General features: G+C 42.0%; 1 protein-coding gene and 1 long non-coding RNA gene across 6 annotated transcripts; one reads left to right on the top strand and one right to left on the bottom strand.

The window, feature by feature from the left end:
• The first annotated feature begins 55,451 nt into the window (after positions 1 to 55,451).
• On the top strand, positions 55,452 to 200,948 carry ETS1 (ETS proto-oncogene 1, transcription factor). 5 transcript variants are annotated; one of them, XM_055095080.2, is made up of 12 exons: positions 55,487 to 55,932; positions 62,772 to 62,873; positions 63,722 to 63,849; positions 86,739 to 86,821; positions 103,355 to 103,499; positions 169,176 to 169,295; positions 170,264 to 170,464; positions 173,628 to 173,705; positions 174,698 to 174,946; positions 179,316 to 179,576; positions 196,106 to 196,224; positions 197,156 to 200,948. In XM_055095080.2, the coding sequence occupies exons 4-12, from the start codon at positions 86,753 to 86,755 to the stop codon at positions 197,369 to 197,371; spliced, it is 1,458 nt and encodes a 485-aa protein (XP_054951055.1). In that variant the 5' UTR covers positions 55,487 to 55,932; positions 62,772 to 62,873; positions 63,722 to 63,849; positions 86,739 to 86,752; the 3' UTR covers positions 197,372 to 200,948. The 5 variants fall into 5 exon arrangements, with proteins under 5 accessions (XP_054951056.1, XP_054951055.1, XP_054951057.1 ...); XM_055095082.2 differs by having other exon boundaries at positions 55,496 to 55,932; positions 63,726 to 63,849; XM_055095081.2 differs by lacking the exon at positions 63,722 to 63,849 and having other exon boundaries at positions 55,452 to 55,932.
• Positions 129,388 to 133,620, bottom strand: LOC130540621 (uncharacterized). Its single transcript, XR_008954619.1, has 4 exons — positions 133,447 to 133,620; positions 132,352 to 133,229; positions 130,686 to 130,760; positions 129,388 to 129,633 (listed from the first exon to the last, which is right to left on the bottom strand). It is a non-coding gene; the product is annotated as an uncharacterized LOC130540621 (long non-coding RNA).
• Positions 200,949 to 288,358: the final 87,410 nt, after the last annotated feature.

The raw sequence follows: 288,358 nt of genomic DNA, 5'->3' as shown, positions 1-288,358 counted from the left end.
TTGAATTTAACATGAATGGCTTAGTCTTGATGACACTCAAAAGTTAGGTAAATTTTTACGCCACCCAGCCGTTAGTTGGAATTCTGTAGGAATACTTGTGACTCATGTGAAAATCCTTGTGGATAGTTTTATAAAGTTGTCTTACTGAAAGAGAGTATCTGCATTTTAGAAAATCCAAAGCAAAATGTCTGCTCAGTGAATCCTTTTTTAACCACTGGCTTCTCTCATGGCTTCTCTCTATTTCACATTTGTAGAGTGTATTTCCCACCCATAGCTGTTTTTGTTCTAAATCATAAGACTCTGTGGTGTAGCTTCGATTTTTTTCAAATATTCTCTTACCTGTTTGCATTTTCAACCTTCTCTACTCCCTGTAAGCCTCTCACATCCCTACTTCACCTCCTGCCCAAAGGAGGACCTTGCGTCCTACTGCACTGAGAAAAGAGAAGCGCTCAGGAGGCAACTTCTTTACCTTCCTGCAACCAAATCTGCAAATTCCTATCGGCCTCCATATTACCTTGCTCCTTTCCTATGACAGTGGAGAAAGTGCTCCTTTCCTATGACAGTCTCTTGGGTCACCATTTCACAGAGTAGGAAACATGCAGAGTGATAAAGAACTGTCCATGATCTTGTATCTAGTCAAAGTCAGTGGCAGATGACTTCGAACTCAAGCCTCCCGATGGCCCCAATGCTGTTCTCACTGCATCATAGTGCCTTTTAATTTTTAAAAATAGGTAAGCAGTATTTTATTTCAAAATGTTTGCAGTGGACATGTCTGTCAAGCTTCCATGCTCCCTGCAGGTATTTGCAAGAGAACGGGATCTCTGCATGGTGATACATGTGGCTCTGGGGAGGTTGACTGTACCCTCAGCTCTAGCTGTGGAGAAATCACCTAGCAGCATCTCCCAGCCACAGTGATTTGTTCAGAAGTGGGCCCATGTCCTAAGCTGGTCCAATCAGAGTGGCACGTAGATGGCTCCTCTCCTTCTGTATGGTATGGTGTGAGGATGGGAAGCCTGGAACCATTGTAGCTATTTTACCAGTATGAGGTAAGTCAACCTGGAGATAAAGCTAATCACAGAAATGGACTGAAAACAAGAGATTTGCAGGAAATTAAAGCAGGTTAAATCATAACCCAACCTCCTCAGTTATGTTAGTCATACATTCCTGTTATTATTTAATTCACTTTGAATTCAGTTTTCTGTAACCTATAACAGAAAACACAACTGACAGATATAACTTTTTTCTGATTAAAAGATTGATTTTTTATACATGACGTAGATAATTCTGAAAAATATAAAGAAGAGATGAAAATAATCTATAATTTTACTACCCAGAATAACTGCTGTTAACACTTTAAAGGTTCCTTTCCAGTGTTTCTTGCAGAAGAGGTAGAAATTAAGCTTTGTTTGTACAATTTTTTTTAACTATTATATTACATGAAAATTTACATGTCCTTGTGTGATCATTGAATATGGCAACATCTTTAAACCATTTATATTTATTTTCAAAATAGCTATGGTTGAACTTAACATTATTTAGTTTTACATTTTGTGTATTTGTCATTTCTTACAATTTCATTTTTAAAATCACTTGTGTTATATAAAACAATTTTTAGATTTAGTTTGTTAAAAGAAAAACTTCAGCTGAATTACATTTAAAGGAGTTTACTTAAGCAAGGAACGATTCGCTAATCAGGCAGCCCCCAGAATCACAACAGATTCAAAGAGACTACATACAGTGCAGCCACGTGGTGGAAGATTTATAGACCAAAAAAAAGGGAAATGACATACAGAAATTGGAAGTGAGGTACAGAACAGCTGGATTGGTTGCAGGTTGTCCTTTGCCTTATTTGAACACTCAGCAGTGTATGGTTGAAGTAGGGCTGCTGGGATTGGCCAAGACTCAGCTATTGTTACAGGCACATACTCCTAAGTTAGGTTTTCAATCTTGTCTACCTATGAAGTTAAGTTGCAGTTCATCCACAAGGACTCAAATATAGAGGTACAGAGTCCTCAGGCCATATTTAGTTTGCTTTAACAAGTTGTCCTTAAACATTTACTGAGCACTTGCCCCTTGAAAGTTTCTGGGAACAATGAGTTCCTCTCTTTGTGGAGCATACTGGCTGGTGGAGAAGGCAGACGTTTAGTCAGAAATACACGAAGATGAGCGTATTATTATAAATATGGTGATTATTTTAAAGGAAATGACATGTGTACGAGTTTAGGTGGTGTAGTCACTCATTTAGACCTGTGGGTAAACAGGAGGGTGGGCTGTGAAGTCAGGGAAGTGTTCCATGCAGAAGTGATGCTTGAGTGGATTAGGCAAAAATGGAAAGAAGTTAGCTGGAGTGAGGGAGGGTGTGTGGGGTCGGGGAGACCCTTTTCTGCAGAGGGAGAAGAATGGGCAAAGGCCACGTCAGGAGGCAGCTCGGCACATCTGAGGATCTGCAAGGTGGCTGTTGGAATGCATAGTGAGGGGAGATGGTGGGGTGCGGCTAGAGAGAAGGCAGAACTAGACCATGAAAGCCTTTAGAGGCCATGCTAAGGACTTTGTACTTTCTCTCGAGAAAACTGGGATGGCATCAGAGAGTTTTAATCTAGAGGAGGCTGATAGCATAGACCCGTGACTCTCAACACCTACTTGAGGCAAGGATGGGCTGGAGGCTGGAGAGACTGCAGCAGTGGGGCTTGGGTTGGTGGCAGTGCGTGGAGGAGCAGAGGTGCTTGAAAAAGGAGATGCTGAGGAGGGGCTATGGGTAGGAGTTAGTGACGGGTTGGATGTGGAGCGTGAAAATGAGGGAGAGCTCTAAGAGACATCTTGGCTGCTAGCTTTGGGTGGCTGGATGGACAGTGGTGTATTGAGGGAGAGGGTCGTGAGTGCAGAGAGGTGCAGGAGAGCCTGAGGTGGCAAGGGACGTCACGTGCATGTGGGATATGTGGCCTGGAGCTTGCAGGACATTTCCAGGCTGGAGAAACACACTTGGAAATAATCAGAGACGAGATGGAAGTTGTGGTCATGGCTTGCCGGAGATTGTCTTTCATGAAGGAGATTAAGAGTGAGATTCCCGGCCGGGCGCGGTGGCTAATGCCTGTAATCCCAGCACTTTGGTAGGCCAAGGCAGGCGGATCATGAGGTCAGGAGATCGAGACCATCCTTGCTAACATGATGAAACCCTGTCTCTACTAAAAATATAGACAATTAGCCGGGCGTGGTGGCCGGCGCCTGTAGTCCCAGCTACTTGGGAGGCTGAGGCAGGACAATGGCGTGAACCCGGGAGGCGGAGCTTGCAGTGAGCCGAGATCGCGCCACCGCACTCCAGCCTGGGCGACAGAGCGAGATTCCGTCTCAAAAAAAATAAAAATAAAAAATAAAAAAAGAGTGAGATTCCCTCTTACAAGAGGGTCTGCAACCCAGACTTCAGGAGCATCAACTTGTACTGACTGGGTAGGGAGGGTGACCCTCCTAAGGACACTGCGAAATAAGAGAGAAAGCTAAACGTGCAGCCACAGCACCCAAAGGAAGAGAGTGCGTCAGGAAAAGGAGGGTCAGAACACGCGCCTACAGCCACTGAGAGCTCAGTTCAGATGAGGACAGGGAACTTCTGTTAGAGTTGCTGGGCCTTCGGTGTAGCAAGAACTAGTTCAGAGATGTGATGGGGCAGAAACCTGGTGGTCGTGGTTTGAGGGCAGGTTAGGAGAAAAGGGAATGGAGACCGGTTTTATGAAAACCTAGGAATTTTGCTGAGAAAGGGCTAACCATGGTTCTCAACTTTTTATAATAGAATTACGTGAAGTGCTTTGAAAAAATTCCGCCTGTAATCCTAGCACTTTGGGAGGCCGAGGCGGGCAGATTGCCTGAGCTCAGGAGTTCGAGACCAGCCTGGGCAACATGATGGAACCTCGTCTGTACTAAAATGCAAAAAACAAAAAACAAAAAAATTAGCCGGGCCTGGCTATAGTGCGCCTATAGTCCCAGCTACTCAGGAGGCTGAGGCAGGAGAATTGCTTGAACCTGGGAGGCGGAGGTTGCAGTGAGCCGAGATCGCACCACTGTACTGCAGCCTGGTGACAGAGCAAGAATCCATCTAAGAAAAAAAAAAAAAATCTCAGTGCTGAGGCCTCTCTCCAGAAAAATTAAATCTGAATCTCTGGGAGTTGGACCCAAGCACTGAGATATTTTAGAAAGCTCTCATGTGATTCTGACATGCACCCAAGACTGGCAATCACCAAGTTAGCAGGAGATGTGGGGTTGAAAATATACACAAACCGTAGGACGTAGTGGCTCACATCTGTAATTCCAGCACTTTGGGAGGCCAAGGCAGGTGGATCATTCAAGGTCAGGAGTTCGAGACCAGCCTGGCCAACCTGGTGAAACTCCATCTCTATTAAAAATACAAAAAAAGAAAGAAAGAAGGAAGGAAGGAAGGAAAGAAAGAAAGAAAGAAAGAAAGAAAGAAAGAAAGAAAGAAAGAAAGATTAGCCAGGCGGTAGTGGCGCATGCCTGTAATCCCAGCTACTTGGAAGGCTGAGACAGGATAATCACTTGAGCCTGGGAGGCGGAAGTTGCTGTGAGCCGAGATCACGCCACTGCACTCGAGTCTGGGCCACAGAGTGAGACACGGTCTGAAAAAAAAAAAGAAAAGAAAGAAAAAAAAGAAAATTTACGCAAACATGTTTTAAGGATTGTAGAGATTTGAACATGCTTAATTGTTGACAGGAGAAATCTAGATGTGATAGTTGGTTTTTTAAAAAATTATTTTAATCTACATTTCGTTAATTATCCAAAGTGAAGAAAGTTGCTTTTTAAAGCATTTTCGACAGATGATATACATTTACACCATTTTTACTTTGCCACACACCCTTTTCCTTTTCCTTAGTTTTCAGTCTAGATAATGGTTCCAATATATTCATTTTTTACACTTGGTATTTACTCTCTTAAAATCACTTCTGACATTTGCACTTAATTTTGTAACCATGGTTTAAAACAATTACTTAGGTTTAACGTTACATGGAATTTGTTTAAATGCTGCCTGCCAGGATGATGACACCTTGACACTCTCATATCTGGTTCTGAAACTCCTCACTCATTTGCTGTGTGTGTGCCAAAGGGGTACACAGCATTCTATTCTGAAGTCTTGCATAGTTGAGAATGTTTTCTTACTGTCTTCACAAGTGGAAGACAACATTGGTGAGCATATTATTTCCCTCTTATTTTCTGTTGCACTATAAGTAACGTGGTTTTCCTACCTGCATACTTCCAAGGTATTTTTCCTGTTATCCACATGCTTACAATAGAGTTCTGGAATGTGGCTACTTGTTGCTGATTTTGCCTAGGACATAGTGATGACTTTTGGTCTCAAAAACGTTGCTTTCCCCTCAAAAGCGTGCAGCTATGACTGCAGTCATTGCTCTGGTTTCCATCGTTTTGGTTTATTTCTCTGGACGCCATCATGCTCACACTAGACCTTTATTCTTTGCCTTCTGTGTCTGGCATCTTTCCTCTGTTTGTTTTCACTTTGGCCCTTTCCTTTGCTTTCTAGAAGAATTTTCAAGTCTATTTTCCAATTGCTGATTGTTTTCTCTGCAATTTCAATTCTACGTTTTCCTTGCAACATCTTAATTCTGCTATTATATTTTTTATTTGCTTGTTATCTTCCATTATCTTCCTCATATCTTTTCATCTTTTCTCTTTCTTTCTTTTCCTCTTTTTTTTTTTTTTTTTTGAGATGGAGTCTTACTCTGTCTCCCAGGCTGGAGTGCAGTGGCACGATCTCGGCTCACTGCAACCTCCACCTCATGGGTTCAAGTGATTCTCCGGCCTCAGCCTCCCAAGTAGTTGGAGATACAGGTGCCTGCCGCTAAGCCCAGCTAATTTTTGTATTTTTAGTGGAGATGGCATTTCACCATAATGGCCAGGCTGGTCTCAAACTCCTGACTTCAGGTGATCCACCTGCCTCGGCCACCCAAAGTGCTGGGATTACTGGTGTGAGGAGCCACCACGCCTTCTCTCTCTCTCTCTCTCTCTCTCTCTCCCTCTGTCTGTCTTTCTTTCTACCTCATATTCTGTTTTCTGCTTAGGTGTCCTATTACTATTTCAAAGATGCCATATCTCCTGACATCCTATTGAAATTACCTCTTTAGAGGTCTGATATTTCCAAGAGTCTTTAAGATGATGTGCCCTTTCTTTTTCCCTTTCTCTCTCTCTCTTGTTTTTTTATTGCATTTTTCCCCATAAGACTCATTGCTAACCAAACACAATGGTTGCTAATATACACAGCATGTGGATTCCTGTGTGTCCTCTGGGTCCTGGAGCCTACGTTGAATCCTCTTTTCATGTTAACAGGCACATGTCAGGTACACTCAGGGCTGAGTTAACTTCCCAGCGTCTGGCGGCTCTTCCTCCAGCTTGGTCTCCTGGCATGACAGGGCATTTTCATGCTGAAGTCTGGTGCCTACACCTCCCAGGAGGCAGTGCGCTGCTTCCGCCCGGCTGTATTCCTGGCTTTTCAGGTTCTTATTAGTTGTGGAAGCAAGTCCTGATGAGGGTGTGAGGGAGGGCTGGGGCACGGGCACCCTCTGGATTGAAGTGCCTGCACTGCAGAGGGAGAGCAGACTGGCATGGGAAGGTGACCAGCAGACTTGCTTCATCCCCCACACTCTTGGCTGCTTTCGTCAGTCAAGTTCCATCAGACTCATGTTTGTGGGGTGTCTTCTCAGATTCCGTCAATATGCTTCATTTTTGGTGTTGGGAATTTTTGTCTTTTTCTGTCTTAAGAAGAATGTTAATGGAAGGGAGGCAGGGTCTTAAGTGGTGGGCTTAAATAGAGGCCAGATGCCATTTCTTGCCTTTATTTTAAGGTTTGAGTGGTGGTACCAGAGAAATAAATCTTAATCAATTAAGATGAAAGCATAAAGCTTTTGGCAAAGATGAGGAAATGGCAAGAGCCAGCCTTATGACAGGCAGCAGGTGGTTTGTGGGTGTGTAACCCTCCGGGTGGAATGAGCATTTCTTTTTGCTGCAGTCAGAAAGACTCTTACAATTCCAGACCCCTTCCACCCCCAGCTGCGTAGATCTCTCCTTCCTTTGGGGATTCCGGGATTTCCTATGTCTCTTAAAAACTGTTCCTTATTTTCTATTAATACCAGGGTGTTTAAAATGTGCTTAAAAATTAGTGCTGCAGAGTCTATGGGATATTGCGTCATAATAAGAAATATAGCCTGTAATCCCAGCACTTTGGGAGGCCGAGGCAGGAGGATTACTTAAGGCCAGAGAGTTTGCGACCAGACTGGGCCAAAAATGAAATGACAAATAATGATAATATTAAAAATTTTATATATATATATGTGTGTGTGTATATATATGTGTGTGTATGTATGTGTGTGTGTGTGTGTGTATGTGTGTGTATATATATATATATATATATATATATATATATATATATATATATATTTGAGCTTTGTCACTAGTTCCTGGCACAGAACTCCTAAAACCCTTGGACTCTCCTGAGTGGTGGGTATGAGCAGAGCCTCTTTTGTTATTTATAATAAAGCTTTCTCAGCCATATCAGATTTTATGCTAAGGAGGTGACTCTTGGAGGGTGGGAGCTGGTTCCCAGAGGAACCAACCATGTGATTAGAAGGTTGAAACTTTCAGCCCCATCCTCTGACATCTAGGGAAGGAAGAGAGGCTGGAGACTGAGTTCAATCACCAATGGCCAATGCTTTAATCAATCGTGCCTAGGTAATGAAGCCTGCATGAACACACTGAACACCAGGGTCTGGAGAGCTTCCAGGTTGGTGAACAAGAACACATCCATGTTCCAGAAGAGTGGTGCACCTTAGCTCCTCAAGGACAGAAGCTCCTGGGCTCAGGACCCTCTGTGGCCTCACTCAATGTATCTCTTAGTCTGGCTATTATTCATTTGTATCCTTTAAAATCTCCTTTGTAATAAATTGATAATAATTGGTAATGATAAACTTTTACTGAGTTCTTTAAGCCATTCTAGCACATTATTGAACTCAAGGAGAGGCTGTTGGGAAGCCCTGATTTATAGCTAGTCTGTCAGAAGTGCAGGAGGCCTGGACCCGTGATTGGCATCTAAAGCGGGGGCAGGCATGTAGGACTGAGTCTGTAACTTGCGGGATCTGACATTAACTAACTCCAGGTAGGTAACGTGAAAATGGAATTGAATTGTAGGAAACCTAGTGGGTATTTGGAGAACTGGGAAATAATTTGGGGTGGAACAGACCCACACATTTGGTGTCAGAAGTGTCGTGAGTATGGAAAAACAGTACTGTGCTTTTAGTCTGATTGTGTGGGAAAAAGAGTGTGCTGGCCAACTGTGACCCTGTAAGATAGGGTGTTGATATGGTTTGGCTGTGTCCCCACCCAAAATATCATCTTGAATTATAATCCCCATAATCCCCACATGTCAAAGGAGAGACCAGGTGGAGGTAATTGAATCAGGAGGGCAGTTTCTTCTATGCTGTTCTCATGATAGTGAGTAAGTTCTCAGGAGATCCGATGGCTTTATAAGTGTTTGATAGTTCCTCCTTCGTTCATTCTCCTTCCTGCAGGGTGAAGAAGGTGCCTTGCTTCCCCTTCACCTTCCACCATGATTGTAAGTTTCCTGAGGCCTCCCTAGCCATGCTGAACTGTGAGTCAATTAAACTTCTTTCCTTTATAAATCACTCAGTCTTGGGCAGTTCTTTTTAGCAGTGTGAGAAGGGACTAATACAGGTGTAAACCAGATATTGCATAGACTTAGCTGGCTCCGTGAGATAAATACCCATGGGTTGATAGAAGGAAAGAGTTTGGAGGACTTGCTAGAGTATTAGTCAACATTGCATAGTACATCTGGGAGTGAGGTTATTCCACTTATTTAATAATAGCCAAGATTTATTGAGCACCTACCATATGTCAAGCATTAAAATAGATAAGGGGGATACATCAGTGAATATGACAAATTACCTGCCCTTGAGCAACTGATAGTTTATTAGTGGAGATACGTAAGTAACCAGAATATTACACGTGCTCAGTAGACCTGAAACTGGGGTACCTCCATGGTACTATGAAAGAGTGAAAGAGGGGGACTGATATGGCTTTGATGTGTCCCTACCCAAATCTCATCTTGAATTGTAGCTCCCCTAATTTCCTTGTGTTGTGGGAGGGACCCAGTGGGAGATAATTGAGTCATAAGGTGGTTTCTCTCATACTGTTTTCATGGTAGTGAATAAATCTCACCAGATCTGATGGTTTTATAAGGGGAAACCCCTTTCATCTGGCTCTCATTCTCTTCTCTTCTCTGCCACCCTATGAGACACACCTTTTGTCTTCCCCCATGATTGTGAGGCCTCCCCAGCCACGTGGAACTGTAAGTCCGTTAAACCTCTTTCTTTTGTAAATTGCCCAGTCTCAGGTATGTCTTTATCAGCAGCATGAAAATGGACTAATATAGGGACAATTAAACAAATTGCAGTAGATACAAAAGAACCCACAAACGGAAGTCAATTTAAAAAAAAAAACCTCGAGTATAGAAGGATATATTCCTCAGCTGAAAAAAAACCTAAGTCTACAAAATCAAAGAGGGCATGAAGATCCAATCAAGTTCAATTTTTAAAAAAGTACTTGTGGTGAGTGGTCAACAGCAGATTTTCTGGAGACAAATCATTTGGACTTGAAGCCTCCAATGCTTTACTACTTATGAGCTGTTTGAACTTGGGCCATGCACCTAATCTCTGAGCTTAGTTTCCTCATCTGTCAAATGGATCTAATAACAGTATTTGTCTCATTATGTTTTCTTGTAAGGATTCAATGAATTGATACATGAAAATTGTTTAGTTTCCAGCATATAATAAATATTGGATGCTAGTAGGCACATTCTTGTAAAATTATCAAGTTTCAAAATTAGAGTGAAAAGTCTTTAAATTTTCCAGACAGAAAGAACAAATTATAGATAAATAAGAAGCAATCAGACTGGCATCTGACCTCTTGTCTGTAACAGGGAAAATCATGAAATGGTCAAATAATGTAACAACCAGTGAATCTAAACTAAAATCTAATGGATTAATGGTAGGCTGTTCTGGAAATGCACTGTGGGTGCTAGATGACAATTCTTAAAATAAAGGTATAGACCATACAGACTATAAGGGAGATCCTCATACTGTTCCAGAATTAAACAATCATAATAAAATGAGCTGGTGGAGTGGAAAAGGAACAATTTTGTGAAGATGACTTTTTGGGCAAACAGGATTAGGAAGAGGTAATGTTTTAAATATCTCTTTGTATTAGAATATAGAGAGATGGGGAAAAAACCTCTTGGAGGGAGAAATAGTTGATATTTTGTTTTCAAGCAATAGTACAGAATTACATGCTGGATTAAGGGCACTTGGAGAAAAATGTTAGCCCTCAAGGGAGAAGAAATTCCAGAAGAACTCTAACAAAGAGGGAAACTGCAATGAATAGCCACTTAATCAAATAAGAAAAAATAGGGACAAAGGAAAAAGAAGAAACAAGCAAAGTAAAATTAATAGCAAACATAAACTGAGCAGCCATACGGTATTGTGATTAATAGCCTTAGTGGGCTTGAGACTTGAGCAGTTCACTCACATAAAGTACTTAGAACATGGCGACATTAGATGAGTGAGCCTCCTCTGCTCCCTCCTCCTCCTCCTCCCCCTCCTCCTCCTTCTCATTCTTATTATTGCAATACATATGAATGAACTGAATTGTGTTATGAAAAACAGAGATATCAGACTGGAATTTAAGGAACATAATTCAGTTGTATACTGTCTCTTAGAAAAACACTTAAAGTGAAAGTGACTAGTTTAAAATCAAGAAATGAATAAGCATTACACCCAACAAATGCTAATAAAAAGAAAGAAGGGGTAAAATTAATCTTATAAAAGTTTACATTTAGAGATACTAAAAAGAAGAAAAGAAGCAAAGAAGCCTAGTTATGAAAAGCTGAAAAAGCATAATTTATGAAGATATATACGATATAAATGTTTGCATTAAGCCATACATAAAAAGTAATAAAAAGAAAAAACTTGATAAAAATAACATTACAGGAGAAAACTGCAATGTATGTTTCTCAGAACTTGCAATATCACGTAGACAAAAACAAGTAGGGTTATTGGTAAATTGAATTATATAATCAATAAATGCAATTTAATTACATATACATATATGCATATATTATGTATATATACACATTTGATATTCAATTATGTGTACATACTTTCATATTTTAACTTAAAAATACATACTTTTTCATATGTTCAAGGAACAGTTACAAAAATACATCATGTACTTGAAAACCTTGACAAACTAAGAAGATAATTTGTTTGGAAGATTAGATCATAATCTATCATAATTAAAAACAAATAATAAAATATATCCAGAAAACTTACCTCCTGGAAAATTAATGCTCTGAGATTAACCGTTAATTAAAAGAGAAAATCAAAAGTAAGGTTGCAAGTCCTCTGGAAAGAAAAGAAAAGGCACATATTTCTGCCCCCACACCTATGTGCTTCTGCTAGTGTGACTAGTGCCAGGCAGGTCCCAGGGAAGCCATTCTCTGCCCTGAGTCCACCAACTGTACAGGCATGGAGTCAGGGCTGCTGCCAACACTGGGGAGGGCCGGGCAGATGTGCACGGAGGAAGTATTAACCTTAGGTAAGAGAAAAGACAAACTTAGCATGTTTCAAGTCTTTTGTCTCAAATGGTATGAATGCAAGGGAGACTTGCCTGAAGAAGTATACATCCATTTTCTTGCCTGTCTTGGCTTTGTGAGGTGTGGTTTTGGAGGAACTCACACATTTTCACAGTGTTTGCAATAGTTGCGCATGGTGCCTCAGGAACATTTTGCAATATTGAACAATTCATATTACGCTTGCATTTGTGCACATGGAGGCCTAGGCAACAAGAATGAAGTGTGATAATTATTCTTTATACTTGCAGTTAAAAAGACAGTAAATGTTAGAATTCCAAAGAGTTTCCTTTTTATAAAATTATTTAACAATCTTAAATTTTCAAAAATTATATTAAGATGTCAGCTTTTATTAATATAATCAGTTTTTATTTAAAATTTGATATCTATTATCCATAATTTGTACTTGACCTTTTAATTTTAATACATAATTTATACATAAAAGAATTTTTATTTATTTATTTATTTATTTTATTACACTTTAAGTTCTAGGGTACATGTGCACAACATGCAGGTTTGTTACATATGTATACATGTGCCATGTTGGTGTGCTGCACCCATTAACTCGTCATTTACATTAGATATATCTCCTAATGCTATCCCTCCCCCCTCCCAATTTAAAGAATTTTCAAGGAGAAAAACTTCTGAAAACATATGAACAATAATTTTAATTTCACCCCCTTAATATTCACTTTAATTTAGGTTTTTGGTGACATATATTCAAAATGTTTACATTTTGAGTAAAATTACATTTTACCTTTAAGTTAGTACTTTTGATAGAATCTAAATTATGTGAAAATCCTAATTATAACTATATAATTAATAATTTGGCCAAAATGTAAGTGTGAGAAATAAAGTTTTTGGGATAAATATATTACAATTTATTCTTTATATTTGTCTTTATTTTATGCTCACTCAAACATTGTTCATCCATTAAGAGAACAAACAAGCCTTCAAGATAAATTATATTCTATTAGTCTTTGATATTTTGCTCATTTTTAACACTATTAAACATGCTTTATATGATATTGTCATTGCAAAAGCTTCTTTATCAAGGAGGACAGAACATATTTATGTACCAGTTTGCTAGCCTGATTTATTTAAACTTCTAAATATTTAGACATATGCTGTGCTGGCCTCCACTGAGGCTCTGGAACTGGATGCTGCGAGTGTGAAGGGCAGGTCTGTCACTCTGAGCTGCGCTGTCACGGTGCTATTGGTGTAGTGCCTGAAGGAGACTGTCTCAGGGCCATTTTATAGACTGAAAATCTATTAGAAATTTCCATATCAGATGGTTATAATATACCCCTGCATTCCTGAAGTGGTAGAATCATTTTGTTCCTGTAACATGGGGATTATATTTATACTATTCTTTTTTTTTCATGTATGACAATAAAGGGGATTTCAGCACAATGTTAGAAAGAGAAGAACTTTTTAAATAGTGGGAGAATTTTGAATGAAAGAGGGGTCTCTGTAGCACTTAAGATCCACAGAGCCTTTTTTGCTAGTGCATTGCAAAGCATGCTCTTTACATCATTCGAGGAGATTGGTAGCGTATAACTTGGTGTACGAATGCTTTGAGTAACCCTGACCCAGGTTAATACAAGATGTCCCTGGATATTTTTAAAAGGAGTCATGGCTTGCTTAGCCTTCTCTGTCTTCAGATCTGGAATAGCTGGAGTAATTGTTTGTTAATTGGAAGTTTCTCAAAGTTTAAGAGAGACAATGTTGTGTAGTGGTTGAGAACACAGGCTCTGCAGCCAGACTGTCTGGGTCCACAGTCTGTGTGTGCCACTTATTTCCTGGGTGTTCTTGGGCAAGACCTCCATTTCTTTGTGTCTTAGTTCTCTTATCTGTAAAATGCTAGTATAGACCTCAGAGGGTCATTGTGAAGATTAAATGAGATCAGCGCCTGGCACAAAGCAGGCACTATATACGTATTTACTCTTGTTATTAAGTGGAGCCAATATTTTATTCAATTCAACAAATATTAATTGAATATCTGCCTTATGCCTGGTTGATAGACGGCAAGACAATGTCTATCATGTGTCATGCATTGTACCTAGCCACAGATATCAGAGTAAAGAGGGCCTAGTCTCTGCTCTAACTGAGTATATAGAGTATGGGATTTCAGACAAGTATTCAGGTGATTATGGGGCAGTTTATTTTGTAACATCATCCTGGGAGCTGTGGGAGCAGATAGGAGGGCTCCCTGCCCCAGTATTGGGTAGTCAGAGATTATTTCGTAGCAGAGTGGAGTGAAAACTGTGATAGAGACCCTACGCTTATAGAGGGAAGTGAGGAGTTGAGATTCATTTAGGTTATAATGACATGAGCTATTGTCTGCCTGAAATGTTAGGTATTTAAAGACATAGCAGTCAGGGTGGGGTGGGGGACTTATTCATCTAGACAATTGTCTCGGTGTTCCTCTTTGTGTCAGCAGGAGCAACCACAGCCTCCAGAGTGCCCATTCGTGTTGGTCCGCCATGCTCTATGTTCTGAGAATCCTTTAGTGTTCCTTTTGTCTTAGCTCATGCCCAACCAAGGACCATCTCTGGGCTTACAGAGTGTTAATTTATCTTCTGAAACATATCTTCCTCTTTAGAGACTTCCTTGCAAGTTTCCTGTTTCCATGAGCATAGACAGATCCTGTAAAGACTTTCGGCTCATGGATTAAGCATGTGCAAGAGAGGAGTCAAATTGCACTGAACACTCCCAAAGGATTTCTTTTTCCCCCCTTTCTTTTCTTGCTTCCTTCCTTCTTTTTCCTTATCTCTCTGCTCCATTCCCCACTTGCCCCAAATCCCCAGACTTCCTCTGTAGATTCCAAATAAAGATTTCGGAGACTTTAAGGGCCTCTATTAGGCAGGGACCCTCATGGGTCTACTTTAGCTTTGGATAAAGCAGTTATTTGGTGTGATTATACAAACAGTATAAAATCCATGGGTAATTAAAGAGTTCCAGAATCTCCCTTTCGCCCTGCAAAATATATCCTCTGGTAGAGGAATCCACATCTTATAACTATCACTCATTAGGGTTAAGGCAATAAAAACTTTGCTGAAATTTCAAATGTTAAATGAGAGGGGATAAGTAATACTCAGCAGTACTACAGTGTGAATTAGCTTCTCTGCCATCCGCCTCACACCCTCTCCCTTCAAGAGTCATGAAGGCATGAGACCTAGGACCTGTAATTTTTATAGGAGCTAAGGGATTTGAAGAAAAGAGGAATATTATCTGAGGGATGGAGGCAGATGGAATACTGACAGTGGAGGTTTTCTTTTGACGTGAGCTTTGAGCATCTGGAAATGGAACAAAAGACATCAGCAAAGAGGTAGTAGGCACAGAAAGATGACTTTTATAATCTTACATAAAGAAAGTTGTGCATCAGAACTCCAGTTCTCTCCCTTCCCTTCCCTTCCCTCCCTCCTTCCTTTTTTCTCTTTCTCTCTCTCCTCTCTCTCTCTCTCTCCATCCATTCGTCTATTTATTTAACAAGAAGGAGTGTGAGTGCCTATCACAGCCAAGCAATGCTATTTCTACATTCTGAGCATTCGCAGATGAACTTGTATGAATCTTGCCCAGAAAGAGCTCCATGCAGTGGGAAGGACTGAACAAACAGAATCACAATGTACAGTAAAAAGCGTTATGAGAGTTAGAGACACATCAAACCCTTCCTGGTGACAGTTTCACAGGACATTTGGGCAGGAGTTTAAAGGGCGAGTCAAGATTTTTCAGGTGAACATGGTGGGCCAGGGATTCCAGCCAAAGCTGGATGGCAGCATGGTATAGGCCAGGAGGGGAAAGTAGCTTGCCTGCATGTGCTAGAGAAATGGCATAAGGCCTCTGTGTGCAGCGCTTAGGGGTCCAGCCACTGCTCTAGGGCAGGGAGCCATTGAAGGGGTTAAAGCAGAAAGCCCAGGATGAAACTCAGAAAACATCTCCATTGTGTGGAAATCAGATCAAAAGTACTCACAGTTTTCTCATAAATGCATGTCATAAAATTGAAGGATGAAGAAATGAAAAGGAGGATGTGAAAGCCAAGAGTACTGAGGAGGTAAGCAAGTCCTAAGGGAGTTCTGGACTTCCTTTTAAGTGGGCATTTTGAGAGAATGGGAAGCTTGTTGAGAATCCCCTCATTCCAGACTGTGGCTGTGTCAACACAGAGATCAAACAAAGTGAAAATATTACAAATAGAAGAGACATATTCACCACAGTAATTAAAACCAAAATCCAGTAATTCAGGTTTTATTTCCTTGGTTTTTCCTGCTAGGCTTTTGACAATAATTAAATTAAGTGCGATCTGCAGAAGCCTCCCTTCTGCATGGACTGCCTGGACCCATCTTTGCCTCCTTGGGATTCATCCTTTGTAAGACAATGGGAAGAAAAGGAGGCTTACAGAATCTCCCTGTCCAGTGGTCAGTGCTAGGGGCCAAGAAGGGAACATGGGAGGGGGTGCAGGGACTAATCTGTGTCTCTTTTTATCACTTCCCTTAAAAAAATCAGACTTCTTACAAGAGAACCCCGGCTGGCCTTTCTTAAGCCCACATGAAGCATGTGGAAAATGGCCCACATGTGCCATTTTCCTGAGTTAGCAAACTGGCCTGGCTTCTCTTGGGTCCTCCAGAGCAGCCCTGGCAAGGAGGGAATGGAAAAATCATCCAGAGAGAAGAGGAGGGGAAAAAGCAAACGGAATTCTGGTCAGTGGCTCCTGTTGCTTTTGGCGCCCGAGGTGAGATTCCCTGGCTGCCTGCAGCCTCTCAGATGGGCAGGAAGGCGGAGTGCTGAGACAGTCAGTGGCCCTCTCAGCTTCTTAGTCCCTGCTAAGCTTTGTTATTTATTTGCTTTTACATTTCAGTGGCTTCTAATTCATGGAAACAGGTGGGGAGAGAGGGAAAGGAAGGCGCAGCAGCTTAGATGTGGCCTAGAGGACTCTGAGAATGACACACTTTCCCCTGTGGTTGAGTGGTGGAGGGATTGGACGTTGCAGTCAGAGTGCCTGGCCACTGGGCGGTGCCTCCTGGTGTGGTCGGAGGTGAGCAGTCGCTTTTCTGTAGTCTAGGCCTATAGAGGAGGGCCAGTAGGCTGCCCCAGGGCCGATTTGCTAAACAGAAAACCCAGAAACGATGGACCCAAGATGTATTACGATGTTTGGCACATGGTAGGCAGTCAATAAATGCTTGAGTTTGGTGACAGTGTAGATTCTAGAGCCCAAGCTGATGGGAGTTCAGGCTCTCACAATGCAGATCATTTTTGGACAGTGAAAACTGAGCAGGAATGTACTGGATTCTGAACTCGGCTCCTGGCACAAGCAGAATATGTTTGTATGATGCTAATTCTATTTGTTGTTTTAAAATTTGTACAATGGTCTTTTTTTCAACTTTTATTTTTAGATTCAGGAGGTACACGTGCAGGTTTGTTGCCTGGACATATTGGGTGATGCTGAGGTTGGAGTACAAATGATTCTGTCACCCAGGTAGTAAGCGTAGTACCCAACAGTGAGTTTTTCAACCCTTGACCTCTCCCTCCTTCCCTTCTCTGGTAGCCCCCAGTGTCTATTGTTGCCATCTTCATGTCCATAAGTACCCAATGTTTAGCTTCCACTTGTAAGTGAAAACATGTGGTATTTGATTTTCTGTTCCTGTGATAATTTGCTTAGGATAATGGCCTTCAGCTGGATCCCCATTGCTGCAAAGGACATGATTTTATTCTTTTTCATGGGTATGTAGTATTCCATGGTGTATATATACATTTTCTTTGTCCAATCTACTGTTGATGGGCACCTAGGTTGATTCCATGACTTTGCTATTGTGAATAGCGCTGTGATGAACATATGAGTGCATGTGTCTTTCTGGTAGAATAATTTGTTGTTGTTTTTGGTGGGGTATATACCCAATAATGGGATTGCTGGGTCAAATAGTAGTTCTGTTTTAAGTTCTTTGAGAAATATCTAAACTGCTTTGCAAAGTGGCTGAAGTAACTTACATTCCCACCAGCAGTGTATGAGTGTTCCTTTTCTCCACAGCCCCACCAACATCTGTTGCTTTTGACTTTTTAATAGTCATTGTGACTGGTGTGAGATGGTATCTCATTGTAGTTTTAATTTGCATTTCTCTGATGATTCGTGATGATGAGTATTTTTTTGTATATTTGCTGTCCTCTTGCACATCTTCTTTTGAGAGGTGTCTGTTCATGTCTTTTGCCCATTTTTTAATGGGGTTATTTGGTGTTTGCTTGTTGGATTGTTAAAAAGTTCCTTCTAGATTCTGGATATTAGACCTTTATTGGATGCATAGTTTGCGAGTATTTTCTGCTGATCTGTAGGTTGTCAGTAGTTTCTTTTGTTGTGCAGAAGTTGATACTTTCTTTTGTTGTGCAGAAGACCTTTAGCTTATTTAGGTACCACTTGTCAATTTTTGTTTTTGTTGCAATTGCTTTTGAGGACAGGCATAAATTATTTCCCAAGGCTCATGTCCAGAATGATGTTTCCTAGGTTTTCTTCTAGGATTCTTATAGTTTGACATCTTACATTTAAATCTTTAATCTATCTTGAGTTAATTTTGGTATATGGTGAAAAGTAGGGGTACAGTTTCATTCCTTTGTATATGACTAGCCAGCTATCCTGGCACCATTTATTGAATTGGGCATCCTTTCCCCATTGCTTATTTTTGTCAACTTTGTCCAAGATTAGATGGCTGTAGGTGTGTGGCTTTATTTCTAGGTTCTTTACTCTGTTCCATTGATCTACGTGTCTATGCTTGTACCAGTACCAGGCTGTTTTGGTTACTGTAGCCTTATAATATAGTTTGAAGTTGGGTAATGTGATGCCTCCAACTTTGTTCTTTTTGCTTAGGATTGCTTTGGCCACTCAGGCTCTTTTTTGTTTCCATATGAATTTTAGAACAGTTATTTCCAATACTGTAAAGAATGACATTGGTGGTGGGCAGTATGATGATATTCGTGATATTGATTCTTCCAGTGAATGAACATAAAATATTTTTCAATTTGTTTGTGTTATCTGTGATTTCTTTTAGCAGTGTTTTGTGTTTCTCCTTGTAGAGATCTTTTACTTCCTTGGTTAGATATAATCTTAGGTATTTTTTTGTGGCTATTGTAAATGGGGTTGTATTCTAGATTTGGCTCCTAGATTGAATGTTTTTGGTGTATAGAAATGCTACCGATTTTTATGCATTGACTTTGTATCCTGAAACTTTGCTGAAGCCATTTATGAGATCCAGGACCCTTTAAGTGGAGTTTTTAGGGTTTTCAAGGTATAGAATCAGATTATTCATGAAAAGAGAGAGTTTGATTTCTTCTTCTCCTATGTGGATGCCTTTTATTTCTTCCTCTTTTCTGATTGCTCTGGCTAGCACTTCCAGTACTTTATTGAATAGAAGTGGTGAGAGTGGGTATCTTTGTCTTATTCCAGTTCTCAAGGGGAATGCTTCCAGCTTTTGCCCATTCAGTATAATGTTGGGTATGGGTTTGTCATAGATGGCTCTTATTATTTTGAGCTATGTTCCTTCAATGCCTAATTTCTTGATGGTTTTTATCATGAAGAAGTGTTTAATTTCATTGAAAGCTTTTTCTGTGTCTATTGAGATGACCATATGTTTTTTGTTTTTAATTCTATTTATGTTGTGGATCACATTTATTGATTTGCATATGTTGAACCAACCTTGCATCTGCAAATGAAGCCTACTTGGTCATGGTGAATTAACTTTTTGATGTGCTGTTGAATTTGGTTCACCAGTATTTTGTTGAGGATACTTGCCTGTACGGTCATGAGGGATATTGGCCTATAGTTCTCTTTTCACATTCTGTCTTTGCCAGGTTTTTGTCTCAGGGGGTTATGAGCTTCATAGAATGAGTTACGGAGGAGTCTCTCTTTCTTGATTTTTTGAAGTAGTTTCAGTAGAATTGATAACAGCTCTTCTTTGTATGTCTGGTAGAATTTGGCTGTGAATCCATCTGATCTGGGGCACTTTTTTTGGTTGGTAAGTTTTTAAAATTATTGATTTAATTTTGGAATTCAATATTAGTCTGTTCAGTGCTTCAATTTCTTCCTGATCAATCATGGGAGATTGTGTGCTCCCAGAAATGTATCAATTTCCTCTGGATTTTCTAGTTTGTGTGCATAGAGGCATTCATAATAGTTTCTGAGGATCTTTTGTATGTCTGTGGGATTGGTTTAATGTCACCTTTGTCATATCTGATTGTTCTTATTTGGATCTTCTCTCTCTTTTTCCTTATTATTCTAGCTACCATTCTAGTGATTTTGTTTATCCTTTCAAAAAACCAACTTTGGGTTTGTTGATTCTTTGTACGGATTTTTCGGTCTCAATTTCATTCAGTTCTACTCGGATTTATTTATTTTCTTCTCATTTGCTAGCTTTGAGATTAGTCTTTCTTGTTCTTCTAGTTCCTCTAGGTGTTATGTTAGATCATTAATTTGAGAACTTTTTGACTTTTTGAAGTAGGCATTTAGCACTATAAACTTTCCTTTCAACACTATTTTTGCTGTATCTCAGAGATTTTAATATGTTGTGTCTCCATTTTCATTTATTTCAAAGATTTTTTTGATTTCTGCCTTGACTTCATAGTTTACCCAAAAGTCATTCAGGCACAATTTGTTTAATTTCCATGTAATTATATGGTTTTGAGAGATCTTCTTGGTATTGATTTCTATTTTCATTCCACTGTGGTATGAGAGCATGGTTGGTATTATTTCAGTGGTGGTCAATCTTAGTTCTGTGGTTGATAGGTGGAGTATTCTATAGATGTCTATTAGGTCCAACTGGTCAAGTGTCAAGTTTAAGTCCAGAATTTCTTTGTGAGTTTTTTGCCTCAATGATCTGTCTAATACTGTCAGTAGGGGTCTCGCAGTCCCCCACTGTTATTGCATGGCTAAGTCTTTTTGTAGGTCTAGAAGTATTTGTTTTATGGACTAGAGGTGCCAATGTTGGCTGTATATATATTTGGGATAGTTAAGTCTTCTGGTTGAATTTTATTTGACATAACAGTGATGACTTCTGCTTTTTTTTTTCCATTTGCATAGTAGATCTTTCTCCAGCCCTTTACTTTGAGCCTATGGGTGTCATTATGTATAAGATTGGTCTCTTGAAGACATCTGTGGCTTTTAAGTGGGAAGTTTAGACCATTTACATTCATGGTTAATATTGATATTTGCTCTTTTGATCCTATTGTGAAGTTGTCAGCTGTTTGCTTTGTAGTTTCTATTGTGTTTTGCTTTATAGGGTCTGCAGGCTATGTACTTAATTGTGTTTTGTGGTAGCAGATATCATTCTTTTGTTTCTGTGTTTAGAACTCCCTTAAGGATCTCTTGTAACGCTGATCTAGTGGTATCAAATTCCCTCAGCATTTGCTTTTCTGGAAAAGATTTTATTTCTCCTTCACTTATGAAGCTTAGTTTGGTGGGATATGAATTCTTGTTTGGAATTTCTTTTCTTTAAGAATGCTGAAAATAGGCCCTCAATCTCTCCTGGTTTGTAAAATTTCTGCTGAGAAGTCCACTGTTGGACCCACTGGTGGGGTTCCCTTTGTACATGATCTGCTCTTTTTCTTTACTGTCTTTAAGATTTTTTCTTTAGCATTGATCTTGGACAGTCTGGTGACTGTTCTTGGTGATGTTCTGTTCTACATGCCTTGGTGATGTTCATTTTATATAGTATCTTGCAGGTACCTAGGGTTCTTATATCTGGATGTGTACCCCTCTAGCAAGATTAGGGAAATTTTTTGAATTTTTCTCTCAAATATATTTTTCAGGTCATTTGCTTTTTCTCCTTCTCTCTCAGAAATGCCAATAATTTGTATATTTGGTTGCTTTACATAATTCCATACTTCTCAAAGACTTTACTCACCTTTTAAAAATATTTTTTCTTTATTTTTGTCAGATTCAGTTAGTTCAAAAGACCAGTCTTCAAGCTCTGAAATTTTCTTCTGCTTGGTCCAGTCTATTGATAAAGCTTTCAGTTGTATTTTGAAATTCAAGTGAGTTTTTTTAGTTTTAGAAGCTCTGATTGATTTCTTTTTAAGATTTTATCTCTTATTTCCTGAATTGTTTTAGAAATTTCTTTGTGTTGATTTACAACCTTGTCTTGGATATCAATGAGCTTCCTGCAATCTATGCTTTGAATTCTTTATCTGGTATTTCTGAGTTTCCATTTTGGTTAGGGACCATTGCTGGAGAGGTAGTGCAATCCTTTGATGTGGTAACTACATTCAGATTTTTCATGGGGCCAGAATTCTTGCACTGGTTTCCTCTCATTTGGAGATGCTGGCACTTCTAATTTTTGTAATTATTTTCATGCAGGTAGGATTTTTCTTTTTCTTTCTCACCCTATACTGTTACAATTTTTCTTTTTTTTTCTTTCCCTTTCTCCTTCCCTCAATTCGTAGGAGGCATGACTGTAGAGAATTCTGGGTAGAGTCTTTTGACTTTGCTTCTATAGTCATATGCACTTCTTCCAGCAGGTTTTATATTGGGCTGTGCAGCTCATCCTACAAGCCTATAGATGGCATTTATAGGTATGAGCCACCTGTGGGCAATGTGGTTGGGTATATATTTGATCTTTTTTTACTGGGAGAAGCTCTCTGTTGCCTCAGGCAATGGGCTGATTTGTGGAATGTCCAGTGATCTGAGCTCCCTGCTCAGCCTTGAAGGGGCGGGAGCCACAAAGTGTAGGGCTGGACCAGGCAGGTCCTCCTGCAGTTCCCCTAATGGCAGGCATAAGCACCAGTGCCAAGGGATAATCCAGTGGGTAGCCACCAGGCACACAGAGGTGTGTCTAGTCATGGAGCTGGAAAACCTCCTGGGCTCCAAGTTCTCTGCTTAGGGATGGGGGTGTGTGGTAGCCTAAGCTCCTAATCCAGGAGAGTGAGAGCTCCAGATGCCTGGAGATCTGCCTGGACACGAAGCAAAGAGGGCCTCCTTGCACCAGGATCTCTGCACAGGAAGGATAGGACTAATTAGGGTGTTGATCCAGGTGAGCACTACTCCAAATGCCTGAAACTGCCTGGGCCTGAAGCAGAGAGAGTACCCCTGAAACAAAATCTCTGAACAGGAGAGGTGGGGCATCTCAGGCTGCTGAACCAAGCAAGCAGGTGCTCTGAATGCCTGGAGATTTTCCTGGGCATATAGCAGAGAGGGTTCCCTTGCACCTGGATCTCTGCATAGGAAGGGTAGGGCAGCTCAGACTGCTGAACCAGGAGAAAAGTTGCTCTGAATGCCTGGAGGTCTGCCTGGGCATGGAGCAGAGTCTTGCTTTACCACAATCTATGTCTAGTAAGGGCAGGGCAACTTAGGCTGCCGAATCAAGATAGCAGGTACTCTGAAAATCTGGAGACCTGCCTGGGCAAGGAGCAAAGAGCCCCATTGCACCAAGATCTTATGTCCAGGAATGGTGGAGCAGCTCAGGCTGCTGAACCAAGAGAATGAGTGCTCCTAATGCCTGAAGATCTGTCTGGGCATGGAGTAGAAAGGGCCCGACTGCACTATGATCTCAGGAGAGCAGGGTAGGGGACCCAGCAATGGCACACACAGATCAGTTTCAGGTCTCCAAGCTGGCCGTGACTACAAGTCTCACCATCTAGGAGAAACTGCAGCTGTAGCTCTCCTCCCACCCCAGGCTTGCGAAGAGGGAGAGCACAATTCCAGCACCTACTGCTGAGGTGCCTTCCACAGTTCTGGCTGTGGAGGCTCCTACTCTGCTCCAGAGCAGGTGCTCCAGTCTCTGGCTTAAGACTACAATGCCTGCACAGCCAGACTGCTGGGTTGCCAAGAAATGGCTGACTTAGTATGCACCCAGATTAAAAATGGTGTCCTGCTCTCAGTCCCAGGTCTAAGAAAATGTCTACAGCTTTTCTTACTGTCTTTACCTCGCTGGACCTCCATGTATCTCCCCAAATTAGCTCCAGGGCTTAGGAGAAGCAAAGTGCAATCCCTTGGCCTGGGTTGCTCAGATCCCCAGGGGAAAGATGAGCCACAGATAAAGGCTTTCTGCCTCTCTCACTTATGGGGCTTCACTCACTTTTATCAGCCGGATGCCGTCACAGGGGCTGTTTGCTGTCGTTCTCCTCTTTGAGATCTGGGGTGTCCATGATTCTGGTAGATTCCCATTTTCCTTTTTGAATTGAAGCTCACAGAGTTAATCTTTATGTTCTATTTTTCTGTTTCCAAGTGGCTGAGGTATGCTAAAAGCCTCTAATCTGCCATCTTGGATAAAAACAAACCAACTAACCTATAACTGTTCAGTTGTCTTTTATGCCTGTTACTAAAATATTGTCAGCATTAGCCTGTGAGCTCCAAGATTGGGTGGCATGTTTGTTTTCTTCTCTGTGCAGCAGGGAGCCCTGACACACCTAGCATGGCCATTTTTCAGGGCAGCAGGTAGTGTGACCTGACCTTGCACAGCACTGAGAGTGAGTTTTTCCTGTATTTCATGCCCTTAGCACCTAACTTGCTGAGCTCCAGCCTAGCCTCTCACCACTGCTCCCAATAGGGAGATGGAGCATCTGGAATAGACTCCAGGAGACAGAGGATGTGGAGAAGGCGGGGAATCACAGGGGGAGCCATGGCAGCCCTTTTGTTTCCTAAAGGCCAGTCCAAAATCTGTCTTAAATCCTAGCTCAGGTTGGGCACCAAAATACCTTGTACCAAAGGTCAGGTATTTGCAGTTGGCTATATTCAGCCATACTGCTTATGCCACCAACATGTGGTCACTGCACACAGGGAACCCCTTCTCCCCACCCACCTCCGATTTCCCTTTCTCTATTGTCCTCTTAACCTCTTGCTTCTCCCTGCTTCACCTGTGGCTCCGCTCCCTCTTTTTGCTCTTCCCCAACTGTTGCCATTGCAGGTTTAGGAATCTACGGTCAAGCTTTTCGTCATCCTCCACCATTACGAAGACCACTTGTGATGGTGAATTTTGTTTGTTAACTCGGTCAGGCCCTAACGCATGGGTGTTTGGTCAAACTGTAGTCTAGATGTTGCTGTGAAGGAATTTTTTAGATGTGATTTACATTTAAATCAGTAGAGTTTGAGTAAAGCAGATAACCCTTCATGATGTGTTTGGGGGGGCCTTGTGCAACCAGCAGAAAGCCTGGCCTCAAGAAAAAAGACTGCAGTCCCGGAGTAAGAAGAACTGCTGTCTCCATACTGCCTTCAGACTCAAATTGCAACAACTCTATATCTCTCTTAGGTCTCCAGCCGGCAGGCCAGCCCCCACAATCACAGGATCCAATTTCTTAAAATTAATCTCCCTCTGTGATATAGTTTGGCTGTGTCCCCATCCAAATCTCATCTTGAATTGCAGTTCCCATAATCCCCACGTGTCATGGGAGGGACCAAGCAGAGACAATTGAATAATGGGGGCAGGCTTTTCCCGTGCTGTTCTCGTGATAGTGAATTAGTATCATGAGATCTGATGGTTTTATAAAAGGCAGTTTCCCCGTACACATCCTCTTGCCTGCCACCATGGAAGATGTGCCTTTGTTCCTCCTTTGCCTTCCACCATGATTTTGAGGCCCCCCCAGCCATGCGGATCTGTGAGTCCATGAAACCTCTTTTTCTTTATAAATTACCCAGTCTCGGATATGTCTTCATTAGCAGTGTGAGGCTAGACTAATGCTCTCTCTCTCTCTCTGTCTCTCTGTCCTATTGGTCTGTTTCTCTGGAAAGCCCTGTGTAATATACCACTCTCTCCACTCAAATGTTTTAATGGAAATGCACTTTCTTGCTGGAGGCTACTCATTTTCTGATCTACATACACTGGATCCTGGAGTGGAATATTTTCTCAGTACCCAGAACTCCCACCAGATGTTCTACCTTTTTTTTTTTTTTTAATAAAAGTTCATCTTCCATTGTGGCCTATATTCCCCAGTGAACCAAATTTCAGGTTGTGTTTCCTCATTAGTTGAGAGTTTGGACCTGTCTTAAAACTTCTTCTCTACCTTAACTCCTGTTTTAGATCGCAGCACATGGCCTGTCCTACCAGCCTGGCTTCCCAGTCTTGACCTCCCGCTCCAATGATCTGCATCTCCGCTCCTCTCCTTTCCAGCCCCAGAGTCCTGACCTAGATCTTGGCATCACTGCTTTCCATAGCAAAGTTGATGTTCTAGTCTTAGACTGGTCTCTTACTCTGTTAGTTTTCTTATGAGTAAGACTGATCTTTGATCTCACAGTTACCTCTGATCCCCTGGTCTCCCCACTTCCTTCTTTTCCCCCCTATGGCTGATCATCTGGACCACACTCCATCAACATTACCCTTGGCTGTCTTGGGTCATGACCATTCTTCACTAGATTCTATGGATTATAAGGGCAGAGTTTGTATTGCTTTTTTCCACCCTTCATATTCAGAGTAGTGCATTGCAAAAACAATAAATATTTGTCAACTGAATAAATTTCACACACATCCAATGAATTCCCAAGCCTGGCTCAATGCTACAAGTCATTGCTTTTGATCTTACACCTTGAGAAGCAGAATAGGGATAAAACAAATCACACAACCATGCTGACTTAAAAAAAAATAACTGTAGTTTTTTAAAAACTACAACTTTACAACTAAAATTCATCGTCTTTTAACTCAGCTAGAATTCAGAGCTTCTCACCAACTCTTTCACTTGTTCTAGGTCAGCTTTTTCTTCCATGACCCTTACTACCTAGTTCACGCCTCTACCCCCTCACTTCAAGCTTTCTTTTACTATTTCAGCCTCCGTTCTAACACTCTTTTAATTCCCATTTCATGAAAAAAAGTGAGACTATCAGGAATTGTGTTTTCCATGTGTCTACTTGGCTCCTGACACACTTTTAAAAACACTGTTCTGCACCTATACTGACCTCTTAACTCCTAATAAGTGGCCACTCTACCTGTTCCCAGCCTGGCAAGAAGCTTTGAGGCTAGACCCCTTCAGGACATCAGGGAGCCCCATTTTCTGCTCCTTCCCAGAAAGAGAGCTGTCACTGGGCAGCCAGGATTATGACGAAGCCAGGGGTGGGGACCCGGGGAGGCGGCCTGTGACCTGACTTGGAGCACCTGCATGGTAACAGGAGCTTTTGAGGCCATCTACTTTCCTCCACTGAGCTTGTGGGAGAAGACAGGGTGTTCACGAGGCTGACATCGGTGATGTTCCAGGCTTCAGGTTATCCCCGGGGATCTGGAGGTAGAGGTTTTCAGGACAATGGTGCTGCTTTCTCGACAAGCAGAGCAACCCTCTGTTTGGTTCTTTTTGCCAAATAGACTTTCACTTCTCTCCCGTGGACCCAGGCTGCGCAGAGCACAGGAGGCAAGGCCCAGAGCCCAGGGAAGCCCCGAGGGCTTATTGCAGGGCCAGAGACTTGCCAGAGCCTGCTGTGGCCAGGCCCCACTTGAGCTGGGACTTGGGCTTCTGATTGCATTGGGTCTCATACGGACCTTTGTTTTATGGATATTTAAAAATCACAGAAATGCTAAAGGTCAGGCCTGGGACCCTTGTGACTTCTTTACTGGCCCAGTGGTCACCTCTTCCATCACAAAGGTCACTGAGTGTGGCTGGGCTGATGTGATTTACCTACCTTAAAAACCTTATGTACTATGAAGGAGAATTTAGTAATGCCTTTTTTCCTAACCTTCTTGTTTTTCTTTTTTTTTTTTTAATCTTCTCCACCCCTGTTTTGTTACAAAACACCTCTGAGTTGGATTCTAGTCTCCCCGGAAGTCCTGGGTGGTAGAGGCTTTTCTTTGTGGTGATTATGGGCTCTCAATTAGAAATTAAGAGAGGCCTCCATAGCCAGCCCCTTTGGTCATAAAGCCATCATCTTGTCCTCTGGAAAGAGGTGATAAATGACACTCAAACAGAAAACTAGCTCTGCGGGAGACCCCGGCCCTGTGACTCTTTCTGTGTCATCTCAACCTCAGGCCAGGTGTGCACATCTCGCAGGAGCTGCAGTCACCCTTGTGAATGATCCTCATTCTCTGAAAACCAAAGAGCCTGCGCATGGCTAATAGGACAAGCTGCAACTCCCCCAGAGGACTCACAAGGCCCTTTCTAGCCTGGCTCCCCACTTCCCACCTCATGCCTCTCCTGGTCCCTGGGAGTCCCCACCCCAGGCCTCTGTGCTCTGTACCCTCTTGTCTGCATTGCTCCAGAGCAGCTCAAATAACTCCCCTCTGGGAGAGTCCTCGGTGTGACCCTCTGCCCTACATTATAGGCATGTGCTCTCGGCGCTGTCCTGCAGCTGGCTCTGGGTAGCTGATGGAAAAGGGGCACCACCTGCTCATCCGTGTGCCCAGCAGCTCCCAGCACCATGCCTGATGCCAGATGGGAGCCTGGGAAGAGCTTGCTGAATAATGCAGGGGCCCTAGGTGTGCATGTGAAGGTCTTAGCAGTGCCCGGACTTGTCAGAGGCTAGAGGGGTCTGCCCAGGCCCAGGGTGGGTTTGGGTGTCTGCCTCTTTCCCGGCATCTTTTGGGAGATGCAGCGGTTGGCTGCATTGCACCACCAGCATTTGGGCAGAAGGGGTCTCTGTAGGTGCAGAACACAAGTTCTCAAGGCTGCTACAGTTGAAGGAAGCTACTTCGTAGTTGAATAGATTCAGACTTCTTGAAAACCCAGCTCATGCTCATTAACTGCTATCCTGGGAGACACTCAGCACCTTTAGTTTCTTGAAAGCAATGCCCCCCTGCATTTGGCCTCCCATTGGTAGATATGTTTCAAGATCCCTCTCCACACAGAAGACAGTTTCTTGCCCCTCTCCTCACATCCCAAAACTCATCTGTCTTTTTCTTTAAAATATTGTATGCAAAGGAGTTTCTCCTTGTATTTGTTTCTCCTTGCATTTGTAACAGATGTAATTGGGAAGTGATTCCTGAACTAACTTTTTCTCCTATTGTTACAGGTTAATGTCAACAATCAGAATACTAATAATTTATAGTAAGAGTTAGTTAATTTTTTGGATTCATACATAATTTTTAAGTAATATGCCAACTGTCCAAATACTATGTACTGGTTTTCTTGCCCATTAATTTGATGCTTCCTTTTCATATAATTTTTCCCCATAATGAGATATCACCTTACACTAGTGAGGATGGCTGTTATCAAAAGAACAAAAGATAAAAAGTGTTGGTGAGGATGTGGAGAAATTCGAACTCTGGCGCAGACGGTGGGAATGTAAAATGGTATAGCCGCTATGGAAAACAGCAGGGAGGTTCCTCAAAAAGAGGAAACAGAACTAATATAGGATCCAGCCATTCCACTTGTAGGTATTTATCCAAAAGAATTGAAATCATGATCTTGGAGAAATATTAACATGCTCATGTTCATTGTAGCACTGTCAAGATGAGCTAAGATGTGGAAACAACCTAAATGTTCATCAATGGGTGAATAAAGAAAATGGGTGGATACAGACAGTGGAATATTACTCGGCCTTAAAAAAAATGAAAATCGTGCCATATGTGACAACATGGATGGACCTGAAGGACAGTATGCAAAGGGAAATAAGCCAGTCACACGAGCATTAACTGATTTTCCTACATGCAGTAAGCATCCTCTTAGTCATCTCTTCTTACTGATTCCCTGCCTCTATGGTAGCTTTTATTAATGTGGTCGACCAAGAATGGGAATAATTATGGCTATTATTTGTTGGGCATTTATTCTGCGCCAGTCCAGGGCTACGTGGTTGACATTTCTCTTTCTAGTCCTCACGGTGGTCCCACCTGGTAAGTATGGGCATCAGTGTGACATGTGGTGGTGAGTCCAGGCTCCGGACTGCACCACATGCGTTCAGCCCTGTTTTTTTCAGTTAGCAGCTGTGAAGCCTTCTGACTCACTCCAGGCCCTAGTTTTCTTATTTGTACAAAGTGGGTACTAATAGCACACAAACTAGAGGGTTTTAGCGAGAACTAAATGAGCTAACACATCCTAAACACTTAGGACAAAGCCTGCACATAGTAAGCAATAAAAAAAATTACTTTGTATTCTACATTATACAGAAAGAGAAAGTGAGTTAGAGAGATTAGGTAACTTGTCTGTGCTGGAATTCAATCCAAGGCCTTTGACCTGTTTTATGCCAAAGCTCAATCTCTTCTCAACTATGTGGGAACATGCAGAAATAGCTTGTTGTTGTCAGAACTGGGTTTTGAATGCAGCTATTGGGTTTTGCCACACGCTAACCTGCCTTTGGGCCTAGATGGTGGTTTGTCTTGGCTGGTGGGATAGGGAGGGCTGGAGGTTCCTCATTTTATCCTCTTTTACTGTACCCCTCTACGTTGGCCTTCAGGGGGCGCCATTGAGCTGTATTCGCTAGGTTCCAGGAGGAAGGACCTCAGGACAATTTGAAATTACACATGATGAAAAGAAAAACTCAAAGGCCGAAATCCAAACTGCTAAGACTTTTGTCTTTATGAAAAAACAGTTCCTAAAAAACAAAATTCCTCCCCTGGAAGAATGAGAGGACTTTTCAGAAGTCAAGGTTATTGCAATGTTTTTTTTTTTTTTCTGTGCTCAACATACCTGTACTTAAAAAAAAAACAACAAACAAAAACTATAAAGTTACTTCAAAATAGAACAAAACAAAAAAGCACCAAAGACACTGAAATACAAAAACTTTGGAGACCGGAGATAATTTTCAGAACCTGCAACCTTAACCTTGTCAGGGAAGGTGTTCTAAAACCTGTCTCTCCATCGACAGAATAAAACAAATGTTTAACTCTGGTTAATGCTAACAAGGATCTAACACATCAGAGAGCATGGAAGCCCTGGAAAATAATTGCGACCAATTTTCCTTTGCTGATTTGCCAAATCTGAGGTTCCAGACGGCGTGACTTCCCTGGAAGCATTCAACAGGAAAGCCCACCTGTCTCCATGGCCAGCCTTAGCCCACCTGGGGCCTTGCCACACCTACTATCTGACCTCTGGCCTAATCCCAATGCCAGCCTGTGAAGCCAGCTTCTATGTGGAACCAGTGCTCTTGGAGAATTGTCAAAGCCCCATGATGACCCTTTGTCCACAAATGGTGTACAGTCTGATCATTCTTTGTCTCTCTCTCTCCTCTCAGGCATACATTAAATGTGGGAGAGAGCTATCCTGCTCAAAAGAGAGTGCTCCTCATTCTGACACATCTGGAAATCATCTGGCAAATGTCTTCTGACCATCTCTGAGTGAAAAAGCCTTCAAGTACCTCAGCCCATTTCAGCTCCACAACTTTCTCTTGTGATCATCCCTGTTTTACAGGATATGGAGGGGTAAGGTGACTTCAGTGTCACCTAGCTCCTGGAGTCGCTATGTTGAGGTTCTGGCTCTTTTGATTTAAGTCCAGGAATCTATAAATGACCAGATCTTCAACTTTTGCTGAGCAGAACCTGGGGCTGAAGCTAAAATTCACACAGCTTCATCCTTCATTGGCTGTCTCTCCTCACCTTTGCAGGGCTTCCTGGGGCTGTCCTGATAAGAGAATCTTTGCTATGATCCCCTCAAATCCCTCCCTTTGGCAAAATGATTAGGGCCTATCTGATGGAATGTGAGGTACACTCAGAAGTCCCCTCCAATCTCCCCCAGGGTCCCCGATTTTGATCTTAGCCTTCCTGGCTTCATGCTCACCATTACCTGCTGCAGCCCTGGCCAGAATTCTTCCATTCTGTAGAATGCAAACACCTTCAGAAGGGGATGGCTACTTTCATCCCTAAGGTCTTAATGTGATCTGGTTTAGAACTCTTTTCTTTGTGGGAGGGGGAAAACTAGGAGTAGGAAGCAAAAGTAGAAGGGTCAGGAAGTGCTAAGGGGAAGGGATGGGGTGCTGCCTTTCCATGTGGCTGACGGCCGAACTTGGTTCTGGGTGCATGGGTTCTGAGACCACCCTCGATGACACAAAGTGTGTTTAAATCCAGGGTGTCCTGATGTGGGATGCAAAACAACACCCACCCTCTCCCCCGGCCTACCCTGATAAGCCGAATATTAATTTTACGCCCCACAAACACTTTGATGGCATCAATGCGGTATAACAGTACATTCTGTTTTCTGCCATGCAGTGTGGGTGATCACTCAGTGCTCTTTGGTAGTGATGAAAGAATCAGACTCCACTGCAGAAAACACCTCATTCTATTCTCAGAAGGTCAGTCATGAGAAATGGAGCTTTCTTTAAAACAGGCTTACAGAAAACAAAAACACGAACGTTTTAGCTTATTAACAAAAAAGCTCTCCATCTGCTTTTTTTTTTTTTTTAATAAACAGATATAGTTAATAGTTTACGGATTTTAGCTGTGGTTTTTCCTTTTTCGTTTGTTTATGAAATGTTTTTGCTTTTCAGTTTTAAGAAGAAATTTCACACCTCCCTCTGAATTTCTCATGACTTTGACTGCTGAGCTAAACTTGCCATTCTTGTACCCCGTGCTGTGCTGATAAGAGAATCTTTGCTCTGTAACCCTCAAACACAAATATCTCCCAAATGTGAAGACATTTCAGGATCTCTCCACAAATACAATCTTTAAGACTTACACTTTGGCAAATCTTCAAGCCCCAAACACCTTGCCACTCCATCAGTGGCCCTAATTCAGAGTGTATACCTCTCTGAAGGCCACCGGGGTGTGATCACGTGGGAGACATCTGAGCAATCTCCAGGGTCACTGGGCAACCCCAGACACACACAACCTGCCCAGAGGGGCCTGGTGTATTTCTTTCTCAGGCGGCAGCTGGATTCTAACTTACTGCAAACAGGTCACATTCAGTGACTTGACACACAGATGGGGCATGGCAATGTCAAGCAGCACTCTTTCTTCATCGCTGTCCCTATTTCTTCCCTCAGTGTTTCAGCCAGGGTGGTCCTGATAAGAACTCTGTGGGCAACCAAGTTCAGCTCCTGAGCTCATTTGGGGTAGTTGTGGAAGGAGCTAGGTGAGGAAGGAGGAGAGCAGGCTCTGGAAGGGCGTGGCAGCCTCCCTGTCATTCTTTCTCTCTCCTCCCCTTTTCCTCCCTACTGTCCTTACACGAATGGTTTTCCTGGGTTTATCCTCTTCTCCTATAGGTGATAAAATCTCCCCCACCTCTCACAACACCTCCAATAAGGACAAAGGAGGGCTGGCATGCTCCTTCTGGTGGTCATTTGTTGCAGGACACCAGTATAGACTGTCACCCAAGTAGCAAGAAGAGAGGGGTCTCTTTTGATTTCTGGGGCGAGCCTGGCACTGATCTGGCTGGCTTACATGACTCAGCCAGGTTCAAGCTCCCCCGTGTCCCATGGCGTGAGGGTGTTTGCAGCTGTGAGTAGATCCAGTCACAGTGACCCCAGCAGCGCCAGGTCAGGGTGGGCGGTGGGGCAGGGGGCGGGGGGCCTGGCAAGCCCCAGTTTCTGCTGTTGCACCTGCTGGATTCAAGCCTTGGCAACCAACTCCACCCGCTTAACAACAATTCATGGCATCTCATTGCTCTTTCCTTTTCACTTTAGTTAGTAACTGGGTTCAGCCCAGGAAACTCTGGCTTCCAATCCTTGAGTGTTTTGACTTGGGGACCGTAAACTGTCTGATTTCTTGGACAAACATAATCTTGAGGAACTTTTCTCTTTACACAATGGCTAGGCTCTGTGAATGTCATGGCTCCCCATTCAGGCCTTGGTAGATTTTTTTCCCCCTTCCTACAGACGTCAAACTACTTAAAATAAATATTCCCTCTGGTTTTCGGGGCTCTTTCCTTTGGATTACTCACCTTTATCTTGGATTGGACGGCAGCTGGAAGGCAGAGATAGGGTTCATGGTGACTCTTGCACAGAGGCAGAGGAATCGCCTAGGCCAGGGAACCCAACCTAGGATTTAGTTTTTAGTGATTCTGGGGCTCACCTTTGATGTTGAAGATTTCACTGTTTTTGCCATATGGTGCCATTTATCCATGTGTGACTTTCCTATTTGGAGTGACTGCTAATCGTCTCCTTGCTCCAACTTCCCCTCCTGTGTGTCCCCTACCCAGCCACCATAGTTCTTTCCAAAGCAAATATGGTCATGTCTCCCCACCTCCTGCTACTGGGAACCTCTGAGGCCTCAGAGATAAAGTCTCATTTCTCAGTCAGGCAAACCGAGCCCTTCATGGTATGGCCCCTCTTACCTTCCCAGTCTCTTTCCCGCACACTTCCCTAGGCGGCCCCTGCTTCAGCCCCCCTCCAAACACAGGGTGTTGGCTTATGATGTGTGAGTCCTTCTGCCTAACAGTTCTCTTCCTTCCTTGTCAGAGTCCAACTCATCTATAAAGACCCATTTCAGATGGTACTGTGTGAGGCCTTCCTATACAGAAAGCGTCCCTCCATCCTTCGTCTGTGTAATATATATATATATTAGCAATCACTGCATTATGTTGTGGCTAACAACTTTCCAGCCATCCAAATAGCAGCTAGCTCACTTACTGTTACAATTATTATTTTAGTGCAAATAGACTAATTACCTTAATTCTTCTTCTTCTCCTTTTTTGTCCTCCCTTTTCTCATTCGTTTTGGTGGCTAGTATTATTTTTGCAAGCTTTGCTGAATCTGGTATTGTGCCTGGCATTCTAGAAAAAAAAAAAAAACAGTTTTACATGCTGACTTTTGCCCTATCAAATATCTGCAATGCCTAGATGCAGACCAGGCATTTTGTGTCTGCTGCTGTCTCATTTAAATACCACACACACTCTGTGAGCTAGATGTCTCGTTTTTTTGATTTTCACATGAGAAAGACCAAGGCTTAGCGAGCTTAAATACATTTTTCAAGGTTAGCAGTGGCATAATTTAGACTCAGGTCTCTCTGATCCCAGATCCTGTGCTGGGTTGGACTACCCCACAGGGGTGTAGTCCACAGGGACTCTGTGTGTGGGAGCCGGGCCAGAAGGACTGTGCCCCAGCAGCATACTGTGAGGGTTGACCTTTTTGTGCCTTCATGCTCTGTTTGTGGGATGGAAATGGAAACCTTAACTTACAGTCCTCGGGATGGTTGCTAAGGGCAACAGGTTTGTATGAAAGCACCTGCAATTGTTAGACAGAACAAAAAAGTAAGATGACTGGGTCTTTTCCACCCTTCTCCAGTCTTATTCCTATCCCACCCTCAAATTTATAGTGCTTTCCTAGTCAGAGAGATTCACCCCTGGAGAAAGTCAGCTGCAGTTAGATTGATTGCTAGGTAAAAACCAAGGGTTTCATATCTTTAAATGGGGGGCAAGAGCAAGTGGGTCTGGTGGACTTAGGTGTGGGAATGTCAGAAACCGCGTGGAGACCAGGTCACACTGAGTGTAGGTTGGGGAAAGCTTGTAAACAGAGCATCCGAGGAAAAGAGAAGTTGCTGGGGGAGGAACGTGACTGCAAGGCAGCATTCTCTGGGCTGAGGCAAGCCAAGGTCCAGGCACAGGGGTGTTGAGTGAGCACCCTAAGTGTCGGGATCCTGGTGACAGGCGCATTCTCTGTAACACTCAGCATCACCGAGTGTGGGCCCTCCTGCCCTCTGGGATCCTGTCCTTTATTCCTTTCTTTTCATCCAGACCTAGGATCCACTGGAATTGATCTGTCAGTGCGTGTTTATTAAAGCATCTACTGGGTACAGGACACCGAGAAGATACAGAATTGTAAAACTCTGATCGTGGGCCTTATTCATAAGAAGCTTGGCTGGAAAAACATAGATAATAGATTCCTACACTGACTCACTCTTTTAGCCATTATTTATTGGATGCTTTCTTGTGTTTCAAGGTAAAATGGAGAAACACCAGTGAACAAACCACACGCTGGGGTGTGGTAGTTGTTGCTATTCAGAAAAAGAACACCTGCGGGGGGAAAAGGGTGAGTGGAGGAGGGGATCTGTGAGCTGTTTGATGTAGAGTGGTTGCTGAGCCGGGGCACCCCTGATGCAAAGTCAGAGCCAAGCTCACACCTTTATTGCTGCCCATGGTGGTGGCAACCTCACTCTCGTTATTGAAACAGGACACGTGGTCTAATTGCTGGCTTTTATTGACTGAGGTATTTGAAACTTGGTCTTACTTAAAAAATTCAGTGTGGGTTGTTGCCCTACTGAGCTGATTGTGCATCTTAGTTCTATGGTCCCTGCAATGAGCTGCTGCCCTCTGTGAGTTCCCTTCTGGTGATTAAATGGGGGAATAAGTGCAAGAAGGCTGGCTACAGGCAGTAGCAGCTAGTATGTCTTCCTGATTCTCAGTCACCTTCTTTTAGACTGTTTTTTGGTTTCCTGCTGAAAAAAGACAACTGAAGCCAGTCACTCTGCAAGGTCACCGGTGCCTGTCACCTCCCTCTCAGGCCCGGGAGCCCCGCCCCTGCATTGGCATCCCCCCACCCCACCCCCTAACCCCGCTGCCCGCTCTCCTAGGCACGCGGCCTGCCTCGTTGTGAAACTTCTTGTTTGGGGAGTAATCCTATCTCACCCTATCTGCCCCAGTTACGCTGAAGTCAAGCGAGGACTGTTTTGTCAAAGCCGACCGGTGCCCAGAATCCATCTCTGAGTTGCTACCCACCTCTTCTCTTCAAAAACAGGAAGTCACCTCAGGCCAGAGTAAATCAGTCCTAATACCCTGGGGTGTGCATTTTGTTAGAGCTCAGAAGGTTGGTTTAAAACTTGGCAAGTTAGATCATTGGATGTCCTGGGCATGTTCTTTTTGTTTTCTCCCAAGCTTCTTGATTTCTCCTTCGCCCTGACCTTTACTCTTTGATTCAGAGTCAAGCTTCTTGGGTAGACCTTCAAGAAAGGTCAATGGTGGGTTTAGAGCCCCTCCCAGGGATTTGAGGAGCCCATCCTGCAGGGAGACAGTTGACTTTGGGGGTTGGAATAAAGGATAAGGCCCCAGATTCTGGACTCCTTTTTTTTTTAAATCTTATTTGGTTTTTATGTTAGTTTTATGTTAGCTGACACTACTGCCTCACAACTAAAGTGATACATTTATTTATTTTATTAATTAATTATTATATAATGTAGAACAGTCTAGTTTTATTGCTTTTAAGTGATAAAGAGCCTTTCTTTGCTCCCCCCAACCTTTTTTTCTTTTCTTTTTTTGGGACATACATTAAGTTGTGAATCAGATGTTAAGCGATGTGGAGACAGAAGGAAAATTGATGACTTCATAATATTTTTACAACTTTACAACGAATATAAATCTGAGTCTGTTGCATGTACCAGGGTCTAACAAGGGCAGAAAACAAAGGCAAACTCAGGTTGATGAACGCTACGCCTACACACACAGGTGCTGGGGGATGGGGGATAAATTCTTAAATGCAGAAGACCAGCTCAATACATGTGGGCATTTTAGGGTTAACACTGCAAGTAATAGGTTGTGGAAAGCAGGAATGTGGGATGTAAGTTTTGACACAGGTCTCCTTAGCACAGCTGGGGCAATGATGGCCACAAACACAAGAAAAGACAGCGGCTCAAGTCAATGGTAGGCGTGGTACCCTCCGAACTCTCAGGAGTCAATCACAAGGGGCAGGGTGACATCCACCCATCACTTTCCTAAATTCTGCACTTCTAAAGACAATTCAAGGAAGCAAACAATATCTTGGTTTCTAGAAAAGATTTCTGGGTTCTAGGGGACAGAGTTCATAGAATGTGAACATTGATGCCACTACAAAAACAAGTTAAAAAAAAAAAAAAAAGTAAAAACAACCACCTAACCTAAGCAACAGCAAAACTGCAAGGAGCTTTTGGAACAAAGGGCTGTGCCCTCAGCCTCAAACTACATAGTCAGGCCTCAAGGTGACCTCTCTGATTACGGAGGCATCACCTTTTCACTACAAAGTGACACATTTATGTATTTCATCATCAAGAAGGAAAATACCAGTTTTGCTTTTTAGGAGGCATGCTTTAACTTTATCCTAAGCTGCTATTGTCATTCGGGGATAGATCAAGACACAGACACAAGGACTCAAGTGGCTGGTGATCAGGGCCACCCGAAGGGAGTGTGTCCAGGGAGTCACCTCTACAGCATCGCTGACTGTGTTCACGTCCACACAAGGACATTCTTCGTAAGACCCCGGCTGGACGTGCGCTCACCTGTGGGTCGGGCGATGCCGCCCAGCACAGATGTCTGATGCCTGGAGCTCTTCCCCTCCTGGTCTGGTGTCTTGGCTGCATTGCCTCCCTCTTCCTGTCTTCTTCTAATCGTCATCCATTCTGATCTCTCCCTCTTTTAAATCTGAATTCCTTCGTGTTTGGAAATAAGAAAGCTTGAGGGCTGATAGACTTAGTGAATAATGAATAAGTGTGTTTCCTTACTCCATCATTGATGAGATATCCCTACCACCCTGCCCTGCCATGTGATTGTCAGCTGCTGAAGAATGTTAAAACCTAGAAAGGAATCCAAGGGTGAAATCAGTTGCTGGGGAGGGGAAGGTGGAGTTTAAGCTAAGACCCAACGCATGCAAGACAGGAGTGTTGTGGGAGGGACTCGTGCTGGGTGACCTCTGAATCTGGCCACCTACGAGTCCACGCTTCTCCCTCCTCAGCTTCCTCTCGGAAGTGCCTTGGGGACCAAACTTCCTGCTCCAAGCTCTTTGCTGTCCCTTCGTCTGCCCCAAGAACATCCCTGGAACTCCCAGCGTGTGGCTTCTTGGAAACACACGTGTGGCATTTCCTCAAGGCAAAAGCTCTGTATTTCCCCAGGCTCCGACACATGTCATGGCCAGAAGGAGGGATGCTGGGTTGGGTCCTGGAGCTCCCTCTGCGAGAGAAGTTAAGAAAGTTTACAGCTTTGTCTTGGGACATTTGCTGAAGTCATGTTTCAAGAGGCAAATCACATCTGCTGCAACATGAACCGACCACCAGGCAGTGAGATGCACAGGTTCTCAGGCTCTGAGACCCTATGGGAAATTGCCTATAGGGCCCCACAGCCTGGGAAACTGGCCTAGAGGTTTTATGAAGTGACTAATATCCTACAGGGAACAGCCGGGTCCCAGGACTTGCATCATGGTCAGCAGACCGGCCCCTCTCTGAGCAACACCCTTGGGATTATTCACGTCCATCTGGAAGAAACTAGTCTCTGAGTTTGATTCAGGACTTCTTTCTCTTTCCCACCTCTTACCCCAGCCATGTAATTTGCACATCGTTTTATATTTTCTGTTGGGAAATCACAAAGCATCTAAAAGGCAAGCAGTGGTTCTCAAGCTGCAGCCAAAGGTATATGTGTGGGGCCGGGGAGGGGGAAGCGCATTGCTGTTGAGAAAAGGGAGGGAGGGAGAGAGATTGACAGAGAGAGAGAGGACATGGGAGAAGGGGCCAGGAAGCTGGGTCTTTTCGGTTTGACACTGTAATCTTACACTTGATGATCCTGTCACATTGGACACTACATGACAAAATTCGAATGAATTTACTTTTAAAAATTTGGATGATAGAATTGGGTGAAATCTTGCCACAGACACAAAATGTTTTTTTCTCCATTTGGGAGCATTGGCTGGCAGAGATGTTTTGTGTCTAGATATTTCACAGGCTTAGCCAAGCATGGGGTCCTGCTTGGTGACTGTTTTCCGTAGCATGAAGGATCTCCAAATCCCTCATCATTCTGAGCTCCCCAAACACTGAATTTTACCCTGCCAGCCAGGGCACCTGGTAAGTGGGTAATTGTCTAAGATTTGGTTATTCTTTCTTCTGCAATGAGGGCAGGTAACGACTGGGGCTAGAAGAGGCCCAGGGAGAAAGAGAGAGTTGGAGTGGATATACCTGGGATTTGATGACACCAAAATGATTTTAAATCCGGATTTCTTGGCCATACCACTTCATTAACAATTTGAGATCCAGTTTCTTCCTGTGAAAAATGTCAGTGTTTCTGAGTATCTAGTATGTTGCGTTGCATGTGGTAATTGTTCAATAAATACAGCCATTATTATGATTTACTAGGATAAGCTTGTTTTACTCAAGTGAAACCAGAACCCAGGCTGGAGCCTCGCAGAGAGGAGGGATTTGGAAAATACTCCTTGAGTGGAATTCAGTGATTTGTTTAAGGTGACAAGCCTAGAACCCAAGTCTCTGGCCCCCAATACAGGACTCTTTAGAAACACTTTCACCTTGCTCATTCTCTGAACTGGTTTGCTCTCTGTTTTCAATCACAGAAACACCAGAGGCTTTCACACAATCCCTTTTTCCTGAAGCCAACTCTACTGAGGATGTGATGTGGATAAGGGTGAGTTTAGCTCAAGTTGCTGCCCCAGAACAGCTGGCTTCTCTGACTGAAGCCCGCTGGGTTGGAGCAGCTGGAGGCTGAGCTGGAGGTGGAGGAGAAGAAGGAAAAACGTCCATCCAGAAGAGGAACTGTCAGATAAAGCTCTCTCCCCTGTAGGCCTGGCGAGAGGTTGATAAGCCATCTTCAGAGATGTGCAGGGAGTGTCTGCCTCTGTTTCCGTGCAAAACCATGACTCAGGAATATTGTTCACATCCTCAGGATAGCACAGGGGCTAAAAATAAATCAGAAATGCCACCCAAAAAGACCTGATGAGGGGGCAGTGGCGGTGGGAAGCTTCAGAGAGTCTAAAGCAAGGAGCCCAGATGGACGGGTGCCTGTGCAGGTGGGAGAAGGAAGAGAGAAAGAAGCAAAGAAGACAAGGAGGCTGGCTGTGTGCTGGACCAGGGGCACATAGAAAGGGAGGGAGAGATGGAGTCAGACAGAGTCTGATACAGGAGAGGCAGTGCAGGAAGGACAGTCCTGAGCAGGAGATGGTGTCTGTGGCACCGTGGAGCTGGCATTTGAAATGGCAAAACAGGGTGGGTGCTTAGTGGGAGCCTCCCCACCGCTCAGCCCTGCACCGCCTCTGTCCTTCTGGGTGATGCCATATGTGTCTTTAGTTATCAGCTCCATGCTGGTGACCCCAGATCTTCATCTCTGACCCTGATCTCTGCCCCAGGGTTGGTCCACGATCTTCAGCTGCTCTAACAGGGACTTTCCAGCCTTGTTCTGGGAAGTCCTAGAGATCTGAGTGTGAAGGTGGGGGGCTGAGGGCTGGGGCTCATAGTGCCTCTACTTTCAAACCAGGGCAGCTCCCTTTAATTTATTTTGTATATTGGGTTTCCTCAAAAATGACCCCTTCCCCATCTGTTTTCCTGGCCTCCCCCAGCCCTGCCTGCCCTTCTGCACTGAGACTGCCCCTGCCTTCACCCAGTCACTCAGACCCAGGAGCCAGCTTTCCACCGACACTCCCAGTCCATGCTACTGCTCAGAAATGCTCGGACTTGGCACTTTCTCCCCTGCCTGCGGTGCACCCCTCAGTCCCATCCTGCCCAGCCTAGGCTGCTGTGGCCCCTGACTTGCCTCCCTCCCCTCTTTCCCTTCTGGGCTGTGCACCACTGTTGGATTAAGCTCTCCCCCACCTACACTGTTTTGCCGCTCACCTTTCAAACTCCTCCACTGGCGCTCTTTGGCCTCTCATGGACGTCCCCTGACAAGAACTCAAAGGCCGTCTTGCCCGGTGCCCTGCAGGTCCGACCCATCTCCCTGACCAGCTGCCCCCTACACAATCCGGGTGCACCCTCCCTCAGGCTTGCTCTTCTTACCCCACCCAGGAATACCCTCCACCTCATTTACCCATCCTTTGGTCGTCTTCAACTCCAGCCTTCTCTACTTCCTTCTCCAAGACTCCCCTACTTATTTGAGCTCATTCCTTTTCCTGAACACTTGCCATCTTTGCAGTCTGGGATGCAGAGCTAAAATTGGCTGTACGCAGCCTAACTCAATGGTGAGTGCAGAGCCTGGACTTGCTCTCTGCATCCCCTGATGCTACAAATGCTGCTCCCAGCACCTAGCTGGGTCCTCCGGCTCTGGTTCCAGGGTGCCCACCTTCCTTCACTCCCCACCTTTCCTAAGGCACAGTGGGCCTCCTCTGCCCGACTCATTTTGTTCCTGAGTCACTGCACATCTTAGGTGGTTTCACGTACACAGGCCTCAACTTTACATGTATGCAGGCCTATTGCTTTCGGTCACTCTCAGCTTCCAGGGCGGTCTTTGTGTCCCCAGACTTTCTGTTTTTTCATTGGCAGTGGAGCTGCCTAGGCCCATTCTTATCTTTATACTTTAGCCATAGCAGCCTCTTTGTGGTTGAGGCAGGCCAGGCTTCCTCCAACCAGGGCTGCCTACCAGGTCCGTGCCATCCCTTTCCATCATCTCTGGGCTCCTCCTCCTTGCTCCTCAGCCTCTTCCTGAAAGTCACTTCATAGGAGATGCTTTCCCTGACCGCCCAGGTGGAGCCAGGTGGCCTGTTCTGTGCTCTCAGAGCCTCCTGTGCTTTTCTGCCACAGAGCTTTTCGCAAGCTCAACCCCCCATCTCCCTGCAGGCCATATGCACCACTGGGACGGGGACCTAGGGGGTCTGTGTTGCTCTCTGCCCTGATCCTAGCACTCAGTACTATCTAGTGTAGCTCAGGTCAGAATATAAATTTGTTGAAAAACTACAGTAGAAGTGCCTTGGATTTGGGAGTGCAGGGCCAGTTGGTACTGGACCCAGGGATCCTGCCTTTCAAACATACTACTGGTGTCCTGACATCACTTTCCACTGCTGCCTTTTTTTTTTTCATGTTGAGCCAAGGGTCAGCTTGGAAAAGACATTGCTGTCCCACTACCTTCTCTCCCATTCCTTGCAATAAAAAAGAAGTCTCTGGCTAAAATTCTCTACTCCTCCAGTATTCATAAAGCCCCTTCTCCACCTCCTACCTCCCATCCCTCTCCCCACCTCCCCCAGCCGGGGCACAGATTGGAGGCAGCAGACAAACGCAAAGACCACACCTCTGCCAACCTTGTGCTTCTCATCTCTAAGACAGATCTGGAGGCAAAGCTGGAAATCAGGAGGGAAGAGAAGCAGCCCCCAACACACAGCACAGAGCCTGGCGGGGAGTAGTGTTGGGACCCCTGAGAGAGACCTGTGGAGGATCAGTCACGTTGGGTGAAAGAGCCCCCTGCATTCATTTGTCCATCCACCCCACCAGTGACCCCTGAGTGCCAACCTGGGGCGTGAGACAAACCTACTTTCTCATAGAGCTCGGGCTAGTGGGGAACTCAGGCACTACAGAGGCCCACAAACCACAGCTTGCAAAGAGATTTTGCGGCTATGAAAGGGGCAGCTGGGGTCCCAGGCTGGAGAATCGTGTGCCCCTGCCTTGGCCCAGGAGGTGGAGGACAGGAATAAGGTGGGTTATAGATGCATCTCATTGCCCACCTCCATTCTACTCACTATTCTATCTTTGGTGACTTTTCTCTTTTACTCATCTCAGAGCCTCTCTCATGTATTCACATCCCCATTTTCTGCTTTCCACGTTCTCCCCCAGCTGCTCCTTGTCTGTCCTAACCCTAGAGACCTAGAGGCTTCCTTTTCTTTCATGCTTGACTTTTCCCAGTGAAAGCCCTGGAGTCCCTAATCTCCCTTTCTCCCCTAATCATCACCCTTTCTCCCCTAATCACCCTTTCTCCCATAATCACCAGACCTCATAGACTTAGGGGCTAGAAGAAACCTTCAAAGTAAACATGCCTGGTCTCCTGGCCTTCTGGACCTACCCCCTCTTCCCCAACTCTCTCCCTCATTCACCATCACTCCATTCTTTCCTCTCCTCCCTCTGCCTCTCTCCACCTCCTGGTGCTGCTATCCCATCTGCCTGGCAGGATGACGAGTGGTCTCAAGTCAGGAAGGAGAGCCCCTCCCCTGGGCAGCTCCTCTTCCCAGGCACGAGGAAAGACCTTGCTTTGGTCATTGCCTTTCTGATATGGGGCAAGTCGATTAGCCATAGTTCTGCGGTTGTCACTTCATCCTTCCCTGCTTTTGTCCTGTGCTTCTTTGTTCTGTCAAACTCACAGGAGAAGGAAGTAGGCAATTTGCTGTTTTTCTGGAGAAAGGAGAATGCAGGGAAGTGAGGACCCAGAGATGTTTGGGCTGTGCTTTTTGATACATGGTCTGCGGCTTTGTTAGATCCCCCTCCCTTTCTTTCTTGATGCAAAATGCTTTAGAAGGAGGAAAATTGCATTTAATGTTTGAGTATTCTCTTTCTCCACAGATGTCCAGGAAGCTGGTGTCTGTGGCGGGCTGTGTTCTCAGGCCCAGGGACGCTGTGGCAGGGGCTGGATGGGAGTGCAGCAGGGCCGTGTATTAGCTGTGCAGCCTTGGGAAAAGTACTTCATTGTTCTGAGCCTCATTTTCTTATTTGTCTGTTCTGATTGCCTTTCAGTGACACCATAGAGATTATTTTTCAGCTTGCTCCTCTGTGAGGATCAACTCTATTGAAGAATCTAAAGTACCTGGCACAGGGTCCTGCACATACACCTCATTTAAATGATCAAGTACATACTAAGCAGCTCATGTTCAATTCTGAAAACTGTCCTGGGCCTGGGCCATGTGTTCGGAGTGTGGAGAAGAGGGAGCCAGTAGTCCCCTCCCCTGGTCAGGGGGCCTGGGTCTGCGCCAGAGAACAGAAGGGCCGGCAGCCAGGCCCCTGTCCCCAAGAGCTGGGGTGCACATTAAAGCCTGTCATGGCTCAGGAACTGGGCCCGCTGCGCCGGGCATCTGGATGTTCTTAGATCTCTGTCTGGATTCCTTCTGCTTGTCTTGTGGAATTACTTATCAGCAGCAGGCAGACCAGACCTTGGGCTTTCCTCCCCATGGCCCAGCCCGAGGCCTTCCTATCCGTAAACACTAGTGCAGGGGATGGGGAAGTTGCTTCAGGACCTGTGGATGAGGCTTCCCTGTGTGCTCCTTGGCCCCCTACGGCAGCTGCTGCTGTCTCTGTACAAAAGCAGGACCTCCAGCCTCTGCCCAGCTGCCCTCAGCAACCTGCATCTTCAGATGAGAGTTGTGTAGGAATCAGAAGGGAATTTCAAAATTATTTGAAAAGTGTGACTGTTGAGGGCTGTCACTTGTATCTACTCCCTGGACCATTTTCCCCCCACAATACTCCTGTTATCACCCCCTTCCCTCCAGGGTTGATTCCACTTTCTTTGGTTAGACCCATGATGACATCCTTTTGCGCTTGTGAATCCGAGGGTGGAGGAGGGTTGGTGTTGGAAACCATGCCCGGCCTTTGCAGTTCTGTCCAATCAGCAATTCTAGGCAGGAATTTCAGGGATGCAGGGAGGGAATTACCCCTGAACAGGAAACTTCTGGAGATAGAGGCCTTTGGGCAACCCTCGGATCCCTCTGAAATTAGCATGTTGATGCTTGGTCCTCGTCTTGTTTTGCTATTCTTGGTGGCAGGTGATGCCATCAGTCTCGCTCTCTTGCTGTGCTTCCTCAGTGGGCCTTTGGACTGCCACTCTCCCTGGCTCTCCCTCCTGCTTCTCTGGTCCCTACTCAGCCCCTTCTGCTGGTTCTCGGTCTTCTCCTCAATCTCTTAGCTTTGGGGTGTGCTTGGTTCTCTGTCCTTTATTCTCTTCTCCTCCAGTCTGTGGGCTTCAGAAGGCATCTATGTGCCAGTAACTCCACATTGTAACTCCAGCCCCTGTAACTCCACTCCCTCTGACTCCACACACAGGGAACTCACAGGACAGTCATCTCGGAATTCACACGGCCACAGCTGAACGCCTGGTCTCTGCCACACAGCGGCTCATTACAGTCCTCTCCTGCTCTGCAATTTCCCTTCCAGGCTCCCAGTTTCTGAGGCCAACGCCCCTGAGGTGGTGCTCCACACCTCTCTGTTTCTCACAACTCACATTCGTCAGCGAAGCCTGTTGGATCTGCTTACAACTCTCTGGGGCAGCCAGCGGCTTCTGACTCCTCATGGCCCCCCTGCCAGGATGAGCCCCGGCTCTGCCTCCCTGGGAGTTCTAAAGTGGCTCTGTCGCCCTTCTCAATACCTTCTTGATGCTATTCCTGCTTTCCTGTCAGCTGCTTGTCCTCCAAAGAAGCCAGAGCAGACAGACCACGATTCTCTTCTTTCCTCCCCGTCTTCAAATCTTTTCTCAAATACCAGCTCTTCAATATGCCTGCCTTGACCACTCTGTGAGGTGGCAGCATGCTCCTCCGCCCCTCCCAACTCCCATCTGCCCAACTCCAGGACCCTATTCAATGCCCATTGCAGTTTCTTTTGCTCACGGTTTGTTGTCTGTCTTCCCTCACCAGGTCGCAAGCTCTACTTTGAGTCTCAAGAGCCTTGTGACACATGGCAGGTGCTCTGGAGTGGAAACAGCACTGCCACTTTTGACAGCTGTCCCCTTTGTCACCCTCAGGTTGTGACCCAAATGTCCCTTCCTCAAGGACGGTCCTGGGCAGAGCCGGCCCCCCCCTGCCACCCTACTGCTCTGTCCCAGCACCATCTTTCAGAGGTCGTCATCAGCACTTGTGAATGCACATTTGCCTCATGCTCACGTGTTTATTGTCAGTCTCCTACACCCGCACCCCCAGTCACAGTGTTTACTTCATTCTCTAGGGTCTTCCTAGTGCTTGGCATAGACCTGCACGGAATAGACGTGAATTAAGTAAATATTTGTTCACTAACTGGGAAGCACTTTATATATACTCTTGTATTTGATGATCACAGCCATCCTGTAAAATGAGTATTATTTAAATGCCTATTTTTGTTGCTATTGTTGTTGTTGAAAGAATCTGAGGCTCAGAGAGGCTGAGCAATTTCCCCTTAGACACAAAGCGAGGTGGAGGAGCCAGCCTGGAGGCTGGGGCTGTCTGACTGGGGGGTGTGAATGAGGAAGCGAGTGTGTGTGCACGCACGCATGAGGCTCTGTGCACTTGCTCCAGCACTGCACTGTGCAGAAGGCTGCCTCCCCTCTATGGAGCGCTGTCCGTGGCTGCCTTCTCTCCTTATCCCTAGATTTAAGCCCAGTCAGAAGCCTGCTCTGGAGGGCCCGATGCCCATTACTGTGAGGTCTCAGGCTGCCTGCTGCCCTCTCAGCCCTACAAGCTCCATTGCTTCCAAGAGAATGAGGGGTCCAAAGTCCTGCCCGTTTGCACACACAGCATGAGGGCTTGGGTGAATTTTAATATTGCATGGCACCCACAGCCACCTGAGCCCCCTCTGAATCTAGAACCCATCCCTATCCAGGACTCACAGCTGCCGTGGTCTCACTCAGTCACGCAAGCCCACCATGGGCACAGCTGAGACGGCCCAACCGTCCTCCCCTTTCCTTCCTACCCACAGCAGGTGTCTTGGTCATGTCTGCCTCCCCCAAGGAATGGACTGGTCTTTTCTACAGGAAGGGAAGGGTGAAGCAGAAGCAAAAAGAGGGCTCCCTAAAAGCAGTTGGGGAGGACCCAGCGGGCTGCACTCCCAGGCCAAATGCAAAGTGCCCTGAACCTGCCGATGAAGGACAGGTGAAGATGAACACCATGCCCAGAGCCCACTGCCAGACCCAGCTGTGCCTGCTGTTCCAGCTGCCTAGCCACAGCACGGCAAGAGCAGCAGCAGGCCCTTGCCAGGGAGGCTTGGTCTGCTTCCTGGGGTTCAGGGACCACTCCACGTGTGTCTTGTGCACATCACAGCCACAGCTATGCTTGCTGGAGCACAACAGCATAGAGAGGCTGGGCAGGAGGGCTGGCTGGGACAGGAGCCTGGGACCAGAAGTTGGGCAAACCCAGAGTCTTACTCAACTTTGTTGTTATTGCATGGTCCAATATAATATTTGAAAACTGGGGGCTGATCTTTCATCTCCCTGGATAGGCAGGATGAGAACCAAATGACAAACTGACTGAATTCATTTTAAAATGGTCATCTGTGAAACTTTCCCCCCAGTTACAATATTGGATGCAAGCATTTTGGCCCACCTGATGCCCCATTCCTTTCCTCTTCCTGGCTGAGCTTTTGCTTATACTAGTAGCTGACATTCTGTGCTCATCAGAGGCTCTATGCAGGTCCAAGCTCTGGTCTGGGAGTCTGTGCGTGGCTGCCAGGAAAGAGTGAGGGGTAGGTTTTGAATGGGGTGGGAACGCAGGAGCTATGAGCACAGCCCAAGCTATTCATTACTGCATCCCAAGTTCACACACACGCACGCACACACACACACACACACAGAGTTAATTTGCAACAGGCAATCCCTAAAGCAGCCCATTCAATGCTATTCTATCAAATAAATATAGATCTATAAATAGACCTCACATTTTGCTTCAAAAAGTGACAAGTGTGCAGAAATAATTTCACAAACAAGCTAAAATGTTGGCAGGCTTTGCATCCTTTGCTCAGATGTTGCGTGCATCTCCTAGATGATGCCTTTTTGAGCAAATTTGCACCATGTCTTCTGGTAGCAGTAGCGTTAAGTGAAGGTTTTTTTCACTGTTAGTATATTTTTCTTTACCTTAACAGTTTTTTGGCTTTGCTGTTTTGGGTAAAATATTAATCTTTTTTTCTTTAAATTAAACTCTTCTCAGAGTGCTACTAATACAAACTGGCATGAGATAGAGAAAGGAAGGAAGGAAGGAAGAAGGGAAGGGGCGGGGGACGGAGGGATGAAAGGAAAAGACAGAGGGAGAGAAGGAGGTAGGAAAGAAAAAGAGAAAATGAGTCAGCATCTCTCTTGTCATGATCATTACTTGGCTATGTTCAGAGAAAATCCACAATGAGAAGGACATGTTCACTCCCACTCCTCATTTTGCTCTTGCAATTATAGACCTGGTATCCACCTAACTGTATCCACAGATTACAGGGACCATCCTCCATTGTTTTATGAGTCTACCACAGATTATGACGGACATGGAACATGGAAACCAGTTTCTACCAAAGCCTGTGAGGACCATTCTGTACAAATTGGGAGAGAGTGCACAGAAGCCTGGAGAGCTGACCGGGGAGGAGGGCCACAGTGCATTGCGTCCAGCCCTCTTCCACCCTTGCACTCTTAGTTGCTCTCATCCCCGTCTGCTCACACCTTGCGTACAGGTGGGTTCATCTCCATTCTGAGCCAGCTCTGACAACGGCATTGAATGTTTGATGACTTTGTCCCCGTCACCCATTTTAAGACAGCATGAAGTCCTGGGACCCAAAGCATGTGCCATGTGAGACCTATAGATATGCACCACAGATACACTCCCTGTGCTCTGGAATCTCTCAGTCGTGTGTCCCTTCACCTGTCGTGCTGGCCTCTTACTCCTTGGCATCAAGAGGTTGCCTTGATGTTTTTGACCTAATCCTCAAGTTCACTGTACAGACTGAAGTCTTATCCTAGAGAAAGCAGGCATTCTAAAGCCTCTTTTCTTCCAGGGGCTGGATCCAGTTTCATGTGTCTTCAGCCCCTGACTGGGTCTTGTACACACGGACAGAGGTCTCAGTTTCAGCACTGTCATTGACTTGCGTGCCCCTCGGCCGACCTCCAGCACTGAGCTGCTCTTAGTGCCTGACTGCCTGGCCCTGAGCAGTTCCTCTGTCTGCATCATACCAAGCCCTGGCTTCCTCCTGCGGTATACAAGGCCCAGCAGTTTTTGCACTGATGCCTGCAGCCCAGACAGGGTCAGAGAGATAAAACGTCTTGCCAAAGACACTCAGCTAGTGGGAAGCACAGTCTGGACAGAACCTACTAGATCTTTCGACCTTGTGTCTGTGAGTTTTCCCCTGGACTTGCACAGGTTGCTGCAAACCCCCATGTTCTGTGCCACCTGAGCAAATAGGAGCCCAGCGAACAGCATAGACACAACATAGAGAAGGCGCAACCATACAGTCAGATGCCAGCCCACCCCCACGCCCACTCCACATGTGTGGCTGCCCCTGCCAACGCAGGACGAGACTTTTACCGGTCTCTGCGCTCTGCCAGCCCTGAGCTGCACAAACCACACCGCCCCACCACTGCAGGTGGTAATTTGCATGGGGGAGCAGAGCGTCTCCCAGGAGGCTAGGCCTATCTAAGTTTCTCTTCTGTACTTGGGAGATGAACAGCCTCTTTAAAAGAGAGAAAAACAAGACACTAGTAACTCTGTGCTTGGACCCGGGCCTTTAGGTGTTTCAAAGCCTCCCGTGGCTATTTCTGGCCCCATTGTCGTCTGGGTCTGAGAGGAAGGCCTGATGGCGATTCTGTGCTTTAAAGGCAGAAACGGAACATTGTTTTTGCCAGCTTTGATTTAATGGCCAAAAACAGTTATAGGAAACTGTTCAGCAGATGTTTTATGAAACTCAGAAAAGATTGGGTCTTTTAGAAGGGCTATTTTTAGACAAATGCTTCCTACCATTGGGGGGTTGGTGCTCACAAAAGGGACAGAAAATGGGAGAGAGACTTGGAGGGAGCTTTGAACATTTTGACGATCACATTTTATTTTTCCTTGCATTTTCAGCATGAATTAAATGTACCTGGGAATCTTTGGAGGATCAGATAGTTGCAGAGGTAGTTCTGGGAGGAGGGGTTGACTTTAGAGTTCTCTTTCTAAAATGAGGGTTTCTTGGGTGCCAAGAAAATCTATGTTTTTCATCATTTTCCACCTTCTGATGTTCTAGCAGCACAGAAATGCTGTTTTTTCTTACTCTACTTTCTTGCCTCTCTTTGCCTGAATTAACTTTTTCCCTCTCAGCTCATCCTGACCTTCATTATTTATTTATTTATTTTATTTTTATTTTTATTTATTTTTATTTATTTTAATTTTTTTGAGACAGAGCCTCACTCTGTCACCTGGCTGGAGTGCAGTGGCGCAATCTTGGCTCACTGCAACCTCCGACTCCCAGGTTCAAGCGATTCTCCTGCCTCAGCCTCCTGAGTAGCTGGTATTATAGGCACATGCCACCACGCCCAGCTAATTTTTGTATTTTTAGTAGAGACAGGGTTTCACCACCTTGGCCAAGCTGGTCTCTAACTCTTGACCTCAGTCATCCGCCTGCCTCAGCCTCCCAACCTGCTGGGATTACAAGCGTGAGCCACCGCTCCCGGCCTCATCCTTGCCTTCTTTTCCCTCTGCCTTTTTTTACCTATTACACTCTAAGCCATCACTTCACACTAAGGGTAGGCATTTCCTCACTCAGGATGCTCTTCCTGAGCTCTCTAGGGTGCACTATGCTTCCCTTCCTTATCTGCTAGGCTGCTTTAAACACCGCAGCCACTCTCCTGCTTTACCATCTGTTTCTCTGTCAGCCTCATTCCCAAGGTCTGAATTCTCTTTCAGGTCTCGTCAATTAGTGCTACTTAACACAATAGTAGGCTCAGAATACATGTTTATTGAGTGAATGGATGGTTGGAGGAATTAATGGAGTGAGCAAGTTAGGGAATTTTACCTGGTTGAAAAATTTCGCTTCATCTACAAGAGCAGAAATTAATTCTTCTTGTCTCTGCTGTTCAAATCAAACCCAAATCTGTTAAAGTACTATAATATAATAAAATAATTACCTACTGTGGGGTGGTTACTGCTATTTCCAGGAAACTGAGGCTCAGGGGCAATCAGATAAGAACTGGCATGTGAAAGCATCCAGATTTGGATATGTGTCTTTTAATTCCAAGTCTCTTGTTTTCTCCACTCCACTGGAGGGAATAATTGTCTCTGGGGCAGAACTTCAAGAAACATGGGGTACCTGGGCACAGGAAAAATCCCCTGGTAAGGGAGAGGGCACAGAAAAGGGAGATGGGGAACCTCAAAGCACATGTTTTTCCTTTACTGCTATTTCTGGGGCTACATCCAGCTGGAACAAAAGGACATTGAGGCAGTCCCAGGTGGAGACAATAGACGACTTCCACCTTCTCCCTGCTTGTCCCGAGCCCTTTGGCCAATGCTTCAAAGTCAGCTGAGCAGACCGAAGACCAATCACTTCCAACTCTCTGGAAAGTGCCGGAAATTAGCTTAGACAGAACAAGGCTCTCACGTTATTTGACATCTCCTCCATCAGGGTCTCCTTGGTTTCTCAAGCCCTTGTTGAATACTTTCCAGAGAGCATTTTTAAGTGGCTGAAGGTTAGGTAAGTTCTGATATCTGGTAAAAGGATCATCATCGCCTGCGTGAGGTTCCAATGGCTACATCACGATGCTCTGGGCAAGAGTTTGAGAGTTTCCTGGAAGCTGGGCCCAGGCAGAGCCCTCTTTCATGTTCCATGGCCCTTCAGTGAGTGTTTCCACATCCTTTGCTTTCTTAAGCTGTAATTTTTTTTAACGCTTTCTATGTTGTCGTTACTATGCTAAGTGCACTGGAAAATGATCTCACTTCTCTTTATTTAAGGCTCCTTTTAAAAGCACATAATATAAAAATGCGTCCTTATTATTAAGGAAAATTACTTTCCTATGTGGTCAATGGCCCTAAGAGCTGAGCTCAATCCTTACTCTTGTTTGACAGATGAGGAAACTGAATTGGTTAGAAAGGTTCAGTAAATTGCTCAGTCACTCAGTAGGTGAGTGAATAGCTGGGATTCCAGGTCGGGTTTGCCTGATGCCAGAGGCCAAGCTCCTAAAGGCATCACCATCTATCTCAATTTCCTAGTGGTTTTTGACTGCAATCCCTGGGAAGCTCTGTCTCGGTGGAACTTTTCCTTTCCAATCTTCGCACACTTTTTCAGACAATCTCTTATTTAACTCTTCCCTAAATTGTCTACCATTCTCCAGGACTACTTATTGCATTGCCTATTCTGACTACAAAAGTCTTGAGGCAAAGATAGAGGCATTCACTGCTACGGTTCACAGCAAACTTAAATCTGAGTTTGAGCAGCCACAAAGCAGCCTCAAAGTGGAAGAAATGCTGAAAGAGATGGAATGTCAATGGCCTTTTGTGGTGCTTTGCTAGAAATATGAACAACAGCATATTAGAAAGAGCTGGGAAAGTATTTTTCCAGTGGAGGTAGACTTTCCTAGGGCTGCTGCCAACTTACTTTATTTACTTCCTTACCTATCTGCTATAATCGAGGCATCAGTACAGAGATCAGCAAATATTTGTGGAACACTTCTGTACCAGGCAGACTGGACTAGGTTACACTGTGGTAACAAGAGCCAAACCTCAGTGGCTTGAAGCAACACATCTTACTCATGCTGCATGAACACTGGGCTGGCAGGGGGTTTTGTTCCATGGTATCAGAGTTACTCCGGGCCCGAGCTGATAAGCAGCTGTCACCTGACACGTGCCAGAGAGAAAAACAGAAAGGCCGAAACTCTTCAGTGGTCCTCTAATTTTCTGCCAAGTGACCCTGTTCGAATTTCATCAGTGAAAGCACATCCTAGGACCACTCCCAATTTCAACAGGGCAGGGAGTGGGATTCTACCACATGTCCAGATAGGGGAAGAACTTGTCCAGATTAGTGAACAACTTTTGATGTGCTTAATGCTGGGTGAGGTATCGTTGAACAAATAAACATGAGTCTTGATCCTGCCCTCAAGGAGCTCCTTATGGACTTGGGGAACTAGGATTTAACACACATCAAATGGGTAAAGAACGTCATGAGTTGGTATAAAATAATGTACCCTGCCAATCCATATAGAACACACATATCGTGTTTTTCTCGTCTGATGTTTTACAAGCTTCTGCTAAAAATTCACATCATTTCTTGTTACTTACTCCTCTGATAAGCTCTTTAAGAACAGAATCTTGCTTTATCATTTATTTTCAGTTCTTATCAAATATCTGGAACACAGAAGAGCTTATTACATGTTGTGTGGATGGATTAAGCTTGCTAAGCTATTTGGAAACAGGAAGAAAAAGCATGCCCAGAATTTGGAGACCACCCACGGAAAGGCATGACCTCCACTGGGTGTTCAGGACTTGAGGTGGTCAGTATTTCTGCTCCTTCCCAGCAGACCAACTTGCTCCCACTCAGCCCCATGGCTTGCCTTCTCTTCCTTGGAAATCTTCTTACATGCCTCTTGTTGCCTGGCCATCCCAGGAAGGAAGCACCCATGTCTTCTACAGTCCCAGTTGCTTAAAACAAATATGCTTCCCCTGCTCAGATAACCATTGGCAGGGCTAAGGATCCTAAAAACCATGGGTTTTTAATACCGGGAAAGTGCTACTCTGTAGGGATACTCTAGCCCACCATTGTTTCCTTTATGGAAACTGAGGCTTGGAGAATGCAAGTGGCTCTCTCAAAGCTTCATAAAATTCACCGGGAGGTCTGGGCTGGAGTCCAGGTGTTTTGATTCATTTGTCATTGCTCTTTATAGTCTGGATTTATAGATGCATATTTCTGTGTAGACTTGTTGATAAACTTTACATTGACACCTAAGACATTATATTTCCTTTTCTATCAAGACAATGTTTAAAGCAAGACAAACAACTAAAGAAAACCAAAATAATGTAGTTTACATGCTAGGAGAAAAACAGTCTTGTAGCCAACATAAATGAGCTCTCATGGAAACCTCTGCCCGCCAAGAACACTTAACCTCCACGAATGACATCTGTGCCACAAGGGTGGAGCTCGAAGTCCCAGGTAAAGCAAACCATCTCTTTAGGGTGGCATGAATGGGGCAGATTCTCATTCTCAGAAGAGGCTGCCATTATTTTATAGAAAACAGATGGGATTTGAAACCGGATCTGGCTCAACTCTCAACTGCACCTGCTTTCTGAGCTTCAGTTGTATTATCTGTAAAGTAGTATTATCTGACTGGCCTAATTCATATAGTTGTCCCACACATCAAATATGACAATGAGAGTGAAGATGCTGGATGAATCGTACCCAAATATTTGTTGGTGCTAGACCCTGATTCATGGAAGGTAGCATCCCAGAGATTATTTTCTTCCTTAATCCCTGTTTGAGGCAGGGGCTGAAAGAAAGTGGAGTTATCCAAGGTCATTGGTCATGATGCTTCTTAGTTCAACCATCAGTTACTGTTCTGATGGGAAAGAGGCTAAAGAGATCAAGTGGGAGAGGGGAGCCATGGAGGACAAGGTGTGGGTCGGTTGAGGACCAAGGAGGGTGGAAAAGGAAAACAACTATCTCTCAGAAATAAAGGCAGAGTTAAAATTATCTGGTGAATAACAGCAATATTCTCACTTTTCTTCTCTGACAGCACTGGTTCTCCAAAAATAAACCAAGAGCAGAAAGGCAGTATGGCATGTGGTCAAGAATACAGGCTCAAGAGTCAGATTAATTCCAATTTGAATTCAGGTTGCCCTTTACTTGTATCCGTACCTGTGTGTCACCTTGGGCAAATTGTTTAACTGCTTGTACAATCATTTTTTTCTTTCAACAAAATAGAAATAATAACACCACTTCCCTTAGTGTTGTTAAATGATATGATGCCTGTTGAATATTTAGCTCAGTGCCTGACAAGCAGTAAGCGTCTAATAAGTGTTAGCTCTTAGTATTATTAACAATGCAGCTATTAGCAGGGAAATACTTCTTGAATTTGAGGTGAGACATTATTCAACTTTGCTTTCTCCATGCAAATGAGCCCAGGAATCCTTTGCACATTCTCTTTCCCTCCCTTCCTGATCAACTGGCTCTTTTTCAATCTGTCTTTTTTATTTGTTTTTGCTTTTTATTGCTATGTAATTGTTCAGATATTGGGGTACATGTGATAATTTGATACATGTATACAATGTGCAATGATCAAATCAGGGTAATCGAGATATCCAGCACCTCAAGCATTTATCTTTTCTTTGTGTTGGGAATATTATAATTCTTCTCTTCTAGGCATTTTGAACTATACAACAAATTATCGTTAGATATAATTTCCTTGCAAAAATGCATTTAGAAAGAATGAGTTCTAGTATTCCATCAGTCTTAATTAAACATTTTATTGAGTGTATCTTAGAGCTGTTCCCAATGAAAGGCAAATGGGACAGTTAATTTGCCCATAAGGAGATTTGTAAATTAGGACCAATCTAAGAAAGTCACAAGCTGATATAATTGTTTTTATTTCTGATGGCTCTAAGGAACATGAGAGCAGGAGTAGCCAGTACTCCTAAGGTTCTATTAGGGTTGTCACAGCGACACACTTCGGCTCCCTAACAATAGATGAGGTTCCAAGGTAGCCTTGTATGGAAATGCAAGCTCCGCTTCCACAACGCCTCCACCTCATTGCTATAACTGGTATCATAATCAACAAGATGAGACTCTCTTTCCTGTTTTTTGAAGTAATGTTTGCTGTAACCTAGGATAAATAAACCCCGACTCAGTCCTTACACCAGGAAGCACTTTTAAGGCCTATATCCTGTCCTGGCAGGGAGATGGGATCAAATGAGAGAATGGGTCTTTCCATGGCTAACTGCTGTGACAGCTGCCGTGTTAAGAATGGCAGGAGCCTCTAAACAGCAAGTTGTCCAGTGAGAGGAGGTGGGAAGGTCCACTAGGCTATGTGGAATTTTCATTTCTGGCAGCACTGGAAAATGAGATCTCAAGGCAGCCATGTTTATTCTGATCATGTGGAAATTCAAATTAGAATAGGGGAAATTTGAACCCACCTGGTTTAGGGTATGCAGCGACTCATGACCAGAGGAGGTAAGTAACAAAAAACAAAAGACAAACCATAATAATAATATAAAAATAAAGCTATTGGAATAATATTTTAGTCTGGAGGAAACATGTAGCCCCCCCACCTGAGGCAAAGCCTCAGTGGGATTGAGGATCTGGGGGCCCTGAGGGGTCACAGAGTCTCTGTAAAAGAGAAAGTAGGCACCGTGTGGGGAGGGCACATGAGGTCCAGGCCCTCAGCTCTGGGTGGGGCAGAGGCAAAGGAGCTGGGCACACTGGCCTCGAGTCCCTCCCTCTCTTGAAGATGCTCCCTGAACCTGAACGTTCAGCCAAGTGGCTAGAATTTCTACTCTCTGGCATTTGTCTGCTGGTCAAAGAATGACATCTACTGGTAATGTGGTCTAGGAAAAAGTCCCTGAGGTGAGAAGGCCAAGGAATAGAATCTGGTGCTATCTATGCAAACTGGCTATGATCCAAATCAAATCTGAGCCTCAATTTCATCGTCTATTAAGTGGAGAAAATACAGCTTGTCCCACAAATTTACTTGGAGGAGAGATGATTTAAAAGCGTAAGTGCTTTGAACTTAGGAAGGAGTCAACACACATCTGAGAGGATTCATCTCCCTCCCTTTCAACCCCACAGTCTTGTCTCCAGTTAAGCTCTTGTGCTTGCCTGGACTGTGGGGTTCTCTGGCTGCTTTCTCCAGCTATATTTTGGCAGCAGGGTGCCTGGGAAGCACAAGTTTGGCATTCAGAGAGTGTATCTAGCCCATGGCTGTGGGTGGCATAGAACAGAGCCAGGAGAATTATTTCTCTTTCGGCTCCCTTTCTCTGTTCCCAGGTCTCTCCATGGGACCATTTCCCCAGCTCCTTTCCCATATTTTGATGGAGTGTATAGGCACTGCACAGAGTTTGCCCCTTTCATAAGAACTGACCACAGGGTGTCCAGCTGTGTGGTCACCTTTCTTTTTCTTTCTGGCCTGGCAGGAGGAGAATGGACCTTGGGCAGATTTTAAAGCCATTTCGGTAAAACTGATGCTGCAAGTCAATGAGAAGCCTGCACTCAGCTTTCCAGGCAGGGTTTGCCAAAGAACAAAGATCCAATTCATACTAACTCATTGACTGCCTTATTTGTAATTTCCTCCCCCACCCCCTTAATATTATAAATGCAGGCAACCAGGAATGCAGGCTTCCCAGATGAGGATTTGCACAAATCAATTTTGTTTTGCATTTTCTGTATATTTCCTATCCACCCACTTCCCCAACCCAATATAACCCATGGAAACACCATCACTGCAAGGGTAGAGGAACCGGGGTGGCCCTTGTCTAGAAGAAAGGAGAGCCATGTGTATGGAGGATGAGGCTGGCTCTTTAGGCCTCTGCAAAGAAGGCTCCCCATCCTCCACCCTGCCACCTTGGTGTTTTCAAGGTGTGCTGTGAGTTGTGTGGGTGTCTGGCTACAGAGTGTTCAGTAAGTCAGCAGTTTCCTCAGAAGATCTTCATGCAGAAATTTGATTCTACCATAGGGAGCATTGAAGCTGCTGACTTAGAAATCATACAGAGTAATTTAAACATTTGGCACATTTATTTGCATGCCAGAAATGTGTAAAAACTGCCCGGCTCTTGTCCGTAACTCCTGGCTTATCGACAGAAAACGACCACTGGCAGGGTTTCCTATAGCTCAGGATTTGAACACCTCATCTCCTTGGGACTCAAAGGAGCAAAATTATGGGCAAGAAGCCCATTGAAGTGTAGGAAAATTGAGGCATAAAAATCTATTAAAAGATTTTTATGCAATTGTCCTGTTTCTTTTGATTCCAAATTCTATAATATTTCCAAAGGTCTTCATAGCCTCTTTGTAAACCATCTCAGAAAAAGAAAGCCAGATTTTCATGAAAAAAATTTTGTGGTCTGATTTGTCTCATCCCAACATAGCCAGTGTCATAGGAGAAGTGGCTATGGGCCAGCAGTTTCCAATATAAATAATCTCTTCTTTTAAAAAGCAGATTAAAAAATATATAAAATTTATTTAATTAAAAAAATAACAGAATATTATGAAAATGTGGAAGTTAACATTCCCATACTACAGTTGGTCAAAAGGTAACCACTTAAACCATTTAAACCACTCTCAAAAGGTAACCACTTAAACCTTTTCTGTTTTTATTATTTAGTAGTTAATTCCATATTTTATGTATTTCCACCTCTTGAAATATATACTTATATATACTTTTTGATATAATTACTTTAAACCATATCAATGAACCATCAGTACAAGACATAAAATGTAGCTCAATTACTCTACACCCACCCCCATCAATTTCCAAACCTTTAAGTTATTTTTAAAAATTTTAGTTTTCATTTAGCTATTGTTATAACTTTAAATAATATACTTTAATTTTTATTTCTTGATCCATCATCTTTAGATAATATATCTGATTTCATGTCATGTAAAATGTAGAAATTAGCACCCCCATATTTCTTTCTACTTTTTTACATACATCTCCAGTTACTAATATCATCAACATTAGATTTACATTTCATTTTGTAACCAAAGTTAAGCCATTCATACTTTGACTTTAAGTTGATTCTAAAGATTAAAATCTCATTTAAGATAATTATGTATTCATATTAAGATAATTCACCACAGAACCAACTTGTATAACTAGACTTTACAGAATAAGGTATAAATATGTGTCACTAAACTTGTGTACTGATAAAAAATACTCCAAGTTTTAAGGTCAAGTGGACTCTCTTTCTTATACTTTATGAATTGGTTAAAATCAGACCACATTCTAGTTTTTTTCATATCATTTTCTTTCATAGCTTTTTGTTTTCCCTGGTGTTTCTAATAGCTTTTCTTCTTCCTGTTAGTTGGAGCAGTTTATGACCTCACCTTTCATCTAATGTTTTAATAATTATTTGCTATGGGATAATCTACCTTCTTTCAAAGACAATAGACAATTTGCTATTCTAATTTGGATGACTTCTTTTAATGCCTCTTGTATATCTGTCTCCTGGATAAGGTTCATTGTTATCTGGATTTCATTTTCTTTTCTTTCTTTGTTTCTATTTTCATTTTGTTAAACAACATCATCTTATTTCTTTAGAAAGACTTTATGGAAGGTAAACTTTCATATTCATTGTGGGTCTTAAAATGTTTGCATTTTATTATACTAGATTGATGGTTTAAGTACAGAATTTTAGGTTCAAAATGATTTTTCTTAAAAAATTTAAAGATATAACTGTCTTACCCTTTAGTGTCCAGTGCTGCTAATGTAAAGGCTAATGCCAATCTAATTATTCTCATTCTTTTGTAGGTGACTTTCTAACTTTTCTCTAAAAGCTTTTTGTATTTTCTCTTATCCTTGGCTGAAACTTCAGTTTTAAGATTGGTGACTTTCTTCAGCTCTCATAAATTTTCTTCTAATATTTTTCCCTTTTATTTTCTCTCTTTTTTGGAAACTTCATGAAGTAAATGTTGGCTATCCTGGATTAATCTTCTATGTCTCAGCTTATATTATTTCACATTTTGTATTGCAAACTTTTGTTCTTTGTTCCAAGAGACTTCTTTGACATATTTTTCAGTCGTGTTATTGAATTTTTATTGGGCAATTTTATGTTTTTTAGTTTCAATAATTCTCTTATTCATCATTCAATTGTTTAGTAAATGTTTGTTGAGCTCTTCCTTGCTCCTTGGTATGTGCCAGGCACTCTTCTAGACCTGGGGAAAAAGCAATGAGTGAACCCACAAAGTCTCTTTCTGCCCAATGAGGGGGAAGACACACAGTGAACAAATAAGTGAGCAGACACATGGTATGTCAAATGGCGATAAGTCCTATGGAGAAAAATAAAGCAGAGTAAGGTGGGTAGGGAGTGCTATGGATGGGGATGGAGGCTTTATTTTATATAAGATAGTTAGGCAAGACCTCATTGACAAGTTAACATTTTCAGGTGACCTTCATGAAGTGAGGGAGAGAACTATGTGGAACTGCAGCTGGAAGAGGAAGTAAAAAGACCTTGAGATAAGAGCTTCCTTACGCTGTGCTCCTTTTCCATAGTATCCCAAAATGGCATCTTGGGAGATTCTTAACGATATCTACAGTTTTAAAGATACTCACGTTTTGTTGCATTTGAGGATGTCATAGAATCCATCTGTAACTAACCTCAGCTCTAAAATAAAGCAAAACATATCCATATTTTCAACCAAATAAACCTATACTGAGAAGTTCCTAAGAACTTAGTTACCAAGCAAAATGCTAAGAATATGAAGATGAGTAAAACATAGTCATCACTCTGAATGTAAACAATTAAGTAATGTGCACAGCAGCAATTTCTCATTGGATTTATCTATAGGGTCATCAAGAATGTGAGTATCTGATCCCACAGTGGAGCTGCTGGTGGTTCTCAGAAGGGTGAAGTTAGGCAGAAAAATTTCTAAGTGCAGAAGAGACAGAGGCTGAAAAAAGATTTTGCTATAGGATCAAGTTGGAGAGGGCTTCCTAGATGGTAGTAGACATGTAAAACCCCCATGACAAAGATAAAATTCCTCATTAAGAGTTTTTATTCCATTCAATCTAGTTTCTGGAGGCCTGAGATGAGCTCAGGCATATAACTTAGTGTTCCCCCTGAGAGAGAGTCTGAGAAAGGAAGCAGTTATAAGGGAGTAGGATCGGATAAGGACTGTCAGCAAATGGTCACTAACGTATGGCTTTCCTCTAATTTTTAAAAGACTATTTGCCAAGTATGTGTGGCCTTAGATTGGAAGGGGTATGTGAGACATGGAACTCAGAACTGGATGAAGAATCTGAAGTTTGAGGTCTAACACTGGTGGATTAGCTTTGGTCAGATTATTCTCACATCTACCCGACTTTGAAAAAATTAATTATATGGCATTTCTAAATGCCATGAATATTGTGAATATTGTTGCATTGGCTGCATTGTGCCAAAGTTCGTCTTCCTATACTTTCCATCAACTGGGCTTAGTCTGATAATCTGAAAGAAAACACTTCCTCTTCTACATTACAGCCCTTCACCTATTTAAAAGCAGCATTAAAAATCATTGTAGTGAATTCCCAGATTCTTACTGGGATAGAATGTTAGCTGTTGTCTGGTCCAGTGCAAGAAACTTTTCTACAGCATCTCTGCTAGCTGGTCTTATAGCTCTGTTTCAACTTATTCAGTGCTTTCCAGGCACTCATTTTGTTTTTGAATGGCTCCAAATATTCAAAAGCTCTCTAAATGTTCAAAAGCACTTCACCATTTTGATCTGAAATAGGCTTCCCTGTAGTGTTTATCTACTGATCCAAGTCCTATGACACTTGTCTATTATGAGGCAATTTCAGTTCCAACAATGAAATATTATAACAGGCTGCTGCAATGAGACAAGGCAGGATTCATCTGAGCTATCATAAACAAAATCTCCAATTTCTTTCATATGCAAAGTGTTCTTCTTTCAAAGCATTTTCTCTCTCTATTTTCTCATTTTATTTTTCACCATCTCAATGAGAAGACAGCTTATGCTAAGAGCACAGGCCAACAGTAGGGAGTGGTGCCTAGTTCAATGAGTGTCATTGCTGTGTTTGGTAACAGTGACAAGGAGGGGAGAGAAGTAATGAAGAACAAAATGTCTCAGAAGACACTCAGTGATCTGATGTCATTGTTCTTTGGAATACTTCTTGCTGATATGTGGGAATATCAGCACCTACTGAGATAATTAAATAGCCAGGACTATTCCCACTCCCCTCCTATTTTACACCAGAATCACAGGTTTCTGGGGTCAATGGAATTCATGATAAAATAAAACATCAGAAGCTTCTTGTATCTTCCCTGTGGATGTGCTTCAGAAGACTCCGGTGAGAGATGTTGAGTCTTTCTGAGACACCCAAATTGACAGACTCCAGAGATATGCAGAGATAAAATTCAAACGTGTACTTAATCTCCCGGCCTTTGTTAGTCTCAAACCAGTTGCATTAGTAGCTTAGTTAGCCTGGGGGCAGGGAAGAATCCTTTCTTTCAAGCAACTGGCTTGAAAATTTTCTCAAGAATCCAGTTGTTGCCAGGTGGGGTGGCTCACACCTGTAATCCCAGCACTTTGGGAAGCTGAGGCGGGCTGATCACCTGAGGTCAGGAGTTCAAGACCAGCCTGACCAACATGGAGAAACCCCGTCTTTACTAAAATACAAAATTAGCCAGGCCTGGTGGCGCATGCCCGTAATCCCAGCTACTCAGGAGGCTGAGGCAGGAGAATTGCTTCAACCAGGGAGACGGAGGTTGTGATGAGCCGAGATAGCACCATTGCACTCTAGCGTGGGCAACAAGAGCAAAACTCCATCTCAAAAATAATAAAAATAAAAATAAAAATAATCCAGTTGTGCAGGATTGCATATGGAAGTTTTAGAAAACCCCATAAATGTTTTTATGAACTACTGTATCAGACCTAAGGAATTTCTTTATATTCCAAATTGTGAGCAAATTGAGTCTTCTATCCATTTTTAGAGACTACAGTGGAAAAACCTTGTCTCTTTGATGTAGAACACAAAATCCTACTGCTCTTTTTAAAAGAGGAAAAATCAACATTTCTGTTTGAGTGTGCCTTTTATGTTTCCTCCTAGTCTGCCTCTGGCTGGAGCCCTCAAGAAGGTAGAGACCTGCTTGAGCCTCCAAAAGTCAATTTTCTACACCAGCAGCATACAGGTCAGATGAGTCTGGTGCAGGAGCACATGTAAAAGTGCCTGCTTATCCCTGGGGCTCTAAACAGGCTCTGCTTTCAGTAGGAGACGGGGGCGGAGTTTGCAGAAGCAGTAGAAGAAGAAGCCAATCACCCATCTTCTGATGAAAGATAAAAGGCATCACATTTCATTGTTTCAGGGGAAAGAAAGTGGAACAAATTAAAGAGAAAACAAATCAAAGGATGAAGGGGAAGAGGAAATCCCTCTCATATGGAGCAGACATGGAGGCAAAGTTGAGCAGGTAGGCAACTGTGCATTATATGATTTATGTGTCAGATACTCCTCCTGGACATTCAAGAAATTAACCATGCAATCCTTTACTTCTCAGATGAGGAAACCTTGTCCCCAAACACACAACTAGTTAGTAAAACTAGAAATTAAATCTGGGGCTGATGATTCTTCTCATTACTAGAAAAGTTAATATGAAATGAAGCCTCCGTCCTGTGCTAAATTTCTGAATTGTAGGAATACATGTGAGAATACCAGGCAGCCATATAAAAATACACTGCAGAAGGCCCATTTAATGGCCTTATAAGAAAAAAATAGGTTAAAATATCATGTATGATATAACCTATTTTATTTTGTATAATGTAAAAAATACCTATCTGCACAGAAAAGACTGCAAAGAAACTATCCATCAAAATGTTATCACTGGCTACCTCTGGGCGGGGAATTATGGGTGAATTTAATCTTCTTGTTTTGACTTTTTCATATTTCCCAAATCTTAAACAATTGACATGTATTAGTCTTACGTTAAAGAAGAATAATGACTATTTGGATAAAGAGATAGAAGGCAGAGTTGCTTTTGGATTCAAGATTGAAGTCCTTAAATTTCAGTCTTGGAAAGTGATTTTAAAGGAAGTGTGTAATTTCAATATAAATTATTCATCCTACGCTTCTTTGAATTTTGATCACCTTTAGGGCTGACTTTCTTCACAATCTAGACAAATATCAGCCTTCTGAACCTCTTACACATTGGAAGATTTAGCTCTACTCTAAGCAAGGAGCAACAATACCTTTTTCACTGTTACTCTTTCTGTTTCTGTTCCTTTGGCTCTCTCTCTCTCTCTCTCTCTCTCTCTGTTTTAGACAGGGTCTCACTCCATTGCCCTGGTGCCATCACAGCTCACTGAAGCCTCAACCTCCTGGACTCAAGGGATCCTCCCACCTCAGCCTTCTGAGTAGCTGGAACTACAGTTGAGAGCCACCGTGCCTGGGTAATTTTTGCATTTTTTGTAGACAGGGTCTCACCATGTTGCCCAGGCTGGTCTCAAATTCCTGGGCTCAAGCAATCCCCCTGCCTCGGCCTCCCAAAGTGCTGGGATTACAGGCGTGAACCACAGCCCCCAGTGGCCCTCTTTAAAAGTATATATTATCCAAACACCCAGAATTTCTAAAAACTATTTTTTGAAATGTCACCAAATATGATTAGAAGTGCTGGACTGTATCATGTTGTGCTTTGGCCAGGGATGAGCTGTGATGCAAGTTGCAAAAAACAGCCTTAATTGGCAGTTTAATTCCATTAGATAATGAGCCAGATTCTCTCCAGGCACAAGCTACTCCTTGGGAACAAGGTCAGCATCTCTGGCTATTCCGGATGCTTTCTGGTTGGTGCAAAGGTTGAGTTCAAGTTTATGTGATTTTCTCAGCTGGTTTAAAAAAAATGTGCGCATTTTTTTTGTGTGACATTTCCAGTTAAAAATACTGGAAACCAAAGTGTTTCTTGCCATACTCTACACTTGTTCCAAATCAGGACTGGCATCCCATCTCTACATACCTGTACAATGTGAAAAGTTTCCCATAACCGACAGCCACTTATAAGAATGAGTAACATATTTCAGGTGTCTTTCAGGCTTGAAACTCTTGGAAAATAAACTAGGTGGGAAATAAAACCCTGAAGTCTAGGTTCAGTCCAGAAATCACAAGTTAATTTTTTTCTATTTTATTCCTCCTCGAGGAAAAATAAAATGAGGGATGTATTGAGACAACTACTCAAATAGTCAAGGAAAAAGACACCAGATGTAGACTGAATTACCCAGATAACAGACAAAAAGAAATCTGGTGTGAAGTAGTGACTCATTCTGTCTGTTTATGCAGCCTGAATTTTCTGGTTAATTGTCAGCTCTTCACTTCACTTTGTGCTACGTAAAAGATAAATTATTCCCCTGACAGATTTATTTTTGTATTGACTGGAAAAAAGTTCATGCTAAAATAGTTGTGTGATGTGTACTAAAGAGACAGAGTTAGGTGCCAGCATTTTGGTATTATGTTGTGGAACACCAGCAGGAACAATGGGGAAAGGATGAGTGCTTGAAGAACCAAAAGTTAAGAAATTGTTAGATTAATTAGATCACATATATCCAACATTCAAATATCTATTTTCCATCTCTCCATCCATCCATCCATCCATCCATCCATCCATCCATCCATCTCTCCATCCATCCATCCATCCATCCATCCATCTCTTCATCCATCCATTTTTACCCATTCACTCATCATTCCATCTATTTATCCATTCATCTATTCATCCACTCATCCATCCATCCATCATTCTAGTCATATATCTATCCATCAAATATTTATTTAGCCTTTACTTTATGTTTCATGCACTGTGGTAAGTGTTGCAGGAACAATGGCAAACAAAGCTGATCCATTCCTTACCCCCATGGTTTTACAATAAATAAAGAGAAAGGACAATGCACAAATAATTACAATGTAATTCTTGCTACAAAAGGGACAGTAGTACACTACTGAAACATATGGTAGAAAGACAGAATCTAGTGAGAAGAGGGAGATAGGGATAGTCAGTGAAAACCTCCTTGTAGAGGAAGAATACAGGTCAAAACCAGATGTATGATTGATACATCTGGATCTTCTTAGTTTGTTTCCCTGCGCCTCTGAGTACACAGATAGTCTTGGCTATGTTGAGGGAGTAAGGGAAGTATCCAGGATAAAGATGTCAGCAGCAAACCTGGCATTTGGTTGAAGTGGTGTCCTAAAAAGGCTCAAAAACACACCATTCTATTTCCAGTCATTCATCAGCATCAGGCCAATATAATGAGTACATTAACAACTGATGAATGTGGCTTTCTATAAATCCCTCACCACATTCATGGATGCAGCTGACTGTAGTTACTGGACTTCTGGCCCTAGGCATGTTTTGAAACAGCAAAATCCATGAGGATTTTTTGTGGTACATTGTATTGTTCTTTCCTCTTCCTGGTCTACCGGGGACTGAGCTATCCACTGGAGCCTCAGACATTTAGTGTGAAAATGGGAGGATTATTCCTTTGACAGGTCAATTAATCTGAATGTTGCTTCTTTAGTATGGTTACCCTGGTCCCAAACATAGACCAATAGACTCACGGAAGGTGCTCAATATGCAGTCCCACCAACAGGCTAACCACTTAGTGTTGATGACATTTGGCAAATTGATTTATCCACTTTCCCTTCAGGGAAAAGAGATTAATCTCCCTGATTCTCTTTGCTTATCTGAAAGGTGATGAGGTTGCAGAATCCCTAACGATTATTCCCTGCTCACAAACTATGGCCTCTAGAATTCTTGGTCATGATGTTCTGCCCTGGAAAACGTATCTTATCTGAGCAGAAGCTACTGAGTTATTTAGTCTAGGTGCAGGGCAAGCATGGAAAAGTCCAAGGCACAGATACTGTGAAACTGGAACTAGGGTGGTGGCTTCCTGTGCACCTTGGAGAAAGCGGAGCCCAGACACCTCCCAGAAGCCCTTCTAGCCTCCCACACATGTAGGAGGGGAAGTTTAAGACCAGTTTATCTAGTATAGGTCAGGAAATATAGTAATGGTTTTAGCGTCCCTCCAATGAAAGTGGTCTGCCTTCTAAAATTAGGACTAGAAAACATGCTTGGGGAAACTCAAAAGGTTGGCTCTATTGCAGTTGTGCTGGGGAGGAGTGCTTGACTCGAAGACGGGGTTCCATCTGTAATCAGTGGACTGCTGCATAAGGAAAAATTAATGCAGTCGGCATGACTTGGTGTGAGTCACTGAGACATAGCGGTCTGTCCTTCCACAGACTCAGCAGGACACCCTTCTCCAGCAAGTGTGTGCTAATTACATTACTGGGGACTGCAGCAGTCTTTTCTCTCCGGATTAGCAAACCAGCATTCCAAGTAGAAGGGACAATCAGCCCCTGGGGTTTTCTCCTGTGAAGATTTATGGATTGTGGTAAGAATGACTCTGAATTGGGAAATGGGAGCCTTGGGTCCACCCCGGCCATGCCATTGATAATAGCAGTCAATAGTTATTGAGTATAAAGTCTGTTCTAATCACTAAATTAAATACTTAGGTCTCACTACCTCTTTAATCCTCACAGTAATCCCTGAGGTGTACAGTGCCATTATCTTCATTTTATATATGAGGAAACCAAAAATCGGAAATCTTAAAATGTCCATGGTAACTGAGAAAGAACAAAGGCTGGGATTTAAATTGGGAAGTTTGATCTCAGAGCCTGTGCTATCACACTATGATAGCCTGTCGTCTTCATTGGACCAATAAAGTCATGTACTTAACTGTAAAATTTGGTTTTTTATTCTTGTTACAGGTGCAATACAACATTGTATAAAAATCAGAAAACACAAACATAACAAGAATACAACAAAAAATCTTCCATACCACCAGAAATAACCTCTCAATACTTAGTTGATTTATGGTTTTAGATTGTAAAAATGGCATTATGCTGTACACAATGTATTTTGAGCTGTCAAGCCCTAACTTTTTATATTTATCCAGTCCATAGTATGTTCAAGGGAGTGTGCTGGGGAGGCAGTTTATATGACTACTGGTGATAAGGAAATGTCAAGGGCACAGACCCTGCACCCCCAGAATCACATTCTAGTGGGGAAGATAAGGCAGGAAAGACGTGGACAGGAGATACGGGAACTTAAATAGCTCATTGTGACAACGCAGGAGCAAGACAATAGCTGCGTGGAAAAGCACAGGGAGAGAAAGAAAGGACTGGAGCTGGAGCTTAAGGGATGTCACAGGGGATTACGGGGGCTGGCTGAGATGATTGAGGCAGCTCCGAAGGGGCCAATCTGGAAAGACATAGCTGCTGAACATACTGCTGGATGCATGGTAGAAGGTCCCAGAACAATACATCGAACACAATCCCATTAAAAAGGCCCAGTATGGGTATAAGAATAGAGGAAAGACTGGAGGGCTGGATATCAAACCCTAAATAGTAGTTAGCTTTTTGGTGTGAGACTGGGTGGAAGGGGACCCGAGGTGGTGATTCTCAGTTTTGAATTCATACCCTTCTGTATGGCTTGAATATGCTACAACCACATATTCATCCTGTAATTAAATTGAGATTGAAAAATAACTTTGTAGGAGTTAGACTGACAGAGAGAAAAAGTGAGAAGTATTTTGAGGGAGAAGGGACCAGGGAGACAGAGTGACAAAAAGTACATAGAAAGGAATGGGAGTGGAAGGAGGGGGTGGCAAGATATGGGGTTTTCAGTGGGCTATCATACATCCCAGAAGGGTCTGTTCTGCTGAAACTCTCCGAGTTTGTGGAGTCCACAGGATGTTTAGCAGGCCCAGTGGAACCAGGATGCAGAAGAATTTTTGACCAACATTAGCTAAGCTACTTTGCAGGGAGTCTAGCTGGGGGCCTGTGCCCAGCTCATTCTACATTCTAGAGAGGAAGAAAAAACCAGAAAGTTGGTGCAAGGACTAATGGAGCAGCACATCAGGGGTCATGGGAAGACTACGCCAAGAAATCCGGGTCTCCATAGGCTCTCTGGCACACACAGAAGGATGAGCAACTGTGTGCCAGATGTGTGCACACGTATGTGTGCCATTGCAGTCTCAGCTGTGGCTCAAGACAAAGGCTTTGCTTTTGATCATGGGAAGGAGAGAGAGTCATTACAAAGTACAGGCTAAGAAGTTCCAGAGCTGGAGTGGGAATGCACAATGGTTCTCTGCTCTTTGCTTTATTTTCAGCGTATTTTCTTTTTTTTTTCAATATTTGGTGATAACCACGCTTGTAATAGTATCTGGGTTTCACTCTACTTGGTTTTGGTAGTTTGTTTAGATACTGGTTCTCTGCACATATGAAGTCTTCTGAATTATCACGAGGCTTTTTTCTGAGATGGAAGGAAAGTTAATATGGAAAATGCAATACATGTGTAATGTTTTGCTTTGCTTTTCCTTAAATTTAATGCCATTTTAAATTTCAAACTTCACACTTTTCCTGCAGCGGGTGGTTTTACAGAATCATTATAAGTTGCTTTGAAGGGGACTTCTGCACTTTAGGGAGTTGGGGTGGCAGTGAGGGAAGGTTGCTGGTGGGAGCGTTGAAGACCTTTGCAGAGCTAAGATTCTGGGAATTTACTTCCATTTTTCCTCTTAGGACATACTAACTTACAAGGTAACTTGTTATACTGAGAAAAGGAAAAAGGTTTCCTTACAGTAAGAAAAGCTATTCTAGAAATTCCTTCATGTTCTGTCTCAATTGTATCCAAACTATATTGAGACTACGATTGTTTAGGCGAGGCTACAGAGATACTCCTTCAAAGAAGCAAACAACTCACTTTGCATATCCCTTTTACATGGGGTCAAAAGGTACCCATGTCCCTGGATCACTGAGTTTTAATTTTTTCCTTGAGAATCATAATGGTCATATTGCCCTATCAACTGAGGTCTTTCCTCATAGAGCTATCTATGGACATGGGAAAGAAAAGCATTGCTTCTACGGTTTACACAGTCATCTAATCGCATGGTGATTTCAGCAACCCTGTGAAGTTGGGCTGGTATTACTACACCCTCTTCAAGAGCCGGCATAAGGGAGGGGCTGGGGAGCCACCACCGTGCAGTGGAGGGATCCTCCAGGGATTTCATACCTTCTTCTTCTAGAGCATCATTTTCTTTTGTCCTATATCATCCATGTGGATCAGAAAGCATTCCTTCTGCGGAAGCCTACTGACTTCTAATGCTATATATATATATATTTTCCTCGGGACAACATATTCTTTTATTGTGGTAGAATACATGTAACGTAAAATTTACCATCTGAACAATTTTTAAGTGTACAATTCAGGGGCATTAATTACAGTCACATGTTGTGCAACCATCACCCACATCCATCTCCATTCCTTTTTTATCATCCCCAACCGAAGCTCTGTCCCCATTAAACACGAATTCCCCATTCTCCTTTCTCCAACCTGTGTTAACTTCTATCCCTTTTTCTGTCTCTATAAATTTTACTATTCTAGGTACTTCATACAGGTAGAATTACACAATATTTGTCTTTTCTGTATTTGGTTTATTTCATTTAGCATAATGTCCTCAAGGTTCATCATACTGTAGCATGTATTGGAATTTCATTCTTTTTCAAGGCTGAATAATGTTCCATTTCTCTACATACCACATTTTGCTTATCCGTTTATCTGTGGATAAATAGTTGGGGTGTTTCTACCTTTTGGCTATTGTGAATAACGCTGTTATGAACAATATTGTGCAGACATCTTTTTGAGTTCTTCTTTCAATGCTTGTGGCTATATATGTAGAGGTTGAATTGCTAGATCAAATGGTAATTTTATATTTAATTGTTTTGAGGAACTACCACACTGTTTTCTACAGTGGCTGCACCATTTGACATTCTCAGCAGCAACACACCCTTATTCCTATTTCTCCTTATTCTTGCCATTATTTTCTGTTTCTTTGATAATAGGAACCCCAATAGATGTGAAGAGGTACCTCATTGTGGTTTGAATGTGCATTTCTCTGATGATTAATGATGTTGCCCTTCTTTTCGTGTGTTTATTGGCCATTTCTGCATCTTTGGAGAAATGTCTACTCACGTCTTTTGTCCACTTTTAGATCAGGTTATTTGTTGTTGTTGCTGTTGAGTTGTAGGAGTTCTTTATATATTTTGAATATTAAGTCCTTATTAGATATGCGATTTGCAATTTTTTTTCTCATTCTGTGGACTTCCTTTTCACTGTCTTAATAGTGCCCCTTGATGTACAACATTTTAAAACTTTGATAAAGTCCAACTTATCTATTTTTTCTTTTGTTGCCCAAGTTTTTTTTCCTGGGATAAGCTGTCATATCCCAGGAAATCATTGCTAAATCCAATGTCATGAAGTTTTCTTCTTTGATTTTTTCTAAGAATTTTATAATTTTCATTCTTATGTTCAGATCTTTGATAGATTTTTGTTAATTTTTGAGTATGGTGTAAGGTAGGAGTCCAATGTCATGCTCTTATATGTGGATACCCATCTAATGTTATATTTTTGAAAATACTGTTTAAAACAAAACTTACTGTTTTCCTGGGCATTCTCTAGGCAATTTATGACAGTGGTGGCTTATTTTGCACTATTAAGATTTCTAGTTTATGTTCTTCCACACCGTAAAAGGCCGTGGCAGAGGAGGGAGCTAAGGTCCTGAAGAGTTGCTTTCTATATAAACTCAGCATAGACAACTCCAGACTTCAGAACCCCTTGACAGCCACACTGTACACCCTTATAGAGCAAGAATCCAAGTCTTCTCAACTTTGTTTTTTTCAATTATCCTGCAAACATAGTGAATACAGTTGTAATTAGTTATGATTGGTATAATTGACCGTGGGCTCTTTAAATGGGGCAGTGTGCTGAAATTGACTGGGCTGCAGGGGCAGGCTGAAGCTTCCCTAGCTCTCTTCATAGACTTCTTTTGCAGCATGTATTACATTTTTGGGGGGAGATCGTTGATTTATGTGTCTGTCTCCTCACTACAATGCAAACTTGCTATCTTTCTAGTGCCTAGAACAGTGCCTGGCACAGACAATTTATTAAACTAAAGTGAACCAATAGCATTACCTCTTCCTTACTTCCAAGTTAATGTGCAAAGGCAGAAGATGAGCAGTAAAATCTTGCTTTACTTACAATGTCATCTTAACTGCATTGCCAGCTTTATACAATGAAGGCTGATGATGATATGGCTCCAAATGACAGTTATTAGATTTTCAAGGATTTTCTAAGTTTGTATCTTTATTAAAAAGAGAAAGAAGCCAACTATGACAAATCTTAACTCCCACCTCCTACTCAAAGAAGATGGAATCTTTTAGGATAAAAGTCTTAGATTAAGCAGCCAAATACTGACTTCTCAAAAAAAAATTGTAATAACTCCATTCATAGAAATGAGATTATGCTGTAACATTCTTACCATAGTCCTGAATATGTGAATAAAAGATGCTGTGTATTTTCACTTAGGACAGATGTAAGATTTTCATATTGTTTACATTTTCCCTAAATGAGAAATGTATGAACACTTCTGCCCTTTTATTCCTGCACCACGGACCATGAGTCAGGGCTGCTAAAAGTAGCCTTATTTTAGAGATTGCCTAAAACCAGACTTATATGAAAAGGGGATTTTTAGCTTTACTTTTCAGAAATCCCAAGTCCATATCCAGTCAGCTCTCTTCCACAAAATTATTTTCTTTTCTTTAGAAAATATCACATTTCATATCAAGTTATTAGAGAGAAACGGGAAGCCTGAGCAGGTGACTGGGTGGTGGACGCCCTGTGTTTCTAAAGCAATCCCTTTCCCTCACCTGAGACCTTGCCTAGGTTAATGGGGGCTCCATTGAGAAAGTCAAGGAACATGAAGCATGAATATTTACATATTCAGCAGAAAGTAAATGCATCAGCAAATGATGAGGTGAGATACAGTGTTATCCCACTGAACTAGTTCCCTTTTGCTCATCTCCCTCCCTGTTACTCTCCAAGGCTGAGTTATATTCAGCTGAAGCACAATTTGAAGAATACGAAATAAGGTGTGATTTGGTGCCACCACTGTCAATCAACAGTGCTTTCCACCTAGACTGCTGTGCCTGTCCCAGTGGCTGCTGTCCTGGTGCCAGGGGCAAGAGGAAGACTGCCTTTTTTCCAGCTTTCCCTGGCTTGACCACACCCCCCAATTTAAGGAGGCAGCTCTATTAGAAACATTATGGTCTTTGCATCCTCTTAAGCTACGGCGCAGAGGATTCCCGCAGGTAGTTGGAAAGAGACCACAGACTTTGAGGGAAGCTCACTCAGGATCTGCTCACCGGCAAAGTAGTAAGTGAGGTGTGTGTCAGTTTCTGCCTAAAACTTTTCAGTCCATTTTCCTTTTCCTGCTTTAAAAAAATTTCTGTGGAATTAAAGAGTAAGTCGGTAGGGAGATTCAGGATACAAGTGAGTTTTCTCTTTCTCTTTTCACATCTTTCTATATTCCCATTTAATTGTTTAACAATTTTCAAAAATACTTCCTAACCTCATCAGAATAGTCTGAAAGCAAGACTATGTTTTTAAAAATGTTCCCTGCTTCACAAAAGTAAAACCATGCACGTTTTAGATACCCGTAGATTACTTGTCAGAAACCCTGATTTTTTTTTTTTTTTTTTTGCAAATTGGAGCACTTCCAAAGAAATAAAGCTGTAGTTAAATATATAAATTTCTTTTTATTCTCTTTCACTCCTAGTAAATCTATTGTTTTACTTTTTTCTCCTGCTAGTAGTTTAATGAATTGCTTTTAATAGAGAGGAAATTGCTACAGGTTTGAATCTTGCTAGCCAAACTAGCCTGTTTGGTGTTTTTCTCTGTCTTAGGACTGACCTGCAGTTGTCCAAAGATCTACAAGTTCCTCAGTCTGTTGTTGAGACATGGTGTGGGTGTGGGCCGCGGTTGTCTCCGAGTTAGGGAGGTATTTCTTGTCCCCACGATAGAGCTGGACTCAGTGGCAGGAGATGTCGATGGCAATTCCTCTGCATCCGGTGATTTTATCTGGCCGTGACACTTTGTATGTGACTCCTCACCCACCGTTAAAGGTCTCTGTTACCAACTTTTAAAGTAGTAGTTTCTTCAGGCAAACTTAAAAGGGTGCTGGGTCACTGAAATCAATGCATTCTATTGCAGGATTTCTTTATTACCTTTTGGGTAAGTTTTTGTTTTTAATCTCAAGTCCATTTTCCTTCTTACCTTAGACCACTGCCATGCAACTGAGAAAAAAGTATTTGTTAAACAGCAGGAAATACCAATTCTAAAATGATAACTCCAGCAGCTCCATTTGATTTGTAAAATTACTGATACTATAACTCTTTCATCAGTTGTGGTTTTGGATTTGGTGGCCTATTTTTATCCAAAGAGAAAATGCTTTTTCTTCAGGGGCCGTGGGCTGTGTACAAGGGCTGCAGGGTGGCCACTGCTGCTGTTGAGAGTCTTGCTCACCTGTTGTTCCTGAATGGAGGGAAGGGAGAGCTAATGAGTTAATGTCTGCAAAGTGCTTTGAAGATGAAAAGGTCTTTTCATGTGTTCAGTAGTGCAGTTATTAATATTAATATTTGAAGAAGCATGCTGCTTCTAATTGTAAATCAACTACTTCCATCCTTGCCAACTCAATAGTGAAATAACAAACAGTTCAGGCAGCCATGCAGCCTCTTCCGTCCTGGTTCCGCTGCTGAGGATGTGGGAAGCCAAGCCGAGAGCCTGATTATGGAGGGGGCATCTTTGCCCGGCAGGCTCCTTACACGGAGGTGCTAGTTGCTGGCTGTGAAAGGATGTCCTGAGGCAGAGCCTGGGGGAAGCTGGTAGAGGGGTGGGATCCTTTGGCATCTGGCAGTCTGTGGCCAGAGCACCGACTTGGCCCAGTGGCCGGTCCCGGACGATAATGGAGTTCAAAGGCAAGTAGGGTCAGAACTTGAACCAGCGCTGGGTCAGAGAAGGGAAAGTGGCTGTGCACTTGGATTATGTCAGTGATTAGCTTTGCAACAGAGAACAGGGATTGAACGTGTCTGTGCCTTCTTCCCTTCATCTCTAAAAGGTGAGCAATCATTTGCGCCCCGCCTGGTTTACAAATATGAGAGAATAGAAGTAAACAGCATAGGGCTATGAAAAATCAGAGTGCCAGTGAGGTCAAGGACTGTCTGAAGTAATACTTCAACAAACTGGGTGTGTGGGTGCAGGTCCTCTCGCCTAGGGGAGGGTGAGGCAGAAGGCAAAACACTGCAAACAAATAATCAACAGATTTCTCTCTTTGATTGCACTGGTGAATTTCTTACTGATAACTGAGGTTCTGATGTACCTTGTGATTTTATTTATTGGTGAATAGATCTGTTTTCCATAGTGACTATCATTTTCTAATTACCAGTTCAAAATTCCCAACTGTTCACATCAAACAGCAGAAGGGAATGATTACGTCCCACGAGCTGGGACCCTTCCTTCCTTCCTTGCTTCCTTCCTTCCTTCTTCCCTCCCTTCCCTCCCTTTCTATCTTTCTTTTCCTTTCCTCCCTCCCTCCTTTCTTTTTCTTTCTTTCTCTTTCTTTCTTTCTTTCTGCTTTCTCTTTTTTCTTCCTCTTTCTTTCTTTTCTCTCCCCTCCTTTCTTCTTCTCTCTCTCCCTCTTCCCTCCTCCTTCCCTTTCCTCCCTTTCTTTCTTCATTATGGAAATTATAAAGTATTTAGCATTTGAGCAAAATTAATGTGGTATGCAGCAATTTAGTGGCATTTCAGGGAAATCTCTTAAGTTTCTTCAATCCTGGGAAAAATTAGATGTGAAGACATAACTTACTTTTTGCTTCCTCATCTCCTTTATCCCTGCTGTACTGAAAGTATAGCTTATTGAACTCCACCTTTTAATGTAGATGATTTTCTAGTTATCATATCCATTCTTCTTCATTTCACCTAAGGAAGAATACTCAGCCCTAACGTTTACTGAGCACTTGGTATGTTCCAACATCCTTGCTAGGTGCTTTGCAGGGACTGCTTCATTTAATCTACAATGAAGTTTTGAGGTGGGCACTCCACTCTCGTCATCCCCATTTACCAGGTGGGGACTCTGAGGCTCAGTCATATGACCACGTTAACTCATGGTGGACCCTGATTAGAGCCAATGGAATGTGAACCCAGAGCTTGTGATTGGACCTGCATGTCATAGGAATCTAAGTAACTCCAAGACATTTACACAAATTTAGGATAGATTTTTCTGCTTAGACTGATTTGCTTATCTAGGAGAACACTGGATTAAGCCTGTTTTCTGAAGTGGTATCTGTGGATTACTTATTCATTGTTATGAAGATACTGACTTTGAAGAAAGACTACCCAGGCCTAGTTTCCTGGGTAAGTAAGTCAGTCCCTTCCCTGACAAATATCAGTTTTATTTCTACTCCATGCCCAGCCTTGTGCTGGAGACCGTACCAAACACAGAAGAAACAATATGTAAACTCCATTTTTAAAATTAACACAATAATCTTTACTAGAAAAGAGGATAAAAATGAAAGACAATATAATTATTAAGTAGTGTAGTATAACCTATACATGCTTTGGGAGTTCAGGTAGAAAAAAATGGTATCTAGAGCAGTGAGGGAAGGATGTTTCTGATCTGCCTTTTTTTCAAAAGAGGATAGATTTCATATTCCAGTAATCAAGTGTTGGAGCTGCCTTCAGAACTTAGAGGGAACAGGCTGGGTAGTACTTACTAGCATGAGAGTAAGCAACAAACATTTAGTGCAAATGTCAGGAAAATATTCTCAATGGGGAGGAAAAAATATATAAATTTTCAAGAGATGTGGAAAGGTAGAAAACTCCAGAATTTTGGTCTTTTTAGAGATTTAAAAGAGATTTAGTCTTTTTAGAGACTTAAAAAAAACTTTTCACTTTGAAATAATTCCAGATGCATAAAAGTTTGCAAAACAATGTACAAAAAGTTTCCAAAACATGTGAGTCTTTTACAATTGTAAAAAAAAAACATATAATGCAAATAACTCTTTTAAATTATCTCTTGGCACCTCTTGTAATCCTTAATCCAAATGACTTCTGTTGATGGGAGAAAGCACCATTGCCAGTTTCTTGATAAAAGGGACCAAATAACTAGAACCATGTCTTCTTAGGAAAAGCAAGAAGTCTTGGCAGATGTGCATCTGGCATATGGCTCCTGAGACACTGACAGGTCCTGAGCTACTCAATTCTCCCCAGCCGGGTTTGTATTGCACCTGAGGTTACCAGCATCTGCTAAGCCTTGGCACAGAAGTCTTGTCTGTTCCTCCTTGGGCTCTGCCTCCTAAACACCTACCTTGTTATAATCACTCATGAGTTCAACCAAGTTAGTCCAGCGCTGCCTTGCTACTCACAGTGAAGTCCTCTGACCTGCGGCATCAGCACCACGTGGGAGCTTGTTAGAAATGTGGAATGTCTGGCCAGACCTCAGACCTACTGCAGCAGACTGCATTGTAACAGGATCCCCGGGTGATTCATATGCACATTACAGTTTGGGAGGCACTGCTCTAAAGAAAAAGCAAAAACAAATGAAAAAGCAAAAATGAAAAAAATGAACAAACAAGAAATCTTGCACTATTTTCCGCAGTGCTTTACTACTTCCTTATATTTGTATCTAGTTGCTAAAGCGTAAGTCCACAAAAGATTGACATTATATCAAAAAGATGTTGGTTTAACTCAGGAAGCTGCAATATTTCACCATTTGTGCTATGCAATCTTTCAATGAGTTAGTTCTCCACTGTAAGAAAAATGCTTACTTCTTGGTTTTATGCATAACAATGGTACAAACAGACTACCATTAAACAGAAATTGTGGCTCTTTTCTTCTGCAAAATTCTTGACTAATGCTACTCAACCTATGATTATGAAAAGGAATCCTGTTTTCATGACTTGAATACAAGTCTTTAGAAAAAGAGATGAGAGATTTAGCTATCCATGTTCTAGCTCTAACACTTAAATAACCTCTGCCATGTTGGGCAGTAGAAAAAAGTAATTAATATAAAACAGTAGTGTTACTAATTAGTGACATTAGTAAGCATTTACTAATGCTTACTAATTGCCAGGCACTACTGATAAAATAGCAATAATAACAATTATTATTTATTGACCATTTTTACTATTTATACAGCATGCTGCTAAGTATTTGTGTTTTGTATGATCCACCTCTATAATCCTGAAAGTGTTGATATTATTACCTGCATTTTATAGTTGAGGAAACTGATTGTGAGGTTAAGAAATTTGCTCATGGCCATACACGCAGCAAGCAGTTCTACGTTCACCCATAGTATGTAACTCCAGGGTTCTTGATCACTGCTAAACACGTAACCTCTTGGGACTCAGTTCATTGAAATAAATGAGAAGATTGATGAATTTTTTCCAACTCCAAAATTCACTGGAATTGCACAATCCCTCTTTATATAAGAATGCTAGCAAGCTGTTTAGCATTATACTGAGAAATTGGAACCTTACATTTCGGGTAATAAAACAAATGAAACTCCACCATGAAAATCACAATCAGACATAGTCCAAGAAGTTGCTTGCTGGATTTGAGAGATCTAAGGCAGCTGGTATCTTTTAGTTCAATTTTAAAGGGGCATTATTGCAACTATCCAGTCCCCTCTCATTGTTCTTGTAATATCTCTCTCTATTTATGGTGCCTCTCAGTTTTGTTGAGAATTCCTTTAGAGCTAGAGCCAAGTCTAAACTCTAGATTATGTCTGACATGCTTCACAGGCTAAGAGTCAAAATGTAATTCTTTAAAATGCTAGTCTCTTCAGAGGTTTCATTGGCAGCAATCATTGGATTAGAGTTGACGTTTTTAATCTCGTGGCCCTTCTTTGCATTTGACTTGGAAAACAATCTCTTATTTCATGGCCTCTATTATGACCATTCTTGTGAAGCAAAGAGTACTCTACATTATTCCTCCAGCTTATTCTTTTTTCGTTGTGAGGTTCTAAGTAAAACACAATCCTTATTTATTTATTCAGTTATTTATGAGTACTTACCATGCTTCTGGCTCAGGAGTACATCCTAAGGCCAAGTGTGATCATTTGTTGAATTTCATGGTAAAATACAGGATTTGAGGCATAGCATTTGTACACAGGCTATGGCCACTTTTACGGTAAGGCAGTGTATTGAATATTACCTTTGATCTTCAGGAAGATGTTCTGACAGAAGCATGATTGACTAGAAAGTGTAGATTGTTAGTATTTCAAAGGTTTCAGAGACTAGAATTGGCATTTTCTTAGTTAGATTCCTAGACCTAAGAGTCGGCAGGTTTTAATGTATTTCCTTGATGCCTAGGAGAAGCAAGACCTTTCTGTCCATTGTTGACAATGCCATTTCAATACTGTATGGTGAGGGATTTGTTTCCACTGAGAAGGAAATGCATAAAATAATCTATGAAGCATTCCTTATTTCTTCACAGCTATGGTATACCAGAGTAAAACATCTTCTAGTCTTTCTCTTTTTCAGGAGATAGTAGCGAGTTACTCCTCAAGGAAGGGTAAAACAATATACTGTTTAAAATTATAATGACATGAGTTCATTTTAATATTCTAAGAAGGATTCGTTGAGCTATGTCAATTCATACAGGACTTGAAAGTGTTATGCTTAATTAGGAGATGGGTTTATTTTTAGAGAAATAGGAGATGGATATGACTCATTTCCATTTAAGCAAGGGTTGGCGGAATAATTATAGTGAAGTTGTGAAGAAACAAAGACTGAGATGTCAATTGTACGGTGAGTTGCTGCTCTATGACCTTAGTGAAAGAATAAATGCACGTAGCTTAAGACACAGAAGCCAGTAGCCCATAATTTGGAACACTGCCTTCATTTGTCAGTGCTGGCTACTTAAAATAAGAAGGAATATTCACTACTACTCTAATGTTGGATTACTTAGTCAAGCAAATGAGGTTCTTATAGATTTAGTAGTGAGACAGAAAAACCATCTTCTGTTCTTCTAATCCTTTTTCTTTTCTATGCGTTGTAACCAAAAAGTTTCCATGGGGAGTAAGGAATGTTCAGCTTTCCTAGATATGATGGATCTTAAACCTGAGTTCTTAGAGAATTGGATTTGGGAGCTTTTGTTACAGTGACAGGTCAGGGAAGACATCTACTCAAATGATTTGAGAAATACACGTGGGCTACTCATGAGAATCAGAAAGAACACACTGAAGGAGTATAGATGAACTCATCAATCTGGTACATCCTATAGTTTAGAGAAAAGTGCCATCTTGCTTGTAGTTAACTCTTGAGAAGCCTAACCTCAGGGTCACACAAGGACACACTTCATCACAGGGATGATTTTTTTTTTTTTTTTAATGTCCAAACGATAACTTACTCTCTTGGATAAGCTCAGGACACACAAGGATTGTACACACAAACTCTGTTTCAAGTACTTTAGGTACTTTCCCTCATTTAGTAAACAGACACTTGTTGCATGGCTACTATGTGTCATCTGAAAAGACACCATCCTTACTCTCAAGTTACTCATCATTCAGGAGCAGAAACAGGCATAGATACAGGAAGTGTCATGAACTTTGTTACACCGTTACAGTAAATCCCATGGAGGGGCATCAAGGAGGTCCATGCAATTGCCAAAGAGGGTAGGGGGGAGGGGAAAGCTTCCTGAATGAGGAGATACTCTGAGTCTTCAAAAATACATTTCTATAGTATTCAGAAAAAAGAAATTAAAACTCTATACATTGTAGATTAAAGATGTTGCCTTGGTAGCCCAGGTGTTGCCTTTAGTTTGGCAAAAGTGCTATTGTTTGGAGCAAGTTTTTTTACATGGCTAGTTGTTTTGGACACCAAATTCTTTTTTTTTTCAATGGAGTTTTGCTCTTGTTGCCGGGTGGGAGTGCAATGGCGAGATCTCGGCTCACTGCAACCTCTGCCTCCCAGGCTCAAGCGATTCTTCTGCCTCAGCCTCCCAAGTAGCTGGGATTACAGGCATGCACCACCACACCTGGCTAATTTTGTATTTTTAGTAGAGATGGAATTTCACTATGTTTGTCAGGCTGCTCTTGAACTCCTGACCTTGGGTGGTCCACCTGCCTCGGCCTCTCAAATTGCTGGAATTACAGGCGTGAGCCACCGAGCCCAGCCCTGGAAGCCAAATTCTTTGTCTCCTGTATTCCAAGCCAAAAGGACATGCTTTTTGTTTGAATTGATAGGAATCCTAAATTATTGACATTGGGATAAATGCTCATTGGAAATCTATTCAAATTTTGCATAGTTTTCAAAGAGGAAAGGCTGGGGTGAGGGGTGGTGGGGAGAAATCTACATTTTCTGCCACAGCTTTATTGTGCTTTTGAATTCCCCATGTGCCATCTTCATACCCAGGATATGTTTTAACCATAATTTGTTGCCTATGAAGCTAACATGAAGATGAGAGGGCAAGTTGAAATTTAAAACATGATGCCTTTGTCAGTGGGAGTCTAATTTTGGCTGGTCTATTATGGAATGCAGTTAGTCAATATGTATTCAAATATGGAATGCATATTTTCTTTGTCCCCAAAATGCTCCTTTTCGGCATTTAGTGGGAATGTAAAATATTTTAGGAATTTTTATAATGACAAAGAATTGGGGACAAATTAATTATACGGTAATAAGAGGCTCTTTAAAAGTATGATATATACATACAATAGAATACTTGGCAGTCATCATCTTTAGGATAGACAGCCACATTTATCAACAGAGAAAAATGTCCATAGCATTATGTTAAATGTCAGTGAACAAAGCAGGTTACAAAAGAGCATGTGGAGAATAATCTCATGAAGGTAAAATTGTAATCACGTGTGTGTGTGTGACATCTATGTTCGTTTAGATAGATTAAAAAATACCCAGAAGAATATTGAACAAATTATTAGTATAATTATCTCTACATGGTGAGGTTTCAGGTGATTCTAATATCCATCTGTTACTTTTTTGTATTTTAATTTTTGCGGTAACATTGTATTAGTTTGGCAAAAACTACTGATTTCAAAAGAATTTTGTTTTCAAAAGAAAAAAATTAAAGTGTAATTTACTTGGTATTTACCTAAAAGCATAGTTTTTCTTTTAGGAATACATAACCCCAAATGAAAAAGGCTTAACTGATGTCAAAGTTATCTAGAAATACAGCCAAGCAGGGTCAGAGTTGATGTGAACTGGATTCAGCCTTGATTCAAGCCTTGTCTCTTTGGGATTTCTTGTTCTTCTGCTGCCTTGGCCTGAACAGTCCCTCTCCTCCCTAATTTTTCCTTTATTCTGTGTCTCTCAACCTGCCCTGCCCTGCCCTGGCAAGCTTTGGGTGAAAGGAAGTGACAGCCTACAGGTCCTGGCCGGGTTGCCAGTTTGGGGAGGGTGGGAAGTTGGAGAAGTGGTCACTCGCTCTATGAAGAATAGAACTCTCTAGAATCAAGCAGAACCATAGTTTTAAAGTGATTTTTTGGACATGAGACACCCACATAAGCCAAAGTGTTGACTTTTTTGTCTTCTCCATCGCATGCTTGTTTCTGTCCTTGCCATCCAGGGTGATGAGGGTGCTTAGAGAAGCATCTTCTCTCTCTTTTTTTTTTTTTTTTGGCTTTTTGGCAGAAGAGAATTCCCTCCCACGTGACAACTACTTGAACATCAGCTGCACCAATTTTTTTCTTAGCATTGCACACGTTCATTGCATAAATACAAAGCAACTGTGGCATCTGAAGATTTACTCCCCAGCTAAGCAGCATCCATGAGACCTGTTTGGGTGCAAAAATGATTTGGACGCTGGGTAACAAAGGTCTAGAGAAGCATCTTCCCTAAGCACAGGAGGAGGCTGAAGACCAGGAGTCTGGTCTCAGCTTGGCCAATTAGCAGCATCGCCTTAGTCTTTCTCCTCATTTGTAAAAAGAGGGGTTTACACAGAAAAAGTGTGTACGAGTTTTCTAACTTACACTATTGTATTTAACAGTTATCTATGTGCCAGCTACTTTCCAACACTGGCCTAGGATCCAGGGATCTGGAGTGAATAAATGAACTAAATCTCCCCTCTTGGGGAGCTTAAATTCTAACAGAGTGGACTTTGGAGAAGACAACGAACAAACACCTAGGTGTCAGAGTACGGAGAAAGGTGCTGCTATTCATATGCGGTGATGGGAAAAGCCTTCTTAGATGAGGTGGCATAAATAGCTATGTGAATAGAAGGAAATGGTTTTCCCTTAGAAATGGATCATGAAACAAACTGATTATTTCAAGTGGTTCTTTATCTAGACCTGCAATCTATTCAGATTCTCTATTTTGAGGAACAAATATATTCATATCTGATCTACCTCTTACATTTTTAGTCTTGTGAGACCAATTCATTCATTTATTCATTCACTGATTTAAAAAAACAATGAGTTTCCATTATGCCCCATGGTCTGTCTTAAGGGCTGAAGACAAAAATGAAAAAGGCATGGTGCCTGCCTTCAAGTAGCTCAGAATTTAGCTGGAGAGACAAACAGAAGCAGATGGTAATAAAACAATGTGATACGCACCGTGATGGAAATACACTTTGGGAACATAAACAAGGAGCCGCTAACCCTAGCTGGGGTGAAGGGTGGCTCAGGAAGGATTCCAGGCTGCAATAACCTCTGAGCTGAGCCTAAAACCCTGAGGAGGCAGGGTTCACTCATCTTGAGGGTGGATGGGCATTCCTAGCAGAGGGGGTAACATGAGAAGGGCAGGGGAGTGAGACCTGGCAACGTGTGCCTAAGAAAACAACAGAGTTCCATGTTGCAGTGGAGGGTGCAGGGGTCACGGCGAGAGGGGGCTGGAGAGGTGGGAGGGAGCATGGGGGGGCACAGCAAGCCACAGTCCAGAGCAGGGCAGCCTCCTTTCCGACCCACTTGTCCTGTGGCTAAGGTGGCGCAGGTCCTTTTCAAGAAAAATAAACTCAGCTCTGCAAGACCCTCTGTTACCAAGCGTCCAAATCATTTTTGCACCCAAACAGGTCTCATGGATGCTTCTTCGCTGGGGAGTAAATCTTCAGATGCCACAGTTGCTTTGTATTTATGCAATAAACGTGTGCAATGCTAAGAAAAAAGTTGGTGCAGCTGATGTTCAAGCAGTTGTCTTGTGGGAGGGAATTCTCTTTTGCCAAAAAGCCAAAAAAGAAAAGAAAAAACAAACTCTACTAAAAAAACTACCTAAACACTTCATTTACTTCTTCTGAGAAGGTTTACGTCTCTAGCAGCTGTTCTGTGTCACAATCTACAAGTGGAAAAAGGGCGGGTTCTTTTTTTCTTTCTCCAAAAAAATAATAAAGCAGCAATCCATTTCTGTCCAAGAGTTATTTCCTGAGACGAGAGCCCTTGAGAGCCCTGGCAACTCCCTCTTGTCAGTTTCCTCTCTGGGCAAAGGGCTTTTCCCCAAGGGAAGTGTCATTCATACAGCCATAGCTTCAAGAATACAGTCCAGCACAGAGTGCACCAGATGTTGGGCCAGAGCTTTCTTCTCTCACTCTGTCAATGAGAAGAGAAAACATATTTCCACTGACCCCTTTTCCAGGAGTGTTGCTATGAGGGGGAGTGTTGTCTGGCCGGCAGACAGAAACCCTTGGTATCTTTGAGGTGGGCTTCAGGATGTGGCTGCCAATTCCAAAAGTCCTTTCTCTTAGAAATACGTAAGTAAAATAGGCATTTGAAAGGTGAAGGTCCTTTGCCGCTTGTGGGACTCTAGGGATGATTTATAGGGCCATGTGGTTACACCTTGCTCTATGCAATCTTTCACAATTTCCTATTCCCTGCACCCAACAGAACTGACTGCTTCCTATTTCTTTTTCCATATTGTTGGCCAACTACTTATCACATTACGCTATAGTTATGTGTGAGCCTGTCAATTCCACTGCCTGAAGATAGAGATCCTGTCTTTCTCAGATTTTTCCTGAGTCTGATAGGATCTAAGGGCCGTGAGGTCAGGAATCCTTGTTTACTGGTGTGTTTCAAGTGCCCAGGGCCGTGTCTGGCACATAGTGGTGCATAGTGATTATTTACCAAATGAATAAACAAGCCACTAACAAAGGACGCCTATTACATGATTGTTGGATAAATACAATCGTACTCCCTTAACTGTGGTTTTGCTTTCCGAGGTTTCAGTTACTCTCCCTCAACCAAGGTCTGAAAATAGGTGAGTACAGTACAGTAAGATATTTTGAGAGAGAGAGAGAGAGAGAAACCACATTCAATAACTTTTATCACAGTATATTGTTATAATTGTTCTAGTCATGTATTAGTTATTGTTGTTAATCTCTTACTGCGTCTAATGTATAAGTTAAACTTTATCATAGGTGTGTATGTATAGGAAAACACATAGTATGTATGGGGTTCTGTACTATCTGAGGTTTCAGGCCTCCACTGGAGGGGTTTGGAACAAATCCTATTTGGGTAAGGGGAGACTACTGTAACTGAGGTCTGTGAGGACTCAGGAGATCCTTGGGGCTTTTTTTGGAGGAAATCAGAGGGTTGAATGTTTACGTGAAACAGCATTCCCACATCACTGGGGGGAATTCCAAAAAGTATTCATTTCTAGAAGGTATTAGTTGCCCTGCAGGACCCTGGAGGGATGATCAACATTTCCCTAGGGAATTTGATTGTGGTTAAGCCATTATCATATGACACAATCAATGTTGTTAACTTTTATGTCTCATCCAAAGATCTCAAAGTAGATCAAAAACTTTGAAGTGGGATATATGGTTTGATGATGATTCATCAGGACTTTAAAACTTGATTCTAAGAGTAAAAACGAGGAACACTTTGGTGGGAAAGGAGCCATGGAGCTCAGTGAGATGATCCTCACAGTGTATGGTCAGGACAGGCATACCTAAACCATGTGACATGCATCTTACTCTTATTTCATGCTCAGTGCCTGGTACAGAGTCAGACCCATCATAGGTACTCACTGTTCTTGGAAACAAACACTGAGTAGTGACCCCTGACGCAGATGTTAACAATGTCCCTGGCCTAGGGTACTTTGAGCTTTTCCTACCATTCATCTTCACCAATGAGGAGCTCTTCCTGGGGTGGTTTTGCTGTAGTGGAGATCAATTTCCTAAAAAACTAAAGGACAAAATCTTGATTAACATAGTCTAGCTATCCAGACCCTTAGTTAATTTTTTAAAACTAATGTTATTTTGACTGCATTCTACATTTGGAAGAAAAGACATAAGAAAAAGGCAAAGTTTTAGTTAAAAACACAAAGTATAGTTCTAGGATAAGTTATGTCTTCAGGAGGTTTGTAGCTTACATCCCTTAACCATATGATATTAGTAGCTTTGTGGTTGCAGCCCTTAGGCAGTATAGTTTTATATTGCCAAGCCTGTTTAACTATATCATTTAAACATTTAAATACATTTCATATGAAAAAAGGGATCAAGATGGTGAACCAAACTACAAATTGAACATAAGACATTTCTTAGTACTTGATTTTTCTTGAAATGTATCAGTTGCTTTAAATGTAGAATTAAGGAAAAGGGCAGACAAATACAAACTGGAAAGCAGTGAAGTTAAAGCGTCACTTCCTAACAATAAGAATTTGGCCTCTGAGTGGTATGCCTAGGAATTTAATCTTCAAGATTATTCAAGAATGACTTTTTAAATGCATAGTATTAAGTTTATGAAAGTGTGTAATGAACTTTCGAAAGTATTTAGGTCAACAGAGATGTTCGATATATAATGATGACCAGTAGCTAGCTGGAAAATCCCTTCAGCCAGAAAATTGCTCAAGCATTCTAGTCACTCAGACTTCCAGTGTAGAAAATAGCTCTCAACAAGTTATTTAATAGCCCTTCTCCTTTTTTCAAGATCAATAATGCTCAATCCCTTTTGCAGGGTTTCTCTGTGTTTATCTGTTTCTTGGGGTACTGGGTGACATACCTCTTCAGGAGAGCTTTTTCCATCCTTCCTTTCTCCAATCCTTTCTATGTTTATTCCTTTATCAATTAATTTACACCCCAACTGTGTATTGTATGCCTACTTATCTGCCAGGCCTGGTTGTGGGTGGGGGAGACACACGAGAACTGGTTCCTGCCCAGAAACCCTACAAAAATGTGCCTCTTGTGCACTGGTTTACTGCTTGCTGTCTGCAGTGTGTAGACATGGTCTGTTATCCATGTTACCTTGCAACCAGGGAACTGGTTCTGTCTGAGGTCTGCTCTTACCGGTGCTGGGGGTTAGTCACTGATCTTTCTGAATTTCCATTGCTTTCCCTGCCATGCAAAGAAGTGAACTGGTTGGCTCCTAAGGAGACTTTTATTTCTAAGGTTCGTGTCTTCCTTGTGGATTCTAATCCACAAACCTGTGAGCATCCAGAGGCTCAGCCAACGCCTTCTCTCACACAGGTGCTGAGAGCAGAATGAGCTACTTTGTGGATTCTGCTGGGAGCAGCCCCGTCCCTTACTCAGCGGCTCGTCCTGCAGTGGTGGTGAGTGGTGGCCCCTTCCCTGCCCCTTTGCCCACACAATCTTCTCCCCTCCTCCTTGTGCTTCCTGTATCCTGACCCCCAGTAGACAGAGAAGCCAGGAACCTGAACTCCAAGGTTCGAATCAGCTTTGAATCTTTTGGAAGATGTCAATTGTAAGATTATCTATGATTTTATCAGCATATAAAAGAAAAACAAATACTGATGGATTTGCTGAAGAAGTTTTAGTATGTTTGAGTTTGAGAGAAATGACTCAAATATGATGAAGAGTTAAAGCCAGTTGATTTTCACTGCCCAGTTCATTTGATGAAGATTTTTTACATATTGATGTACCTTATTCCTATACATATTATAATTGAACTTACTTTTGGCCTCAGACATAAAAAGTCAATAATGCAAGTTTTCTAATCACAGACTTTAAAAGTGAAAATGGAATATGACAATAAGTTTATGGAAAAATTTCATAAATCCTAGAATAAGAGGGGACAAAGAAACTTTAAAATAGGACTGGATGAAGTTTTTTGTCCGTAGGTGAGAAGATCCTTGCCCAAGCTATATGCTGATCAATAGAAATGCTTTGAAAAAGTTCTCAAAAATGTATTGTGTGAGGATCTTATAATGTTGATATTGATCAGTTCCAATATTAAAAGACACTAATATCAGCAGCTGTGTCATTAATTATTCTTTCTAAATTCTGTTATGTTTTTATTCAAAGATAGCCATCATAAATATTGAATTTTTTTTTCTTACAGTGAAATACGGACAGATAAGTTTATTTTAGTTATTTTTTTCTTTTTCTTTTTCTTTTTTCTGTCACTCAGGCTGGAGTGCAGTGGCACAATCTTGGCTCACTCCAACCTCTATCTTCTGGGTTCAAGCAATTCACCTGCCTTAGCCTCCCAAGTAGCTGGGATTACAGACCTGCACCACCACGCCTGGTTAATTTTTGTATTTTTAGTAGAGAAGGGGTTTCACCATGTTGGCCAGGCTGGTCTCGAACTCATGACCTCAAGTGATCTTTCTTTGAGATGGTCTCACTCTGTTGCCCAGGCTGGAGTGCAGTGGTTTGATCTCTGCTCACTGCAACATGTGCCTCCCTGGTTCAAGCGATTCTCCTGCCTCAGCCTCCCAAGTGGCTGGGATTACAGGTGCCCACCACCACGCCCAACTAATTTTTTGTATTTTTTGTAGAGACAGAGTTTCACCATGTTGGCCAGGCTGGTCTCAAACTCCTGACCTCGGGTGATCCATCCACCTCGGCCTCCCAAAGTGCTGGGATTACAGGCGTGAAGCACTGAGCCCAGTCGCAAATAAGTTTATTATATTATTATTATTATTAACTTTTCCCAGTACATTTATGGATCTGAATTAACACCAATAAACAAGAACGCATTTCTGACTTGTCTTTGACTGTCTTGCCAGAGATTCTGTATCGTTTTTAACACTGATTAAAGTTAACTATGACACAGTTAACTGTGACCTCTCACTGTAATTGTATATTAAAAGACCTGAATTGTTTAAAGTTTTTTTTTTTTTTTTTTTTTTAGACGGAGTCTTGCTCTGTCGCCCAGGCTGGACGGAGTCTCGCTCTGTCGCCCAGGCTGGACGGAGTCTCGCTCTGTCGCCCAGGCTGGAGTGCAGTGGCGCGATCTCAGCTCACTGCAAGCTCCGCCTCCCGGGTTCACGCCATTCTCCTGCCTCAGCCTCTCAGAGTAGCTGGGACTACAGGCGCCCGCCACCACGCCTGGCTAATTTTTTATATTTTTAGTAGAGACAGGGTTTCACCGTGGTCTCGATCTCCTGACCTCGTGATCCGCCCGCCTCGGCCTCCCAAAGTGCTGGGATTACAAGCGTGAGCCACCGCGCCCAGCCTGAAGTTCTTTTTTTAGCATTAAAAAAACCAAAATCTCTCAGTAGCTATTCTATGTTCAAGGGAAAAGACACATTTTAAGGATGATTGAGACATCTCTCTTCAGTAGCTGTTTTTACCACATTTTTCTTCTTTTTAAAATGGCTTCTGTGTTCATGTAAGCACCATTTACTTTTACAAAAAATTAGAATCAGAAAAAGGTTTAGACGATAATATATATCAGAAATATGTTTAAACTGCCCACTCCCCAACACTCCACTACACGACAAGTCCAGGCAAGGAGTCACTCGAGTTTGCTTAGTAGCGATTGCCAAAGGACTTGCAGTTTAAGATCATATCGAGGGCTGAAGAAGTTGCCAGAAAAGGGCTCCTCCTCCTTTTCCTCACGTAGAGGTCATCATTTAAAGTTAACACAAATGACATTAAAATTTCCTTAAAGATGATATTGTAGAAATTTGTTAAAATAAATAATGATATTGTGATTTCAGAGCAAAATGTGTCATTGACTTGAAAAATAAGATTTAAAAGCCAGTCCATGTTAATTCTATTTACAGGTACTATAATCAAATTAAAACAGATTAATATTTTGGCTAAGAATGAAATGCCATGGCTGGGCTCAGTGGCTCACACCTGTAATCCTGGCACTTTGGGAGGCTGAGGCGGGCGGATCAGTTGAGGTCAGGAGTTTGAGACCAGCCTGGCCAACATGATGAAACCCCGTCTCTGCTAAAAATACAAAAAAAATTAGCCAGGTGTGGTGGCACATGCCTTGTAATCCCAGCTACTCAGGAGGCTGTGGCATGAGAATCGCTTGAAACCAGGAGGTGGAGGTTGCAGTGAGCTGAAATTGTGCCATTGCACACTCCAGCCTGGGTGACAGAGCAAGACTCCATCTAAAAAAAAAAAAAAAAAGCAAAAGAAAGAAAGAAATGTCACACAAATATGTACTTAGTTTAGACACTGAAATAAAAAGTCTATTATAAGTATAAAAGTTGCAGATATAATATAATGTCATCCTAGGCAGGGTATCTCAAAATTGTAGGAGAATAAAAAAATCCCAAACCAAATAACTCTAAGTGCATAATTTCAACTAAAGACACCTCCCTGCAATTGAACACCCTGGATATTTTAAATAAATTTTGAATGGCTTCCATTGGTTTCAAACCAAATAATCCGTTTACTCTCACCCATGACAGCCTTATCTGAAAAACATTAACATGTGAGATCCTTTTCACTACAAAGTTCAAAGTTGCTTGGGTAAAAGCAGAAGGTTGCACAAAAGAGCTGCTGAATTATTGTTCTTGCACTTGCACTCCTAACTTCTCTCTGGGCCTCAGTTTCTCTGTCCCTGAAACGATTTAGGCAACCTTCCAGAGCAAGCAAAGAAGCCCTTTAATTTTTTCACATACTCTTTCTCTAATAAAAATTAAGAAGTAAATAACACTTATTAGTATAAACTCAAGTTTAGTAACCAACTCAAACCATAACCTCTAACTTTAGATTGGGCTGTAATAAACAGAGAATCTGTAAATTGTCTACAAAATATAACCTTAGGACATTGGCACTAGAGACACCAGCAAACAAACCTCACATTCAGTTGCAATCTAAGATACCCTGGAGGGGTAAGCATAGCTTCATTAACTTTCCTAGATAAGAAAGTCAGAGCCCCAGGCAACCAGAGTCTTCTCAGTTCTGTTGGAGCCTCCCTGTCCAGAGCTCAACCCGTGGTGCTTAATCCAATAATCCAATTCCTCCTACCTGGTGCCCTAGTCTCTGATTTAGTTAGTCTGACACACCAAAAAAAAAAAAAAAAAAAAAAAAAGAAACTCTGTCCCATGTATGGTAAATTCAGAGTGAAAAGAAAACCATGAGAGTAGTGGGGTTTTCAGTAGGGGGTGCTTTTGTCCCCCAGAGGGATATTTGGCAATGCCTGGAGATGTGTCTCATTGTTAAAATTTAGGAGGTGCTCCTGGCATCAGAGTAGAAGCCAGGGATGTAACTGAACATCTTTTAGTACATAAGACAGCCTCCTATGACAAACAATTATCCATCCCCAAATTCTGATAGTGCTGACGTTGAGAAACCTGGTCTAGAGTAGCCACAGATCAAACTTGAAAGCAGAATGGGACTGTGTGTACAGAATGCTGTAAGCAGGTCTTGGTTACTAGTAAATTATTGCTTTAGAAAGGGAAATCTAACAAAAGAAAGTAAGACTGTGTTCCTGCTCCGAGGGGCTCTTACTTAGCATGCTGCATTAGTTGGCCAAGAAACAATCTCTTCGAAAATAGGATGTCAATATTTTCTGCGCCTGAAGACAGCTAAGTCTCGGAGTCCTTGCTTATAAATTAGAGGTCACATTAACGTTATCTGGTCATTTGCTGTGGAAGAATGCTTGGAAATCATGGGAGCCACAGTGGTTAAAATCCATGCCAGCCTCAGGTAATCATGGTTTTGCACAGAATTCACATTCTCTGCCTCAGCGTCAGTTTCTCAAAAGCAGGACTCATGGTTTCCCCATGCGTAAGGCCAGCCCTTCAGGAGGCCATAATGAATGAGGTGATGTCACAGTGGGGAGGCGGAGAAGCAACACTTTGGGAAGTTGTCTGGCCATTGTGTGGGAGGGATGACCTTTCCAGGTACTTCTATGGGCTGTGTGTCAGGGACCCTTTCATCCATGGGGAGGAAGCGCTCCTTCCTGTTATGCTGCCTCTGCAAGCCCAAGCCCGCTGTGAGCCTGGAAGTCCCTTGCAAGCCCAGTACTTTTGTCCTCTCATGCGTCATTCTCCCCTTCACAGCACTGTGCTGGCCCAGCTGAGAGTGGCGGGAATGAGCGGGCTGGGCTGCTCTCAGCTTTGACTAAACATGGCCCAGCCTGGGATGTCTCACCGGCAAGGAGGATGTGCGGAGGAGTTCCTGGGGGATTAGTGACCCTTTGGCCATGCGGGTTTTAGGAAACACCTTGGGCTGTATAGAGGAAAGGAACTGCCCACTCACCTCCTCCCAGAGCCACAGACTTTGGGGGATAGAACAACATGCTCGGGCAGGAGTGGCCCACTGTGCTCCACCTCAGGGAAGGCACCTATGCCCAAGAGGCTAACTACATATCCCCAAGTGCCAGAATTTCCTATGATAAGACTCTGGGCTTAAGGGACATCCCTGGTAATTTGAGGGTGAAGTAACTGTATTAAAAACTCCTCACTCTTGGCTGGCCGCGGTGGTTCACACCTGTAATCCCAGCACTTTAGGAGGCCAAGACAGGTGGATTACCTGAGGTCAGGAGTTCGAGACCAGCCTGGCCAACATGATAAAACCCCGTCTCTACTAAAAATACAAAAAATTAGCCGGGTGTGGTATTGGACGCCTGTAATTCCAGCTATGCAGGAGGCTGAGACAGGAGAATCGCTTGAACCCAGGAGGCGGAGGTTGCAGTAAGGCAAGAGCATGCCACTGCACTCCAGCCTGAGCAACAGAGTGAGACTCTGTCTCAAAACAAAAACAAAAACAAAAACAAAACCCAAAAAACAAAAAACTTGCCACTCTTTCACTCTCCCTAAATCAAATGTGTTTCTCTTAAAACATGGTCCCTATGTTGTTTCAATGAAAACAGGGGTTCAGAAACTGTCCAACAAAAGACTGTTTTTTGACTTGTGAATTTATGCCATGAAAGCCTTCAATGTTGTATAAATTGGATCCCATTTATTAGACACTTAATTTCTTTCACTATACAGAATAAAATATTGTGAAATCAAGGGTATTGCAGACGTATGAGCACTGAATGAACAGGGCACTGGAAATAAGCCTGAGTTCATGCTGGATGTCACCTTGGGAGGGACCCCAGGGAGGCTGTCAGTCATTGCCAGCTCTGGGCATTGGCCTCCGTCCCTCCTGTGCAGTTCCAGTGGGACTTGGGTACCTGGGGGTCAGCTGAATCTCTAGTTGGTGCCAGCATAGAGGGTAGTCCTGCCATGAGGCTTAGCTAAGTGCATTGCAGAAAAAGAGCTCCAAATTAACCATGGCCCTCAGAGCAGCTCCCTGTCACAAAACCTTTTGGGAAATTCTTCTTTTGTACATTTTCTTTCTTCCTTCCGTAATTGATTGATCGACTGGTTGATTGATCCACAGGACTCTATTTCCACCTTCAGGCCCTCTGGTGAGGCAGAAGCCAACGCACCTTACACTGTCTCCTTGACACCAGACATGAGATAGAGCCTTTACTCCTGGTCCAGGCAGCTGTGGAATGGGTCCCAGCCAAATTCTAGTGGAAAGCACTTGGGTTTTAGAATCAGAAAGACCTGGAGTAAGTTCTGTCTGGTACTCTGGTACTCTTTTTTTTTTTTTTTTTGAGACGGAGTCTTGCTCTGTCGCCCAGGCTGGAGTGCAGTGGCGCCCTCTCGGCTCACAACAGGCTCCGCCCCCCGGATTCACACCATTCTCCTGCCTCAGCCTCCCGAGTAGCTGGCACTACAGGCGCCCACCACCGTGCCCAGCTAATTTTTGTATTTTTAGTAGAGACGGGGTTTCACCATGTTAGCCAGGATGGTCTTGATCTCCTGACCTCGTGATCTGCCCACCTTGGCCTCCCAAAGTGCTGGGATTACAGGTGTGAGCCACCGCGCCCAGCCCTGTCTGGTACTCTTTAGCTATTTGATCTTGGGCAAATTACTTACCTCCTCTGAACCTCAGTGTCTTCATCTGTAAAATAGGCATGGTATAAGGTACGTGGAAGGTCACTGTGACGGTTCAGTGAGAACATGCTTGTCAAGCGCCTCCACAAAGATGACCTCCATCAATTCTCTTTTCCTTTTAGTCACTATCTCATCTCTTTCTATTCTTCACTTTTTGATTGTGTTAGGTGGATACTGGGGCTGGGAAGGGGTGGGGATTTCTGCTTGTCCATGCAAGGGTGCTACCAGAAGAAGATGGGGCTACTGGGGTGAAGATGGAGACATCCTCATTGGGAAACCTCCTTGTTTCATCACTGCCCTGCATGAGAAACAGCTCCCTTGCCACCAGATCAAAGTTCTCTTGTCACAGCCGGTGGTTTACAACCCCTTTGTGTAAACAGACCTCGTTTTCTTATCTTGAGTAATTGCAGTTTAATTGGGCCTCCTTGGGATGCAGTTCCCTTCTTACCCAGGGCTCTGGTTGTTGGCACACTCACTTCCAGCCCATAGGCCTCCGGACTCCAGTCATTGGATGTGTTCACAGAGGGGTCACTCTGCTGTCCCTGCACTTCTTATGCAGTGATTGTGCTTGCTACCATGAAGCCTAGTGAAGACACCCTTTCCTTCTCTCTGGGAATCCTGGAGAGCAATGGACAAATTATTTGGTACTAGAGAAGTGGGAATCCACAAAAAGAAATTTAAAACCAAAGTGGGAATGAGACTGCTGAAACATAATGTTTAGGGAAATTATTTATGTTCATAACTCTTAGTGGTTGTCATAGAAATTGAAGGAAAGAAGAAAATAACCTATATTTTTCCAGCATCTTGGACTGTGGGGCTTCTGTAAGCTACTAGGTTCAATCATCACAAGCTAGAGAATTTCAGAGTCAGACCACAATGTAAAGACCGTCTTGCAATATCAGGAAATTCAGATCCTAAGAGGTTAAATGAATTACTGGAGTTTCCTCAGGTATTTTGTTATAGCACTCCTGTCTTGGTCCATTAGTGCTGCTATAACAAAATACCTGAGACTGGGTAATTCAAAAAGAATAGAAATTTATTGCTCACAGTTCTGGATGCTGGAATGTTCAAGATCAAGGCATTGGCAGTCTCTGTGTCTGGTGAGAGTCCTGTCTCAGCTTCCAAGATGGACCCTTCCTGCTGCATTCTCTAGAGGGGATGAACGCTGTGTCCTCAGTGGCGGAAGGGAGGGAAGCGGCCAAACCCATTCCTTCAGGTCCTTTTAAAGGGCCCTAGTCCCATCCTTGAGGGCTTTGCCCTGACAACTTACTCACCTCATAATGCCTCCGCCTGTTAATATTATCACATTAGTGTTTTACATTTCAACTTCTAAATTTGGGGGAACACATCCATAACAACTCCTTACAAACACATTTATTTTATTTATTTATTTATTTGATATTTGGTGATATGTAAGAACTTATAATGTATTTTCATTCATGTATTTGTATGCCTTGTTTATGAAAAATTAGTTTTTCCTGATTCTGGAAAAAACAAAACAAAACAAAAAACCCAAACTCCACTGTGTAGATTGCTGAGCAAATTGAAATTACTGGATAGTCTTCTGGCCATGGCAAGTTCTACCAACCGTGTCCATAACCAGGTTTTGAGTCAGCCTCAGTCTCCATCTCCATACCACAAGATGCCTAAAGCTGTCACCCATGGTACCACTGGGCGTCTGAAGGCTTCATGCTAAGCGAGGGGCAACTTGAAACCTGCAGATCTAGAAGCTTACAAATAAAACGTCTCTCATCTAAGACCTCTCAGCAAGAGAGTGTCAACTGCAGGTCCCCAGGACTGTGGTCTCAAGTTCCACCCCCTCCCTGTCCTTCAGCCTGTTTCAGCGAGTGTTGGCTGTGAGTGGAGGCTGTCCTGGTCTCAGGCAGGTATGAGTTGTAGTGTTGGTGTTGGCTGCACTACCTCCGACTTTGTGTGCTTCCCCAGGGGGTCCCTAGGGAAGCTAAGCACAGCTTTGCATTAAGAGCATAATTAGACATCCCCTTCTCTACAACCCTCTGTGCTTCAGAATTTTTTCTGCAGAACCCTGCAGCGTGTCAGGCCTGCACTTTCACCAAGGCCCAAGCCCATTACTCTTATTGTTTTAAAAAGAATTTCCTGGCCTTGAGTCTAAAATTAAATTGCCCTTTGAGAGTTTCCTATTTTGTCTGTTCCTGCTTCTCCTGGTGGCTGCACCCCCTCACCACCCTCAGGCTTGATCAGCAAACTCCGGAGAGCTGGGGAGTGGTTCTGTTTGCCTCCTTCCCTTTTACCTCTCAAGGGAGCAGAACAAACGTGCCCTCTGAACAGATGTGCCCCAGAAACCACGCCCTTGCCCATGTCCTTCTGAGGCCAAATACCCTCTGACCAAAACTGTTCCTCACCATTGCCAAACAGCCTATCCGTAGGGTGGTTGGGAGGGTGCGGAGGTGCTAAAGCGTCTTCTGAGGATGAGGAAGTCCAGATTTTATCAGAAGTGCATGGAGTCGCACAAGGGCAACTACATGCAACCAGGAGGAAGGGTTTAAGCAGAGAAATGGCCTAGGTATTGCATACACTTTAATTGAGCACCTGCCAGGTGAGAGCCCCTATAACTGTTCAGTAGCAAGACTCTTACTGAGCTTCACTGTTCTCTACTGAAATGTGGGGCAGATGGTGACAAAACTGTTGGAGCAGGGCTTCGGGAGAGAATGAAGACAAACAGTGTAAGACCTTTCATGCAGTTCAAGGGCACATTGTATGTCACAGACCCACATTATGCCTCCAATAACTTTTGGCTCTGCAGGCTCGCCCACCGTGGTGTGGCTGTTTATCCAATGAAGGTTGTCAGTCGTAAGGTCAGGAGAAAGAATGTGGATGGATCAGCAAAAATGACACAGAGTTGGCAAGGAACTTGGAGATCATGGAGGCCGAACTCCTCAGGAAGCAAAGGTTCAGAGAGGTTAAGGAACAGCCCAGAGGTTACACAGCTCCTTAGATGTAGAGCAGGACTTGAACCCAGGCTGCTTGATTTCTAGTCTTGTGTCTTTCTGCTAAAGTGCATGAGCATCTATGACATTCCTAGAAAAATAATACAAAGTTATTTCCATGGTGGCAAATCATAGTGCCCATCCACCCAGTGTTGACTCAGCCTTGCTTCTGGGTTTAAAATATTTTTAGAAAGCACTAGCATCTAGAAATATGTATAGTGTCTTACATGTTTATGACCCTGTACTAAGGCTAAACCCTAGGATTCTGAAGTCAAGCAAAGACAAGACAGATTTGCTCCTATGGAGTTTAGGCTCCAAGTAACACATACAGAAGGTGAGCAACTAGGGAGTTACTCATCGCATGTGGACACTGAAGACTGTTCTGCTAAAGACAGAAGCTGACCGAAAGAATAGATCACCCACTCCACAGACACAGACTCCTCATGTTCATGATTTGCTGTTGTAAAAATATATTCTCCTATTCTTTTTTTTTTTTTTCAATTTTTGGGGACTTTGAGGTGTGGAGACAGGGAAAGCTATGAGCAAAAGGAATGGCTTTAAGATGTGGCTGGCTGGAGGGGACAGGTGAATAGGCAGTTCCAGGGAGATGACCGTGGGCAGTGGAGGAGGGAATGGGCTAGCAAGATCCAAGTTCCTGACTTTGAAGCACTGGGAAGTGGTGCTAGGGAAGGGTCACAAACCAATGAGTGCCTCCTTGCAGGAATGGTGGTGGTGGTCGGCCCAGGTGGTGGCTGTAGGGCTGGCTCACCTCAGAGCAGAGCAGGACCAAGGTGTGTCCATTGTCCAACTAGTTTCCAGGCTTCCGGGGCTTCATTTCATTCCCAGGATTAGATGGGTGGAGCATTCAGGCTGTGGGCTCATGTCCTCTGGTAGCCTCTTTCTAAGAGGACAGGGAGAGCCATGCTGTTTCCTCCACGGCTCACCACTGCATGTGACGAGCAGAGAAGAGGTGTGTGTTTTCCTAAGATGCCCAGGGGAATCCCTTCCTCCATGGCTGCCTGGGGACCACTCTTTTATTTTCTTTTTTCTTTTTTGAGATGGAGTCTCACACTGTCACCCAGGCTGGAGTGCAATGGCACGATCTCGGCTCACTGCAACCTCTGCCTCCAGGGTTCAAATGATTCTCCTGCCTCAGCCTCCAGAGTAACTGGGATTACAGGTGCCTACCACCACGCCTGGCTAATTTTTGTATTTTTCATAGAGCCGGGGTTTCACCTTGTTGGCCAGGCTGGTCTTGAACTCCTGACCTTGTGATCTGCCCGCCTTGGCCTCCCGGCCTCCCAAAGTGCTGGGATTATAGGCGTGAGCCACCGCGTCCGGCCAAGACCACCCTTTTCTTAGTGGCCTCTTGTTCACCACCCCTGGTGCTTAAAGCTCTGCTCTTGGCTTCCATGATCCTGTACACTTGCTTGTTTTTCCTCCTATGTCTTCAACCAGTACTTCCTTGTGCTTTTTCCCCCTTGTTTCTCCTCTTAACTGTCAGCAGCTTTACAGATCCACTTTCAATTCTTTCCCTTATTGTCCTGACTGCCATTTTCCTTGAGTTGTGCTCTAACTCCACCCTTTTTGCTGCTAGGTCTAGCTTGACTCTTTCCTGCCTTCTCCCATCATGCATTCACCTTAGGGACCCTCCACCAAGTTGCCCTCACTCCATCTGAGCTCAACCAAAGGCAACATTGTCTTCCACTCTCCTTATTTATGTCTGTCCCGTAGATTCACCATTTTCACTACATAAACATAAGCAATCTAAGTGGCATCTTGGATTTCCCTCTCTTCATCTCCTATGACCAATCAGTCATAAATCATGTCGATTTTTCCTTTAAAACACATCCAATATTTCTTATTTCCTCTTCCCCTCGACACCCATGGCCCAACTCTTTCTTCAGAACTGGACTACAGTGAGGTGAGTGAGGCACCCACATGGGGTGCCCCCAAACTCAGTAATCAAGTTGAATAATATCTTAATGTAATATCTTTGAAAAATCAGAATTAATGCAAACATTATTATGAAAAAAAATCAAAATTTTAAATAAAGTCAAGATCAGTATTACTGATTTTTCCCAATGTGGCTCGGCAAGGCTCTCCTCCTGACCTGTGTCAGCCTCCTCGCCTTCTTGCCCTGCCCTGTCTGTCCTACTCAGCACCATCAAATGAGTCTTTCTTGAAGGCATTGCTTCACCATGTCCCAGGCCTCTAGCATGGCCTCTAGTGGCTCTCTCCTGAGGCCAGATTCCCGCTTGGCCTGCATGGCTCTCTACACTGTGGTCTTACCCTGCCCTCCGGCTTGAAGTTTTACTACTTACCCTCCACTCCTACCATCCTCATTGCCCAAGGGCATACCTTTTCCTCCTGCTTGTCACCTCCAAACAACACGGTCTTTCTCTATAACACCTCCCTGAATCTTTCTTATTCCTCCTTACATAGCTGTATATGTTCTTTTTTACCTTTGGATGGATTATCTTCCTCTTCTTTTGCTCACGTGGCCTTTCATCGAATGTTTCAGGGCAAATCTTACTCAATCTTACAGTTATTACCTTAGTCTACTTCCTGCAGGAAGCCTTCCCTGCTGCTATTCCCCTCCCCCTACACATTGGTACTTAATTCTGTCCCATCCCTCACTGTAATTTCCTGTTTACTTGTCTGTACGCTCCTAAGGCCATGGTTTATTTGTTGCTTATATTACATTCTTAGCATCTAACATAATACTTGTCATAGACTAGGTGCACCAAATATATTAGTCCATGAATGCACATTGCCATAATTCAGTAAGTACCTATTATGGAACAGTAACCACCATTCTTGAGCAATTTGTACTTAAGCCACGCAAGCTGCATATTGTGCACGTAGCAGAAAAGACAATCTGAAATCAAATAGACTTGGGTTAGAATTCTGTCTCCATTGTTTTATTAGCTGCATGGCCTTGGGAAATTTACTTGACCTCTTAAAACCTCAGTTTGCTCTTCTGTAAAATGAAGATGAAAATACTAATCTTGCAGGATTGTTGTGAGGATTAAAAGTGACCATCTCGGCCGGGCGCGGTGGCTCACGCCTGTAATCCCAGCATTTTGGGAGGCCGAGGCAGGCTGATTACCTGAGGGCAGGAATTCGAGACCAGCCTGGCCAACAGGATAAAACCCCGACTCTACTAAAAATATAAAAATTAGCTGGGCATGGTGGCACGTGCCTTTAATCCCAGGTTCTTGGGAGGCTGAGGCAGGAGAATCACTTGATGCCAGGAGGCGGAGGTTGCAGTGAGCCGAGATTGCGCCACTGCACTTCAACCTGGGCAACAAAGTGAGACTCTATCTCAAAAGAAAAAAAAGAAAGGAGACCATCTCTGATGCAGAGTGCCAGGGGGCACTGAACAGATGTGTGATGTTTGTTAGGTCCTTTCGGCAATCACCTGTGGGATGGGTGAGTGAGAACCTGTCAGATGGTTTTCTTAAACATGTGGCGGAGATGGGGAGTGTTGCTTGCATCTTGTTGACTCATCTCCAGTTGCAGCCAAGAAAGGAAGATGCCAATGAAGAGGCCCAATAAACAGGGACCTGTTTGGTGTGGTGATCTTTTCAAGCAATGAGGTGGGGGCTGGGCTGCCCAGATTTCTGACCTGTTAATAACCTGCTTTTTTTCTCCTCAACTGAGGCAGTTTCATAATGAATTGGAACTGGTGATGTGGTTCTCTTGAGTAAAAATATCATTTTCATACTCTATGAAATAGTTATTAAGTCAGTTCATGAAATGTCTAATAAACAGGCAGGTGTCTAGATAACAAAACCATGAAAGGCTTCTCAGGAGCATCCCCTGGTAAAGATTCTCGTGGTTAATGGTAGTTTTTGTACATTATTGCCTTCTCATTCTTAAAAATAGGATCCGGTGGCTCCACAGAGGACAGTTACAGAGGAACTATGCCTTAAAAATATACAGAGGGTTTCATTTATAAAATAAAAAACGTGTTGACCAAGAGCCCAGCTGTGGGCAGAAGAGACTCCAGGAAAAAAACCAACCACGTAAAATCAAGCTGATTCTGTGCATGGTTGTTACTCAAAGCCTGTGAGTTGACCTACAATATGGCTACCCTGTTATCACCCAGGTGTGGACCCACATTATTTTGTACCCTACCTACTTACCGATTATCTACCTTCTCTGTCCTCCGCACATTGTTCCCAGACCACTTTTCTTCATCCCCTCTTTACCAATGACACCTTGCCTTCAACTGGCTTTTCTTTAGCAGACAAAACCCAAACTTTTAAATCCGATTTCAGGTTCTTAGGTTCCCACCACCCTAGCAGGGCCTGTAACAAACTACCTGTCTACCTACTTAAAAGAACCAACTACCTACTACCACTTTACGAGGATCTTTTGTTTTTGGCAAACCATGCATGCTGTCCCAAAAGAAGACAGATGTGGGTAACTTAGAATTCTTCTTCACAGCATTTAGAATCAAAATTTTCTCGCTCAAGACCCTATTCCTACAACTCTAATACTTGACATTAAATTTTGAAAAAGGCTCTAAAGGAATATGAAAAAGATGAGGATAGATATTGAGAGCACAAGGCTTGATTTATAAGACTAGGAAGTGTGTTTTGAATTGATTCAGTTTCAAAGTTTTGTTAAAGACCTGCTTATTGTTGGGAATCCAAAAGAAGTATTTAATGTAGCTGCTTCAGGAGCATATAGCATTAAATAACATTCCAGCAAAATGGTTTGAAGCCAAAATTAAGGAAACATTTTCTTTTCTTTTCTCTCTCTCTCTTTTTTTTTTTTTTTTTTTTTGAGATGGGTATTGCTCTGTCACCCAGGCTGGAGTGCAGTGGCATGGTCTTGATCTCGGCTCACTGCAAACTCCACCTCCCAGGTTCAAGCGATTCTCCTGCCTCAGTCTCCCTAGTAGCTGGGATTACAGGCACCCACCACCATGCCTGGCTAATTTTTGTATTTTTAGTAGAGACAGGGTTTCACCATGTTGTCCAGGCTGGTCTCGAACTCCTGACCTCAGGTGATCCACCCTCCTCGGCCTCCCGAAGTGCTGGGATGACAGGCGTGAGCCACCGTGCCCGGCCAGGAAACATTTTCTGACTGATGCTCAGTAGTGTATTCTTGTTGATGGTTCCCCTGTCTCTTGGCCCCACACACATATAGGTGGCAAATCTGCCATTGTACATTTTCACAGTGCTCATCAAGGCCCCTGGCAACAGCAGGCTAAGGATGTTAGCCTTTGATGCAACACAACTGGCGACATTTCCACTGAGTCCCACTTACATCCTCAGTACCTTTAATGCAGTTGGAAGATAAACAGCCCCAAAGTAAACTTCGTCCAGCTCTAATTTGAATGATTTTATGAATATTATAGAACACCAGGTCCAATATCATGTGCATGGAACCTTCTTCTGCCTTTTGGGTTCATTGTCATTTTTCTCTGTGTCAATATATTCTCTTCTGTTATTTTTACTGAACTTAAGTGAATGGGCCATTGCAAATTGGGAAAGAGAGCAGATAGTGGGCAACTGAATCTAACATAGTAGTACTGAATTCTTGTATGCTCAGAAGAAGAGAAGACGTAAGTTCTCCAGTTGGAGAATCTTCCTGGGAGTTGCAAGCTAGTCTTCAGGGGTGAGAATACCATCTTATGAGCTACATTTATTGAGACCTTAATGTCAATAGATTTAACCATATTAAATTCTAGCAGAGTTTGGTTTCCTTAGTTGGGGTTTTTATGAAGGTGCAGGGACCCAAGAGAGTAATAATAAAAAAGAAAAAAAGAAAGCTGAGGATGGGCCAGTGTCGATTAGAGTCCTAGTCTCAGGAAATCTTCTTTCTGTGAATTTGCTGCTTTTCCTTTTGTGTCTTAGTTTTTAACCTATGTGGCCATTTCCAGGAATGTTAAGGATCTCTTAAATTAAAATAATGCCTAACTTATATTGAAGACCAGGCCTCACATACTTATCACATGCATTTCATACAATATATAGTTTTATTAAATGCAATTTTATATTTTAATTTGCTTTATATACAATTTTCTCATACATTATTTCATTCAATCGTCCTACTTCATGAGGTAAGTATTATTACTTTCACTTTATTTTTAGAGGTTGGGTCTTGCTATGTTGCCCTGACTGAGCCTCAAACTCTTGGGCTCAAGTGATCCTCTTGCCTTAGCCTCCCGAGTAGCTAGAGCTATATGTACATGTTTCCAGTTTCTATTATTTTCATTTTACAATTGCATGAACTAAGGTTTGGATTAAGGAACAGGCCCAGGCTCCATGTTGGTAAGTGATAGAGCTGGGATTTGAATTATGTATACCTGGCTTCAAAGGCTAGGGTTTTAAACACAGCGAAACATGACCTTCCACATAGCACATCTGTCTTTCTTAGAGAGTACTATGTAGATTGGGATTGTATATTTTATGGAGTTCATAAAATTATTACTAAGAGTGTGGCACAAGTCTTCGAAAATTGGGGCAAACGGACAATTCCTGCCTAGCAACCAATGTCTTTAAAACCTATACACACTGATTAACCAAAAAATGAGGTGAATTTTATTACATAGGTCCATTTTTTTTTCCTTTGGCATGTATCATTTACTTGCTGTATGGTAGTGGAGTAAGCCTTGTAAGAATATCCTTTCATGACGTTTTTACAGAGTAAGGTACCATTAAAAATAAGCCAGGAGTGTATAAATTCAAGATGGTCAGCATTCGGCCCTGCTGTTAACCATGGGTTCTTATTTGAAGGCCAGAAAAGGTAGTCCTTAAACACTTGAAGAAATGGAGGAAGATAAATGCATGCATAGTCTGAGTCAGAAATTCTTCTCGTTCCCTGCGTCTTTATGTGGGGGGATAAGGGAAGAAAACAAGAGTTGGCTCTGTTCTGTCATCATCTATAGATGATTCTTACTTACATGTGATTGGATGATATGAAGTCATAGTTCCTTTAGGGCTAAACAACAGAGATTTTCCTCCTAATATATTTTCTTCTATTTTTTCTTGCACAGAGGCAAGGACCTAGCAACACTTATGAAGATCCTCGAATGAACTGTGGTTTCCAGTCCAATTATCACCAGCAAAGACCTTGCTACCCCTTTTGGGATGAGATGGCAACTCAGGAAGTTCCTACTGGTCTTGAACACTGTGTCTCAGGTAGGAAGATAAACAAAAGCTGGGAATGAGGATAGAGTTGAAGGACAATGGAAATGTGATGAGGGCTGCATTCTTTCAAATAACAGCTGCCATGGCTTATGCGGGTACGGATGCTATTGTTCTTGAATGGAAAGTCCCGGGCCTTCTCCATAAATTTTGGGTTACTTTATTCCCCGACAGGAAGTCTAAACTCTAGGAATGGGCCCAAGAAAGGTTGCTTTAGGTCTCCACCTTGCAAATAGTTTTGCCTATCCTGCATTTCCTGACACCTGTTTTGGCTGTTGTCAGAGAGCCTAGAAGTTTTGCAGTCACAGAGTCTGAGCTGGATAAACAGAGGTGTGTGAATTGCTCGGCCTTCTTAGAGAACATGCTTTCTTTCGATGGTCATCTGTTTCCATTGTTCCTGGCCTCTCTGTCCATGCCCACCTGGATCCCGATTCTTTTTCCTCTGTCTCTCTCTCCCTTCTCTCCTTCCACTTGCTGGTGGCAGTGCTGCCCTCTGGTGAGTGGGAGTCTCCTCCACAGAACTCTCAAATCAATGGATCTGCATTCCCAGGGACCTCAGGAATCTGAAGTCCTCATCTCCATGCTGTTTTCAGGAGACACTCTGTTTCTCACAAATTCCACTAGTTCTTGGTTTACCAGCTAGTGTTTTGTTTTGTTTTGTTTTGTTTTTAAACAAAAACCATTAAATTTGAATTTGGGAATTTTGAAATGATCAATTCAGATATTAAGTTCACTTTCACATGAGACCATGTTATGATAACATATTTGAATACCAAATAGCTAGTCAAAATCTGTGTTTTCTCCCAGGATAAATTCTTAGCATAAAAATGTCATTACTCTTACATGTTGGGAAAATGTAATTCTGGGGAAAGACCTGGGCAGGGCATGGCAGGGGGAGTCACTAACTTGAAGGCTACTTTTTGGTTCAGTGTTATTTTACCCCACAACATTCTTTGGTCAATTACTTAAATAACAGTGGAGAAGTAAAATAAATGTTTGCTTTGTTGCCCATGCTTTATTGCTCATCAGGAATAAACAGACGCAGGGCAAGATGCTGTGCCACTCCATGGGCTGTGTGTATGGTGGGTGAGGAGGCATGGGGAGTAGCTTTCCATTTGCCTGGTTTCTCTCCAGGGCAGAATGAAATAGATTCCTGTGTCCCATGTTCCCTTGACTCGATAGTCATTGATCTTTGAGGTATTCTTTGGCACTGTCCTGGATTGTAGACATAATAATATTTATGCTGTCACTTTCTGCTTGGTATCTCAGTTCTTCTAAGCATAAATACAAATGTCTCAGCTACCTATCCATTTCACAAGGGAGCCAGGAGGATTTTGTACCTGCTCACACGTCAGACTTAAGGACTAAAAATTTGAGGACATGAGAAAAGTGATCCTTTAAAATTCTAAACAAAATAGGTTTTGTTTGCATAAGCAAAAGGTCAAAATGGCTGTATTTATATTTGTATAATTCTGGAATCCTATTAATGCCACAAGGCTTAAGTCTTATATCTCCCAATGCAACTGAGATTAAAGCTGCCTTGCTTTAACACTTTCAGCTCTTGATGGTCTCTGCTTGCTACAAGTTACATCTTATTAACATCTGAGGCCTTCTCCATTTGCTCATAGCCTGAAGATCAGAATGTCTCTTCTTCATAGCAAAGAGACATGGCCTTCCTTTTCCTTAAACTGAAGTACATAAACTCCCAAGTGGAGATGATTTTTCATGCTACTCTTTGTCAAGTTTCTCAAAGGTAAAGATGTTTTTATTTCATGGCCTGTGAGACAGTGTCTGGGAAGCATATGAAGAACAGCTTTAAAATGCAAGGACTTATAGTGGGGTAATATCATCTTCTTCTCATAGTTTATAGTTGCAAGAAGGAAGCTGGGGTCACCCCAGCTTTTGGTAGGTTGAGAAGATTGGGGCATATAATAACCATTCCTAGAATGACCTGGGTTGCCATCAACTGCAGCTCAGAGATGGTACACAGCTTCCATCGGGGTGTGGCCTCTACCAGTTGGGGGCAATCTCTTCACAAATGTGATGGTTGTAGTTCCCACTGTCCTATACTCCCTCTGATGGAAATGTTTGGCAAGAACCCTGAGCCTTTCTAGCCCCTCCTTTAACTTTTGAGCTTCCCAGACGAAGGAGTTGGAGGGATTATTTCTGGGCTGTGGTCCAGCTCTCCTCAGCGATGGGTGTTGTTTGGACGGGGATTGTGGGGTTATAGGGAAGGGAGATGAAGACATAGACCAACCAGTGATTTCTCCAGCTGTGGTACATTTCCTTGGAGATGTGTTGAATATAAAGAAAGAGAAAAAATACTCGACATTTTTTTCATCTTCTTTTATCCTATTTATAACTTCAGTTTCCTTCCCGTCCTCCGTCTCACGGCTACTGCCCACCACTGCTCCCCCTTCACGTTCATGCTCTCAGAAGGGATGAATGAACTTCTTTTCCAAGGACTACACATCTGTCAGTGCAGAGAATACTGACAGGAGGGGCCATCAAGGAATGAGCAAGCCTTTTCAGAATGTTGTTCCTATTTACGAAGGGGCAGAGGCTGAGGAGGAGGAGGAGGAGGGTGGCAGGAGGGTGGAGGGAAGGGGAAGAGAGAATCAAGCAGAGAGAAAGTATGAATGAGGGAAAGACTTATCAGGTGAGTGGGAGAGAATACTAAAGCGCCAAGGTCTGTCGAGAATTGATTGGACAAAACAGATGATAAAGCGGGTGTGGTGGAAGAAAGAAGAGATGTGTGAAAATGGACAGAAAATAAAGGTGGATATTAGTAGCATGGTAGGCAATAATGGGAAAGGAAGGTGAAAGATGAATGGGAAAGGGAAAAAAAGCGGGGAGCCCAGAAAAAGACAAGGCAAGAACAGGAGGGGAAGATAACATGAAAGAGAAAAATAGATGAATCCGAGGACATTAGCTATACAGCTAAAAAGGGAAGCCACATTTGCATGCAATTGCCTGTGCAGCTGTACATTTCTTCACAACAATCTTGTAGTCATCATTTTCTTTCATTTCTACCTCCTCCTACCGTCGGCCTCTTCCCCCTCCTCCCTATCAGCCTGGAGCCATTAGCGAGAGCCAATGGGGCTGAGTGCTGGTGTTCTGCATGAATGAATGGGCCCTTTCTGTCTCAGCTTCTCGTCATCCTTCTGTTAGGGAACCTTGTGAATCAATGGAGCCTCTTACACAAGACACGGCTGAAATGTCTGTTACTGTTTATAGTCTGACTGGAGTGGAGCCACTGACCCTGCCTCCTCTCTGCTCCCTTCCTCTATTCTGTCCCTCAACCTCAGCCCTTTCTCTCCAACCACCATAACAAGAATCATTTTTATGTTTCATTTTCTTGCTCCTGTCTCTAAGAGCTCACTGACGTTTTACCGTCATTAACTGTCATGACTGGTTCCTACCCACAGTCCTGTTGGATACACAGGGTAATGGTAGTGAGCCTCAGAGTGATGCCCAGACCTAGCTGAAGTCAGACACTGCCTGTTTTCCAAAACCGACATCAGAGACCCAACTGAGCACACAGGACACAAGACGTCAGTCCATCCCATCAATGCCAGCGGTCCATATTTGATTTCAACTTCACCCTTATGATGCTCATGAATGGTCATAGTTCGTATCAGAAAATACGATGCTTGCTTAGCACTCTTCCAAAGTGTTATAGTATCAAATTATTTTTCATTTCAAGGATGGATTTGTCTGAAATCAGCCAAACTTACGGATGTGATGTTGTGAGCAAAGTACACTTTTGCAAAATACTTGCTTAGAGCTGGGAAGCAGCCTGGAGCTAGAGAACATAGGAAACACAACTTACCTTCATGAGGAGGAACCTATAGTCTTATTACCATGGTCTTTGATTTGAGAAACAAGACAATACTTTTTCTTGTAGAATGCAGTTTGCTATGTCTTTGGTCGCTGAACACAGTAAAACCTTCACTGGACCACATTCACAGCCTATCTGCCACTTCCCATTCTTCATGAGAAAGGACATTTATTTAGTGTAGTAGGAAAGAACCCAGACGCTGGACCCAGGTTGCTTGTGTTTGCATCAGCTCTTCCTAACTGTGTGACCTTAGACAACTTAATCTTGTAACCCAGTTTCCGGATCTATACCAATGATTCTCCAAGCGTGGTCCCCAGACCAGCAGCATCACTATCATCTGAGAACTTGTTAGAAATGCAAAATCTTGAGCCGTACCCCAGACTTATCGAAGCAGAAACTCCCAGGGTACATGAGAATCACTTTAGGGCTTGTTAAGACACTGGTTATGGAGTTCTACCCCCAGGGTTTCTGATTCAGTGAGTCTAGGCTAAGGCTCAGAAATTTGCATTTCTAACAAGTTCTCAGGTGCTGCTGATGCTGCTGGTCTAGAGATCACACTCTGAGAACCACTAAGTTAATATGTGTAAAGCATAAAACAGTGCCGTCACTTAGCAAGCCTGATATGAATATTTGCTATTATGACTCATTGACCCAAAGTGCATTTTGGGAGTCCAAACTGGGTTTCATTGAGTCAGAGAGTGACCCACTGATTGGTTGAACACGTTTGGTGACCAGTGCCACGCCCGGGATACTGAGAAAATATATGGAAAAGGGGAAGCCTCAGTTCTCCTTTAAAACAACTTTTATGCAAGTGTGTGTGTGGGTGTACATTTACATGCTAGAGCAAATGGTTTCCATATGAAATATTACACTTATTTATGACATAAAGTTTGGCAGTATTAATGTGTGGCTTTGGATCTCACTAAAATCTCTAAAACAAATTTACTAACAAAATGGTGGAACTAAAGAATGTCTTTTCCAAATAAACTTTGGAAGTTCAAGTGGGAGATACGCTGAGAGTCCGAGTTCATAGTCCCTCCTGGGGCTTTCTCATACGGCCTAGCCCTAGCGGCTGGGAGAGATCAAACCTGGGCCAGTGTTTGGAAAGGGCTATCCACGACCAGGTGGGACGTCTCAGCAGGAAGCACAGATGCCTCCAATTTGGCTTTTAAGTGTTGAGAGCGCTGAGGGAGTGCCAGAGAGACTTGTTAAATGGAGACTCACCTTGCTCTGAAATGTTTATTCTTATGGCAGGTCTGTGGTTTTACAGAATGGTGTTTCAGACTATCATCTGCTGCACCCCTCTCTTCTTTCCTCATTCAGGGTGTGCTTTTCTTTTCTAAAGGGTGTGTGTCAGGTTCTTTGTTCTTCAGAACAGAACGGTCCTGAGAGTGTGTGTGCTTTAGGGATGTTGTAACATCGGACGATTACAATATTGGACTAATGCTGTCCCTGAGAAGAGGCTGGACGGTTCTTCTTACAGAAGACTTACAGGGAGTCCAGGCAAAGTGAATTAGAAACACAACTGAGCCACTCCAGTCTCTTGATTTTATTTTATTCTTTCAATTTTCTAGCTCATTGAGGAACTGTCTATGCTAATGCCCAACTATTTTCTAGGACAAGACTAGGGAATTAAACTCCTGTCTTTAAATAAAGTCCAAACATTAAGGGAGATGGGGAAACGTGGACCTTTTTGGATTCTGCCTGGATGGCTGTGCTGTTTGGGAGGAGCAAGCCGTAACCCTACCTGAGGTTCCAGCCTTTCACAGAAGGCCGAGGTTGGGGCCTAGCTGCCCTGACAAGCTACTCCCAAGGGAGAGTACCGAGAGAAGCCTGATGCAGGAACAGCCTTGCCATATATCCCCATCCCATCTCTGAGAGGGCCAGGGAAAGAGGAAGGAAAGCAAGGCCAGCCTGGCCCAAGCAGTCCACTAGGGAGAGTCCACATGCCTAATATCTCCCGCACACTCGCTCCGTCAGTTTGCTCATCTGATACTGAGATTCTGCAAATGCCTGACCCTATTCTCCATAAGTGGAGGGCATGCCTCTGATCAGCTGTGGACTGAAGTTGCTCCTGCTTCCTACATGGCCTCTTTCTTTTTCCTCCCACCTCCTGCTGCCTTGGTAGCTTTTGAGCTGGTACTATTTCATATTCAGATTACAAGGTCTTTTGGTATACATTTTGAGTATAATTGAAGAGTGTTAAGTCTAAGCAGAGGGTTTGGCCTGGCGTTGTGGGAAGAGCCAGCCTATGCCTCAAGACCCCAGCAGCACATCCTGGTACAGGCCTTCGGCCTTGGCTAAGTCCACTGAGCTTCCTAACCCTCACCTTTCACAGGTGAAATACACTCTTTCCAAAGAGTTCTTGTGTCCACTGCATGAGGGTAGTATAGTTAAAAGGTCGTGGCCTATCGCAGGGGACCAATAAATAAACGCTGCTTTTCTTCTTTTTCCTTTTGCCATGGTGTGAGTGTGGATTTAGGTGAATCGAAGAAACCAGATGCCCACTCACATCTGAGTCCTGCCCACTCTTATCTTGCTCAAGGGTAATGTGCTAGCATCTGCCCACTGTGCCTCATTTCACCAGCCAAAGGAGAGGCCAGCCTGGTGAGGGCCAGAAAGAGCTGCACACCCAGGTTAGAGACCAGAGACCCCATGCTCTCAGGAGTGACCCCAACAGCCCCGAGGAAGGAGGGCTTGGAAAGGCCTTTACAAATGTAAATCACCCCTCTAGGTCCCCGGGAAGGAAGGAAACCAAGACAGACAAACCGAAGCCTCCGGGCTGGGTTCGTGGAGTGACAATGGAAAGGCAAGCCTTCCGCGGGCCCGCCCTCGGACTCGCAGCTTCTCGAACATCCTAGGAAGTAACAGCATTGCGCTGGGACTCCCAGGGGGCTGCGGAGAGAAAAAACGTTCTCTCAACTTTTTCAAACCACAAATATTTGGTCCGAGTTGGGAAAAGGTCCCTGGGGCACCGGGTTCTTATGCGATTCAAGCAGTTTGACCCCTCTCCTAGAACTCCTCGCACGGGGGTGGGACGGTGGACGCCGCTGGCTGGCGTCAGGCCCCGCTCGGCTCCGGCCGCCGCACTGGGTGAATGGACATCTTCGGGTGGGCCGAGGAGGTGGGAGCCGGAGCCCAGGCGAGGGGCGAGGGGCGAGGGGCGAGGGGCGAGGGGCGCGAGAGAGTGGAGGGTGGGGGCGGGCTGCGCCGCAGGGACAGCCTGTAGTGCTGTGTCTGGCCGCCTAGAGACACGGGCTCTCTCTCCAGATGTTCACTGTGTTTATAGCTGCCGAGGCAGGAGACCCAGCTCCCTCATTAATAAGTTGCTTTCTTGCACTGCAGCCAGGGGTCTCAGCCCGGAGCCTGCAGCTGGAGGAGGCGGCCCGCTCCCCTCCCCCAGCCTCCCGGTCCCTAACCCCACCCCGCCTTCCTCCCCTGCAATCCTCCCAAAATACACGAGCACACAAAAAGAAAAACACCAGCAGATTTTTTATTTCAGAGAGTAAACACTTGGGCCATGGGGGTCTGGAGGTTATGGGAAAAGAGGAAACCATCAGGCTAATCAGGCAGCACACACTTCCCCTGCTGAAATAAAACAGAAATCATTGCTCCGCAGGGCGGGAGGGTTAACCCCGGCGCTGCCAGCAACGCGGGCGCAGGCGAAGCCGGCCCGGAGCTGGGGCGTCCCGGGACGAGCTTTCCACTCCCAGGAGAGGAGGGAGGAGAGGACGGGCGTGGGCTGCCTCGGCCCGAACCTCGCCCTTCGGCCTGTGGCAGCGCCTGGGCCCCAAGCGGGGCTTAAGAAATAGACGGTTGGAACAGAAGAGATTCTGGGCTTAGATTTAGTTTTGCAAGAGGTTACAGGGAGTTCTAGATAGGTTGGGGAGATAGAGAGATAGGTAAGAGTGTGTGTCGTTACCGTTTAACAAAGGATCAAGAGAGCTGGGTAGGGCTGTTTGGGGCACAGGTTTCAGCTCTGCCACCCACCAGCTGTGCAACCCTGGACGAATCACTGAACCCTCTGAGCCTCAGTTTCCTCATTTGTAATATAATAGTGCCCACCTCACAGAATTACTGTGAAGGAAGAAATTAAAAAAAAAAAATAAAACCGTATTGAATGTGGAAATGGCAAAGCACCAGGCATGGCATGGAGAAGGCTCTTAACTCTGATTTCGTAGGTTACCTTTTCATACATTACTGTAATTGCCCGGGGTTCCCCTCCCTCCTTTTCTTCCTTCGTCTCTCACTCCCTCACTTCTTTTTCTCTCTCTTCTTTTTCCTTCCCTTCCCTTTCCTTTCTTTTCCTTTCCTTTCCTTCCCTTTCCTTTCCTTCCTTGCTCTTTCTTTTTTTCTTTCTCTCTTTTTTTCCCTATTGAATGCCTCCAGGTTCCATCTTCACTGTCTTGTTCCCTGACTGCTGTCTGAAGAGCATAAATAGCTCATGGGACAGAGGTCATCAGTCAAACATGAAATGTAGTTGCACTCTGAGAAAAATCACCTTCCCACTGAAGCATGGGGCAACCTTGGCTGTCCCCAAAGCTGCCAGTGTGAGTGGCCCCTCAGCTTTCAGTCCAGACCCTGCCCCACATCTTGATCTAGTCAGTTGGCCACACCCTCCCCATCATCCCTATTTTTAAAAATAGGGATACGCTTCTTCCACTCCATTCCTGGACATCCTAGTTAGATTCCTCATGACCTTTGAAGAATTGTTTGCCTCTTTCAAACTTTCTTGCCATTTAAGAAAACAGGACTTTGGGATCTCTGTTAGGTGGGATTAAAAAAAAAAACCAAAAAAACAAAGCCACCAATTTTCAAAGTTGTGTCATCAGTCTTTTCCATACCTCCTGAGACTTGCTGAAGTAGTGCCTGAGAGGCAGAAATACCAGTGATTTAAGTAGCTACAGAGTTCCAGTTGCCTTTGCCATTTTTACTGGCTATCTTACATACCTCATACATTTTTAAAAAATCAATCTTGACAACTTTCTGCCATGTCTTAGACCTGCTGTTTCTCATGGAGCAGGGGTTCTTGCCCAGGAGAGTTTCAGGAAAGTGTGATCCTGCTGAACTTTTGTGCAGAAATTTTTCTAAGGATCTGTAGCTTTCCTCTGATTCTCAAAGTTGTCTGAGACTCCCAAAGAGGTTAAAAACTACTGTTCCAAGGGAAAGGTACATTTGTACCTTCCTGCGGCACTTAGCACATTGTACTTCTAGAGTACGCAATGCACATTTTGTTGAACTGGGATGAATTCTCTGGTATAAACTTCCTTCCTATAAATCCCTTCTCCCTGCTCTGGTCAGTCCCAAGAGAGTGTATTTAAATCTGGAAGTTGTTTCCATTCCATTGTCTCTGAGACAGAAGCATTGCAGCCTTGCCCAAAGTCTAGCCAGATCTCTCCTTTTTCTTTAACATATTTCTTTATTTCATGCTCCTCAGGATGATCTCTGCAAACACCCCAGGAAAACTGTGGACCTGGGACCTCCCTAAAGTGAGCTGGAGGTAGGGATGGGGAGCTTCAGTCTGTGTCAAAGCACCACAGGAAAGTCACACTATGATCTGCGTCTCATGGCCTTTCTAGTGCACAGTAGATTGTCCCTAGCATCCTTATGTCATATAGGGAAGAAAAGATGTAGAAATAGTGCCCCTAAAGGGCATAGGGGTGCAGAAATTCAGAGCTAACACCTTCCCCCCCCCTGCAAACAATGTACACTTGGCTCTTCGTATCCATGGGTTCTGCATTCATGGATTCAACCAACTTCAGAGCAAAAAAAAAAAAATTTTTTTTAAGAATATTTGCATCCGTATTGAACATGTACTGACTTTTTCTTGTCATTATTCCCTAAACAATACAGTATAACAACTATTTACATATCATTCACATTGTATTAAGTATTATAAGTAAATTTGAGATGACTTAAAGTGTATGGGAGGACGTGCATAGGTTATTTGCAAATACTACACCATTTTATATCAGGGACTTGAGCGTATATGAATTTTGGTATCTTAGGCAAGGGGTTGTCCTGGAACCAATCCCTCATGGCCAAGAGACTGTATACAGGAATGACTATGGCAGAAAAACTCCTAGATGCTACAGACTCTTTCAGTGCACTGCCTCTGAACCAAGGTCATTCTTTTGGAGTCTTAGCCCTCATTTCTGATCATTAGCTTCTGTTGGAACCATTGACTGTTAACATCTACTGCTACAAACTCACTTAGACAAGAGGAGGCCATTTTCAGACTTCTCCAGTCTAGACAGATTACCCAACCCAAGTCAACTACTTTGAACTTCCCAGCAATGTCTTAGCATTTTCATCTTTGGTCAATACATCAGGTGGATATTCTTAGCTGAGCAGGGCTTAGAGCTTACGTCCTGGTGAATGTTCACTGGTTGAATTTCGGGTTTTATAATGAAAGTGGCTAGCTCCTTGAGACAGAAATGCCTGTGGGCTGTTCCTGGAGAGTGGAATACAGATTAGAAATAACAGAAAGTTGTTGTGCTCACTTCAACCATACCTGAAATATTTGGACATCTCATCAATACTTTGGGCTTTAAAAACTCTGAATTTAAAGTTTCTGAACAATAAAACCAACTACCATGATGCCACATTTTCTTGAATTTTAATCTTTTGTTGTGTTTTTAACATGGTTTAGATCCCTCTGAACTTCCTGTTAGATATCTGTGCATATTTCTATGTTGCTTCTTAACTGATCAATTGTAAATTAAAATAGAGATGAAAAATAGTTCATAGCCCATTCTTTTCTAATTCTAGTAATCTTATTCCAGAAAGTCCAAAAGAAGGCCTGTTTTCTAGAGCTGCTTGAGAGGTACAGTGGTTACCATTCATTAAATGCCTTCTGTATGCCGAGGATTGCACATATGTGGTCTTTTGCTTTTACAATATTCCTGTGAGGGTGATACTATTCCCATTTTACAGATGAGATAAATAAGACTCAGAGAGGTCAACTTACCTCCCCAAAGAAGCCTAACTGATTCTGGGAGGCAGGTTGGTAATTAAATGTAAATATTCCTCCAAAGTGCATGTTCTTAACCACCATACACATTTTGCCTGCCCAAACATTTGTTCACATCTTCATTGCTGTGACAATTGCCCACCTCCAGGATAAGAATCGATAAACTTTCCCAGCTTTCCCACAAAGCAGAGACCCATGAAAATTCCACAGGGATGTAAAAGGGAAAGCGAGACACTGTTACCTGATTTCTTTTATATCTTCTCTCTGGTTTCTTGGAGTCCCATATTGGTCATTTAAGGGCACGAGGAAGCCTGATAATTTGCAAAGCTCCTCCAGAGAATGGTTTTTCCTTTGCTGGGCATTCAGTTAGGGTCTAGAGGGTTTGCTTACCTCTTCACCTAAGCATCATACTCCCTTTGTCCCCTTACACTGCCCCCCCCACCCCCAACCAGCCAGCTCCGTGAGCAGACAGAGTCACTGAGCAAGACTAAACCCTAAGAAGTTTCTGAAAGGTTATACCCTTGAAGCTACCCACAGTGTACACAGCACGTGCTGAAGTTTACACAGACTTCCCAGACCTCTGAATAGAGAGACTAATTGTGGGGAAGCTGCTTTTCAGCACACAGGATGGGCTGTTCCCTGTGGGTTTTACTATCAAAAGGCTTTTAAAAGTGCAGTGTAGCCATTGTTGAATATTTCACAATGAATTAAATACCATTTCTCTCCTCGCAGCTGTTCCGTGTGAGTGAGTGTAGAGTGCATTTTTTTTTTTCCTTTTCCTGGCAGAAGACGTCTGCTGTATAAACCTAAGCACTGGGGTAATGAGATTATTTGTGTGCGAATTCTTTAGGAAAAGCATTTCTTTATTTTAAACTCAATGTGATGCAGAGCTGCTGCTCTGGAGACGGGGAGAGGGAGAGCCTTGGAAAAGAATGGAATTACAATGTCTTTGAGCAGAACTGGGAGAAGGCAGGGGTGAGGGGCTCAGGGATTAGGCTTGTAGCTTCAGTACATTTATCCACATTTCCCTACATTTCCCTAGGGCTGCCTGCATCTCTCAGCCCTACTAACTGGGCTACAGAAGAGGGAAATTCCATATATATATACATATATATATATATATATATATGTATATATATATATTTTAGTAAACAATTAATCACTTTTCCATCTGCCCTTTCAAAATTCCTTTCTGATCTCACAGGTTTTTAAAGCAGTTGAAGAAACAGTTTGCTCTATGCCTATTTTTATCTCAAAGAGCTTTTAATATAATTTAAATTATAAAATATACAAGGAACTGACTTTCTTATGACATTTAGGGCAGTTTCCATAATTTGGGCATACTCAGCTTTAATAGTACCATACCATTAAGTGCTATAACAGGTATCCACACATCTCTTGCTTGACTTTTCCTCTTCAGAGTTTTCATTTATCTTTCATAGACATTGAGCTTCAGGTGAGCAGTGAGTTGGAATTAAGTATAAAATTAATTAAGATTAAATACAAGTGTAGACTTAACTCTTCCAGAAATGTCATCAGGGAGTCAACAGCTGTTTTTTAGATCCACTGAAGACTAAGAACACAATGAGATTAAATGGAAAAAGAGGGATTTAGATTAGTGAGGGGAAAATATGACTCTGAAATCCATTATTAGAGTTTATAAATTACCTCTCCTCTCAAATATCTTTCAGGATATTTCAGAAGGAGTATGAGTAATTTTTTTATTATTATCCTTCTGGTTCGATCACGTAAGATAAAATTTTCACAACCTTTTAAGGGAACTTAAGGAACTTAAGGGAATGCTTTAGGAAATTATTGAGTGGGAAAGAGCAGGCCAGATGTGAAAGGAGAGACGTTGAGTTTGAGAGTAATCTTTTAATTCTGCTGCAGTGAGAGAGGCAAAAAGGAGGCATGAGCTGGGCATGCTGATATGAAAACTCAACCAGTAGATTTTTGGGGCTAAGGAGAGAAGGTCTGAAATGTACTTCTGCACCTCCCCCATTGTTACTGGTCACTTACTTTTTTCATTTTCCAAACTTCCCAATGTCTATGTCAGAATGGGCAGGTAGAGAGTGATCATTTTTCCCTGTGTTTAACAGAAGGGAAAGTTCGGCTGCAAAGATGGGGGAGATAATCTATGCTGTTCTGGTGGCTTTGAAATGCATAAGCTTTTTGCTCTTCCTGGCTATGAACTAGTACTTTTCTATGTGCATATATATCACATTCAGTTTATTTTGAAAAATAAATTATTATAAAAAAATACCTCTTTAAATAATTTTTTTTTTTTTTTTTTTTTTTTGAGACAGAGTTTCGCTCTTGTCGCCAGGACTGGAGTGCAATGGCACGATCTGGGCTCACTGCAACTTCCGCCTCCAGGGTTCAAGCAATTCTCCTGTCTCAGCCTCCCGAGTAGCTGGGATTACCCGAGTAGCTGGGATTACAGTCGCTTGCCACCATGCCCGGCTAATTTTTGTATTTTTTAGTAGAGACGGGTTTTCACCATGTTAGCCAGGCTGGTCCTGAACTCCTGACCTCAGGTAATCCACCCATCTCGGCCTCCCAAAGTGCTGGGATTACAGGTGTGAGCCACCACGCCGAGCCTAAAGAAAATTTATAAATCAAAGAATAATAGGGAGGAAAGGCATTTTGGTGTCATCACTTAAGGGTTAATACATGGAGGGTGTGTTCCATGGGTATTTTTTGTGACAAGTGTTCACCTGAGTCACACACAGATACCTCAGACTTAAAACTGAGCTCACTGCTTTCTCTTGACTCTGTAACCTGTAACTCTGTAGCTAGTGGAGGGGTTGTTGCTGTCTTTATCCTCTCTCTTGTTTTGATGAAGGTCACTATCAGCTACCAATCACCAGGCTAAAGAATTGGTAGTTTTTTTTTTTTTTTTTAATACCTTAACGCTTGTGTTGGTTAAGGAAGGATCTTTTTGTTTTTAAGTGGCAGAAACCTGACTCAAACTAGCTTCAGTGTAAGAAAGAAATTCCTGACTTAACAGATGGGAAGTCCAGTAGAAGAGTCAGCCTGGGGATTCCAGGGAATCCAATAATCTTCTCAAGTCTCTCTTTTACCCTCCTCTTCCTCCCTCTTCTCTTCCTGCTCTTCCTCCTCCCTCTTCCCCTTTTCCTTGTCTCTCATTCTAGCTCACATCTGCTTTGGTGGAAGAAGAGAAGTCCATAGTCATAGACCTCATCAAAGAATGCCTTGTTCATAATGTTATATATAAAATTCCTTGTCTGTGTGCCCATCCCCAAGGCAATGGATGAAATAATGGGGCCGGGGCATTCTAATTCACCATGTGAGACATGTACCACCTCTGTGAATAGAAGGTGTAGGGGGTACTGTGATCAGTAGGTCCACCAGAGCTATACTGTGTAAAAAAGAGGCAGTTTCCTAAAGGAAAATGGGGGGTCCTGTACTGGGAAAAGAAGGAAAAGACTACAGGTAGAAAAGCAGCAGATGGCCACTCTATTTTCATATTCAGTCACAAGTCCCATTGACTTTATCTTCCACGTTGTTCTCGTATGGAGCCCTTATTATAATCAATACCTGTGTTGAGACCCCAACTGTGTTCCCATGATACTGGTGAATACTTGTATTGTAGAGATCATTGCACCATATTGCAATCATTGTTTTGTCTTTCCTCTGAGACTATATACAGCTTGAGGTCAGGGGCTTTGTCCTTGTCATGTTTCTAGTACCTAGCAGAGTGCCTAAATTGCCACGGACACTCAGTTAAGGTCTGTGGAGAATCAAACCAGGTTATTACATTAATCTGTCAGGATCATTGTGGGTACTACCCAAGATTATAAAGATTGGTTAAGAAGTAACAAAAATTAAAATAAAACAAAAGAAAACACAAACTTTGCAGTAATTTGGAATAAAACCCAAAGATCAGCTCAGAAGACTTTTTGTGTTATGGTTCCTCTCATTCTAAGGCAAAAGGACTTCACCATTTATTTCTGTATCCTCAATGCCTAGCCTAATACTTGCCACAGAGCAGAGGATTTGATAAATATTTGTATCCTGGTTGTCCAAACTTGTCCTAGCTAGTGGAGGGATGGTTGGTGTCTTGGTCCTCAGTTAGATCATGGGTAATTCCAAGTTACTGACTGGTTTAGGGTGTCAGTGACATTAGAGCATCTTTATTTTGTCCCTTATTAATCAACACATATTTATTAAGCCCTTGTTCTTCATGAGGCGTTGGGGCTATAAAGTGTGGTTCAGTCTCATCCTCAAGCAACATCACGCAACCTGGCTGCTGAGATGGACACAGCCAAGCTGGCAGAGCTGGTGAGCACCAGGGGACTGGGAATGATGAGAGGGATGGTCCTGTTGAGACTAGAATTATGGAGAGACCCTCCTGAGGCCTCCCAATCATGTGAAACTGAGGGTGAGGGGGTTTGCCTTGAGGAGCACTCATTCATCCAAACTTAGTCGGCAGAATGAGGACAGAGCTCAATTTGGAAAGGGGTTGTTTTACTGGTGTTTGGAAGAGTGGCCACTCCGGCTCTGCTTTATGTATCCTTGAGCGTTGTTATTCTTTCTTCTCTCTCCTGTGTTGATTTTCACCTCCCTCACCCTGGTCTGGCCTCTCCGTGGCCTTCCGGCCGCTTTCAGAGATGAGCTTAGACTCCACACGGGGCTCCCAACCTGAATGAAATATCCCATTCCTGGGACCGCTGCTCCCTCACTTCATTAGTGCTCCTTGCTGTTTATAAAGCCAGGAGATAATATTTTTAAATTCCATTTGGAGTTTCCCGGGCAGCCTCTCTCTAAGCCACTTAGGAAGTTTAGAAAAGAAGGTCACGGAAATGTTAGACATTTTTCCACTGAACTTTGGTGAAGCATATGGTCTTAAGATGATGTTCATAGACCCCACTGGGCAGGCTTTCCTGGATGATAGGAAATTCTCCCTCTTTTTTTGTCTTGCCTTCACCTCCAGAAAACAAACTTTTTTTTTTAAACGGTTTATTGAGGTGAGCTTTATTGAGATATAATTCACATACTATACAATTCACCTATTTAAAGTGTACAATTCTTTTTAGTGTATTTACAGTATTGTGCAGCTATCATTGCAGTTTAATTTTAGAACATTTTTCTTCTTCTTCTTTTTTTTTTTTTTTTTTTTTGAGATGGAATTTCTCTCTTGTTGCCCAGGCTGGAGTACAATGGCACAATCTCCGCTCACTGCATCCTCCGTCCGCCTCCTGGGTTGAAGTGATTCTCCAGTCCAGTCTCAGACTCCTGAGTAGCTGGGATAACAGGCGCCTGCCACCACACCTGGCTAATGTTTTGTGTTTTTAATAGAGACAAGCTTTCACCATGTTGGTCAGACTGGTCTCCAACTCCTGACCTCAGGTGATCCGCCCGCCTTGGCCTCCCAAAGTGCTGGGATTACAGGCATGATCCACTGTGCCCAGCAACATTTTTATTCTTCTTAACAGAAATCTTATATCCATTAGCAGTTGATCTTCATTCTTTCTCATTCTTCCTGTCTCCACACCTCAACAGCTACTGGTCTAATTTCTATCTTTATAAATTTGCCTATTCTGGAATTCTCATAAGTAGAGTTATACGATATGTGACCTTTTGTGACTGGCCACTAAGCATAATGTTTTCAAGTTTCACCCATGTTGTAGCAGGCATCAGTATATCCTTTTATCATCAAAATAATATTCCATTATATGGCCATGGCACATTTTATTTATCCATAATTTGATGGCCATTTAGGTGCTTTTCACTTTGTGGTTATTATAAATAAGGCTGCTATTAACATTAATGTACAAGTTTTTTGTGTGAATATGTTTTCATTTCTCCAGGGGTAGAATTTCTGGGTCATATGGTAACTCTATTTGTGGAACTGCCCAACTGTTTTTGAAAGTGGCTGCTTCATTTTACATTCCTACTAGCAATGTAAGAGGGTTCCAATTTATCCTCACGGTGAATGAGCAGTAGTATTTCATTGTCGTTTTGATTTGCATTTGTTTAATAATTAATGATATTGAGCTTTTCTCACGTGTTTACCGGTCATTCTTATACTTTCTTTGGAGAAATGTCTATTAAAATCCTTGGCCCGTTTTTAAATTGGGTTGTCTTTTTATTGTTGAGTTGTAAGAGTTCTTTACATATTCTGAATACAAGCCCTTATGGGGCATATAATTTTCAAATATTTCTCCCATAAAGTGAGTTGTCTTTTTACTTTCTGGATGTTTAGAATTTGCAGCACCATAGGTTTTAGATTTGATATAGCCCAATTTATCTATTTTTTCTTTTTTTTTTCTAGTGCTTTTAGCATTGTACCTAAGAAATTATTGCCCCACACAAGGTTATGAAGATTTAATCCTGTTTTTTCTTATATGAGCTTTATAGCTTTAGCTCTTACATTTATGTCTCTGATCCACTTAGAGTTAACTTTTATGCACAAAGGTCTAGTTTCTTTCTTTTTCGTATGTGTATCTGGTTCTCCCCTATTATTTGTTAAAAGAGTATTCTTTCTCCATTGTCTGTCCACTGTCGTGGATAGAGATTTTTAAATACATATGCCACCTACGAACTACCTCCTTAACCTATGGCAAAATAATTATTTGTATTAAGTGGTTCCTCAATACTGCTCACTACAGTGCATGAGTATTTTGAGGATACCCGAGTTCAAACCTGGTTTGGTGTGTGTGTGTGTGTGTATGTGTGTATGTGTGTGTGTGTGTTTTTACCTGAATAAAACTACCAGTATTCATTCTTCACTTTTAGCCAGGCACTGCCGTACATTTTACATACATTACCCTGTTTAAATCTTACCAAAGATTCTGTGAATTATTAACTCCATTTTACAGACAAGTAAATTTTTCAGGCAGGGAGATTTATGTAGTTGAAATAACTTGTCAAAAGTTACACTTTTTGTGAGTGACAGACCCCAGATTTGAGCTCAGGTCAGCCTGACTCTGTAGCCTAGTATGAAACACTGTACCGGTCCTTGGGCATGTTATGTGAAATAATAGTAACCAGGAAAAGCAACATAAAGCAGCCACTATGTGCGCAATTTGTGAAGAATGCAAATCTGAAAATCTAGTTATGCTAAATGGCTATCAATTTCCTCATCTCTAAATAGGAAGGTTATCGCCCCCCCTTACCTCCTGAATTACAATCAAAGTATTTAATTTTCAAGTTACTTCTGTGTGTTTGAACTCTAAGAAGGAAAAATAAGTCCATAGACTTTTCTAGGATAATTTCATCTTACTTCTATTAATCAGTTGTTTAAATCTCATTTAATGCGACTGTTTCTGCTTAAGACATTAATTTTTTTTTCACTTTTCTTGTATTTTCTTTGGTAAGTTTCAAAGAAAGTCACCAATAGTTGTGTGGCAAACATCCCAAATCTACTGAATTTACCATATACAAGACTTTTAAGAAAATGAATATATTCAATTTGAGGGAATAAATACTGTGAATCCAAGGAAAGTGGAAATACCTCTTATATTGAAGGTGTCAATACATATTATTCCTGAAGTCATCTTCTAAGTCCTCTTCCCCATCTCATTACTTCTTCTCCCTTCTTGTAGGTGCTTATTTGGCCTTTGGTGAAGAATTTGGGATATATAGCTTTAAAACAATGGAACATTTCCCAGAACGTATTGTTTTTGTGTTTGTAATGCTATGTCCTATTTGTCCTGAAGTCTCTATTGGAACATGTTATTACAGAATTCCAATATACACATATAAGTGGTAAAAAAAAAAAAGCACAATTAGAAATATATGTTCCGTAACCAGCTGCTCTTATTTAGTAGGTTTCCCAGTGTTTTCCTGCTGCAGCTGCTAGGAAGGTGTGCACCCGACTTTGAATGTTTTGGGTGCAGGAGTTTATTTCATGTCAGTTTCCCTTGCTCCTTAGTTCCCAGGGGTAGGGAGCTGAGTCCTTGCTTTCCTTTCCTTTCCCCTAATTCCCAACTGCAATTTAATTCCTCCTCCAGTTCATACTTGAACTCAAGCAGATACATCACTTGGGATCCTACTGTATCCACCTCCCAATGACAGCTTTGCTTATTCCCACTCTGAGTGGAGACAAGTAGGAATTAGTGGATTAATAGTCCCTTTATTCACCATGCCATGCTTTCCCTCCCTCTCCCCCTACACACTCTGTGTTAGTGGGAAAATAATGTCTCAGGTAAATTATGGTACATAGTGATAAAAGGTCTAATTTAAAAAACCAACAAATGACGACAAAAGACTTGGCAGGAGAAAATCACATTTTAAGGACTTTGGTAGGTGAAAGTGATTTTGGACACATGAATGATTTGAAAGAGTTGAGCTAATATGCATCTTCAGTATTTTGCACAGCTGACTTGGATCAAAGTTGGGCAAAACATTGGAGAGAGTCTCTGTACCCTGGACAGATACTGCATACAGTGAGGCTGGGATCCTTTCCCACCTCTTAGGCATTTCTCAGAGGTGCTGTGAGGTGATGTTGGAATTATTTTGTGATCTTTCATGCTACATAAGGTAAAGCATCCCTATTGTTTTAATCAAAGGAAAGAGGTGATGTGTATTCATATTTACTTCTGAGGTTTGACACATAAAAAATTTAAAATGACCCAAACTTTATGGAGAGAGTATGAAATGAATGTCTGCTAATTGCTCTTCTATGGGATCTGATTTGCAGAATTACAAGGCCAGCTTAGCCTGAAGTCATTGCTTAAATAACCTGCTAACTGGAATGTATTGACATGAACTGTCAACACGGCTGCTCCCTTCAACCAATTCCAAGCTCTTTCTCCTCCTAATGAGAGGCTTCTTGTGTGTCTTGATTTGTCTGTTATGCCTCTTAACATTGCTCACAATCTCAATTGGATCAGAAAACAGCTTTTTCTAGACCACAGAATGTATGCTATTCTCTGAAATCTTAAGCTCTTAAGATCTCTACAGTCTGTTTACCCAATGTATTGAATTCTTGTACCCAATATCTCATGATAATGTTCATTTATGATACATATTTCTTCTCTTCTTACTATTTGAATAAATTATATTGACTATATGCATCTTATATTTTTATTTGATTAATACTATGACATTCATTCCAAATCATTCTTCTTTTTCAACCATGTTTTCCATTTATCTTTGTTGAAACAGTTTTATTTCTGCCTTATAGTTTACTTGGTCTGTCCTTGACAAATTAACAGGTGTGATTTTCACACGCTTAATTCTCAATGGCTGCTTTGTATACATGTATACATGCCAAGCTGCATCTGGAGGAGACAAATCTATATAAAAATGAGGGTCTCTTTGTCTTTACTTATTATCCTATTTTTTACGTATTTAGAGGTCTTAGATTACTCTTCTTTAAGGAAACATCTGAGAATGGAGGCACACTGTGGTAAGGGAGAGTAATAAAGAACTTACTGCCAGCCAGAGTCTAATTTTACAGCTTTTAATCCATTATGATCATTATAAAGTGAGCATTCCACTTTAACAAGTAGGAACCTTGCCAGAACAAAGTGACTGCCAAATGAATGACAATGTTTGCTTGCTTCATCTCAGGTTGGAGGTTGCGAACTCTTACTGATACAATTACTGATTAACTACAAGATCATGGAATCTTCCTGTTGCTTTGTGTCTTAATTTCTCTTTCTATCTGGAAGGTGCCCATGAATATTAGAAAGACACAACTTTTCAAAAGTTGAGATTGTGGTGGTAAAATAGCAAGGAAAGAGCTGGCCCTAAATGTCATCATGCATAGACATGAAGGTACCCAGGATTCATCAGGCAGTGAGTGATTTTTGCCATAAGACTTGATGTGTCAGGGATGAGACCCACTCATTGACTTTGGTTGTTTTTAAATGTTTGGGATTTGGCAGAGTTCAAAATCTATTTTGCCAAGTCCTTTAATTTTTCTTGTTTTCCAATAAAAACCCTAGAAGAAAATCTAGGCAATACCATTCAGGCACGGGCAAAGATTTCATGACAAAAACATCAAAAGCAATTCAACAAAAGCAGAAATTGACAAATGGAATCTAATTAAATGAAAGAGCTTCTGGACAGCAAAAGAAACTAGCATCAGAGTGAACAGACAACCTACAGAATGGGAGAAAATTTTTGCACTCTATCCATTTGACAAAGGTCTAATATCCAGAATCTACAAGGAACTTAAACGAATTTACAAGAAAAACAAAACAACCCCATTAAAAAGTGGGCAAAGAACATGAATAGACACTTCTCAAAAGAAGACATTTATGTGTCCAACAAACATATGACATAAAGCTCAACATCACTGATCATTATATAAATGCAAATCAAAACCACAATGAGATACCATCTCATGCCAGTCAGAATGACGATTATTAAAAAGTCAAGAAACAACAGATACTGGCAAGGCTGTGGAGAAATAGGAATGCTTTCACACTACTGGTGGAAATGTGAATTTGTTCAACCATTGTGGAAGACAATGTGGCAAGTCCTCAAAGATCAAGAACCAGAAATACCATTTGACCCAGCAGTCCCATTACTGGGTATATACCCAAAGGAATATAAGTCATTCTATTATAAAGATAACATGCACGCGTATGTTCATTGCAGCAATATTCACAATAGCAAAGACAGGAAATCAACTCAAATGCCCATCAATGATAGACTGGATAAAGAAAATATGGTACACATACACCATGGAATACTATGCAGCTATAAAAAAGAACAAGATCATGTCCTTTGTAGGGACGTGGATGGACCTGGAAGCCATTCTCCTCAGCAAACTAACACAGGAACAGAAAACCAAACACTGTCTGTTCTTACTTATCAGTGGGAGTTGAACAATGAGAACATATGGACACAGGGAGAGGAACAACACACACTGGGGCCTGTTGGAGGGGTAGGGGGAAAGAGAAAATCAGGATAAATAGCTAATATATGCAGGGCTTAATACCTAGGTGATGGGCTGATAGGTGCAGCAAACCACCCATGGCATATGTTTATCTGTGTAACAAACCTGCATGTCTTGCACGTGTATCTGAACCTTAAAATAAAATATTCTTAAAAAAGGAAAAAATTTTCTTGTTTTCATTGCTAATTTTGAGGTCTATGAGCATTTCATGGAAAACTTAAATTGTATATGGGATTTCTTTATAGTCTAGTCATCTACTCATCTGTATGGGACATCCAAGAAGACTGGCGAGTCTTCCTAAAAACACTTGGAAGGAAATTTTTTATGGTCTAAAGATTAAATCAGCTAGAAACCTCAAAGACTAGTTTGAAAAGTTAAGCTCTAGAACTATTAAGCCAAGTTAGAAAATAGCTGGCCTGTTCTCCCTCCATTTTTATCATTTAAAAAATTGTATTTAAAAAGTGCATGTGTAAACATGTGTGCATGTGTAGGAGATCTGACAATTTCAAACAAAGATAACCATGTCATAAAATAATAACGCCCTTTACTATGCACAAAGACCATCTGTAGCGAAGCTGGAAGTAGGTCTGAATGTACCATCTTAGATCACATTTGGTATAAAGTGGTTATTTTATTCATTCATTTAGTCATTCTTTTACTTACTCATTTCATTTACTTAGTTACTCAGTTATCTATTCTTCCAACACTTATTAAGCATTCACTAAGTCCTTGTGTTTAAAGCTGGAAATTCAAATTTGAGTAGAATATGATTGCTGTTCTTGAGGGGCTCAGATTATTTTTGGTAATGTAAGCGCCCCATTGGAAACCTATATGTGCTGCTGAGAGCACAGAGGAGGAAGTGCCTGATTTTATCTAGCAAGGCCTTGGAAACCATGGGGGAGGTGATTTACTGCTGAGTCTTGACAGAGGTGCTGGGCAGGTAGACCAGGGCTTTCCAGAAGGGAAAAAAGCCTGTAAAAATGCATAAAAGAGTGAAGAACTAGAGTGTGTTCAAGGGATTGCCACAATTCCAGGATTGTCAGAGAGCAGGGTCCCTATGTGGGGGAGAAGGTGAGGTGTGGTCAAAAGGTAAAGAGGACCAATTTTGGCCTTTTGGACTGTGCTTGGATTTTATCTGTTTGGCGGTGAGGAGTATCTAAGGGAGTTTAACCTAAAGGGTGGTTTTCTGCATCCTGTTTTTAGAAATCTGGTAGAAATGGCCACCTTGGCTGCATCTTGCCCAGGCTCTCTGACTTTCAGGAAAGTCCTTCTCTGACACTCTCCTGCAATGGCGGCGGCAGCCCTTGTGTACTGCGATGTGGGGAATGCTGGCCAAAGATTTTATACTGTGATGAAAACTTTTGCCTTTCCAAATAATTTATTTTAAAAGCAGTATGAACCTTATCCATTCCTTTAAGGTGGAGGTGACTAGCGTCTGGGCTTTGGATGGATATGGAGCGTGAACAAACTCACCAACATTGATAAGGATGGCTTTTCAAAGGCGACGGCTAATTGGCGATGGGAGTGGGGCTAAGGAGAAGTGGAACATTGGCTTGTCTATCACTAGGCTCTTTGCAGAGGTTTCTGACAGAGGAAAGCTAATCAGGAGACCTGCATGGGGAGAGAGGCGTGTTATTTAATTAGCTTTACAATGGGCTGACTTGAAGGCACGTGGTGGTTTTAATAGAGGGAGATAGATGTCCTTTTTTGCAGGGCTAATTGTTGGGAAAAAGCAGGGTCTTTGTTCAGGCCCAGCATGAGGGCTGTGATCTCTTGGAGCCTAGGGCTGCCCCTGCTAATAATTTTAGACAGAGCTATTCAAGGCTGCTCTGTAAGAGAAAAGAAGAACAAGAACAGTATTGTGTATGCAGGATCACTGCCCAAACCTCCCCAAAGTCACTGGGGAAAAAAAAAGGAGAGCAAGAGGACTCAGCCATGTACATTTTGGAGTATGTCCCCATCATTTATTCGCTATGGTTGTTGGAAAGGGCAAAGTGACACTTCCATCAACTTGGAGCTGAGGTGGGGTGAGTTAACTAAACACCCCCAGAAAACCAATTAAGTCTGCTTTCCCAATGATACAGCATTCATCTTGCCAAAATGGAGCGGGCAACTAGCGAGAAGACTATGACTGTTCTCTGCTGCCAGGCTTAATGGCTGGGTGCCAGGTAATGGTAGTGCCAGAATGCAGATTACATAGCTGATGTAAATGGCAAATTCTGTGTTTTTAGAGGGCAGTCCTAAGAGCACCGATGGTTTGACTGGTGGCCCAAGGGGCAAGAAGAGAAACCTTTCCCTAAGGTTCTTTTGGGCAACTGGTCAGCATAGGTAGTTAACACCAGGGAGCAGAATACTTTTTCTGAATTCCAGGTGGCAAGTCCAAGCTTGCAGGGAGTGCTATCTAGGTCCAGAATTCTGTAGCTAAAATGTATGTGTATGGCACAATTAGAGATAGATAGAGGTTTAGGTTTGTAGCACAAGTTAAACCGTTCATGCCACTGCACTGCAGCCTGGGTGATAGAGCGAGACCCTGTCTCAAAAAACAAAACAACAAAAACAACAAGAACTGTTGGCTGGCAGGAAAAGAGACAGCCGAGGAAAATGTAAGATGCAATAACATAGAAAAAGACTTCTGTGAAGTGAGTGCAGTAAGGTGCTGCCTAATGGGTGCTAGTTTGGGAAGTACCTCAGGCAGAGTGCTATGGGGGCATATTGAATAGCATGTGGGATTCTTCCCAGATTGAAAGTCAAATGCTGAGGCCAGTTGCTTAAGAAGGTCTTATTTTGTTTAGGTTGCAAAAATCATTGGCTATCAAACGTGCAATCCAGAGAGTGGAGAACCCAATACTGGAAGGAATTCAAGAGGGTACATATTCTCTTTGCTGCTAATTTGTAATGTAGCTGTGAGTATATGATTAGAACTTTCATAATTGTATCTCACATCTATATAGTGGGAATTAATCCCCTTTCATCCAAGAGGGATGGTGTCAAGGATTTGCATGATTTGCATACCTAGACCAAAACTTATCTTTGTCACTATGTCGTGATTTTAACAGCGCACATGAAGATAGGACACTGTGTCCTCATTTCTTCATAAGAATACTATATACTACAGTTTGGATTAACATTCATGAAAATTTTATGCTCACTAAATCCGAAGTCACAATTCTGATTTTTAAAATTAATAATAGCAGTGAAGGGTTACTGAGTCTTCATTCTGCATCATGCACAGTGCAAAGCACTTGGCACCCATTCATCTCATCTCATCTCAGTTCAACTCTGTGAACTAGGCACTTTGCGCATCTCCATTCTGTAGATGAAGAAACTGAGGCTTTCTGAGGTCAAAGACTGACATCTGGAGAGCAGCCAAGCTAAAATTCAAACTCTCGTCTATCTACTGCCAAGCTTGTGCTCTTAACCCACTCTACTATGTTGCCTCCCTGGTTATTTTAGAGTTTAAATTTATTCTATAGTGAGGAAACCAAAGCCTGGTAGTTTCTGCTTGGCAAGAAACTGCAGGTTTTTGTATGGACTATTTGGAAACAGGAACACTTATTTGGAATAGCCTTTTTACCTCCACACCTCAGTTCAATTCAATTCAATTCAATTAGACAAATACTCTCTGTAGGAGAAAGCATTAGCTCACTAAAAGTGGATGGACATGTAGATGCTGGACCTTTCCTGGATCTGGAATTTTGTTGCCAGCCATCTGGTCTCTCTCAATGCTGTGGAATCCCCTGAAAGAAAAGTTTATAATCTTCTTGATTTTTAGAAATTCTCAACAATTATTCAGAATTTTAAATTCCTGGAAAGGGTTCTCTCTTGGGAATCTGCCATGAAAGCGCTGACTGCCCTTTGTTTTTTCCTCTCACAGTCCGTTGCCAGCTTCCCACCCAGCTGCACCTCCTCCCACCCCTCCTGGATGGGTCCCTTGTGGTACTTCCCACCCAAGGCCTTTTTGTGATGAAGTCTTTCAAGATGGTTTCCCAATCTGGGGAGAACACATGTTTCTGATCATTCTGATGAAACACGTTTCCATTAAGAAGCAACTTCTATATGCTTTCTGCTTTCTTCATTCTGCACGTTACCTATCATTACCTATCACTGCCAGCCCTGGATTCTTGAAAGTGTTTCACAGGCCTGTCTGATTAAATGGCGCCCTCTTACACGTCACACATGCCCATTTTGCTTCTCTTCTTTTCACCAACTCAACGGAAGAAAGATTTTTATTGTATGGGAGCCAATCCAGATAGATGAGATGTGAGCTGGGTCTGTTCCACCTCATGAGTCATGGGCAGGACCATCCACTACATTCTGACTCCTTCACAGGGCTGATGCAAGATGTGGAGTGAGCACAGCTGGCTGCTTGCAAATTAAAGAAGACTTCATTTCTTTTTGGTCCTTAAGAGCTGAGAATCAAATGTAAGCTGTAACGCTGGAGAAATTGACATGTCCCTTTTTGAGCTTCTTATTCAAATCTGTCAACTTTACATCATTGGCATGCTTGATGCTCAGTAAATTCTAAATATGAATAATTACACTGGACACCCTAAAGTTGTTTTAATGAATTTATGTTCCTGCATATTTATGAAACTCAGATTCTGTGCACCCTTTTCAGGAGAGTACATACCAGAAAAGAGGTTTAAAGCAGCATGGGAACTTAAAAAGTGCTATGCATTTTACTTCCTCTGTTGGTAGAGTTAGCATTGGTGAAGCTAGGATTCATATTAATTCATTATGACACTATAATGCTGCTCATTGAAGGATGCCTAAGGTAAGATAGGCATAGATTCTTGAGTAAAATGTTTGTGGATGACCGCAGTGACATACTCAAAGAATGTTATATTTACTGGCTAAGCAGGCTGTTCTTAGTGTGACACATCAATGTTTTCTTGGGGTTCTTATACGGAACTGGTTCTGGAAGAAGTGATGTAAAATAATGTGTGTTCATGATTCCCCCTCAGAACTCAGGAGAAATCATGAGCCCTCACCAAATCCAATATTTCCTTGGTTTTTAGGCTTTAAGATCAGCTGCCTTTTCTGTTCCAACATCTTGATTACCCATTAGTAGATACAAACAACAAAGTGTAGAGAGCAATACTCTACTTTGACAAAAGTGGTTAGGGCTGCTTTCTATATTTCTGTGCCACCTGCTAGATTGTAGCAGCTCCATTTGATCCTCCCTGTCCTTTTCATTCCCATCTTCACTCTCAGCCCATCCCCATGTCCCCCCATTTCTACTTCCAACCCATACCCTTCCTCAATATAGAATCACCTGTATAGCCAGAAGATATATTTCAAAATACAGTGCTTCTGGAGTCCTGACAGATTAAACTTGAGAAGGTGAAAGGGATTTGTAATAAGCACCCTGGCTCACCATAAAGCATGTAACAGTCTATTCTTTCTCATAAAGATGGAGGAAATTGAGTTCATTTCATGTATTTCCCTTATCTTACAAATAATGTATATAGCAGTTGTACATCTTACCTTTGTGGAAGCCAGTGAAATAAAAGATTCAACTCAAAGTTCGGAAATTCCTGAAGACTGCTTCTGAGCAGCCATCTGAGAATATGAATAGCGTGATGTATAAAACGTCCAGGCTGACAATCAAACAACTGATTTGCTTCGTGGTGAGCCAAATGTCATTTTTTACATGAAGTCTCAGAATAAAAAATTAGATAAAAAGTAAAATGAATATTGTGATCTTAGCAACATTCTCCTTTAAGGGGATGGGAGGAATGGGAGGTACAGAATAAAACTTTACGAAGACCTTTTTAGTTAGAAATGAGTCAGTTGGTTGGATCTTTAATCTTAAACTTTGGGCAAATTTGAGTCTCACTTCAGACCGAACTAGGCAAAACAAAACTGGTATCTGAGCTTCATTTTTCTGTAAAAATGTTGCGGGATGTTAGGAAGTTAACTGTTCATTAATTAAATAATGAACATAATTTATGGGGCTCTTACTACCTTGAGCTAAACACCATGGAGTGTAATAATGACTGAACCTCAGTTGCTGCCTTTAAAGAGTGTAGGAGACTGACACGCATATTCAAATATGTACTAGGAGTGTGCTCTTGAGCTGAGCAGAAAAGTGGCAACTTGCAGGGGTGGGGTGACAGCTTCTGTGAGGAAAATTCTTTGTGTACTGTAAATGTCCATGTGAGGAAAAGACTGAGAAACACACTCTATATTCTGCCTAGATTTTCAGCTTGACCTTCCCTTGTGTCTTCTGTGACCTCCTGAGATCCTTTCACCTCCATTCTATCCTGGATCCTTTGCATCTCTTCCAGCATGAGGACCTCCCATTGATCTGTTTTCTGTAGTTCCGTGACTGTTGGCCATGCAAGACAATTAATTAAAGTATGGGATACTTTACTAGGTCTTAACTGCATTTTGAAATCTTGGGGACTGAAGTCCCAGAACGACAAGAACATAAAATCACTGTGACTCTACCTCCTCATCTCCTCCCCTTCTCTGTCCTCGACTTACACTTCCATTGTTCTCAGGGGACTTCCCTTCCACTACTTCCTCCTGTACCACTGTCCCTTTTCCTTTCAGGGCTATTTCTCCTTTTTGTGCTCCACTTATCTCTGCTTCTTGATCTCTAGGGTGGTAAATGTTAGTCTTTTGGGGCAATTGATTTGGCATTTTAAATGAAAGTAGTGGGGAGAGGGGAAAAGATTCCACAGTGAAATTGTCTTAATGTAAGATTCAAACCACAACTGCAGAGAACATCTGTTTTGAAGTTTGATGTTGTCTTTGTAACCCAAGAGAAAAGCAGAGTAAGATCAGAGGAAGGCCTTAGCCTTCCACCAGGATGAAACCACCTGCAGCCTTGGACAGTGGGTGAAATCCTGTAGCCCTGGGATGCAGAGCTTCTAGGAGACTGGCTGTCCTCTTCTCTCATATTATTAAAGGATGTTGGTTCTCTTGCCATCTGTGCTATTGCCATTATCCCTCTACCTCCTCAAGAGTCCACTTCAGGACAATTTAAATTGGAATCCCAATTACATGATCCCCAAAGGCTCACAGAGTAGCCTGCATTCTGCATTTGCAGCAATTCCAGGCAACATGCTCAGCCTGCTTCAGGGAAGCACACAACACTGAGTGTGGATAAGACCTCAGAACCCTCTAACCTTGGGCAGCTCCTTACCTCTTCCTGTCTGAGCCATGTTTGATTTGCTGCAAGAGGAATACGTGTCTAAACTGTTGGATTTTAAAATGTCGCTTGGTCTGTGGATTAGGCCAATCCACTCCACATTGTTGGGGCTGCAGATGCAGTTGAATGGTTCATAATTATAGTCTAAAGAAACTGCAGACAGCAATAGAGCCAACCCAGGCCCTTTCTCTCCTGACAGCCCATGCCAAGCTGTCTCCCACAGGGAACCATAGTGTGGTTATCCTGCAATGTATTTGCCCAAAGACAATACATCCAGTGTAGAGAAGTTGGATTTCTAGAAATTGAGTCTGCTCATCTATCTACTCCCATGTCCATTGTATCCTGTCTTGTGTCTCAAGGGTGTCTGGTACTTCTCCTGCCAAAGTGAAATGCAAAGTAAATGCAAGGAGATGCCACGGAGAGAACTGCTATCTGGTTCTAGTACTGACACTGACTTTTTTAGATTGTGTGGCCCTGGAAATAATAATTTCCTCACTCAAACTCATTTTTCTCCTCTGGTAAATAGGAGTGCTGGACTTGGAGAGCACTGATAAACTCCCATTGAGCTCTAACATGTGACAAATCCAAGACCTAAGGTTTTGTCTCCAAAGAGGCACTACAAATGTGATCTTCTTTCAGAATTTAAACTGTCACTTTTCTGTGACTCAAAACAAATATAAATCTAGTTCTCTTCTTCAATCAGGTAGTTCTCAAATTTCTCAAGTGAGGCTGATGCTGGGCAGGTTGCCAGTTTAAGAACTGAGGAAGGGTCTTGAAGAGATTTTTAAATGAAATGTGGTGATAGTTGTTCTATCTCTCGCTGGAGATCGTTCAGGAAAATTGAGCATCCAAGCTATTCTGCAAAGAGATGGCTGTAGAGAGACATTTAATGTGATTTCCCACATATTCTACCGTATACTCGATCTTAATAACAATAATCAAATACTAATTCTCACCTAGACACTGTGCTAAATTCTTTGCATACATAATCTCATTTAATCATTCAAATAGCCTTAAAAGGTGTGTGCTGCTATTATCCCTAGTTGAAACATGGAGGAACTGAGGTTCGGGATTGTTTAAATGACTTACCTATGGCAATTCAGCTGGTTAGTTGGTAGAGTAAGAATTTGAACCTGAGTCTTATTGCAAAGCCCACACTACTATCCTCTTTGTTTCCTTATATTGAGCTTTCCAGGGCAAACAGGCTCCCAGGTCCTCCCCTCTCCCCCAACCCCACCCCACCCTCCCTTCTTCCCTCCGGACTGCAGCTCCTCCTACCCTCATTGTTTATTGTGGCTTCTAAACAATAGCCAATGAGTCTGTGTTCCATTCTAGGGAGAGCTAGGGCTGATTTTATTCCCTGAAACAGAGATGAGGTTGTGACACAAAAAGGTTAAGTGGCTTTGGTGAGGTCACAGAGCCAGCCTGCAGTCAGCAACAGTACCATCTGAGTCCCCTGACTTGGGTCCCTTAACTGACCCTAAGGCTTTTTGGCATCCAAGTTTAATTAAGAGAGTTATTTTAATTTTCCTTCCTATCTCTAATTTTCCATTTTATTGCTGCTTGATAATGTAGATATTGAAGTGCCAGGCATTTTTCTTCCCTAGTGTGCCTTTTAATGACTAAACTTATCACATAGAAACCACTTGCCTTAGAAGTAAGCTTTCAAAGCTTGTTTCTGTGTATGACAGAGACTGTTGCCTTTTCTCAGAGAAAAATGAGACCACAAATGCAGCTCAGACAGGTTGTTGTTAATTGAGGGCTTTTTTTTTTTTTTTTTTTTTTTCTAAATCTTACATTTATACCAGTAAATCAACATCTGTGAGTCATAAACTGGTTCTGGATCAGCCGTTAGTGGTCTGAATGTTTTTGTACCTACCTTCAGTAAAGCATATTTTAGCTCAAAACTCAGAGATTCTTTGTTTTGTTGAAGTTCAAGACTCAGGAGTAGACAACATGCTAGGACACTTCTGGAGAGGGAAAGTCTGTCTTCCATGATTGTTCAACATTAAGTGTATATTTATATTTCTTTTTAATTGAAGTTGGGGTGGAGTTGAGGGAGGAGTATAAATAAAAAAGAAAGTATGCTTTTTACATACTCCATGTGCTTGAGGAATTCCTGTATGAAGGTGACTATTTTCTTAATATTATTGTCTAGCTCCACTCTTCTGTTCCCCAACTCCTGCGGACTTTTCTTGGCCCTTATTGACTTCACGTTCCTAGTGTAAGGCGATTCAGCACTTGGTAGGATATAATTAGCCGAAGTCTAAGGAATGCTTAAAAATACAATTCTGTTTTTTCCCAAATGCAGGAGGAACAGACTGCTGCAGTACAAGCACAAGCACAGAAGTATTTATTTGATTGATTTTTTTTTTCCTGAGTGCCTTAAAAACCAGATATGGTATTGAAGTATCTTGCCCAAGTGGATGAAAGGCAACGCTTGGCTGCTGTTGTTTGGCTGGTGGGGACACTGAGGCATACATGTAACTGAGTGGACGTGAGTGCTGGGGATAGAGGTTCTGCTCTACTATGAAGGGAAAAGGGCACAGCTTCTGACACTTTTTAGTTCATCTTCACAAGCCAGAGCATATCAAACTCACTTAACCATTGAATTAGGAAGCCCATAGTGACCAAAAAGTTGATAGTTCATCATTCAACACATATTTATTGAGCTCTGTAATGTCTTAGGCACTAGGCTAGGCATCAATGTTTTAGCATATGATAACATAGAAATATCATTTAAAGTCCATATGAACATTTAGAAAAATCTACTTGTGTCCTAAAGAGAATGAATAAAAATTTCATTTATCAACATTGATTAGATTAATGAAACATGACCCTGGCAGACCTGATCAGATTATTATATCTTAAATATGTAAAAAATATTTTAACATGACCTTATTAGTGCTCTTCATCCAAATCCAGGGTTCGATGCATAACTTCTGATGGCATAAATATTCATAATTAATATCATCTGGAGGTAACTTTCCTGGCAGCCTGTGGTGGCGCCTGGCTATCTCTCCAAACTGCTGCTTTACGCAACCCTATTCCTTGATTTGGACATTCACACATTTTGTTTCTGTGCTTCAGGACTGGATTAGGAAACGGATGATTGACTATCTGAGTTGTCACTATGGAAGAATTAGAAAGAATAATTTTCCTCATTGCTAGAGTGGAAAGTGTTTACAGTTTAATCATGGTGGGCTTTTTTAGTATCTAATTTGGGTGGATGTTAGCAGCAGTGTTTAGGCTAGTCTGGGGAAGAAAGTTGAGGAGCAAACTGGGGAAGAGAGAAAGGAGTTGCTCTGAGGAATCTGCATTTGAAAATAGAGAAGTACTCACACTTGGATTAAAAAATGCCAACATTTTCTCAATACAACATCAACAAAACAAAATTCCCCAAAGCAACTCTAGATTTGTTCACTTCTTCTCCTGATGAATTCATAGTGAGTAAGGCAGAATTGATTCAAGAACCTTTTTTTTTTGTGGTTCATTTGGACGTGTAAATGTACAATTCATTCATCAGCTGTTTCCCTAGGCTTTTCCCAGGACCAGAAGTGTCTGTTCTTGTCATCTGGAGGCCAGCATTGTTTTCTCATACCTTGTGGAAACACAGCTGGATTGCAACAGTCTTTGTTCTTTCAAAAATGAGGACTATCACATACAAATATTTTCCTCTGGTCACTAAGGAGGGACTTAATCTGGAGTTTAGACCAGGAGCCAGAGATTTTTCTGTTCCTGGCTTCCTCCCCGATTTGCTGTGGGAAATCTGCAAATTACTAAGGCTTCAAGGGCACAAAACTGGGTTTAGATGAAGGTAAGCCTGTGTGTCAAAACTTACCAGAGGCAGAAGTTACAGTTACAGTCAAATGTTGGGAGTTCAAATGTGCTTAGAAATCAGGAAACATTAAAAATAGCTTTCTCTGAGATTGCTCAGGAAGATTCATGTTTAATCTTTCTATTAATCAAAGATGGAGCTCAGTGCCTGGTTCTAGCTATGTATTTAGATATATACATGTACTGGTTGATTTGTTAATTAGGACAAACTATCTCTATTTATTACAACCAATGTATTAGTGGCAAACCATGAATTATTCGGGTTCATTTTGTTTTATCTCAAGTGTTGGGAGTTCCCAAATGGAACAGAAACTGTGCATTGTGATTCTGTCATGGCTGCCAATGATGTACTCCAGAAATTCAAAACCACAGAGCCTCTGCATCACTTTTTTGGTGGCGGTCGTGGGAGGGTTGATAGTTTTATCTAAAAGAGGAGAGTCTGTGAAAGGAAAGACAAAGCTTTGGCCAATGGTGACATAATTAGAGGAACAGAATAATTAGAAATAAATCATAACTTCCCCTTCAACCCAACCACTGCCGGAGGTAAATTGGAAGCTTACGGAAGCTCATGGCTGGGTTCTAGTTTGGGGTCCCGTTCTGGACTCCCCTGCCAACGCAGGAGCATTACATGGGTGGGCTCTGAAAAACTGAAGCCTCCTTTAGAAACACACGCCCTGACTCAAGATCCGGCTGGAGTCCAATACTCCTAAAGCCCTTTGAGGACACGGGCTCACGAATCCCCTGCGCCTGCCTGCACGCTCGCCTTCATCCACATGCCTCACGTCCTGTGTGTCAGTCTTTGTGAATGAATGATGTACACGCACTTGGAAAACTATGCTGCTACTGGGAGGGGGCGAGAGCGGGTGACCAAGCCCTCAAGAATGCGTGGAGAATCAGACGGACTTTCCCGAAACGGTGGAGGCGGCCTGTGCACCCAGCCTGCACACCCGCTCCCGGCCCTTCCCGCCCCTGCCTGGGCTCCGAGGCCCGGGGCTCCACGCACTGCTCCCCCGCGGTCGCGGCCCGGCCCCGCGCTCGCCAGCCCTTCCTTTCGCTTTGGGCCGCGGGCGGAGATTGGCCGCAGTGCTCGGCCCCGCCCCCGGCTCCCCGCCCTGCCCCGACGCCCCGCCCCTCGCTCCCCCAAGCGGACATCGCCCGGCCCAGGGCGCGCGGACCCAGCGGCCGAGACGCGGCGCCGCGAGAAACGCCCTAAAGAGGAGGGGAGAGCGCGGGAGGGCGAGAGGGAGGGAGAGCGGCCGGGAGATCGAGAGCGAACGAGGCAGCCGCCGGCGGAGAGGAGGGAGCGGGCGAGGGCCGGGCAGGAGGAGCGGGCGCGGCGCGGGCGAGGCTGGGACCCGAGCGCGCTCACTTCGCCGCAAAGTGCCAACTTCCCCTGGAGTGCCGGGCGCGCACCGTCCGGGCGCGGGGGAAAGAAAGGCAGCGGGAATTTGAGATTTTTGGGAAGAAAGTCGGATTTCCCCCGTCCCCTTCCCCCTGTTACTAATCCTCATTAAAAAGAAAAACAACAGTAACTGCAAACTTGCTACCATCCCGTACGTCCCCCACTCCTGGCACCATGAAGGCGGCCGTCGATCTCAAGCCGACTCTCACCATCATCAAGACGGAAAAAGTCGATCTGGAGCTTTTCCCCTCCCCGGGTGAGTGGCGACGGCCGAGGCCCCCACCCAAGCTCTCGGCCAGAGGCCGGGGGTCCCCTGGACTTCTTCCCCCTTTCGCCATTCCCTTCTGGGCGGTGCATTTCTTCAGGAGCGGGGGATGCTGTTGGCAGCTGGATCTGGAGGACGAGGAGGAGGAGGAGGAGGAGGAGGAGGAGGAGGACTGTTGGTGGCCCTAGACCCTTGGTTTGGGGGGTGGTATTTATTTTCACAGCTGTGTTTTTGTGAGTGATGGGGAAAAGCTTATAGAATTTCCAGCGCCCCATTCCTGCTTTTTTTATTTTCCCAAATGAGCGAGAACCCTCTGGCCTTATTCCTTAATGTTAAGGGGAGATGGACGCTGCCTCAGAGGACATCATCGCCTGACTCCACGTCCCCCATAGAACTGAGGCTGGGTGGAGGGCCCCGGGCAGTCTAACGGGTTTGCCTTCAGGCAGATTTTCAAATAAGGTCTTGCCTCCCCAAGCGTCCCTGTCACATGCCTTGCCCCTCTTTTCTGGGTTGAGGGTAAGGAGATCGGAGGAGAATTGAAATTATCCTCTTAACTTTGAGAAACGTCCGACCCTATTCATGTAGGTTACTTACTTTACCCGTGTTTCTAATCTGCCATAAATTTTTCTTCTGGTACCAAAGGTCCGTTGGAAGGAAAGCATCCAACACCCAAATGTGACTTTGTGTCTTTGGTACATGGTGTTGTCCAACTCTTTCATTTATATGCATTTGAAGAAGAGAAGGATAGGAAGTAATTTTTTTTTTTTTTTGTCTTTGACACAAATATTGGTGCTAAGCAACTTAAGAGAGTCTGGCCTTACAGAATTTCTGAAACAAATGTAGTTTGAGAGGGAAAGATGCTTTCTTTTAGGATAAGGCACTGCCAGCTGTCCTTAGAGATGAGTGATTTTGGAGGTGAAAGTATATAGAAAGATCTAGGGAGAAGGCAGTGCACCCTGGAAAATAATTAATTTCAAGAACAGGCTCCTCTGTTGTATCTGATTATCAATAAGTTTAGTTGCTGCCCCCTGTGGTTAACACTTCTTTGCCTCTGCCATAATTTATTGCTTACTTTAACCCTTTCTTACGCTGCTTAAACTTTCAGCACAACCATACTGATGTTTTGTCATTCTGAGGTCCTTCAGAAATATTAATAAAGACATGTAGGTCATGTCCCCTCCCTCTGGGTCCCCTGACATTCAGCTCCAGGGCTGCTGTGCACAGAAGGCTGAGATTTTGTCTCCTCGCAAGGATGATGGTGGTGGGAGCAATGCTGAGAGCGCAGCTGGAACCATGGAGACATTTAAGGCACTTAGGCCTACAATTCAGAAATGCTGTTTCTATGATGGTTGTGTTTGGGGGTTCGAGGAAGCTAGAATGAGTTCTGTTTGTCAGTTGATTGAAACCATATATAGAAGTGAAAAGATAGTTCACAACAAAGATATAAACTCAACTAATAGGTCCTTTCCTTAAGAACGGCTTGTTTATATGTGTTGTTATGGGTGTTTATGGGGGAAGAGACAGATTTGGTCATCTGGGAAATATCGTGTCGATATGTCAGTCCACATACCTACAAGGGATCTTTCATCCTGGGAATGAAAAAGAGCCCTGGCAACACATGTTTCAGATCACAGTGAACAGCTGAGGCAATTTTTTTGGTAATTTAATATTAAATATTAGAGACAATGTATATGGTGCCGTCATTTCAGTTACTGATTAAAAATAAGCTCTGGGCAAGTAACTTTCTTTAGCTTTCTATTCTGTAAAATGGGAACAATAAGGCCTAAAGCTACAGTCAGCGTCCATTATAATAAGCATATTTGCAATGGCTTTCTTTTCAAAAAAGATTTCCAAGCCATTGGTCATCTTTTGTATGTGAACTTCGATACAACAAAATTTCAACTGGCCAAAGAAATTGGGCAGTCTTCTGCCATTCATTGTAAAGAGGTTTGATTTCTAGCACCATTATTTATTATCTTGGAAAAAATAAAGACAAAAACTTGAAAAAATATATAGACTATAATCAACTGTTTTTTTTCTGGACCTTTAGTTGCTTATATGCGAACATTATGCCCATACCTCAGAGAGGAAAATAGAGTCACAGGAAAGGTAAATAATTGACATAAAAATATGTAGTGAGCCAGTGGCTGAAATACAATCAATTCCTGTTTCTAACTTCGCAATGTATATTGCTTTGAGTAATGTTGCAAGATACCTTCCAAAAGCTCAGCAAAGAAACCTCAACTGAGACTTAACTTGCAGGTGCAAAGCAAGGATGGGAGAAACAGTGTTTCTGGCCAGGGCTGTCTGCTTTTGTTAGTGGAAGGACAAGACATTGGCTAAGTGTGGATTTGCCTTGCCCATCAGACCATATAGGACATGTGTTTAAAGTTTAACTTCTCACAGCGTAGCTTTTTATCCACAGCTGTGACTTAAATATTTGTCAGAATGATTTCTTTGGGTTGCTTAGTTTCTTATGTGTGGAGACAGCTAGTGTGGGATCTTATCTGGCTTAAATGATTAAACCAGAATTTTCTCCCCACCCCCTCCCAAATTCATGAGTGCCAAAGAGAGGCAGTAAGAAAGTGGGGTGTCCAAACAGGAGCCGCAAGACCTGGATTATTTGTTTTCCTGGCTAGGACCTGACCAAGAACCTTTATGCACTTTTATTCTATTTTGAGACTTCACAGGAGTTTGACAGCATTAAGTGCTAAATTAACATATACTCTGAAATAACACTAGAATTGACTTTTCCTTGCAAGTGTAAGAGTAAGGTGGGATATGCTATTTGATTGCAACAGTGTGATTGCAAGGATCTTAAATAGCTTAAAAACAAACATAGCCATTGGGTTCACTCCTGGTTCTCTCCTGGTGGAGCCTGCTGTGAAGGGGCCAGGTGCCAAAGCCAACACATTCCCAAGCCACTTAATTTTTCCTTTCCTTCAACACTCTGCTCTACCTTCTTGGTGAGGTGAGCTTAATGTCCAGATAAGAGCAGGAGCTCTAATCCTGGATACTTGCTGTTTTATAAGAATAAAAGGATCAGCCTCTCACCCCACCCGCCCTCAGCAGAGGGTGTACATCCATCGGGAACATGCGTTATACTTAGAGATAGGAAGAAGCTTTGTCCTTGCTCAGCTTGGTCAGTCTTTGTTTCTTCATCAGTGTAGACAAGAAAGAAGGGCAGAGCTGCCCAGTCTATTAGATCACTTGCTCACTGTGCTCCCAGATCCCCGCCGACCATACTCCATTAGAGACTAAAGAGCTCTATGGTTCAGAGCAGAGACTCTGGAGCCAGCCTGTCTGGATTTGAATCTCAGCTCGGCCACTTAGCAGCTGTGTGACTTTGGACAAATGACTTAATCTCTCTGTGCTCCAGCTTCTGCATCTATAAAATGAGTACAATCATTCTACTTCATAGGATGAATATCAGGATTAAATCTATGAATATGTGCAAAATCTTAAAACAGTGCCTGATCCATAATAAATACTATTTAGCAGTTAACTACAGAGCAAGTCAACAAAAAATGATCCTGATCAGTGTAGAATTTTCAGAGGCCCTTGAATGTTTGTTAGAAGATAAGGTGGCTGTGTTATGTACCTCCTGATAATCTATTATTTTAGAGGGAAAGAAGAGTAAAGTTAAGGAGGACCTTTTCACCTGCTTAGCTGAGATCCCATGCCCGTGAAACTTCATTCTGTTCTCCAGGGAGCAAGTAGTAAGAGGTAACTTTCAGAGAGTGTCTTGAAGTCCAGCTCTCACTGTTGGAGGCACAGGGAGGGGGTTGCCAGTTACTTTGGGTGATGGAGATTGTCATTGTTACCTCAGAGCAGGAAGGCTACCAAGTCCAGAGGCAAGGGGAACATTTGCAGGGTTGATGGAAAAGTCAAGTTTTCAATTATGCAGGGCTGAGAAATGCATCATGTCCAGTTATTATAAAGCATCTCCTATTTTATTTATTTATTTGGTTGGCAGAGCTTGCATTCCTGGCATTTTTGGTTGGTTTGTGTTGCTGTTTTTTTGTCTGTGTAACTTTTTTTTTCTCTTAAAGAGGCCAGACCACCCTGTAGGAGCATCGCCTCCCTCCAGGAGACAAACCAGCTCGTGGTCAACCTCCCAGAGCCCAGGTCACTCTGGGCTCCATCAAATCTCTGCAAAACTGAGAGCTGGTTAGTGTAGGTCAGGATTTTTCAGGAGAGTCTCCCTGTTTCAGAATACAGCGGATAACTCTGCAATGGTTACAGTGACAGTGTAATTACAGATGTCTCTCTGGTTTGTGTAATGAATAATCCATGGCTGTGGTGGAATTCCATGAGCTTGCATTGAAGGTGGTAGGTTCTTGTCATTCAAAAGTTGTTGGGATATTTCTGAAGCACACATCGAGCCTGCATTGTGTGCTGGGCACAGTCAGATAAAAGAGCACTTTTATGCTTCACACTTACTCTGAGGTGTGGTGGAAGTATTATTTTCTCCATTTTTCAGATGAGGAAAATGAGTTTCTGAGAGATGCATACTTGGCCTAAGGCCACACTCTAGAAATTTAGAAACTGATGAGATGTTGTAGGCATTTTATACTTAAAATTTTGAGCTATTCTCAAAAACTCTGGAAATTAGAACACAGGCAGGTGAGAAGGCAATGCTGATCGGTGCTTTGGGGGTTCAGGAGGTACAGTGGCTCCCTGCTATCTCTGCAAGAGCCCCCTGAGCTGAATCAGGTGGCCTCATTGTTAGCCCAGTGCTTCATACGGCTTGGGGAAAGGGTCCATCCTGTGGGTTGTCCCCAGGCCTGGCAGTCCAGATGTGTTGCTTTAGAAAGATGTTTAAAAGTTCCAGCAATGCTTACCTCAGAATGAAAGGCAGAGAACCAGGATTCTTGTTTTTGCAACGTCTTCCATATGGCCTTGGCTCTCTCACAGGTAGGAAGGTGATTATGTTCACCTCCAAGGTCAGTCCTTCGCTGAGCCTCCAGATTCTGCCCATTTCTTCCCCTTCATCACTGATGTTGCTGTGCATTGAATCTCTCATAATCAGGATGATGAGACATAGCTTGGCAAACTAGTTCATTTTCTTAAGGCAGTTAAAATTTAATTATCCTGCTTGCAGAGAGGCCATAGATAGTTGAGTTGCATTTGCTGCCTATGCCTCATATAAATTTTGTTTTTTCCCCTAAAATTTAGTTTTTTTTTTTAAAAAGTCCATTCCATGTGTCAGGGCACATGGTCTGGAGTTGTCCTGGCACAAGGAAGGTGTCCTGGCACAAGACAGCCCCAGGTGTCTACCTGCAGACCTGCCAGCTGTCCCAGCCCATGGCTCACACACAGGCACACTCCCCTGCCACTTGTCTAAGGTTAAGGCATTGGTTTCTTTATTACTGCATTATGGGGAGCATTTTCCCGAAGAGTTAGTATGCTTGGGCCCACACTGTCACCGCAGAGAGGAATTTGTATATGAACAACATCATCTCCGTGTTTTTATTTAGCTGCTCCTTAATGAAAACCTTGGCTGCATTTTCCTGCTCACAAGGAACCTCTGATAGCATTTGCCTCTATGTTTGCAGTGTTCTAGGTCTACCCTTCGCTCACAGCTGTTAAGCTGTTCTTAACTCAGGGTTAGGAATGTCAAGGCTATTCCCAAATCTATCATTTTTACTTGTCATGTGTCTGTAGCTACTTTCTGCTTTTTTTTTTTCTGTCGGGTTGATGATATCTTTTTCAAAACTTCAGTGGATGTTTTCCAAATTGCATAAACAGGCTATTTCTACTTGGCTGCTTTTCTGAAGCCTTCGCCTATCTGCACCCCCTTTTCCTTCTGATTGTATAATGTATAATCTCCATGCAGATACAGAAAGACATAGGTCTGCAGGGTGGATTGTGGTAGGTCTGGTTTCATTGGCAGAGAGCCATGCTTAACAGACACGCTCAAAATATTGCTATTCAAGCCGTAAATATTTTATTGATCACTTGGCCAACGCTGTCATATTTCCCAGGTGCTTTCCAGTGTCTACTGCTTGGGTGCAAGCCTGTCACTTGACCCTTCAAATGTGGCTTATTACTGCCCCTTCCACTTTTCTCAATTGTTCTTTCTTGTAGCATTTAGTACTGTCTCTAAGAGTTGTGGAATATTGACCCAGATAGTGCTTTTAGACCCAAAGTAATATTAGAAATTTTAAGGCTGTTGGACTTCAGATCATAATGGTGTAGAGATAGAAAATCGTATAATTTACCACCCAAACTGGGATACCTTTGAGAGTGTAAAGGGGCACTATTAATAATTGCATCAGAATGACGGACATTAACTGGGGCTCTCCCCACAGATGAGGGTCACCCGAGTTAGACACTAAATTTGGTCAATCGTACTTTCTAGAATATCTTCTCTCAATTGCCAATTTCAGGGTTTAGACCATCTAAGTAAGCTAATAAGGCACGATTAAGAGTTTGAAGCCCTTTAAGTTTAGTATGGTTTTTCCCCAAACAGGGATTATATTTTAAATTTGTTTCTCAGTGTCTGAGAAACCCAAATCAACCTCAGACAAGTTCACTTCAAGCATTTGAAACCTCTTGGTAGCTTTGGGTAGCTGTGACAAGCCATTTATTTTTGCTTTGCAAGGTTCTGTGGAGAAACTGTAAACTCTGCATGTAGTGTGCACGCGCGCGTGTGTGTGTGTGTGACAGAGAGATAAAATGAACTTTGAAGTAGAGGGATGTGTCTTCATTACACAAGTGAAGACAATTGCAATTTTTGTTTTGTTTTGTTTAAATGTTTATCGAAGATAAGAAATTTTACTTTGGGCTAAAAAGGGGCAAAAAAAAATGTTGTGTTTTCTTTTTGTACCATTAAAGTGGGCAAAAACAAAAGCAAAAATAAAAAAACAAGCCCTCAATTCTTTAGAAGGGGAGGAAAGGAATGGTGGATTCAATTGCAAAATTCTTTTTGAATTAAAAAAAGACCAGAATAAGAATGAGGACAGGAAAAGAGTAAGAAAGTATGTAAGAATGAATGAAAGGAAATTGTAAAACTAAAGATGAACGAATTTAAGTGATATTACATAGATTTTTGGAAAAGCCTCCGTCTGGGCCAAGCATTACACCTGGTTAGGAATTCCAGGCTCAGGTGGCCCCATGGGCAGTTTTGGGTCTGTTGTTTCTACTCCTTGCCTGTGGTCATTTCTGAATACTTTAAATCCCTCATGGGTAGATGGGTGGTCAGGACAACTCAGATGAAGTCTTCCCTGGGTTCCAGGTGCTTCCATGGCAAAAAATGCAGGAGGACTAGTGTTTACATTTATGAAAATATGTGTGGATCAATGATTGTTGGTATTTTCTGTGTCTGTGAAGCTCTCTCTTGCAACAGTGTTAAGTTAGTTTCATAGGTCAGCTTCATGGGAAACAGGGGCACTTCTGAAGCATTTGAAGGAGGTGTAAGAACAGGGAAAGGATTATTTTCCATATAGAGAGCAGCGTGGGAAGAATGCTGCAAGTTTGGAATGAAAGAGATGCTTAGATAAACATGAAGGAAAAAAACTTACTTGTAGAAATGGATGAAGGAAGGAAGTAGGAGGCCAGGACCCAAAGAGCGTTTTGAACCTCAGGATGAATTTTGCCTTTGAAAGTAGGAATATTTAAGGGTAGAGCAGAGTTACTGAGTAAGCTCATGAGATAGGTAACTTTTTTTTTTTTTTTGGTTACTTTCCCTCCCACTCATACTGTTGTTAAAACCTCTGTATCAGTTTATCAGAATAAGCGTTAAACCTCAGAGAAGATGACAAAATCGATCAGGTACATATTTTCAAGGTACAAATGGAAAATAACCTCGGTCAGGCACAGGAATCTTCTAAGCCTGGTGAGTGTTTGTAGATACGGGTTTTTTGAAGTATCTAGGGTCTCCCACTATGTGCCAGGTGTTATTCCTGTTCTCAATTAATTACTTTTTTTGTGTGCAATTAGAGTTGTGTGATGCGTTTAGAGTTGTGTGATGCATTAGTATCATTCATGTTCAGAATAAAAATGTGTTGTTGAGTCTGATTTTCTTTTTATTTTTTGTAGAAATGAGGTCTCGCTATGTTGCCCAGGCTGGTCTTAAACTCTTGGCTTCAAACAATCTTTCCACCTTGGCCTCCTAAAATGTTGGGATTACGGGCATGAGCCACTGCCCCTGCCCAAGTCTGATTTTGAAATACCCTTTAAGAAATTTATCACAGGAGATTTTCAGCGAAAGAGTTTCCATGTAACGGACTTTTCTACTTCTAGTACCTACACATTTCTCCTATTTGATATCTTTTGCCAAAAATTTAAGTTAATTCCATACCTTATGCATCAGTTGTCTCACATCAAGACACGAAATAAATGCACAGAATGCAATGAAGAATCACAGATGATAAGGAAGACCTTACCATATTTGTTCCTTACCAGTAGGAATAAATATTGTGTATGAAATAAACAGCATCCACTCTGTGGGGAGAATGTGGGCTGGAGAGTCGGGAGTGTTGGTCTCCAGCCACAGCTCTGCATCAGTATCTGTCTGTGTGACCTTAGGCAAGTCATTGCATTTTTATGCACCTCATTTTCTTCATCAGTCAAATAAATTCATTGGAATGATGACCTGTCAGATTTCTCCTAACAGTGACATCTTATGACTTTAGGTAACGTTTAAAACAGCCAAGGCTTGGAGAGAGTGTAGACTGCCATTCAAGAGGTAGGCAACATGGGGATTTGCATCCTAATCCCCAAATTCTGTTAATAACAACTTAATCATTGAGGAATTTTGGGTGCTTTGGTAAAGGGCTGCTTCCACAGAGAAACAGAGATGTTAGAAATTGTTGCCAGCCTAGCTCACCATTGGGGAAATGGAGGCATGTTGTGTTGGGTAGCACTGAACCAAGAGTCATGCCTTCCTCATGGTCTTCCTTTCAGCTTCCCTTTTCCGTGAGCCGTTGCTGCAGTTGCAGCGGAAGGCAGCTCCAGTGCAGCTTCTCACCTGGAGGAGGGAGATGTAAGTCAAGGGTTCAGTAGGTGAAGCAGCTAGTCCAGCTGCTTCCACAGGCCGAGTCTGTGGGCTGAGTGATGAGCTTATTTCATCCAATCTGTCTCTTCTTGATAGGCTGCTCTGGTCAGAAACAGTCCCTCCTGCCTTGAGAATGCAATCTGCTGTTAGCCACGGCAGTGCCTCTTCCTGACAGGCCCAGTGAGTCAGGGCCCTGGCCTGCTGTTTGCACAGAGGGAAGGGCCAGGCCTGCGTGCTTTGGGTGCCCACAGAATGGTGTCTAGGTGGCCACCGGCTGACCCTTTACTGGACACAGGCTGCTTGGCAGAGTTGGAGGCGGACAAGAAACCACCTGCCTCGGCTTCCCCAGCCACCCCGGAAGCTACAAATGTACTGGGCTGTGGCGGCGGTGGAAGAGCAGTGCCCGCACATGGGGGTTATCTGAAGTCTCATCTGATTGATGTTATTTCTACATTTTGAGAGAGGTCTGTCGCAGTTACCCTTCTCTTTCCAAAGCAGGGACCTAAGTTCAGCATGCCAGTTTTTGGGGGAAAAACAAAGAAAACGATCATCGATGACAGTGTAGAGTTTATCTACTGGTGCTTGTGTAAGCACTTCTCATCTCCACCCATCTTTTCTTTTTTCCTCGTGTTCTGTTTATTTTCTAATAGTTATTGGGCGCGAACTTTGTGCCAGTATCCTCATTATTTCGCCCCAATAGTGAAGCATTATTATTGCCATTTCATAGATGAAGAAACTGAGATTAAACGACTTGCCCAAGGTTGCAAAGCTGCTGAGTGGAGGAGTTTAGATTCAAACCCAGCTGTAGCTAACTTGAAAATTCCATGTCTGTTGTTTTCAGAATTCTCAGAAATATTTGGGTGTTTGTGGAATTTGGGGGAAATACTGAGGTCCGTTTGTGCATATTGTTTGCTAGTTCATCTTAATACTTGGCTATATCTGGTAGCATTTTACAGTTTGCCATGTGACTTCACCACATTTGAGCTCATGGTAATCCTTAGAGTTACCAATATTTTACAAATAAGGAAAGTGCAGTGCACCGATGCCAAGTTACCCTCCCAAGGTTCCAGGGCAAATAAGGGGAGAGTTAGAACATGAAGCTCCAGTCAGTTTCTCCAAATCCCCTGACATTTGAGTTCAGCCACATGCATTTTAAACATTTCTTTGGTTCGATGAGTATCTAGTACATTCGCTTAAATATAATAATGATGTTATTAATAAACGTTAGCTTGAGATCAAAGTGTCAACAAGGCATTCTTTTCTCTTTTGGTGGAGGTACATTTCACCCACATATTTTATGCATCTATAACAAGTCCAACATAGCTGGCTGATTATTGAGCTTTGAGCAGGTAGCACTGGTCACTATGCACAGATTAGTATGATTACTGAGCTTTGAGCAGCTTGAACAGATCACTATGACATAGGCTCTGGAAAGGTTGTGCAGATATGCCTGATGCCAAGGCACTGGCAAAATTGTTGGTAGGCTGGCAAGTTAGTTCCTTCTCAAGGAAAAAAAAGTGTGAATGAACCTATAGGTTACTAGACAGACATGCAGTTTCCCTTTGGAGAAGGTTGACTTTGGACTTTGAGAAATACATTTTTTTTCTTTTAATCTAAAGAGATTTGAAAATAATAGATGTCCAATTTTTGTTTACCTATTCTGAACTATAAGGCACATTGCTTTGTTCTTCTGTGCCTCAGTTTACCCCTTTTAGTAAAGGAGGTCTATTTTAATCAGTGAGAGCTTCAGGTAGCTGGAGGAATGCTTCAGGAAACACAAAACACAATGAAAAAATCGTTGAATCTTAAGCTGCATGTTGTGGAAAAGAACTGTACCAAGGAGGCATACAGAGATTAATGTCATCTTAGATGAACAATTTTTTCACCCTGCTAGTTTCCATTTGGGACATAGGGTGTTTGCTGTGGCACCATGCATAGACACTCAGAGCTTAGCAGAGTTATATCAGATTATCTGTCTAAAACAACGTGTTGTTCCTTACCAAAAAACGTAAGCCCCTCTGGCCGGACCTTATTTTGGTCATTATGGGAGGCAGAGCATTCCAAGGTCGAATGATGGGTTTTCCATCTGGGAAGTATTCTTTTGGTTGCTGGTGTTTCCTTGGGAGTGGGTGTAAACCTTAAGTAGCCAGTAGTGACCTTGAGTACCTCTGGATTACTAGGGAAGAAGAGGTAGGGATAGGAAGTTGGGCGGTACACCTGATTATAGCAAGCATGAAGATAATAGTTTTAAGTTTGCTGTTTTGAATCTGGGCACTAACTTCAATGCTTGCCAGGAAAATTTTATCTTGTAAAGCAAATCCTAGTGAGGTCACGAAGTGTGTCTCCTCCTCAAATTGGGGTTCAGCACTATGGCTTGGTGCCCTCCATGTACCAATAGTTTTGGGTCAGGCCTAAGGGGTCCTTGGTCTTAGCTTTGCCTGGTTTGAATATTTTCTCTGCTGTTAACTGGGCAGGGTGGCATAGGTGGTCATCTTATTACCTTCTGTTGCCTGATGTGAGAATCAGGATACCCAAGTCTGGCTTTACCTTAAGCCACCAGATATGGACACATGTCTGCATTATCTTTGTATTCTTCTCCAAGAAGGATGCTCCTGGTGAGTGAGCTGCCTTTCTTTGAGAGAGAGTGGGAAAGTTAATGAGTTCACATTTAGAAAGTACTCTGGAGTCTTTGGTGATTCAAGGAGTGTTATTAAATTAGTGGGAGATATGATATGGAGTGGGGATGCTAAATACATATGAGCTCCCCAAGGGTGAGTCATGTGTATGTGTACAGGAAATGCATCCTTATTTCATATAAGATCAAGAGTTCAATCTTACACCTCCCTTGCCTCCTAATGGAAACCAAACATTCTTCAAAACTGCTGGATGCTTGCTTTTCTTTACATAGCTGCAGTTCAGTTGGAGGAGTGAGAGAAGTGAAGCTAATATTTACAGAGTACCTACTATGTGTCAGATACTTTGCAGTGTGCTTTACAGAAATACATAATCACATTCTTTAAACAACCCTTTGAGGTTGATGCCTTAATTCCCATTTTGTAGATAAGAAATTGAATCCAAAATTAAGTTCAGATAATTTGCCCAAAGCCATAGAGTTTTCAAGTCATAAATTTGATCTTAGACCTTTCTAGTTGCCAAGGCCTACCTACTTAGAATCCATTTGGAGAGAAAACTTTCTAACATTCTTCTAAGAGGTCTTGATTCTTGGCACATTCTTCTGTGTGATGTGTTCTCTGTCAGGCTTGTCATTATAGGGGCAGGAAGAACGCACTCATTTCACTTATGCATATCTACCATTGGGATGTGTTAGTGGGAAAGTAAAAAAAAAAAAAAAAAAAATTTCACCTGATTTCCATGGTGCATTTTCAAATCCAAAGTAGAACATGAAAGGTGGCTAGCCAAATTTACTAAACTTGTGTACAGAATTGGTGCTTTGGCCCCCACTTTCCAGATTGGACAATTGAGGAATGAAGTGAGAGCTCCACCCCAGCTTGAGAGTTCTCCAGGGAGGGGATGTTCAGAGGCACAAGCCTAGGGCTTGAAGCTACTTGATGCAAGAGGGACGTTTGTAGAAAAGTAAACACACACACAGAATGAATCAGCATCTCCACGGTGGACATGATGTTAACCTCTGATTCAATTGGAGATTTTTAAAAATAAAGAATCTATTTCTGGATTTCTGAAGGTCTCTCTTGCAGGGAGCTTTGTGGCTTTTCCATGCCTTCCACCCATCCTCTTCTGTAATGGATGATCTGATGAAAGAACTTTGAAATTTCAGGCTGACTGCAAAGTCTCCAAAGGATCTGGGGTGCTGGGTGAACCGAACAGCGATTTAGTTTTTTTAATGAGATTGGGCCCTGGGTGACTTGCCGCTGGTTTCTCCTGGCTTTGATCAAAATGTCTGCCTAGTGGCATGGTACAGGCAGAGAGTGATGAGCAAAGATGATGCAAGTCTTCAGTTGCCCCCGACTGCCTTGGTTTGTAAGAAAATATTTTCAGTGTTTTTATGGGCAAACAAGTTCTAAGGAAGTAATACTTGAATTTCCAAAAGCTGGTGCAGAATACACACTAGGCTCTGCCTACACGAGCTAGTCACAAATCTCTTTACGAATCTTCTCTAAATTCCTGTTCTAGAGGAGCCTAAATGAAATTCGCCTTATTTAGTAATTGGTTCTTGGTTCTTATATTTGTCAGGTGGATTTATTTATGCCACAGGCTTTTTACCATGATCTTATGATACAGAGTTTAGATAAACCCTATTTCTCTTTGGGTACCTAAGCCCTCTAAGACAAAGGAGAGGGATTTACATTTAGGGTGCTTGATAGTAAGTAATTGAGTCCCTGAATCACACAGCGTCCCTTTCATTATGTTGGTTATAATGATATTCCTCACTGGAGGCAGCACCATGTCTTGAAAGAGCAGAGTTTTGAGGTAAGACAACTCTGGGTTTGAATTCAGGCTTGATCTTTACTAATTTTTCCTTAGACAAATTATTTAACTTCTGTAAACCTTTCTTTTCTGATCCTTACAAAGGAGATAATAATAAAGAGCTTTCAGGGCTGTTAGGATGAGAGATAATTCCTGTGAAAACTTTTATACTTTTTCATTGCCACAGGAGCTCAATAAACCATTATCTTGTAGGTCACTAAATTCTGTACAAAAGTTCATTGTTGCTGTCGCTGTTATTACTTCAGCGGTTGTTAAAACTGTGGTTACTGTTAACCTGGTTACAGAAAATTTTCCACTTGACACCTCCATAACCAAGTGGGCCAGAGCCGTCCCTGTGGCCAGTTCAATTATTTTCAAATGCCTCTCACGCATTCTTACCGAACGTGAGTTAGGGCTTGAGTTATGATTCCAACTCTAAAGCATTATTTTTAGACATTGCCCTTGCCACTTCAACAAGGCAGTTTTTTGGAATTGATGTTATCAGGATTTAAAATTATTTTAATTGCTGAAGTACTGTCCTCTTTGCCCTGGAGTCTTTTCTTTTCTGGGAGGTGACCCAGCCATTCAAGGTTTAGGAGAAAAACTCTGTACTTGATAATACAGCCAGGCAGGATTAGAACTCCCGTTCTCCCAGGCGTCATTTCCTGAGCTAGGCTGCTGCCGGGAAGGTCCAGGTCAGTGAAGACCTGGCAGCCCCCTGAAGATAATAAGATTCAAGACAGAAAAAGCCCACCGACCTTTCCTTCTTTGCCACAGCTGTCCCTCCTGTCCCCAGTAAATGGCCATCGCAGTTCTAGCAGGCTTCCCCTAAGGAAGATGTCTGCAGGAACCATGCACCTCTGGGGTTTGCTGGTTGCTGATTGCAATGGTTGATTTATAGCCAGAATCTGGCACCTAGAAAAGGGGATCCTGCGTCTTTAAACAGCTGTGCGCCACTGTGTGTAAATGTGCTTGCTAATCCAGTGACTAATTCAGTATATTATAAAGCAGCACTGAGCCGGCTGCCAAGGCAGGGCTGAATCCCAACTGGAGTGGTGTGTAAGGCTCAGAGAATTATGTCTTGAATTCTGCCACACCACCCGTCGCTGAAATCTCATCTGGTGTGTTCCCTGAACCAGCGCTGGCCTTCTGGTTCCTGTCTGCCCACTCCGCTCCCTCTCCTTCCCTCTCCGTCCCTCCATCCCTGCCTTTATTTACTCATGGAGGGTGGAGCCCGGCTCGATCTGAGTCAGGGCCAGGGAACCAATCAGAGGTGCTCTGGGGCATTCCAGGGGCAAAATTCATGATCCCTTTTGGAAAAGAATTTCCCCAAAAGATCCCTGGCATCACAGTGTTGTGACTGCACCTTCCTCAGTTCCTGCGCAGTGAGCCTTCACCGCCCCCACACCCCACCGCCCTGTCAGCTTTTCCTCTGTCTCCCCCACCAGGGACTGGAGGGGGAAAGAGCCCTGTCTGATGGAGACTTCTTCCCCTTGAGAATCTTATGCATGTAAGTATAAAGATGCACATATCACTTTAAAAGAGCACTCGGCAGCCTTTCCTGGGAGCGTCTTTAGGGTAGGGAACTTGAGGGATTTTGTTTGTCTCCTAGAACCTGTGGCCCTTCCTCTTTAGTCCTCACATAAGTGGTCCCAGAAATTGCAGATACCAGGTGTCTGCCTCTGGAAATGGCCCGTGCCCAGCCTCTCCCACGGTCGGTCTCCCAGTGAGCATCGCGGGGCTTCCGTCTCACAAGGATTTCCAGGTGGCGGAGGTGGCCGTGGGAGATCTCATCCTCTCGTCTTCCCTTTCAGTAATGCCACCAACTGCCAGGGGCGCCATCCTGGACACCTTGCCCGCCTTCTGTCCCTCACGCCCTACACCCGGGACATCTTACGTGCACGCCTTCCTACCCCCTCCCCTAGTGCTTCTGGACCCGGCCAGTTCACTCACTCTGCATTGCAAAACCTTCCGCTTCAGCCGTGATCCCAGCACTCATCGTCTGTTGTGAGCATATAGCTATTGCTTCTGTACTTAGGCGGTGTTTGCTTCTCCCACTAGAGGGAAACTCTGCCTGAGGGATCTATCACCAAGGTATTCATTGTTGGGCTCATAGCAGTGGGCCAGTAGCTCTTTCTCTAACATTTACTTTTTTTTTAATTGAGATATAATTGATATAACATAAAATTTACCATCTTAAAGTGTACATGTCAGTGCATTCCAGTACATTCACAGAGTTGTGCAATCATCATCAACGTCTAATTCCAGAATGTTTTCATTATTCCCAAAAGAAGCCCCATGCTCATGAGCAGTCAGTAGCTCTTTCTGAAAAAAAGAATGCTGTCCAGCTGGGATGTGAGGAGAAGGGCTCGTATTCCTGATCTGGAGCTTGGAGCACACACCTGGGGGAGCGCTGCATCTCCCCAATCTCAAGGGACTTTTTCAGTCCCTCCTTCCTCACCACTCAAGCCCAAGGTTTATTCTGAGGGCTCATTGGTTAGGCTCCACTGTGTAGTGAGCTAGTGTCGTCTGGACAGAGATAATGAGCGCTTTCACCAGCTGCATGCAGACAGTTCAGTCCGGGGAGCTTGGGGCTGTGGTGGCTGCAATTTCCTAATGGCTTCCTGATGAGGCAGAGCCATTTATTAGCAGCGGATGAGGGCTGCACATCCCAGTCTCTCCCTTTCTCACCTACCCAGGCAGATGGAGAGTGGCTTAAGCTCCCTCCGCCTTTTGCATTGATCACTTTTTGTCTGCTCGCCACCCATTGGTTGGTCTCGCCCATTGATCTGGAGATTGGGTCTGCCTGACGACTTACCACCCTCTTGGGCTTGCTACTGGGAGAGGTGTCTGAGGCTGTCTGCCCTGGGTCCGTGTGGGCGAGACTCTGGGGCAGCAGCAGGAACAATAGAATGCTGAAGATTGGGTATTTGGGGCCATTAAAGAGAAGCCCATTGGGAAGGAGAAGAAAAAAATCTGTGGGGTCTAGAAGAGATCACAATGAGGTGGATCTTTCCTGGAACCCTTAGGTCTCTGCATTCCGACTGCATTTGCCTGCACAACTAGAGCTGCTTGTATTGCTTCAGGCCATGGCCTTTCTGGGGATCAACAGATAGCTTCATTAATTAGATAGATCAGATTCAACTTACTGGCCAGTGCCCCTGATATTAAGTTCTGGCTTTGTCAGTGGGGTTTGTTGTATTCCCTCAACCCTATCACCATGGCTCACTGACCCTATTTGGAATACCAGCAGGACTAGAAGGGTAGTGGTGTAAAACCTTTAAATGATATGAGGCACTCTGCCTTTCAGTGCTTTTTAGATAAAGGTTCATAGATCACTGAAGTTAACTGCAGTCTTCACTCTTTCTGGATTGACAGGAATAGCACCCTCAAATTTCAGAGCCATCAGACACCATGGTGTCATGCTATTGGAGTTGACTGTTGAAAGTTGCTTAATATCCCTGGTATGCAACAAGGACCTTTGCTAGGAGGAAGCTTTTCCACCTTAGAGTCTGACCATTAGTATTCCAGACTTATAACCTGAAATAGGAGTGGATAGCATCATGAATCTGTAAAATCCCATCATATTTATTAGATCTTTGGATGGCTCATTCCTCTGTGATTCTTAATAACTTGGGGAGGAGTAGTGTTTATCCAGAATGATGAATCAGGACTTGATGGTAGTGAAGATATAGGAGAAAGCCTCTCCCTCCCAGTCCACTGTTGTAAGTAAACAGCAATGGTGTAGAGGAAAAAAAAATCCTGAGAGGGAGCCAAGAGTTCTAGAATTAGTAACCAGTGACTTAAGGCAAGTTGATGTCACCTTGAGCTTCATTTTACCCACCAGTAAAAGAAAAGGTTTGAACTAGATGACATCGAAAGCGTCTTCTAATTCTGTATTCCAGGAATAGTGTAAGACCCCTGACCAGTGGCAGAGCTTGGCTCCTCCTTCTCTCCACTTTTCATTCATTTTATAACTATGTCTGGTTGCAAGGAAAGAGAACATCCCTCCAAGGAGTTGTTAAAGTTTTATAGCAAATTCTGTAAATTCCTCTTTTCTGCTTTTTGGTCCTGGATAAGGCTTTATGCATCCTATAGCTATAGTGAGGGCGGGATAGAGGGACAGAGGCAGGGAAATGTGTGAACACACCAGGAGAGGACTCGGGCTGATAGTTATTGCTCCAGGCCATAAAAAAGGCCAAAGCCAAAGATATATAGAGGCCAAAATTATAGATTAGGTAGGTCTACACAAACCTTGGGGTAGGCTCGCATGATAGGTTTAGCAGTGAGCCTAATGGTTTAGGGAGCATAAGCATGCTCCCTTCGAAGCTTATCTCTCTAGGCCCCTCCTTTTCAGTGCAGGAAACTTGAGCTGGGTCCCCACAATTATTGCCTAAATCCCCGAAGTCTCAGGATTTCTGACTCCTCATTAGGGACATATATTTAGATTTACTGCACTGTACGGGGCCTGAATTCCATTAGATGTGCCATGTTGGGGCGGCACCATCGGTTTTTGGTGTGTTTAGCTGGCGTGCTGGTATTTTTTGGAGCCTGTGATAGGCAGAGGGATGGCCATCTCATGTGCTTACCAACATGCTCAGGGTGGGGATTTCTGCATCTTCTCTGATGTCAGCCTTGCTTTAGGATAAGAATGTGTGTCTCTCTGCCTTCTCCTGACTCCTACCATGTGGTTCCCATGTGGCTCTTGTGAATTACACTGGGATGATTCAGCAGGGCCCTTAGAGAAGGGAATAATTAGTCTGTTGGGAGCAGGGGATAGGGGAGGAGTCAAGGAAGCAGTGTTTGAATGAAGTACTGTACCAGGTCAGGTGACCTATAGATCACCCACTTAGATCTTCACAGTTTGGTCTATTTTAGGTGGTCAAATGCTTCATCTGAATTTCAGTCTCCACCATTTGCTTAGCATGAAAGATGTACTAGTATGTTTGCTTGTTATGGGCTTGTGCACATTATCTGTTGTCCTGGTAGTTCAAGTTTATGAGCGCACCCTCCAGATGGTCTGGACCCTGAGCATCTTGACACACTTATGAAGTTGATGAAGAGCATGTGGGGCTGGGGAAGGAACGTGATGCATCCCTTTTAACCATTTCTTGGCTCCTAGGGTTCCTTGGCCCTAGCAGTATCCAGCATGTGCCTGCTCTGTGCTTAAAATTTTAAGTTATAAAACATTTAACTGTTTGCTACTAGTTCCCTCCCAATGGGTTGACATTATCTGGGATGTTGTCTGTAAAATATTTTAAGCTATTTAAAGGAAAAAGAGAAAAAAATCTTATTTAGATTTTTATATCTCCTTACATGTTGGTTTTCCAGGAACAAGGTGGGAAGTTAGTGACAGGAACTTGAGGCATGAGTGGAAATCTGAAGTTACTGCTCAGGGGATCTCTTTGTTGAGCCCTGAATTTCTTGCCTCTGGGAGATTCCAGCTTTGCACGTGGGATTCTTAAGGCTATAAGGTTGGACTGGATCCAGAGGGTGCAGTTGCTTACTGTTGGTTGCGCATTAATGCTAAGGGCTGTCGGTGGAAACTCACAATGAAGGCATGCAGGAGGAGATGCCTGCAGGGGCTCACGGCCTGTGCCTCCCTCCCTGTGCCTTCCTCCCCAGCCCAGGCTCTCCTCATGTTCAGTTTGGTGTCTGTCACAGGCTAATCTACTGGTGGCTCTTTTTAGTAAGCCTGTAGGAGGATTAAGGATACAAGTAACACAGTTTGGGAAGGATTAAAATTGAGTATCTCTCCAAAGCCATATTAGAGCAAAAGATGAAATTCCAGAAAATAGAGATACCATCAAAAAGGGGCTGAAATAAAGGGAAGAAGAGATTGTCCCTGAGATGTAATGCGTACATATCTGTGAATTTCAGCTCTTGGCCTCTTTATTTGTCTCCAAAGAAATGAGGAGGGAACTTTCCCAGGGAAAAGCTCCTTTGTAATGCTCCTAAACATGTATAATTAACAGACCTAATAAGACTGTTGTTTCAGAAACCATAGCGTTGACCTCCATCGATTGGTTATTTTTTCCTTGGCATTCCCACCTTCCTGCAACCTCTGTACAGAGAGGCCTTAATTGCTTTGGGCTGGGCAGAGCAGCAGTTACTTTTCTCATCTCTCCCTTCTCAGCAGTGGCTGTATTTTAGCAGAAGGCAAGCAAGCTTAAGAGAACCTTTAGGCTAAGAAGCAACTATACGAAGAAAAAAGAAGCCCATTTCTAAGCAGGCAGCCTTGTTGGTGACCTCATCTTCCTCCCAACTTGGGTCCAGTTGGAGCTGTGCATACAGGGCAGACTTCCAGTTCCTCCTGTCTGGGACTAACAGTGGCAGATATAAATAGACCAAGACTTTGTCTGTAGCCATTGTTCTCTAACTGCCCATTGTTTCTAGAAGCAAAGCAATGCTGTGGCTGCAGCTCTCTTTCTCTCTCTCTCTCTCCACCCCACCCCCTTTCTCTGTCTTTCTTTATTTCACTGTACAGGGGTCTGAATTCCAGCTCAGCCATTTGTACTATCAGCCACCTTTCACTTGCCAGATGCTTAGAAACTTGGGGGGAGAACTGGCTCCACAACTGGGAGACCAACTGAATATTGTAACCTCATATTTTGATTCCAGTAATGCTTTTGTCTGAGTCTTTCCATGATATATTTGTGGTCAAGACAAAGATATGTGGATCTAATGATAGTAAAGTCAGGAGGATTTGTAACTGGTTGAGCAACTATACCCAACGGGTCTTGATTAATGTGTCAGTGTCAGAGTAATGCATGGTCTCTGACGTTATGTTATGGGGATCAGTACTTGCTGGTTGCCTTTTCAACATTTTTATTAGAGGCTTAGAATAGAGAAAGATGCAGAAAGCACACTTAGTGCATTGCAGATGGTGCAAAGCTGAGAATGACAGCTAATAGGACGAGCACAGATTCAAGGTATAAAAAAGTTCTTAGAAACATGGATCGAAACAAAGTGAAGTTAATATGGATAAATGTGAAGCCCTGTTGTGAAGTTAATAAAATTCAGTCAGTAGGTACAGAACTGGTTCAGTATCACTTTCTATGGAGAGGTCCTGGCAATGTCCTTTGAGTGGCTTTTGTAGTTAGGCTGTTAGATCAGTGTTGTCTTAGTCTGCACCAGTCAAAGCTTATGGAGTAAGATGATGATCTCATTGTTCCCATTTAACTTCTGAGAAGCACGATGTTCACCTATGAATGCTTGTGATGCTCTTCAGGAACGTAGGCTTAGAGGAATGCTTCTAGGTGGAGCGAGGGGAGTGGCCAAAAACCATGCCAACATGAATGGTTGAAGGAACCACGGAGTTTGGAAACCTGGACGGAAGTGATGATAGGAGGAAGAAAGCAGGGGAAAAGCTGCCAGATAAGGACAAATTCGCTTTGTGCTTGCTGATCTCTCAACAAGCAAAGCAAGGGCCTATTGATAGAACTCATAAGGAGGCAGATTTAAACTCGTTGTGTATAATCATTTTTAAATAATCATTTTGGCTTATAAGTGAAATTGTGTAGCTCAAAAAGGATGGGGCAACCAAATGTCTTAAGTGAGAAGACTTCTGGGGAAGTATGGTGGTCGTTCTTCAGGTCCTGCCCTGCCCCTCATGACCACTCATCATCAAGTACTCCTCTGTGGATCTGGAAGCTGGAGCAGGGTGTGCACGCATACTGTGTTGCTTCAGTGCCTGTGGCTGCCAATATTGAGAATCCTTGTCTGCTGTACTGGGAAAATGGACTTGCGTATTCTTATTTTTCATTGTGGTTTCCCTGGGTTGAAAACAGACAGTTGCACTGTGTGAATGTGTATGAGTATACTTTTTCCTTCTCAGTCCAGATTTATTTATTAAAAGAAAAACACATCTGCATAAAAAAGCCTTAGAACGCAGGAAGAATGTCCACTTTGTTTTTCTTTCTGTAGCACCGAGACATGTGGGGTTTCAGCTTCCTCCAAGAAGTTTTTGAAGACTGGCTTTCATCTCAAACAAGACTTTTTCCCATTGGAAAAATGGTCCTTTTTTGGTTTAAAAATGTATTTATATAATGTATAAATAAATAAGAAAGTTGAGAGAGAATTTCCTTTCAAAATTGATGAAAAATTGTTGCTTTCTGAACATCATTAATTGGGAGTCGGTTGTTGCCTCTTCCCAGGCCATTGCCACTCTGCATTCTGTTTCTTTGTTCTGGTTTACAATTTTCCAATATTCCCTTTCTCTGCTTCCTGCTTTCTTCCCTCTCTCCTCCCTTCTTGGCCAGCTCTCCTCCTCTGTCTGCTCCCAGCTCCAGCCTTCTCCCTTGGCGGCTACCCCCATGGCCACTGCACCACCTTCCTAGCCCCCGTTCCTCCTTCCTTTCTCTAAGCCTTTCTTCCTTCTGCCCTTCCTGGGCTAACTTTGAACGACTGAAGCCCTCACTGGAAGAGGCCTGTCTCTGTGTTTGTTTCCTGCGTGGGAGGGAGAGGCAGGCCTTGAGAAAACAGTTCAAAAGTGCAGAAAAACTTTACCTCTTCCAGCCTAAATAAACGGGCTCCACTCCATTTGTTTGCCCAGATTTTTCATTTGCCCATGGAGAAAACTCCTCATCGTACACCTTGCCCAGCCTGGCCTTCTTGGTGATTCTCAGCGCCACTCTCCCGATGCCTGTTTTACCCCCCGACCAAGTGCCAAGTGGGCCCCGAGCCGAGGTTTGACCAGGCCAGTTCTGGGTAGGACGTGCAATGGAGCCTGCTGTCGGTAGAGAGTCTCAGGGATTGAGGTTCTTCCCTGCTCCAGAAAGAGCTTTTTCTAGAATGAAAATGTTGGAGAAAATGAAAAAAGAAATGTTATCATGCCCCATCATTTTTGCCTCATTTGCTTTTAATTCTGTGAATAGGTGCAGGGAGAAAACACGTGGTTTGCGCGTCTGAAGATGTGGGATTGAATCCTTGTTATATCACTTTACTGGTTTGATAATCTTAGTTAAGTCACTTAAGAAACCTTTGTGAGCCTCAATTTCCTCACCTACATGATAAAGATAATACTACATGTGCTTGTTTTGAAAAATCATACGAGAATATTCAAGAAAACACTTTCTAAAAGATACAGTTCTAGTCAAATAGCAGGAATGATAATTATAGGTGGGAGTTAAGTGAAATTAAAATAAATTGGTTAGCCCAATTCATCAGCATCTGCAAGATCTCAGAGGATGAGGCCTCAAAGGCTATTATGTAAACCAGAATTAGTGGAAGCTGGGATTATAGCAAGATGTAGTTGTCAGATATTCTCCATTGTCTTCCTGGGTGGGGTTATCCTATGTCATGTTGGTACCAAAAGCCGTATGCTCCTGTCATGAGAATTTTAGTGAAGGCAGGGCAGGAGTTTTCCTCATTCAGAAGTGTAAGATGTGGGAAGAACCAATAGGATGCAATGTGGTTCTCTGCAAATCCATGGAGACGAAAGAGCCCAACTCATTCTTTCCTCCTGAGTAATGTAGAGACCATGGCTCTGTGTTTTTCATGATAAAGAAGTCACACTGTTCTGGGACATTTAGGAACTATAAAGTATGTCATGTGGTGGGAGTCAGGTGTAATTATCTATGCAGGAAATGCTTTGAAACATGTGAAGTACTTTGTAAATGGCTTGAAATGATCATTTAAGAAGCTTGAATGATTCTTTAATGTACCCTATGGTGGTGGTCCTTGCACACAGGAATCATAATCTCAATAGCTAAAACTTCCTTTTAAATTGCTTGAGTGTCATTAATTTAGAGGCCCATAAATGACAATTAAAACGCAGCTTGGATTTTGGCAGATTCCAAACACATAGAAAAGAGTTCTTAGCATAAAATTATACTTTTGCTTTGTGCCATATTGGTTCTAAGGTGGAACTCTTAGGACGTTTTTGCAACCAAAAGGCATCTTAGGTGCATTGGATTCATGTAGTTCTGAAGTGTCATGGCAAACATATTTTAGATGCTTATTGCTGCAAAAAGTATTTTCCCCTTAGCAGATTGGAGGATGCAGAATAGGTAAGAAATTAGTCTATTCTGTTAGGAAAAAATGCCAGTTTCAGGGGATGTCAATTTCCATTTATATCTCAGAATCTGATTTTTGCATTTGTTTTTCTTATTTTCTCAGTCACTTATTTGTACCTGGAGAAATTGCCAGGTTCCTTCTTGATGTTTCTGTAAGCATTGGGAAATAAAATCTTTTTTTTTTTAAGTCTTTATATTTTATAAGATGCTTTTCAGTATAATCAAGTAGCCAATGATTTGTTGAGCACCTACTATGTCTTAAGCTTTGGCATTGTCACACATAGTCCATTTAATCCTCACAGCATGGTGGGTAGAGCATCCTAGAGAATGAAAGCGAGCTTCATCTGAGGGGCTTTGAGACCTGGTTTATGTACCTTCACTTGCCAGGCTGCTAGAGAAAAACACATATTTAAAAGCCTTTCCAGCAGGACACATTCATTCATGTATTTCCTGTTTTAGGCCATTTGCCCAATGTTTAGGGTGGGAGATTTGAACTAGTCTAAGGAATGAGCGAGAAAATTTAGCTACAGGACCCAGGGGGCAGTTCTGCTTTCTGGCTGGGATCCTGGAACGGAAGAGCCTCTCTGGGTTTCCCTGAACACCTGGAATTGATTTGGGTTTTGCTCTGACTTCGAAACATTTGCTGAGGTGGAGGATGGTGGAGGAGGTAGGAAAGAAATAAATCCAGTGATTAAAAATAGCTTGTGCATGTCAGGTGCCTGAACGAATTTGGGAACATGCCTGCAATCCCTTTTGTCTGGCAGGTCTGAACTCCGGCGCTGCCGAATTACAACTGCTTTCATTTGTTTTTCCTGCTTCCCTACCATGTAATGGTCAAGGGCTCATTGGAACCATGTGTGAGCCTGGTGAGTCACCAAATCCTCAGGACTTCATTGGTAATAATGTGTTAAAACTCCTTTTGGGGGATGGGGCAGGAGGTGGATGAAGGGAAGAGGGAGAAGTCTGAGGTCACTTCCTACAGATGTTCAGTGTGCTGAGCCCTCTCTACAGGCTTCTTTCTCAGGCCTGGCTGCAGGACCTGAAACCAGCTTCTCCATGCAATTTGGAGCTGCCTTGCAGGAGACCATCTCTTTTGTCTTAGGGCAGCTTCCCTCTGCGGAGAGGCATCTCCTCTGAGTTGGCACATTGTACCCAAAGAGCGTGCTTTCCCTAGTGACTGTGTGCATTGGCAGCAAACCGAGATACTGTAACTTGAGACTGGCTTGCATTTTTGGTCAGTCAGGTCACTGGAGGGTGAATTGGGGATTTTCTATGCAGCTTCTTCTCCCTTCTTTGCAGTGGTTTTTATTGGCTGGTGACTTCGAAAGGGTTAGGTATTAAAAGAAGTTCAGAAACCCAGTTGTATGTTTCCTAACTCATATGAGTCTCTTCCAGGTCTCATAGTGTCCTGTTGTTTGGGACAATAATAGACGGTTTGGTTGGGATGGGTGGCCTCAGCATGGGCACTGAGTCATTTATTGCTTCACTCTTGCTGGAGCCAAGAGTCCTGCGTGTCCCCCATTGTGTTGTCACATCATTGGGTTTATGAAAATACAGCCAAGGGGCTGAGGAGGGACACTTGCCTCCCTTCTTTGCATTAACCTTAGCCAGAAGCTTTGTGGATTATAGTACCTCCCTAAGCTGGAAGTCCTGCCTGCCCGGTTTCTAGTGCCTATCACAGGAATCACTTACCACTCCCTTCTACTCTACTTCAACCCTGCCTTTATATGAATGAGAGAGGGCAATAGAGACTGTCTTTCTTTGAGATTCCTTTGCACATTCTTCTGAGATCATTAGCTTTTTTATCAGGAGAATCCTCTTGTAGACCAGTGACCACCCTCCAGGGGTCATCAACTTCAGAAGCAGAGCTGTCAGTGTGGCTGCAGCCATTTCTCTATTTGTGTTGGTCTGAAGGGGTAAAGGCACCTTATCTCCTAAACTGGGACTTGTTGTCGGCAGTTTGGCAATGATATTACCTTTCACACTGCCCTTCTGTGCTGGCCAGAACTCCGAGCCTTTTTATTTGTTTTGTACACTTTAGTTACAGTTGTAAGTTCATGAGAATGTTGACCATTAAGAGGAAATATCACTGCAGCCTTCTGCTTGTAGGAAGTGGAAGTCCCTGGAACTGGCTTACCATCTTGATTTGAAATCATCTGTGTGATCCAACATTGGCACTTTCCAGATCATGACAGTGTTGCTTTGAAAGAAGTTCTGTGGTTCAAGTGGGCCAGTGCATGAAATATAGACCTAGATTTAAGCATGAGAGAAAGTAACTTGAAGGCTTTTTTTCTTTTTCCTTGAGTTTATTTGCCTCTTATTAAACTTTAACTCTATGATCTCCCTTTATCTAAAAAATATCCTTGTGACAATGAAATATTTGTGGGTGAAATGACTTGTTGTCTGGGATTAGGTGTATAATTCTTCTGCGTGTGTGTATGGGTGTGCATGTGTGTGGAAGATGAAATAAAAACGGGTAGTATTGATAAATTTTGAGTAGAGTTTCTCTCTACTTTTATGTATGTTTGAAAATTGCCAAATAAAAAATGTAAAACTCTATGAGGGATATAGACACCACCTATGAACAGACCTCTTTTCAAAGTGAATTGAGTAAGTGACTTATCCAGTGTGTCTACACTAATGGCGTAAGTGAAATCAGAACCTATGGATTTTGATCAACAAGTTATCAACAATGCACGCCCCTCTCTCTCTTTTTTCTTTGTCTTTAGAATCCTATCTTTCAGTTTGGAGAACTGTTCTTTTATCCTCTCCATGTGGACCAGAAGGTTTATTCTTGGTTTACTTTTACTTTAAAAAATATATTTCAGTAAGCCTTTATGTAACAAATTAAACTTCTGTTATATGCAAAGTTGCCCATTAGGTTGAGTCAGGGTTGGACAGAGAAGGAAGCCAGGTTTTCACTTAACTCATTTGCTTCATATGGAAGGAAGCCTCAGTTGCCTGAGTGCCAGGAAAAGAAAAGATTATAGTTGATTCTGTAAATGGCTCTTAATTATGTTCTTACGGGGCTAGCTGTATGAAACCCTGGGTTTCTTGGAATAGTTTTAAGTTTTTAATCACTCCTAAAATCTTTCAAAGTAAGAAAGGAAAAGTCCCATTTTTTTTTTTTTCTCAGCTCTGAAAAATGTTAGTTTTCCTGGATATCTGATCCATTTCTGTTTGCAGTGGAATAGAGAGAAAGACCCTGAACTTTAAGAGTTAGAAGACTGGCTTCTAGCCCCAGCTGGTCCCTCTTGGCCTTGTGACTTTAGGTCAAGCTCTTGATCTCTCAGGGCCTTGATTTCCTCATCTGTGAAATGGGGACCTTGTGATACCTTTCCGGGCCCCTCCAGTTTTATGTTTAGAGGATATTTTGGAATAGTGTATGTGAAGAGTCTTGGCAAACTGTAAAGCATTTCTCAGGTATAAGGCATATTACTCACTCTTAGTATTTCTTTCATGCTGCTATTGAGTGTGACCATACCCAACACACATGACTGGTATCATAATCTGATGGGGTTGGGCCCAGTTCAATGGTCATGCAAAACTGGGACATGCACCTTGGATTTCTTGTCCTTGGCTGTATCCCTCATCTCCTAACCCTAGGATCCCAGATGCTCCAGTCTTCCCATGATCATTGATTGAGAATAGTGAGAGCATAAACTCATGAGGTCAGTAAGGCCAGATGTCTTGAACTTCTTGCCAAACAAAAGCCACCTAGTGTTTAGATTCTGTGTACCATTGTTGGTAAGAGCCATTCGGTTTCAAAGAACTGAAAAGAGTGGTATGAAAAGACACATGAAACACCCTGGAAGGTTCTTGGAAACTGAACAGCCCTTAACTTTGAGTTACATGTAAGTGAATGGAAACCCTTGTTTTACATTTCACTTGAAACATCTATGAGGTGGTTCAGGGTTAGGCCACAATGAAAAATGAGCAGATGTTTCCCTGCATTCAAAATGCCACTAGCTTATTCTTCTGTAGATTCAGAGAAAGCTACCTGCTCACTTCTGTCTAAATACTGTGCAATCTCCTGCAATGGTTATTTAATCACCAGCTTCGGCACAACTGTCCTTTCAGAGGTCTAGGGGAATTCCTATAAATATTAACTGAAATTTGGGGTCCCAAGGAATAATCAGTGGGCAGGAAATCTAATATAATTGCAATATATTTATGTCCTCATTTTCCAGTGCATTGTGTTTAGAATCTCCACTGTGTTGGCGTAGTGTTTCTCCAGGCCGGATTCTCAGCATTTTGAAACAAATATGTTATTTGAATTTAAGATATTGTAATTATTAGCACAAAGGAGATTTCAGTATTTTTCCATAAAATATAATTAGTTAATGTCTATGGAGGTAGTGATTAACTTCCAGACACTGATTCTAAAATTAGAAATATTTTGTACCTAATGTAAAAATATTATAATAGGTGATGAAGTAAAGTATTTTAAGAGTAAAGCGATATCTGCTTAGGCTAAGTCATGTCAGATTTTTCACCCGTGTAATGATTTTGTCATTGTTTTTGATGAGTATAATGAACAGAACTGCTACAGTCTGCAAACAACATGAAGGGAATTTTTGAATTAGTATTTTATATGGTGAGTTTATTTTCTATTTAATATACATTTTTGAGCGTGATTAGTCATCACTTAAGAGCAATGCTCACACAACCGAAAAAGACAATCTTTGCCAACTGTTCACTTACTTATAGAAGGGAGTTTGACTTTTTTTTTCTTTTTAAACTACAATTCCACACTTTATAGGATAAAGTTCTGACTTTTACATCTGAATCCTTTGGCTCCAAAGACAATGCTGTGCCTTCTCTGGAGCTGATCAAGTCCAAATGCAAGTGTCCTAAGTGGATAGGGATGGTTTCCCCCAGCTGGGATGTGAACCCTTTTTTTAAAGAGATCTAGCACTTGAGTCTCACAGGCAGAGGGGCAGAGCCAGGCACCTCTGATGGGGCCCCAACAGCATGTGGACTGGGCTTGTGGAGATGGCATTGAGGTGGAAAGGCAAAAGTAATTCTAGCTGCTTTCCTGGGAGAGAACAAGTGAGAACCCAGAAATGCCTGCCCCCTGACAGGAAGCAGAAACCTACGTGGAGAATTGTCAGCTCAGCAGTCCTGTCCAGACCACACTGCCAGGGCTTGTGGAGTTACGGGAGGCAGACTCAAGGAACTTCTTTTTCAGGCTTTCTGCTGTCGTCCTTGGCTGTCACCTCACACTGGCATCCCACTGTCCCAGCTTTCATGTTGAGAAGATTCTGGGGGCCTCCTAGTCAGTCTCATTCTTCAGTTCCCGCTACAGCAGAACCACTGCTTGTCCATTTGGCCTGGCCTGTGTTTTCCACATGTGTTGTCCTGGCCAATTTCCGCTATCAGTAAGGTCCTTTTCATCAAGTCATAAATCTAATGGAGGGAACAAACACACACAACAAAACCCACACAGTTCAAGTTAATGAATTTGTGTTGGATGGGGGTGAAGGGAGGAAAGTTGCTTCAAATTTGGAAAAATTTAATTCACTCAACATTTGTTGATTGACTTGTGTGTTTAGCCATGTGCTGGGAGCTGGGGCTGCTACAGTTGTTTCTTCTCTCAGAAGCAATACTCTCTGGTTAACTAGAGAGCCCTTTTCTCTAAAGTAAAACTGATTTCTACTCTAAGGGAAGACATTTCTGGACCTGCCGCTTAGCTGTTCTTGGAGGTGTAGAGTGGGGATGGATGGGGAGCAGCCATGTGTTTCTTAGTGACTCATTTGATGATTACTCCATTGTTTGAAGGGCTGGATGTTATGTAATCAACATTCTATCCCCTCCCCCAATTACTTCCCCCTAACAATCTGGGATTTTCCATCATTTTGTTAACCTTCCTGGAGACATGTTGATTTTTTCCACTAGATTTTTCTGGGCATGTCCCAGGGCAACCCAAACTTACCACTCCCTGGAACTTCAGATTCCTCGTCATTGGCAAGGCCTGGAAGAGCAGCTAGGGAGCCCTTCTGTTCTTCCAGGGCACAGCCTGGACTCTAGCAGTTTCCTGACAGCATCACTAAAAGCAAACAAGAGAGAAAGTGCCACCTGTCCTTCTTTTATGCAGTGTAATCTCCACTTAGTTCGACATTCAGAGGCAATATATTTGCTCCTTTCTTCAGAGGTTATCCTATGCTTAATTTCATTCAGCCCATAATACATTGTTTGTGTCCGGGGAATATTTTTTAACCAAGCAAAGTTTAGAAATGGCCAATTGAAGAATTTCTGTAGTAGCCTTGCCTGGAACTTAGTCATTTTATAAGTCAGTTTCATGGGATACACTGAAGATTCAGGTTTCTAGAAATCACTTTGGTAAAGTGTATCACTGTCAAAAGGTAACAGGAAAGCTAGTAGGGATTCTCAGCTCATTTCTTTGCTTATTCACTTTTTGTGGGAAATTGTGCCTGAGGTGAATTCAGAAGATGTTTACGTTCAGCTATATTTATGTACCAACATCGTGAACATGGTCCGCAAATACAGGAGGATCTGGATGGACATAGCAGAGATTAAGGTGCATGTGGGTGTAGCAAATGATGATACATTTGCAAATCTGCAGGCTGTAATGCCTCACTCTTCTTCACTACTGACACTAACCAAGCTTTATAGATTTTTCGTCCTGTATGCATTTCAAGTTGACTCACTTATGTTGTCTGCCTTGCCACTTTTGTAGTCAAAGCCACCATCTTCTCTCGCCAGGACTGGTGCAATAACTTTCTAAAATGTCTTGCTCATCCATTCATACTCACCCCCTAAATCACTCTTTACAGAACAGATAAGGTGATCTTAAAACAAAATGATCTTTTTGTAGTTGATGCTGATGTCCCTGCTCTGAGGACTACACTTTGAGAACCACTGATCTGGAGTATTCTTTTCTTCCTAAATTCTCATGCATCCTTCACAATTCACGTCAAACGTCTCTCATCTTCTAAGGGAGGCCTTTCCTGTTTCCTTCAGACTTCCAGGAATTCCTGTTGCACATTAACGTTGCATCATGTACTTCTCCTTTGAAGCCCTTATTGACATTGCATTGAAACATTTAACTGTGTAGATAGATTTTTAGTGGCTGAATCTACTGCAAGAATCAGATAGCTAGCTCCTGTAGAGACTATTTCTGTGTTGTTCACTGTTGTTTCTTTAATTCCTTGCACAAAGCAAGTGCTAATCATTTGTTGAATGAATATTGTTATTTCATTTTCATAGGTAACTGAAAGTATGTAGTAACATTAATATTCTCGGTAAATGTGAAAGATAAGCAGGGACTGCGTATAAACTAGTAGAGGTGTTCAGGAAGAGTAAACATATTTGTTTGTCAGGAATGCAGGACATTTTAGACCTAGCACAATGTGGAAAGCCCCTTAAATGTTGCCTGCTCATGCCGGCACAGTGGCTCATGCCTATGATCCCAGCACTTTGGGAGGCTGAGGCAGGTGGATCACTTGAGGTCAGGAGCTCGAGACCAGCCTGGCCAACATGGTGAAACCCTGTCTCTCCTAAAAATAAAAAAAACTAGCCGGGCATGGTGGCACATGCCTGTAATCCTAGCTACTCAGGAGGCTGAGGCAGGAGAATCGCTTGAACCCAGCAGGCAGAGGTTGTAGTGAGCTGAGATCACGCCACTGCACTCCAGCCTGGGTGACAGAGCAAGACTCCGTCTCAAAAAAAAAAAAAAAAAAAAAAAAAAAATTGCCTGCTCTGGTGCTCTGGTGAGGATGCTAGCACAGTTGTTTCTCAGCTTGCCTTCTCACAGCACATTTGTAATGTTTTATGATTGGTTCATTACCTATGTAATTTTTGTTATTCATATGCAATTTTTTCATGCAGATATGGAATGTGCAGATGTCCCACTATTAACTCCAAGCAGCAAAGAAATGATGTCTCAAGCATTAAAAGCTACTTTCAGTGGTTTCACTAAAGAACAGCAACGACTGGGGATCCCAAAAGGTATGGTTTTGTAGTTGGAAAAAGAGTGGTTGGGGTCAGACCCTTTGGGAAGACACATTTTCTCACCTGGAGTGTGTGAGGCAGACGTTACACTAACCACATTGGAGTCAGCAGCTATGGGCCATGGCTGCCATCTGTTCGGACAATCATGACACACATACTGAGGCTGCCCCATCTCCTGGGCTTGTTCCTGCCATCTTGATATGAAGACAGTGGTCCTCAAACTTGCCTGCACACTAGAATCAGTTCTGGATCTCTTGGAACAGCTCTGATGTTGGGCATTACACCTGCTGTCATCTGAACTTCATTGGTTTCATTGGTGGGTGTAGCCAGGTTAAACCTCAGGTCATGTATGAAGATCGCATGTTATCAATACTACAGTGCTACTCAAGCTATAGCTTATGATAAGTACAGACTTTGCAGAGTATCTGGTATAATACAGGCACCTAATAATGTTATTACCAAGTGCCATTTGAATGAATGACTACTACTAATTGCTACAATTATTACCACTATAATTGGCTAAGATAAAAAATAATTGAGAATAATAGTCTCAAGTATATTATAAGTTAAGAGCAGGGAGAGGCATGAGCAATCTCTTGTTATTATTGCTATTAAAGAAGCCATTTGTTCTGTTCAGGGCTTTAAAAAAGTCCAGTGGGAATAAGGCAGTGAGAGAGGAGATTCATGGAAATCTTTGCCTGCAAGGACAGAGAATACTCACGTGGTACTTTTTGGCTGGCAGTAGTGACCTCCTAGCTGGTGAAATAGAGAAGGCAGAGATGTTGAATATGGAGGGGAGGGTTATGGAAGGCACTTAGTGATGTGCAGGCTAGGCTGATGCTTCCTCATTCGATGAATAAAGATAGCATTCTCAGCTAAATTCAGCTCCTTCAGTGTCCTCTCTGAGGCTTGGATAGGAGTTAAAAGCCCGACCTGCTGGATCTTCATCTGATCTCTTTCCTCAGACCCCCGGCAGTGGACAGAAACCCATGTTCGGGACTGGGTGATGTGGGCTGTGAATGAATTCAGCCTGAAAGGTGTAGACTTCCAGAAGTTCTGTATGAATGGAGCAGCCCTCTGCGCCCTGGGTAAAGACTGCTTTCTCGAGCTGGCCCCAGACTTTGTTGGGGACATCTTATGGGAACATCTAGAGATCCTGCAGAAAGGTAAATATGTGGAAACAGAGAGAGGTGGAGGTTATGTGGGGTTGCTGTGAGAGTAGGTAGGGGGCGCACCCAATGGTGGGACGTCAATGCCTTTATCTGTGGGCGTGCTACTGTAGGACGTATGTGGGAATGTGCCTAGTACACTGCTCAGCATACAGCAGGTACTCTTAGATGAGTGTAATTTCTTTTTCTTCTACATATTGGGGGTTCAGATATTAATCTTCAGCAAGATTGTACCACTGAAGCTTCTTGGATTGCAACATTCTAATCCAGGTCCTTATCTCAAACCCATGCCCTGTTTGAACAAGCAGTGCCCACAGCCAACCCAAGAATAGTTTTTGTTTTTGTTTTTGTTTTCTGCAATCTTAATACACACTGCCTTGATGCATGCCCCATAATACCTGATCACATCCCGGGAAAGCTTAGCTTCTGAGACCATATTAATAAGACAGATTTCTCTGCCCACTAACTGAATTGGAATTGCAGTAGTACATCATACCTTTTACATCTGGAGCAGGAACTGGGGTTATATCAGGACGCTATGTTGCAACCTTGTAATGACATGGCCTCCCTTAACAGCCTCTTCCAACCTTTTTGGACCAAGTGACTCATGTACCACAGTCCTGGCTGAGTATAGAAACAGCAGCAGGCGGCAAACTTGGGTGTTTTTGTGCTTATTTTTTTGAATTTTTTCTTAAAATAAATTGCAGTTACCAGCAGTCAGCAGTGCCCTCCAGCTGACTGTAAGCCTAGAAGCCCATTGCCCTCTCTAACCCAGGCCCACCCTTTCCCTGTGGTCATCAGCTCTAACCCTTGGCACAGACGCTGGGGGAGGGGAGCAAAACTCAGGATTAGCACTTTTACCCCACATTATACCTTCCTTTGGTTAAGAATATATTCCATTATGCAGTGCTCAAGAGAGACCCAAACTAGATTTCTCTGTGCTCAAAAGTGTTATCTTTATTCCTTCTTTTCACCTTCTGTTGAAAAATAAGACATAAAGGAACACAGGAAAGAACTAGGTAAGTCTTTCTGTGGCTGCTTTTACCGAGGATGGCAGGCAGTTGCACAGGCTTCCCCAAAGCACCGGCATGTTCTCCGTGCACAGACACCCACTCATAGGTGTTGACATGAGCGACCTGTTTATGGAGGGAAACGACATGGCAGGCTCCTAACAGATCTGATTTGACTGTTGACTTCTAAACACAATAGCAGATTCCATCAGACTGTGTAACCCAGTATATTCTACTAAGAGGCTGTTTTCCTCCATTTATCACAATGGAGCTGCCAGGTGTTTTGGGCTATCTAAGCCCATCTCTGATTGTAGTTACAATTAATATCTCTATCAGGTCTCCTTGTTTCCAAAGTGCTTTCAAATACATTTTCTCTTTGGATTATCAAAATAACCGTGTGAGATAGTAAGGACAAGTCCTATTATTGTCCTTGTCTGTAAAATGAAGCTCAGGGTAGGCGATTTCTTCAGTATCACTCATCTCCTTTTCTTCATTTTATTTCAACTTTCAATATATTTTTATTTTATTTTATTTTACTTATTTTTTGAGACAGAGTCTTGCTCTGTCACCCAGGCTGGAGTGCAGTCGCGCGATGTCGGCTCACTGCAACCTTCGCCTCCTAGGTTCAAGCAATTCTCCTGCCTCACCCTCCTGAGTAGCTGGGACTACAGGCGCATGCCACCATGCCTAGCTAATTTTTGTATTTTTAGTAGAGTCAGGGCTTCACCGTGTTGGCCAGGATGGTCTTGATCCCTTGACCTCGTGATCTGCCCACCTTGGCCTCCCAAAACATTGGGATTACAGGCGTGAGCCACCGTGCCCACCCTCAATATATTTTTATTTAACTTAAAATTTAACATCCCATCCTGTGCTTTTTGTATAATAATGTGGATTCACAGGGGCCTTCTGGCCCCTAAGACTGGTTTGGCCTCACTTAGGGTAAAGGAATAATGTAAGAACATTTAAGAGAATTAGGATATGAGTCAGTATGTTTGAGAGCAAAAGTCAAAAGTCATATCTTCCCACCCAATATTCTGTTGAGAGAGGCAGAAAGAATTCTCCCTCTTCAGGTTCAGTTACTTGAAGAGATGAGCATGATGTTTGTGCTGAGGCTACAGCTTTTGTTCTGTAATTAAACTAAAGCAACACAGCAGCAAAATAACATAGCTGTTTGGGGTGGGGTGGAAGGTGAAAGGTACGGGGATGTTTCAATCTGATAAACTGCTAAAGCAAAGTTTAATCATTTTATCTCAACTGGGAACTGTTTTTCTGTGCAGGCATAAACTTGTTTTCCCATCAGACTTTGCTCCTAACAAGCTATCAAATACCTGAGGAAAAACCCAAACCCATACTCTATGTCAGATTCTTATGGTGAAATATAATCAGACTACTCCATACAAGAATCGGAGCCATGGCATTTGTTCCAGGGTAATTAGAGGATCCCAGGCTTACTGCAGGGTCATGCAGAGCTTTCTGTCCGCAGGTGCTCTTCGTCTCCCTTCCTCTCCTTTTCCTAGGGGAGTTGGCATCCGGGCAGGAGTTTGATTGGGTTGCTCTTCTCTCCCTTGACACAAGCGCAGTCGCATTTCACCAAATGGAGTCACCTTACCAGTGTCCTGCTTCTTGTCTGGGCCTGAACTTGAAACCTGAGGGCAATGGGAAAAATACAAAACAAAAACCAGACATCTGTTAGAGGAAATGGAGAACGTAAAATCTACGGCCTAAAGACTACAATATATTTTTGAGAAGTTTTGAAATTGATTAGTTTGGGGGTTGGGGATTGATCCTGCTAACCTGGGATGTACTCAAGCCTTTGGCTATAGTGTGGTCGACATACACGCAGCACGAATACATTGAGAATGAATGCTGAATGCCTTCTCAGCCCTTAGAGATTACTCATGGATTCTCTTTCCAAGATACTAAATCCCATTTTGCAGCTACTGAAATAATAACCTTAGTCATATTTTTTTTATTTCATCTTTAGACAAGGCCACAGTCAGGACAGACTCAGATGCCAACCCCGTTAATGAGTATGCAGATTTCCTAGAAAAGGGGTTGAGATCATTGTGGTCTTTGCATCCAAGATCCTTTTAGGCCAAGCATGACTTGAATATTGACCTCTTTGTTCCTTCCCTATCTGTTCATTACAGAGGATGTGAAACCATATCAAGTTAATGGAGTCAACCCAACCTATCCAGAATCCCGCTATACCTCGGATTACTTCATTAGTAAGTTCATTTCTACCACTCTTCTCTCATGATAATAGCAAACTAGGAAAAGATCCCTATCTCAGTGAATCTCAGGCTCCTTCGTGGTAATTCTATCAAAAAAAATATCTTCTTAGATGTAGACTCTTCTTTGTTACTTTATTATTTTCCACAAAGCACAAAGTTTCAACCTATATATACGTTTCATTAACCTACCAAGTTCCTACACACTAGGATCCTTCTCTGATGTCTTCACCTGAAAGTCATGCAGAGAGACTGCAACTAGACCCCTAAACTTTTGTTCCTATTTGATACTGTGCACTACGATGGCCAAAAGAGGGTTGGGTTAGGGATTTGATCTTGGTCTTTGTTCTTTCCTTTTTATTAGTGGAGATGGCAGCATTTCCTCCAAAATCCTTCTTTAAGAGTGTGCTATGCAGCTTCAAATTCTATTATAGGAAATATAGTCTTCTCCTTTTTTGTGTAAGATACCCAACCATACTGAAGAGATGGCCTGAGGGAAAGAATGAATGTAGGCCTGTTGCACTAATGTAAGCTCTGAGATATAGGACCATCTTATCTGATGGCTGTGCTTTTACAGGGAATATGAAACAGGTTTTATTTTTTTCATTTTATCTTTTTACGTTATTACAATTTTTATTCCAGTGACACAATGATATTAACTACTCTGTGTCAAGAGCTTATTGTGTGGGGAATGTTGGTGGGCATTTGACCTCTATCCTCATTTCATCTTCATCACAGTGCTCCGGGAAAAATCGCAATCACCCCCATTTTATAGATGAGGATATGAAGTCAGGAAATCAATTATCTTGTCAAGGGCTAAAGCTGTTTAGTAGTGGACAAGGTTAAAAATGCAAGCTTTTCTGATTTAAAGTATTTTCCCTTATTCTCTAAGGAGCTTGTTCCACATCATAGGGCCCTGTAGATGGTGAAAACTGCTTATTTTAGGTACAAATCTCTCCTCTCTTTAATTGCAAACCCTTTGTTTCCAGGCTATGGTATTGAGCATGCCCAGTGTGTTCCACCGTCGGAGTTCTCAGAGCCCAGCTTCATCACAGAGTCCTATCAGACGCTCCATCCCATCAGCTCGGAAGAGCTCCTCTCCCTCAAGTATGAGAATGACTACCCCTCGGTCATTCTCCGGGACCCTCTCCAGACAGACACCTTGCAGAATGACTACTTTGCTATCAAACAAGAAGTCGTCACCCCAGACAACATGTGCATGGGGAGGACCAGTCGTGGTAGGTCATATTTCTTCTCTAAAAGCTCTTGGGTTTACAATAATTACCTGACTTTGTGAGTTTTTTTCAGGTTCCATTTTTTTTTCTTATTTATTAGAACTGTAGATTCCTCAGTTTCAGCCTTCCCATCTTAGAATGTCCAGATACTAAGAACTTTCCATCGTGGTGTTTTAGCCAAGTCCATTATTATGACAAAGGCCATGGGGTCCACAGTGAAGTCAAAATCAGGCAATCTAAGAAATTAAATATCTTACTTGGGCAAAATGTTTTACTCAATAACTCTAGTTGAATTTGGTCATTTTGAAAGGTATGCTCTATTTTCCTTGAGGAGGACATAATCAAATAAAAATGGTTCAAGTGGCCACCCTGGAAAACCCTTAAGCTTAGCATGTGTCCTGGTGCCCCTCCCAGAGGACTCCTGGGTCTGACTGTAGATCCTAGCTTAGTACCTGGAATGACCTCTGCTGGCCAGCCTGGGATCTTTAGCCTCCTGTGACTTTTTCGGTTTGGGAAGATACAAGATGGTTAACCAACGGTTTATTTGGAACCAGTCATCAGCAGTGTGGTGAAAGTGTGTATTTAGCTAGAGGACCAGGGAAGGAGGTGGCCAGGGGTTTCCAAAAGAAGGTAGTTTTGTTAACGTGACTATTACAATAATGATAAAATATTCACTGTCAGGGAAGAAAATGTTTCAAAATAGAGCTGGCTGACATAAAGCAAAAAAGGTAAAATGCACCCAATTTTTAGGAACAGGACATAAACACTCAGAGGTACGGCCTACCTAGTAAAGTGTCCAAATTGTTTTGTTTCTGAGAAAAATGCAATCTATTGTAAGAAAGGGTTTGTCTATTTAGCAAGAGCTAGATGATTTCTAAAAAGGTGAAAAACATGACTTTTCTGGTGGGTAAATGGGAAAGAATTATAAATGGGAAGAGGAACAGGAGAAAGCTGATCAAGCGGGGCTTGGGTCAGATGTCAGGCTGGGGCTGGCCTATTAGTGATTTCTGCTCAATGACCATATGTGGTGCCTATTGTGAGGCTCTTGGAGGAGAGCCCAATGGTACCTTTACTTTGAAGAATCATGGGTCATGCCCATTGTCGTCTTCTTCGAGTATTCAGACTCACACTTCCTCCTAGCAGGCCTAGGGATCACCAACAAGCCCTGCAGAGGGAAAGTCCCTGCAAAATCAGAACCCCTAATCTTCCTTCTTAAGGCCCCAGGGTGTTAGTGTTTCAGACCGAAGGGGATGGGTGGGACCAGTCGGCCTTCCCCTTTCTGGCTCTTTTTTATTTTTGGGTGCATGTCTATTTAAATACATACACACAAGTGTGTGTATATGTGTTTCTTTTTTATCAGGCGAGTCAAAGCATTAAAACGACTTTCTTCCTTGTGGGACTTTCTGTACATCTACACAGTGATGCCAAGCCTGTGGGTTTGGGCTCAGCCATGTTGTAACTTTGGGTCGATCTCCTGTCACATTGTTTTGAAATTGCATCTGGCTTTGCATTTGTGTAATTGTCTCTTTCCCTCTCCTTTTCTTCGTTCTTGGTTTTGGTCCCTACCACCCCTCCAACCCCAAACTAATGACTGTGGACCAAAAGTGACCCTTACAAGGAGACATGAGGTATTTCTTTCTGGCTCCACTCTTCTTCCCTCCCTCCAAGTTCAGGCCACAAAAACTTGAGGGGAAGACCATTTTGTGCAGGGCTGTTTTCTGCATGTTAGAAGTGCTGCAAACGGGGCCTATGCAAAGGGCCAATTGATTCTGAGATGCTGTGATTGGTCTAGACCGAAAGCATTACTGTTAGCTGATTGTTATTTATACTAACCATAGTACAGTATTCACGGGCTGCATTACAGCATACAGAGTGCTTCTATGCCCCACTTATTTGGGCCCTAAGGACTGTCTTTGTACGAGTCTACTCAGTGGGTGGCTGGGTGCTGCCGCATCTTCTGTTTTGAGTGCTCTGAGGTCTGTTTGGTGGACTCAGATAGCTTTGGAAGGAGCTCGCCGAGGCCCTTCTCAGAAAGGCTGGCTAGTGGACAGTTTAGAGAACACAGGTTTCCCTGCATGAGCGCAGCAGCATAACTGAGTATCTAATCCAGTTGGATTCTACCCATTTTTGGAGAAAATACCCGTAAATGAAGGTTCCCAGCACCAGGGTTGTGAAATCGAGCTGAAATGAAAGCTGCCTACCGCTGTAAACCACAACTCTCAACAGGGTTGCATTTGCCTCATGTTTGGGGGGTTGCCAGAGACTGGTTCTGGCTTGGTTTAGTCCCCTTGCTTAGTGGGACTCCTTGGAAACTCTACTATCTTGCTTGTGAAAATTCTGATGTCCTTTTTCTCCAAGTATAAAATTGGCTGATAGAAATGGAATCATTTCAGAGAGACTTTAGCATAAATACTATCGACTTGGTGCGGTGTTGATGAAAATATAAATTCTCCTTCTTAGGCTTTTGGTATGTTTGTCTCAAAGAGAAAATAAGTGACCATGAAGATCAGTAGCTGGTATGAACAAATACCTTTTTATGAGACGCCACAGAATTTCCTGTTCTGCTAAAACAAGGCTTTGACATTCTGGTTGTAGGCTGTTTTCTTAAATCATTTAGTGTGAATTTCTTGAAAGAAAATTAGATGATCTCTAAAAAGGTGAAAAAGATGACTTTTCTGGTGGGTAAATGGGAAAGAATTTTTAAGAATTATAAATAAATATATATTCATTTTTAGTAAGAATGAAGAGGTGCCCTTTTGCTAGTGGACTGGGTGGGCAGGGCTGATAACTCCATGAAGCTCTTCAGTTTGCTTTCCAGAGATTACCCTCCTCTGAATGGATGAGTGGAGGAAGGAATGAGATGAAACGGATGACACCACCTTTCTGTTTAAAGCAGTTCTAGAGGGGGTCAGGATGTAGAGAAAACCTACAGCAGTGGATTTTACAAAAAGTACACACTCAACCGAATATATTTTATCCGGATCTTTAAACAATGTTGGGAGCAACATATTTTCCTATATATTTAATTTAGGTTTGGGCATCTGTTCATGTTTGATTTTTATTGTTTTAACCAATCTCCGCTGTCATGGAGGGAAAAATACACTGGAGGCACACTAATATGAAGTTGTATAAGTCAGCCTTATTCTGGGATTTGAAATTTATAGATCAGCCACCCCTGAACAATTAAGAGTTGACTTACGGATATTTCTCCATAAACATTTGTCACATCCCTTTGCCTTTTGGCCTGTGCTGAATTGAGGTGACCATCTAGTCTCCTATGATTTAACTTAGGTTACTTGAAAAGTATCTGAAAGTTGCATATAAAAACCATTCCTGTGAGCCTTTTTCACTCTTAGATTCATTTGTTTTCCTCCAAAACTATTTTTTTTTTTTTTTTTTTTGCTAGCCTCCTTTTTAGTGGCATTTTTGCCAATGGAAATTTCTCCAGGAGCTATTGTGCAATCATAGCAGCTGTTTATAACCTGGTTTGGGAAATTAATGAACTTGCATGATCTTGTGGTCAGTTAAGAATGCCTTAAGCAACTCACACAGTAAAGGATTTCTGACACTGCTGTGGACCTTAACTCTTTAATAAACCTTTTAAATATTGCCTACACTTTTCCAATGAAGTTTAAATTTCAAGTACATAATTTTACTTGGAGAGGATAAAGAATATGGTTTTCTGTTTAGAAGAGTGAGAGTGTGTGTGATTTTAAAAAATCTCTTGTGTAAAGCATCTTACACCATCTTACTCTATTTGAAAAGGCATAGGGTCAGTACATGTATTTCATATTAAAATAGTATTTGGGAAAAATGCTAAAAAATAGCACTTAGTTCCAAGGTCAAAACAGGCTAATCTGCTCTTAGTCTAATGGGATTCTTTTTTCTTATGACCAAAATGTTTTCCAAACTGGGCCTTTTGAAGTCATCTCATTGGCTTGAGCTGGAGTGGGGAATTCAGCCTGACATTGCTCCGATTTCTTCATTTATTCATTGGGCCTACGACATCAGCCAGAAATCATATCATAACATGTGTGATCCTCAGCTTCTAGATTTCTGGCTTTAGAACTCTTGAGGACCCAAACGCTACTCCGACAGATGTGAGCAACGTTTGACTCTGAATCTCTGTACTTGGAGTTCTCAAAGCAGGCAGCAGAGTGGCCGTGGACCCTCAGATGGTGGCCTAGTGCAGCCCCTTTCCTCAGAGTAAACCCATGACCCCTGAAGCTTCCGTTCCCACTTGCCTCTCCCTTCTTCCATCCCTCCTGCAGATCTGATTAGCAATCTGTCCTCCATAAGAGGGTTTTTACAGTTTTTTTTTTTCCCACTCCCTCCTCCCCTGTCCTCTTCCTACCTCCTCCTTTACCTCCAGGTAAACTCGGGGGCCAGGACTCTTTTGAAAGCATAGAGAGCTACGATAGTTGTGATCGCCTCACCCAGTCCTGGAGCAGCCAGTCATCTTTCAACAGCCTGCAGCGTGTTCCCTCCTATGACAGCTTCGACTCAGAGGACTATCCGGCTGCCCTGCCCAACCACAAGCCCAAGGGCACCTTCAAGGACTATGTGCGGGACCGTGCTGACCTCAACAAGGACAAGCCTGTCATTCCTGCTGCTGCCCTAGCTGGCTACACAGGTAGGCGCCCTCCTGCTGCTTAGGCCAACTCCATCTGCACGTTTCTGTGGGTGGGGTCCTGGAAGGCACTCTGCACCTCTGACCAGAGACGACGAGAGACTCCCTTTTGCAGGGCACGGGGGAGAAGTCTCTCTAAGAATTCTTTAGTCTCTCTCCAGCCACTCTGCTTGTGAATAGCTATTGATTTTTGGAAGCAAATAGTATCATTCTCTTCAAAGGGATCATTTCCAAGAATGGTAGGAAACTTACATTTTGGGTGTTTTTCCATGTCTCGGGGAAGGGAACTATAATGATCTGGTGTTCCTGGAAACTCTATCTAGTGGCCTGGCATCAGGGGATTTTTCCTGGTCTGCTCTTGGGAGGTCTTTCTAAATACAAAATCAGCAGCAGCATCTCTCAAAGGCACAACTGAATGGCCTCCACACTGGACTCTTCTGCAGCACGGTTCTCCTTAGGCCAGCTGTTCAAATGTGGGAACAGTGTCCTCAGTGGCACTACGCCCTGTCCAGATCCATCCTGGCCTATAGAGAATACCCCTTCTCTTACTCGGCTTTATTATCAGTTTTCTTCCAGGAGCGAAAGCTATAGTTATGATAGTGATGGGTGAAGAAAGGCCATAGAGAAAGGAAGATGTAGGTTGAGAGCTTGAACTTTGATTGAGACTCTGGTAGTAGAGCAAAACAATGCTTTCTTCAAATGGGTTGTAGCATATCATGCTACTTAACCAGAAAAACATGTGGAGAGTATATCTGAGAAATAGCCAAGGAGCATTAATGTGTTAATCATCAGATCTCTCTGTAAGATTGTAGTGTTTTCTAAAAATTAGAAAGTGTGTTGTGAGTAGAGCTTATTTTAAAGTAGCTTTGATTACTCAGATGTGGTCTAGGCCTTTATTCTCTTATAATTCTCTCCACCCTAGATATGTTTTCGTGTAGGGACCCTTTGTGTGGATGATGACAAACAGCAAGATCTGTGTTTCTATTGAGGTGTCTCTCTGATCCTTAGGGTATGCTGAATCCTTATTTTTGCATTCAGGGAAGCCTTAGGTCTTTTATGAAGAAAACCAGTGACCTTTGAGAACAACTCAAATGCTTGAAAACTTACTCCCCCTTCAAAGATCAGGAGTGTCTCTCTTATGTTGCATTCCATATAGCTCCTAGTGCAGTTCATTGCATGAGTAGTGCTCAGGAATTATGTCTACGTGTTGGAGTAGCAACAAGGTCAAGGCCAGGAATGGAACTTAAAGGTCCTTACTTTATTCTTTCTACAATACCCTGGTGGTCTTTGCTTGAACATGGCTAGCATGTAGGAACTTAGTACTTTTCAAGGGAGTCCTTTCCCATCTTTGAAAGGAGATTATTAGGAAGTATATCCATTTCCATTAAAAACGTCTGGGATGAGGAAAAGTGTATTAAGTCACTCTCAGGAAGTACAAGAGTGCCAGCTCATGCAGTTATACCTGTTAGGGGTTAAAGAACTAGACTGCAGTTGAATATAGTGATAAAGGAAGGGAGATGTGCTGCTTAATTGGGAAGAGAAAAGAAAGGCAGAGGTAGCTCTAAAATGACTTTGTGGCCTTGGGAGGTAGATGTTATCTCTAATTGGCAGTGCTTGCTTCTGTTTTTGTGGTGCAGAGAAAACTATGCTCTAGGTCTGAGTTATGTTTGGATAGATTGATAGTTGCCTGCCCACCCTCTCTTCTGCCCTTCCTTCCTTCCTCCCTCTCTCCCTCTCTCCCTCCCTACCTCCTTTCCTTCTTTCCTTCCCCTCCCTCCCTTCCTCCCTCCCTCCCTTCCTTCCTCCTTCCTTCCTTCCTTCTTTCCTTCCCTCCTTCCCTCCCTCCCTCCCTCCCTCCCTCCCTCCCTCCCTTCCTTCCTCCCTCCCTCCTTTCCTTCTTTTCTCTCTCTCTTTCTTCAGACATGGGATAAGGGAGTAAAACATTTAGTGAGTAGAAGAGAAGGGGTGGTGATTATCACTTAAAAGTCTCAAAGTCTGAAGTAATCATTTTAATGAAAAAACATTTTTGAAGCCTCTTACCATTTAATTCTTTCTCCTTGACAATTGCAATTTCACTTTTCATACTATCTCATGTGATGGCGGGAATAATAGTCCAGAAAACAGAAGTCCTCTGTGTTTCCTCCCAACTCTAACACACTGTGTGGTTTTAGGCAAATTTACCTTGTACCCTTTTCTACTTTTAGTGAAGTAGAAGTGTTCATTCTTATCTTGGTGGCAGGAAATCTGTGAAAGTGTAATTGAATTAAATCAACTAATTAAATAAATGAATGCTAGACATTGTGCTAGACATAGAGAAAAAAACCCTCAATTATAACAATTCAATTATTTCAGCAAATGTTTGAGCGCATATTGAGTGCAGAAAAGTGAGTATGTGGGCTCACTGTCTCCTTGGATTCAAGATATTTTAAATATCCTTAGACTTGAACTGGATTCTCCTATTGTTGTGGTCTGAATGAAAGTTGGGATTTGTTAGGTATGTGAGGAGCAGCCCACATTTTAGTATTTATTTTTTTCCTGTAATTGATACCTGGTGAACATCTCCTGCCTGTACTGCAGACTCACCCTCTGAGGGTGATCTCACACCCTCATGGTGCCCCCGCCAACCTCATTTAAGATGCATCCTAGGGAATAGGGAAGCGGATGAAATGTGCCCATACAGCCTCACCCACCACCTGAGGCAGTCACTAGAGTGCCTATAAATGGCTGTCTAGCTTTATGCAGACATGTTAAGATGAGCTGAAATTTGCAAAAGTACTTTGGAAAGCAGAAATCATTGTATAGACTTGTTGGCAATACATTTTATTGCTTGTAAAAGTCACACTCACCTTCTCAGGTTCTGCTCAACTTTTCTGTCTGTTCCCTTAAAATTTGATTGCTCCAGAGTATGTTTGGCCACACAGTAGGGGTACACATAGCTCTATGTCTCTATTACTTGGCTTGAACTAAAGGGTGCATGCTTAGATTCTCCAAGCTGGGAAGAGAATCCATCTTCCTGCCATTTCACCAGGAGTCTGGGTCTTTGTCCCTATCACCTCCAAAGGAATACATTTTACTTCTTGATAGGATGTCTTTCTTACTGCACTGTAAGTGTGGAAATCAGTTAGAAACTGAATTTTCACATTCTCTTGCACAGTTACATTCTTCCTCCAAAGATAAGAAAATTACATCAACCTTCACTGGGCTCCCATAGCAACTTGTTAAATTAGGTCAAGATGCGGGGGCAGATAACATGGCTTGAAAGCCTGCCTGTTAGCTGAGTTAAGAATACATCAAATGCAATGTTGGCTTCCGCCAAAATGTACCTTCTTACCTTACTGTGAACTGTTTACGATTATCAAACTGATACCATCAAAAAGCTCCATTTTCTTTTGTTCGAAGATACATTATGAACCCCTTCTAATTACAACGCAGTCCTAGAGAAGTAGCCCAGTGTTTTCTATATACATTTTATAGACCTAAGCAAAACGCTTTCCAAGTCCTTGAAAAACATAGGCATCTCTTCTTCCTCTTGCTTCTCCATTTCAGTAGGTATAGAATAATATAATGGGTTGTCACATAGTAGTCTCTCTTCCTCTCACCCCCTCTAGTCCCATTTCATAGATGATGAAACTGAGGCACAAAAAAATGACTTATTCAAGGCCATGTATGTAATTGCATTCTGCACAGAGGTAGCTTCTGAATTGAATCTTAAGCACCAAATGTCTCACCTGAATAGAAAATCTTTTCTTCATATTAGAGAATGAGAGTACTCCTTGGTTATTGCAGTTGCCTGCCTAGACTGATTAGGACCTTGTCTCCCTCTTGTCACTAATGAACACTATATGTATGTGGGTTAGGGGTATGTGGGAGGGAAGAGAGCTGGCCTTGGCCTCCGTCCAGAATTATTGACCTATAAATCACCTTTATTGAACTTCATTCCAGATTGTCAGACATAGCCACAGATAAGGAGTCCTATCACTTCTGCAGCCGTTGTTGAGCAGGTCTGGTGGTAATGCCCTTATCAATGTCTAGGTGTGTTCGCACTCTTTGATTTGCATTTATGAATGAAGTGGTTTTCTTGTTTTCTAGGAGCCTGAAAAAGGCTAAACCCAAAGCCATTCACTAACTGTAATGAAATTATGTTTTATGGTGTTATGCAGATTTATAAGTAGGCAGTCCTTCAGTTTCCTTAAGGCTAAATTTGGGACTATCTGGAATTCAACTTCCAAATTTTTTTGTGCATGTGAGACATCACACACACACACACACACAAAGGTACTAGTCTTGCAGGAAAAGAAGCCCCAGGCCGGGCGCGGTGGCTCACGCCTGTAATCCCAGCACTTTGGGAGGCCGAGGCAGGCAGATCATGAGGTCAGGAGATCGAGACCATCCTGGCTAACACAGTGAAACCCCGTCTCTACTAAAAATACAAAAAACTAGCTGGGCGTGGTGGTGGGCGCCTGTAGTCCCAGCTACTCGGGAGGCTGAGGCAGGAGAATGCTGTGAACCCAGGAGGCGGAGCTTGCAGTGAGCCGAGATCGCGCCACTGCACTCCAGCCTGGGTGACAGAGCGAGACTCCGTCTCAAAAAAAAAAAAAAAAAAGCCCTGTGCATTCTCCTCTAGGTCCTCTCAAGTTGATTCTGCCCTGAAATAAATCCTCTTCTTGTCATTTCATAGATGACTCTAGAGCCAGTCTAAAGTCACACAATAAGAAAGTCCCAGGGCCAAGTCCAGAACCTTAGAGTTCTGGCTCGTAGTTGAGTTTTAGGGTTCAGTAACCCAAAACTACTGCTAAAACATGTTTTTGAAAATAAACAACTTTACTGCAAAAGGAAGTGCTTCAAAGCCCTTCAATTCAGAATGAAACCTGAGATTTGGCAGCATTAGCTGAAATCACAGTTTTCTGAAGGAAGGCTCGATTGCAAAATAATCTCAATGTATTCAGGTACAAACAACAACTGAGGAAACTTTTGGTATGAGCCTAAGTTAGTGATAAGGAAAGAGTAAAAGCAGGTTACTAGTGCAGTGTGAATTTGTGCTGTGGGCATGTGATTAGGAACAGTGTAGAGCCTTTTATTTTGGGGGGATAACAGGAGCGAAGCTCTGGAATCTAAAGTCTCTCCATGTAAATGCTGTTGTGTAAGACAGTGTGAATTGGCTAAAGTCAGGCCCAGAGAAGTTAGGGCATTTCACTGAGGTCTGCAGGCCAGGCAAAGCTGGGGCTGGCTTCCAGGCTTGCTGAAGCCATCACAGTCTCAATGTAGACCATCCTTGGGCAGTACCTGATTGGATAAGAGGAAAAGAGCTTGGGAATGAGAAGGGCAGAAACAGAGTGTCTTCCCTTTCTTGCTCAGAGGCTGTTGTGATTAACTAGTTGCAGGAAGCTGGCAGCCCCCTCAGCTTAAATAGAGCCTTCCTGTCAGCCAGCAGCTGAGACGCTGGCAGGGATTCCATTCATGGTGCTGGGTTTAGCAGTGGATCCTAAAGGGGTGCCTGGCGTGGACCTGGGGATCTCAGTGGAGTAATAGACTCACATGCTGCTCAGTTATGTGATTGACGGGAAAATACTTTGGAGCACTGAGGAGGAGAATTCCTGGGAAGATTTGAACTGGTTGGGAGGCAAAGCTCTTTTCTATTGCCTGTGAGTAATTCCACTGTTTCTGCCTCCTAACTAATTAGTTTTGTATGAATTTTTCTTAATCATCTGCTACCAGTAGAAAAAGATCACATGGTAAAAAGATTCATCCTCACTATGAACTTTTTTTTTCCTAAATGTCTTTTAAAAAACGTGGAAAGTGGTGATTGCCTATTTCTGTCATGGCTTTCAAAGACCACAACTGGCTGAAGCATCTTAGTGTCTTGATTCAGCTGCGGTAATACCTTGCAAGCAGTCTTTGGACAGAAGGGATCTATTCATACTGTACAATACATCCTGCACCCTGGTGCTGTTTACAACTCTCTGAGGTCTTGAGGGTGCCTGAATTTTGGATACCAGGAGACTCACGGGTTGACCCCTCTGTTCTGGGTATAGCCCACTGCCTGTTTTAGAGGAAGAGTCTCTGAGTCTTAGATTTTTGGGGTCACTGTTTCTTTAATAAAGTCTCACTACAAATAATGGAATTGGGTGGTGACTGTTCTGGAATTCCACTCTGTCTCCAGTTTGAAGCTCCACCTTTGGAGGAAGCAAAATGTTTCCACTGAGCAGAATGCAGCTAGCGTGCTGCTGAGACATCCACACCAGTCTTTATTGCCTTTAAACAACAGGCCTCGGAAACTCCCCATCACCTCTGTTGGGAAAGGCCCTGCCAGGTGTCCCAGATGACCCTGCTTTTGCCCCCTTGGCACTTCTTTCTTTTCTCTGGACGGCCTCCCCTGCTGCAGAGAGTGAGCAGCTGCTGCTCTTTGTAGAGGCTCATTCAAGAGAAGCGCTGCCCTTCCTGTCTCCCTAAAGTGACTTGCATGTGATGCCTGCAGGTTGGAGCACTCATCAGCACCCCATCAGTCACTTGGGGATGCCTGCAGGTAGAGAAGTCCAAGTTAAACACAAGAAAGAGTGGTCATCCCATGCAGTTTTACCAAGGGCAACATTCAGGGGCTATCCCTGTAGAATTCAGAGCATGGAGTCAGGCCCTGCCAGTGAGCAGCTGTGTAACCTTTGGCAAGCTAACATCTCTGTATCTGTTTTCTCATCTGCAAATGGCAGTAATAATAGTTTCTATACCATAGGCTTGTTGTGAGAACTAATGAATTAGTTTATAGAGAGCACTTGGAGCAGTGCTGGGTATACAGGAAGCTAGGCTCTAAGTGCTAGCTGTCACCTCAATTCCATAGTATTCTCCAAACCTTTTATTTTTCCAGTATAATTCTAAGTTCCTTGAGGCCAGGGAACAACGCATTTTACTTATAGAATTGCAGTAATTGCTGGCAGTGTCATGGGGTGTAGCAGGTATTTAATAATAATTAGGTCTTTTCAATTATTTAGCTCAATCCCAGATGTATTAAGTTCCTACTGTGTGCTTAGACTCCTTCATATACACTGACTTTTTAAATCCTTCACCAAATATCACATGAGGAAGTTTCTGTTATGCCCGTTGTATAAATGAGGGAATCGAGACTTTTTTTTTTTTCTTTTTAGAGGAGGAGGTCTAGCCCAATGTTACACAGCAAACAACAAATAAGATGACTTTCAGGGTTTTCACATGTCAGAAAATATTCAAAATACTGTGTGAGTTTGAGTGTGCCGGAAAGCAGGTGCCAAGACATGATTAGATGTGCAAGATGTTTACGGAAGGAGCATCTATGAAGGAAAAAAAGGCAGCGAAGAGAAGGCAGCGGAACCTTCAGACCATGCTGCAGGTCTGGAAGGAGGAGATTTGGGTAGAAAGAGCCCTCAACTGCAGCTCCATTCTAAGAAAACTTTGGCTGGGCCCAGGGGATCTTTGGATCAAGGTCGTCTGCTGGAGGAGCTCTGTGTCTCACAGGGGTGGACCCGCATGCCCTCACCATGCTCAGTCCCTGGCTGGAGCAGTCCCCAGGATGAGGGGTGCTGGTGTGGACATGGTAGAGCCAGTCAATTATGTTCCCTGAAGCAGGAGAGCTGAGTAGAACGGGTAGTGTGACAGCCGCAGGCACCTGAGCTGTAAACATGGCTTGTTGAGACCAGCACAGCTTTTCCATGTGGCAGGACTCAAGACCATGTGTCCCGACACTCTCAGTGGTCCGTGATGGGCTTCTGAGTTCAATGCATGTTGTTGCCTGTAACTCCCCAAACTTTATTGTCTTTTGTATGACTCACCTCTCCCTGAGAGATAATGAGAGTGAAAGTTCTCCTAGAGTGATTGAATGTGAAAGTTTAAACTCTGAAACAAGGATGGGACTTGCTTTGTTGGAGATGCTCACAGGGCACAGGTCTGTGGAGGTGTTTGACATTCAGAGCTGAGGCGGTGGAGTTTCTTATGGAGGCCTCTCAAGGCTAGGTTCTCTGTTCTTTTTTTCTTTAAAGGCGTAGGTAGGACACTTTCAGCTTATCACGTTATGGTGAAACAAAAAGTACTTGTTCCACTACCTCCATGCTGTTGTTAATATTGTGTTTTGCTATTCAACACACTCTGGCTACATTTGAGGAGTGTTCAGAGATTATATGCTGGATAAATGCTTACAAAATTCGGTGTGCAAATGATCACTTAGGATCTAGTTCAACTACCTTCCAAGGATTCTAATATACCTAACTAGTGATTTCTCTCATTCTTGACATGCAGGGAAAACTTAACCCCTAGGATAAAATAAATTCCAGAGATCAAGTTGAGAATCCTACTGAGAAAAGACTATAATCTTCAGACTTCTAAAGTCCTGTTTTCTAACCCTGATCAGTGAACATATCTTTCTTTCTTCTCATTACCTACATACTTAGGAAGATTTTTCTTTGTACATTTATAGTGGCTGGAAAAACCTTTTCTTTGGTTTATAACAAAATTCTTATCCCCTTCCCCCAAATCCAAACCTAACCCATCTCTGGTGACTTCTTAAAAGAACCGGTTACCTAGAAGACATCAGGAGGAAAGAGCTATAAAGAAACCCACTTCCTGACTTGAGCTTCACTGGCTCACTGTCCAAGTTTGTGTCTGAGTGTTAGCTTGAATGTGTTAGACAGAGTTACTGATGGGTTTAGAAGAAAGAGGTGGTTGCATTTGAATAGAGACTGCCCCTTTAAGAGAGGAACAGTCCCCTTTCTCCTGCTGCCGCCCCCACACATGTGTACTTGAGCACTTGCAGGTGTGCAGAGCCAGAGCAAAAACAAAGGTCTTTCCCTCATACCCTAAAAATGTGTAACTGTCTTGTTCTCAGACCCAAGTCAGACTGGCCAAATAAGCCTCACTTAACCCTGTTCCAGGTGGGAGGACTCCACTGGCCAGTTGCCAGCCACCTGGTCTTGCTGTCAAGCCTGTCTTGGGCCCTGATGGCTGGACAAGAGGTTCTGCTTGAACCCCAGTTAATGCTGGTGGGACCCATCTCTTTGGGCCCAAACTATTGGCATTTGTGGGGAACGGTGTTGAACTTACTCTAGGTGAGCTCTATACAATACTTAGGTGAAGAATACTTAGTGAGGGACATGAATAACTAAGGAAAAAGGTGCATCGGGAAAAGAGGATCTAAGTCCATCTGTGGCCAAGATTTCCCTAAACCATATATGCCTGTGATACTTTCACTTGCAAAGCAGTTTGCATCTGCTGTCTCTTTTGGTGCGTGTGCACTTTTAACATAGGAACAAGGATTTCAGAGGCTTCCCTAACTTAAAAAAGTCCTAAATGCTTATTCTCATTGAAAATATTAAAAATTTTTACATTCGTATACTGTAACTTTTTTTTCCTTAACCTCCAACTTTCTACTTTTTCAAAGTTGCCATACGAAGGCCAATTTAATCCTTGGAAGTCTAATTAGATTTTTTCTAGTGCTTTTACAATTTTTTTTAAATGCATCTTTTTTCTTGTTTTTTACTGAAAATTGTTTTTAAAAATATATTTTCTGTTGTTTCATTCTTCTTTGTAATTCCATTATTGTATATTCAGTTGCTCCTAAATTGTTCACCTCTTTAAGTGTCTTTCTCTCTCTCTGTCTATATATATGTATATATGCAGATTTTTGTAATAAGGACTTAATTTACATTTTTATAAAGTAAAGAGAAGCAGAGATTACTATTTCCATTTTAGGGAAGGAAAAAGTAAAGCCCAGAGAGATTAAATGAGTTGCGTAAGATTGCATATGGTGATTCAGGTAAGAACTGATATCAAAGCCTCGTACCCTCAACTCCCTACCCGGGGCTTTCCCACAGGCATCATATATTTTAATTTTATAGGATGCCGTCATCACTCAGTACTCCACTGCCTGACATGTAAAATGGCTTTTATTTTTAAATTGTTTGACACTCCTCCTCCTTTCGTTTTTGATCTAACATGCAAGAGACATGAACTCGGCAGTCAAAGACTGGTTTTAACTGATTTGAGAGCTGTTTTCTCACTCTTTTTCATGGTTAGATACTGGCTATCTCAGCAACAAATACAAGTTTATAGAGTTGTTGTTTGTTCATCATTGTGTTCAGCAAGTATGCTTTCCAAACACCTGTCAGAATGTTCTTTGTTGTTTGAGTTGAATTATTGGAAGTTATATTCCCAATCACTGCCCTTGAGTTATTAGCCACTGATACAGGAACACGTTTATAGAATATACTGACACACAGTGAGTCTTTAAACCAAGGCCGTATTGGCCAGTTATAGAATGTTATACATGGAGTGTGTTAGAGATGAGATAAGATTGGGTCAGGGTGGGGCAAAGAAAATATACAACTCAGAAGAAATGAGAGGCATAGAACTCAGCCAAAATATCAAGCACTCCTGGCCCTTAATCTTCTTAAAATAATTTTCTCAGGGTCTTGATTGCCAGTCAGTCCAGTAATACAGTTTCTTGAGTTATTCATCCTCAGGCAACAAGACTTTGTGCAGCTTCAGGTTGAGCTTGGTCCAGAGGCCAAGAAACTGTCAGGATGTTTACTGTTTTGTCCTTAAACTTAATGGAAATCAGGAGATTTAGGGGCCTTTGTGGATGGTGATTTAGAAGAGGGTTGACAGAAACGGGTGATGCTTGGACTGGGGAGTCACCCACCCCACCCTCAGAGGTGCGTCCTCCTGTGGTAGAATGAAAGGCAGATTGATACACTTGTGAACAGATGGGTCATTTCTGGATTCGAATGTTCTGTTTTTGCCATCATCGTTTGGCTGTGGGTAGAGACACCTGGCTGGAAGGGAGGGGCCAGCAGGCCTGTTCCTCTGTTTTAGGGCCACCTGCCAGATGTGTGCTATCAGGGCAGAGTCAGCCCTATTGCAAGGGTGACCAACCATGAGAGTTTCATAGGTTAAAATAAATGTGGTGTCCTGCCCACACCGAGGTATTTGATTTGACTTTTAGAATAGAGCTAAAGGGATTAGCTTCTTAAAGTAGCAAATTAACTCCCAAAGGACAGGTGGTCATTTTCATTTTTGGGAACACGTTGATGAAATGCAGCCTGAGGGTCACCCATATTGTTTGGCCCCAAATATTGTTTAATAGAGAGAAGCCATTTGAGCGGACTTTCTAATCCTTATGCCTTTCTTCAGAGGAGGTTTGTTTCAGTAATGTAATTTAGAAAATATTTAATGAGTACCTGCTGAAGACAAGCTATCATACCTGGCATTGAGGATATATGGCTCAGTAAGATATAGTCTGTGTTCTCAGGGAGAACATGTCAAATGACACAGTAGTCATTCAACAGCAAAGAATTTTTTGTTTGTTGGTGTTTGTTGGTGAGGCACTGTGCTAGGCTTTGGGTTGAAGCAGTGAAAAAACAAAGTCCTTGTCCTTACAGCATATATTCTAGTGATGGGAGAAATGGACAGAGACCAAACCATTGGGGTGGTCTTGGTGTAAGCCATGTACAATGGAAATATGAGGAGACTGCCTGGGAAGGTGCCTGCCCAGCGTTGACCTCCTTCTGTTTGGAAGAAAACTCCTGTGTTCTCCTCTCAGCGGAGCACAGGTGACAAGAGTGAGAACTTGTGGTTGAAATGGAAATGAGGAAGGAGTAGAAGGAAAAAGTGAAGTTCAACCTGACCCTGTTCACTTGCTGTGAGGATGTCCTTGTCACAGGCAGGCAACTCCCAGACCTGGAAAATGAGAAGAATGATACTGACAAATCGGGAAATGGAAGGGATTTCCATCAAGAGCATGTTACTAACACCTTGTCCTAGCCCATTGCTATATATGTATTTATGCTGCTCAGTTCTCAGCCTCAGGGCAAGGGACCAGAATAGCAGGGGATTTTTAATAACCAGCTCCTCATTGAGACAGATAGTGGGCCTTGCAGCTCCCAGACAAGGAAATATGACCCAAATGAGCAGGAATTTACTTGAAGCTTTACTTTTTTTAAAAAGTGAGATTGTTGCCTTAGATTTGAGGAGCCTTCGGGGTCCCCTTAGGGGGTGAACATCCTTGGTGTGATTTGCTTTGTAGGCTTGGGAGCTCTCCAAGTTCCCACCTGGTATTTCTTCTTCAGAGCTTGTAGCACGTTCTTCAAATCAGACCTGTCAGTGTGTAGTAAGAACTGTCCTCTTCTCCAGAGGCTGAGAAGAACAAAGCAGTAGAAGGAAATTCCCCTGCAGCCGCCTGAGAGGGAGGGTGGAGAGGGAGCAGACAGCAGGGGGTGTGGAGGCTCTGTGCCATGGGAGATGGGTGTGTGGAGTGTGTGTGTGGTGCTCTCCCGCCCGCATGGCTCTGGAAAGAGACCTCCTTCTAACAGGGACCCCTCTGTTGTTGTGGCTCAGAGCTTCGACTTGAGAAGCATACTTTCCCAGTGATGCCACTGGATTCCTGATGTGTGACACTCCCGGGCAGCATCGTGAAGGGTGCTGTTGACTGCCTTGGAGATCCCAGACAGGGACACCATTGTGAGTCACATTGAACATGTGAGCTCCCCTTCCCATGACTGGTGCTATTATTAGTACCGTTTTCTGCTCTAGGGGACAAAGGTCACTGGGACCACAATCCATTTGGGTAGGTGGAAGAGGCTGGGCCCAGGGATAAGGGGGAGTTGCAGGGGGAATGGAGGAAGAGGCTTTACAAGTTTAGGATATGTTGGAGCAAGGGCAAGGGATGGGGCCCTGGAGCCCTGTGGATTTGGGCAGACCTCCGCTAAGCGCACAGAAACACCCTCTAGAAGAGTCGTAACTGGGAGTGCTGGACTCATTCATTGTCTACACCAATATTGGGTGTGAGAACTTCTGATGGGCCTGGATGTGGGTGTCGCTGGTGGATCTGTGTAGCCAGTGTGCCTTCCAACCCCAGAGCTGCCTCTAAGCTTTGGGTTTCCAAGTGGCCCTGAAGTCCCCTCCCAGACCTGAAGTGAGGGTGATGCATTGCTGTGGAAACAGGCTCCTGTATTAGACCATCCACGGGCCCAGCCAGGAACTGCGCCCACCCTGGCCCAGTGTTTCTGGCTGGAAGAACATTTCCATGTCTTTCCTAGTTCTCTTACTCCCCACAACAAAAAGGCAGTTTAGGAGTCAGCAAAAAGGTGCTAGAGGGGACGCTTCAGCGGCCATCATGAACTCCTGTCACTTGGTACAAAAATGTGGGCTTTCTGAAGGGTGAGCCCTGTGTGCACCAGTTAGGCTGGAGTGCGCCTGTGGGGTTTCTCTGCAGGAATCGGGGGAGGGAGCCAGGAACTGACATCTCTGTTATGTTGACTGTCCTATTGTGAAGCCAACGGGAGAGATTTCTTCCCAGTCATATTCCCATTATTTCTTTAGGTATCTGCTTTTCCTGTCTATCCTCCCTCTTTCCTTGGGTGTAAACAGAAAAAAAAAAAAGAGTTAGAGAGCTCTGCACCTAGGACTTGGGCTTCTAGGGCCTGAATTTAATTTTTTTTTCTTTCATTCCTTTTGAACAAAGGAAAAGTCACAATGAGGACAAAAGTCCTCCGACGAGTACTCACCCTGTCCCAGACTCACCGGGTCCCGTACGCTGACATCACAGAGAAAGGGCAGGGCGGGGCATCTACAGCCTATGACTGCTTGACATTTCAGTTTGGAAAATGCACTGGTAGAAAAGGAAAACTAACCATTCCGTCAGAGGGTTCCTCCTCTGGGAGCTGGTGCAAACCACGGGAATTGAAGGTCCCTTCTCTGCATTGTGGCTGCCAAGTCCCAAGGGCAGGAGACTGCAGTGTGCTCCTGGGCCCTGTTCTCCAGCACCGGCAGATGTGCTGACAGCTCCCTGCCAAAGACTCATCCGGGGGAAGGATCTCGATCTTCCCATCCCTTTCCTCGGCTTGGTGTCATGAGACCCCACGCCCCGAAGAGATTTTCAGATAGCGGGAGAGAGGTTCAAAGGTGAACATTGGGAAGGAGAAGCAATGAAGTAATGTAACATAATGGCTACCACAAGAGGATGCTGGAAATATCTCCTGTGGAGGTGGATGCCGTGGCGGGGGCTGGCATGGCCACTGGTGGTCGGATGACTGGGAGAACCACTGGCTATCCCATGTCCTGCAACTGCTGTGAGAAGTGGGGGAGAGAGTTTTTCAAGTCAGGTCCCCTTATCCCTCGGAACACTGCACTCAGTCAGGCAGTTTAGATGCCAGACCTTTGGCCTGGTCCTGTCCAGGGGCAACGTAGCATTGAGATGAAGAACTTGGGGATGGGCTACGTGGGTTCCAGTCCCGGCTACTCCACTGCTGATCTAAATGGCCTTGCAGTGTGTCAGTTTTCTCTGCTGTGAAGTGGTAGAAACAAATAGCACAACAGTTGCATCCACCCCAAAGAATTATTGGGAGGAATGAAGGAAACGAGTGTAGAGCGTCACTCACAGTGTCTGCGGCGTAGTAGGTGCACCGTCAAGCATAGCACTCATTAGTTTTTCTCTGTCACGGTCTAAGGCAACCCCCTCTCCTCCGAGGCTTCCTTTACATAGCTTTGGGATAGAATGGTTTTCTTCATGTCTCTCTTCAGTCTCTATAGTTATCATGAGTTTCTCCAAGAAACCTATTCTGTGACCAGGGCTCTGGCAGCTGCATTTCTTGAGAGCGATTTGCTGTTTTACCTCTTTGTGCCTGTTAGGATGGCTTCTCAGTGGATTCCTCTGAGAATGTCACGGTTAGTTTTGTGAGCCCAGGCAGAAAACAAGTAGCTCATGACTTTAGGCAACTCCCAAGAAACCTGCAAATGTCCCTGAGTTGAATACGAAACGGTTTTTATTGAATGAAAGTAGAAACAGAGGAAGCTACGGCTTTATCAGTGCGGCCCTCTGGGCTGTTGTTCGAATGTTACTTTACTTTATAGGCATTCACTGAGCCATTTTATTGTGGAATACATGCAAGGTATTTCTTGCAAGATGGTTTTAAAGAGCTAATGGTCCATTCTCAGAAAGAGGAGGTAGAGCTATTTCATGTTTTCATATTTAGCGTGGCAAGTGCTGAGAGGAGCCTTGGAAACCACCATTAGGAAGTTGTTACTGGAGGAGGACTTCCTTTGGCTGCGGGATGATAGCTTGTGTCAGTAGCTGTTTCTTTACTTCATTGGAGGTTGCCCTGGTCCTTTGAGTCTAAAGGCCTGGGTACTAGACCCAGAACCACCATTTCGCTAACCGTGGCTCAGAGCAAAGTCACAGTACTTTGCTGAGCACTTTTTCTGCACCATTAGAAAGGAAGCCGTAAGACCACTTGTGCCTCTCCTTACAGCAGAGGGTTGGGTGTGGATTTTAGGAGCAAGCACAACGATGCATGTGAAAATGTCTTGTAGAAATATGAGATACAACAAGACATTACCCTTATGGATTATGAAGGCAATTTCTTTTTTAGATTGAGAGGGAACCTAAAGTTTGTTTCCTGTTAAATCTCAGTTTACTTTGGATCAGACAAATTTGCAACTCCGGTGAAAAATTAGAGCCTTAGTGAGCAAAGCTTTCCTGTATGAGCTGGCGCTTCCTGGGCTGTATCCAGAGACATGGACTGGGTCTTTCCCAGTCCCGCTCTGCCCAGTTTGTTTATGTTATAAGGGGCAGTGTAGACATGTAACAAGAAGCATGGACTTTTGAACCCCTATTTGTCTCTCCACCGACACCTATAAATTAAGAATCACTGGTGGCATTGTCATTTCAGATGAGAAAAGTATCCTCAAAGGAAATTGGTGTGATATAAACCTTTTAGCATAGAATAAATTGACTGTCAGAGTGTTGATGGCTAAGACAGAGAAGTGTGTGTGTGTGTGTGTGTGTGTGTGTGTGTCTAATTTAGAATATACTGAACCTATGCAGAATTTCTGACAGTCCTCATCTGACCCCTGAGGATTTCCTGGGTGGCACGTTAATTCCTCAAATAGTAATGATGCTTTTTTTTTTCCTTTGGGTGCTTTCCTGTAAGTGGACTGGAAGGGCAGGGTGGTGGCAGTGGAGAGAAATATTATGACTGAACAGATATTTAACATCTATTTCCTTGTAAGAGGGCCGGAGGATAGTGATCCTTCTTACTCACAAATCAGGGGCCACAGGCTCCCTACTACAGAGCAGTGCTTATGAGCCATAACTTGTGTTTGGAACTGGCAAAGACATTCATTCCTTCGTTAATATGTTTCTTACTTCTGAAGGCAAAAATAATGACTTAGTTTTTGAAGGTGTAAAAGATTATGCTGCCTTAGAATATCCCAGAGGATAGGCACAGTGTTCTCTTTCTAGAATTTGTTTAGCAATAAAAATGAACCGATCCTTAAGTTAATCAAAATAAAGCACTTGACACATTTTCTTCCATGCTTTTGTTTTATAGGGAGGCCTTTGTCTTTTCTATCTGTTCGAGCTCATAACACTTCCTCCGACATTGCACTGTCTGTTGCCTTCATTTTCTCCTGGCTGGATGGGCTGAGAGAAGAGGGATGTGGGAGTGTCGTGTGTGGGGATTAGCTGCCTAGAGTGCTGAAGATCTGGTGTAATGATTCACAATGGCTTGTGTTTCTAGGCAGTGGACCAATCCAGCTGTGGCAGTTTCTTCTGGAATTACTCACTGATAAATCCTGTCAGTCTTTTATCAGCTGGACAGGAGATGGCTGGGAATTCAAACTTTCTGACCCAGATGAGGTAAGGAAGGAGGGGCTTGCGAGTACCGTGTTGAGGAAGGATGAGAGAGAACTCCTGGAAGGGGTGGCGTGGGCCTGAATGACGTGTTCCAGGATTGGGATTCCCAGCTCTGCCACTTGCCACCCGGAGCAAGCTAGGTAGCCTGTCTGAGCTCCAGGTTCATTATTTGGAAAACAGAGAAATGATCTATGTTACCCCATTTGTCTTACAGGATTAGCTGATAGAAGGCATTAACGTGCCTGGCAGTAGGTCAGTTATCACCCATAGAGCTGCCTCCTGTGACTTAGCCTCTTCCTAGCCCGGTGGCCCTGTGAGTGTGAAAGGTGCCAGACAGTTCAAGAGGCCTTGGGAGATTGGCTCATTAGTTTCTTATTTCATTACCACATGTTTATGGAGTAGTGGTTCCGTGCCATGCCCAATTCTGAGGATAAAAAACAATGAACAGGAGAGACAACATCTTTGTTCTGGCAGACATGAGAAACTATTTGTGCCCTGGTATGGAAAAAAAACACTTCCTGTTGATGAAAGGCAGGTATGATTGCAGCTCAGCTCCTCCGCTTCACACTTCCCTGTTAGATTTCATGCTTGCAAAGCAAGGAGATTTTACTAATAATATGCGGAAAGAGGAGAATGTATAGTGTGGCTTTTTGTTTGTTTTTTAAAGTCACATATTTAATCCTAGTTCAGGGTCACTGTGTTTTCATCAACTTAAAGAATCATTGGGACTCCCATCCTTGCCCAACCCATGAAAAATGGAATTCAGGAGATAGGCCAGAAAAATATTTTCTATATCTACATGAATCTCAAATCATCTTACTTGAGCATCATGGGTCACCATGAATGGGTATAGCATAGGCATAGAAACATATATATTTGGCCTGTCTTGTAGATTTTTGCCTTCTCCTCCTTTATTTTTCTTTTTAAATTTCAGGTGGCCAGGAGATGGGGAAAGAGGAAAAACAAACCTAAGATGAATTATGAGAAACTGAGCCGTGGCCTACGCTACTATTACGACAAAAACATCATCCACAAGACAGCGGGGAAACGCTACGTGTACCGCTTCGTGTGTGACCTGCAGAGCCTGCTGGGGTACACCCCTGAGGAGCTGCACGCCATGCTGGACGTCAAGCCAGATGCCGACGAGTGATGGCACTGAAGGGGCTGGGGAAACCCTGCTGAGACCTTCCAAGGACAGCCGTGTTGGTTGGACTCTGAATTTTGAATTGTTATTCTATTTTTTATTTTCCAGAACTCATTTTTTACCTTCAGGGGTGGGAGCTAAGTCAGTTGCAGCTGTAATCAATTGTGCGCAGTTGGGAAAGGAAAGCCAGGACTTGTGGGGTGGGTGGGACCAGAAATTCTTGAGCAAATTTTCAGGAGAGGGAGAAGGGCCTTCTCAGAAGCTTGAAGGCTCTGGCTTAACAGAGAAAGAGACTAATGTGTCCAATCATTTTTAAAAATCATCCATGAAAAAGTGTCTTGAGTTGTGGACCCATTAGCAAGTGACATTGTCACATCAGAACTCATGAAACTGATGTAAGGCAATTAATTTGCTTCTGTTTTTAGGTCTGGGAGGGCAAAAAAGAGGTGGGTGGGATGAAACATGTTTTGGGGGGGGATGCACTGAAAATCTGAGAACTATTTACCTATCACTCTAGTTTTGAAACAAAGATGGACTTCAGTGGGGAGGGGCCAAAACCATTGTTGTGTTAAAATTTATTTTATTAAATTTTGTGCCAGTATTTTTTTTCTTAAAAATCGTCTTAAGCTCTAAGGTGGTCTCAGTATTGCAATATCATGTAAGTTTGTTTTTATTTGCCGGCTGAGGATTCTGTCACAATGAAAGAAAACTGTTTATATAGACCCCATTGGAAAAGCAAAACGCTCTCACTGAGATCAGGGATCCCAAATTCATGGGACTTATATAAGAAGGACAATTAATGCTGATTTGGGTACAGGGGAATTATGTGTGTGAATGTCATCTACAATTAAAAAAAAATTAGCACATCCCTTTACTTACTTGTTATTAGTGGATTCTCGGGGTTTGGACTTAATGTTGAGCTAAGAAGCATTAAGTCTTTGAACTGAATGTATTTTGCATCCCTGGTTTTGGACGACAGTAAACGTAGGAGCACTGTTGAAGTCCTGGAAGGGAGATCGAAGGAGGAAGATTGACTTGGTTCTTTCTTAGTCCTATATCTGTAGCATAGATGACTTGGAATAAAAGCTGTATGCATGGGCATTACCCCTCAGGTCCTAAGAAATAAGTCCTGAATGCATGTCGTTCCAAACTAACACTCTGTAATTTTTCTTTCATGTCTTATTTTCCAAGAATCCTCCATTTTTTGCACCCCCTCACCGCCAACTCTGTTATTCAGTAGAGAGAAGTGTACGGCTTTCTGATTGGTGAGTGAAAAAGTAACTTGAGACACGACCTAAGTTGAAGAGTTTAGACTTGCTGAGTTTTAGAAGTGATGGAAATTAAGAGAACATTTCAATAAAATGTGACTTGGCTGTCTTTGGAAGAGAAGTGCAAGGCTTTCCTTTGAAGAATTTAAATTAGTCCGGTAGGATGTCAGGTGAGACTGTGTATGCAAAATGAATGGCACAGGTGATGCTAGGGCCTCTTGCTTGGGTCTGATGTCTTGGCACAGGGTAAGTGAAGGTTAATTCCAGAAGAGAGGAATGACTTGAAGGCAAAGGAAACAAAGGAAGGAGGTTCAGTGAGGAAAATAAGGTTGTCCATGAGATTTGAATAGATTTTTAGTCCCCCCAAGGTTTAAATACAAACATAGTCAAGCAAGGTAGTCATCTTTCTGCTGGTTGTGAGGGGGAATCTGAAAATGGAGTTTTAGAGGAAAAGTCAACATCTAACTAGTGAGGAAAAGTGCCTAATACAATTAGAATCTCCCTCACTCTATAGTTGCCCAGTTGAAAGGATAAGGAGGAGGGGTGGCTTTTATGGACTTCCATGAGAGAAGGAAAGAAATATTTCAGGTAAGCTTCTCAGGGCTGGCCCTTTTTGGGATTTGGATGAGAAATTGGAAGTACTAACTACTTTCTAGCATATCTTTAAGAAAATTGATTGTTATTTACTCCCAGATCCTCTTGCACACCCAGAATTATCAGGAAGATAGCTCTGTGATTCATGAGTGTCCCCATACTGATGAATTGGAGCATCCATATGGAAAGCAAAGGCAGAATTATCCCAGCTGTATTATTTTGATCTTTTGGATGCAGGTGCCTTAATGAAGCTCTCAAAATATTTTAGGAGCTGCTCAGGGAGTGTTGGGTGGAACTGTTTGGACTACATTGTTTTCTCTTAGATTATGTGATTTTTGTTGGGCACTGGCAAAAGGTGTGTGTGTGAATGTGTGCATGTGTGTGAATGTTGTGTGTGTGTGTGTGTGTGTGTGTGTTTGCAGACATGCAAAACTGCAGCTGAAATAATACCTGAGATTTCTAGGTAAGTCTTTCCACATTTCAATAATGGGTAAGAGTAGAACCAGGGCCGGGTATCAATTATTGCTTGCTGTTTGCAACCAGGCATAAAATCACTTTCTCAAATCATCCACCGTTCCTATTAAATTTATGCTGGAAACTCTCCTTCTGTGAGTATAACTCTTGCAGTTCCTATAGCAGATAAGATATAAGAAAGTGCCTCCTAGTGCTCCTCCGCCCGCTTGTTTGCTAAAATTCCCTTTCTCTCTAAGTCCACCATTTTCAAGATTTGTAGATAGTGTATTAGTTAAGACAGCTTTGTCGATCTGGCCAGATGTTTTTTCTCCTTTGTCCAAAGGCCAGAGACCATCCCAGGAAGAGTGGTGGGTGGTTTATACACTGGAACTGTTGCGTTTATGCTTTTTAAAAACACATGTTAACTTCAGAGGAAGGATGGGCAAATCTGGTCTAGCTGGGTGAAACCCTTATTTTCCCAGAGATGCCTTAACCTTTGTTGGTTTTGGCTTTAGGGTTCAGAGTCACTTTTGTTCCCTTCTCCATTCTGGAGAGGGACTTCCCCTACATAGAGCCCTGATTTTTGTGGCCGTGGGGATTGGAGGTAGCATTCAAAGATCAGATGTGCTTTTCCTCACTTTGGAGATGAACACTCTGGGTTTTACAGCATTAACCTGCCTAACCTTCATGGTGAGAAATACACCATCTCTCTTCTAGTCATGCTGTGCATGCCGCTTACTCTGTTGGGGTCTATATAAATTTGTTGAACTCTTACCTACATTCCAAAGAAGTTTCAAGGAACCATAAATATATGTATACATATACATATATAAAATATATATATTAAAATAAAATTATCAGGAATACTGCCTCAGTTATTGAACTTTTTTTTAAGAATACTTTTTTTTAAGCTGAGAAGTATAGGGATGAAAAAGATGTTATATTGTGTTTGACTATTTTCCAACTTGTATTTTCATATAATTTATATTTTTTAAAAGCTGAAAATTTAGAAGCAAGATGAAAAAAAGGAAAAGCAGGTGCTTTTTAAAAATCAGAACTGAGGTAGCTTAGAGATGTAGCGATGTAAGTGTCGATGTTTTTTTTAAAAAAAAATGCAAAAAAATTCTTATGGCGGAGTTTTTTGTTTGTTTATTTTAGTAGCTGATGCTGGCACATCATTTTGCTGGAGAGTTTTTTATATACTGTAGCCTGATTTCATATTGTATTTTAAACTGTGTGAAATTAAAAACAAAGAATTTCATTCATAATGCTGTGGCTTTGGCTTGATTCTTTCTTGTCTGGATCATGTATTAAAGCAGGACAAATCAACCAACCAGAGGCAAGCACAGAGGGATGCAGTTTAGTCTTTCTGATCTCACTAGCTCAGGACCATTGGAGATAAAGATTTCCTAATAAGGTGAGAAATGTAACAGGAATATAGGGAAGTCATCGAACATCCCAATCTTTGAATATATTGTGTCATCCTTTGTGGAATGTCCCTGGCCTTGTCAGACCTCATTTCTTCATGTCCGAAGGACTAAGAGCCATGTGAAGGAAACGTTTAATGACTCAACAGATAAACATTTGATTTCAGCTAGGTACCGTTCCTGATATGAATACAGAAAGTTGAACATCTTTAGTGGATCCTGTGGGAAATGAACAGTATTCTTGTGTCCACCACTGATACTAATTTTGCTCTATGGCAATTTGGGCCCTTCACATCCATCTCCTTGGCCCCAACTCTTTCACTGGGGCTGAAGATTGGGAATAATAATATCTGTCAGAACCCCTAGCAACATATGCCATAAATAAAATCATGTTTATAAGTGCTTTGGAGGGGAGTGCTTAGGAACACCTCGTGCATGGTGCTTTTTCCTTGTTGCTGAAACTGTAGAAGGTGGATGTTTTTAATTAACACCAACATTTGCAACATGAATCCCAGCTCACAGCTGGAAAGAGATTTTTTGCTGAATTGTTCACAAAGAGAGCTCTGTTTTTGGAAAATCTGTTTCTTCAGGCCTGGAGCTTGAGGTTTGCTGAGTACATGTTAAGCACGGACTGTGTGGTCTGGTGGTCAGGGAGCAGGACTGGCCACGAAGAAGGCTTCAGCCCCTCAATCCTGGTCAAGCCACCACCACTCACTGGGAGACTCTGGGAAAAATGGCTTCAGGTCCTTATATTTTGTTTTTAGTTTTCAGCTGCAAACCTGGGAAAAGCCACAACTCCTGAGCCAACCTGTGGCCACATTTGAACTCTTCTCCCGAATAAACAGCACACAGAGAATAGGTTTCTGCTTCAGTCAAGGATTCAACCAGAGAGCTTTTCTTCAGTGCCAAGTTGCTGTTATCCCTCCAAGTACCTGACTCAGTGCTCACCAGGGTCAAAGATACAAGATGTACTTGAATAATTCAGCTTAGGCTTACGCTTCTCCCACTAGGAGCCAGAGTTCAGATGAGGAGCCCTCAGGCAACCGGGCTTTGGTGATTCCTCTTAACAATACTGCTGAGACCACAGTTGAAGCTGCAGTGATGGGGGTCTGGAGAGGAGACAGTATCTTCAAAAGCCGTTGCAGAATTTGGGAGGATCGGGTAAGGTGAGGATAGAAGGAGACACAAGGTAAAGAGGAGGTGATGGTCACACTCTGTAGATTTGAACAGCTTTCAGAAGGTGATGGGATAAGAAAATTAACCAAGTCTACTCTGACTCGACTGCTATAACTTTGGAGCAAGCTGCAGCACCCAAGACAAAAAGAAAAGAAAAACAAATGGATCGGCAGAGGTGTATGAATGAAATGTAACTATTTAAACCTAAAAAGGAAAAGGATTGTGATTTGTGCTTTGGGTACAATGAGGCAAACAATGTGAACTAGAGGTCACACCCAGGCTGGTTCCATGCCATAGAGATGTGAACTTTTGCCTTCACAGTGTAGGAACCCCTTACCCCACGCAACCCAAAAGAAGAATGTACCGTAGTAGGGTAATGGGATGTCTTTGGATTCTAGCATATTCCTTCATAGCAACCACCATGGGCACTGAACTGAAGCTGCCTCCTTTAGGTGCATATCAGTCCCCTATTTTATCTCTCATAGGTCAGGCCCACACATTGACATTCCTGCCTTGTCCCTGTAGAATTTAATTTTGTGACCCCTGTGTAGATATCTATCCACATTCCATGTTTACTTGGCATGAAGCTCATTTTATTCTAGAGCCTACAGTGGAAGAGAGTACAAGAGGTCATCAGGTTCATCAGAGAACCATCTGACTTCTAAGCCCTGTTCTTTCCATGACGCCGTATTGCTGGCATAGAACTCTGAAAAGTCTCTTTTGATGATGCTGGCTGATGGCTCACCAGCTCTGGGAGCCACAGGCCTGGTTACTAAGGGGTACGTTTCACACGTCAAATATGGGACAAGGACAAAGTCTTCTTTCAGTAAGTGAGCCTTTTCACTTCCATACTGCTTTTTGACCTCTGCTTTTCCCCAGGGGCTGCTCTGGAAGATGGTTTGTGACTCAGTTCTAGTTGTACAGAGTCCCTTCTCTGGCTTGTATACAGGGATCCTTGACCATCCTCGTGGCTGGATTAAGGACCTGGCCCTTGCATTTATGGGCATATTGGCTCAGCATGCTGCTGGCATCTCACTACTCTGTGAGATCCCTCCATGCCATGAGAATCCTCACCTAAATAATAGAAGAGAAAAGCATTCCCCTGGCACTTTTTGCAGTGAGGCAGAGATTCAAGGAGTCTGATAAAGGCAGTTGTTGATCAATTGGTGAAAATGCCACAAGGTTTGAACTTGAGGAAAAAAAATTTGATAAGAATTTAGAACCCCAAATGAGGGGGTAAAGTGGCTCTGGCCTCTCTGTCCCTTGGTCAGTGCCATTTCCTGATTTACTCAATGTTCCAGTCCCTTTCCCTGTTTCCACTTTCCTGGCAAATGCTTCTGCCCTGGGAAAGCCAGTTGCATCAGATTGCCTGGTGTATCTCAATGTCCTGACATCCAAAGTAATGATGGCGATGATCATCTGCCCACAGCAACCTAGGGAATCAACAAAGGCCAGGCTTGTGACAGGCTGCACAATCCCCAAAGCCCGTTTGAGTTTACAGTCCTATCTCTAATCTCTCTGCCCTGCCACTCAGACTCTCGTGCTCTCTGGACCACAGCATTTCTACAGAGCTTTGACATCAGGTCAGCCCTGGTCATTCCATGTGATACAATTTAGCGGCACAAGGATGTTTTCAGCAGCCTCTTGTGGGAATTAGTGAGGGTCAAGATAGAGTCACTACCTTCTCTCTCTCCACTCCACATGGTCAGCCTGAGCCACTGGCCCTGGGCAGTAACAGGCTCTTTTTAACTTTTTTATAGGCAAACCTGTAATTTAAGCTGTGACTCTCCTTGTACCTTGTCAAAGGCTGTCCCCCAGATGTACCTAGAAATAGCACATGTACAGGTATACTCAAAGAAGTGGCAACTGTCTTTGCAAACCTGAAAAGCTAATGATGAGTACTGGGTTTGGTCTGGGATTGCCTCTGTGAAACAAGGATATTCCTAACTTTAGAAGAAGAGATGGGACTGGGAGCTTCCAGATGGTTTTGGAACTGTGTTGTGTTCATCAGAAATAGTCATTGTTCTTACAGATCTCAGGGGAAGGCAAGTTCAAAACTCCAAGTGTGATTGAACTGGGCGACTCCCTCTGCCAATCTACTTCTCAGGTAGACCAACTTTGTTCCATTTGTTCTGCCTTCCATGGGAATAAGGAAGTTTGCAAATACAGTGCAGCCAGTGCACCTGTAATGTGAGAGGCTTATCCATATTTGAGGCAAGGTAAGAATGACGGTGAAGACAATGACCAGTGTGACCAGTGTTTAGGGGTAACAGATATTTCATTCAAATATCTGTTTTCTCCATGGCCAAGTTTTCATCATGATAGCATAGAGCTGTGCATGAGAGCCCAAGCGGATTTATTTGCTTCACTGGCTAATCATGGAACACTGGTGGGCTGAGGTGAGTGTATGAACTCAGCAGGGTATGGATGGAAGGCTGTGCTAACTCTGGGCACAGATTTCCCATTTAGAGCAGGAAGGGACCAGGTGTGCCATGTGCATGATGGTGGCATGTGTTAGCTGCTCTAGGAACCCATGAGTGTGGCCTCTGTGAAATCTCAGATCAGAGCCCTGATCATAGATTCCAAATAGCCTTCTCTCTGCAACTACAAGTAACAGCCCCAAACCTGAAGCCCAGTCAAGAAAGACAATTAAAATAAGAGTGAGCACACATCCTGGTGTACCTGGAATAGTCTCAGAGTCCATCCCTTGTCCTGGCATAATTACTCAAAGCAGTTCCTGTTGGTCGTACGATACTTTATACAGTCTCCTCATTAAACCCGGTAATGGCCTAGAGGATGATGAGAAGAAGAGCAAATGCCGGAATTCTAAAATTCTACATTTTAGAGTCAAAAGAGACCTTAAAGATTATCTGGTGCAACCTCTTCAATTAGGCATTCATGAATTCAAGGTTTAGAGAGGCCAGAGGACTTGCCCAATGTCACCTCATTAATGACAGAACTGGTACTAGAATGCAGACCTCTCTCTTCCCAGATACCCTTAGCCCTGTCTCTAGTCCCACACTGTACTAAATTTCATCCGATTTCTAGGGAATGCATCCTGATTTAAAGCCGATTCTAGTTGATTCAGTATTGATCATGATAATCATTTCTATTAGTTCTGATGGACACAAGAATCTGCTAAATAATGGTGCTTAGGCTGGGAACAGGAGACTAAGAAAGTTGGATCACTGGGTGGTGGAAGGCCTTATCTCTCTCAGTTTTTAGAAACTGAAAATGCAGAGTCACTGACATCTCACTTTACAGAACTATAAGATGTTATATCTAGAAGGTGCCCTACATAGTGACGCCACCAAGCAAATTTATTCAGATAACAAACATCCCTTGAGCACCTGCCGTGTGGTTGGCATTGGGTTCAGTACAAGGGAAACCATAAGGAAGAAGGTAAACACACTTTTTTTTCCTTCACTCTACTTCCAGTAAATTACAATTTATAGACAAAGGGGGAACACCATCCAGTGAAATAACAATATGATTTGACACATAGGAGGAACCTAACCTGAAGGAATGTGTGGCCTGCAGGTGAGTAGCAGTTAGTTAAGTGGGGAGGGAAAGAGGTTCCAGTGGTGGGGAATGCATGTCCAGAGGCTGAGAGGTGAGAAAGTGTGTACACTGATGGAGAAACTGGAAGTAGTTTTATGGATCTAGAGCACAGAGTGCAAAAGAGTGTGGGTGTGAGGAGAGGACAGCAAGAATGTGTGGAGATGATCCAGGGCCCTGTGGGCTGTGTGAAGAGTGACGTGGAGTCCTGAGGCTCTTCCAGCAGGCTAAGTCACATGATCCGACCTGTGCTTAGGAAAATCATTCTGACTGTGGAGCAGAACATGAATCAGAGCCAGACAAGGGTGGAGGCAGGGAGACCAGTTGGAAAACCGTTTCATGCTCAGAAGAGATGCATACAAGAGAAGCAGCTATGGCACATCAGAGAGGTGTTGAGAACACAGAATCACTAGCCCTGGGTGACTGGTCGGTGTGGATGGGTGGTGGGCACTGTGCTAGGATGTAGACCTTCGGTGGCATGAAAAGGCAACAATCAAAGTCCCTGTCCTTGGTCTCAGTATCATCAGAGTGTAGATTTTAGATCCAGAGAGAACCTTAGAGGTGAATTCCAGTGTCCTCATTGTATAGACATGGGGTTTCAGGTTAAGGGAGTTCCAGTGATTTCCATGAGATCACATTACTAACCGGTGACAGAGACAGAATTAGAATTTAGGTGTAGTAACTCTAAAGCCAATCCTATGCATTTAATGAGGGTTGGCAGCTTGTTCTTCCAAACACAAGAAAAAAACAGCCCCTTCCTTTCTTCCTTCCAGCCCTTCCTCCCTCCTCCTCTCTCTCTCTTTTCATTCCTTCCTCTGTTCATTTGTTTGTTCCTTTCTTCCTTCTCCTCTTTCCTCTGGGGACAAGAGCTCTTGGCTTAGAGGAATGGACAGACCTCCCTGCATGACAGCCATAGGCCCTCTCTTCTAATCGCGATCTGTCTCTCCTAGGAGCCCTGGGCATCTGCCTCCACTGCGGCTGTAATTGGAAAGAAAGAAGGTGTTCATTTCTCTATTTCTCTGCTCCAGCTGCTGATCCTCAGTTTCCCCCTAGAGCTGTGTGAGCCCCCTTTGCCAAGTGACCTCTTCACATTACTTCTGGAATCCTGTTTTGGACAGAACAGGTGCCTGTCTGACTAGTACTGTCATACCTTCCAGCCCCAGCTCAGCATTTCTTGCCACTTCTGTACCTTGGTCTCACACTCCTTCTCCTGGGCCGGTGGCCACCTGCTTTTTAAATAAATCTTTTGTATTATTCTAGTCCTTGGTGATTCTCCTGTCTCTCATTCATTCCCTTTACTCTCCATCTTGAGTTTCCTCTCTTTGTGTTGCACATCTTGTATTCCTAGAGAGGAAATCTAATAAGCTGAAGAGAAAAGGCAGTCACCTTTAAGACTGTAAAGTAGGTTTTAAATCCTAGGTTTTAAATTTTAAACCAGGTTGTAAATCCTGGCCCTGCCATTGTTGAGCATTGTGAACTTAGGTTAAGTTATTTGACTTCTCTGTGCCTGGCTTTTTTCATCTGTGAAATGGGGATAAAAGTACCAACCTCGCAGGACTGACATGGTGATTGCCAATTCATCTGTGTTGGTGCTTGACATTTAGTAGGTGCTATGTAAATGGACACTATTAGTAAATCTGAAACTGCAGTTCAAGAAAGTCTTTTTCTCCCTTTTTGAGAACTATTTTTTCACTGGACTCCTGGAACAAGAAAAAGACCTCAGCCTTCAGGGTGAGGACTCTGGAGGGCCTGTCTGAAGAGAGAGGAGTGTCTGTTCCCCGCCTTCCCAGCCCTGGACGGGCTCTGGTGCCAAGGCCTCCCTGCCTGCTGCGGCCCTGCTTGCTATTGCAGCTGCAGGTGGGCAGAGCGGCTGGCTTTGGGCGTGGAAAGGCGAAGGCCGTTCCGGCCAGCTCCAGGACTCAGCATTTTCCACTACTCCTCGCTCTGTTTGTTTTGCTCTTCGGGCTGCCCCCGCTGAGCGGGGACTTCTGAATGATGTCCAACAGCAACGCCGGGTCTGCCCGAAGTCCTCGCCCACTCTGGAGCTCCCAGCGCCTCGCGTCTCCTCCCGTTGGCAGGCGCAGGGAAGGGGGCCCGGCCGGCCCATGCAGAGAGCTCTTGCACAAAGTACCATTGTATGGGGCTGGTCTGTGGGAGACAAATGAAAGGGATTTCAAAATCAACAGCAAGTTATTTTTATCCGTGAAAAGGCTGAAATGCCTTTCTTTTCCATCTTGGAAAACAAACCTTAAGGGATCATTGTGCCGCAGAGTGTTTTCATTTACTCTGGTATTTGAGCATTTAGGAGAGAGGCTTCTGAAAGACCTGGGCTCAGAAATAAAGAAATCCAGAAAACTGGGCTGCCGCCGCCGACGCACCCCTCCCCTGGGCAAGAGTCCACCGGGGATGGCCCAGAAGGCCGCGCTCATGTGGCCCCATGCTTTCGTGCTTTTCTCTTGCCCTCCAGAGTGGGCACCTCCTTCCATCCACCCCACCCACCGGCTCCCCCGTTCCCTGGCCCGCTTTTCTCATCCAAACTCTTAGCCTTCTGCATCTGAGTGGGGTCCAATTCAGGAATATGTGACCCCTTCCTGTAAGGCAGGAGTCTCCAAGGCGGGGACTGCCCGCTCCAGGAATTGCGCAGAATAGAACACGAGATAAGGGAAGAAACCATTAGAGCTTCTATTCATAGGTACTTTCAATCTAAAAATGGGAACTACTTTTCTATGTACTAATATTGAATGTATATATGGACCCCGGTACCCTCAGACTCCCACGAGTCATTTGCATCCGTGCGAAGCACTGTGAGGAAAGTGAAATTCTGCAAGGTGGGTGGGGGAGGTCCTACTGGTGCCCTGATTTCTCTTTTAGCATATTATGGTGTGTTTTTTTGAGACATATATATGTATACTTCAAGTTCTGTGATACATGTGCAGAACGTGCAGGTTTGTTACATAGGTATACAGGTGCCATGGTGGTTTGCTGCACCCATCAGCCCATCATCTACATTAGATGTTTCTCCTAATGCTAGCCCTCCCCTAGCCCACCAGCCCCTGATAGGCCCTGGTGTATGATGTTCCCCTCCTGTGCCCATGTGTTCTCATTGTTCAACTCCCACCTATGAGTGAGAACATGTGGTGTTTGGTTTTCTGTTCTTGTGTTAGTTTGCTGAGAATGATGGTTTCCAGCTTCATCCATGTTCCTGCAAAGGACATGAACTCATCCCTTTATATGGGTGCATAGTATTCCATGGTCTTGCATAAACACATTGAGTCGATTTACAAACCATATTATCCCATTTTAACCGAATCACTTTTACAAAATGGAAAAGTGTCTTAAAACTTCTTCTGTAAGGAAACCGGAGATTGTTGACAGCAGGAGCAATTCATGCCCAAGAAGGTAGGAAGAATGCCATATCATTTCTTCTATTCCTGGAACAAATTATTTGCCAGCCATGTTTTCAAGCTAAAACAAAAGCAATTTAATTAGATTTCACAAGATCTGGCCAAAAAGTTTTCCAAGTCATGAAGACTACATTAAACATGGATATATATTTATTGTCATTAATGATGATTAGTGCTCTGGGGTATTATATTACCAGGCAATGCTAACAGATATTAGCTAGTGCGTGGAGTTTATAAATAAATAAATATGTCTGTATTGAAGGTGGTTCTTAAAAATGTTTACTGATGGGAGTATAGGGTCAGAAAAGTTTTGAAATGACTGCTGTAAAGGAATATTTGCTGAGGGCCAGCAAGATTTCTGCTGGTGGTGGGAAAAGCCCAACGTTTGCAACCGATAAAAATCAGTGTTTAAATTCTGACTCTACCACTCAAGTTTACACACTCAGTTTACTATGTGACTTTGGGAATACATGTAACTCTCTGAGCCTCAGTTTCCTCAAAATAACAATAGTGACACCCCACTGATCTATTGTGAGGATCAGTGAAATACTTTCTATTGAGGGTCTAGGGTAGAACTTGACATATAGTAAGCAATGTTCAAGAAGTGTTTGACTTCTCCACTCTCCCCTTGCTTCTGCTGGGAAGCTAGGGAAGAGCTGCGGGCTCAAGATGGAGCCCATTCTTGGCAAAAGCCTGCTGGTGGGCCCAGGGAGCTTCCCTCATGACTGAGAAGGTCAGCCTGGATTTTCTAACACATCACTAATGGCCTGTTCTTGGCTCTAAGAGGAGAGGACTGTGTGTGTATGTGTTTAAAACCACTTTGGGTAGGCCTTCCTGGTGGCTTCCTAACCAGTATGAAACAAACGGTTATATGTTGGTTTCAGTCCAGTTCCCAGCAGACAATCTTTTTTCAAAAAAACGTATGTGTCAGAAGGTATCACACAACAGGGCCACAACTGGCAGGAAGTAGCCCCCCATTATGCAACTGAGCCAAAGTTCTCAGAAGTGAATGAGCCATGGAAAATTAGAACCCCCCACTGAGCCTGGAGCTTGGTCTCTGCCAGAACATTTGGACAGCCAAGCTATGCTATAAAGAAGGAAAAAAGCAGTGTGTATATATCAGAGGGATGGGGTTCAGTTCTTCTAGTTCCTTTCCCAGGCTCCCATTTTGCACACAAGGATACAAGAAGGATGCTGAAGACATCCTAGCATGAGAGCCTCAAGCTTCCTCTCTACCAAGTCTGATCCATATTGCTGCTCAAACTGGGATTCATATTCTCTGGACAAAGCCACATGCAGGCTCTGAGAGAGCACTGACCAGCTTGTATATATGGAGGTCATTACGTGTCAGACTCCCCATTCTCAGCAGTGCTTCAGGCTCCAGCCTTAATCCTAGATCCACTACCCCCTTGCAGTTGGTCCTGGGAGAGATTTTTGGGAGTCAGAGACTCCATTCCAAGCTGAAAGAACTTGATCAATGAGTGTTTCCTTCACAGTTGTAAACTGGGAGATGAAGGAAAACAAATGAAGCTGTTAAAGGCCAGGGCTCAGAGTACATTTTCGAAATGGAAAGAGACTATATATAAAGAATAGCAAAGGAGGAGTGAGCTGGTCTGACTGCAGGGTCTTACCTGAACACAATTCACAGGGAAAACTGCTGTGGCCCATTGCTCCCCGAGCAACCTCATGGGTGTGCTCTACCGCAGCCCATTCCAAACAGGTGACCAACCTGTGAGTCAGGCTTGCCTGGGCTGGAGGCAGCTGATACAGGGAATTCACCATTTCCATTCCCGTAACCTGAAAGCGTTGAACTTTGGTCTCTGAGGTTTCACTCCGACAGGGGACAAAACAACCCTTGTTTTTATAACTTGCCTACAGGTTATAAAGAAGGAACACTTTTCTTCCCTCTCCCACCAGCTGCCATACTTGGTCTTAGGTTTTTTTTTTTTTTTTTCCTCTGAGCCACCCACCTCTTTCCTTGTCTCAGGTCAGACTTTCTTGGGTTTCAGATTAACTGTGCTTGATTTGTGACTCTGACATTTGGATAATTCACTTTCCCATTTTAACAGTTAACTCCCAGAGTCCAATGTGCCAATTCCTATGCTCGTAGACAGTAATGTATTTCTGGGATTCTTCTATCCTACCAAGCATTTTTTACTCTCTGAATTTCAGAAATCCGTCCTGAGGGCTTAATTCTCTTAGAATCAAAATACCGACTTCAGAAGCAGGCAGACCTAAGATCAAGTTGAGGGTCCTTGGACACATAACTATAAGTCTGAATCACTGTTTTCTCTTTTGCAAATGGGATAATACCTACTTGATAGAATTGTTATATTGTTTAAATAGAATCATGTAATAAAGTGACTTTTAAAGGACCTGATACATGGCAAATACCCAAAAAATATTTGTTTCGTCTCCTTTATCCATTCTACAAGGTAGAGAGTCCCCCTTAAATTGTTTCATTAAATATTAGTTTTATGTATTTTTAAAAGGTTATATATTTTGAAAATTTAGATAACATGAAAATATTCAGAAGCCAATTAGAAAACTACGTGATATTCTTCACTATTGAAATTTTAGTATAAATCTTTTCAGCATTTAATTATGTACACATATATTTGATACCAAACATGATTTTTATAGAGGTAAAATTGATATACAGTGATATGCACAGATTTTGAGCAGTTTGATGAATTTTAATAGGTACATTTGTGTAAGCAATACCCCAGAAAATTCCAATATCCACACCCTACCGTCAATCACTATTCTGATTTCTATTGGCATAGTTTTGCCTGTTCTTGAACTTTATAATTTATGGGCATTGGGTATAGTACTGAAAGGTTTTGCCTCAATAGTAAAGCAAAATTAGCCCGAGAGTAAATGCTGTTCTGTTCCTGCCAAATAAAGCTTAAAGGCAAGACTCGAAAGGGTCAAACTATTTCCAAGTAACTTAACTCAAGAGTATTTTTAGGAATACAAAAATATCCACCCAGTCCACAATGTCTGGCATCCAATAAAGAATTACCAGGCATACTAAGAAACAGGAAAATATGACCCATAATGAAGAAAAAAATCAGCCAGTTGAAAATTTCCAAGAAATGACACAGACGATAGAATTAGTACACAAGGACATTAAAAGAGAGTAACAATTTCACATGTTGAAGAAGCTAGAGAAAAGACCAAACATGCCAAATGCGATACAAAAGACCTAAGTCAAAATTCTGCAGTTGAGAGCTATATAACATATGACATGAAAGATACATTGGGTGGGATTAATGGCAGATTCAACACTGTGAAGTCCCAGCATAGAAACGACCCATAATAAAGCACATATAAAATAAAGGGTGCAAAGAAAAATGAGCAGAGTGCCAGTGAGCTGTGGGACAGCTTTAAGTCTCTGAATAAACATCCAGTTGGAGTCCCCAGAGAGGCAGGGTGTGTGATAGAAAAAAAAAAAATGGAAGCATTATTAATGGCTGAAACTATTCAGAATTTGATTGAAACTATAAACTCACTGATCTAAGAAGCCCCACAAACCCCAAGCACAAGAAACATGAAAAAAAATATGCTAAGTACATCAAGTTGCTTAAAGCCAGTGATAAAAAAGAACTCTTAAAAGAACTCTTAAATGTCTTGAAAGATAAGATATTTTACATACAGAAGATCAAAAGAAAAAATAACAGATTCCTTGTCAAAAACAATTCAAGGAGGAAAACAGTGCATAACATCTTTAAAGCAGTGAAAGTAAAAAAAAACAGGCAACCTAGAGTTCTACACCAAGGGAAAATAATCTTTTGAAACAAAGACTTTTTCTGACACAAAATATTAAAAGCTTTTATCACCAGCAGAACTATACAAAAAGATTATAAAAGACATCTTTTTCTTTCTTTCTTTCTTTCTTTCTTTTTTTTTTTTTTTTTTTTTTTTGCATGGTCCCATGTTTTTTTGGAGAACCTTTTTCTTTTTTTTTTTTTACTTTTTTATTTGTTTTTATTTTTATTATACTTTAAGTTCTAGGGTACATGTGCACAACGTGCAGGTTTCTTACATAGGTATACATGTGCCATGTTGGTTTGCTGCACCCATTAACTCGTCATTTACATTAGGTATTTCTCCTAATGCTATCCCTCCCCCGGCCCCCAGCCCATGACAGGCCCCCATGTGTGATGTTCCCCGCCCTGTGTCCACGTGTTCTCATTGTTCAGTTCCCACCTAGGAATGAGAACATGCAGTGTTTGGTTTTCTGTCCTTGTGATAGTTTGCTGAGATTGATGGTTTCCAGCTTCATCCATGTCCCTACAAAGGACACGAACTCATCCTTTTTTATGGCTGCATAGTATTCCATGGTGTGTATGTGCCACATTTTCTTAATTCAGTCTATCATTGATGGACATTTGGGTTGGTTCCAAGTCTTTGCTATTGTGAACAGTGTTGCAATAAACATACATGTGCATGTGTCTTTATAGTAGCATGATTTATGATCTTTGGGTATATACCCAGTAATGGGATCACTGGGTCAAATGGTATTTCTAGTTCTAGATCCTTGAGGAATTGCCACACTGTCTTCCACAATGGTTGAACTAGTTTAAACTCCCACCAACAGTGTAAAAGTGTTTCTATTTCTCTACATCCTCTCCAGCATCTGTTGTTTCCTGACTTTTTAATGATTACCATTCTAACTGGCGTGAGATGGTATCTCATTGTGGTTTTGATTTGCATTTCTCTGATGACCAGTGATGATGAGCATTTTTTCATGTGTCTGTTGGCTGCATAAATGTCTTCTTTTGAGAAGTGTCTGTTCATTTCCTTTGCCCACTTTTTGATGGGGTTGTTGTTTTTTTCTTGTAAATTTGTTTAAGTTCTTTGTAGATTCTGGATATTAGCCCTTTGTCAGATGGGTAGATTGCAAAATTTTTCTCCCATTCTGTAGGTTGCCTGTTCACTCTGATGGTAGTTTCTTTTGCTGTGCAGAAGTGCTTTAGTTTGATTAGATCCCATTTGTCTATTTTGGCTTTTGTTGCCATTGCTTTTGGTGTTTTAGTCATGAAGTCCTTGCCCATGCCTATGTCCTGAATGGTATTGCCTAGGTTTTCTTCTAGGGTTTTTATGGTTTTAGGTCTGACATTTAAGTCTTTAATCCATCTTGAATTAATTTTTGTATAAGGTGTAAGGAAGGGATCCAGTTTCATCTTTCTACATATGGCTAGCCAGTTTCCCCAGAACTATTTATTAAAAAGGGAATCCTTTCCCCATTTCTTGTTTTTGTCAGATTTGTCAAAGATCAGATGGTTGTAGATGTGTGGTGTTATACCTGAGGCCTATGTTCTGTTCCATTGGTCTATATCTCTGTTTTTGTACCAGTACCATGCTGTTCTGGTTACTGTAGCCTTGTAGTATAGTTTGAAGTCAGGTAGCGTGATGCCTCCAGCTTTTTTTTTTTGCTTAGGATTGACTTGGCAATGCAGGCTTTTCTTTGTTCCATATGAAATTTAAAGTAGTTTTTTCCAATCCCGTGAAGAAAGTCATTGGTAGCTTGGTGGGGATGGCATTGAATCTATAAATTTACCTTGGGCAGTATGGCCATTTTCACGATATTGATTCTTCCTGTCCATGAGCATGGATTGTTCTTCCATTTGTTTATGTCCTTTTTTATTTCATTGAGCAGTGGTTTGTAGTTCTCCTTGAAGATGTCCTTCACATCCCTTGTAAGTTGGATTCCTAGGTATTTTAATCTCTTTGTAGCAATTGTAAATGGGAGTTCACTCATGATTTGGCTCTCTGTTTTTCTGTTATTGGTGTATAGGAATGCTTGTGATTTTTGCACATTGATTTTGTATCCTGAGACTTTGCTGAAGTTACTGATTAGCTTATGGAGATTTTGGGCTGAGATGATGGGGTTTTCTAAATATACAATCATGCCATCTGCAAACAGGGACAATCTGACTTCCTCTTTTCTTAATTGAATACCCATTATTTCTTTCTCTTGCCTGATTGCCCTGGGCAGAACTTCCAACACTATGTTGAATAGGAGTGGTAAGAGAGGGTATCCCTGATAAAAGACATCTTTCAAGCAGAAGAAAAATGATACCAGATAGAAGTCTGATATACTGGATAGAATTAAGAGCCTTGAAAAAAAATTATGTAGACAAATATATTTTCTCATTTTAAACACTTCATTGAAAACTTGGTTTTTTTAAAGCAAACACAGAAACAATGTAATACAGTTCTTATTACATATGTAGCAATAAAAATAAAATGTATGACGACAACAGTAGTATAAAATTCAGGAGACAGAGAATGGAAGTACATTGTTGCAGGGTTTTCTAATACACATGTACAAAGTGGTATAATGTTACTTGAAAGATAACTGTGATAAGTTAAAGACGTAATCAATGACACTATATCAACCACTAAAATAATACAACAAAGGATATAAGAAATATTTTAAAAAGTATAATTAACCCAAAAGAAAGCATAGAGGAAAAAGGGAACAAAGAATAATAGATGGAATAAACAGAAAAAACTAGCCAGCTGGTAAATTTAAAACCGATCATATACATATTCACATTAAATACAAAAAGTTTAAACACTTCAAAGTCAAGTCAGAGGTGTCATATTGGATAAAAAGAAAGACTCAACTATATGTTACCTATAAGGAATGCACTTTAAATATACAAACATATTAAAATAAAAAGATGAAAAATTATATACAATGTTAATACTCATCGAAATGAAGCTAATGAGGCTATATTCATATTAAAAAGTAGGTTTTAAAGCAAAGAAGATTACCAGGGATAAAGAGGGATATTTAATAATGATAAAGTAGTCACCTCATCAAGATGATATAACAATCCTAAATATTTACACATATAATAACTGAGCATCCAAATACATGGAGCAAAACTTAAGGAAAAACAAACATATTCACAGTTAGAGATTTCAGTAATTGATAGAACATATATACAGAAAGTCCGTAAGTATTTAGAAGATTTGAATAACACTATTAACTAAATTGACCTAACTGACAATTACGGAACATTGCACCCAACAACAACAACCGAATATACTTTATATTCAAGTATTAATGAAACATTTCCCAAGAGAGACCATATGTTGAATGAGAAAACAAATCCCAGTAAATTTAAAAGGAGTCAAGTCATAGAAAATCTGTCCTACAGTAACCACAATCGAATTAAATCAGAAATGAGTGTATCATAAAGATATCTGGGATATCCCAAGTAGTCTCAAGATAATATTTAAAATAACTCATGGATCATTGACAAAATCAGAAGAGAAACTGGAAAGTATCTGGAACTCGATGAAAATGAAAACAAAATACAAAAACTATGTGAGATGTAGCTCAGGCAGCACTTAGGGGAACATTTATAGAACAAAAAGTTTTCATATTAAAAAAGAAAAACATCTTCAAATCAATGAACTCAGCTTCTGCCTTAAGAAACTAGAAGAAGAAAAGCAAATAAAACCCAAAGAAAGGAAAAGACATGAAATGATCAGAGCCAAAATAAATGCACTGGAAAACAGAAAAACAATTGAAAAAAAATCAATGAAATCAGGAGATGGTTCCTTGCAAAACTCATAAAGATCAATAATCTTCTAGCTAGACTTATTAGCACAAAAAGAGAAAAGACAAACTACCAATATCAAAAATGAGAGAGGGGGCATATCTAGTTTCTAAAGATATTAAAATATAACAAGCCAAATAGTACAAACTGTATTATTGCAGTTATATAAAATTCTAGAAAAAAGCAAATTATTCTGTCCTGAGAGAAAACAGATCAGCAGTTGCTGAGGATGGAGGTGCAGGAATAGTGGATTATAAAGGGACACAAAGAAACTTCTGGAGTTGATTAAACGTTTGTTATTTTGATTGTGGTGATGGTTTCATGAGTATATACGTATTCAAAAGCTGATCAAATTGTACATTTTATACATGTATGGTTTAATGTACTTTAATTATACCTCAATAATGTTTCTCTGTAATGTCAGCAGTGGCTGATTAGCTCAGTTGGTTGTTGTCCAGTGTTAATGAGGCCAAGACCACAAGCTCAAGTCATTCACAGCCCAGTTAGCTTTTCTATTCCCAGTAGCAACAAAATGCACCTCTATTTTCCTAAATTTTAAGGTCATTGGTTTAGAGTGTGAATGGCTCAGGGAAACCCATAACCACTACAAGGAAAAAATAATTTCTCGGAGTAAATTGTTTACAGATGATGGATCTTACCAGATTCTTGGTTTACAATGGTGAGCACTGTTTCTCGTTTTCTCTATAATGGTTTCTAACTAATCCCACTTAATTCTGAATTTCACTTTATCTCTTAACACTAAAGACCAAATTAATTGACACATTAAGAGTAACTATTACTTACGTAAGTACATATAAATATTTTCATGTCATTTCTTGGCATCTAAATATCTGTTCTTCCTTTTCCTTCTTTTAAATAAAATTTAAATAGTTTCACTGCGGTATAATTGATACATAATAAGCTGTGCAAATTAAAACGCATAATTTGATAGGGTTTAACTTATTGTACACTGTGAAACTATTACCGCATTAATGCTAATGAATACATCACCCAAAGTTCCCTCTAGCCTTGTGTAATCCCTTCCTCCCGCACAGCCCCCCATCTCCATCTCCTGTCCTCAGACAACTGATCTGAATTCTGTCACCATAGATTGGTGTATTAGTCTGTTTTTGCACTGCTATAAAGAACTACCTGAGACTGGGTAATTATGAAGAAAAGAGGTTTAATTGATTCACAGTTCTGCAGGCTGTACAGGAAACAACCTGTACAGCAGACTGGGAGGCCTCAGGAAACTTACAATCACAATAGAAGGTGAAGTGGAAGCAAGCACCTTCTTCACGTGGTGGCAGGAGCAGAAGAGAGAGAGAGAGAGTAAGAGAGAGAGAGAGCAAAGGAGGAAGTGCCACACATTTTTAAACCATCAGATCTTGTGAGAACTCACTCACTATCATGAGAAAAGCAAGGGGGAAATCCACCTTCATGATCCATGGTGTCCCACCAGGTTCCTCCCCCAACATTGGGGATTACAATTCAACATGAGATTTGAGTAGGGACACAAAATCAAACCATATCAATGAGTTTTCATTTTCTAGAATTTTGTATAAGTGAAATAATATACGATTTATTCTTTTTTGTCTGGCTTCTTTTCCTGAGCATAATAATTTAGAGATGCATTAAGTGCATTTATAAATGATTTGATCCTTTTTATTACCAAGAATAGATACCCCCCGCCCCTCCCAACACATTTATCTGTTGATATATATTTGCATTGTTTTCAATTTTTGGCTGTGAACAATCACGTAAAAGTCTCAGCACAGATATATGTTTGTTTCTCTTGGATAAATACTTAGTGGAATTGCTTGATGATGTGTGTTTAATTTTTCTTGTGACATTAATTTTTCATTTTAGAATAAATTTGAGTTTACAAAAAAATTGAAAGTTAGTACATATACTCCCACAGCCAGTTTTTCTTGCTATGAAGGTATTACATGAGAATGGTACGTTTTTCACAATTAACGAACCAATCTTGATACATTATTATTCACTGAAATCCATACGCAACTGATATCCTTTGTTTTTACTCAGTGTCTTCTTTCTGTTCTAGAGTCCAATCCAGGATTCTTCATTACATGTGTCTCTAGCTCCTTTTGGCTGTGATAATTTCTCAGACTCTTCTTGTTTTTGATCCCCTTGACTATTTTGAGGGGTACTGATTAGATATTTTGTAGAATGTTTCTCAATTGAGATTTGTCTGATATTTTCCTTATGATTAAATTGTGGTTATACAGTTTTTTAGAATATACGTTCAAATTTTTAGAAACTTGTATGCCATTTTCCATGGTAGTAGTACCATGTTACATTCTCGCTAGAAGTGTTCGAGAGTTCCAGTTGCTCTTCATCCTGGTCAACACTTGACATGGTCAACATTTTTACATTTAGCTCTTGTAATGAATATGATATCATTGTGGTTTTAAGTTGCATTTTCCTAATTACAATGATGTTTGGCACTTTTTCATATGCTGATTGGAGATTCTTATATCTTCTGTATAGTGTTCCAACCTTTTGCCATTGTCTTCTCCTTGATATATTTTTGAATATATTTTTATTTTTGTCAAATATATGTGCATAAATATGTTCTCACAGTCTGTGACTTGCCTTTTAATTTTCTTAATGGTATCTTTTGAAGAACAAATTTCTTTTCATTTTAATGAAGTTCAATTTATTAGTTTTCTCTTCTGTGGTTCAGGTTTTTGGTATTATATCTAGAAATATCTTGCTTAATGCAAATTTTTTCTACTATGTTTACTTATAAAAGTTTTACTATGTTTACTTACAAAAGAGTTAGGTTTTACATTTAGGTCTATGATTCATTTGAATTAATTTTTGTGTATGGTTGAGTACAGATCAAATTTAATTTTTTGCATGCAGATATTTAATTGGTTTACTACCATTTGTTGAAAAGATTTTATCATGTTTTTCAAAAATCAATTGAATAAATATGCATTAGTCTATTTCTGAAGCTTTTATGCTCTTCTGATCTATATGTCTATATAGTCCTCTGACTGATCTGTCTATTTTGTTCACCAATTCCAAGCTATCTTGGGTAATGTCATTTTATAGTAAACTTTTGTATTCAGTAGGGTAAATCCTCCAACTTTGTGTGTATGTATTTTCTTTTGTTTTAATGAAAATTGATTTGACCCTCTGCATTTCCATACAAACTTTAGAATCCACTTGTCCATTTCTACAAAGGAGCCTGATAAAATTTTGATTGATATTACATTGAACCTATAGATCAATTTGCAAAGAATTTCAATTTTAACAATATTTGGTCTTCCTATCTATAAGTGTGGTACACCTTACTATGTATTTTAGTCTTTAATTTCTCTCAGGAACATTTTAGTCTTTTCAGTGTAGAGCTCCTGGGAATCTTTTGTTAGATTTATTATTAGACATATCTTCTGGCAACACTGTAAATGTAATTTAAAAATATATACTTTCTATTGTTTGCTGTTATTGTATAAGAATAACATTGATTTTTGTATGTTAACCCTATATCCTACAATCATGCTAAATTTATTCATTAGTTTTAAAATTCCTCCGCTTTTACTGACATAAAAAGTCATATCATCCACAAACAGGAACATGTTTCCTTCTTCCTTTTCAATTATTACATCTTCTTTTTCATTTTTTGGCCTTTATTGCAATGTCTAGGGCCATTGATAATTTTTGGATATCATTTGTATGATGAAAAATGAAGTGCACTCCCAGTGGCCTTTTGAACTCCCTTCATCCTCTGACTTTTATTCAAAATACTACCAAATAGATTAAAAGCAGTGATTAAAAATTAGTCTCTTATACTTACAAATGTAAGAACATGAACAGATTTAGTGCAAAGATGGACAAATATTTTTGTTGTGGCAAGAATACAATAATGGAGTATGTAGCATGTGATATGTTAATACCTACTATTTGCATGTTATTTCATGAATTTGAAGATACTTTTGTATCTTACACATAAGCGTACATAAAATAGTAAACAAAAAATTCCAGGGATGTAGCCAGTTTGATGTTTTAAAAATCCAGCTTCTGGTGGCAGTGTAGATTTTTTTCATAACAAGTCATGGGAAATAACCATTAAGTGATGATATTTGGTGAAATAAGGAAGATCCTACCGTCTAACTCAGTATAAAATATTCACCCAAAACTAAAAACCTCCAGCTCTGAGTTGCAGCATTAATAAAAGAAACAAGCAATCACAGTGGGCATACTCAAGAGTTCTCAGAGAAGAGTTACCTTTCTAGAACTTGCTCATATTTCTGTAGTGGCTTATAAGAATAGAAAAATCAGTCTTCGTTTTGGGCACTTGCCAAAAAGTTTTTGCTGTTAGTACGGCCTTATTCAAAGAAATGACCATCTTGATAAGCATTAGTAATGATCATTATGAGACACAGAAGCAGCTTAGTGGCAGTGAAAAAAAAAATGGAATCAGAATTAGGATACTGAAAGTTCCCTTAGCCAACAAGAAAAACTTGGTATTAATTGCCCAACGTGTGGCTATATCTGCTGTTATTGGTGGAAAAGTGCATGTGTGTTTGCATGTCTGTTGACCGTTTGTGTATAGTTCATTCCATACCTTGAATGTAACTTGTTTGATAACTAATTCTTTTTGTTGACTTTTACCCATCTTGAATTACTGTATTAGCCTCTAACACTCAATCTAAGTACAGCCATCTGATACTTGCTGTCAAGATCAATAGGTAGGAGGGGGTACATTTTAGGTGCTCTGCCTGTCTCACTTTCCCACACATCATTACATTTTCCCACTACATTTATCTGAGCACCTTTGGAATTTCTGGCTATAAAGCTAAAAAAGTTCTAATTTTCTCATCTGTAGAAATTGGAATAATAGTAGTTAGCTATTTTGCAAGTCCTGCTATATGCAAAACAATATGCTAAACACTTTACATGTTTATCTTAAAATAATAGTACCCATCTTCTAGGGCTGCTGTGAGGATTAAAATAGATGTATGTGAAGCACAAAATCCAACCCCTGAGACAAAATGAATATGAAGTAAGGCTTAAGCATTAATTAATGATATTAATATGTTTCTACTATTAAGATGGTTTGTTTGACAAGAGTCGCATTAATATCCAAATCAATCATTTTATCAAAATTACATGCAATACTATGGTATTTATCTTTACATATGCAACTGTGTGTCTGAAACTGTTTCTTAAGGCTAAAACTCTTAGAAATGGAATTACTGTTGAGACTCATTTAGTTGCAAGTAATAGGAAGCATCTTGGGCTCTCCTTGGGAAAAAAAAATATTTTCTAGATTCAGAGGTGAGTGATGGGCCTCTGTGATTGTCAGGAAGGCAGCTGGAACTGTGCAGGTTCCAGAGCCAGGAACTGAAAAACTGTCAGAACTTCCTCTCCATCTCTTGTTTCTCCTGTCTGTGCATCTGTGGCATTCTTCTCTCTCTTGGCAGGCAAGTTTCCACTGTTTTTCTTGTTCCACATGATAGGAAGCATGACCTTGCAGCAATTCCAGAATTTATGCATCATCGGTCCAGCTACATAACAAGAGGCCAAATCTCTCTCTTTCTCTGTTACGATTTAAAAATCCAGAGGACGGGGCTCAGTGCTTACTCCTGCCTATGTAGCTGTGGCTGTGGGGAAAGACACCCATCACTGGGGGCTTCTCTTGAGGTTGGGCAGACAGGGTCCAGAGCAGAGTGCCTGGCAAGCAACTCTGTTTCCACTCTACTGGGTCAAAGTCCATGCACATAACACTTTTCTTTTCTTTTCTTTTTTCCTTTTTCTTTTCTTTCTTTCTTTCTTTCTTTCTTTTTTTTTTTTTTTTGAGACAGACTCTCCCTCTGTTGCCCAGGCTGGAGTGCAGTGGCATGATCTCAGCTCACTGCAACCTCCACCTCCCGGGTTCAAGTGATTCTCCTGCTTCAGCCTCTGGAGTAGCTGGGATTACAGGCGCCCACCACCACATCCAGTTAATTTTTTTTTTTTTTTTGTATTTTTAGTGGAGATGGGGTTTCACCATCTTGGCCAAGCTGGTCTTGAACTCCTGACTTTATGATCCACTCACCTCGGCCTCCCAAAGTACTGGGATTACAGGCATGAGCCACACTTTTAATGTATATTCCCAGATTTCTCTCCAAAATGATTTATCTTTATATTTCTACTAATGGTATATGTGAGCAGCTGTTTCTAAATAAAAATAACATCTCTCCAGTCTGTTCTATAACATCTCTCCAGTCTGCTCTATTACATTCAAGTCTTTCAACTGTAATCATCAATGAAGGTAAATAATATATTAGAGAGGGAGAATCTAATGTTATGTCTTTTTCCTAAGGCAAAACATCTCTCCTACATCTTAAACTCCTGCCTAAACTCCTTTCTTAACATCTCCTTCCCTTTTGCCCCTACTTTTGGGCAGCCTCAAAGGAGCTAGGCTCATCCCTCAGCCCCAGCCACTCTCCCAAGAGGTTTACCAACTCTCATAATTTCATTTAGCACTTTTGTAATAATGATCTTCAAAATCTAACTGCTCTTCTCTTATGTCATTAATAACACATTCTTTTAATATTTATGGTCAGAAACTGAGACATCAACTTCGACTTCTCCTTTTCCCTCCTTGGCTATATCCAATCTCTTACCAAGATTTTTTGGTCATATACATAGGTGTCTTTGTTTCTGTTTTTTTCTTTATTTTTATTTTTTTGAAATGGAGTCTCGCTCTGTTGCCCAGGCTGGAGTGCAGTGGTGCGATCTCGGCTCACTGCAAGCTCTGCCTCCCAGGTTCACAGCATTCTCCTGCCTCAGCCTCCTGAGTAGCTGGGACTACAGGCACCCGCCACCACGCCCGGCTAAGTTTTTGTATTTTTAGTAGAGACGGGGTTTCACCATGTTAGCCAGGATGGTCTCCATCTGCTGACCTCGTAATCTGCCCCCCTCGGCCTCCCAAAGTGCTGGGATTACAGGCGTGAGCCACCGTGCCCGGCCGGGTGTCTTTGTTTCTTTTTTGCCTGCCACCTCTCTCTGTAATTCAGTCTACAGGCAAGCAACAAATGTTAGATCCTCAGATCCCAAGTTTAGATTTTACATTTGAGTCATATTCAATAACTGACTCTTTTAGCCCCAATTCCAAATTCTCTGAGTGGGTCATGTACCTATTTCTAGATCAGTTAGGTATGGCCAAGGGTGAGGGTCACATAGCAGAAATATGAATGGCTGTTGGTCCCTATAGGTGGGACGTGTTGTTTCCAAAACAGAGGGTCTGAGAGGAAAACTCCATAGGAGGCCATTAGCTGAATCATTGAAACATCAGATAAAGAAATTCAAATGTTATCAGTTACCAGAATTTGGGAAATATTCAGTATCTTTTTGATGAGCTTTCAGTTCAAATATAGGTTTCCTGAGTAAATAAAGCTTAATTTTATGCTGGAAATTTTTATATAATTATTTGATGAAAAAATAATAAAAATGATAACAATATTTTTAAAAAATAACAAGATAATTTTTTTGAAAGTGAAAATAATACAAATGGAAAAGGATACATCATTCTATCTTCCTGTCTTTGGTTTAGACAGAAAATCACACCACCAGCGACCAGCAGCCTTTGCAGACCCACATTTTCTTCACATGGACACGTAGCTTGTGACTCGTCTGCTGCAAAGGTTTATGGCCTTCACCTCCCTGTTGTTTCATGCTGCTGGAGGGACATTAGCACTCTGGGTGTTCCCAGTTGTGAAAGGATCTTAATATGAGTTGAATTCGGATCAGGAATGGTAAGCAGACAGGTCTAGAAGAGGCTTCCCCGCAGTTTAAAATATTACTCTTACTACATTAACAACCAAAATTAAGCTCAAAGAAAATAATGAAACTTAAGGAGACAGTCACTCTTTTGACTTTTACATTTTCAGGCATCCCTATTAAGTATTCCAAGGTAAAGAAGTACATCAAGCTTTTCCTGCCTCATCTCTCATATTCTATACTTTTTTCATGCAGAATTTTTTCACCCAGGGCTTGCTGTACAATTTCATGCCTCTGGGCTTAAGCAACTATTGTTGCCTTTGTCTTTTCTGTGTAGCAAGAGTCGATTTCTTCTGTGTACTAAGGGTCATGTGGCAAGAGTCTACTGCTTCCCCAACATCTGAATCAAATACCTCTTCTTCTACGCAGGCTTTCGTCAAATCTTTCCTCCTCTTCCACTTCTACTGGTACAGCAGTTCCTTTCTATGTGAACCCACCACACTTTGATTCCTCACTCTTTAGTATTTAACAAATAGGTTGAACACGTACTTTGTGTCAAGTATAATAGTTGACTTGTATAGGATGAAAATATTAGATGAAAAAGCATTATTCTCACCTACAAATAGCTTTTAATTTCATCAAGAGACACAAAAACGAAAATACTATATAACATGTTGGCACTTTTCTTCTTTACTCCTGGTGTTTCCTTTAATGTGGAAGGAGCTCCATTAGTGTGACACTCCCAGCTTTTCTCTGCTCCTTACTTGCTCCCCTCCCAGGAATACTACGTTTAATGGGTGGGTTTTGAAAGAAGAAATTAGTCCTGCCCGTGAGGGATTTATATTTGTTTTTGTTAGGCCATGCCATAATTCTCATACTGGTATAGGCCCCCGTGTGGGGAAAGATGACCTGTTCATCTGAGCCTGCATTTGGGAGTGTAAGTTAGCCTAATCTGGAAATATCATTAGGAAGCTCCCTTTTCCAATTGCCCTTAGGTATAAACTCATCGCTGTTACATCAGCTTCATCAGTAATAAGGGTCATATTTTGGTATCCTGTCTCATCTGCTGTTTTTTGTTTTTATTTTTATTTCTTAATTTTTGCAGAGCTTGGGTAGAAAAGGAGAGTGCTATTAATATGTTCTGCTCCTTCCAACCCTCCCCATCATTCATGTAGACAGGTGCAGAGCACAAGGAACTTGAGAAAGGGGGACCCAAAGGAATCAGAGACGTTGTCACAGAAGAAGCAATGTGAAAATTCTTAGCGAAAAAGTCTGAGTGTTTGGTGGACAGGACAGAGACACTGTTCCTGTCATGGGAGACAACGTGTCCACAGCAGGAGCACGGTGGTTTCACGGAAGAATACATCCACTGGGTGGAGGCACTGAGGGTGTCCAGAGCTGGGACTGGATAGGAAAATAGGAATCAATTCACAAAGGGATCTGTCACATTAAGGAATTCGGTTACTTTTCAATAGCCAATGGGGGACCACAAAAGAATCTTAAATTGAGGAATGCTATGAGAAAATTTGGGCGTCAAAAATATGATGTGAGCAGCAGTGAGAACCTGACTTGGCTGGGGTGAGAGAGAGCTGGGGGCTGGAGATGGGTTGTGCACCAGTCCATGTGGGAGCTGACAAGGGACCCGAGCAAGCAGTGACAACAGGAGAGGAACAAAAGGAAGGGGCTCAGGAGATCTTGGAGAGGTAGAGGCTGGGATACAGTGACTAAATGTGGGAGAAAGGGGAGCTGGGAAGGCCCATGCTTGCTCCTAGATTTTAGGATTGGGCAGCTACAAGTGGAAAGGAGGGGGTGTCTCTAATCTTTAATCTAACCGTCTAAGATGCTGCATCATAATTCATTGATAATTCAATCACACTTGGTCATGACCTCTTCAAAAAGAGTAATGATGGCTTTCAATTGAGTATCCACATGGCCTAGCATATTGCCGGATATATTCTGGACTCAAAATACTTCTTTCATTTTACATGTTTTCTGAAAAACACATATAGTACTTACTATGTGCCAGATACTATTCTAAGTTCTTTACAAGTATTATTTCACATGCTCTTTGTAACAATCCTATGGGATAAGCATTCATATCCTCCCTTTGCAAATTAGGAAACTGAGGCACAGAGCTGAAGCACTTTGCTTGAGGTGATACCATAATAAGTGGCAGAGCTGGGTGTCGAGCTCATGCAGCCTAGCTTTGGGGATGTTGCTCTCAACCCTTGTGTTACACTGAATAAATATACAACTCTCTTGAAGCCTGCTAGGTTAATACCTCCAAAGTGACTTCTATCCACTTTCAATTGATTAACATCTTTACAACTCAGCTGAGCTGTCCTTTGACCCTCCAGTGCCTCCTTGAGCCAAGGCTGGGTTTGCTGCCCCTCCTGTGGGTTTTCAGGGTCCAGTCCTTGCCTCTGTCAGAGGGCAGACGCTTGCACCTGCTTATTCATTCTGGCTGGTGAGCACCCTGAGGGCAGGAGATTGTCTAACATGTGTCTATGGTCAAAGCACCTAGCATTCATTTATTTTGGCTAAAACCAGAAACAAATCACCCAACAAAGTTGATGCCCATGTGGCAGGACCAGGAAGACCCTTGAAAAGTGACACTTGAGAGAGCTGGTGGTGGGGGAAGGAGATGAATTGCAGGTAGAGTGAGAAACTGCTCATTAGGGCCCGAGCCTTCTCATCTCACGAAGAAAGGGAGTAGAGGTGGAGAATTCCCTTCCAGTGAAGCCTCCAAACATCTGTTTCTCATCTTACTATCCATTTATGATTTTCTTCCTCTTCCTACCTCTGCCTCTTGGGGTTGGCTGCAGCTGGAAAGCCCATGTGGAAGTAAAATTCTCGGTAAATCACCAGGAAGCCTCCAGGGCTTTCAGGCTCGTTTTTCACTGGAAACGGCCAAATCCAGCAGAGGCTGGTGAAGGTTGGTGAAGAAAGCCTGGCCTGGAGCACTTCTGAGTCTGGTTTCTGCTCTGCACAATGAGTGGAGAGTGAGGGCATGAGAGTATGTGCGCAGGTGTTGGCCCCCACGCTTCCTTACTGCTCTTGGCAGGAGTCAGGGGTCCAAGCCTCTAAATGGCCAAGCCTGACAGACCTTCGAGGGTTCTCCTGCTGTATTCCACTGAGGACAAGCTGTTGTGCTTCCATGAGAAAGTCTCCGTAAATGCCATGTCTGCCTCGGGGCTCTGCGCTTGCCACCCACAGACTTCACAGGAAAGGAAACAGGGGCTGGGAGAGGATGCCTAAATGACTTGGCTGTAGTGGGAGCTGCACCAGGCAGAGGAGGCTGTGAGAGCCTAAGAACCAGGTAATAGGAAATGTCATATACTAGACAGCTTCTGCAGCACAGATGGTAAAACTTCACTTCTGTATACCAATATTGCCTTTTAAGTTTAAGCTGCTTTCTATTTAATTAAGCTACATTCACATTTGTTTGGAGAGTCAGGTTATGGCACAAAGTTCCACAGGCAGCGAAAATTGCAATGAACCTGTTATGACAATCAAGTTCTAGGATGAGCTCCTTGATAGATGCCGCAACTCTGTGTACATCATTTAGCCTCCAAGTCTGGTTTCATCAGACTTTATAATTCAAGTGATGCTGTATTAGGATAATAGATTTTGCTTTGAGATTCTCCAGGGATGATGGTAGTAATAACTTTCTGTTATGAATGTGATCATTCTTGAGGGAGGTTTTTACTGGAACTTCAGGCATTGGTAGTTCTTTCTGGAGGTCTTGGACTCATCTGGGAGGGGCCTTTATGGTATCGTGCTGGGCTTTGGATATTATCTGTAATTTCTTCTCTTTCTTAGCCCATTAAAGTCCTTTAGTGACAGTAGAATAAATTCTCAGTCCAAGGGTCTTTCCATTAATGAATTTGCTCAATTTCATGGACTAAATTTGAGACTCACATGATATAAAAAAGGATTTCCTTGCTACATCCAAGTGTGAGAAACATCCTGGAAAATATAGTTTCCAGAAAACATTGAGGGTTTATGAAAATAACAAATGAGATGATTTGAATTGAGGCTCTACTTGACAACCGAGCACTTGAGGTTCCCATATACAAGTGCCTTCCCTGTTTGTCTTTTAGAATTCCCTGGAAGAACTTCGTGCTTGCACATCTGCTCCCAAATTTCCATTTGACACTGAGTATAAGTGTTTCCACACTACTACAGTGGGGGAATGATAATATTCTGGTGGAATTCACACTAAGAGGAAAATGGCTAATATTGGAGCCTGAGGGAAGTTGGGAGCCCGCTTGTGTGTCTGAACTGAACTGAATAGATAACACTGCCCCCACTACAGACAAAGGTGGAAAGCCCATTAAAAAACACCACATGTTCTCACTCACATGAGAATTGAACAATGAGAATGCTTGGGTACAGAGTGGGGAACATCACACACCGGGGCCTGTCGTGGGGTGTGGGGCAGCGGGGGAGGGATAGCATTAGGAGATATACCTAATGTAAATGATGAGTTAATGGGTGCAGCACACCAACATGGCACATGTATACATATGTAACCAACCTGCACGTTGTGCACATGTACCCTAAAACTTAGAGTACAATAATAATAATAAAAGGAGACTTGAGAATCTCCCTGCTGCTTTGTTTGATGAAAGCTTTGTTGTTGGGACAATTCACCATAACCTAGCTCTAACTTTTCTTAGAACGAGTTGTGCCAGAGACACCACAGGGCTAAGAGAAATAGACATTTTTTTGATTTTGTTTTTTGTATACTTTCAACCGTGAATTTGACAGAAATGCACAAACATGTTGAATCTGGCAGTATTATCCAGGATACCGAATAATAGTAACAACAACAACATGTAACATTTGTAGAGCCCTTGCTGTGTGTCAGGCATGGTGTTGTTCACTCTGCATAAATTATATCATTTCATTGTCACAACGTTAAGAGCAATGTACTCTCAATATGCCTATTTTGCTTATGAGAAAACTGAGGCAAGTCTGGGGAGTGATTAAACAACTTGTCCAAATTCACGTAACTAAGTGGCTGAGTTTGTTCTTAACAAGACTGGTTGGTTGACTGCAGAGTCTATAATCTGTGTTGTCTGCTGCTTTTCTGGAAACTGAGAGTTCTGCAATGTAAGGCAACTTTTAGCTCACAGCTTTCTCAGAGTATCACCTAACATATCCTTACTTCCATAACTAGCGAACAAGACTGATGTTCAGAGTTTCAAGCAAGCAGGTACCCAGGAGTTGGATGTTTAGGACTTTTCTTCTTCCATCTTCCCAGGAATAACTGCTGGCAATATATGTAGTTCTGGTACTCTTGTTAATTCCATTTCAGTGGCTGGATGTAGGTGGAAATGGGAAAGGGAACTTGGTTATTATTACTCCTGAAAATGGGTAAAGGCATAGTAATACTCCTGGGAATGTCAGCATATGACTTTCTCTGAGTAAACCCAAAGGCAGAGGGAGGAGATGATAAGCGATACTGTGGCTTTAACTTTCCCTCTCACTTAGAAATATGTGACAGAAAGAATGAGAAAACAAGGCATGACAGAAAACAGTGACAAAACGGTCCCTGCCAACCAACAGGGATGTCTTAGGATCAAACAGCTCAGCCAGAGGGGAACTGGATCCTTCATGGTACCTTGAGAGCCCAGTGGGGCCGCTCATAGGCAGCTATCCCTGTGCAGGGCCTGCCATTCTCCTTATTTGGACTGTGCTTATTAACAAATCCTGTGCTTTGGAGGAGGGATGTCCCATTCCCTCAACCCACACATGGGCTTTAGATCTGTGGTTTCCTCTCTTCCTTTGCCCCCAACGCTGTGTAAGTCCAAGTGGATGGGGAAAGCTCCGTTGAAATTTTGGAGGGAGGAGAAGGAAACGAGTGGGTGAGTAGGCTCCAAAGCCTCTTTCTGCAGCTGTGACCTTTAGGCAAGCTTTGCTTTCTCAGGGCTCAGAGCTCACAGTGGGCTCTCTGGGAGCATGTCTGATTTGCATATCTTTTCCACCTCCTTAAACTGAATGAGGCCCGGGGAGGAGGCATCTTCAGAAGATGAAGCAGCTGAAGTGGAGGGAATCTGTGTCAGCCAAGATGACACCAGTCAGGAACCCAAGCTTGAAGATGACCAGGCTCTCCCACCACAGCCTGCTACGGGGCTGGAATCCCCATCTCCCATCATTCTCCAGGGGGCTCCTAAAGAGGTGGGCATATTTTTTTCCTGGTTTGAAACATGATGTGAATTGAAGGCAGAGAATATGGATGGTTCAAAGAGCTCCAGTCTGGTCTGGTCGCTTGGAGGCCTGGTTTCCAGTTCAGCATACTGCCATGTCTCCCCTAGCTCCATCTACCAAGCAAAAATCATAATGCTGGCCATTTAATAGGCTAGTGTAATATCATGATTCATGATCTCACTTGATTCAAAATGTCCTGTAAATGGTAAGGAATTATTCTCATGTAAGAGGTGACTATTATTACTAAAACGAAGTTGCAAAGACTTGGAACCAACCCAAATGCCCATCAATGATAGACTGGATAAAGAAAATGTGCACATACACACCATGGAATATTATGCAGCCATAAAAACGAATGAGTTCATATTATTTGCAGGGACATGGATGAAGCTGGAAACCATCATCCTCAGCAAACTAACATAGGAACAGAAAACCAAACACTGCACATTATCACTCATAAGCGGGAGTTGAACAATGAGAACACATGGACACAGGGAGGGGAACATCACACACCAGGGCCTGTCGGGGGGTAAGGGGAAAGGGGAGCAAGAACATTAGGCCAAATATCTAATGCACGTGGGGCTTCAAACCTAGAGGATGGGTTAATAGGTGCAGCAAACCACCATGATACATGTATACCTGTGTAACAAACCTGCACGTATGGCACATGTATCCCAGAACTTAAAAAAAAAAAATCAAACAAACAAAAAACCATAGTAGTATGTTTTTAATTAATAATATATGTTAATTGTTATTACTTAATAACATAAGCAGCTAATATTTACTAGATACCACATTAAATACTTTAATAAAACATATATATACATATGGTGCCTACTGTGTGCAAGACACTGTTCTAGAAACTGAAAGAAACAAGATTTTTGCTCTCCTGGGACCTACTTACTCCTGGGAGAGACAGACACAAAAAATCACAAAAATAATTAAGATAATTTTAGACATTAATGAATATTGCAAAGAAAATTGGCTGGGTTTGGTGGCTCACACCTGTAATCCCAGCACTTTGGGAGGCCCAGGCAGGTGGATCATTTGAGGTCAGGAGTTTGAGACCAGCCTGGCCAACATGGTAAAACTCTGGCTCTACTAAAAATACAAAAAATTATCTCGGTGTGGTGGTGGGTGCCTGTAATCCCAGCTACTCGAGAGGCTGAGGCAGGAGAATCACTTGAACTGGAGAAGTGGAGCTTGCAGTGAGGAAATGGAGATCATGCCACTGCACGCCAGCCTGGACAACAGAGTGAGACTCTGTCTCAAATAATAAGCACTTATTTAATAAATGGTGCTGGGAAAACTGGCTAGCCATATGTAGAAAGATGAAACTGGATCCCTTCCTTACACCTGATACAAACATTAATTCAAGATGGATTAAAGACTTAAATGTTAGACCTGAAACCGTAAAAACCCTAGAAGAAAACCTAGGCAATACCATTCAGGACATAGGCATGGGCAAGAACTTCATGACTAATACAAAAAGCAATGATGACAAAAGCCAAAATAGACAAATGGGATCTAATTAAACTAAGGCACTTCTGCACAGCAAAAGAAACTACCATCAGAGTGAACAGGGAATCTACAGAATGGGAGAAAATTTTTGCAATCTACTAATCTGACAAAGGGCTAATATCCAGAATCTACAATGAACTCAAACAAATTTACAAGAAAAAAATGAACAACCCCATCAAAAAGTGGGCGAAGGATATGAACAGACGCTTCTCAAAAGAAGACATTTATGCAGCCAACAGACACAAGAAAAAATGCTCATGATCACTGACCATCAGAGAAATGCAAATCAAAACCACAATGAGATACCATCTCATGCCAGTTAGAATGGCGATCATTAAAAAGTCAGGAAACAACAGACGCTTGAGAGGATGTAGAGAAATAGGAATGCTTTTATGCTGTTGGTGGGAGTGTAAATTATTTCAACCATTGTGGAAGACAGTGTGGCAATTCCTCAAGGATCTAGAACTAGAAATACCATTTGACCCAGTGATCCCATTACTGGGTATATACCCAAAGATCATAAATCATGCTACTATAAAGACACATGCACATGTACGTTTATTGCAGCACTGTTCACAATAGCAAAGACTTGGAACCAACCCAAATGTCCATCAATGATAGACTGAATTAAGAAAATGTGGCACATATACAGCATAGAATACTATGCAGCCATAAAAAAGGATGAGTTCATGTCCTTTGCAGGGACATGGATGAAGCTGGAAACCATCAATCTCAGCAAACTATCACAAGGACAGAAAACCAAACACCGCATGTTCTCACTCACAGGTAGGAACTGAACAATGAGAATGCTTGGACACAGGGTGGGGAACATCACACACTGGGGCCTGTCGTGGGGTGGGGAGCTAGGGGAGGGATAGCATTAGGAGAAATACCTAATATAAATGACGAGTTAACAGGTGCAGCACACCAATATGGCACATGTATACATATGTAAGAAACCTGCACGTTGTGCACATGTACCCTAGAACTTAAAGTATAATAAAAAAGAAAGAAAGGAAAAAAGAATACTACACAGAAAATGGGCTAGAGAGTCCCGGGGTGGAGAACACAGCAGCTTTAGATTCATGGTTCCCTGCTGAGGAGGTGACTTGTGCTGAGACAGAAGACTTGACAACAGGGGGTGGGGGTCTCCCTGAGAAGAGAAGAGCAGGCTGACACTCCTGCACAGAGCACACTGGAAGGCAGAGAGAGGGCCTGGCAGGGTGGGTGGTCAGAGCAGATCCACCAGTGGACCAGGGCATGAGTTGAGTTTTTGTTTTTGTTTGTTTGTTTGTTTGTTTGTTTTTGAGACGGAGTCTTGCTCTGTCGCCCAGGCTGGAGTGCAATGGCGTGATCTCAGTTCACTGCAATCTCTGCCTTCTGAGTTCAAGCGATTCTCCTGCCTCAGCCTCCTGAGTAGCTGAGACTACAGGCGTGTGCCACCACTCCTGGCTAATTTTTTGTATTTTTAGTAGAGACAGAGTTTCACCATGTTAGCTAGGTTGGCCTTGATCTCCTGACCTTGTGATCTGCCCGCCCTGGCCTTTCAAAGTGCTGGGATTACAGGCATGAGCCACCCCGCCCAGCCATGAGTTGAGTTTTATGGGCCGCCAGCGGTTGTGGCTTGTGGACCATGGTTAGGATCTTATTCCTGGTGGTGGGAAACTGTTGGAGGGTTTCAATGGGGCAGCAACATGATCAGATTCATATTTTGGCAAGAGTGAACACAGAAAGATCTGTTAGGAGGATTCCACCTACATGATCTCAATGGACGATCATAACCCTGCGAGGGCTGACGTGTCTTACATTGGAACACTGAGGCTTTAGGGATCCCGAGTGGCTTTTGTAAAGCCACACTGCTGTTGAGTCGTGGAACCCAGATTAGAACCCAGGTGGCTAGGGTTCCAGAACCTGCTTTCATAACCTTCAGCATAGCGTTTCTCCCATCAAAAGCTTGTGTAAGCCACTGCCAGCATTGCTGTTAATTGTGGCTCACCAAGGCTTGGAGAGAGCTGGATGAGAGGGGAGCAGAGTCCAGCGTGGGTGGGGCTGGACTGGCAGTGGCAGAGGAGAGGCAGCTGCTGTTCACATCAGGGTCTGGATGGCCTTGTCGCCGCAGGAGGCTGCGCTGCTCCACCCTCCCAAGCGTTTCCCGGCTCCGTCACAGGGTCTCCGTTCCCACCACAGTGTGTCCCAGCAGTTCCATTTGTATTTGTACCCAGAGAGCTCCACTGAGGCCTGTGGTCACAGAATGACTCCCTTCCATGTTCTGCCACAGGTTGCAAGCCATAGGGTGAAGGTCACACAGTTCTGTTTGGCCATAACAGCTGCCTCCATGGCAACAGCGTGTGATATCACTGGAAAAGCCATTTGTGGGACTCCAAGCTGGAAGGAAAAGGCAGAGTTGGAGAGAGCTGTAGCGGGAGACAGAGAAAGGGCAGGGTCTCTCCGGATGCTCCAAGGTGCTGGACGCACAGGTCCCTTTCTCTAGTCCTTGTCATGTAAGATCTTTTCATTTAGGCTAAGCAAATCCAGATGTTCTTCAAATAATTCAGGCATATTTGGCCCAAGCATAAACTTCTCTTCATTTTTCATCCAATCTGACAAACGCTTGCAATCGCCTCACTCTGTGAGTTCCAGGACACCTTCGGGCTGGAAGGGGTTAATGAGAACAAGCCCTCCCTGGTGGCTTCCCTTCCCCCTGGTGCTGCCCCTCGGCCCCTCCCAGGCCAGCAGGATTTGCTGTCCAAAGGCCCTCAAAAGACATCCAAGCAGTCTTTTCTTAGAAACAGGAAACTGTCTTCGGCCAAGTACAAATGAAGTGAAGCACCCAGAAACCTGAGGACCGCTCCAAACTGAGGCCTGGAGGCAGACAGGGAGGGCCCAACTCCTGGCAGGGCCTCCAGGACTCAGGCTCTCATGAATGAGACTGAGCTCAGCTGCAGCCTCAGCCATTCTTCGTTGCACTCAACCCATTATGTAGTGACGGTAACAAATTCATTGAATGACCTTCGGCATATATATATATGTATATATATATATATATATACATATATATATATAGACACACACAATATTTACACAATATTAGTTATTTGTTACTTTTTATAACCTCATCACCATTTCATTGGACAGACACTAATCACTAGCAGGATTGGAAATGTCACTGACATGCTGCTTAGGAAGTGATTTGAATAGAGGAGAATGGAATAAAATGAAGATCGTGTTTCTTTCTAAACACAGGAGGAATAGTGATGGGGGGGGGACACAGTACAAAGGTGGGTAATTGGTATATCTTTTGTGCTAAGCTGCTTCACAATTCTGTAAACTATCTTTTAGAGGGCTAAATAAATATCTTCCAATTTCCTTGAGTACTGGGACCACATCTGTTCACTGTGGACTCCCTAGCACCTAGCTTGGTGCCTGGAATTGGTAGCTACTCAATAAATAGGTTTTGGATGGATGAATGAATAAACAAACAAATAAATCAATGAACTTAATTTTTGATTTCTCAAGATCGTAAAAAGATAATATTGAATTGGGGAATGTTACTTGCCAGATATTCGGGAAAGGGAATAGAGGAGAGAAAGACAGTTGGTATGCTGGTGGAAAATCACTTTCACCCACGATGTAAGGAGAAGGAATGTTAGACTTGAAAGCAGAAAAGCCTGTGTTAAATCCTGTGATTGAGTAGCTGTGTGACCTCAAACTGTTCAACCTCTCTGAGCCTACATTTCTTCGTCTCTCAAGCAAGACTTTCCAATGCCTACAGACATTATCTTGGGATTAAGAGAAACCAGGATGGAAGAGAGTATGATAGAGCGTCTAGCACACAGTGCTTCTGTGCTTTTGATAAGCTGGCATTTCAGCAGGCTTGGCTCTGGGGCTCAACCTCTTTTAAATGCACGCTGTCATTTATTTTCCCACGGATGGAGCTCACCATCTGTTTTCCCAATCAGCCCGAGTCCTCCTCCCCTCTTAGTGTTCTTCTTATAGGCCAGGAAGTCCCTCCAGTCCCAGGTATGCTGCTTCTCGTGGGCAGGTGGCGGGTCCAGCTTTCCCTGCATGGGGGCTGTGGCTGTCAATACCATCAGCTTGAGTGAGCTTCTCATAACAGCTTGAGAATGCACCTTCCTGTGTTTGGAGCTGTGGAGCATTGACCACTGATGAGACTTTTTGTGTGCTTTTACCTAAATTTGGGCCTGGGGATAAGCATTAGTTACTGTGCTGGGCTCACCCATCTTTTATGAGCAACAATTCATGCAGAAGGGAGAGCAGGCACCACTGCTGAGCCCTCCTGTGGCTCTGCGCCCTTCTCTCCCCGTCCCTGCCACCACCTACACAGGGCGCCTGGGTGACAGCTCCTCTGTGGCAGCCCCTCCCCCTCCCATGGCACTGGGCTTTCCGACAAGCCTGCCGGCTGAGGGAGTGGTTTCTGTGGTAGGGGCTGCCTCCGCTCATTTTCCATTAGGGTCACCAGGCAACCACCAGACAGTGACAACGCCTGATGCAAACTCTGCTGCACCTAGCGACGAGCTCTGTATCCCATTACGAGGCCTGGGCTGGCTACAGGGCTGGCTGTGCCAAGCGGCGCGTCTTGCTTGACAGGGCGGACGGGAGACCTGAAGCCATACTGTCCTCATGGCTTGTGTGCCTGCCAATCTGGGACCAAGGGAGTGAGGTTGTGTTGGGTGGGTCAGGTTGATGCAGCAAGGTTTAAAATCAGATGTGGATCCCAAATGAGGCATTCTCCTTTGTCCCATACCACGTGGGACATTTCTCTATTAGGAAATTAACTGCTAAGTTACTTAAAAAAATCCAAATTCTCATTTTTACATGGTGAGTTACAGTGTTCAAAGCAGACTTATTCCCATGTTTGAGATTTATCCTCCATCTAGCTGTTTGAGGTAAGTATGGTAAGTGACATTGTCTCTTTTTTAGATATGGAAAACTGAGGCTCAAGAGCAACTGACTAGCCAATGTTATATCAGTGAGTAATTAACTGACAAAGACCAATCTTAGGCATCCTTCTATAGCAAACTGTGGTGTAATCTATCCTTCTTTCCCAAGGATCCCACTCTCCCTTGAAATACTAGTTAATTAATCCAGGTATTTACTTATTCATTAATTCCAAATGCCTACAGAGTGCCTACTGCATGCCAGCTACTATTAAAGAGGTGAATAAACCACCGTGCCCTCGTGGCACTTGAATTCTTCGGAGAGACAGACAAGTACATGTGAAACTTCAGGTGGAGATAAAGACACTGGGGAATGGTGAAGCAGGGCAGGAGGCTGGGGAGAGCCTTTGTGCATATGTGTTGGGCTGGAGGAAAGCCTCTGCTGAATACGGGGTGACTATGGCAAGGCTGTTACTAAGCTGCCATTCCATCAGAGCCTGGAAGAAGTGAGGGAGAGGGCCTCCTGCCTGCTCTTGGGCATGTGCGGTATGACATCATGGATTAGTATTTGCACAATGGCTCTGTAAGGCAGGAGTCATTGCCCCAGCGCCAGATAAGAAACAGAGGCAGTAGCTTTTTTGGAATCCCACAACTGTAAGCAGGGGAGAGAGGGTCCAGACCCAGGTCTTTCTTCAAAACTCTGCTTGTAACCACCACCAATTTCAGGCAGAGGTGCCTGGGGAGATAACTTGGAAAAGAGCTCTTACCAGCATCGCTCATAAAACACTTTGTATCTGCCAGTAGCACCTAGGTGACTTCAACAAGGGACATTCTAGCAAGGGTCTGTTTTTATTATCGGACTTCCTTTTACTTTTGTTTGTGTTTCACATCAGGCAGAGGACCAGAGCTCAGGGATCTCAGTCAACATCAAGTGTGTTCTGGCGAGAAAAACTGAAATCCTGCTAATAACATTTCTTCAAATCTCTCTTTAGTCAGGAACTATGCTAAGTACTTTATATGTAGTAACTAGCGCTCTGTGTCTCATCTAAGATTCAACTCAACTTTTACATCACCAGTGAGATCTTGGCCAATTGTCCTAAGCAATAGGCAAGAGAAATTTTAAGTGGCCAGAGCTGACGTGGAGGAGATATGGGGCAAGAGCTGGGGGCGTTTTTGTGGTGGCTTGGCTGGGGTCACGTATGTGTCTATCTCCCGAAGTGAAGTAAACTGAGATTGGCTCTACTTGAAACCTTTTCTCTCTGGAATTAAACTATAGGGTTATAAGAAGCAACTCACGGGCTAAGAATGAGGGGAACTCCCTGACATACTTAGAGTTTCATTTGTAAATTTCCACTGTTTTGATTGTTAAAATGGTATGCTTATTATCAAAAAGGCAAAAAAGAAAAAAGTAAAAGCATTTCTAATTCTACCACTCAAAGACCCTCACCACTCCGATTCATTAGTGTTCTGCCTTTGTTCTAGGCCATATTTTAAGTATGTAATTTGGTCAAAACAGTTCCTTACGTATGATGGCCTTTCTTGAGAACGGAGCTCTCCCTCTGTTCCCACAAGGCTGTACGCACACATGGAAACAGCTCAGGTTCAGGCTCCGATGGCCCTCCTTGCTTCTAAGGTGTTTCACCTTTAGTCGCTGGGGAGTTTTTAGGGAAAGCCAGGCCATGACTGGGTTCTGCAGTCTCCGGAAGGATTTTAGTTGGCCCCCAGCCCTGGCACAGCCCAAGGGCATCAGCCTCTGCTACTGACCTACACATATCCCCTGACAGCAGCTCCCCCTAGCCCTCCCTAGACTGCGAATTTGTGAGCAGACAGCAGGATTCATGGCTGTCTGGCTTCTCCCTGTCCTCCCCCAGATGAGTGGAAGCCAGATGTCAGAGCACCAGGCAGACCTGAGGAGGATGGATGACAAGCCGAGATGAAATGGACAGTATCTGGTCCCACCTTGGGCTTTGGCTTAATCGCAACCACATGAGCACAGGCAGAGCTACAGGGTATAGTTGGGATTAGAATAGAGATTCATTTTGGGATGAGAGCTTTTCTGCGTGAGATACTGTACTGCCTCAGACATCATCCTTTTAACAACAATCACAGTACTTAATGTTTATGGAGTGCCTATCTGCCTGGCATGATGATAACTGCTCTATGAGCATTAATGCATTAGTTTTTATAATGCACTGCTAAGGTAGGTATTATTGCTATCTCCGTTTTGGGAAAGAAGGCTCTGCGGCACAAAGGGATGAAAGAATGTACTGAGGTTTCCCCAGCAAGTACAGCTAGTAAGTGCTGGAGCTGTGATTTGAAACAAGGCAGTCTTCCTGCGGATCCTAAATCTCTCCCTTGGAGTTTAATTTTATTTATTCATTCATTCACTAAGTAACTACACTCATTCAAGCTACTGTCATCTTTCACCTGGATAACAAGTAATAACAACTTCCTAAGTTGTGCCTTTCTTTTACACAGAGAGTTTCAACCTTGGTTGCACATTGGTATCACTGGAGAAAATTTAGATAACTAATCATCTCCCTCTCCTGCTTAAAACATTTCTTCAGATAAAGGATGAAAATCGCAATAAGGCCCACACTACATGGCTCTGCAACATCTGGCCCTTTCCTTCTTACCAGCCTCATTTTGTACAACTCACCCCTCACTCTCAGCATGCTGCTGCTCTGGCTTTCTTAGCCTTCCGGACGACTGCATGCTATTTCTTGCCTCAGGGCCTTGACATGCTGACCACAGTTCTCTTCAGCTAACTGTTTGTCTGGTTGACTCCTATCCCTTCTTTAGGCCTTAACTTGGTGCTGTTGATTACAACAATGGCCACCCCTTCCTGTGTCTACACTCTTACACTCTTTAAAATGTGACTTTGCAGCTCCTTCCATGGCCGAGGGGTGAAGTCTCTTTTCCTACCCTGTGAATCTGGGCTGGCCTTGTGACTTGCCTTGGTCAATGAAATGCTGCAGAGTGGTGATTGTGCCAATTCTGAGTCTCAGAAGGCTTTGCAGGCCTGGGCTTACTCTCTTTGAACCCCACCATTACCCAGAAAGCCCAGGCTAGTCTGCTGGAGGATCCTGACTGAGGCTGTCCCAGACCAGCCAACTCCCAGCTGACCATAAACTCATAAGGAAGCACAGCTGAGATTAGAGCCGGGGCTGGATCAGCAGAACCTCTTAATTGATCCACAGACTTGTAAATGATAATTAAATCGTTGTTATTTTAAGCCACTTTGAGGTCTACTTACTATGAAGCAATAGATACCTGATACACTTAAATATCGCTTTCTATTTCTCTTCCAGCCTATGCCTCATTTCTTCATTCATACCCGAAAAGGACATCTTGTACTTATTAATTGTGGCATTTAGGATAATTCTATACAAGCTAAAAATTGGTAACTGATGCTTTTTTTCTTCCTGATTAAAGTTTAAGCTCCATAAGATTAATATCCATATCTGATTTGCTCACTGCAATATTTTTATCATCTAGCACTGTGTTTTGTACATAGTAAGTGCAAAATAAATATTTTTTATAAAATGAAAGCAAGAATGAATTAATGGATTCACTAAACACTTATAAAATACCTTCTATATATTGGGTACTGTCTAAGATTCTAAAGATATAAGAATAAATAGGGCATAGTCCTTGCTCTTAAGTTGTTTTCAGTTTAAAAGCTGAGACATGAATATATAAACAAAAATTATAAACCAAGTTCATAAGTGTAATTGAGGTTGTATTTAGTGTTTATGGAAGCAGGATAGACTAGAGTTTGAACACATCTGGAGAAAAGGTTTTTCTGGAAAATCCGTTACAGAGGAAATATTTGAGATGATAGTCCCACGTCTGATGGGTGTATTGCAACGGGTATTCAAATACCAAAAGTGGTACTTCCACTGGTAACATGATTTTTCACAATGATAAATGAAGCTTGTTAAATTTCCATATGAGACAAAACAATCTTTCTTTGATTTACATAACAGTTGCAAAAATTCAAACTGTACAAAATCATGTATTTAAACTGTACAAAAACTAGATCCTAGGTGTTTATATGTAAATGGCATTAAGTGTTAGGCTCAGATAAGTTTAAATAGTTTTCATCCACATAAATGTATGGAGGGACATTTGAAGACCAGTTAGAATGTGGGGCAATTTTTCATTGCATGAGAATGCCTTACACGTTGCAGGACATCTAGCATCCCTAGCTATTTCACAATAAGTGACAGTGGCATCCCCTCTCGATATTGGGACAACTCAAAATTTTTTTCAAATTTCTAAAGCTCTTTTTACCAGGGTGGTGTCACATGTGCATAGAACTACTGATTTTAAAAAAGTTGCTTTGACTAATTAACATTACTGCTTTATGCAACTGCATTATTTGAAGGAACTTATGCTGTCTGTACAAATGTTCTAATGCTTACAAATTACTTTGGCATTATTGCCAAAAGATGATTCAACAGAGTTTCTTGAGAGGGAAGGAAAGAATCTAAATACTCCCTTTCTATTTCTGGAAGCACGTAACCTTGAAATCTAAGCTGCTCACAAGAAGGATGTAGTTCAGAAGCTCAGCAAGCCCACATTTCCTCAGGACTGGAAACAACCAACTACAAATCTGTTTCATGGTTCTAGGCAACAGCAGCACAAAAACACATGAAACGTATTCTGAATAGAGCACATCCTCATTAATTTTTACTAATGGAGCTAGTCCGGATTAGTGAGAAGTCGTAGTTGTTATATATTTATAACATAACATAAGTAATTAAATAATTATTTAATAAATTATTTTAAAGGGTATATAACACATGAGCAAACATATGAACCCTTACATTATGTGAAATCACTGTGCTAGTTGCTTTGAGGGTATAAAGATGCCTAACAAATGTTTCTGATCCTCAAAGAACTGAACATCTCAATTTGGAGATAGGATAAAATTATGCAAAATTAACAACACCAACTGCAAATGCCTAAGATACAGAGAGTAAGGACTTTAGTAGTTCAAGGGCAGAGAGGGCTTTGAGAACTAGAGAGATCCAGGAAGGCTTCACAGAGGCTAGAGCTGGGCGCTGAAAGATAGATATGAATCAAGTAAAACAATTAAAGAGGGCATTCCAGGTGGAAGCAATGGCCTTGGCAAAGACAAGGAGGCAAAATTTAAGTGTCATCTTACAGAGGTTATAAACAGACTTACCTGGCCAGAGAGGAGAGTCATACTTGGTAGTAGTAGTCTAGTGCCAGAGAGTGAAGCATGTTTAATACCAGGATAAGATATCAGAACTGATTTTTTTTTCTTTTGAGGAAAGAGGAGTCATTTAACATTTTAATCAAGGGAGTAAAAGAGTAAGAAGTTATTTAGGTGTTGGAGGGAAACCTTTCTTTCCACCCCGTGTTTGTATTTCATTATGGATAAGTCTGTAGCAGAGAAATACTCCTGGCTTTTTAGTCTCCCAACTCAAACCTCTCCAGGGAAGAAGGAATAATATTTTCCAATTGAGAATTTGGGAGATAAACTTGGGGATGCATAATTCAGCCCCTTCCTTCCTCATCTCCTGAGATATTGCTGCAGAGCGAACACATCCTTGTTGCTTTGCACTCTAGCTTTTACCGACATAGGTCCATGTAGAGAGGCCTGTGTCCAGATGTGCCTGTGATTGGGTGAGCAGGTCTGTTTAATTCAGAATAAATTACTTGCATAGTCACTAGCTGTAAACCTCAGCTGGATTCTCTGAAATGGATTTTATCTATAATAAAACTGACATTTTAATCCCTACTTGTCTAACTTAGGTGTTTCTCTCTTAATTCCAACTTGGGTAGAAGATGACTGGTGCCTGTTAGCCTCTACCACATAGGAGATAAAATATCCAATTAGACAGAGGTAAAAGAAAATAGTTTCACCAATCCAAAGGCCCATTAAAAAGTCCTCCAAAGAAAGCTTATGCTTCATATACCATGGACTTGGAAATTAGGTTGGCCCTGAAATAATCAAGGTCCCAGGGTAGCAAATAGAAAAATTTTAGGATGCTTTAGATCACATGTTGACAAACTGTGGCCCACTGGGTCAAATCAGGCCCATCACCTGTTTTCATAAATAAAGTATTATTGAAACATAATCATGCTCATTCGTTTGCATATAATTTATGGCTACTTTAGTATTTACATATACTCTCCAGTATGTTGAAAATTTAGATATATTCATAAGAATTGACTAGATGCAACAGAGACCATATGGCCTATGAAGCATCAAAATCATTTCTAAATTCTGAGTGGTCATTGAGAATCAGCTACCATTCACAAATGTTTAATTTTAGTTTGCAAAACCAGAGTTGGTTAAATTGAAAGTTTGAGATACATTTTAAAGGGAAAAGAAAGGTCTTTCCATATTTTTATCAGAGTATTGAATATTGAAAGGTAAATAATATGCCAAATCACCGTAACTAAATCTTCTTTATCCATTCATCCTGCCCTGTAATTAATTCTTGTGCTGCTATATATGGGGTAGCAGTCTGTGTTGATGACATCATCTGCTTTTGAACTAAAACCATTCCTGGAAATCCCCACTCGGGCCAGTGGTACAGTCTGACAATTGCCCAAGCTCTGTAAACCTGAAGTTCTGAAGCCCATGCTTAGGAGTTTCTTCACCCTGAAATATCAATTATTAAAAGTACATGGCATGGTCTTCGTATGAGGCTGTAAGATTGTCCTTTGCTGAAGACAGAACAGGTAGCCAGCATCAGAGGAAAGTAGAAAATATTTGTGGGTGAGATTAAATTAACCACATGCTGTGTTGTTAATTTATTGTAGTCATCAATAATATCCAAACGGAGGAATGTAAAATTCTCTACTGGGGGGCAATACATAACTATTTCATAAGGTTTGATCAATGTTTCTCCTGAGGATAAGAACATACCATGAAGAGTGAAGACATTATAAATCTCCAGGTACTTCCAATCCATAAAGCAAACAATTTGTGAACATTTATATTAATGACATTTTACTAACATAAAATTATTCTTTGATCTAACAACTCTTCCCACATAGGTATCTGGACAGGGTACATAGGTAGTAAAGAAGACTATTTTCTACCTCTTTTTGAGAGAAAACTAAATGTACAAAGATCAATTATAATTTTAATAGAGTGAAAGCCTAATTCTAGTTTTTCATTAATACAATAGTGAGCAATAAAAATGCACAAGCTCTCTTTAAAAGTTACCTTATGAATAACAAATAACAAACTTTGTCAAGAATTTAACACATTTTATTGCAGTTATTAGATGGAATTTTGCAATTATTTTAGACAAGACTCAAAACTGAATTTCTGGAAAACTTTTACAAGTTTATAAATGCATTCAAGTCATCCAAGTTTTTCTTTTACTATCCTTTGTTGTATTCTGAAAACATCAGATACTTCAGTTTAGAATAAAACCACTATCATGTTTTCCTTGATAAACTACAGTACACTTTGCAAACATAATCTTATCTTCCCACTAGTATCTCTGCTAGCATAGTATTAATCACCCATATTACTATAACTTGTAACTAAATTGGCTATCTTCAACTTTCACGGGAAAAACCTGGGAGGTAGGTGATTGATAATTGTCTGTTCATACACAAGCATTTTAGCAGACTTGCAAGGATATGACATACACAATACAATCCCCTATAGCCACACAAATCCTTTCTAAAGTGGCAAAAAAGAGCATATTCATTAACATGACTGAAAGGTGTAGCCACTCCATGACATATAAAAGTAAAAAACTATGTACATATAGTTTCTTACTCTCTCTCAATCTCTCTCTCTCTCTCTCTCTCTATATATATATATATATATATATACACTATGTATATGGTGATCAATTTTGGAGTATTCTGTCTTACTTGGAAATTATCTAGGCATCTAACAATTAGCCATTAATTAACTAGGCTTAATATTAGTCCATCTTAAAATTAACTAAGGATCTTGGAAGTTATTTTTAAGCAGAAACATTATAGAATGTGTTAAAACTTTGTTAAAATTGTATTTCAATTTGGTTGAAAACATAATTTTACAATTTTCACAATCATGATTGTGTAGAAGTCATATTAGCTAATTTGATCAGTAAGTCAATGTAAGAAATTTAGGAAGTTCAGAATAACTAGTCACTTTATCAGGAAACACCTCAAATCTTATAAAACTAAAATATATACTTATGCTTAATACACTAATAAGATCAGGGGAACTATATATATGGATATTTTGAAACAAAATGGCCAAACAAACCAGTTTGACCTAACAAAAATTTCACCTTGATTCAGTAAACTTGGATTTTTACACAAAAATGCTTTTGGGCTAATTATTTTTATAAAAAGGACTTTTTATACTTTTAAAAAATACTTATAGTCTTTAAAATATATTTAAAATATTAAAATTTTAGTTTATTTTCTAGGAAAATATTCTGAATTCTGGGAAAATAATAGATTCATTTAAGCACGTATTCTCTCTAAGCTAATTACAACATAGAACATAATTTAAAATACTTTATGACATAATTTCTTAATACACTCCAGAGGTAGAAGAATATTTCACATTTATGTACTGAGAGGTAAAGGCTTTCTTCACTTACAGATATACAGAGAGCCCATGGCTTCAGTTCTATAACTTCAGACATGAGTCAAAGTAAACACAAAAACACACTCACCGGGCTGGATCTCAAAGATTTGTTATCCTTTTTGGAAGACATACAATATTTATTTGAGCTCATGGGTAGACAAAAAGACAAACAAAAATTAATTAACCATATTATCTACTGTTTCTCACCTTAGAGAGACTAGATTCTTGTTATCCAAGAGATCACCAAATGGACAGATGACAAAACCAGATTCTCAATCATTGTTGCCGTCTATGGGGACTACCACATCAGCCACAGATAAATCATACCCAGAGCCAAACTTGGTCAAGTAAAGAAACAAAAGTGAAAATCCAAAATCAGGAGAAAAAGACCAGAAAAAGTCAAGACAGGTGAAGTTGTAGGTGCCACTTGGGAATCACTCCAGGAACCCAAAAAAGACATTTCAGGGCTTTAACAATTTGTGAGATGTACTTTTAGGCAACACAGTTGAACTGGCTCTGGAAGATGAGTTCCACGGGTAGGTCAGTGGGACCTTCAAAACAGTTAAAGATTAATTTTCAGAAAGTTAAAAACAGTACTCTCATGCAAATATGGATGGACTAGTTCTCAAATATATATTCATTTGTTAATAAGGGAATCAGTAAGATGGTAAAGCTACTCAAAGGGGGAAGTTTTGAGGAACTGGACATTTTACAGGCATTTAAGTAAAATAAGTAAAATAGGTATTAAATTGGTTAATGTTCTACAGGGGAATAAAACTATAACCTTTTGGATTATCTTCTCTACTGGACTGAAATATGCAAGTTAACCTGAAACTTTACAATGTCTGCACTCTAATAAAATTATAAAAGGAAAGACAAACATAAGCAAATTCCCCAGGAAAATGAAAGAATCCTTGGGTGGGCCTATTAAGCAATGCTCCAGCATGATATTGAAAGGAAACACCACCCACCCTTCTTTGATTTTTTTCCCCTATTTTTGGATAATTTTTCTTAATACTTTATCGCTCTTCTTGTTCTGTTTGTGTGAGTGAAACATGTTTGTTTCTTTGTTCTCAAACTACTCCATTCTTAGATTTCTCTGAGCAGCCTTGATTCCTAGACAGCAAGTATTTTAGGATTTAAATTTTGCCTCTGGCCTTCAGGTTAATAATAATTTCATCAATTTTTTTTCTCTGTATCATTCTAAGATAATGGTATGTTTAAAATAAGGACCCTCAGTTTTTCTTCTTCGTTTACTAAAACAATCTCCTACTTTTCCATGGGAAAAACTGTAGCTTGGAACTCTAAAGTCCAAGGCCCTTTTCTAAACTTACGTAATTAACTAAAGCAATTTACTCTGTGGTGACTCTTGGATCTGTGGATAAACCACTTGAATTCAAAGTTATTTCTTCCCTACCTCCTCTCCAGGCTCTAAAAGAGGTTCAAAATAATATCAACAATGAACAAGATTATGGGTACTTAATCAAGGACTAACTATTCTTGGTTTAAAAGTGTAAAGCTAGCATCTCACATATAACAGTGCTCTGTAGCACAAACGCAAAGTAGCTACCTTTGAAGTTTAAAATAGAGAACTCCTTTCTTGACTGAGAAACACAGTTCAAACAGCAAACGACTCTTCTGCGGCACCCCTTCCTGGATATCCCTCGGCTCCTCCCTGTTCTGCCACAGTGCCTAAATGTGTGTAACAGGAAGACTCTTTTCCTTTGATCAGATCCTTGCCAGAAATAACATGGCTTGCACAGGTTTACTAAGCCCCTCACCCCATGTAGTTGGCATTTGCTTAGATTTCTGAATGTTACAAAAAGTTATCATTTGCAAACAAAGTTGCCGTTAACTCTAGTGACTTATAAAAGTCAAAATGCCATATGATTTACTTCTAAAGGCTAAGGCCTTTACAAGTGCCCTAGTTAAAAGCCAGCCACACAGATATAGGAACCAACCCCGTGACATAGGGTCAAAATCCCACAATACCTAGTTGCTAAAATCTATAGCCTCATGCCTACAATCAAGGCCCCACAGGAAGCCTTGAGGTAAAAATGCCATTTAATTTACCAAATTCCAATCCTTTTCTATTTCTAAATGTTTCCAACCATAGGTTGGGCTTCACAAGGAAAATAAGTAGTATCCCATTTTTTTCCTACCTTAGTTTATAACCAGCTAAGGGATAGCCAATGGAGTCCACAGGTTGAAGATTAAACTATTGCCTTTATTGCCACTGAAGCTCTTGGAAAATAAGGCTTTACAAAGGTCATGTGGGCTTTCGAGAGATTCTCTATATTGCATGAACACTTCCTCTCCTCATCACCTCCAATCAAGGTTCAGACTTTATAGGAGTTGTGCAGTGGTGGAGTTAGGGTGCATGAAGAGTTTGCCATAAAGTATGCCTTAGCCAGAGCTAAGGCATAAGATAAGTTACTCTTCAAGGGAGTGAGGGACTGAAAACACTGTGGGAATGCTCCCTAATAGAGATCTTTCCATAACAGAACAGCAAGTCTAGGCACTGGGAACTAGATTCACTTTTTTCAGATCAGGATCATGGAACAAAAGGCCTGATAGGGGTTGGGATCTCAGAATCTCCTATTCATTCATTCATTCATTCATTAAATTCAGAAATATTTTATTGATATTTCATTATGTGCTCCACATTGTACTAGAAACGAGAGAAACAATGATATATAAGACTCATAGGATTCCAACTTCCATGGAATTTCCAATCTAGTATGAAAGAGATAGAAATTGAACAAATGCTTACCCTTGTCGTGAATGCCAAAATGTGAGAAGACTCAGGGTGCTCAAAGTGTGCAACGGAGAATTTTTCTTTTAAAAATGAGAGAAAACCCAAGTCAAGCTGCTTTAATCGAAAATAAAAACAAAGAAGAAGAAGAAGAGGAATTTTATAAGTTGAAGCCTTCAGGCTTCCCTGGCAACACTAATTCCATAGCCATTTATATCTGGTTTCTCTTTCTCCATTTCAAAGCTCTGCGTCTACTGTGTTAATGCCATTTTGAGAGGGTTCCAGCTACAGCGGCATTACAGCTCACATCCCAGCTCCAAGACAATAGGAAAAAGTGAGAGGTTGATTCCAACATCCTCAGAAAAAGTATGATTGTGTAATGAACCCATCTTCATACCAACCACCATTTGGCATAAGCCTGTGCCATGTGGAGCCTCACCAAAATGAGATGTGGTTCAAGAGTGAGGGACAGAGAGTCCCCCAGAAATGAGGGAATATGCTTATTAAGAGAAGATTGAATGGATACGTGGGAACATAAGTTGCAGTTGCTCACTAGCAGCGAGTTAGTCTGGAGATGACTGAGGAGTGTCTGTGTGGAAGATACGGTGTCTCTGTAAGTGAAGGATGTGTAGGAGTTGCTTACATTTTAGAGATGGTGAAGAGAATCCCAGGCTGAAGAAACAGTGTGTGTGTGAAGATTGCTGGGGACTGTGGTAGGAAAGAACATCAGGCCACCATCATCAAAAACTGATTAAGAGAGGGAGACAGATAGAAGAGGAGATTGGAGATATAGACAGGTGCCAGGTTATATCTGGACTTGTAGGTTCTAGAACAGCCTTTATTCTTCATTTAAATCTAGCCAAAAGGATCAAGGGATGGTAGAGAAGGGATTATGTAAAAATAAAAATTGAAGGAAGTTCACCTGGGTGACAATAATATCCACAGAAAATATTCCATTACAATCTCAAGATCTGCCCATTTAAAAAAGTGTCCTTGAATGTAGATCTCTGTACTTCTTGAAATAAAGGGCCATTTAGCTGAGCATTAGAAATCATCCTGCTCACTGGAGATATTTGAGATAGTGGTAGTGGGAATGGGTATGACTTATGTGTGGAGAAGCAGTGTTATCATCATTCTGTTTTAACATAGCCTCACATATCCTTCATGTAACTTCTCTGTCTCCCAGTGGTTGGAAGGAGGCCAAGATTGAAGCAATAGTATTATAATATAAATGCTAAGGAAAAAGGAATGAGTGTGCAATGTCTCAGCACAGATATAATTTCATAAAACATGAGGCGTGAGGGCTGAATCATAAGGTGAGTGTTTGGCTCCATTCTTCCTGGAGATCAAGATAGTCCAGAAGACAGAAAAATCTGAAAGAGCAGAAGGGCAACAGAAATATCAGCTGGAAGTTCTCTTCCAATTGCTGCCACCTTCACTTCACCACTCTCTAGATTATTAAGAGATCAAAAGCTACTATGGACGTCAGGGGACAAATCAAGAATGTGTGCTACTGATGCTGCAATGAGAAAGCTAATAGCTGGAAAACGTCTTCATCCTAGCAACATTGAGATGAAATCAAAGCCTCCTTTCTAACAGAAGCAGAAGAATCCGAAAGAAGTGTTACAGATCCAAGCTGAGAAGATATTAAATCATGGAGTGAATCCTCTTACTACAGTGGGATTAGCAAAAGTGATTTGACAATATTTTTCTAAGCTTTTCTTTTCTGGAACAATGGCAGAAAAAATTAGGAGGGGGATTGCTGAAATTGACAGAATCTGTCATCTTTCAGAAAACTAGGAAGTGACAAATTAAAAAATTGTCTTGTTTGTGCCAGATGTGTACAGCTGCTGATTCAGAAATATACAAAGTCTTGGACTAAGAAAAAAAGAGGAAGAATGTATATTAATAGATAGACGTCCATCTTAGGAATAGGGAGATGTTGAATGAAGCCCCTAGCTTCCCGACAATAAACAGTGTACAAAATATAAGTAGAAGTCTTAAGAACAAAAATGTAGCAAGGCACACTTGAGAGCTTTCTTAGTACTGATCCACACAGAAAAAAAGGTAAAGATGACCCTTGGTCCTTGGGCTTGTGTCTGCAAGGGTCTCCAGTTCAGAATATTTCTAAAAGGGAAATCTAGATGGTCAGTGGGCCAGATTTAGTGTTGTGTGCAAGGAGGGCCTTGCCTTAAAAACAGGAGTCTCTTTGCTTCTTGGGGTAACACTACCCCTCCTCCAAACTTGTGAACTGAATAAAGGACATATTCTAGCATCAGGCCAGCTGTTTCAAAGTTGGTTAGTAGAAGAAAAGCTAGAAAAATATTAGGCTGGACTGAAAGGAAATCAGGCTGTGGTGTTTTTAAATTTGGGTTCAATTTCAGAGCTTTAGTATTGAACTCCTTTGGGCAATTTCTACCAGATATATCATTGCTGGACTATGCCTAGTGTCAGAAGAGATTTGTAAACATTCTGTGGGCTGAGCTGAAAAATTGCTGCAAGATTGTTTCAGTCAACCTTTCAAGGATAAATGATTTTTTTCATATTTCTTTTGGGATTCAAAATGCCATGCAAATGACCAATACTAGTCCCTTAATTGTTTGGGGTCAGATGAAATCTGGCAAGGCAGCAATGGGCTTTGGCTTTGCAAACTGATGATTGCACAACTTGAGGAATAGATAACATCTCTGCTCCTAAAGAATGGCTTTCTCAGCATATGGGAACCACAAAAGATTTGAGAAAATCTTGAAGCAAACTGGCTGGTATGAGCCAAATGCCTAGAAATAACACAATGAATCATGGAGAGCTCTCTTTGCTATAAGTAAGGGTGTATACAACAGTACCCATCAGCTAATTATAGCGTTGCTAATCTTTCTTCAACCTCTTCTCAGCCTTGCTCCAAATCTGAAACTTCTGGCCAGTTGCTGGGTCACAGAATAGCAGTTTCTCACCATTCTTTTTGTCTTTCCCTTCTAAATAGATTGAAAGAGACAGGCAGAATGAAGTCTGCAGTTAGTGTGACAGTATGAACTGCTCACATCTGTGTAAGGATATGGGGAGGACACTAGTCACTTGCTAACATGGTTGCTAACAAATGGAATGGGGAGATGTGAATGAAAGGTTATGGGAGAAGGAAGAATGGCTGGGGTAAGACATGGTGAGGGGGGCAAGGGCTACGGACAAGCTCAGTCTATTTGGGGTTCTCGGTAAGGCACAAGATTACCTTTCCTGTCCTGTCCAGGTAGAGGAATGCTTCCCATGGAATTGTTTTTTCACTCTCTTTCTTCTCTCAATTCTTATTAATTATTCATAAATTTCTCAAGATCTGTTCCTTCTGATCCCTTATCTCTCCTCTTTTTTCCGCCACTACCCAAGGCAAACACAAGGAGTATTTCGAGGCTGCTTAATGGACAAGGCAGTCAGAGTTGGGGTGTGGAGAGGATAAGGGACTTGGTGAGAAAATGGGGGACCCTCAGGGGCTTTCTTTTGCGGAGTGGAGGGCCCCAACTGCTCATTCTTTTCTTTTGTTTTTTTGCCCGTCTACATCAAACCTTGCTGATTATGCTCATATATTGGAGTGTCTGCTTATTGGGTAAGTGTGTTTTTTACCTTCCTTAACTTTCAAGGCACATGAACTTCTCTCTGCAGTGGAAAAAAATAATTATTCCTGTCAATTACCAGGCTGAGGTGTTCCTCAGGGCCCAGTCCATGACACATGCTTTTCCATATTAATGTATGGAAAATACTCCTGTAGATTTGAGCAGCTACCATTGCTTTCCCTAGCCCTTTGCTCAGAAGTAGGCACCAGTCCACTGGCTGTTGGGCAAAAGCCTGCTGAGAAATCCAATGCCTTGGCCAAAGATGCTTTGAAGAAATAGTAAGTGAGGCAGCTCTCACCTCTTCTTATAGAACTCCCTGATTCATAAAATCAAACAGCAAAGACTCCTAGAGACCACTGAGTCCAAGCCTCTTCATTTTATAGAAGAGAAACTGAGGTCCATAGAAGCCCATTTTTTAATAGAATGAGAAGGAAAGTGACTTGCCCAGGGCTCCTGCTTACAGTAGAGTTGGGACTGGCATTTACATCTCCTTATCCTTTACTTAGTCCTCTTCATAATAAACAGCGAAACACTCAGGGGTCCTTCCTTCCTCTTTCCAAACCCTGGAGGAGCTGAGGGGGAGACAGGGGGGCTTTACCCCTCGTGTTGTTTCAGACTCAGACTTCTCAGCTTCCACATTGAGAGACTATTTGCAATTGCTTCTCCTTGTTGCCCAAATTCCTGGCTGGCATTTCAGACTGACACCAGAGACTTCCTTCCCAGGGACATCCATCCTGGGCAGGTCAGCAGTTTGCATCTTCCCTGGGGCAGAAGTGGCAGAGTCTCAGAACTCTTGCTTCTTAAGACTCAGCTCAATCTCCACCTGACTCAGCAGAGGTTTCTGGAATCTCAGATGGGTCCTAACCAGAAGCAGCTAGGTTGCTTCTCTGTTTCTGTAATGAGAAAATGAAAAAAAGCTGACGATGACCATTGAGAAAGAAAATGCACCCATGTAAACACAGCAATCTTTACCCTATAAATAACCCTGATTAAAATGAAAACACCCGAGTGCTCCCATCTTTTTTGATTTTTTCTTTCTGCTGGACACCATGGGAGGTCCTTGCAGCAGAGCTCCGGTGCTTGCCAACAATAACTAGGCTCTGAGAAGAAGCGTTTCTGTGCTTTTCTTGCCAGCTCAAGTCTAACTCTTTTCTGAGTCTTCCTTCTGGTTCTTCTCTTTCCCTTTCTGTCTTGTGAGGTGATTTTTAGAGCTCCCACATCTAACTCCATATTTCCTCCTGAAGTTCCAAGCATTGTCCAGTTGATTTACGAATGCAGTTCAGCAGGCTTGATTCATCATGCAATTTAAATAGTGCTATGAGGGTCTCCCTTGGAGGGAGGAGCTGTGGCTATGTTAGTCTCATTTTCAAAATGGACCAGATAATATTAGACATAGCACAGAAGAAGTCTCTTTCTCTTATAAGCTGGTGGGAGTGGTAGAAGTGGCTCAGCTGGCTGCAAGGGCTGAGAAAAGCCCTGGGACTCAAAGCGGGGCACTGGGAGGGCTGGATCTCTGCACATGAGCGTAAGGAGGTGCTGCTGCCTCAGGCCAGCTTAAGAGTGAGCCGACTGCTTGGACAAAACCTACCGAGATCCTGCCCTGACCCTCCCTTCTGTCTGCTGAAAAAGAGGCTTGAAGTTTTTACATTTTGCCCTGCAGGCTGGGAGAATTATAGGGGTACACACCATACAGCCCTAGGGCACAGGGCGTGAAAGGCAAGAGGGAAAGGGATCTGGAACCAGGGAAATAATAAAGCCATCTGGCATAAAATTCAAGCTTTTCAAAATTTAAACTTAGACATCATTATCATGCAACTCCTAACTTTATCAACAAAAGAAACATTCTGAGAAGGATTACTTGCTCAAGTTCATGGAGCTAATCAGTGGCAGGGCCAGGGCCACTCATAAATGAAGCAATTCTTGGTGGTCTCTTTAAAACTAAACTCCACATTTGTACATCTCATGCTACCTTTAGATCTCCAAACACTCCCACACAGCGAGGCCACAACTATTTATTGAGCATAAATATTTAGTGCCCCTCTGCATTTCCAAGCATCCTATGAATAACCATCATTTTAAAAGATGACATTGAACTCATCTGTTTCTAGCTCTGCCTCTTCCACTAGTTGGGAAGCCTGGAACCATGTATGAATCATCTTTATAATGTTGGTACCTGTGCTTGCTGGATTTTACTGACTTTTTCAAACCAAACTTTATTCTAGAGGCTTAGGAAGGTATAAAAGATAAAAACATATTTCCCTTTATTTCAGCAACTTATAGCCTAAAGGGAGGTATAAAAGGGGGAAGGAAGGAAGACCTTAAAAAATTGCTACAGAAAGATCTTTACAAATCCTATATATTAAATAAAATTTCAAAAAATTAACATTATATGCCAAGTGATTCTTTCCTTGGTCTGGTCATTTTCTTACATCAACTAATTCTCTGCATGTTTTTCAACCATTTGGACAAATTGTAGGTGCTGTGAACATTCTTGCACTCCCCAACTTTACTCACTTTCTGTATAGAGTGACCCCCTCCCCCATACCCTATGTTGAAATCAAACCTATCTTTCAACATCCATTTCCAATGCTACTTCTTCCCGATCACTTTCATCAGAAGTGGCTTTGAAAGCCTTTCAGCACATGCTTTGTCCTTTCTCATGATGCTTATCACATGGCCTTTTATTTCCCCAGTATCTTTCCATCCTCATCCTGCAGGGAACTTGCATCCCATGGATTAAGAGTCAAAAGCTGTCTACATTCAGACTGAAAAGCTGCATGTGAATGGCTCAACTGAAACACTCCTCACTGCTGTCACCATTGACTGTACCTTTGTGGACCATCTTGACTCCACTGAAGCTGTCAATGCCACCCTCTCAGCTCCCCTAAGGCGGGGATGCTCTTAGATCATCTGCAGTACTGCTGGGACTAACCCATCCTTCCAGGAACTGGCAGATTTTGGAGTCTGCAGTGAATTCCCTGTGGCGTTCTTGTCCCCTGTGAGGTTCTTTTCCTTAAAATAAAATACTACTCTGGGATTAGTACTCTGAAAGGTGACTTAAAGTTGTACCTTTCTAGATATCCAGATAATTTTTTACCACCTAAATTGAAGGAATTTTCAAGTAGAAAGAAATGTTGGTTCTCACAGTGAATTTTTGTGGTTGTATTTAACCCATTTTATTATTTTTGTTGATAATTTTGACAATGGCAGATTGAGTCTGTTATTAAAAGATTAGAGCACCTTCTCTAGTGCCCCGAATAAATAAACAAAGGAAAACTGTTGAAGAAATGCGTCAGTATATGTGGTATCAACACTTTTGGGTCTAAATTTAATTTGCTCTCTTTTGTAACCTAGCTTTGTGACTCTATCAAGTTTAGCAGGCACATTCTCTGGGGATCTTTCATGAGAAAGATCCTGGAATCTCACCTTAAATTAGATGAAAAAGAGAAAAGAAGGTTAAAAAATACATCTAAACTCTCTATGTAAGTGTTTAAGAAACACCGTTGTTTATTTCCTTTTGCTACAACATAGATTGCTATATAATTATTTTGGCTATAGGGAGAGTATCTTGGTAAATCAAATAGAAAAGTTATAGCAAACTAATAGTTTCAATTGTATCCTTAGGAGTTCAGGTTGTTTCTGTTGGAGTTACACAGTGTGTATAGGAAAGCCTGATAGGAATAGAAGCAACACAGAAAATATAAGGAAAACAAATTTTCACATATAGATGAAGAAATAAAAGAATGAATTATCCATAAGCAGAGAGGAGAAAATCAAAATTCTGTACTTGGCTCAACTGTGTATTCACTGTGCAAGAATCTGAAATTTCCCTTTCTTAATCACTGGTCAGTTGAGTATTCTCACCGGTCTTTGAAAGGTCTCTCCCTGGTACATGAGCTACCTGAAGTCAGAGGACAGTGTTTAGGACTGCACTATTGCCTGGGCAGGGTAGAGTCAGATTGTGTGGCTTTGTACTGAGCAGACTAAGATATCAGGGTCCTTGAGTGTTTTGGATGGAGGGGGCCAGCCCTAACTCTAGAGCAAGTTGGATCAGTGGTCTCCAAAACATTTCCATTAGCTCACACTCAGGGGGGGTGCAACCTAGAGACCACTCCACAGAGTCAGATCATTAGATAAAACATAGTCATCTCCTGTTGAAAATTATGGGAAAGGAGTAGAAATAAGAAAGCGGCTATTTGTTGTCAAGCTCAGTTCCCCATTTGACTTGTGAGGTGGACATCAGAATCAGAATCAGAAGGATTTTTTATGAGAGGATCCCAGATAGCCTCCCTGCTTCTCAGAACCTGTGGGAGAAACCAACTTGATCCCTCCCAAGCTAATATGTCTGTGGAGTCATTTTTTTTTTTGCTTGTTTCTAAGCTTGATTATTAACATTTCTTAAAAAATTTAGAAAGAATAATGTGTTGGGGGAATGCATCTCCTTCCCTCTCAAGCAACATTGCTTGACAGGTTAGCAATGAAAATGAGAAGTCTGGTGATTAGAGTGGTTAGGTACATGGGCTTTGGAGTCAGCTCATCTATATTTGAGTCCTACTTGCCCTTAAAATCTGTCTAAGTTTGGGCAAGGGATTAATCTCAGTAAGCTTTCATTTTCTCATCCCAAAATCAAGGTCCTGGTAAAATTAGTACCCACCTCAAAAGGATGTTGTGAAGATTAAATTAGATAATGTATGCAGTGCTCAAAATGTATTAACTTTTATTATTGCAGATATTGGGCCAAGTTAGAGCTGCCCTTGCCTCATTGTTTCTAAATAATTTAGCTGAGGTTTAGACTTGAGATTTACTAGAATCTGCAAATTCTCTCAATGGAAGACAATTCTGGCTGGCACCAGGCACACTTGTGGTCTTCAAGCTGGCTGAAAATGTCCCGTAGCTCTCTTTGAGGGAGGCTGAGCTTGTTTTTCAGGAGAATCTCATGAGCAGTGTGGTTGTTGCTGGTTGGTGTGGACCTATTTCCAATCTAAGTAAGTATCTTACATAATAACAGGGTTGCAAAAATTAGCTGAGAGTTTCATGTGCATCAGCAGTGATTTGTGAAATCAAAAATGGCAATTTAAACTCAGATTGTATTAATGGACATCTGAGAACTAGAACAAGGTAATGATGCCGCTGCTATATTCTGTGCTGGTCAGAACTCATCTGGAGTAGCTGATTAACTTCTGAGGATTGCACTTTAAAAGGAACACCAACGAAGCAGAACAAGCCCAGAAATTTGGAGCCAGTGTAGTGAAGAGCCTTGAAAACATGTAACTATGGATAAATGTAGGAACTAAAAAGACAAGGCCAAACGGGGTACTACCAGTGTCTTTAAATATTTACATGGGAGAAGAACTAAGCACTTTTCCCATGCCTAATGAGAGGACCTAGAGGGTTGTAAGTAGCTCAGTGAGGAAGAAGGTTAGGTAAGATCAACTTTTAGCTTGGCTTAGTGTAAGAAAAGCAAACTTCATGAAAGTAGGGATTTTTTTGGTGGGGGCGTGCGGGGTGCTTGTTTGTTTACTTTTTTTTTTCTATCATCTAAAACCAGGCTTGGGCACTTAGTTGGCACTTAATAAATATTTATTGAATAAATGAATGATGGTTTTTCAAATAGTTAGAGTTGCCTCAAAATGAGCTGGGATGGCTCAGGAAGCAATGAGTTATTTATTCCTGGACTTACCCAGGCATGATGTTTGGTGAGATGTGATAGAAAACATTCAAACATGAAGTGGGGGCTGGGCTAGGAGAACTTCAAGGTCTATATTAACCTTTAGATAGAATTATTCTATGAATTATGGAAAGGACAAGTGTGCAAGGGAACAAACATGAAGTTTGGTGCCCTTCCAAAGCAGTTGCTCAACAATTCATATATCCCTCAACACCCCATCCTGCCCACTCCCACTTTTGGTTATAATGAACTCATGGCTAGCCAAGGAGGTTCCTTCGTTAGCTGAACGATTGTCGTGCCCTTCCACTGATCTGGCGAGGACAGAGCTTTCAGCTCTGACTTCCATCATTTCTCTTAAGTGTTCCTGAATACATTCTGGTAGCATCAAGAACAGAGAAGGCTACACTTTGCACTCAGAATCCAGGACTAGGGAGTCACTCTTTCATGGGCCTATCACCCTACACCCCAACAGCTTGTGAAATGCCTGCAGCTCCCTGCTTAGCTTCTTGGCCTCCTGTCCAAACCCCTCACCCCCACACTTTTTTTTTTTTTTTTTATCAGAGCCGGAACCAAATTCCCTGAGACCATAACTGGTGTATAGACTCAAGAGTATAAACACGATCCCTGGCATTCATCATGGGTAATAGAAACCAGAGATGAACTGTCACGTAGCTGGCTATCCTGTTGCTGAGTCAATGCAACCTTTTAAAAACACACTAAAAAATACACACACAGGCTGGGAACAGAGCATGAAAGAAATTCCAAGGAATAGTTTCCTTTTTTCCTTGCTTTTCTCATTTTAATTATATAGGAATTCTGTAACCAGAAAAACATAAAGAATTAAAAATAGAATCCGGACTTCTAAGGATCTGCAAACAGAGTAGTACATGGAAAAAAAGCTTCTTATTATTTATAGGCCATTCTTGCTGCAAGAGATTTAATCATTTTAATATGAAAAATATGCATGGTCCATCTGGTGGCTACCTCTTCACCTCAGTTGCTTCTCTCAGCAACCATGCCTGTTGGCATATATTGTAGTTGCACAGGGAACTAGTTTTGAAGTTAGAAGATGAGTTTTAATTTTATTTCCTTTATTACTTATGTGACTTTGAGTAAATTACTTTTTTCTTTCTAAATTTTAGGTAACTCACCTGCAAAATGAGAATCAGAATATCCATTATGCAGGAATTCAATGAAGATTCAATGACATAATCGTCTGTTCAGTCCAGACCCTGAAATATAGCAGGCCCTTGATAAAGGTTAATTGATTCTAGATCTGTTTGGGGTTAGAAAATAGCTCAAAAGTATAGGCCTTGACACTACTCAAAAACATACTAGCTATTCTTCACCAAAACTGCTTATTCGCAAATAAATATATATATAAAATAAGAATAAATGAATACATAAATATAAATATAAATAAATATATATATATACATATGACATCAACATATACAAGCTTTTTTGTTATGGCATTTCACACTGCCAGAATAATTTTTATAATGATATGAAACCATTTTATTTTTGGTTAGGTTAATGCCCCTTTGCTGTTAGAGCCAGCAAGTGCCCAGCAAAACACGAGAAAAATTAAGCATTTAACCCCGTTGGTTCAGGATTGGTACTTTGTAAAGAGAAGACACTTAGAAGATAGATACAATTAAAATAAGACAAGCAACAAGGCAGAAATTAGAGGTGACATATTCATTTGGACGTCCATCAACCACAATCTGCTCAGCTGTATTCCTAATTAGTACTTAAGCATCTTAGTTTCTATCCAGCTTCTAAGCCTAATTACTTCCTCGACCATTATTTATTACCTGGTGTGGTAAGACTGATGCAATTATTCCCATTTCATAGTAAACATGAATAAACCAGAGAGAAGCTAAGTAATTTCCTGAAGGCACCCAATGTCTGTTATGGAGTTAGGGTGGAATTCAGACAGGTTTGAGTAATTTTAAAATAAAATACCTTTAGCAGAGTGAAGCTGGGTTTGCCTAACAACCTCTATTAAGTCATGAGCACAGGGCCATGTGTGAAAGTGGCTTACTGCATGTTGAATGTTAAGTGAGCGAGCACACTCCACATGGCTAGGGTAACTATTTTATAACTCACCATTCAAAGCAGAACACCTCTGATTGTGAAAGAGAGCACTATAATAAATATTCTGGAGCAACATGTATAAACAAGACTGTCATGGAAATTTCAAGACATATGATCACACTATCTAAAGCAGATCACTCCAGTGAGCCATCTGAGGTTCTTGGAATAGCAGAGCCACTCTCTGCAAGCAGTCTGCAATTTGACCCTGGAACTTGCAGCTCAGGCTTTCTTGAAGATTCTTGGTTTAGAATCATGGAAATGACATCATCCTGAATCAACTGATCATATCCTCTTTTGTGCCACATTCAGTGGGTACCATGTGCTAAAGAGAGAATTTCATGTAATTACAGTTGATTACATAAATGGTTCTTGTCACCTTTGTCTACATAACTGAAGTCAGAGTTTCTTGAAAGTAGCATAGAGAATCATACAAATTATTTAGTGAATCTCTAGAATATGGTATTTCTTTCTTTGGGTAAAAATGCCTGTTTCTTTCTCTTTTAACAAGTTTTTGAAGAAACTGGTTTTAAGTTTCTGAATCAAACACAGATTTTTCTTAAACTATTTGCATCTTTAATTTCCTCTTTTAGGTCTCCTGTGAAAGCTAATTTGGTGGTTTTGTAATACTTCAGTAAATTTAGCTCCTGGTATGTGATTTAAAGAGAACTATTGAACATTGTATTGTGATATAGTGGAAACAATACAGGACTAAAAAGAATAGTGTTTTGTGTTTTGATCCAAGTTTGCCATTAAGTTGCTCTTGACTTGAAATGAGTTATTCAAGCTTTCTAGGTCTCAGTATTTCTCTCTCTCTCTCTCTCTCTGTCTCTGTTTCTGTCTCCCCACCTCCACATATACAGTAGTCATGCATCACTTAAAAACAGGAATACATTTGGCTGGGCGCAGTGGCTCATGTCTGTAATCCCAGCACTTTGGGAGGCCGAGGTGAGCAGATCACCTGAGGTCGGGAGTTCGAGACCAGTCTGACCAACGTGGAGAAACCCAATCTCTACTAAAAATACAAAATTAGCTGGGGGTGGTGGCGCATGCCTGTAATCGCAGCTACTTGGGAGGCTGAGGCAGGAGAATCGCTTGAATCCGGGAGGTGGAGGTTGCAGTGAGCCGAGATCACACCATTGCACTCCAGCCTGGGCAACAAGAGCAAAACTCTGTCTCAAAAAAAAAAAAAAAAAAAAAAAAGAAAAAGCCACCACCACCACCAACAAAAAAACAGGGATACATTCTGAAAAATGTGTCATTAGGCAATATTATAGTATGCAAACATCCTAGAGTGTACTTACACAACTCTAGGTGGTACAGCCTACTACACACCTAAACTATATGGTGTAGCCTATGGCTCCTAGGCTACAGACATGTACAGCATGTGACTGTACTGAATACTGTAGGCAATTGTAACACAATGGAAAGTATTTGTGTATCTAAACAGAGAAAAGGTACAGTAAAAATACAGTATTATCATCTTATGGGAGCACTGCGGTCGGTCATTGACTGAAATGTTATGTGCAAATGATTATATATACACATAGATATATACAATACATAATAAATAGATATACAATATTATATATATATATATATATATATTTCTGTACCACACAAGGTGTGTCCATTCATCAGTTGATGAACCTTTGAGTTGTTTCCACTTTTTGGTTATTATGAACAGAGCTGCTGTCAACATTCTTTTACAAGTTTTTGTGTGGACATATGTTTTCATTTCTTTTAGGTATCTACCTCCATGGAATTGCTGGGTCATTTGGTAACTATGTTTAAACTTCTAAGGAACTTCTAGACTTTTCAAAGCAGCTGTACCATCTTATATTCTCACTAGGATGTATCAGGGTCCTAATTTTCTCATATCCTCCCCAACACTGGTTATTATCTATATTTTTGATTCCAGTCATCCTTGTGGGTGTTAGGTGGTATCTCGTTTCGATTTTGATTTGCATTTCCCTGATGGTTCCTGTCACTACTCATAACCATACAGTTATTTATCTTGATTAGAGTTCAGAACTATAGAATACTGCAAGTATATTGGACGCTCCTAATCCTGGGACTGAGTGAACAATCAACAATGGAAGATATGTTTAAAGTTTAGCTTTAACCTATGGAGGAAAACTTGATTTGCTGAGTCCCTGACTATGCAAGAGGCTGGTGGTCCCTGCTGAGGAAGGAGTGAGGATCAGCCCTTCCCTCTGGTCTGCAGCCTCTGCTGACAGCTGGCTGGTGTCCGTCATTGATCGTCACACTAGCAGAGTGCGCCTGGTCCAACACCTCTAGACTTGTCCCAATGGTTTATTTGTCTAATGGCTCTTCACAAACAAGAGAAGGAGAATCACATCTCCCTTGAACATGCATCCATCTTTCGGTTCTCAGGATTACATTTGTTTGCTCTGACCTTGGCAGTCCGTCTCAGACAGCTTCTTTCTATATCAAATGGGTTGTGTTAAAACCTAGTTTGAGAACGAAGAGTAAGCCAGGGAAAAATGCATCATTTTGCAAAGTTCGAAACCAGGCATTTTAAAGAACTAACACATCAGTGAAGACAAATGACAGGACAATGGATTTAGAGAGCATGTGTTCTCCTAAGCCCAGTTTGTTTGAGTAGTGTGTGTGTGTTAGTGTGTGTGTGTGTGCATACTGAAATTACTTGTGAAGATTTTTTTCAAAACATGCATGCCTGGACCTCAGGGTCTGATGACCTAATTCAGGTGGAGCTTAAACAATTTTTTTTCCGTAAATAAGTCCCATCATCCCCTGTGTTGCTGAAATTGAGTAGATCATCAAAACTAGTGAATACTTCAAAGTTGCACCTATTTAGTTTCAAAATATAGATTATTTTCTGTACAGTAGATTTGCTTTTCATGTTGTGTTGTGTTAGCACACTATTAGAATTATCTCATGTGCATTTGCTGGCGGGGGAAACGGTAAGGATTATATTCTCTATTACACGCCTATAGGATACGATGCAAATGTATTATCCCTTCCATGGTTTGCTCCATGTGTATTTCTCCAGCCTCATCTCTTGCTACTTTACCACTTGATAATCTATGTATTAGTCAGTGTTCTGCAGAGAAACAGAACAAAGGGGCTATATATAAATATATAAGAGGTGATTTATTAGGGCAATTGTCTCATGTGATTATGGAAGCCAGGAAGTCCCATGATATGTCATCTGCAAACTTGAGAATGAGGAAAGCCAGTGGTGTAATTTAGACTGAGTCCAAAGACCTGAGAACCCAGGGTGGCAATGAGGCTGGGGGTAGAAGTAGTGCTGGAAGGGGGGTGGGCGCCAGTGTTAAGTCCTGGATTCTAAAGGCCCAGGAACGTGAAGCTCTGTATCCTAGGGTAGGAAGAGTTGGATGTCCTAGCTCTAAAAAAGAGGAAGAATTTACCCTCCCTCTGTCTCTTTGTTCTACTTGGACCTTCAGGGGATTGGATGATGCCCATTCACATTGGTGAGGGTGAACTTCTTAATCCTAGCCAAATTTTAATCATCGCAATTTATACCCCAGACATGTTAAATACTTACATTTCTTTGAATGTTTGTTTTCTTTCTTTTTGGTTTTGTATGTACTGTTTGTTTTTCCTGGAAAGTTTTTTTCTGAAACTTGTCCATCTGGTGAATTTACGTTAATTCTTCAAGATTCAATTCAATAGTTTCTGTGAAGCCCTCTCTGATTCCCTACTCCAGAATTGACCTCTCCCTTCTTTATACAAAAACAGTTAATTTCTTCTTTCCACATTTCTTGAGCACTTGTATGTTATGCATTGAGCTAGGCTCCAAAACAATTGTAACATGACTCCATTCCCTCTTAGCTTTCTCAATACAGTAAACGAGAAAGAAAAATATCCATATAATTACAATGTTAAGTGTGTGAAGGGTGTGTTGGGAAAATCGGAGACATTCTTTGGGAGCTGATGGGAGGGACACATAAGCTATGGGGAGAAGACATCATTGTTACCTTTTGGATAAACTGACACCTGAGCTGAGCCTAGAAGGATGAGTAAGAATTAACTGGGAAGAGAGGGCAGGGTAGCAGACCAGTAGTGAAAGGAGAAACAGAGGCCACATCTTGAAGGCAAAGGATGATGCCTTTGTGAGGCTTCAAGTCATCAGGTGCTTGCAGAACATAGTGTGAAACACAGCGTGAAACTCTAGTGGGGGGCAGAGTTCATCATGGTGTTAGTAAAAGCTGGAGAGGTAGACTAAGATCCTTTCCAAAATAATTATTTGGTTATATCCTTTATCCTCTCCTCTCCTTGAGAGAAGCAGTCTTGTTTTATTAGCTCTGTACTTCAGTGACTAGCACAGTACAAATTTAGGGAGGGCATTCACACAAAGTGTTCATTGAATGAGTGAATGGGCAGATGAGTGAGATGAGGACGGGATCACAAATTAACTGTGAACAGCCCACGAGGAAGAAACATGGATCTTCACAAAGCATTTGGGTGACTTTGCTAAAGGATGTTGATTTCATTCTTTTTACCCCTCATTTCATCCATTTTATTACCATATATTTCCTAAAGAGAAGGTCTGGCCAATATCAAAACAAAGCAGACTACTCTGTTTTTAATTACCTTTTTCAAGGCCGCACTGGCAAGGCAAAGGCTGCCTGGGTCTGACTTGAGCCACAATCAGAAACATATTGTATGCTTTCCTTGTAAGCGCTGAATGGAGTGCATGAAGCTTATATTGATAAGGGTTGAATTTTAGGTTTTATCTTTTAATAGGGGTGATAAGATTCGAATGCCTCAGCCCTCTGTGCTATCTGGGTGCTGATGGTGGGAACAGTCACCAAAGTGATGTGCTGGTCAGTGGTGGGGGCCCTGGGCTAACCTCAGAAAAACACAAATATGAGTGGGTGGAGTGGTTGCTTTCCATGAGAATCTTTCTCCCTCTCTTTCACAGCCTGGCCCACACGATTGGGCCCTTTGCCAGCAAGCAAAGCAACGGATTATTTTTTCCATTGGTCAGAGGATGTTTTCTTTCTTTTTTTTTCTTTTTGTGAATGGAGATAAAAAACTTTCATTTTAAAGGAGAACTTTAGGAATTTCATTTTAGTAAAATGAAAGACTACCCAGATTCCCAGGAAGCATTGGAGGAAGGAGCAGAGCCTGGGGCAGCAGGGGCCCTTGGAATCATGCAGATGTGAGTGTCAACCCCGTTTCTGCTGCAGGCCAGCTGTGTTCCTCTTAGAGTCCCTCTGGCCTTTGGAGCCTCCAACCTCTTGATAATATAGGGAAATTTTTAGGTAAATAAAATGAAATAAGTGTGAATAACATATTTAGTAGACACTCAACATGTGCTATTTTCCTTCCTTTGCTCTTGAACGAAAACAAAGGATGACACTGTCTTCCCATCAGTCTTCTGTATATTTGGGGGAAAAGTCAAGAATACAAACCTAAGAATCCCAAGGGAAAGCTTTGCATATACAATGTCTTATCCTGCTGGCTGATCTCATTCACTTCAACTCACCAAATATTTATTAAGTATATGCTTGTGCTTACAACTGCTTATGATTGTGGAGTTTACAGTTGGATAAGAGATGCTAGCTGAGCTTTGTCTTCAATAAACATATCTCTTTATTTATGACAATGACAGAACTTTGTATGCAGGGCAGGTAAATAGAACAGGGCAATATGTATGTGGGCGTGCGTGTGTGTGTGTGTGTGTGATCATGCACATAGTTTTGTGAGGTGAGAGATCAAGGGCTGGCAGAATGAAGGGACTTTTTAATTATTTAGACTGAATTGGGAAGGGCTGTACAGTGAGCAAAAATGTCATCCAGACAACTGTTTTTCCAAATGGGCTATACTTTGGCCAAGGACAGAAGCCTTTGGATTTCATAAATACTTGGTAAATTTCCCTCTTCATATTTCTTGATGTGCCCAAAACATTGGTGCCTCCATCCTCTGGGCCAGCTCTTCCTTCTGGCTGTAATTCTCTTCACCAGCTATGGAAATTGAACTCATTCTTCCAACTCCAGCTCAAAGCTCAGCTTCTCTATTAAGCCTTCTTTCCTTTTGTCTATTACCTCATGTAAACACAAGATACATATCTTAGGAGTGAATGAAATCAGTCTTATAAGTGGTTTTGAAAGTTAATTTCTCTCAAAAATTTTCCATTCATCCCCAAATTGGCCTGGGATCTTTAATAACTCCCCAGTAGTCCATCAGTTCTCGTTACCATCTTCTCCCACATCACCTCTTACCAGAGTCAGAGAACAAAAGCTTCTACAGAAACATAAAACCCACTCTGCCCTTAGCTTATTTTTTTTGAAAGTCAACTCAACAGTCAGAAGGAAAAGCAGAACACTGTATGTTTTGCAACACACCTGCCCCTCTCAACAAATTCATCGAGACCACACAGATTAATAGTGCAAATGTTGGAGAGACACAGAAATTAAGGAAGGACGTGAAGAACATAAAATATTAAAATAATAGTGGGACACAAGCCATTTATCTGCTTCAAGAGGGTGTGGACAAGGGAAAATTCACTCACCCTCGTAGCAGTATGATACCAAACCAAGAGACTGAAAACAGAAGAAATCCAATGCAATCATTTACCCAAATCATTAATCTTGCCAATTTTCTTCTTTGACATGTGGGAATCAATTTAAAGTGCTCTGATTCCATAGATAATATGAAACTGCCATCCCACTAGGGAAAACTCTATAAATATTCCTTTAGTTACTCCTTTCTAAAGTGGGAATGGTCTCTAAGATGTGAGTAACGATCATCTAATCAGAAGGGACTCATGACCTGGCCAGGCCTTAGGACCTTGGCTGATGAGTTTCCCAAAATATCCTAAAAATACTGATTTTCAATTGTCCCATTGGACCCAATAAAAAGATTGAATTCTCAATAAAAATATTGAGTCCAATGGGACAACTGAAATTCAATAGGAAGCCCTTGAGTCTTCTGGGATTTATAGAGAGTGTTCAGAAGACAAATTCTGGGGGAACCCACAGAGTGTGGCTGAAATTTCAGCTTGGTTTCTGGATAAGCTGAGTTCTACTGAAGCCACACCCACCTCTGCTCTGGTCCTCCTTTCTTTACCCTGTTTATCCCTGTGGGTTGTGGATAGGGGCCTGGGCAGGATGATCTCCTAACAGAATGGGTAGCCCATCCTCAGTTCAGCATTCATTTCCTTCAAATGCTTTCTGTGGGATTTCAGTTTCTATCAGGTCTTGTTTTTAGCCTTTTATCAAAAAAAGCTCTCTTGCCCCTTCTGCAATTTTTCAGGTAGTGACAACTTTTCTTAAAAAAAAAAAAAAAAAAAATTGGAGGCAGCTCTAAACAGCTTCCAGAGCAACACACAGCTGGTTTTTACCACTTTGCTGACTGAATTCATAGCACTTTCTTTGCCTTTTGCCCCCAAAATCAAATGGAAATTCATTGGCAAGGATATAAACATAAGTTTTTTCCATCTCTTTTTTATCAGGAAAAAACACTGGAAAAACAGATTGCATGCCTGGGCTGTTGGCCCTTGAAATTCCCTGCCTTGTCAGACCTGTTATCTCAGTAACAAGAACAGTTTAGATAATAGGAATCTAACCAGCTTTCACTTCAATTAGCCCCAGGACAAGTAGGCTGGACTCTCCTCTTCAGGGACAAGAACTGGGCATTTTAAGGGATTCAGCTCTACCACAAATGGAAGAAGAGTTTCAGCCATACTCTGTCAGTCATTTCCAAGTAAAATATATTTTCTTTTTGAAGGGGCCAGAGGCTGCACAGGGACACACATTTGGAATTCCTTGTCCAAATGGCCTCTAGCCATTTCCAGGGTATTCTGGTGCCCCTTCCTAGTGTGTGTTCTCTGGAAGGCAGGTCCTGGGCACATCTTAATCTGAAGGATTGCCAAGGCATGGCTCTTTATGGGAGTGCAGATGGAGATGAACTTCCAGGCTGGAAGACAGAGGTGATGGCGGGTGGGTGGGCCAGGTGTGAGCTGACTTCACCCTTCCATGTTCTGGCAGAGAATCCATAAGAGACTGAGAATTCTGAGTTTGGGCCAGGCCTTGTAGATGGTTATGAAGGTAAATTGACAGGTAAAAGGATAGGATTTTTTTTAAGCTGATGGTCAATTAGCTTGATGTGTCGTGTTTGAATATTTAGACTTATAGTATGTGATTCTCCATTTCTATTATTGCCCAAGGACTCCAAATGTTAAATGAGAGCCTGGAGGATGATACGCTGTTTTTACTTAGGCTCCTTAATTTGAGGAACTAGGTCAGTAGGAAGAGGTTGAGTATATTTGGTGGGTGTACCTATCTCTCTACCTTCTCTTTGGAAATAGAGAGGAAGTCTACTGTTGTGGAAAGTACCTGAGATTTGGAGCAAAAGAGAATTGTATTCCATAAACATTTATTAAGCACCTATTGTATGTCAACCACTGAGCTAGACACCAGGATAGGTAAAACACAACAAAAATTCTCAGAAAATTTATAGCAAGAAAATGGATGTGCAAAAAAAAAATGACAAGACAATGTATTAAGAGTCACTGTGAGCCGGTATACTTTAAACAAATAAGGGTGGACATCTAAAAGAGGGAGCAGCTCACTGGGGGAAAAGTCTCTGAAGCCTTCACAGAAGGGATGTATTTCACCTGGGATTAGTGGATGTTTGGCAAGAGAAAGGAGGAAGGTCTTACTGGAGGGAATGAGTAGTGCAGAAGAAAGGAGGCATAGCAGGGGATCTAATTTTGACTTGATAATTATCTTTGTAACTTATTTGTTCAGTGACTTTTGGATACATAACTTCTCTTAACCCCAGTTTTATCTTCTGTGTAAGTGGGATAACAATATAATGTCATGATAATTAAATGAAATGGTGAATGAGAAACACATATCTTGAATTCTGAAGCACTAATAAAATTTTAATTATTGCTGAAAGTGAGATTTCAGGCCTGGATCACTCTAAATTCCAGCTGGGGAATACTCTATTGGTTCTGGCATGAAAGCTGAGATAACTCCTGGGGGCCCTGTTAGCATGCATCCTGAAAATAAACAGTCATATCTGGCCTTTCTTACAAAAGGAACACTGGGTTCAGAGTGGGGCAGCCTAGGAATGTTCCTGTGGGTTGGTACAAGGAGGAAAATCAGGAATGGAAGGACTGCTGGCTCTTCACAGGCATCCCTCTTTGCTTGGAAGTAAACCAATGCTTTCCTACAGCCCAACAGTGAGGCTGAGTCTGTGACCTGTGATTATGCAATATAAATTATAGGATCTTCTAGATTTGAGGTCAGGCTTCTCCAATCCCCGCTTGCAGAGGCCTCACCCCTGGGTCCAGTCTTCTCTATCATTTTCAGGTGAGAGACAGCGATTTCGAGTTCTTCTTTTGGCACTAGTATGGCTGATTAATAAATAATCTGAAGACAAAGACTGTGTCTTTTATAATTCAGCATCCCTGGCATCCTGAACCGATAGTGAACACAGCATAGATTTGTCACATGAATAAGTTACTGGGAAGGAGGCTGCTCCTCCAGGCTCGAAAGGGGCCTATTCCTTTCCCTGATGATGTAGAAAGACAATGTGTTTTGTGTGCTCTGGCCAGTTCTCCAAGACCATGGCTGTCTAGCCCTAATTGCTGAGTGCCTGCCCCACTGAAGACACATCAACAACAGTGCATCTTACTTGGGGTCATCTCCTCCAGGGCAGATCCCCTTGGCCCCCAGGACATTGACAGCTTCTGTTTCACATCTGTTTTTACTTCTGGCCGGGCCTTCTGGGTCACTGCCTTGGCCCAGCAATCTCCCCTTTCACCTTCTTCCCACTCCAGGTCAGAACAGAGAGACCTTCTCTTCTCTTCCCATCCCCAGGGCCTCAATCTGCTCCCTGACCAGACTCTGTGGGCCTGTGTCAGCCGCCCTGTGGCTGCAGACTCCGAGACTGTCTCTGCACCACTGCACTCAGCTCTCGCCAGCCTAGCCTGCTCTCACCCCTCAGACAGTGCCTGTTTGCCACTCACATGTGTATATCTTGACCTTTGGCTGTTGGAATGTCGGCGCGCACATGCAGCGAAAGAATCCAATCTGCTAGAAGCATTAGGTCTTCAAATTGTCAGAACTCTGGGAGGCTTCTTGACATTAGCATTGTATCAGCTGTGTATTTTCCCACCTTGTCATCCTCTTCCCCTTCTACTCAATCATTTGGGTCAGAGTTGATGGGACATGCCTAGATGCAGGGCTGACTTGTTTTCAGCAAAACGGAGAGAGAATAGAGTCTTCTCCCTTCCCTTCCCTTCTTTTTTTTTTTTTTTTTTTTTTTTGCAGAACCTTTATTTGGCACCAATGCATCGTTTATCCCAAAGGGCTTGCATAAAAAACATGTTCACTACAGAAAAGTACTGGATGGAGGGGTAAGGGAGGCCGCCGCAGTTATATTAGTGGTTGTGAAGGAAACACATTAGGAATGAAGGTTGTGGGCTTTGATCTCAAAAAGTTTATACTCTATTTGTGAATACAGACCTCACCCATATGAAGCCATGGCAAAACATCTGAAAGAAGTGACTAAGTGCCTAGTTGTGGAGCACAGACCTTAAATGTCACCAGCAATCAGAAGTAAGAGACTGTGGAAGCTGTGAGGATCTGGGAAGGCTTCTTGGAGGAGATGGAGCTTGAGCTGGTCTGCAAAGATGGAGTGTGTGTGTGTGTGTGTGTGTGTGTGTGCCCTTATATCCCCAGCACCCAGTGCAAGGACTGACATCTCATAGATGATTGATATGCATTTTGTATAAATTAGTGAATGCACTGGAAGGAGAAAAGATGAAGAGGGAATGTGAATGTGGAGATGAATGGGGCATGTTTGTAACCCAATGGACTGGCGTGGCAGGGATAGAGGGCTGGGGCCAAGTGGCTTGCCATTAGGCTGAATAGATAGGGGAAGGGGAGAAAGCAGTAAAACCTTGCAGTTGTCCAAACCTCTATTCAGTGGGAGTTCCCGCTGTCTGATGTTGCTGGTGGTGCCTATCAGGGCAGGGCGTGCTGAGCTCGGATCACTTTTCACTTTATGAGCTGGTTTTCTCATTCCAGGGGGCTATGGGAAAATATTGCCATATCACAGAGATCAAAAACATGGTGCTGCAGATAAGGAGGGTAGGGTGACTGCAGGTAAGCAGTAAGGGTCACTGAGATAGGTCTCTATTCCACAGCAAAGCTAAACAATTTAGAGTTTCACACCCACTAAATCAAACCCAAACAAGACTATAAAATGGGAGGGAGGGGCAGCTGGAAGGGAGTTCTGTGCCCAATGTACACAAATACAGCTGGGCGAGAATGACTGCACAGGACACATTTGCTTTAATATTATTGCTCCTCTAGTCATTGTGCGTATCTGTGGAAAATTTCACCCTATTTGTGAGATTTAGGATGTAAGCACCAGAATATATCGGTTGCTGTGAGACCATACATGTTTTTGTTTGTTTACCCTGTAGACATTTATTGAGTGTCTATTATGTGCTAGGCCTGTATACATATACATTGATCATTGTATGTGGGCTATGGACTCTGTTCTTATGAATCTTGCAGTCTACTGGAAAGAGAGAAAACAAAGAAGCAAGTTAAATAAGTAGAAAGATGGAAAAAAACTGTCTTCTATTGAAAATATTCATATGGGTAAAGATAAGGAACTTCAGAGCACCAAAGTATAGCATAACTGATGTTCTCTCTAGAAAGGGGCCTTTTCTTGTATTAGAAGTAAGGTTACGATAAAAAAAAAAACACATAAACAAAAACCCAGGGTATAACGAGCTGGGACCAGAGCTGGGGGCTGCTTTTAAGAAGATGATTTCTTCCACCTGAAGATGAGAATACATAGAGCAGCATAACTGTGCTTATAAAGAGAATGGTACAGGGTATTTGACAGCACATACTCTCTAGAAAACACAGCTTTACTGAGTTAATGCATCCACAGGAATAAATGAGGGAGGTTGCAGAGAAGTTGTACTGGGGAGTGGTTAGCTCTTCAGGCTAGCCTGGGTCTTTTTTGTCTCTTCGGAGTCAGAAATATTTGAGTTCCAATCAATCTCCTGCTTTCCAGTTGTGTGAATGTGAATATGTTTAATCTCTATAAGCCTTGGCTTTGTCATCTGTAACATAAAGATATTCAACCTTTTAGGTTGTTCAGTTCCATTATTATGTAACATATCTAGCACAGCATCTGGCATAGAATATGTGTGTCACAGATTGGAACTATTTCAGCCTATATCCCTGGAGAAGCAGTGGGTGACAGGTAGGGGTGGAAGAGTTAGGCATCAGGAACAGCACAAGGTGAGCAGGGAGTAGAATGACATTTTAAAAATGAGAACTGGGGTGGGGGGTGGGAACAAAAGACACAAAAACCTGTTTCCTGGCTGAGAAGCAAGGGTGAATCTTCCAATTGTCAGGATCCTTCTCTAAGGGACATTGCTTTATGTAGCAGTACGTTTGCTCTTCCTGAAAGTAAAGTGGATTGGCCTCTTAGGATCTCTAAGCAAATTGAGCCCCAAATGCTTGGTCCTATTTGTTAGCACGGTGGAAGGTTATGTTATTGCATAACCATGGTTGTATGTGTGTACATAAAGACACACATATAGATCAATCCCAAATTTATGCAGTGCATTTTCATGGATCGGCAATTACTCTTCTGCGTGAGTCACTGTTCATTTAGTAGGATCTCTCCCTCTCTCTCCTTCTTTCTCTCTCTTTCCCTCTCTCTCTGTTTGTGTGTTTGCGTGTGTGTGTGTCTACACTTGCCAGAGAACGATGTGTTAGAATTCTGGTTTAAAGAGTTGGAATCTTTTATTTTTTATTTTTTAAATTTTTGGTAAATTCTCTTTCAGGTAAGTACCTGGTCTCCCAAGATTCCCTTTCTCTTTTGTGCTTCTCCTCCAGGTGGTGTATGGAAATGCTTATGTGACCTCATAGTGGTGGGAAAAAAAAGAGCCTCAGGTCTCCCTTTTGGCCTTGATTCTTGCTGCTCTGTTTTGTGAAGAGGCTGGTTTGCACAGGTCAGGCTTGTTGTCTACATGGACTGAGGTTCACTGAGGCAAGCCTGGTTCTTTTTGTCTCTTGAGGCTTTGTTCCGGCTCCCGTTGCAAGTCTATAATCCCAGCCATCGGCTCTGGTTGTACTGTCCACTTGTTAGGGGTGAGAAGCTCATATTCTTCCACTTCCTCACCACTCTCCTCCTGGAACATGTGGTCCTCAAGATTTCTGCATTCTACACACACGTTCTGGAAAGGGCCAGAGTACTGCCTCAGAGCCCACCTTTCTAGCCACCTGCCTCCTCCAATGCTGTGCTCTGTCCCTCTCTCTCCTGTGCCACCTTGGATGTGACCTTGAGCTGACTTCTCAAAGAGCAGTGGTTCTTGACTTTGGCGCCATATTGGAATCCGCTGAGCAGTGGTTCTTGACTTTGGCGCCATATTGGAATCCACTGAGATGGCTTTTTTCCCAAATACTGATGCCTGAATCCTGTGTCCAGACATCATGCTGTAAGTGGTGTGGGCACATAGAGACAATTCTGGGAGCCCAAAATGCCCCAGAGACTTGCAGTCTCCCACGGACTAGGGGATGGGTCATTAGCCCTTGCATTTTGGAGTCTGTGTTACCTTCCAGATGTCCCCAATAGGGCCCAATCTACTGCTCAAGGTTCCGCACCCATGGCAGGGAGTGGAAATTAGGACACAGACTGCAACTTCTTTATCCCACATCTCCTTTTTCTTCTCTAAAACCAGAAAGGAAGGGATTTGTACTTTGCTTTGCTTTTCTCTCTACCAGACTTCCCTTTCATCAACACACCTTGAGTTCTTCACCCTTGGCTTTTGGTAACTTTAATATTTAAGTTGCTTGGGTACTGATGTATCAGTGGAAGCTTAAAAATTTAGAAGAAAATTTATTTTTTCTCATAACTAAAAAATTCCATTCTGGACTTCAAAAGCTAAATCATTTTTCTTGATATTTCTGCTATAGAAATTCTAAACCTTCTTAAGAGAAATGAATGAAAATAAAAGCAGAAAGAGGAGTCAATTTTATGTGTGCATATATGTGTATATATATATACGTGTGTATTGTGATGGTGAATCCTGAGTGTCAGCTTGATTGTATTGAAGGATATAAAGTATTGATCTTTGGTATGTGTGTGAGGGCATTGCCAAAGGAGATTAACATTTGAGTCAGTGGGCTGGGAAAGGCGGACCCACCATTAATCTGGTTGGGCACAATCTCATCAGCTGCCAGCACACCTAGAATATAAGCAGGCAGAAAAATATAAAAACAGAGACTGGCCTAGCCTCTCAGCCTACATCTTTCTCCTGTACTGGATGCTTCCTGCCCTTGAATGTTGGATTCCAAATCCTTCAGTTTTTCGGACTGGTTCTCCTTGCTCCTCAGCCTGCAGATGGCCTATTGTGGGACCTTGTGATCATGTGAGTATTTAATACATTCCTATATATATATATATATATATATATATATATTCCATTAATTCTGTCCTTTAGACATATATGCCACACACAGCAAATTTCTAAATAATATTTCATTGAATCCAAACAAATTTATGTAAAGTAACTTCTTTTATTTGGAGAAGAGAAAACTGAAACACAGAATCTAGGTGACTTTGTTCAAGGTCACTGATACATAAACTGGAAGAGAATTTAAAACAAATGTGTGTATGCATGGATGCATGTGTTTCAGTGGGTCTGTGTCTCCATAGTGTAGGTCAAACAATAGTAGAATAAAATCTTAAATAAAAATACCCTAGCATATATTTTTTTTGAGGGGGAGTAGTTGAGAAGAATGATTGATACAGTTATAGGAATTTAGTAAAGGCCCTAATACAAATGACAATCATACACCCAAGTTCAGTCTAAAATAGACATCAGAGTGGATTACAGAAGGGGTTCAGTGAATAATAAACAGCTAGGACCATGAAAATAATCCAGACTTAACTATTGCCTGAAGGTTTACATTAAAGGAAACTTTTTAGCATAAGGAGAAATATCTAAACAAGTAAGGCTACCTATTGGTTGCAGTCAAGATTCTTTCTCCAGCCTGGATAAATGAAATGGAGAACACAAAACGAATTGATATAATTTGTGTTCCACCAGCTTTTTATAGTGTTTTTGAGTGAACTATCTCATTAAATCTTCATAGTGTTCTTCTGAGAAAGTTAATATCATTATTATCTTCATTCTGTTTTTGAGAAAATTGAGGTTCATATAGCTTGAAATGCATTGCAAAAGATCAGTCAGCCAGTAAGCACAGCTGGAACTAAAATCCAAACTTTTTTTTTTTTTGACACTCCATGTTCTTTACAGTGCACTATAGTGCTATGCCTTTAAAAACATTCTTTACCAAACAGAGATTTTTCAAGCAGGCCGTATGTTTTACATATGGTTGTATGCCCTATGGCCACCACATTGCCCAGAACCTAGTACATTGTTGATGTTAAATAACTTTTGAAAAATAAATGAATTAAGGGAGGAAAGGAAAGACTTCTATTCAAAGACGAAGGCCTAACTGCATGGGTTTATCTATTTTGTTTCTTCAGAGCATATTAAACTTATGATAAAATAGTAATAATAACAAAGAGAACAGGAGAAGGGTTATAGGGGATTTTGACAAATTTCTGGAAGATGAAAACTATAATATACTGAGGGATAAATAATGAAGTCAGGGATGGGCACTGCAGCTTATCGCATTGATGGATGATAATGCACTAGGACACCAGGATGAAGTCGTCAGCCATTTGGATCACAGAAAGTCTCAGGTGTTGGAAGTGTGGTGGAAGAATGTGAAACAGAGGCTACAGAGAAATTAATTTGTAGTTTATATACATAACAACCTCTTCTCTTCCCAAGTAAATGCAGTCTGAAGAAACCAGATGTTTGCCTCCCTCGGAAAACAAACCAATGGTGGAGGCATTCTTTTGTAAAGAAACTTGATTGTCCTACTGCAGGGGTTCTTAGCTTTGGCATGTTTGGCATTTTGGGCTGCCAATTCTGTGCTGTTGAGGGATGTTCTGTGTACTTAGGATGTTTAGAAGCACCCTTGGCCTCATTCCCTACATGCCAGTGGTATCCCCTCTTCCTCAGATGCAATAAATAAAAATATCTCCAGATATTGCCAAATGTCCTCTGGAAGAAAAAATGACCCCTGGTTGAGCCACTATCTTAGAGAAATGATTTCCACATCCTTTCATTTAGGAGACCTCCAGTATAATGTCCAGTCTGTGCATGAGTACCTTAAGCAAAATTCAATAGTATTGAGTATCCAATCAATTTCTAATGTCTGTATTATTAAACATGAACAAACAGAAACATTTGAGAAAATACAAGATAATGCAAGAACCAGTGTGATGATAAGGGAAAATAATCAAAGAATAAAAAATGCATTACTTAGAAATATAATTTTGTGATAGCACAATCGCGTGGGTAGAGTCAATAATAACTTAACTGTACATTTAAAAATAACTAAAGGAGTGTAATAGGATTGTTTGTAACACAAAGGTTAAATGCCTGAGAGGATGGATACCCTGTTCTCTATGATGTGATTGTATCACATTGCATGCCTGATTCAAACCATTTCATGTACTCCATAAATATATACACCTAATATGTACACGCAAAAATTAAAGAAAATAAAAAATGTCATATTTATAAAATATATAAATACTTTTATATAACAAATTGGAAAGTAAAGTCTATGAGACCAAGAATGTTTAATTAATATGTAAAGTTATAGAAAATATGAGAACAAAATGTATAGACATAGCTGATTAATCTAGGAAGTCAAATATCTGATTAACAGGTTTCCAGAAAGAGAGAAGTGCATACAAAGAATTCATTTAAAACAAGGCACAGTGGCTCATGCCTGTAATCCTAATGCTTTGAGAGGCCTAGGTGGGAGGGCTCTTGAGGCCAGGAGTTCAAGACCAACTTGGCCTACGTAGTGAGATCTCATCTCTATGAAAAAATTAAGAATAATAAATAAAAATAAAAAATTAGCAGGGTGTGGTGGCACATACGTGTAGTCCTACCTACTTGGGAGGGTGAGGCAAGAGGATCTCTTGAGCCCAGGAGGTTGAGGCTGCAGTGAGCTGTGAGCACACCACTGCACTCCAGCCTGGGCAACAGAGAGAGAACCTTTCTCTAAAACAAATAAAAAACAACAACAAAACCTTATTAATTTAACTATCTAAAAGAAACAAGTAAATTATAATGATATCTGAATGTCTCACACAATGAATGAAAAAATGCCATAGTTAAACATATGGTCACTTCACAGAATACCAAGAAAAAAGAGAAGATTCTAAAAGCCCACTGAAAAAGAAAGAGACACAGAGAGAGAGAGGTGGTGGTGGGGAACAGGAGAAAAGACGTTGGAGCATTAGCATTATATTTTTTAGGAAAAATGAGTTTTCAACCAGAATTCTATACCCAACTAAACTATAACTAAATTGTTATGGTAAAATAAGGAATTTTTTTTTTTCCTTAGAAGGACTCAGAAAATTCACTTTAAACACTTATTTTAGAAAGCTTCCTGAAGAAATGCCTATGTTGGATAAAATGACTCAGTGCAAAAGTAGAGAGCTATAACTCAACTGGTTTACACAGAAAGACACCGATTATCTCAAATAACAAGAAGTCTAGAGTGGACAGCTATAATATTGACTCAATTATGTTACCAACATTTTAAGTTCTTCCTGCTTTGCTTTTCTGTTGTTCTTGGTGAGTTGCATCATTCTTGAGATAGCTCTCTTTGTGTTGGAGGATTACTTGTATAACCAGATATCATGTACAGATAAGAAAATGACCAGAGGAATAAAGGACATTCTCTTTTTGTGAATTTTTTAAATCAAAGACTTCACCAGAGGTTCCATGACAAAATTTCCCTTTCATTGTCTAGAATTGACAATATGCCCACTTTTCAACCCATCAGTAGGAAGGGAAACGTTGACACAATTGACTTGGTGAAGTTCAAGATCATTAACATAGGGTGGTATACCAGAATGAAAAGTAGGATATGTTAGAAAGAAAGAGGGATGTGTGTTTGCTGCAATGCTGCAACAAACCAGGGAGTAAACCAACAAAGAGGATATAGGATCTAGATATGGTGGAACTGACCCAGGAAAAAAATAAGAATTCCCAGGAAGATGAATGCACATGGCCTGAAGGCACAGCTGTCAATTAGAGCAGAAGGACAAAGGGGCCTAGGCAGGAGAATTGACGTAAAAAGAGAGTGGGAAGGATTTTTGATATAAAATTTTAAAGTGTGATAAAGGCAAAATTTTAAAAAACTGGCATCTAGAAATCTCAGAAAAAGGATAGAGCATTACAAGAAAGAACTGTAATCATGAAACCACTACGTTACTCTGCTTTGTGCAATGCTGACACAGTCAAAATAACAGGGATAGGGTTAGTTGACTTTCATCTTCTATAATCAGCTCAGTGATGCAAGCTGGCTATAGAATAAAATGTACCTTCCCTCCTCTGTGACAATATAAAAGAAGTGCACATATGAGAAATTGGGAGGTAGCAGGTGGTGCGGTGGGGAGAGCTGAGAGTAGAAAGAAAAGACAGGGATGCTAAAAGATGTTGCCTTTAGTTGGTAAAACGAGAAACAAAAGTATGATAATAAGTAATTACAAAAGATTAAAGAATAAATGACATAATTTTTATTTACTACGAGATTGGGTTTAGGGTGAGTTTGTGTGAACTAAATCTTAATCTATCATAGTGGGGATTCAAAAGATAATGTATAAAATGAATAAATTAAAAGTGCAGACAACAACATGCATTGTCTAGAAAGATGGCACTAACTCCCAGAAAAATAGCCCAAAGAGTTAAAAGAGTTTTCTCTGGGGAGGGGAAGGGGAAGAGGGAAGGGACAGAGGCCTTTCATGTATAAGCCCTTTTTATTATTCTTTATTTCAACCATGTGCACACATATTATTTGATAATTGAAAATATATTGTAAAAAATAATTTATTTTTACTTTCTATCCTCATAATGCAAACGTATTTTATATTATTAATTTTCCACTTACAGCTTTAACAAAAACATTTTCCTTGACAGTACATGGCCTTTACGATGATTCATTTATATGGTGATGTAATATTTTGTATGGTTTCTCTGGCAGTCCTGATCCATTCATATTCCTTCTCTCAGTTTTCCTGTGTCTATGAATACCTGAAAGAAGTGGTTGAAGCTTGGGGGAGCAGTCTATGGCCAAAGAACAACATTGTTTTTCTTTTTTTTTTCTCTGAAAAGAGCTAAATGTTGACCTGGGCCTCATTAGCACTGTGCATTAACCAAGTTCAAAGCACCAGGCAGAGCTGTGTAGAGGTCTCGCTTACTGCAGCAGCCCCTGGGTGGTGCACACACACCCTGAGACCTACAAGGTTAGAGACAGTTGCATCCCAGCCTGGACAGCATCAACCCAAGGCTGCCCTTTGCACTGACACTGCTCCCAAGTTCATTTGAAATGGGGACTGCCAGAAAGACAAGTCTTCATTTGCAAAGCAAGAGCATGGTTTTAATTATCCTTTAGATCCATAAAATAGCAAGGGGGGTGGGGATAGATTTATGGCTTTAAATTCTCTTCTTTGCCATTTATAAAACAGTATTTATCAGGTGTGGGGCACATGGCAGCTCTGGGGAGTGCCAGACGGGGATCAAAAGCAAAGCATAAAAACCTTCCCCTTTCAACATACCTAATCTCTTCCTTCTATCTATAAATGGCCACATTTACCTCCTGGCTCAGAAAAGCGATTCATTCTGGCACTTTGCTGTTTGAGGTATCAAGAGTGAGTAAGAGGCTGGCTTCTGTGTGCGGGGTCTGTACTAACTGCCCTTTGATGTTTCCTTCAGAAGAACAGAAAGATGGCCAACAGCCCCTGGTGGGTGTTGGCACTGCCATTGCCTTGGAGAGTGTCCCTTTCACAGGGAGACATTTGCATCCTTCTACTAGAGCATCATATAGGAACACAGCTGGAGAAATAGTAATAAATCATTCATCCTTTCAGTGCTGTTTAGTTATCTCCTATATACCCCCGACACTGCCAGGTCATAGTAGATTCCAAAGAAGTGTAAGATATGATACCTTACTTCAGAAAGCATCAATGTTTGTTGACAAGAAAATCTTGTACGTAGTAGAGTCATAGATTATTAAAACAAGTTTTGGTGGTGTTGAGTTTTGGGAACAGATGATCATTGGTAGGGCTTCAGATTGACTTGGGTTTTGCCCAGCAGGTATGATGTGGGCTAAGCTTTGAACAATGGCTTTACGGACTGAATGTTTCTGCCCCTCTCCCTGCCGTTCCTATTTCTAGAGTTGAAGCCCTAACCCTAAGCATGGCTATTTTTGGAGATGGGGCCTTTAAGGAAGCAACCAAGATTAAATGAGGTCATAAAGATGGGGTCCTGATCTGATATGATTAGTGTCCTTGTAAGAAGATATACCAGAGGGAGACCTCCCTCTTCCTCTCTGCCATGTGAGGACATAGCAAGAAGGTGGCCATCTACAAGCCAGGAAAAGAGCCCTCACCAGAAACTGAATTTACCACAACTTGATTCCAGACTTCCAGCCTCCAGAACTGTGAGAAAATATTCTGTTGTTTAAGCCACCTCATCTGTGGCATTTTGTTGTGGCAGCCAGGGCTGACCAATACAGATTGGTAGGATTTCAATAGAAAGAAAAAGAGAGAGCATTCAAGATGGGTAAAATAAAAACACAAGCCTGAGACCAGCATAAACATGGCATAGGTGAGGGACAAGAGGAGAGGGTACATGTTAGAATTGTGTACTGGGCCAGTGGTTTCTGGGTGTGGTATGTCCCATTCTTCTGAACTGTGGCTTGATGACCAATAAAAACCTGTAAAGGGCAGATTTAGGAAGCATAAATACATTTGCTTCTAGAAAACAAAGCAAATTTGTTTGAGTTCTTTGTAGATTCTGGATATTAGCCCTTTGTCAGATGAGTAGATTGCAAAAATTTTCTCCCATTCTGTAGGTTGCCTGTTCACTCTGATGGTAGTTTCTTTTGCTGTGCAGAAGCTCTTTAGTTTAATTAGATCCCATTTGTCAATTTTGGCTTTTGTTGCCATTGCTTTGGGTGTTTTAGACATGAAGTCCTTGCCCATGCCTATGTCCTGAATGGTATTGCCTAGATTTTCTTCTAGGGTTTTTATGGTTTTAGGTCTAACATTTAAGTCTTTAATCCATCTTGAATTAATTTTTGTATAAGGTATAAGGAAGTGATCCAGTTTCAGTTTTCTACATATGGCTAGCCAGTTTTCCCAGCACCATTTATTAAATAGGGAATCCTTTCCCCATTTCTTGTTTTTGTCAGGTTTGTCAAAGATCAGATGGTTGTAGATGTGTGGTATTAATTCTGAGGGCTCTGTTCTGCTCCATTGGTCTATATCTCTGTTTTGGTGCCAGTACCATGCTGTTTTGGTTACTGTAGCCTTTTAGTATAGTTTGAAGTCAGGTAGTGTGATGCCTCCAGCTTTGTTCTTTTTGCTTAGGATTGACTTGGCAGTGTGGGCTCTTTTTTGGTTCCATATGAACTTTAAAGTAGCTTTTTCCAATTCTGTGAAGAAAGTCATTGGTAGCTTGATGGGGACAAACAACCCCATCAAAAAGTGGACGAAGGATATGAACAGACACTTCTCAAAAGAAGTCATTTATGCAGCCAACAGACACATGAAAAAATGCTCATCATCACTGGCCATCAGAGAAATGCAAATCAAAACCACAATGAGATACCATCTCACACCAGTTAGAATGGCGATCATTAAAAAGTCAGGAAACAACAGGTGCTGGAGAGGATGTGGAGACATAGGAACAGTTTTACACTGTTGGTGGGACTGTAAACTGGTTCAAGCATTGTGGAAGACAGTGTGGTGATTCCTCAAGGATCTAGAACTAGAAATACCATTTGACCCAGCCATCCCATTACTGGGTATATACCCAAAGGATTATAAATCATGCTGCTATAAAGACACATGCACATGTATGTTTATTGCAGCACTATTCACAATGGCAAAGACTTGGAACCAACCCAAATGTCCATCAATGATAGACAGGATTAAGAAAATGTGGCACATATACACCATGGAATACTATGCAGTCATAAAAAAGGATGAGTTCATGTCCTTTGTAGGGATAGGGATGAAGCTGGAAACCATCATTCTCAGCAAACTATCACAAGGACAAAAAACCAAACAAAAAAGCAAACTATCCCAAGGACAAAAGGAACACCACATGTTCTCACTCATAGGTGGGAATTGAACAATGAGAACACTTGGACACAGGGTGGGGAACATCATACACTGGGGCCTGTCATGGGGTGGGGGATGGGGGGAGGGATAGCATTAGGAGATATACCTAATGTAAATGACAAGTTAATGGGTGCAGCACACCAACATGGCACATGTATACATATGTAACAAACCTGCATGTTGTGCACATGTACCCTAGAACTTGAAGTGTAATAGAAAATAATAATAATAAAAAATAAAATAAAATAAAATAAACCACAAAAAAGAAAAAAGAAAACAAAACAGTTTTCCTTAATTCTTCTTCTTCCATTTCTAGGAGATATTTTATTTTACCCCTTTATGCAATTAGAGATATACCTTCCCTGAATTAGAGTATCACATTGTAATATCTTAGAAGTGTAGAAATCTTGAGGTTATCTAAAATGCAAATTTCATTAAAGTAGGATTTTTTGTTGGTTTTATTTACTGCTGAATCCTTAAGGTCTAGCAGACTGCCTGGCGAGTAAGAGCTTACTAGACCTTAGTAAGGGCTCAGTGAGTACTTGAAGAAATAAGTAAAGGAAAGCCTGGCTTCCCACACAATTAAGAAATATCTGGCTCCTATGCTGGGACTCAGTTTTCAGTCTTGACTTTAAAGCTTATCAGTTTGGGACATATCATCACTTGTAACTCAGCTTTCCTATCTTTAAAATAGAAGATATTAAAACATAATTCACTTATCCCAAAAAATTGTAAGGATTAGTTATCCTTCAATGTATTATAATTTATTTAATTACTGTGTATTAGACTTTGAGAATATTATGTGGATTTATCCTTCAAAGAACTTAGAGTCTAATGGAGAAAGCAGAAACAAACAAACAAAAAACAATTGTAGAGCCATGTGGTAGCTGCTATGGCAGTGACATTTTTGTCCTGCTATGAATATTCTCTACACAGCAGACAGAGTAGTGAGCCTTCCAAAATCTAAATCTGATCATGTACTTCCACTGCTCAAAGTTCTCCACTGTTTCCTTTATCTTTAGAGCAAAAATGCAAACTTCCTTCCTTGGCATGACATGCTCTGCCTACTCAGATTATATCTCCCACCGTGTTCTGTTATATTCATGTCTCTCAGCCATACTAGCCTGTGTTGCTTTCTGAAGATACTAAGCATTTTATTGCCTTGAGGCTTTTCTTTTTTTTTTTTTTGGCAACTGTTACCATTACCTGAAATTCTCTTCCTATGACTACCTGTGATTCTAATAAAGCAAACGTTTCCCATCTCTTCACATATCACAATATAAGCTCCTCAATTTCAAAGACTGCTTTCTTCACTGCTTTATCCCCAGTACTCAGAATAGGCCTGGCACATGGTAGGTGTTTAATAAATATTTGTTAAGTGAATGATTGAAACTCCAATTTAGTGGCATTTCAGATGGAAGTGTCAATTAATGCATGTAACTGGACAATAAGCATTTTTAATACAAAAATCTACTAGGTGGTGCATGGTGGCTCATGCCTGTAATCCCAGCACTTTGAAAGGCTGAGGCGATTGGATTGTTTGAGGTCAGGAGTTTGAGACTAGCCTGGCCAACATGGCCAAACCCCATCTCTACTAATAATACAAAAATTAGCCAGGTGTGGTGGCACGTGCCTGTAATCCCAGCTATTTGGGAGGCTGAGGAAGGAGAATCACTTGAACCTGGGAGGCAGAGGTTGCAGTGAGCCAAGATCACGCCACTGCATTCCAACCTGGGGGACAGAGAGAAAATCTGTCACACACACACACACACACACACACAATCAATTAAATTAATAAAGAGCTATACTTTCAGCTTCTGTTTGAATGCCTGAAATCATAAGAATTCCCTAAAAGGCAGTGAATCCCACCTTTAGGAAGAGCTAATGATTTTTAAAAACTGCCTTCAGCACACAACTCAACAGCAAAAAACCAAACAACATCAATACAAAATGGGCAAAAGATTTAAGTAGACATTTCTCCAGACAAGAGATACAAATGGCTAACAAACACATGAAAAGATACTTAACATCACTAATCATTAGATAAATCCAAAGTAAAACCACAATGAAATACCATTTCACTCTGATTAGGATAGGTACCATTCAAAAAATAAAAATAAAAAATCCATGAAATAGCAAGTGTCAGTAAGGAATGATATGGTTTGGCCATGTTCCCACCCAAATCTCATCTTGAATTCCCACATGTTGTGGGGGGACCCAGTGGGAGGTAATGGAATCACGGGGTCAGATCTTTCCTCTGCTGTTCTCATGATAGTGAATAAGTCTCATAAGACCTGATGATTATGTAAGGGGGAGTTTCCCTGTACAAGCTCTCTTCTCTTGTCTGCTGCCATGTGAGATGTGCCTGTCACCTTCTACCATGACTGTGAGACCTCCCCAGCCACGTGGAACTGTGTCCAATAAGCCTTTCTTTTGTAAATTGCCCGGTCTCAGATATGTCTTCATCAGCAGTGTGAAAACGGACTAATATAGGATTTAGAGAAATTGGAGCCCTTTTGCTCTGTTGATGAAAATGTAAAATGGTGTCACTATAGTGGAAAATAGTATGCTGGTTCGTGAAAAAATTACCATAGGATCCACAAATTCTATTCCTGGGTATATAGTAAAAAAAAAAAAAAAAAAAAAAAAGGAAAACAGAGGCTCAAATAGATATTTGCACACCCATGTCGATAGCAGCGTTATTCACACTAGCGAAAATGTGTAAGCAACTCAAGTTCCCATTGAGCAATGAATGGTGAAATAAAATGCAGTAGACACATACAATGGAATATTATTCAGCCTCAAGAAGGAAAAAAATTCTGATACATGCTACAATGTGGATGAACATTGAGGACATTATATTAAGTGAAATAAACCAGTAACAAAAAGTAAAATATTTTTGTCCAGTTTCAATTATGTGAGGTACCTGGAATAATCAAATTCATAGAAACAGAAAGTAGACTGGTAGCTTCCAGGGTTACGGGAAGTGGGGAATGGAGAGTTATTGTTAATGGTCTCAGAGTTTCAGTTTCGGAGGATGAAAAAGTTCTGGATATGGATGGTGGTGATGGTTGCACAATGTGAATATACATAATGTGACTGAACTGTACATTTAAACGTGGCTTAGAGAGGCAATTTTATGTTGTGTGTATTTTATCACAATTTAAAAAACTGTGTTCAGCTAAAATATGCCAGTCGGAAAATGTTATCTGAAGGACCTTGTTTTATTCCTCTGGTTACAGGAGGAACCTCTTAAGATATTAATTGAAACATTTGAAGGCAGTAATCAGTGATTGAATCAGGAAGTTCCAAGTCATCTATTTTCCCGACTAATCTTCCCCATTCGAGTGCCTGTCATCTTTCCTACTTGAGCTGGTTTCTTGGTTGCTGTTCTCTGTCTGTCATCCAATTCGGGAATGCCAGAGACGCAGAGCTGCTAGCAGTGTTCAATGGGCAGCAGGTAACTTTCTCAGTGTTTGTTTCATGGAAATGTTAATCAACCTTGAGACATTATGGGGTATTTTCAGAAATGATGAGTTTTGTGGTCACAATGAGCTAAACAGGTTTTTTTTTGTGTTATTGTTTTTGCAGGATTTTCCAGAGCATGTAATAGGCGAATGGGCATGGTCAGTTTCCAAGAGCAGGACACAGTATGAAAGCGGCTCTCAAACATTTTTGATTGCAGCCTTTTTCTCCACCTCAAGACAGTGAAACATTATTTGGGAAAATTTTCACTAGCGTAATTGCTAACTGCTGCATTTGCTGAGTTCCATCAACTCATGAGTTTTTATGTGTGTACTCAGAGCACAAGAATTGTTTCTGGATCTAGGCTATGGTGCTTTTCAGTTCTTGGAAATAATTTCCCTGAAATGTCCTCTAAGAAAGTCAAGAATTTCCCTGAAATGACCTCTGAGAAAGTCAATGTGATTTCTTTTGGTATGGTACAGAATATGCTCTGTACGTATAAGAGACACTGCCACTCAAAATAGGCCCAGTGCCTAGCTGCAAGACTTAAAGTTGAGTTACATCATCTCATTTGAGTGCCACAAATCATGCATTGAATTTTTCCAAGGCTCTGAAAGCACACAACTTTCATATAATACAACTCTACACTTTCTTATTCAAAATCCCAAACTGCCAGATGTGTCTTGTAATTTGAGATTTTCTGAATCTTAGAAATGTAATATAATGCCTCTACCACTACATTATCACCCCAGCAGGGTCTGAAGACACACCTTTTAAATAAATGCATCAATATTTGTTGAATAGTCATACTTAGTAGGATAAATAAAAACTATAAATAAATATATCAGTCTATATCAGGTTTTATTTTCAAAGGAATTTCAGTGACTCATTTACTAAAAACTAACTTTGGGTTTCAGACTATTTTGAGTTTTGAAATAGAAGCTAAAACACTATAGGCACCCTAGTGAAAACCAAGCTGGGTTAATTAATGCTAACAGACTTTTGCTAACATCAGGTCTTAATATTTCTCAATGGTCTGATCTTTGGAGGAACAGTGGAAAAATTCCCAGAGAAAAAAATACTTAAAGGAAAAGAGATGGAGTAATTTCTCTTAAATCTACTTCCCCTGGCCCCTCCTGCTTGAATATCTCTAATATATTCTTACTATGAACTAACTTATTTGCTCTAAATTTCCAACTTTCAACAAGAAGGTGAAAACCTCCAACTTAATAGAAAAATTAGGCTGTAAGGATCCTAAGGCCATATAGCAAATGTGGGATGGAAGACTGACAATGAAATTTCCATGAGTGAGTATCATCTAATCTATGGGATAAGATGGGTTATGTTATGTTCTGATACATATGAGAGCCAGAGCTGGAAGGCGTGACTATGTCACTAAGCACCGTGTGACCTTTGGTGAATCCCATATCCTTAATGTTTCAGTCTCCCTGTCTAAAAAGTGAAAATTGGACTATCATTTTACGGTCCATGTAGGATCTGTAATTAAAACAGCTTTATTCACTACCAGGTGAATTATCGGTGTGGTAGCAAATAGCTAACAATGGCATCCTCTAGTTTCTGCAGGATATCCTTCAAGAAAAAAATGCTACCCTGAAAGACACACATGGAAATTCATTTCCTCTCTCCTTTTGGACATTTTATTCTACTCATAGCATGTTGAACTATATATTAAATGTCTCCAATAAGGATTTCATTTAGATTTAATATGTCAGAATTGTAAATGTTAATGAAATGCCAAAAGAGTGATTAACAACATATGCTTTGAAGTCTCTCAAATATGTAACCCCCCAGAAATTTTATAAGAAAAATGTCCAGACATAGAACTTTACCCTGCAGTTTATTTTTTATTTTTCAGAGTCAAAATATCTCTCAAATGCTCAGTTCTGAACTAACAGAAAAACAGCAGGAGGATAAAAAAAAACAAGGCTGAATTTCAGTCACACAGATCTCAGCAAGAAGCAAAAATAAACTCTTTAAATGATGTTCCTTTTGCACGGCTCCCAGAGGCAGGTTTGGTAAGAAATAGTTTGAAAGTATACATATTCATTCCCACTTCCCCCAACCTCTACTTTGCCCTGCTCTGTCTCTGTTGATCTTGTAACTTTTTCCATGTTAATTAAAGATTCCTGGGACTTCACTCTTTTTTTCCCTTCTCTGGGAGCCACCTAAGAACACAAATATTGAAACAGTAGCTGTCAGCTAATTTTGCATTATTCTAAATTAAGGAAAATATTCTAATTTACGGAAAACTTCTAGATCACCTAGGAGTTTAATGGTTCAAGCTCCCCCTTTATCTGTGGAATCTGGAAAAAAGCAGTGACTGTCTGTTGACACAGCTAGTTTGTAACAAAGCTGTGGTGGATCATAGGTCTAAGACCAGTACAGTTGTCCCCCAATACCCCATGCTACCCTTTCATCCCAAATTAAAATAAGACAGTTTCCCTCGTAACTCACCAGTGCAGTAAATCCCATGCTATGGCATAGAGTGAGACAGCTTCAACCATGACATGAGCGTTATGTAGTTGGGGGGGGGGTGGTCTTACAAGTTCAGCACCTGAGAAAAATTAAGGGGAGAATTGAAAATTGTCTCCAGCTGGGCGTTAGCATCTGCTAAACAGGGTTTTGATGTTAAAGGGTTTTAAGTGCGTGACTGGTACACCTCAGGGCAAGGCC

Source organism: Pan paniscus, chromosome 9 (genome assembly GCF_029289425.2).
Source record: "Pan paniscus chromosome 9, NHGRI_mPanPan1-v2.0_pri, whole genome shotgun sequence".
Taxonomy (NCBI): Eukaryota; Metazoa; Chordata; class Mammalia; order Primates; family Hominidae; genus Pan; species Pan paniscus.
Note: the sequence above shows the minus strand (reverse complement) of the source record. Positions and strands in the feature narration are given on the sequence as shown.

What these genes read in the sequence shown, in the direction of transcription:
- ETS1 (XM_055095081.2), top strand. Translation starts at nt 86,753, where the DNA reads ATGAGCTACTTTGTGGATTCTGCTGGGAGCAGCCCCGTCCCTTACTCA. An exon ending in TCTTGAACACTGTGTCTCAG is followed by an intron (nt 103,500 to 169,175) that starts GTAGGAAGATAA and finishes TTTTTCATGCAG; the next exon opens with ATATGGAATGTGCAGATGTC. An exon ending in TACCTCGGATTACTTCATTA is followed by an intron (nt 173,706 to 174,697) that starts GTAAGTTCATTT and finishes CTTTGTTTCCAG; the next exon opens with GCTATGGTATTGAGCATGCC.